This window comes from Oreochromis niloticus, linkage group LG13, assembly GCF_001858045.2.
Source record: "Oreochromis niloticus isolate F11D_XX linkage group LG13, O_niloticus_UMD_NMBU, whole genome shotgun sequence".
NCBI lineage: Eukaryota > Metazoa > Chordata > Actinopteri > Cichliformes > Cichlidae > Oreochromis > Oreochromis niloticus.
The window spans coordinates 19,807,813-20,046,205 of NC_031978.2; the positions used below are offsets into that span (position 1 = coordinate 19,807,813).

General features: G+C 39.9%; 10 protein-coding genes across 44 annotated transcripts in view; 3 read left to right on the top strand and 7 right to left on the bottom strand.

Moving 5' to 3' along the window:
* hmgcll1 (3-hydroxymethyl-3-methylglutaryl-CoA lyase like 1) overlaps nt 1-590 on the bottom strand; it is a 15,258-nt gene extending 14,668 nt beyond the window's left edge. The window contains exon 1 of the mRNA XM_005474079.4: nt 290-590. Within this exon, the coding sequence (XP_005474136.1) occupies nt 290-385 (96 nt within the window). The 5' untranslated portion in view covers nt 386-590. The remainder of the gene's footprint in view (nt 1-289) is intronic.
* A 9,112-nt stretch (nt 591-9,702) lies between these two features.
* Nucleotides 9,703-20,112, bottom strand: bmp5 (bone morphogenetic protein 5). The gene is made up of 7 exons (XM_003440995.4): nt 18,973-20,112; nt 16,447-16,639; nt 12,414-12,562; nt 11,854-12,051; nt 11,107-11,183; nt 10,871-10,981; nt 9,703-10,741 (listed from the first exon to the last, which is right to left on the bottom strand). The coding sequence occupies exons 1-7, from the start codon at nt 19,463-19,465 to the stop codon at nt 10,592-10,594; spliced, it is 1,371 nt and encodes a 456-aa protein (XP_003441043.1). The 5' UTR covers nt 19,466-20,112; the 3' UTR covers nt 9,703-10,591.
* Nucleotides 20,113-21,857: 1,745 nt separating this feature from the next.
* Nucleotides 21,858-48,144, bottom strand: col21a1 (collagen, type XXI, alpha 1). Of its 2 annotated transcripts, none has more exons than XM_005474076.4 (29): nt 48,099-48,144; nt 42,509-42,636; nt 41,827-42,381; nt 41,493-41,658; nt 41,173-41,401; nt 40,064-40,234; nt 38,742-38,819; nt 36,361-36,444; nt 35,103-35,165; nt 34,639-34,692; nt 34,499-34,552; nt 34,355-34,408; nt 30,497-30,550; nt 30,353-30,406; nt 30,223-30,276; nt 29,800-29,853; nt 28,280-28,324; nt 28,133-28,186; nt 28,008-28,061; nt 26,919-26,972; nt 26,294-26,365; nt 25,963-25,998; nt 25,315-25,359; nt 23,779-23,811; nt 23,542-23,688; nt 23,381-23,435; nt 23,107-23,298; nt 22,950-23,027; nt 21,858-22,821 (listed from the first exon to the last, which is right to left on the bottom strand). In XM_005474076.4, the coding sequence occupies exons 2-29, from the start codon at nt 42,603-42,605 to the stop codon at nt 22,634-22,636; spliced, it is 2,874 nt and encodes a 957-aa protein (XP_005474133.1). In that variant the 5' UTR covers nt 42,606-42,636; nt 48,099-48,144; the 3' UTR covers nt 21,858-22,633. The 2 variants fall into 2 exon arrangements, with proteins under 2 accessions (XP_005474133.1, XP_005474132.1); XM_005474075.4 differs by lacking the exon at nt 48,099-48,144 and adding an exon at nt 46,739-47,055.
* Nucleotides 48,145-52,271: 4,127 nt separating this feature from the next.
* On the bottom strand, nt 52,272-69,869 carry zmp:0000000760 (collagen alpha-1(IX) chain). The gene is made up of 27 exons (XM_019366401.2): nt 69,716-69,869; nt 69,167-69,278; nt 67,978-68,101; nt 66,214-66,607; nt 66,037-66,114; nt 65,843-65,938; nt 65,708-65,761; nt 62,292-62,345; nt 62,144-62,197; nt 62,018-62,071; nt 61,835-61,888; nt 61,694-61,747; nt 61,562-61,615; nt 61,107-61,160; nt 60,976-61,020; nt 60,845-60,898; nt 60,697-60,750; nt 60,553-60,606; nt 60,340-60,411; nt 60,219-60,254; nt 59,276-59,320; nt 59,147-59,179; nt 56,750-56,896; nt 56,091-56,267; nt 55,290-55,380; nt 53,609-53,686; nt 52,272-53,347 (listed from the first exon to the last, which is right to left on the bottom strand). Exons 2-27 carry the CDS (start codon nt 69,243-69,245, stop codon nt 53,145-53,147), a joined length of 2,292 nt encoding a protein of 763 aa, XP_019221946.2. The 5' UTR covers nt 69,246-69,278; nt 69,716-69,869; the 3' UTR covers nt 52,272-53,144.
* A 681-nt stretch (nt 69,870-70,550) lies between these two features.
* Nucleotides 70,551-177,861, bottom strand: dst (dystonin). 27 transcript variants are annotated; one of them, XM_019366371.2, is made up of 106 exons: nt 177,741-177,855; nt 177,460-177,518; nt 177,072-177,103; nt 175,737-175,925; nt 171,652-171,865; nt 156,127-156,188; nt 153,150-153,239; nt 151,208-151,306; nt 150,034-150,111; nt 147,481-147,573; nt 138,389-138,555; nt 138,094-138,206; nt 137,878-137,984; nt 137,675-137,794; nt 137,328-137,423; nt 137,106-137,233; nt 135,580-135,673; nt 135,340-135,494; nt 134,779-135,247; nt 134,551-134,679; nt 134,389-134,466; nt 134,121-134,282; nt 133,767-133,871; nt 133,459-133,554; nt 133,249-133,374; nt 133,009-133,161; nt 132,758-132,912; nt 132,523-132,649; nt 132,164-132,347; nt 131,399-131,556; nt 131,130-131,308; nt 130,893-131,031; nt 130,614-130,807; nt 130,338-130,500; nt 130,177-130,260; nt 129,874-129,981; nt 129,684-129,782; nt 123,546-123,692; nt 122,276-122,364; nt 122,082-122,190; nt 115,834-121,509; nt 115,583-115,729; nt 115,251-115,466; nt 115,029-115,172; nt 114,702-114,938; nt 113,663-113,815; nt 113,342-113,575; nt 112,949-113,233; nt 112,140-112,688; nt 111,395-111,571; nt 110,438-110,561; nt 109,553-109,761; nt 109,110-109,427; nt 108,860-109,026; nt 108,570-108,726; nt 107,831-107,957; nt 107,593-107,643; nt 107,127-107,362; nt 106,851-106,980; nt 106,383-106,582; nt 105,787-106,285; nt 104,139-105,607; nt 97,112-97,273; nt 96,843-97,013; nt 96,407-96,573; nt 96,108-96,267; nt 95,560-95,886; nt 95,323-95,407; nt 94,389-94,630; nt 94,087-94,293; nt 93,878-93,997; nt 93,644-93,751; nt 93,339-93,557; nt 93,048-93,251; nt 92,324-92,555; nt 91,858-92,084; nt 91,633-91,755; nt 91,447-91,548; nt 90,513-90,614; nt 89,995-90,168; nt 89,560-89,715; nt 89,098-89,295; nt 88,632-88,760; nt 87,896-88,066; nt 86,768-86,923; nt 86,219-86,425; nt 85,843-85,962; nt 85,139-85,308; nt 84,893-85,052; nt 84,161-84,355; nt 83,946-84,074; nt 83,459-83,602; nt 82,976-83,164; nt 82,718-82,847; nt 82,362-82,525; nt 82,112-82,274; nt 81,873-82,027; nt 81,718-81,792; nt 81,486-81,503; nt 80,563-80,679; nt 78,806-78,923; nt 78,021-78,134; nt 75,795-75,985; nt 75,427-75,537; nt 71,772-71,898; nt 70,551-71,653 (listed from the first exon to the last, which is right to left on the bottom strand). In XM_019366371.2, the coding sequence occupies exons 1-106, from the start codon at nt 177,755-177,757 to the stop codon at nt 71,397-71,399; spliced, it is 23,667 nt and encodes a 7,888-aa protein (XP_019221916.1). In that variant the 5' UTR covers nt 177,758-177,855; the 3' UTR covers nt 70,551-71,396. The 27 variants fall into 27 exon arrangements, with proteins under 27 accessions (XP_019221916.1, XP_019221912.1, XP_019221910.1 ...); XM_019366367.2 differs by having other exon boundaries at nt 78,069-78,134; nt 177,460-177,861; XM_019366365.2 differs by having other exon boundaries at nt 177,460-177,861.
* On the bottom strand, nt 123,699-126,171 carry LOC112841926 (plectin-like). Its single transcript, XM_025897296.1, has one exon. The coding sequence runs from the start codon at nt 126,038-126,040 to the stop codon at nt 124,025-124,027; it is 2,016 nt and encodes a 671-aa protein (XP_025753081.1). The 5' UTR covers nt 126,041-126,171; the 3' UTR covers nt 123,699-124,024.
* A 2,352-nt stretch (nt 177,862-180,213) lies between the features above and the next one.
* On the top strand, nt 180,214-188,685 carry znf451 (zinc finger protein 451). Of its 8 annotated transcripts, none has more exons than XM_005474066.4 (14): nt 180,214-180,415; nt 180,733-180,824; nt 181,504-181,567; nt 181,843-181,926; nt 182,036-182,149; nt 182,700-182,811; nt 183,203-183,350; nt 183,458-183,584; nt 183,672-183,831; nt 184,014-184,152; nt 184,307-185,814; nt 185,884-185,952; nt 187,131-187,196; nt 187,734-187,875. In XM_005474066.4, exons 2-14 carry the CDS (start codon nt 180,772-180,774, stop codon nt 187,811-187,813), a joined length of 2,724 nt encoding a protein of 907 aa, XP_005474123.1. In that variant the 5' UTR covers nt 180,214-180,415; nt 180,733-180,771; the 3' UTR covers nt 187,814-187,875. The 8 variants fall into 8 exon arrangements, with proteins under 8 accessions (XP_005474123.1, XP_005474125.1, XP_013124574.1 ...); XM_005474067.4 differs by lacking the exons at nt 180,214-180,415; nt 180,733-180,824 and adding exons at nt 181,009-181,237; nt 181,376-181,412; XM_013269121.3 differs by lacking the exons at nt 180,214-180,415; nt 180,733-180,824 and adding exons at nt 181,009-181,229; nt 181,376-181,412.
* Nucleotides 188,686-189,544: 859 nt separating this feature from the next.
* Nucleotides 189,545-192,499, top strand: bag2 (BCL2 associated athanogene 2). Its single transcript, XM_003441130.5, has 3 exons — nt 189,545-190,032; nt 190,339-190,448; nt 191,712-192,499. Exons 1-3 carry the CDS (start codon nt 189,911-189,913, stop codon nt 192,104-192,106), a joined length of 627 nt encoding a protein of 208 aa, XP_003441178.1. The 5' UTR covers nt 189,545-189,910; the 3' UTR covers nt 192,107-192,499.
* An 870-nt stretch (nt 192,500-193,369) lies between these two features.
* On the bottom strand, nt 193,370-200,815 carry rab23 (RAB23, member RAS oncogene family). The gene is made up of 7 exons (XM_003440997.5): nt 200,410-200,815; nt 197,702-197,935; nt 196,768-196,853; nt 196,315-196,471; nt 196,104-196,186; nt 195,912-196,004; nt 193,370-195,792 (listed from the first exon to the last, which is right to left on the bottom strand). Exons 2-7 carry the CDS (start codon nt 197,854-197,856, stop codon nt 195,659-195,661), a joined length of 708 nt encoding a protein of 235 aa, XP_003441045.1. The 5' UTR covers nt 197,857-197,935; nt 200,410-200,815; the 3' UTR covers nt 193,370-195,658.
* Nucleotides 200,816-202,203: 1,388 nt separating this feature from the next.
* prim2 (DNA primase subunit 2) lies at nt 202,204-226,376 on the top strand. The gene is made up of 14 exons (XM_003441131.5): nt 202,204-202,329; nt 203,144-203,293; nt 203,418-203,530; nt 204,188-204,282; nt 204,384-204,504; nt 206,554-206,649; nt 207,659-207,796; nt 210,876-210,943; nt 211,990-212,062; nt 212,303-212,488; nt 219,117-219,243; nt 219,437-219,519; nt 221,753-221,821; nt 224,082-226,376. Exons 2-14 carry the CDS (start codon nt 203,149-203,151, stop codon nt 224,307-224,309), a joined length of 1,542 nt encoding a protein of 513 aa, XP_003441179.1. The 5' UTR covers nt 202,204-202,329; nt 203,144-203,148; the 3' UTR covers nt 224,310-226,376.
* Nucleotides 226,377-238,393: the final 12,017 nt, after the last annotated feature.

The following is a 238,393-nucleotide window of genomic DNA, read 5'->3' on the forward strand; positions in this document are numbered from 1 at the left end:
GCAGTTTTATATGCGGGCATGTGATGAATTCATTTGAAAGAAATCTTGGAAATCACCCTAACATTGACACTGGGTGTATTTTATTACCCCAAACAAACATAATACAAACGTAATACTCTTATTAAGGAAAAGGTACACGCATGTTCTTCTTCTTCTTTTTTTAACCACCTTAGTTACAGCAGCATCTGCGCTGTCATAGGTGGCCTGCTGTTGCGCTCCTCTCTGTCATGAGGGAGTCATGTGGCCGAACATGTGCAGCTGATTAAAAACAAGGAAAACCGACGCCCACCTTGTCCTCCTGCAGCCAGCGTCTCAGCCACGGGTAGTCCTCGATGAGTTGCTCATAGCTCAGGCAGTGCTTCACTGTGGTGGGCACGTTACCCATCCGTGTGGCTGCTGCTCAGCCCGCTGCAGCTCCGTGTTCTCCGGGAATAACCTTCGCAGATCGCGGGAACTACCCAGAGCAAATTAATGTGTCGCATCCGTGTGCTAATGCAGGCCTGGATGGCGGAGGGCCTCGCTGCATGCAGAGATTAAATATGAGGATGGCTACTTACAGTGGAGGATGACTCAGCGGTTGTCATGACAACCACATCTCCAAAGTGGGGGAAGGAGAGAGAGAGGAAATTAAGCATAGTGGAGTATTTTCCTTTATTTTTAAGGAAAATAAATGAATGAAATAAAGAAAATAAAGGCCAGGAAAAGGTGCTTCCTTCAGCTTGAAAGCTGGTGATTTTTTTTCTTCTTACTTGATTCAACAAGTTCACATGCGCATTCACCTCCCTGTCCTGCTGACAATTGAAGGTTTCAGTGTAACAGCCTGCTTTGATTGATCTCCTGTGACCTGAACCGGCTGAACAGTTTCCATTGCCAGGCGTGCCACTGCTGCCAATGTCAACGGCATAGTGTAATAAAATCCCCCGTTAAGCCAAGGCAACATTTACCAGAGAAAACAGGCATTCTGAACCCAGATGTTAACAATAGAGGGGCTTAATGAAGTCCTCGCATTCAACCATCTCACCAAGCTGAACTGCCCTGTGACGAGAGACCTGTACCTCAATCTCCCAGGGGAGGAGGGCGACTCATGTGATCAGCCTTGGGAAGATTTGATGACTGTCAGTTGTCACCCTAAATGTTTTAATCCATTGAGAGTATTGCCTTGACTTTAAAATGCTCATCATGGGTACAAAAACAAAGTAAAAGCAGAGCAGCATTATTCTAATTTTAAAGTTTTAAACTAAATCTAAATCAGGTTTTGATTGCAGTGCATTTCTCCAAATTAGTATTTGTTAAAATATATTTGCCACCAGATCATCTTTAATTCATATTAATGGTGCTTGTGGTTTGTTGGGCTTGAAATTCTTTTCAGATGATTGTGAATCCAAAACTCCAGCTCATCTAAGTCGGTATTTACCGTCTGTTTTCAGGGCAATGATTGGACTCCTGAGGGGGAAAAGGGTCTTTTTAGTGTATAATTTTGATAACTGCATCAACCACTTAAACCGAACCAGCCTTTTGACATTTCAGCTTTCAAGGAAACTCAGCATCTATGGTTTATCTTCTTGACAAAAACCAGCTGGGGAAGGTCACTTTAAAGAACTGGCCTTGAGGGGTTTTCCCCCTCTAAGGAATCAATATAATGCAGGTGAGTTTAAACGCTATCACCAGAACACAGTTCATCCAACAAGGAAAACTGTATGTCCAGGCTTACGCATTTGACATTTAACTGGTATAAAACTAGCACAAATAATCAAAATTTTGTCTCAATGTTTGCATAAAATTTCAGTTTTTTAGATTTTACACAGGATGAGCTACTGAATTTCTCAAAATGTGAATTAGAGTGGCAACCATATCAAATAGTGGATTATTGTATAATAGCATCAACAAATCTGTGTGACTGCAAAATTCAAAAATGATTGATGTCTGCTTTGTTCAGCAATTCAAACTAAAGTAGAATAAAGAAGCGAAAAAAATTGACAGTGCATTCGAATTAGCAGGTCACCAACACAGTGAAACAACTGCACAGCCTTAAGATGTCTTCTAAGAAGATTAAACTCTGTAAAGAAACAAAGTCTCCAAGTTTGTGTAGATTAGGCAAACAGATATGCCCTGACAGGAAAGGGGATGTCTCTGCACTAGTTTGTTAGCTTCTCCTGAGAACAATATATTTTGCACATGAGGATTCTGGAGACCAGGCAGAAGATGAATGCCTCAACATATTAAATAAAATTCAAACATTGTCACACCATGTTTATGAACTTGGAAACAAATTCCATAAAAAAAAGAATAACACTAGACTGTATTGCTCTCTCTCTTTCTCCCTCTCTCTCTATCTCTCTCTCTTTTTTTACAGAGGTAGAAACAGATGTGAAAAACAGTACTTTATGGAGTACAGGTTTCGGCATGGCATGAAAGAAGTTTTAAACTCTTAGATACACACTCAAAACAAAGTGGAAGGGGAAAAAAAACAGGAACCAGAACAAATCGATTTTCATCCTCCATCCGTCTTCAATTTCTACATCATGAATGTAACTGAACTGTAACAACAAGAGAGTTCTGGTGCTGAGCGAATAGCACATCATCATCACCCTGGAAGTAATAATAATGACATGGTCTTTCATATACAGAGAAGATGAAAGGGTTTGTTGGATATACACCCCCAGACCACTTGATGTATATAACTGAAACTGAATCATGCATTACATATGCTGCACAGAAAAGCAAAGAATGTACATATATATATATATATATATATAGAGAGAGAGAGAGAGAGAGAGAGAGAGAGATACATAAGCGTGTGTGTGTATTTTTGCTCTTATGTTACCATATTTAATTTTCAGTTTATTCAAATTTGTACCACAAGAAAAAAAACCCACAAACATTTTTTTAAGAAATAAAATGTGAGGTCTTTATAAAAATAGCAGCGTGTCCTACAGTTTCTTCTGGAAGGCCGACCACTCTTAGCCAACTTTCCACAGCTCCCCTTTGAGACAGCATGTGTGTTAAAGATTATCCTCACAGTAATCACACCGCTGAGCACCCCATGGTTTTTAGTCACAAAAGCCTCTGACTGATGTCTTGGGTATGAGTCTACACATTATCATATAGGCTGAGCATCATTTCTAGTGCACATGCAGTCTACTGGAAGGCTGTGGGAGTTGTCTTTTTCATAATAATGATCACTTTTCTATATTTATTAGGGAGTGCAAGTGTGAAATGTTAATCCTCACTGTTTAACAAGGGTGCAATAAAATCAGATCATTCATACTTCACAAAGCCACTCCTTAAAATCGCTTTGTTACAAATGAATTTAAGAGGGTGTTTCTAAGCAGCTGGATATTTATTGCGCAGATTTTTATATTGCACCATAGAGGACTTCATGGCTGGATTACGGCTCCACCTGGATCATAAAGTGTAGAGATTTCCTTCAGTGTATTCTTATCCTTGGTGGGAGAAATTGAATTTCACAGCATAAGTTACAACAGCCAGAATACACATGAGCTTGGTTTAAGTCATAGCTGTTGACATCTCTGTGTGCCTTCAGCTGTAAACTGATAACAGTAGTGTGTTTTACTAACTACTTTAATGGATGTGTGGGAAGATCGGGGTAGAAAACACCAACCAGGTAAACTCAAACACATCGTAAGCCACACATACTAAACTATGAAGGCATGCCAAAATACATTCTGCAGGCAGAAGTCCACAAAAATCCATGCAGGCAAACTGAAGAAAAAGACAAAGAGCAAGAAAACTATCCAAGCATCCAGGAGATAAAGAGTCTAAGAGTTCGGACAGATAGCCTAACAGCAGGCGAACATGGGAGCTAAGAATCCTGAGCCGAATGCTCCAAAGGGGATGGGAAGACCCAGGTGAACAGTCAGTTAGGTGGAGCAACTCAGCTCAGTCAGACCATGATGATGACTCTGGAGGGCAGCCAGGAGGCTCAGCAAACAGGAGAGGCTACTTTTGAGGTTGGCCTAGTGGTAGGGTAGTCAGGCAAGACCAAGGTTGGAGGTGAGACTATCTGAAGGCCCAGCAGGAACACTGCAGAGAGAATAGAACCTCTCAGAAGACTGGCTGTAAAGATGGAAGCTCTCTGGAGGCCTCTAAGGCTGGCGAACCAGACATAGTAGTTCAGGCAGGATGTGGAACAGAAAGCTTGGAACCAGTGCAGTCAGGCATCTGCCAGGTATCAGCAGACAGGGGAGATGCTTCTTAGCTTGGATGTCAGCCTGGGGGTCCATCAGGAGGGATGACTCTGGAGCTGGCAGATTGACTGTTAGACTGACTTGGGAGCAGTCTCAGCATTCGCCAGTTGCAAGATGTAAGACTCAAACTGAGCAACAGGGAAGAGGGAAAACTCTCTGGGACAGTTTGTGTTGGCTGTGGAAAGAATCTGGGTTTAGTATGGGTTGATTCTGAGGCAGGATGTCATTGCAAGCCAAGGTTAGCCAGGTCTCCACAATAAACTCCTGAGTATAGACTCCTGAGTATAAGGTGGGACACTAAGTTTCTTGAGAGCAGAAACTGGTTAGGGGTCAGCAGGCCCACTTCTAGGACCTGTGGTGCTGTGGTAAGTTCAGTGGGTGAGCCAGGCAAGGAGCTAGGCTAATATGATGACCAATAGCCCTGAGGCTAGCCAACTCTGGTACAGGTGGTAAACTAGCTGACACTGGAGCTGGATGAAGCTAGATGGTCACAGATTTCCTGACAGGCTAGTGATCAGATGCAATGAGATAGACAAAGGACTAGCAGGTTGAAAGCTGCCACACATTAACTGTCCCATATATGTACTCAAATGATTTTTCTGTACCAGTGAAAAACCTCTGCTATGAAGTTTTAACAGGAGTCCATGTGGGAATGACTCACATTTGGAGCATGCAGCAAGTGACCACTTCAAGAGCTGCAGTTTTTGGCTAATCATTGGCTTGATTTTTCTGAGCTAGAGGTTGCTGCTTGGTTCAAATGCAGGGAGTTGTTGCAAAACCATAAGTCAAGCTTCATTACCTAAAATTTGACCCCAAAAAAGTATTTTAGGGCAAAACAGAAACACAAAAAACTGATGCAGGGAGCAAAGTAACAAAAAAATGAATAAATTAAGAAAAAATAAAAGCTAAAACTATGACAAGAGCCTCTTGAGGTACAGCAATTTGGAACCTCATTCATACAGTAAATCGCCATGATTATTACAGGACAGACACAGATAGACACAGATCTGGTTTCAGAGATGGGGAAATATCCTGTTCATCAGCTTTTGTTTATATGTTACATTATTTAAAATTCCACGTGTTCTTTGGCATAAATTGTCCAACCCAAGCAACATAGAAAAAGAAGACAGCAGGCATAGTTAATCATAACATATCATGTTAGAAGCTATTTTTGTGCTAAGAAAAAAAACACAAAGGAATCTTTAAAGACTGCCATGCTCTATGGATTCCCATGGAATGCAATAGAAAGACAAAACGGCTCAATGTTCGATTAGCATTTAAAAACATACAGTATGCAAAGTAAACTGGACATTTAAATTTTTAATTCTAGCCTATTTCTTGCATTCCATCAGGAAAGACCAATGCATTTTAAAACATGCTAATAAGACTGACAGGAGAAGATTTTAAAATATAGAAAGAGTTGAAATGCACAGGTGCCAACTATAATATTAATTGGAGTTGACAGCTGAGTTCACAAACAGTCTGCTGTAAATTAGAGAACCGGAGAGCCCCTCTTCTCTTACTCTGAAAGATAATGCGCATAAGGGAATAACAAGCAAACATAATAGTGTTTCTGCACTGCCCTTTGTGAGGACACATTCCATCGATGGTCCTGCTGCAGCCTTGTCATACCAAACAATGTGTAAAAACGTGACCCATATGGTCTCCTTTTCAAGAGGGTCTGATTGAGCTATATGGAAGCCATAGCCCACCCACAGAATACAAATAAGGAGAACCATATGTGGGGAGATGAATTAGGTAAACTACACAACATTTTTATTAGATACAATTTCACTTGCCTTGTGGATGGACTGCAAGGTGACACTTTCAAAATAAACTCTGAGCCACAGAAAGAAAAAGATATCTGGTTGACACAGTGTAAATCAATAAAACGTGGAATTACTAAACTAAATGAACAACGGCTATTATTTTGCGCAGCTATATTAGACTGAACAAAATGTGATCAAGCCAAGCTTTGTTTCAGTCATCTAAACTGCCTGCAGCCAACAGCAGCAGTAACTGATCACATCAATGATAGTCACAGTCAAAAATGTTCAGTTTAATTGTGTGGATTTGTGCATTTGCAGTGTACCCAGCATATTAATCTCCACTAAGGCGGCAAATAAATGTTTAGTTTCACAGTTTATGAGTATATTTGTGAACAGTTCCAATTCTCTTTCATGAACAACTGGTTACATGTGCTTTTTATTTCAAACAGTCTGATTTGCATCACTTGTTTAGAAAATTGATAACTCATAATACTTCAGATGCACTTTAAAATAAACTGGAACGAACTATTTAACTATTGGAAATTAAATTAAGTATTCAAAAGGGCCTTAAGTAAAAAAAAAAAACAGTGTTAAAATCATATGGTGGACTTTGTGTCATGTATGGCAAGGTACCAAGTTTTCTCATACAGAAGTGAACAGATATAAATATGTGTTTTGTACAAAAGCCTTAACCCACCCCCCTTTTCTTTATATTTTGCTCAAAAAATGTGAAATAGGTGTAGCAATTTATTAAAACTTCTTCAAATTGACATGGAAATACAGTATGTAAGGTTAAAACTCAAATAAGATTATTTTAGTTGCACAGGCTTCGTGAAGAACATTCAAAGCTCCTCTTTGGATCTTGGCTGCTTTTTATTCTGTTCTCTGTCAAGATAATCCCACACTGCTTCAATAATGTTAAGGTCTTAGCTCTGGGGAGGCCAATCCATGTCTGGTAACGTGTTTTTCTATCCACGTATGCTATGGCAGTGTGTCATGTTAAAAAAATTAAGCTTTTGCCAAGCGGACCCTTAAATATGGTATTGTCAAAATGCCAAATTGGGATTAATCACTGCATAAGACTTCTTGCCACAGATTTTCAGTCCAGTTCTTGTGTAATTTGGCATATCCCTGCTTTTCTCCCTTAAGAATGGGTTCTTCACGGCCACCATTACACTGAGACAAATTCTGATGAGGCTTCAGCAAACAGTAGCTGGACCAAACTCAAGACTCAGATGCATCTTGAGGTCCTGTGTCAGGTCGTTTTTTCTTATTTTTTAAGGACATGACTTTAAGATACTATTCATCTGTTTATGCCCATCAAACTCTTATCTTTGGCACTTTTTGTAAATTAGATTACTTTTTGTAAGACTAAAGAAATAGAAACAAATGATGTGAGTGACAGGTTGCTATTACAATTTAAAACTGGTTCTTTACTTTAAATTGTATGGTTGGCCCAACACTAGTTCATCCCTTGAGTTAGGTGGCTTTTTTATGCTAGAATGATTCATAGGTCAGGGTTAAGTGGCTTAACAAACAAAACATTCCCCTGAAAGTGGTGAAATACAAGGACTGAACTGGACTGGCTGAGTGAGAAGGCAGCCAGTGGCCAAAGAAAAAATATGAAAGACTTGAAGATTACAAGAAAGTCTGGCTCCTTGGAAGCAAAATTTAAAGTAAGGAGGGATGGCATGAGACTTTTACATTAGACAATACTGTACTTTTTCTATCCATCCTCTTCTGCTTATCCTTACTAGGGTTGCAGGGCGCTCGAGCGTATCCCAGCTTCTTTGCTTTTCCAGTATTTCTAAAACATTTCTTTTTGTGTGCGTTTACCCATTTAGAACCAGCTCCTCTTAACTATGGAAATCTTTTAGATGATGACTGATATGCCTCAGTGCACTAAAATGAATTACATTTTTATCAAAAAGAAAAAAGACTGCAAAGTATTGCCTCTGTTTTAAAAAAAATTTAATCTGTGATTCTCATTTTGTCATCTCTAAGTGGCCACCTCTGTTTGTGGTCTGACAAGATTAATGGCTCGTTATAGCAGCTTTTTGTATTTGTTTTTCAGCATGGGTCAAAGCATTTCCTGTGGCGGTGGATTCGTTTACATTAAAATGACCTGAATCCTCAAGCACTTGTGACTTTTGGCCCAGTCAGGTAGGAGCTTCAAGATGATGTCTCCTTAATAAATATATCCTGTTTGCTGAATAAAAGAACATGTTCTTAACAGCTGCTGACATGGATATCTCTGTTTTCTTAATCAGGTAAAGAGGATAAACATGTTTGTGGTAGAAAAAAAAAGAATATCAGCACATGGAAACACATCTCAACATTATGCAACTATGTTTATGTAAAGCCAACAGCATGTTGTGACATATACTATAAACCGACTGCACGACGCATGAATAATTCACAAGCAACCATACAGGAAAAGTAAACTACCAGAGGTTGCGACCTTTTTCAGAAGTGGCCACTACAAGTGCGGATCTGATAAATGTCAAGGCACCTCTGACTCACTGCTGGCTGCTTTTGACCACGGGGGTCTCAGAGGAAAAGGGGCCACTATATTAATCCGCCCCGAGTATGGCAATTGTTACCCTTTCATGTGGTCAAGAGGTTACTGTTGAGGCGGGTTGTGTCGTTTTGGAGAACCTAAATAGAAGCTCATTCATAGCAGCTCCTGCGTTACAGACAAGGAAGAAATGTAGCTGAATTGGAAAGAATCCATCATATTAAACAGTAGATGGGATTGTTAAGTGCTAGGAGTAATCATGCCAGGCAACAGGCCACAGGAATGCAAATCACCCCTCAAGCCAAGAGTTAAGTTAGCAGGTGGCCTCTTCTATTCACTGAATGTCAACACTCCTTTTAGACGAAGCCCACATAACATCTGGGCAGGCCAGCCACTGCTTTTAATTAAGTGAAATACAGTCACTCAATGTTCTGCCATGTCAGAAAAAATGTTATAAAACAGGGAGGGTGGAGGGGGAAAAGTGCAACAGTACATATCCTGTGTTCAGTGAGGGTCAACACAGTTGTGCAAATAAATATTAATCCTTAACCTAATCCCTGCATTTCCAAGACCATTGAAGAGTTCTGCGTAACCATAGTACTTTTTTGGAAAAAGCACATTCCCTCGCACTTTTCGGGAAGTCCTGCTTATCCATGGATGAGTGCACCAACACTCACTCGGTTTTGTTTATGGTTTCCACTTTGTTTCCAAGGTTGAATCTTAGCTGGGAGCAGATGGGCAATGACAAAATGTGAATTTACAGCATCCCGGTAAGTATATGTGTATCAAGCATGTCACATAAATAATATGGTTGATGGGAACTTTCCACCATAATCTGGAAAATGTTGCTTTTCTCTGCTGGCAGTTTCATGATAATCACCCTTTTGGGCTGGTTTCGGAGGTCACAGCATTGCCTTGCTGGTAGCATCGTACTACTTAGCATTACCGCTCCCTAAGAGCATGTCATCAGGCTCTGTGGGTGTACTTCTAGTTTACTTGTCAAAGACTGATAAATCTGAGACAGTAGTCTGGCAGCAGTGAGTAAAACATCCACAGAAATCCAAACAGAAATACCTAAAAAAAACAAAAAAACAATAAATAATGCATTTATTTCAGCAGGGATTTTTTTTTCTTCTTACAGATTTATAGCTGTGTGTGATAAATGAAGAAAGAAAAGCTGTGAAGTCAATAAAAGCCGAGCAAAAGATAAGAGCTTTCAAGTGGTACATTTATTAAATACACAGCACTCTACATTAAGATACACTACTTTCCAAACATGAGATCGAATATGTGCGGAGCAAAGATGTAACTATGACAAAGTCCACAGAGAAATGAGAAACAGTGTTTATGTAAGAGATAAACACTGTTAAAAATAAGCGAACACTCAACATTATAAGCGTTTCATTCCAGACTGACATATTCCCCTTCTGAGAACACTAGACAAAAAAACTGGCTTGGAAAAGGTGAAACAGTATCAACGCTGAAAGACGGTGACAGCTTGAAAACAGCTTTGGGCAGTTTGGTTTATATTAGAGAACGCTCAGTGTGTTTTTTTAATCCCGTGATCCGATTTAATTTGAAATATTTCCAAGAGCCTGTTGAAGTTGAGACATTAGTGTTAATAGCATAATATGGAGATCCGCCTTGTTAATAAAGTGTGCTCGTGTTACATTATTCTGTATGCGTCTGTCATGAACGATTACCGTTCAGTTCTGGGAATGAACTCATTAAGAAATTAGCACTGAAATACAGTGTTTATAGCGTTTGTAGCACACTATGTATAGAAAAAAAGGAGAAAAGAAAACAACAGAAGAGGAAGCGATCATAGTGACTCCAGTGAACAGTTTTCTCATAAAAGATATACAGTCTTAACCAATACAAAGTATATGCCAATGGACACAGAAGTTAAATGATAACTGTTGTAAAGTAAAATCAGTATTTTGTCCTAATCATTTAAATATCAAAATATTCAGTGCTATTTTTTTTTAAAAAAAGAAAATAAATTAATAAAACTCTATATACATAATACTGAACATGACATCACACCTCCAGCAATTCCCATGCCAGACTGCATAAATTAAAATTGGCCTCGCCCGTTAATGGCACCCACAAGACCTAACTACCATATTTCTATATTTCTTCAGGATAACATTTGAGCTGTCATCAAAGTAAAGTACTGATATTGCGTTGAGCTTGGTTGGGGCGCAGCATGGTTTTGGCACATTGTCAGGAAACATTAAGTGGACCTATAAATGAGAGCATAAAGTAGAGTTTAAAGAGCTGCAACAGCAGAGAGTTACAAATGGTAAGAACGTTATTAGCTTATAGCGCGACTTTACTGCAACGCGCATGCGGGATACACAAAGAATGCTTACCAGCGTTTGCACAATAGCATGATTTGTTGCGTTCATGTGTGCGTTGAGTGGAAACGAGCACTCGCCATCACAGTAAAAAGCAGCATAGCCCTCCGGTGCAATGATCCAATCCTTTAGAAAAAGAAGACATTTAGTATACGTGACTGATAATCTCATAATTTGACTAAATGAGTAATTTTTGTGTGATTACCTAACAATTTTTTCATTGTAAGAGATGTAGAATATTTGTGTTTTACCTGCCAACCCAAGTCCCGAAAGCTGACATAAAGCTCATGCTTCTTACAGGCTTGCTTCTGTTCACTGGTGTTATAATCTGAAAAATAATAGTACTTTTTTATGACAGGAAATCATTTTTTTTTTACTTACTACAAGATGCTATTATAAATGTATTGCTTTTGGAGTTAACGGATGTTTCAGAGAATTATTACTACACCCAAAAATGAAAGTTGAAGTAAAATTCCTTCCATTTATAAAGGTAATTGGTGGATAAAAAGCATTAATCAATGTGCTGGATTATTTATCGAAATGAACAATGACATGTGTAGCCACAAATTTGTTTGCAAAATCAAGAAAATACTTTGAGAAGAAGAACAAAGAACAGCAAAACTATGTCAAGCTCACATTTTACAATATGAAACCAAAGACAAACATAAAACTAACAATACTGACTCACTAATTAGGAATCTTGCCAGTAACAGGGATAAAATGTTCGTTTTGAGGTTGAGACCATAAAGAAAGGAACGTGTAAGGTAATAAAATATAAAAAAAACGTCATCCTCTGGCGAGTGCTGCCAAGTGATTGTGGAAATACAGACCAATAATTTTTAATCTGACAAGCACGGACAGACAGTCTGCTGAACAGGTCAGCAACAGGAACAAAGGATGTAGTGAAACGGATTATTAAAAGACTGTGTGTGTAGGGTAAAAGAAAGTATTCACAAAAACTCATTTTAGCATCTAAGCTGCATTTTAAGCCCACTTACCTCCAGTTTTTGGTGCCTTTGAGGATTGTTGTTGATTATTCAATTTATTGCGACTGTGGTTCTTTTTTTTCCCACCAGCAGCTCTGACTGAGCGAAGCAACACCCCGCTGGCCTTGAAGAAAGCAACCAGGAACGGCTGTTTGGACTGGGGCCCGTTCCTCCCGATGATTCCGGCAGATTTTATGTTTATACTTCGTCCTTTAAAAAAATAAAAAGGTAAATAAAACTTTTACAACAACATTAAAACTCAGTGGATAGTTTTAGAAATTTATGACTGCTTTCAGAGTAAGTACAAATACAAAAACCAGGTCAGCTCATCTTAATTTTTTGATTTATGGCAATCAATTGTTGGTAATTGGTGATAAATAATCATAATCCAAACACTGCCAGACATTTGACCTGATGTCACATAAAACATTTTTGTAAAATCAAATGCAGATATTGTGGATTGTCTTGAAAGGTGAAGCTGACCTTTTAAAAGTCTAGGAGTTTAAAATAAATCTAAAGTGATTACAAGAGAAAAAAAAAAGTAATGGAAAGAAAAACTGAACTCCACTTGCCATCTACAGTTTCCACACAGAGTTGCAGGCCCAGGTTCTGCTGTGGATTCATCACCCAGTGGTTACTGGTAGCTGTTATGTCAAACACTAGCCAGCCTCCATCAGATGCCTGGACCTTTTTGGAGTCAAGTAAGAACGTCTCTGCATCTCTAAAAAGTCAATGAAAACAATGTCATGAACATCTGCACTAAATAAGCTACAGTTAAAATGAGCAAAAACAGCTGGTGCATATATCACTGGCTACTTTGTTAGGCACATCCATTCAGCTGCTTGTTAACACAACTGTCTAATCAGACAGTCACATGGCAGCAACTGAGAGAATTCAGTCATGGTAAAGACAACCTGCTGAAATTCAAACCGAATCAGAATGGGGAAGAAAGGTGATTTAAGTGACTGAGATCAGAGAAGAATGGCCATAAACGCAACTCAAATAACCATTTCTTAAAACCAAGCTAAAGAGAAAAGAACTTGTCTGCATGCACAAACTTGGACAACAGAAAATTGTGAAAATATTAGGTAAGGTCAGAATTTGGCCTAAACAACATGAAATAATGGATCCATCCCGCCTAGTATCTGCAGCCTACCTGAATATTGTTGCTGACCATGTTCATCCCTTTATGTCCTCAATGTATCCAGCTTTCTGTCTATACTCTCTTTTTCTTTTCCCTTTCCCCTTACCCTCCAACTGGTCATGACAGTTTCTTCAGTTTCTTCCTATGAAAAATGAGTTTTTTATTCCCACCCTCGCAAAGTGCTTGCTTATAGGAGATTGTCTGATTTTGCTGTAGGATATTTACCCTGGCATAAAGCACCCTGGGGTGACTGTCGATGTGATTTGGCACTAAGCCTGAATTAAATTGAATTGAACCTAATTGAACTGAATCTTCTGATAGCTGCTTCCAACAGGATAAAGGACCAGAGCTCAGACTGTTTAAAACTCGTTTCTTGAACATGACAGTGAGTTCACTGTACTCAAATTGCCTTCAGAGACACCAGATCTTAATCCAACAGGGCACCTCTGGGATGCGATGGAATGAAAGATTGGCATCATAGATGTTCAGCTGACAAATCTGCATCGCCTGTGTAATCATATCAATACGGACCAAAATGTCTGAGAAAATAAAGTGGCTGGTGAGTGCACATGTACTTGGCATTATTTTCTAGAACATGTAGACTGAATCTTATCATGACTGAGTACTTTATTCCAAACTCTGTGGCAACTCTTCCCTTCCTCCTTTAGAAATCGAACATTTATCTTAGTACTGAAATGTGCTGATTTGCTCTGTAAGAGTGTTATAGTCGTTGCTGTGTGCTGGACCTGAAAAGAAAGCGGTGCTTTTGTTGGAAAAACCTTTCACTGGTAATAAATAGCAGAGTCGTGGGGTACAGGGTTTGCCAGTACTTCAGAACTTTCAGGAGCTATGAATCATGCATATCAGCTGTTTTTCTTTTGCTGTTTTTTAACATAAGCTTGACATAAGGCCTCAATCAACTCAAAGTTGAAAAAAAAAAGCCCTACTTCCTAATTTGCATTGGATTCCTTTCAAGTTGCAGATCAGATAAAGCAGAGCCTGTTAGGTTTTTGTGGTTGCCTGACGCTGGTCAGAGACAACCAAGATTTTCCGTCAGTCCTTCAGGAACCATTTATGTCTTTATTGCAGGTGTAATAAAAATCAAGCATAATCTTTATGCATGACATACTTCTAAACTTCCTTTTTGACTTTTGTAGCTTTTAGCTTATTTCCTGTGATAATTTAGTCTGAGTAGGTATAGGTTTGTAGCTGTATGCAAGAGTGTAAATGTTTATCCTACATTTTAATCTGGGGTCACTAGATGTACTGCTCCACAGAGTATGTGACTGAACACCAAAGCTGAGTGGTAACTTTTCAGACTGCTCTGTGTTTAACAAACTATGTTCACAAGTCAATATTTTCCATTAGGAATTCATGTTCAGCAGTAAAGTTCAGTACCACAGCAGGTGTGACTCTGAGAAAGGTGTGTAGTTGTCTGAAACTACAAGTACTCTGACTTTAAGTGTACATTTGAGAACCTTTATGGATACGAAGTGGAGCATTTTCACATAGTTGCTTTTGTCTCTGTGTTTCATTAACTCAGTGAAGACACAAGCAAGTAAACATAAACCCTGTAAGTTTAAAATAGCAAAATAATTTGTGCTAATGTTATCAATAAAAAAACAACTTAAAGTTCAAAGAACTTATTAGTCCTCAAATACATACATAAAGTGTATTCTGGTTACAGACTCCACAGACTTCCCCAATACCAGCATCTTATATACAGTGTTACTCTCATGCACTATTTAACACATTCACTTTATCACTGGCCATTGTTTTTACTTAACTTTTATTATTTTAAGTAAATGGCAGAACATGTGGACAGGAAACAATTTTTTTAGTGGGATTTGATTTTCTAAGCTTTATATTAATGTGTATGGTCGGTCTCTTAAACCCCTAAAATACCCTAACAAAATGGTTTTAATTTGCTACCGAGACCACAACCTGTTCAACCTGTGCTAAACTGATTTTGTTGAATGGGCCAAATGAGAACCACTGGCAATCATGAGTATTTATATAATCAGCATTTTGTAGAAACTTAGTAGAGGTTTGTGGCACAACTTCACCTGCTTCCAACGTACAAGGTGAAGAGGATAAGGTTTAAAGGGGGGTCAGACCTCCAGCAACTTGTGTAGTATATAAAACAACATTAAGGGCACAGGCTGAAACTCGTCTGTGTCTATAAGCAGCATTCTGCCTAACGCGCTGGAGGCAAACACAAAAGAATCTGTATGGCTTTACTTTACAACTGAATCCTGCTCATACTATAACTGCATTTAAGCTTTTGTGATGACAGAAAAATCAAGAAAACTGTTCTCTAAGATTTCAGTCACTGTGAAAGACTCGTACCTGTTTGTGAGCACTAATTCAAATACACTATTCTCCATGAAAGCATGTGTGAAAATATGAACTGAGCATTCTTCCCCTTTAAGATGGCAGAGTCCATTGACTTGGACCTTTTCAAAGCCCCGGAGGGCCATATCTTCCCTTCAATCACCCACACACATTTTTGGCAAGCAAATGTGGGCCCACTTTTAAGTGCACCCTTGTGTATTCAGCTATGTCTTGCTTTAAACTTCCGGAATATTGTTAAGACAGGCAGGTGGCGGGCATAACAGTGACCACGGGAGCACCCTAGGGAGCCTCCAACCCCCCCTCTCCCCCGATACGGGCCCTCGTGGTTTCATCTGGGACACAGCCAGCTTGGCAGGCAACACAAGACGAGTGATAACTGACGGACCTTCCAAGCTTCATAAGTGGCCAACTTGCTAATGGAGTTCTCTTTATCCGTGAACTATATTTGTAAGGCAGACATGGTGCGAATGAAGGAGAGCAGAGTTTGACATGGAAGGATGTGCTTTGCAAGTGGAAAGTTTCAACCCCCGACAGACAATGGCCATTGTGAAATAAGATACAAATCGAGATGCAAATAGTTTTAAATAGTTCTCACTTTTTACAGTAGCGGCTACTTCATTCTGCTTTTTCACTACAAGGAAGAAGCTTCCAGCCTGTTTTACATTTCACTAAACCTTTAAATAACCGAGAACAAACTTAACGTAGGTCCTTTGTCTTTGTTCTTTTTTTAAAAAGACTGACCCACTTTATGACTCATTTTTCCCCCTTGTTTATCTACAATTATTTTATGCCCATAAAATGAAGCAATAAGTCCTTTAAACTGCAATCCAAGAAGTGCTGGGACATTTTAGTTAAATGCAAGTAGCAGCATTAGTAAAAAGAACACTTCCATGAGTTTACTAAAGCAGCAAACACCACCTGGTTGAGGTAAAGCATTTTTAGTTACACATTGCTGGATAGTTTAAGCTGTCGTTATGTGATAAAAACATCAGAAATTATTTAGAGATTACGCAGTTAAGCAGTTCAGGCCTTGGGAGAATGCACAGAGGTACAATCACATTTAATATGCACATTTAATACATAGTTGTGGTTGGTCTGGCACTTACTTGTTTTGATACTCTTTGATGACTTGATATATGGTCACCTTCAGGGTAATATTGTCGTAGCGGGCATGACTACGGTCCTTATAGATCCTAAACTCTGCCGCAGTCACCGCCTCCCCTTCTGGTATTTGAGTCAGATCAAAACGGAACTCCTTGTAGTGTCTTCGTTGGTGAGAAAAATCTTTATCTTTCTCCACTGGAAAAGAAAATATTTTACGACAAAGTTGATTTCTACCGGGAAGAAAAGTTGATAAAAAATATATATAAATGTATGAGTTCACCTCCTGAACTGCTTCTTAAGCTGTTTAAAGGAGAAAATATGCCAGCATCAACGCGCAGGAAAAAAGTGTAATTTATCACATCTTCTTTCGCATTCAAGGTCCAATCCAAACATTTTGACTACCAACAAAAGCACTTTCCAGTTCATTAAATCAGTCAACTCAATACAGGTAGCAGTTCCCAGACAGGCCCTCTACTGTGTGCCTAACTGCATTCTCTGGCCATGATGAATGGGCTGTCAGTTAAGAAAAACAGGCTGATTTCAATTAAAGACACTTTCGTCTGCTCCTCAAGTGAGAAAAAAGAGCAGACGGGATTCTTCAGCATCACATGAGTGTCTACTCTGACCTCATTTCTGACCTCATACTGACCTCTGCTAGGTTTCATAAAAACTAACCCTTAAGCTTGAAAGCAAAATATTTCTAATCTAATGGATAATATAAGATTCCTTTTTTAGGTTTGTCTTTTTTTTAAATGGGTGAATTTTTTTTATACCTGTATGGAGACAAACGGAGGATATGCACAGCTTATTTTTTTCGAAGGGGGAAGCGTCTGTTTTTAGATGAAAATATATAAATATATCCTCAATTTCAGCATCAAAGAGCTCCAGCGTACCTACATTAGGGACATGCTGACAAAGTGACCTCGGCCCTTTCTCACCTCCACCTGGTAGCAGAGAAGAGGCATGTGGCTGAGGTCAGCGGATGTTCTGACATCCACTGTGATATCATGCAGTGCATTTCCCTGATATTTTATCGAGAGGGAACGCCTGCCGTTACTTAGCACAAACAGGTCAGAGGTCAGCTCTGACTTTTACCCACTGAGCGTGTTCCATTATATTAGCCACGGGTGGTAATCTGAAACAGAAGTGCCACCGAGAACACGGAGCAGTTACCTTTGAAATAGCAAAATATTAAATAAAAATGTAAGATATCAGTTTTATTCAGCTGGTTCTAACTGGGCTGTAATGAAATTATCAAATGACTGATATTTCATTAATAAAAGGCCCACTTTTTTATGTCTTGTGTGTTTGGATGTTTGAATATCTGGCTTCTTATTGATACTACAGTAAGCATATTAAACCGCATAAAATGCTACATAGAAATTTTTAAAACAGTTGAGGTCAGTAGCTATATTTGAGTGTACTGTAATAAAGACAGAGCCCCATTGAACACTCCACTGACAGTCTCCAGAATGAGAGCAGAGCCTTCAAGCCTGACAGTGTACATGCCCCGGTGTAGCGGTAAGTGGAAACAGATGGGCTGAGACCAAGGTGAGGGAATAATGTTACAAGCAAGTCTCCACAAATTCACTTTAACATGTTTTACTTTGTATTTTGGAAAATAGAATCCTTAAAGAATAAAATAGTGAAACTTTGTGGATGATATGTTACAGGGATTTGTTCTACACTATTCAGTTCAGCAGGACTGTGCAATAGTTTGATTAATTTTCCGAGTGCCATTGCAAATATTTTTAATCTTACCATAGAACAACAAATGCTACAAATAGCACAAATATTATGAAATGGGCTTGTGGTTTCTCTTAGTGACAGAACCTCAAATATGAGTATCAGTCAGTATCACCCTCTTTTAACAACAGGAAATAATTTAGGCTAATTTTCTCAAGGTCAGACAGTCATCTGATAAGTCGCTGTGAACTGCTGGGTTAAGGGTCGCAGCTACCGAACAAACACAATCATTATACATAAAAGCGACTTAAGAAAAAAATAGAAAGCAGCACAAATTGATGGGTCAAAATGTTCAGCTCGATTGTGTTAAATACAAAATATATAACAGGAGTCTATAGCAACCCCTCGGTACTCTGAGAATGACTGATGTCTGACGACGAACTTGAAATTTTTACACTTAGATGCACAAATGTCTTTTCAAAAATTATAAATCTTGAATTTGCTCCTCGGCAAGTTTTTGTATGAGAGGTTGCGCATAAGAATATATTGCACGCGTGTCCGGTTATTTTCCAGAAATAAGTGGTAATATTTTGCATCCCAAAAAGCAGGCTCGTTCAGCTTATGCTGGTGTTTTAAAATTTGTCTTGATGTAATCTATAATAAGAGAAATAAAACGTTTTAAACTCCTCACTTATCTCTGGGAAATAGAAATCAAGTGAAAGATGAATAAGTCCATTTCTTTCAGTGTCCGTGATAACCAAGAATCACCTGCACATAATCTCAATGTATATATTGATTTAATAGCACGTGGTGGATATTGATCCCGTCTTAATGACACTTACCCAAATTGACAAAACTCATAACCATGTCGGCGTCATTGAGAAAGTTGGTGTCTTGCGCTGTGGTGAGTGCGGGGCTGTGGCCTACGAGAGGGGCCGCTCGGTAAGGCTGTGCCACACGGGAGTAGCCGGCATGCTGGGGGTTGTAGTAACTTTTCCTAGAGTGCCCTTGAGCCTTGGCACTAAAGCTCTTCCCTGCGCTCTCCTGCACGCCCTCCTCCTCATCCACGGCCATGGCGTTGTACAGGTCGAGCATGAACAGCGGCGCGGAGGACGCCTGCTTCCCGGGAGAGAAGGGCCTGGGACGGTGAGGCAAGCCCAGGATGGAGAGGATCTCTCTCTGTATCTCCCTGCGCTCGTGATTGCGCAACCTCCTGTAAATAAAACTGGAGTGCACATGATTGTCACTTAAACCGCAATGCACGCACGACAGGAAACTCAAACAGCTCCACGCAAGTCCAAGTACGGCACGGTTCAAAGGTGTAAGCGCTGTCATCTTGACAAATCAGCTCACTTTGAGATGTGAAGGTGAACTACATCGCACTCAGTGAGGGGAGAGAAAAAAGCGCAACAATTTATGCTATAGCTGTGCCAACACGGAATCATAGACTTTCCATATTAGCCAGAGGCACCACAACTTTCACGGTGGTAACTAAGGAGGCTTTTAGCAGTCTGCCCTTCTACAAATGAGGTATCAGCTTGCAGAAAAATCGCCGCTCCTCTCCTGTGTGCGAGCTTCCTCCAGCAGCAGTATTTACGCCTCCAGGGTCCATCCAAAGTCTCAGCCACACCAAGTATTTATGGAGCTGTGTGACCCCGTCCCTCACCTTACTCCTTTGTGATGAAAAAACGTGTAGGTACGCCCATAACGTCGAGGGATAACCTGGAGTTTCCAAGTGGATGAAATGTGTTGAACTGTGTCAAAATTGAGCAGAGAGAAGCACTCGACTCATGCCCCGGCTCGCATTTTTCTTTTTTCCCCCCTCTCTCTCTCACTTTTTTTTCTCCCCACTGAGAATGTGTATTGGGGCTAGTTGCCCTTTGAGTCCATCCCACACTCCTCAGCTTTTGTTTTTGCATCCTCCTCTAGCGGCCGCAATAAAACTTCAGCCCGGTCCCATGATGAATGTGGCGGCTCAGGAGTGTAAAAGGAGACACTTGAAATCCGAGAGGCCTTCTTAACGAGTGAAAGAATAATGACAGAGCCTTTTAATCACCTCAAGTTATTGAAGTCTTCATAGGAGAGGGTTTCAGCTGCATCCACCGCAAAACAACGAGGGTCATGTTTTTATAATGTATGGAGGATTCAAAGGTATGGAAATATTAAATACACTAACAAACAAGAAAACTCCAGTACAGCCATAATTTAAATTCAGGACGAGAGGAGATAAAGGCCTACTGTAAACCACATACCGCACATGCTTTAATTTAAAATTACATAAATTCACTCAAAAGCAAGAATTAAACATGAGTAGCCTATTTAAATTTATTGCAGTAAGCTCTATCCTCATGGGGCATTAAATAAACACAAGCGAAAGCAGCCATGCTGAGATAATTAAAGATATAAACAGAGAGAGATTCACGTGTGATGAGTGGCTACTGTCCAAAAATGAAAATAAAAATGATGTCTTTCTTAGATAAATTCATACGCATACTAAGATGTTGCCACATAGCGCCATCTAGTGTAAAAACCGAACATTTTGTCATTTCTAAAGTTTCCCTGCCAGCCACAGAGAGCTTTAGCTGAAGCTGCGCTCATCCAAGTTTCCTAAAGCAATGTCCTAACTCGACGAGCCATGCGATGATCTCTCTTTCTCTTTTTTCTTCCAAACCCATCACCGCACTTAATCCCCTTTTGATGCTTCACTATGACTGGAAACTCTCCCAAGTGCAAACCACACCCACGATTTCCATGTGAAAGATGAGATCAGTGATGTGATAGGAGAGCAGAAATAAACGCGTAAAGTTCAGAGACAGGACAGCAAGGGCCAAACAAAGTTCACAAATTGTTTAAAAGATTTTTTTAATTCTAGTTTTTAAAAAAGAAAAAAAATGGCAAAAGTCATACCTTCACACCAAATAATAACATTACAAAAGATGTTTAAGAGAGGTCACTGCTGAAATGTGATGTGCCTCTCTTATAAATAAAAAAATAAAATACCTGCTACAGTAATGAAAGGTAAGCTGGGGGAACATAAATGGATTAAAATGTGAAACTAAAATGTTGGTTTGTTCATAGATGGCACATTTTATATATATATATATATATATTACATCCTAAATATAGATCAAATAAGACATGGCAATGAATGAAGAAGTATTGCAATAGAACCGGGGTGATCTGTTTTGTAAAAAGTTTTCATGCATAAAAGTCAATCTGAATGCTTTATGAACTTCAAGGAGTGAGTACTCAGCGAGAGGCAATCAAAGTCACAGTTTTGCGCTGAAACGTGTTAATTTCTGTGATAATTCATCACAAATCATCATTGTTTTTTTCATGTGTGTGTATGTGTGTTGATTTTTGGTGTTCTGTTTTTAGTGGAACATGTGGCACCTGCTCTATGTGCAGTAAAAGCTGATAACGCGACATGCAGTGAAGGAACACAAGGGGGCAATATAAGAAAGTGTACCAGCCACAGGGACTTAGTGTAAGTACAAACTTCAAGATTATTAGGGGTCAAATATGTCAGCCAACTGCAGTCAAATGCTTTAGTAGCGCCTACTTAAGAAGTGACCAAACATTCACCATTCAGTTAGCATTCACCAACAATTTGCACAGACTCACAATGTACACACAGGCCTTATACACATACAGCTTAGGTGTCACACTGGAAATGGTGGGTTTATTTAGGTGTGGCGTTCACAAGAATTGAAAGGTTACAAGTAAATAATGTTCAACAGAACTGACTGTATGTGTAATCTGCACATACACATGCACGTGCACATGGGTCCTTCCTGTGAGCTTATTAAATGCCAACAGCTTCAGACAACAGCAGATTTGACGAACACCTCAAACTCAAAGGTGTGCTCATTAGTTCTAATTATGAATTTGTCTCTTCATCGAGATTAAATATAAGGTTCAAACAGTAAACAGGTGTATGTGTTTTGCCAGCAAAGCAGAAGATTTGGTAAGATTGTGTTGGAAAACCATAATAAGCTTTCTTAATATGCAATAAAATCTTGGTTAGACATTTAAGCTTGCTGGCGTTTGGTACACCGCACCTAATACGACAGGCACTGCACTTACATTTCCTACCTATACACAAACCCAGATATCCGTCAAACTGTTAGCTGTAGTGTGTTCATGGATGGTGTGCATATGTCTGTATGTATGCGTAGTTAGCTTAAATGCAGTGAGTACTGTGCGTTACATGGCTGGCACATTTGACACCTCATACAAGGTGCTTGGATAAGAGGTATTCACTGGAGCCAATCATTAATCCTCTTAACACCATTAAATTCTCAAAGAATGTTCTAAGGCATCTGACTAATAATACAAAATACCATCAAAGAAACTGGGATGCATAAAAGGTGTCACATAAACGGTGTCAGAAGAGGTACGTTTTGTTTCCATGTCAGAGAGGAACTGTAATGGTGAGATCTTCCTGAGAATATCTGTTCTGCATCAGCTTTATACTGGTGCCTGCAGTGACGCTGCCTTATGTCAATAGTTTGGGCCTTTGCTGTAAGAATCCCGCCTCATCATGCTACCATAGCACATGGATGGATCGCACACCCCAGGCTCACCAGGGATGCCAGGATTACCACTTTTACCCTCTGGGCCGTTTTGACCAGGGGGCCCAGGTTTACCTGGAGTACCTGGTTTACCATATCCCTGCGGCCCCATTGGACCTGTGGAGATATAAATAACAAGCAACCACAATGGAACACAGCTGACAGCTAAATACCAGATATCCACTTAAAGTGCTTTTACACGACCTTATCAAATGAATGGCTATTAAAACTGTGATGTTCTTTACCTGGAGGTCCAGGAGGCCCTTGGTCTCCAATCATGACCCGACCAGGGCTCCCCTTCTCACCTTTGAAACCTGGTTCTCCTGCCAACACAAGTGTCCTTGTTAGAGCAATTGTCCAGACGAGTTTTAGGATGTGTGACTAACCTGACATTTATTTTACCTTTGAGACCATTAATCCCAGGATACCCTGGCCGACCAGGGTGGCCTGGCAGTCCCCTAGAACCACTAAGCCCAGGAAGACCTCTGATTCCCTGGGGCCCCATTGGACCTGGAGGACCAGGAGATCCAGGCTGACTTTGACACCTGGTACAGCTACTCTGCTGATTGCTCAGCATCAATAGAGGCAGCTCAGCTGGAAGGATTGATAATAACATGATTTCATTTGGGGAAAATACATAAAAAATGTTCAGCAGGTAGTTTAAAATGATACGTACCCTGAAGAATCTCTCTGCATATCTGCCGAATGTGATTGTCTGACATTGTACTTAACTGCAATATAAAGTGATAGACCATGACCAACCACTCAGTTATACATAACATGATTACAAAAAATCTATTACTAACGAGTTGTTAGTACAGTATAAGGCACACGTACATATCTTCCTTCGGGTCCAGGTGGGCCAGGGGGGCCCATATCTCCCCTCAGCCCCCGGGGGCCCGGTTGGCCTGACTGACCTGGCTGTCCAGGTCTTCCAGCTTGACCTTCTTGACCTCTCTGCCCCGGATCCCCTGCTGTCCCTTTCTGGCAAGAATACCACCCCAGTATTAGTAATACTAGTTATTATTCATGTTACACTGAGGTAAGGTAATTGCTTTATTAAGCTTGACATACCTCTCCTTTCAGACCCATTGGACCAGATGATCCCTGTCAATCAAAGTAATCATAAAAATTTTAAAAGATGATAAAACATATTTTGAAAGCACTGAAATTGACTTTAAGGAGCTTGGAAAGAAAAGCGTCTGGACTTCTTTGAGTTGCTTGAAGACGTTTCACCTCTCATCCGAGAAGCTTCTTCAGTTCTAAGGGTCAATGGTGGAGAGTCCCAGATTTAAACCCAGTGGGAGTTTCCCCCCAAAGGGGGACAAAGGACCCCCTGATGATCCTCTACCTAATCACATGAGCCAAGGTGTGAAAGTGGGTGTGGGTCCCAATCAGCCAGGGTTTCGGGTGAGCTCATTGTGAAACCTGGCCCCACCCTATCATGTGATTTCCTGAGGTCAGATGGCCCAGGATGTGAGTGGGCGTTAAGGTGTCTGGGAAGGGATCTCAAAACTGGATTATAGATGGCAGACAGTTGGTGTCGTAAACCACCGCCTCTGTTCAAAGATGGTCGCTCACAGTGGACAGAAATGGCTTCTTTCACTCCTCTTTCAAACCATCTGTCCTCTCTGTCCAAAATGTGAACGTTGGCATCCTCGAAAGAGTGACCTTTATCCTTAAGATGCAGATGGACTGCTGAGTCTTGTCCCGTGGAGGTGGCTCTTCTATGTTGTGCCATGCGCTTGTGAAGTGGCTGTTTGGTCTCTCCGATGTAGAGGTCTGGGCATTCCTCGCTGCACTGTACAGCATACACCACATTGTTAAGTTTGTGTTTAGGAGTTTTGTCTTTCGGGTGAACCAGTTTCTGTCTGAGTACACTGGGATGGGAGGGAGGGAGGATAAGAAAGACAGACGCAACAACATTGTCATCCCCTATGTAGCCGGTGTATCAGAGAAACTCAGGAGAGTTTTCTCCAAACACGACATCCCACGAAACCCTGGCTGATTGGGACCCACACCCACTTTCACACCTTGGCTCATGTGATTAGGTAGAGGATCATCAGGGGGTCCTTTGTCCCTCTTTGGGGGGAAACTCCCACTGGGTTTAAATCTGGGACTCTCCACCATTGACCCTTAGAACTGAAGAAGCTTCTCGGATGAGAGGTGAAACGTCTTCAAGCAACTCAAAGAAGTCCAGACGCTTTTCTTTCCAAGCTCCTTAAACTACGATGACCTGGATGACTGAGAACCTTCACAGACACACTGTAATTGACATTTATTATTATAGTTCTCACTACTCACCAGTTATTAGCATTTGTGTGTTTAGGATTATGCAAAAAAAAAAAAAAAAAATACTAAAATAATAGGGATCAAACTCCAAAATATAGACAGATAATCTGATTTTTGGAGGCATTGAAGAAAAGATATTATGTACTAATTTTCTTGCCCAAATTTAATTAAATCTCAATACCCAGCGAAGTAAGTATTTTGGTGGACTTGGCCATGAATCAGTGATGCTAAATGATGCATTTCTACCAGAAACTGTTTTCTTACAAATGTCCACTTTACATAGTTATGATGTAACAAAGCCTTTTAAAATTAACTCACCACACCCCCCGGCCGCCCATGCTCTCCTTTTTCACCTTTCATCCCCTGGTGTGGAAATCATTAGGTCAACATTAGATTATAAAAGCACATAAAATCACATTTCAGACTCCAGCCAATGCTGTATATGCAAAGTACTGTAGATGGTGCTGTCCATTAAAAATTCCACTCAAAACGGGAAGAATGACACATATTTATAGTAGTATTGGGTTTTAATGTGGTTCAGTGTAGCCAATTCATTCTCATGAGCATTGCTTAAATTAAAAAAAGACTTGTTTAAATCCCAGAATAGTTCAGAGAAAGAGCAAGTAAAGCTGACGTGAAAGTTTTCAAATCCAGATACAAGATGTGATAATAATAATTTGTAAGTATGTTAGTAAACTGAACTATTATGAATTCTATGTCCAAAAAACCTTCCATCAAGAAAGGTTCATCCTTCCAGACAGCAGACACAAGCCTGGAATAGACGTTTGATTTGAGGTTCCACAGTTTCACTGTAATTGCTGTTTTTGGACAGAAGCAAATCTTAATCCAACACCCAAAGGTGATGTTGCGCTAATTTAAAACAGAGGTTGTGTTGTCAACTTTCTAACCATTATATGATCTGCTTAACTTGTGCTGAGTGCAATATAATTTTGTCTTGAATCTTACCATGTCGCCCCTTTCACCTGGATTCCCCCTCTGTCCCTGTGAAAACAACAAAGGCAGAGTTTCATTTCATAACATGCTTTTAAAGTTAGACACACTAAAGTCTGTGCATTTCACAAAAAGAAAACTAACACCAGACTTTTTGTAGCGTCTTTTTACGGCTAATTGATATGAGTGTGCAGTCATTTTTATAACTGCCATTTCTGCAGACCATGGACTTAAATTTCACAATCTAAACAGACTTAACCCTGACCTCAAATCAAGAAAATACTTTGAATTCCTGACTAGATGTCAAAATTCTGGTAATATCAACAAAAACAGATCATAGAAATACCTTGCTTCCCTTCATTCCTGGCATGCCTGGGTGCCCTGGTTGACCTGGACTTCCTGGTTGCCCTGCACTGCCCTTTAAAAGCATTCAGTTAAACCCAGTAGTTAAAAATGGAAGCAAACAAAAGAAATAACTGTTATTTAAGAAAGATGCTGTTCAGCCAGAACATCATAACCAGACCCTTCAGAACACTGGCTTAGAACCTGTCAGGGTGTCCTGTAGGGTCTAGCACAGGGTTGTAGAACTTCTGGATTACTGAGTGGGGCCTCTGTGGGGTCATACTGTGGTATTCAATGTGTTTTGCAGCTGAGGAGTTTCTATAGGAGTTTGTCATTTTCTTTTTGCAGTTCCTGATCAGTGTTTGTGGTGTGGCAGGGTGCATTGTCTGCCTTTGTGGTCTGTAACACTGTTTAGGTATGTAGCATGCATCAAAGTTTAAATGCCAAATGTTTCCCACTAGAACATTCCATTTTAAATAAAGGAAAATAATGTATTTTACCTGTCAGTGTGGTTTGTAGTTAATGTTGTGGCTAATCAGTGTGTACTGTGGTTTTGATTTATATACTGCATTAATTATCAGCTTCCAAAAGAACTTGCTCATCTGGTTCATATTTAAATGGTAACATACCGCAAGCCCCGGTGTGCCTTTTATGCCCGGACTTCCTCTTTCACCCATATTCCCCTTAATTAAGAGATAAAACACATTTTAGATTGCAGAAAGAATACAATGAGATAGCATCCAAACCGCATCCTATTATGAACTGGAGTGTGGCTGATATTTTCACTTTCTTATCATAATTCATTTTCAGTGATGCATGCCATAGTTTGAGCATACTTTCATGAGGTTTGGGGATTGTGCAGTTTGAAGTTTAATTGTGTCTAGTCGGTGCTTTCTTTTCCAGCTGAACAAGCCTCTGTAATTGCAGTCTGAAGTTCAGCCATAAAATCAAAGTAGTGCCTGCATGTCCATAAACTACGTTTTCACTTGTGTGCCATTTACCAATACGCATTGGCTTGTTAAAAGCAGATCAGCTAATGAAAAATGATTAGGAGACAGCGTGTCCAGACCAGACAAGCCCAGACTGCTTACATTTCCACTAAAATTCCACTGACGAAAGCACTAGGGCCTGATCATTGCTTAATTTAGCTCCACTGGTGAGGCCAGAAGATCGTTACTTGTTCTAAAGTGTATTATAGCAAAACAGTGACCAAACAAAACATGCGATGCTGCCGGCCAAGTACTTTTTCTTGTTTTTCCTCAAAGCTTAGAAAGCATCAAAGTTTCAACATTATCCAAACTAATGTGATCATGTGCTGCAATTCATTTAGTATCGGCTGGACAATATATATACTGATGCATGACATCATGCCATACTGATCTGCTGTACTTGGAGGCAGCTGCACTGCATTGTAATTGAAGACAACTTCAATCAAGACAGGCTCTGCCTGCAGCTTGCTGCTCACTAATGCAAGCATGGATTAATGTGGATTAATCTTAAGTTATTGATTTCTCTGTGTCACACTTTTAACTAGTGCATTCACAGCCCGAGGGCTATGGAGGGGGATAAACTCACATTAACCTCATAGTTTATCCTGTATTAAGTGTCTGTTGGTAAGATCAAAGTCAGCCATTATTTCTACTAAGTTCATTCTAGCTTTTCATCACAGCTGTTTGAAGAAGCTCAAACATGATGTTCTAACAGGCGTAAATCATTACCTTCGGTCCGATCGGTCCTTGCAAACCCGGTTCACCAGGTAATCCCATTTCACCCTGCAAAAGAGGGCAAAACTGTGTTGCTAACTCTTCAGATCAAACATAAACAAGAACAGCTATTAACTTACAGGTGGTCCAGTTGCTCCTTTAAAGCCCCTAGGTCCAGGCTCACCAACTTCCCCCTTTAATGAGAATTTTGTCAGTCAAACATAGTCATAATTAATAAAGCAAAACCATTGTTGAGTTTGCTTTGCACATACATTAGGAGCTCTTACCTTTTGTCCATCCAGGCCTGCATTTCCAGGCAATCCAGGGATACCCTAAGAGCAACGACACATACAACGTGGTGTTCCAGTTAGTATATTTAATAATGCAAAGAAGACAATATGACTATCAGTGCTACAGATTTGCATTGTAAGAAACAGAAATTGCATTTTTTTTATAAAATTCTATGTTTTGAAGGCGCCATTTGACTTTATGCCTTACCATTGTTGTGAAATGATCATTTCATCGTGTCAGTAGCAATTTTTGTTATTTTCTCCATAAAAAAAACATTATCTAGTCCTTGTGGATGGAGAAATGCCTACCAAAATGTTATGCTTCCCAGATGTGGTTGGTTAGTTTACATGAGAAGCAGAGTAAAGTAGCTTGAGGCTTTTTTTGAGGCTAAATTCTTGCAAGTAACAATTTAGTAAATGTAATCACCCCCAAATCAAACTATTTCCTGCAATTTAAGTTTGTTCTTTAAACTAAACCACATAGATCCCTGGAAAAACCCTATGTGCCTCGGCCGAACCTCAGTTAAATACACTGTATTTGCAGATAAATGCAATAATTTTTAAGTGAATGGTTTAATGCACTGAAAGTTTTTTAAGGTCAGCGTGCAGCAATTACTATACTTTTTTGTGTTTCAGTTATCTTTGCTTAAATAAATGCTTTCAGATGCTGCCTTACACTGAAGTTTCAGTGTGCATAGAGGACAAATGGGATAGGAAGGCAGTGAGAGAGTATATAGTGTTGCCGTGAACACACAGTCCTCTCCAACACGTGAAGAAATCCCCTTGTTGGGACCTACAAAGAAGAACTGCATCTTGTTTTAACTTGAGGAAGCGCAGTTCTAATCCTGCCTCCTTGGATACGTTGCTAGCGCTATTGTTCTGGTGGGGGAAAATGGCTTACAGCCTTGTGGAGCAACTGAGTCATCTTTTGCAGACCCATCGCAAAAGTTTGGACGAGGCTTATAATCATGATCAGTGGGGTGGCTGCCCAGTTGAAAGACTTTCTTCCTAAAACAGATTTGCCAGAGCGCCACAGCATTCCCCCGATGAGTTACTTTCACTGCATGAGTCTGTTTGTTACATAACAGGGTTATCCTGGGATGAACTACAGGGGAAATACCCCTAATTTACTGCCTGTCAGGGGTAGTCTTTGTACTGACAGTGTGTTAACACTGCAGTCTTCATACACCAAAAAAGATTATACGTGCAAACCTGCATGATCCGTGAAATCGGCTCTTGTATTGGCCTACTTTACTCTTCTCTTTGTATGTTTCTACTATTATTTCATGCTAAAACATTTGTAAAGCATTATGTAATGTACCACAGTTGCAATGTTCTGCACTTCTGGTTCAAAATGCTTTGCTAAAAAGTTCAAATCAAAAAACTATATGATATTCATGCAAGTCTTCAATGTCTAGGACTCCAATTAAAGTTGCAAGACAATAGCAGCATCTTAAGCAACCTGGAAAATACCAAACCTTTGATCAGCACTGTCTATGTGTGTGTTTATGACTCACAGGATGGCCTTCCCTTCCGTCAGTACCAGGAATACCACTGGCTCCAGCTTCTCCCTTAATACATTTGAAAAAAACTGACATTTAATTTCATCAAAATTTATAGTTAGAAGCCCTCAATTCAACACCTACATGCCAGTTCAATCACAGCCCGACATTTTAGTCAATTTGAGTCAGTCAGTCGACATCTATTTAAAATGTGAACTGCATGCTCGATGTTTACAAAAGCTGGGAATTGGAAAAGGACAAGAGGGACACTTGGTTATGCATGATTCAATTTCCATGGTTGCCAAACGTCAACAGCACAACATAGGGGAACAGCTAAGTCTTTTAGGAGTGTGTGCACTCATCCAACCTCGTGTCTCTATTATTCCCCTAATCCCTGAATGAGCTTTGTAACATACTACACTGTCACAACAAACAGACCTTTTGACCAGGTCTTCCTGGAAATCCATCCTTTCCATCTCTCCCAGGTAGGCCCTGAAATCATAGAAAATTATATAATATACACAATTATGATGGGCTGTGAGTTGATTCTCGGTTGTTTTATACATACAGGTTCTCCCAGAAGACCTTGTGGCCCAAGAGGTCCTATACTTCCTTTTTCTCCCTGAAAATAGAGCAGACAATCATCCAGTTAAAGCATGCATATTTCATGTTTAAACCTCTGCACTACTTTCAGGATTGTGTGCACACGTACCACTTGTCCAGTTTTTCCTGGTAACCCTGCTACTCCCGGGGTCCCTTGTGTACCCTAAGGAAAGATTTTCACCTTCAGACAGCTGTGTATCAACATCTGCTTTACAGTATCAGACTTGTTTGTGATATAAATTGATGAAAAAGCAAAGAACTTTTTGTTAATCTGAGGCCCATAATGTAGACAGAGAACTTCATAGTAAAGTCTGCGCTGTCACAAATATGCAGCAGCAGTGGTCTTTTCTGTTTCCTAGATAAACAGTGAACTTGACTATTTAGACTGAAACTTCAGGGAGTGGCATATTGTATTGCATCATTGGATATTTTTAAATTTGCACTTGTTGACCGAAAACTAGACATTAGCAAAGTTTCTGTTATGCGTTGCCAAGTTAAGGGAACAATGCGTCACTGGATTATCACATATTTAGAAGGAAAAACGCGTGATTTTGGAACAAACGAGGAATTGCATCACTTGTTTTTCTGCATTCAAAACTATGCTAATGGCCTCAAGAAGGAACAAATTACTGTATAGTGCAATACCAAGATGACATTTGTTACTGGCTGACTCAGTGACTTTGGTGGGCGACATTTTTGTTGAGATTCTGTTTGCAAAAATATGCTGAATGCAAAAAACACCATTGGAAAAGTGTAGAAGTTTCTCTCTTTCTGTCTGAGCCCCATTTGTTGTTCACTTAATAAACACGACCCAGTAGCATGCTCATACTCAACTGTCTCAAAACACACATCAGAAATCTCCCTGGCTATACTACTGTAATCTTGTTTGCAATGGATATCAAATGAGCTATGGCAGAGGGATTAAAGAAGCATTCACAGAAGCTCGTTTTTGGTCTTCATGCTGCAGTGAGTTTTGATAAATTGTGGGTTGTTTTACTTGTAAATGCTAAGATGTGCCAACCTATATGACAACACAGAGCGTAAAAGAAGGACAGTCTTGGAGACAGCATTATAAGCTGACTGACCGGTGACTTGCAGAAAGCTTTTGAAATGGGGCTCGTGCTAACAGGTGTGTTTACTTTCTAAGCTGGACTGCGGTTTTCATTGATTTCTGCTGAAATGAATGCCACCATTGTAGTTACAGTGTTAATAAACTACAGAGATCAATATCACAGGCTGGATGCCCACATAATTAGCAACAAATTGTTCATTGAAGGGTGATGAATGACTGTGGCCATGAACAACTACCACAGACTGCAAATACACAAACATAACCTTGAATTATGTTCTCCTGGCTTAATTTGGCAGACATCTCATGTTTCTGTTCTCTACATTCTATGCCAGGAAAAAAAGATTGCACCCTTGGTGGTCTTACTATATGGGAATAGTTTGAAAAGGCAGATTGAAACATGTTTGTATCCAAAGAAAACAGTTTATTCTGCAAAGGGAGGAACCTAAAGAAAAGCTTTCGTAGCTCCCTGCTAAGAAAGGTTTTTCGGCTATTGTTCTGCATTGGAAACAGAACAATAGCTGAGTGGAAACGCCTTTTGACCCAGACATGAAGGGAAAATTGGTTTGCTAGTTTAATTTAGACTATTTAAGGCTGATTGCCAAATGGTAATAATTCAATATATATTATTTATTCTTTCTCCCACAGCTAAGTGGATTTCATGCATGGAGTTCAATAATGCTCTTTTCACTGTTTTGGCCTCACAATGTGTGTGGAATGTCCTTCAGTGAAGCCAGGTCAGAAAACCCTCTGTCCATCTTCTGACGGAGACTAAAAACCACTTTTTCAGACTACCTCTGCTACCTCTTACTCAACAATAGCAATCCAAGACTGTATGCCTCTGCCAAGGTTGAAAAATTCCCTCCACACCATCCATGAATTAAATCCCTGGATCCAGAAAGATATCTGGATCTGGACTAGTTTGTGATACTGAGACGATGTTTCTTGGTTTTTCTCTATTTCTCATTATGGTAAAGAATTCTTCCAAAGGTTCCTGGATCTAGACTCATATTTAGACTGACTCCAAACCCCTTATTACTTATAATCTGGGCAGACCCTACTTCTGCTAAAATGTTCATGAATATCTTTAAGAGCAGTCCTGCAAGCAACCTAACAAACCAAACCAAACCAATTACATAACACAAAAATCTTTTAGCACTTTGTTTATAAAAGAGGTACTCCCACATTTGGATGATATTTAGCTTTTACTCCACTAAAGGTTAAAATTCACTTCTTGTAAGTCGCTTTGGACAAAGATGTCTGCCAGAAGAATGTAATGCAAGTAGAGGTCCAATTATGGGATTTCAAAAGAGCGCTGGAAATGGGATAAAATAAATAAATAAATTCCTGGTCCTGGTCCTTAGTGTAGTGTCTGCTTATCAAGAAAATCGTCCAGCAACTTGTAAATACCTAATGTGATACATCCTCGACACATGTGTCCAGGACAGATGGCACAGGAGGATTTACTCCAGGTGCAGAAAAGTGTCAGCAGCCAGCTGAGAGAAGTTTTTAGACCAACACTAAGTGCTTGAATTGTTCTCCCCTTCAGCCAAATAGCAGGGGGCCCCTGTGGTCCCACTGATGACTGATGATATGACAGAAATGATGCAGTTTGCAGCAGCTGCATTAACTCACTGAACTTTAAAGCAATGCTAAACACAAAATGCTGTTCAGATGAACATAAAAGGGACTCTGCTGTGTCTGTTGTTGCTGTTTCAGTTTTTGAATATGCACAAAATGCTGGATCGCTTAGGCTTCGCTTGCTTTTAATTGACGGCGCATTTCTAGGAAAAATGTCTTTCCAAGGAAGATTTCCAGACTTTCTTGTTGTTGGATAAAATTTAAATTTACTCTATTTTTTTATTTGGACCTGCTGTGGTAGCTGGCCCATTTCAGCTTACATATGATGTATCCCATCATATAACAGCGTGCAGAATTTCTATTTGTGTGACTGAACAGTGGAAGCTGTTTTTTAGCTGATGCACCACTTATTGTGGGTAAGTCTTGATTCCATAACTTGGTTTTGTTGTCATCTAAGGCTTAGAGATTCCATCCATTCATTTTTGCACTACTTGTCCAAATAAGGGTCATAGATCAGAAAGTGCTTTTCCCAGCGGTCACGGGATGAGAGGCAGGGTAAACCCTGGGCAGGTTGCTAGTCAGTTGTATTTTTTCCAGAATTATGAGGTTTATGTCTAACTGAGATCCATGTGACACATATAGTCCTCTGTCAAGGCGTGATCAGTTTTCTTAGTTTGGTTTCTCAGATCACGCGGTCTATCCGCAACTAAATATTAACCGCACTTCTCGTAATCCAGTCCTAGCACCTCTACCTTATATATTCTAGTTATAGACAAAGAAGCGAGGAGAAGATGCAACACGGGGTGAACAAGACACCAGGAGGAAAGAAGATGCACCCCCGGTTCTCTTTTTTAACGTTCCTAGGAAATGGCGGTACAAAAGTCAGGAAATATGAACACATTTAAAAGGTCTCCGATGACCCTCCTGCTCTCTCTGCTCTCTTGTTCCACACTATAGATGCTGTACTTTTTACTCTCCCAATGGATCTGCTTTATCTTCAAAACATATGGCTTCTGGAGTGATTGATGCAACAATGTTCAAAGTTGATGTGTCTAGCAGGGATTTCCTCTCAATCCTACATTTGATCTCATAAAAAAAAAAGATTTAGCTTGAAAATTCAATGTGTTTTTCTACTTTTAACTATCGTTTCTTTTTCTTTTTTTCCCTTCCAGCTATAGCAGAGTGGGCGGGAAGTGCGTGCACTTATCTACCCACGTTCCATGCTTGAGTTGATTTCTACAGAAATATAATGAACTGGATCTAGATACTATATTAATGAATAGAAGTGAGGCTGAAAATAATAAATAACATCAGCACCTTCTCCCCTGGTTGTCCAGGTGGCCCGGGTAATCCAGGAATACCCCTCTCACCCTGAAAAAATAGAGTTGTGTTTAAAAAAATGTCTATTAGTCACCACAAAGTCATACACGACACCACAAATGTATTATTTGACCTTCCTACCGAAACACCGGGCCTCCCTTGCTCTCCTTTGTACCCATCTGGTCCACGTGACCCCTTAAAACAAGGAACACAAAAGCAGCTTTAAATTTTCAACACTCTTATCTTATCACTGATTTTTCATCCACTGGTTATTGATTTACCTTAATTCCTGGTGAACCTGGCAGACCTGGAATTCCTCTAAGCCCAGGAATACCCTTGAAATAAAAAAAAGACAAGAGATGCACACGTTTGTTTAAACATCTGAATCCCCTCCACTGTGTGCATGCTCTTCTTCTAGGCTGCGGGCAGATGCTTTTTCTGAGTTTTTGATCATGCTGTAGAACATGTGGTTTTCTTTTGGATAGTTTTCATCACACAAAATCACCACCATGTTGCCAGTGCTGCTATAAGCAAAGATGTTTCTTATTTAACCACTGGAAAATTAAGAAAATAAGCATATTTACCAGTGTGTTTTAACATTCTGAAGCAATCCTGACCACATATAATGAATAAGAAGAAACCGTTATGATCTACTGGACACTGATACTCAACTGGTTTTCTCAAAAGCTGTTGTGGATGCTGCTGTTGGTGATTATGTTTGTATATTGAACTATGTAGTACTCACAGGCTTACCATCAGCACCAGGAGGACCAGGCTGACCAGGAATACCAATGCTTCCTTGCTCTCCCTAAAGAAAGTGGAATGATGTTATTCAACCATGTGTGATTAAAACAAACTGTATCATGCAGTGTCAAAGCAGTAAAGCAATCCATTTAACACACCTCCGGTAACAGTAAACTTTCTCACAGCGTTGATTTAATTTATCTATAAAGAATGCTTAGCAAGCTTGTTTATCTAACGTAAGATGCGTCATGTGGGGTCTTAAAGAACATCTGCACGCCAGCAATGTTCCCAGCATTTTGGATCTATTAGTAAATGTAATAAAAGCATACCGGTGACCTTATAAACACAAACATTAACAAAGAGAGTCTTTTGCCAAGCTAATATCTCTCTGAGGTCCTTGTATAAAGGCTTTTATGACCGGGGCTTTTTGATACCCTGTGATCAATAAATGCAAACATGTAGGTTTTATTTCCCACTTTGGTAATTTTCCATTGCACCCAGTATTTATCTTTGACAGCAGTCTGGTTTGGTTTAAGAAAAAAAAAGTACAATACTCCATACATGTCCTTACAAGACAACCTTTTTCACACCATAGCAAGCCTCACTGGAGAAAAAAAGGCCACTTGGTGCATCCATAAATTATAATACTGTTAGTTTTCAGCAGGTAACTGTTTGTTTAAGAGCTTAAAGTGCTAAAACTTCCCACTCAGCACCGTTTCTGGCACAATCTGTTTTCACAGGGAAGTTGGATCTGATCTGTTGGTGAAGTGCAACGTGTGCTCGTCATTTACAGGATGCACACAGTTCACTAAGGCGGAGCTATAAGAGAGGGAAGGTTTGAGTTCTGCCTTCATACAGTTTGTCATTCTTGAGTTTACACATAAACTCACACTGTTAAAGATAACGTTGTTTTTGTGATACTTAATCTCTTCAGTCCACTACAGCTTAAAGCAAATATTTAACAAGCTGTCTGGACACTGAGGAGCTGGACAAGGCAGCAATGTATGCCAAAGCAGGAACAAAGTCAATTTTTCTGTTTGTGTGCAAAACTGCACAAAAACAGAAAAGCTAAATTTGATAGAAATTGCCACAGTGCTGGCACACAGGCAAAGAAAGATCTCGTGACTAGATTCAGCTCTTTTTTAATATGAACAGGGCAACAGGGTGTCCGAGCGATCTCGTGGTTAGATACTGTGTGCAAAGCAATACAACAAAAGGCAAAGACTGAGAGGAAAGAGACAGAAAAAAATCAAATTGACCTTCATTCCTGGTTGTCCGGGGGGTCCAGGAGGGCAAACACAAGGTTCTGGAGTTGGTTCAGTGCAATCAGGGTTATTACAGCACTGTAATAACCAAGCATAACAAGAAATCACAGTCACACACTAAACATAACGTGCAAAGCTCTGATATTAATGTTGAGTCTTTGGGTTATTTGGCCTTTCTCATTAAAACTGAAAATATGCATCACAATTTCTTGAAACCACTTTAAAGCTGCAAAACATGAGAGATTGATATAATCTTCAAAGGATGCAAAACAGAGAAAAACAACACATTCTCAAACATCAGAAGGTGAAAGACAAGTGCAGGCTTTAAAAATTCATTTCAATTCAGTTTTATTTCTATAGCACCAAATCACAACAACTGCTTCAAGGCGCTCTATGTTGTAAGTGAAAAACCCTACGATCCCCTATGTTCAAGCCAATGAATAAATAACATCCTTACGCATAGCTGGACTGGCCATCGGGCATACCGGGCATTTGCCCGGTGGGCCGATGGTGATTTTTCGTTTTTATGGGCCGATGATTTTTTATTTTTTTTGGTAACGGTATAAACAATGAAAGGTGGTGGATTGGCCAGATGCTGGCCGGTGTGTAAAAATAACTCAGTTGTTTGGTGGTGGCTATCGCGGAGCTTCCACAGATTCAGTAACATTAGCAAGTGGTGGAGGACAGCAGGTGGATGAGAGAAAGGGGAGGCAGGAGGAGGAGAGAACCGAGGCGGCCGCCGGTCCGAGTGTCAGGTGAACTGAACGTCAGGTAAGAAGTTATGACCTGCAGTCTATCTGGGTCAGATATAAACCAAGTTTAGGTGGAGTTTATTTTCGTTGTGCTGACTTTTTACAGTCAGTTACAATAACTCGTACTGCGTACTAGCTAGCATGACGGAGTTTCTATACAGCTGGGTGGGTGCTGTGATGTTACTGATAGTGAACTTTATTTTGTTCATAAGGTTAATTATTAGAGTTGCCAACCGTCCCGTAAAAAGACGGAATCGTCCCGCATTCAGAGAAAATATTACGCGTTTCGTATTGAGCTGAAAAGGAGCACAGTTTGTCCCGGACTTCAGCTAGGATGGAAAAAGACACAAAGCTGGAGTTATTCTTTCTTTACGCTGCACAGCTGCCTCTTCTTCGCTCATTCTTTCCCCCTCCCTCTCCTGTTTCTACTTCAATGAACATGATCATGAAACTGATCAATGATCAGCGGATCAGCTTTTCTCTCTTGTTTGTTTATCGCCCACTTTGCGCCAGAAAGCCAGAAACCAGTGGATGTCGCGTTAAACAACAGCTGCAACTGTGCAGGGGCGGGTCTAGCAAAGTTTTGCCAGGGGGCCAGGTAGCGCATTAACAGGGAAAGGGGGGCACAAAGAAATACGTTCTTATTCTCATTTAAAATGTCTAGCTGTTATTAAATAATTATCTGAAGCTTACAACCAAAGTTTTTATCTGACGTAAAATGTATAGAAATCATACATATACCAACAAGACAGTGTACATCACTGTGATAACAGCGTCTGTTTTCATTCAAAGGCTTTATGGCTTTTCCTATAATACCTGGGGGGCCGGTCTCTAGTCAAAATGCCCGGGCCGATTTTTTGTCCCAGTCCAGCTCTGTCCTTACGTATGAATAGTTCTTGTTATTTTTAATAATTTTTTAAAGAATTCTAAGAATATTAAAATAGAATTGTTAACATGATATAAACGGCTTCACTGTGTTTAGCTCTAGCCTACATACGTATGTACACTGGATATGTAGGTGTCGGAGAGCTTCCATTCAAAAGAAAATTGATGACCAATCCTGGAGATTCCAAACAAACCACCGAAAAGCACACACAGAGAGAGGGGAGAAGTAGCGATACTTGGAAAGCATTTGTAATTTTAGGCTTCTCATCTTGTCTCTTTTGATATTTTTATCCAACAGCTTCACATGAAAAACAGCTATTTGGCACTGGCTTTTGCGGTTATAGCAAATCCCAAGCCAACAACGGGCCACTGCTTTGCAAACACAGTTCGAGCCAGCAGGCAATAAAAAATATAGTGCAACATGTCTGAAGCTGAGCCACGGGTCCTCCTCCAGCAAATTATTCTGTGCATGAACAGATGTGTCTTAAAATTAATATGCTGAGCTTACACCTTCGCTTGTAACGCTGCAACGGACTACTGATGAAATAACAGGAAAGAAAGCATCACTTTACAGTCTGAGGTGTGGAGTTAACTGATGATGAAATCTTTGGCTGCGCCATCATGGGGCGCATTGAGGAGTAGAAGCAGATGTAATTAGAAGAGGTGAAAAGTAGGTGAAAGTACGTTATCTTTTGGATGGAAAAATAGGTGTTGGGCCAAGCAGACTCATATACTTACAACTCCAGGTATTTCACACGCAGTCTCCCGGTTGTTCTGCTCAGGGTCACAGTAAATGCGAAGTTTCTGAATTTCAAACTGGGAAAGAAAAATGTAAAAGGAAGCGGTTGTTGTTAGAAACAAAACTTCCGACATTGGGGACAAACAGTTCGCAATATGTGGCCAATTACGCGATACTTATTTTAGTTTTATCGCTGCTTTGCCACTAATGAATTGTAACAGCTATTGTATAACTGCTGAAGAAAAAATAAGTGCCCTGATTGGCTGCTGAGCTGCTACATGTTGCCAGACCTCCCTCAGTGTGCACAAATGCTCTGCAGTGATGTTACGCTATTCTTCCATTATTTGGTTATTTGGTTTTGTTGTGCTGGTGGTGAAACGTCTCCGGGAGGTCCCAGGGACTGCGTCACTTCAGTTACCATGTGAGCATAATAATAATAATTTACATTAAAAAAACCCCAGATCAACACATAGCTTTTATGATACCATTGACTTTAAACCTAAATAGGTTTGAATATAATTATATAATTTCTAGTTGGATGATCATTTTTACTCGTAATGCTAGTGTAAATTGGCTGGTTTAATCTTTCTGTGTTTATGAAGGCTCAATTACAAAAATGTGTTTTCAGTTACAAGTGTGTTTATCCAGAAGTAATACCATGACTGACATTGTTAAATGGCTCAAAAATTCATGGTCCTTATGACAATGGATCAGCACATAGAATAATATTCACTGTGTTTAATATTGTGGTTCATGTGAATATATTCCCAGGAATGTTGAATGAATAAAAGTTGGTGTTCTTTCAAAACAAAGGGGTTTCTCATGCCTCCCAGTTCTTCACATGTCTTGTTTTAGTTCTGGTGAATCTTATTGCATTAACTAACACTGTGGCACAACGGTGACATGAGAAACCTGCACATCTATATCATGCAATTGTTTGCTTTCCATTATACTGAGCATAAGAATGAAACTAAAGTGCAGGAAACATCTATTCTTCTTTTCAGTATGATTATCGTTGCCTCACTGAGAACTGACCTCCATATATCCATCTATGGAGCAAATTACAACACAGGACAATTATGATTTATTACTAATGCAACATTTTTAGTGCAAATGGTGCCAACTGAGACAAATAAAACAACGATTCATAAGACCATGTGGACAAAAGGGCTCATTTTTGCCAAGGATTTATCACCCACGGAGTTAAACATGTCTCCTAGGAGGTAGCAGTAAACTGCGTGGTATTGTGTGATCTAGTTAAAAGCATATATCGGCACTGAGTTTGCTTAGCTACTCATTAAACAAATGCTCATAGACTTACTGGCACTGTTGTTTCCTTTTTGACATATTTTCCTACTTGGGTTTTTCCATTGATGAAAATGCCAACAGGGGGCTCCAGTGATAAGCTTTCGATTTCCAAGTCATCAACATAAAGAGTGACATCCTCTTCGGTGACCAGCAGACGTAGCTGGTGCCATTTCTCATCAAACAGCTTCATTTATCATAGAAAAAGAAGAAGAATAGCCAAAACACATTAAAACAACCTAGTGTGATGATAAACACATGAAAAGTGAACCTATTATGCTCACTGCCAGATCTGTATTATTGTTTCTTTTTCTTGGACTCTAGAAGATTAGCTCTGCATGATTCACAGTTCGAAAAGAGTTTTTTTGTAAAATGGGCCTTTAAATAGCGCCTCAGTTGATACGCTGGCTGAAAACAGTTTTTTTCTCATTGGCTGCCCCTCACAAACAGAAGGATTTGAACAATATGTGAGTGAGTATATGGCAAAATATAAAGAAGAGCATAACAGGTAAACTTTAAAAACGTTGTGTACATTGCTTTGCAACAGTTTGATCTTCTTCCAAGCCATACGAAGCTGGCATCACTATTAGATTTTGACCCGGACACACTCTAATAAGGATTGTTTGGCAGTCATAACTACCATACAATCTCACAATACTCATTTAGGAAATTCATGTTTTTTCCACTTTAACTTTAAGGATTTGTACAACTGCTTCCAGGCAGTTTTGAGATGTGAACTAAAAGTGAGAACCAAGATCATCATTTTGATCAGCTGTTTCAGCAAAAAAGAACATTTCATCGATGTATTGCACTTATAACTTATAAATGACACAGTACGGCTTAAAAGCATCATTAAAAACTAGAAAACTATTAAAGGTACAATAGACAGATTGAAACAGAAATGGTCCAAATCAAACCCTTAGAAGCTGAGATCGCCCAACTTTTAGCCACTTGCATGGCTTCTAAATGGGCTTTACCTCTTTTCCCATAATGCAACACTGTTTTGAATGAGCCTGACTTCCTCTTGAACATCCTCATGTTTGAAATACATGTTTGTAAATCAGGCTTTCTGTGAAATAACTGGAGCTGTCTTGGAGGACACAGCCTTACAACAGTGTTACCTACCTTTGCTGTCTGTTGTGAAAAAGTAACAGTCTGAATCCCATTTGGTGCCTTGCTGGTTGTTGTGAACATGACGGTGCGGTCAAAACCGTTTAAAGTTACCGCCATCTGAGGTTTACCATCTCGTGTCTGTACTCTCCACAGGTCCCACTCCTCTTCTGCCACTGATCCTTTGTACCTCAATGTGGCCACGAAAACATACGAAGGAGGCAGGCCATCGGGAAAAAGGTTGCTGAAAAATAGAATAAATAGAAGATGGTCAGCGTGTCATACTTTGTCATAGATTAAGATGATAAAGAAAAATGAAAGGAATCCATAATTACCGTGTAGCTTCACTCAAGTCATCACGAGACGTCACCTGATAGGCGTTAGTGCCATAAAACGTCCCTTGAGTCTTCTTTGCTTTTTTTGCCAGATTTAAATGTAACAGGATATCAAAACCCTTCTCATCACGGGAGTCTATAGAAATTCTGGCGGGACAAACAGTCTCTGTAACAGAGAAATGCAATAAAAAGGACAGAACAAGAGGCTGGATGACAAATGGAGTTCTTTACTATATTAAGAAACACTGATACTAGCACGAGAGTAACATTTGATCACATTTGACATCATCATATTGGAGAAGAAAAACACAGACAACAATCAACAGCTGCTTACCTTCACATAGTTTCTGTCTTATGACCTGCCTGATCCTGGAAATAGCTTTGTAGTCCTCAACAGAGAAGACATAAGTTGAAAATGGCTTGTTTGCAATGTCCCTCAGCTCATCCGTTTCTGTTTCTGGACCAACACCAATTGCAAACAGGATTACTCCTTTTTTCCTCGCTGCCTCAGCAGCTTTCAGAACCTCATCTTGAGACTTCCCATCTGTGAGGACAACAGCAATTCTGGAAACGCTTGCTCGCTCAGAGAGGCCAAATAGTCTGTCTGTAGCAAACTCAATAGCTGTCCCGGTTCTTGTGTTACCCCCCCTGTATTCAATGGACTCCATCGCCTTGATGAGGTCTTTGTTGGTGGAGTGCTTCCCCAGAGGTATTTCTAAATGGGGACTGTCGCTGTACTGGACGACTCCAACCTGGGTAAACCTCTGCCCGACGTTGAAGCTCGTGGTTATGTTGACTAGCCATCGTTTCACTATTTCAAAATTGACATCTTCAACGCTCCACGAGCCATCTAGTATAAAGACCAAATCACATGGTGCAGTCCTACAACCTGAAGTGGAAAAGAAGTGCACAATTAGCAATGCAAAAACTAAAGTTTTAATAAATCATATTTAGTTGAACAGCAACTAGATATGCAATGCGTTACATGTGATAAATGAAGACAGAAGCATTCTTACTTCTTAGGTCTTCATCTTGAGCTGCACTAAACAAATGGAGAAGCATGAAGCACAGGCATCTTAACACACAATGCATGGATGTTGGTTTGTAACCCATTACGGAGCAGTAACTAGATCCAAATGTGCACCTACAGGAAAAGGGAAAAACATGCTTTGTGTAGCACGGAAAAACAAATGGACAATGCATGTATTTATGACATGGTCACTGTGTATTTCTTGCCTTGAAAAAAAGTTAATGACTCAGACTATTGTTTTCCCAGTTATTATTGTTATTATTAAATGCTTGGCTGACATTTATTTTGGCTCACCCCCCACCCCCAAACCACATGTAGGTAATTATACAGGGTGTGCAATACCTTAAGTTATGACAAGGATGTTGGCCACATAATGGGTTCTTCAAAATGATGATGATGAATGATTCAAGGTTTGTGTACACATGCAAATTAGAAGCAACTGTGCAGCATTGAGTTCATGGCAATTGCGTGAATTAATGATTCATACTCGAGTTATGCATTTCATGTTTATCCACTTGTGCTTTTTCTTTTTTAGAACTGTCTCCACCACAGATATTACTAGAGATCAATGTCTCGTCAAGCTGTCTTGGTCCATTATCAGAAACTATACTGTAAACTTTGTTGTTAGGTTGAGGCCCGAGTTAAGCAGAGAACAGATGGGATGATAGGCAGATATCACACTGTGTTTCTAATGAACTGAAACAATAAAGTTGTAGGAAGAAAAAACAAAAACAATGACCTTAAAAAGATGCAAAGAGCTGAGAAACTGCAGAGTCAGCTAATAATTCATCCTTGAAAGTGAGATTTTCACATTAAAGCTGGGTACTTGATTTATTTCACGTTAAAAATAAATATTAGCTGGAGCAGCTTTAAATTCAAAGTAGAATGCTATTAGTGGTATCTTAAAGTTACACTAACCCTAACCCAAAAAGTATTTTTTGGCATCAGCCACACATAAGGTAATGTAACTGTGACATAATGCAGGGCAAGTTTTCACACTAAGCTTTTTCCTAGAGTGCTAAACCGCAAAAGGAAAAGCTACAGGGTATCATGCTCTGTTGACAGCACTACTCACTAGCCACCCAGAATATGACATGACTGACTCGCACTGCTGTTATCAGGTATAAATCCTATTATCCTGTATTTGCTTACATTCACTTCCTCGCTCCAATGCTGCCACAATTCCTGCGTGACTCCAGAAATTCCATATTTACTAATAAGCACCACTAATCTTCTCACATCTCCCTCGCATCCTTCCTTCATGTGGTGCACAATATTTTTCCGATCTCACCACACAGCCTCCGCCGCCTCAGTACACCTAAGCATTTTCCCTTCGAGCCTCATCAACCACATCCTCACATGGCTCTGTCAGCTTCACCAAGTAAACAATTCATTGGACCTCTGACCACAACTGCTCTGAAAACCAGTGCTCAGTGTTTCCTGTGGGATTATCAGCTGTTTCCTCAAATCTGCTGCCATTTGCCAATCTCTGCCCACCCTTGGCCCAAATACAGAACGCCTGCCCAGAAAAGCTTCACTCCCACACTTTCCCTCCTCCTCTTCCTTCTTTCCCATCAGCACATGGCGAAATGTTAACCGGTGTCTGCCACATGCTGCTAAAGAAGTGCAGCAGTTATGTTGTCAGGTGGGTCATTCTTAAGAGTAAGGTCATTGTACACTCTGGCAAAATGTTTAAAGTTTTGGCAGAAATGAACATAGAGAATGAAAGTTTGGGGAGATGCCTGCTAAAGTGTTTTGCACTTATGATTAATCACTTTTGTTTTTCTTCCATATTATTTTAAACTCTCTTCGGCTTATTCATCACTTTTCTGGCTCTGCTACATTTGCCTCACTTGTGCTGACAATTTATTAACTAATTGACAAACTCCATCATGATCTCACCTCACAGCCTCTACTTATCCACCTGCACAACAATGCCATTGAATGATACTGAAATAAAGCAGTTTCAAGGCAAGTGCACAAGGCAGAGTTTGTCTTTTAACAGTACTTAATACCAAAAATATATGTATTTCTGTATTTTGTTTAGTATATTTTACAAGTAAGCACTAATGCTGTTGCATTATAGTGCAGTGCAGTGATCATTATGTTTGTTCTAATAGATGTATTAACAACACCGTAAAGCGATGAAAGCTTTGTTTTCATATTTAGCATAATGATCTAGAGAGTGCAACATACAATTGTGTGTTGCTTCTGTGGCTCTTCTATTAAATCATCTTTTACAATGGTTCCCAACACGTGAAAGAAAGAAACTGCTGACATGCTGAAAGGAAGCGGTTACAAATGAGGACCAGATATGCCGCATGCAGTAAAAGACTCAGGCCTTGTGGAAGGAATTTGATGGGAAAAAACTGACCATATACCTTTTTGAAGCTTTTGATTGGGACATGTGAAGGTCAACGAACACAGTGAGCAGGATATGACCCCTGGCCTCTCGAGTATTTTTATTCCTGTGCGGGCAAAGAGCGGTCACACTCTTTAACATGACTGAGTTTTTCCACTGTGTAAAGTCAGCATGGAAGTGACACCAGCTGAAGGAGGCGTTAAGCTGCCGTAGTTGTGCAAGCCGTTTTCCTCAGAATTTTTTCCCCCACTAGAGAGCTGGAGGAGGTTGCTGGAAAACCCCCTCACTGGCAGCGTCCAGCCAGGATGACTTTCCCCTCAACTGACTTTCCTCAAACCGAGTATTTCTACACCTCTGCTCGAGCCACATGGAAATGATTTGCGCCATCAGACAGTCAAATTCCAGCTGTGGACGGTGACCAGACACATGTAGTCATGATGAAGGGAGTCATCCTTCATCGAGGAATAAAAAAAGCAACGTTGCACGTGCCGTGCCATCATCCTTCATGTATAATGTAGCAGAGTTAACAGGTGCACTCATCTTGCAGGTAATCATCCCACTGGCGCGCTGATCTCTTGTGTTATTGGAGGCAGCACAGACGCTATTAACCTCCAGGTTTTGTTTTTGGTGGTCTCAACAGCGAAGCTGGTATGCAGAGGATTAAATAAAACTAACTTAAAAGGTCTAAAATAGCTACCACAAGACACTCATTCTGTGCTGAATCTGTTGTTTGTTGCATTTTATTCTACTTTAATAGAATTTTTGTGAAGCTTAGTTTAGCAGCACTTTAGCTCCAGCTGGAAATGCTGTTCAGAAAGCTGCTGAACAAATGATATCTCACGTTTCCCCAGATAACATTTCACTTGTTCAGGGTGGGCGACACACACTGAGTCATCACAGATACTAATGAGAGTATCAGACCTCATATTTTAAGCTTAACAATTACACCTTACTTGAAATGTGACCTTGTTACCACTTTTTATTACTAAGCTCGCAATGGGGGAAAATGAACAAATTTTTCTCTTTGTCTTGTTTCTGTAGTGTATGCAATGCAACTGCAGATTTTAACTCCACGTGAACTGCTGAAGTTAAAGCTATCTGCTGCAAATTTGGCTAAAGGATGTTGTTCCCTTCCAGAAACAACAACTGCTGTTCAGCATGTGCAGCACTTGCCAAGATCGAGGGGATTTATTGCTGCCAAATTCTTCAAGCAACAAGGGAAAGCCAAACCCTATCAGTTGTTCTGCATGGAAATCTGTTCAACTAATCCAAACAGTTAAATAATGCGTTGTAAAACGTTAGCTCATAAAGGTCCTATAGCTTTTCAACAAACATGCCCATTTTTAAATGAGTTCATCACTTATTTATGAAGATGACTGTGCTTGACATGCATGCAATTCTTAGATCTGTAAGTGCACGAGTACAATACATGCAGTGCAGTGGTGCATTATACAGAATGTTTGCAAAGATTTGAGAAATATGGCAGAAAATTCATTTTATGAGAAGAGAAATTGCCAGGAAAAAAATCCTGAGATGAATCCCATTCATTCTTTTATGATAGTTTCATAAACAAGGGACTGATAACGTATTTAATGTCTTCAATATGCAGCTGCAACAAGTCTAGTACACCAAACTAAGCAGTCAAATCTGAGCAATGTTACCAAATTATAACACACAGCAGAATGAAAATCATGTCAACACGTGAATGTTAGTGATCATAAACAAACACTTTGAAATTAGCTAACAGTTGTTTCGCTATGCACGCAAAAATCCTATACAGCACAACAGCATCTTTAAGCTTCAAAATTACTTTTTGCCTGACAGTAAAAACAACAAAAGGAAGTCAAAGGTTACCAGTAAGCGTCCAAGCACTTGTCTGAATTCCCATTAATCCTCTCATTGAGAGCCAGTGATCAATACTGTTCACAGCCCCAGATTCACAGAAAGTGGATTTCGCGAGAAGTGCACATGTTTCACTGCTGAATGAAAGCCTGCCCTTTCTAGAAGCTCTCCTCTGTTTCTGTCCTTCTTCCTCTCAAACCGGCCCCCCTCACTCCGGACTTTTACTGGCCCACAGCCACCCTCAATTACCATGGGTGGAAAGAGAAGCAGATAAGGAGAGCATGAAATAGTGAACCAGACAACCCATCTCCGACAGTCCAAAGGGAAAATAATAGTAATGAACAGAACTTCTTTCCAAGTGTTGAGGGTTTGGATTGTTGCTTAAGGCATAACCAGAGAACATGGAGTTTTCTGGATGCAAGACAAGCACGGGATCAGCATACAGCTTTTGCTGCACTGAGTCACACATATTGTATTCTTTCATGGTACCTTCACCAGGATCAAGAGTGCTCAGCAATGCTTTGCACTACCCCTGTTTGAATTCCCCCTTCATCACTCCAATTCACCACTCAAAGGGGCAGCAGATCATGTTCTACAAGTCGGCAATGAACAAGGTGTGAAAATCTACTGCAGTGCTTTTCTCTGCACAGACAGCTGGAAGTCATTAGAAATGCACAACTTAATCTGCTATCTGTAGAGCAGGCAGATTTCATTTTGATCCGCACTAACAAGTTTTATCATGTTTGTACTCAAGGGCAGCCTGCTCTGCATCAACTAACAACAGCAGCTAGAGGCTCTGTGAAGGCTCCAAAAAGCCTGACACACTGTACAGAACAACACAGTTTATAAACTTTACCTTGAAGACAAAGGCATACAGTAGTAAATCTGTGCCAGGCTGGAACTCACAGAGCAAAATACAGAACAGTGCATCATAACAGATTTATAGTGCAGCATAAAATTAACCTTTGCAACTGCAGATAGAGCCAAAACAATGCAAGAAAAACTCAAAAATGTCTTATTTGCATTGAAACAACTGCAATACTAACATTTAATTTCATTATGTGAAGCTCATTGAAGCTATTTAATACAAGTAGACGTACTCAAGCAGTTAAAGTAAGATTCCTATCATGTTAATTACCAGTAATAATGAAGATTTGTAATGCTAAATAAAACTAAATTAGATTTTTCAAAAGGCCAGCGTTCCACACTTCTATTTCTGATTATTCTTCATTTGTGATTACCTCAAGAATTAAAAAGGAAACTCCACAATTCTTCTTATACTACTCTATACATTATCCCCCTCTGTATAGGGTAAACAAAATTGGTAGACAGCACAGTGATAAAATATCTAAAAATAAAAATGTCATCTTACGCTAAGAGCAGCAGTGGTTCCCTGATGACGCCCTTGTTGACCCTGAGCCTCAGCACACTCTGGTGGATCACACAGGCATATACGAACGTGGTGCTGGGAACCTGGGAGTGGCCAGCCTTCTGGTGAGACCAGACTTTCCAATGCTGAGTAATCTCCTGTCTCTGTGGACTTTAGTTTGTAACCAACAGGAGATGATCACCAAAGAAACCACAGAGAAGAACATATGTATTTATGCTAGAAGAAACCTAGAACGGATCAGTGGTCGTATCTGGAAATATGATTGATCTGAGATTATTCAAATAAATGCCACAGGACACTTAGGATAAGCTGTTTTAAGGAAAGCATGAAATAATAAATAAGTCTTATTTGATTAATCTCACTTTTATACACAAAATTGTTGTCTGTGTGTTTGTTTGTTTGTTTGCTTGTCTACAAACTGCTCCTACATGATCAGGAGTTGAGCAGTAAAACTTCGCACAAGGTTGCATCTTAGGTCCCTGAGGGTTCTCATCTATACCATGTATTATAATGTCATCATATTTCTGTGCAACCACCTAGCATTTGGCTAAAAGTGACCTGTTTTCACATTTTAGTACCCCTTTTTTAAATCACCATTGATATTTACACAAGTTATACAAGAAATATTATGGCACCATCATGATACTTGGCAACCAGATAGAGATGGGTTAAAATAGCCTGTTTTTTTTTAACCTATATTAACTTACAAGCATCCCATAATTTTAATTTTATGGCAATAACATGTCATTTATATCCACAAATGCTCAGTAATGCAGATCATAATGCAAACACCTACTAGATAGATAGATAGATAGATAGATAGATAGATAGATAGATAGATAGATAGATAGATAGATAGATAGATAGATAGATAGATAGATAGATAGATAGATAGATAGATAGATAGATAGATAGATAGATAGATAGATAGATAGATAGATAGATTGGTGCACATGGATGAAGTCTGCCTTCAGGGCTTTCTACCAGAAAGGTTTTCAAACATGTGGTAAACATTGTGAAGGGGTCTATTTTAATACAAACCATCATGATCTTTTCCCAAACCAAACCAAGACGTTTTGGTCAACCAAAAAGAGACTGAAGAAGAGCATAATCAACAACAACAACAAAAAATAGTTGGACCCTTTCAATCAAAAGACGGTCATGCACAGGATACAAACCACAGTCTCCTTGGGTAAAGTCATGTGCTAGCATTTTGTACCCCCACCAAAAAGGACTCTTTGTTGGGCTTTTATTTGGCAAACATTCACATGTTGCTTGAGGAAACAACCAATTCTGTCTCTGAGGTATATAAATGTGTTCATGTAGTCTTGTCTGCAAGTGTTACTTCAAAAATGATCTTCTCTTGGTTAATTATTACACAACCCATTGTGTTTACTGACCCAACAGAGCAGGATAAATAATGTTGTTTAGGCGAATAGTGGAAAAACATGCGTCTGGACTTCTTTAAGTTTTCTTGAAGACGTTTCACCTCTCATCCAAGAAGCTTCTTCAGTTCTAAGCGCAATTGGTGGAGAGTTGCCCTGGCTGTGTGGTTGAGATCATTGTCTTGCTGAAACGTCCACCCGAGTTTCATCTTCATCATCCTGATAAATGGCAGCAGATTTTTATCAAGAATGTCTCGGTACATTTTTCCATTCATCCTTTCTTCAGTTATATGAAGCACGCCAGTTCTGTATGCTGAAAAACAGCCACACACCATCATGTTGGCAAGTCAAAACCTCACTGTTGGTTTGGTGTTTTTGGGGTGATATGCAGTGCCTTTTGACCTCCAAACATGGCGTGTATTATGGCATTCAAAGAGTTGAATCTTGGTCGCATCTGACCACACTATATTCTCACAGCATTTCACTGGCTTGTCTATATGTTGTTCAGTTATCTTTAAATGCACTTGAACATGCTTCTTCATCACCGACAGTGCTCACTGGATCCTTCAGTAGTGTAAAAATTCTTCTGTAACTGGTTTTACACTTCATGAGATGTTTAATGTGTGCCACCTGGTAATGACACACCTTTTTATAGGCCAAGCAGCTGATATTAATTTGCAGTAAGTGGCAGGAATACTTTATATTTGCTGATAGATTTCAGCTCGTGACCTTTAATGCTTTTTTGCACCTCCCTTTCTTCACATGTTCAATACTTCTTCCCTGTTTGATTTCTCATTATTACACATAACTTGTGGAGATCTATAGTTTGATATTTTTTGCATGTGTGAATTGGATGGGTTGTTACAGGCATCTGCTGGGAATTTCATGTCAATAGCGCCTTTAGAAATATATTTACTTAGAAAATTAGTGACATATTCAGTACTTACTTTACCCATATCAGCGCTATCTCCCACCATTATCAAAACACTAAATGAGGGAATTTGTTTTAGAAGAACGGTGCTCCACCCCTTGGTGTTGTTCCAGAGACTTGTCCCCTTTAATTAGATCTCTGTCTGTATGGAAAACGTAAATGCTTCAGTATGACAACAAATTCTGTAACTTCTTTTTATTAACAAGTTCGCCTTTAGGCAATAATGTGGGAAAAAGGCAGATCAAAGACAGCTGAAATCAGTTAAAAGCCTCCTTTGTATTTGGCTGTTCATCACTGTAAGTGATTCCCATGATATGGCCCCACAGGCTCAGGCAAAAGGAATAAAGGCCTTTTTACAGATTCTTGCATTGCCCTCTTTTTCCTTCGTGATCAGAAGACATTTTTGCACAAAACTCAACCCCATAATATTTAACATTTATATCTGGGATGAACTCCAATGTCCTGTCCTTTAAAAAAAGAAAAGGGATGAATCAGTTTGAAGTCTGTTAATAAACTAAATGAATCTGGTTTGCCCAAATTGGAAAATCATATATCCGCATGAAACCATCATTATGTCATCTGCCCATACAGTGCCATTGCATTTGCCAGTATATTAAAACTTGTGAATGGGCTAAAAAGTAACATTAATGAAAGGTTTACTTGTCTTTATTATCACTGTGCTCACTTTCACCTCTACAAAAAACATGACTATAAATTTGGCTTCTTACTCGTATCGACCAACATTTACAGCGTCTGGCAGTTGTTGCTAAATTTTAAGTAACTGTGTGAGGACAACATAAAACAGCTCTATGAGAATCTCTGATTTGGTGCCATCACTTTGAAGCTCAACTATACTGAGTCGTTTTTAATCAACTCATACGCATTAAGCCATATTTATCATGATCACTTGTCTGGTTTGCCACAGAGATAAATAGCAAGCATGTCTTGAAGCAAGTGGTTGAGCACAGAGCGAAAACTCGGAGGATAATCATGGATTAGTAATAGTTTCCATGACAGAGATTGCTATAGCATTCTTTGATGGTGCAAAACAGAGCAGCATGGCACACATGATGCTGCAGTCGCAGAGAGTCTGGAGGATGACCATCTACTTTTGATGGGCTTTGCAGAGGAGACAAACATAAGACACTGAGAGGAGCCACACACAGCGTTCCACGTGTGTTTCTTCTTTCTTCATCAGATTTGGACAGTGGAAAGAAATCTTTTTTCTCAACTCATTGAGTCCTTTGTGGGCTGCAGGATTAATGGGACCTTTCCAGCATGAATGGATCACAAAGCAGGGAAATGCCCCGCGTAGGGCGTTGGCCAACTACACGGCAAATACAGATAGATAGACTCAGCACCTCTTACCCGAGAGCAATTTAGAACCTCCTTTCCACTTAAGCAGCACCTTTTTCAGCTGGAAAGTCCACAAAAGGCTGAGACTGAGCCAACTCTGCTGCACTGCTGTGAAGCAAAAGCTTTGTAACAGTAGTTAAAGAGCTGCTCTGTAGGAAACACTGCAGCATGTGTCATTGTTGTATGATTTTGAAATGTTTTGCTCGTTGAATGCAAGGACTCACAGATGTGTAAAATTCAAAAGGTTGAAAAGTACACCAGATTTTATTAAAACGCATCATGATGACTGTGATGGCTGTTGGCAAATGTTATAAGGAAATTCAGTGAGTGTATCTTTGTGTGGGATTTTTCTGCTTCGAGGAGATTCTGGAAACACCCATCCAGAGTTAAAAATACATTTTTAATTGGGGTTTCATTTTTCCATGTCTAATACAAAATGAACAATCACAGATTTCTTATTTCAAATAAGACTACAGAGACTCTGTACTTACTTGCTGTAGTGATGGTTGCTGTAAATCAGTTTACAGGGTTTGGAGATAGGAAAATCTCTGAATGCAGTGCAATACCCCTCAACAAAGGAAATAATTATTCACAAGAAATCAAAAACCCAAACTTGATATTACGTTCCAAGTTGGCACCCTATTCAAACACTGCATGTTGCTCACCGAGTCCAAACACCAAAAATGTTTCTCTTTGCTTTTGGAACACTTTAAGCATTTAGCAACATCGTCTGACCCAGGCAATTAAAGCAATGATAATAATAATAATAATAAAATACAGATAAATCTCTTCCAGACTTTTGGAAAGATTCAATTCCGATATTACTGAAGAGGGGGGGAAATGAGGGTAGTTTGGGGGGTTCTCAGCACTTCAGTCACTTGTGCGCTAACGAATGTAGTGTTGTGGAATTTGTTCAGCACACTAACATCACACCAGCATCCAGTGCCTTTCCTGAGAGCAAGCAGCATATATGTCGTTGTCTGCCACATTTTCTTTTATCTTTTACTTTGAGTGGGAGTACCAAAGTTTTCTGCCTTTGCCAGTTTACAAAAATACATGCACAGTGTAACAATTGATTACGAATTAATTAGCAATTATTAGCAATCATCAAACATTACATTGTTGTTGCACACACAATAACATGCTCTTACCAAAAATGGATTTTTATTATAAAGATGTGTGATTTTGTATTTTACAAATATATTTTTTGCACCACTTTTGTTTTCACATGATCAGTTCAGGTTTGATTTGCATATTTACATTAAATTTAAATGTATCGTATCAGATTCTAACAAAAAACCCATCCTGCATGTTTTATTCCTTTAAGGTCAGTATTCAACATGTATATTTCTTCATCTATGGTTGATTCCTCAACCTTCGCTCTGCTGGCTGCGGTGTCCCACCAGTGGAGTTCAGCTGAGCACACCCAGAGGTGACGCACACACCTGGAGGTCCTCTAAGACCCGGATGGCCCCTGAGTCCAGGCCGGCCCGTATGCCCCCTTTGACCCTGCCTTCCAGGCTGGCCATTGAAGGCTCTGCCAGGACGTCCACGCTGACCTGCGATGGAGTCAAAAATATTGTTTAGTCTTCAGTTCGTGCAGTCTGCTCAGTGAGCTGAGTAATGCTTCTTGTGCAGATTCCAAGAGCAGCGTACTTCCAGAGAAAAATCATTTCATTCAGGCCAAGAAGTACTCATGTTACTGTACACCAGCTCCTTTTCCCTGGAATTTAAAACTAAGAATAAGCTGAACATGCTTAGCAAAGATGTCCACATCAGTTGATGCCTCAATTTCAGTTGAAAAGAAAAACAAAAAGTACCCTTTGGTCCGGGGTCTCCAGTGTTACCAGGTAGGCCGTAACCCTTGGCTCCTTTATCACCTTGCTCTCCTCTGTCGCCTGCAATCAAAACACATACACAGATGCATGAGTTCAAGAAAGATCTGTATGTTTGGGTTGCTAGACCACTCTTTACATCACTTCCGCTTCACCATGCTCTCAAACTTAAGTAGTCATCACTCTGGTCCACTCATTTTCTTGCCTGAACCAATCAGCCTCTTTCCCTTTAATTCTCAGTACTCTTCTGTCACTCTGTCTTTTAGCCTCACTTCTGTGTGTGACCCAGCTTCTTCCCATCTCCATCTCATCTTGGCCAGACAGAGCTCCTCATCCAAGTCTCCACTTGCTTCATCTTTGCCACCACCAGCGTCTAGACACCGCTATGTAGCTTAACTGGAGTGTAATCGCCAGAGTTCTGACTTTACTACTCAAACACTATATTTCAATAAATCATGTTCAGTTCCTTTCTGAACTCTACCAATGACCAAGCTGTTGATGTTGATTAAACACCATACGTGTTACTGAGATCACTGGTAAATAAATGTTGAAAACACCTTATAAATATTCTTCAGTTTCATTGGCCTGGCAGGGGTATGACTGTGACATCACACTAGGGCCTCAAACCATAAATAAGAAAATGTACACGTCGGTTGACGAGGTTTACAACACTGTGAGGTATATGATTTAGCAGTCGCATACTGCATGGTTCATACTGAAAGATACTAAAGGTAGTATTTTTCCCCGTGGTGTAAAGGATGTCAGATACTTCTTTTAAAGTTATTTCAGTGGTGCATTTTATACTTGAAACTAAACAAAGCAGGAAAGCGTGAAATTAAAGGATTTATATATAATTAATACTATCACAGCCTGAATCATGACATTTTGTAAAATCATACAAGTCATATAAGTCAGTTTGGTCTAAGTGTTAAAGCAGTGTTCAGTTAAGTACAGTACTTCAATAAATACTTCACCAAAGTTCAGGAGGGATGAGAAAAAGGGTTCAACAAAGAGAAGGCAACTAAATGAAAAGCTGAGTGTGAAACTTTTTACTTAAGTGGAATAAAATGCCTCATAACACATGAAATCTCCATCTCTCTGTCTGTGAGTTCCAGGAGCTGAGCAACCAAACTCTGCACACGGGTAAAGCTTGATGGTGATTATCTATATCAGATATTATGACATCATCATATTGCTTGATAACCATGTCATTGCTCAAAAATATGATGCACACAGAGTACACCTGGACCCTGAGCCCTTGAAGGGTACAGGTGGATGCTGGGCTGGTGGAAAGGTGGAAGGGTTTTTTTCAGTAGTGTCCATTTGGGACACGATTCTACGAGAGTGCAAAATCTGTGATGCAGCGCAGCTCAATTTGCTGCCCTGAAGAACTTGAAAAAGACCCAGACACCATGTATTTTGAGTTGTACTGATTACAAAGGTAATTGTTCCAGTCATGATGTACTGATGTATTTCTGTTTTTTTTTTTAATTTTTGTCCTGCTCCTAAGAGGCCAAAAAATAAAATGATGTCTGTTTAAGTATAGGATATTATAGCTTTCTTTCCAGCATGTATTCTGCCTAAAATAAACCTTGATTAGTTATCATTTTTTCATGTATATCAGACTGTATTCATAGATACAGTCTGCCTTGTTTGTTATTCATACCTGCTTCTCCTTTTCGGCCTGCTTCTCCAGCTTCTCCGTAGAATCCCGGTGGGCCCACTTCTCCTTCCGTGCCATGATTACCAGGATCCCCCTGACAACATCATCAACAGGAAAACACATTGTTAATCTTTTGAGTGTTTTCAGCTTGAACCTGGCCACCACTTAAGTCCTGTTTCACCTCTAACCAGCTCTGAACAAAAAGCCTGAAAAGATTTATTTGGCTGATAATTCAATACTCTGATGGGAAAACACTGCATTTTACTGGTGCATCACTTGTTTTGGCACCAAACGCCACAACATCGGGCTTACCATCCGAAATCTAATGTAGAGGAATATTTTTATATAGTCATGGTTTCAAGAACATTCATCAGCCAGAGAGTTATTGTGATTAGGAGTTGTGGGACATGAATTGATTCTACACTGTATAATAATGTGGAAAAGCCTTTCTAATCCAAGGACAGCCTTGGTACTCTCCAAAAACCATTCAAAACAGACCAAGTGTCTAGTCTGTGACTCCTTATTTGTCCTCATGGAGACGTGGAAAATCGTAATGTTTTCATTCCAAGCTTTTCTGCCAAATACTTCAGCTCTCTTAGTCCAGTCCAGACCTTCGCAATGTGTTTGCATTTTACTCAGCCAGGCAGACAATAATGAACAATGTATGGAGAATGTACTTGGACTCTGACAGTGTGTTTAAGCTAAAGGTCTGCACAGGACATGTGTGATTTTTTTTTTTCTTTATAGGAAATGTTCCTAGAGTGTAGACTGATACGTCTTGAACAGTGAAAGTGTAAAACTCACAGGTGGTCCGGGGGGTCCTTTCTGTCCAGGGGGACCAGGGGCACCCATGGGAACATCCCCGTACAGAGGACAGACAGCAGCACATGTCCTCTTCACAGAGTTGGCAAACATGGACATCTGCTCCAGGACCACTTTTTTACAAACCTCAATCACGTGTTGAGCAGGGAGGGTAGGACCCTGTGTAAGAAATCATTACCACATCCATCACTGGAAGGAACCCAACCACGGGACATGTAAAATGGAATATTACAGGACGGGGCATGCTGAAGCAACGGCTGCCTCTCTGAGGGAAATGCAGCGAACAAAGCCAACAATATTTCCCGAGGCTCATTATGGATTTATAGCCACACTAAATGAAACTCTTGCTGTGACTCACTACTAACTGCAGGCTAATGAGACACTGTTTAAATGTGTTCTTGACACCAAAGCTGTTACCAAACACTGTGTGTGCCAGTCAGTGTAACTACTAGAGCAAATGATTACTCTGCTCTTTCTGTGCCATTTTTCACAGAACGATGACGTGCCAATTATAGTAGAGACAGCTTTTCATCTCAGTTACAGAGCTAAATACAAAGAGTTCTACTCTATACTCTAAGCATTTAAATGTTATTTGTATCAGCCACACACAAAAAAAAGTGAGAGGCTTGTATTTTACTTACTGGGGGACCTGGCGGCCCCTGAAAACCATCTGGTCCAAGTTCACCTCGAACACCCTTGACTCCGACAGGACCTGAACGTCCAGGTGGGCCTGCAGGCCCGCGCTTCCCTCGTCCTCCCTGAGGACCCTGCTTACCCCTGTCTCCAACCTACACAGGATGTTAACAACATCAGCAGGACACGATTCAGGATGGAGCAAGCGTATACGTCAGGATACAACATGTAATCACTTCTGCATGGATGCAAGCTTTATGGAAAGCATTAACTGCTTAAAATCTGTGTCAAAACAAGCTGAATGATATGAATGGTTATAGGATTAGGGACAAATGTTATACTCAATACAGGAAATAAAGAAAGTGTAAACAGACATTTAAAGAGTAAAATCTTTCAACCTCCCAAAACCTGCCCTGGAAGTATAATGTATAAATATATATTTTTTAAAAACATGATATTTTTATGGACGTTTGAAAATAGAAATTAAATCTGGCAGAGAGCTTTGAGAAATGTGCAGAATTCATTTTAGTGCATTTGTGCTTCTGTTCTTATCACATTCACAGATGTTCTAAATATGTTTGGAATGTTATTTAATGGATTCGTATCATGTGACGATCGGATTTTCTAATCGCCGTAGCTGCAGAAATATTATAGTGTTAGGAAACTCCACACCTGCAAGACTCCTCTCTTCAGTGACTCAACTAATCACAACTAGCCTGTTATATTAAATCGGAGAACTGGGTTGATTGCAAACGACAGCTTATAGTGACAGAAAAAAGGTTCGTGATCCCTCTGGAATTCCCAGGAATTCTGAATTGATTATTCATAAAATGTGCTCTAATCACAGTTATAGCTGCAATCTAAACTAATAGCACAGAAACATTTGTACTTTTCATGTCTTTATTCAACGCATTGAGTAATCACTCAGTGCGTTCTCCTTTACTAGCCAAGACTTTCAGCAGACACTTCCTGTAGCTGCTTATGAGTCTTGAACAACAATAAAGAGGAAATTTGGACCATTGCTCCCACAATAAGTCTTTCAAAACATTTCTTGGATTGTTCTTGATGGAACGGACCTCATCAGGTCAAGCCAAACCCCAACTGAGTCAAGATCAGCACTCGAAATCAGAAAAGGGATTTTTTTTTTCCCCCTCCCCTCCCCCTTTCCATAATTCTTGTGCTGTCTTACTTGTGTGCTTTGGGGTATTGTCCTAAGCTTCAGGTTATGTGATGCTGCCCTCACATTCACCTGTAAAAATTATCTCAATGACTGCATGTCTTTCAGAGGTAAGGCAGCAAAACAATCCCAAATCATGATACTCCCTGCACCATCTGTGGTTGAGATGAAGTTTGGGTGTTGCTGAGGAGTTCCTTTATTTCCACTTAAGTCTCATCTGTGACAGAACAGATTCTCAGATGTGTTGTGGAACATCTCCGTGGACATTTGTAAACTGAGGACGTGTTGCAAAGTGCAATTCCAGTAACATCATTCTTATTCTCAAGTGGCATTTAAACACTGTAGCAAGTTTTATTAAAGTGGGGGTTTTTTGTTACCACCGAGGTCTTTGCAGGTTGTGCTCTTGATGTGATCATTGGAGAAGACCTTTGTTTAGGAAAAGTAGCAACAGTCTTCAGTTTTATCCATTTGTTTCTCTTACTTTGGCTTGAACACCTTGAAAAGTGTACTAGAAAGCAAGATTAATGAGTTAGCAAAGTGGGTTGAGCCTAGAGTTGGGAGTTTTCAGTGTCACAAAGGTGGCTCTCTTTTTACCTGGCTAGATCTATGGCAACTTATGTTGAACACATAACTTGGTCTTTAGTAGATCATGTTCAGAGTTTCAGCAATGCAAACTTTGTGTTGTTGTCATTGGAATTTGCTTGTATTCAGATGGTGATGCAGTAAATATACAAATGTATTATCTGGTGCCATAACTATCCATTATCATTAAGATACGTGTTCAATTAATACAGTTAATTTCACTTAAATCTTGTGACAAACTAAAGCTATTTCCATATCTCCTTATTAGACTATGGGAACGCAACAAACTGAGAAACCTTTAATTTTCAATTGTAGACAATGCACTTTAAAATTTCAGACTTCTTAGAGATAAGCAGCAGCACAGTGAGCACACTAAGGGGTAATATAGATGCATAAACTTGTAAGAAGTGCAAAACTTATGTTGTAATTCTCTCTGACTTAGATGACACTCAGTCTGGAACTTCAAGTAATTCCAAAACTTTTTTTCCTGTAACTGTAACTGCAATTGAACTCTTTAAATCAGTTTGTTCTTGAAATGAATATTGTACACCAAGACTTTTAATCATTAGTCTGTGTTAGAATTATTCTTGCTTCAATTTATCGTTATGAAAAAAACACACATACAGTCTCATGTATGAAATCTCACCTGTCCTGCCGGGCCCTTAACTCCTTGTTCCCCCTTTAAAAAATTAATTTGATGTTAAGATAGAAAAAATGAATATGTTGAGCAACAGGTAAAGAACGAGCAACAGGGGAAAGATAAGTAAGGCAGTACCTGTACACCTTTAACTCCTTTAATACCCTGGATTCCCGTGTCACCCTGTACAAGGCAAAAGAAAAATAGCATTTTCATGATTTTTTGCAATTAGTTTGGTTCATTATATTCATTACATTCACACTGAGCAGTCCCACACATACTTTAGCAGGTTAGTCCCATACACTAAAGTCCAACACTGTTATCTACTCTACTCTATCATTTTTTGCCAGTGTTCATCCCACATTGACTGTGGGCTGACAGCTGAGATGATCCAGTCATGGAGCTATGAAATATTTCAGTAAGCATATCTCCTGCATGTATTCTAATACCACATGTCCATCCATGCTGACCTTTACCAACCCATATGGTAAAGTCACGTTTGTGAATTGAAAACACTTCTGAGTATGCTTTACTTTAAATTACTTTTCATTTATTTATTTATTTATTACATAATTTTTTTTTGTATTTCTTCTTCATGTGAAGCATGAATATCTGCCCTTTTCATTGGTGCGGGATGTACGGTAAACATTGAGAGCAGGTCCTGCGGGGGAGTTTAGCACTTTTAGTGACCTCCTGTCCATATGGGGAGACAAAAATACACTGAGCCAACATGCCCTGAGCAGCAGCCTGTGATTTGACATATATTTGACAAACTGTTTCCTCGAACTCTACCAACTTATGTTACATTAGTGGGCAGCGAAATTAAGGATGGTTTATATAACATTATAAAAAAGTGCTGTCTAGTATCTAATTGGACCTACCATTGTTACCTAAATACAAGGTTGCTTTCCAAACCAGGAAAATGTCTTGGTTTGGAAAGAGAATCCATCTGTAAATCTTAAATTCTACGTGGCTCATTGACCCAGCAAATGATTCCTAAATAGCAGCTATAATTGAACCATTAACAGTAATTTTGCCCCCATTTTATTTCTCAAATGGGTAATGGATAGGGATGTATTACCTTGGGCCCTTGTTTTCCAGGCATGCCCACATGTCCCTGTAAAAAGATGACATGGTTTAATAGCTCGAAGAAAATGAACTAGTGTTTGGAAGAGTTAAGAAAAGTCATCTGGAGCACTTACAGTGGGTCCAGGTGGGCCAATAAATCCAGGTCTTCCTGGCTTTCCTGCAGAACCCTTGTAACCTCTGGGACCCTAGAGGATATAACATTTATTAACCAACCTAAGCTACAGCTTTATCCTTTGTCATTTCCCTTTAGGATGGCAAACTACTTTACAAACAAAATGGATTATGTGCTGTCTTCAGTGAATGAAATGCCTGAAAATGTGACTTACAGTTTGCCCTCTGGGACCCATTTCTCCTGGTGGCCCCAGGGTGCCTTTCTCCCCCTGTAAGAGGAACAAATGGCCAGGTATTAATCTGCCAAAAAAACTACATTTTACACTAATTTACAAAACCTAACAACATCAATGAGTTACCTTTGCTCCACTTTGTCCAAGTTTTCCGCTGAGGCCCTGTGGTCCTTGATAAGCCTGTAGAGAACAGATGACATTTACAGTATAATGATAAATGGGCACTGCTTCCAAAATTCTACATAAACATGCCATTATAGGCAGAATATAATACCTCTATTCCTGGATCACCATCTCTGCCAGGTAAGCCCGGATCTCCAATAATGCCCTAGGGAGACATATTATTTTTGCAAGTGCAAGTGAGCCCTCAGGTGTGATGCGCTGAGTGTGTTGGCAGTGATTTACCTTTGGTCCTACGGTGCCAGCTCTGCCCACAGGTCCTTGAATTCCCTAGTTTCCATGACAAAAACACTCATAAGAATTCAAAATGATGCTGTTATAAATGTAATCAAACAAAATAATATATCCCCACTTACAGGTTCCCCCTTCAGTCCAGGAGTTCCCCTTTCTCCAGGATCTCCCACAATGCCCTGTAAATTCATCATACAAAGTGACATAAGTTAGAATGTTGCTTTATCTGCAATACATTTGTTTCAGTAGTAAATTAATAGGAAGTGCCCTCAAATAATTCATGCAGTGTAGGTATCATGTAGGTTATCAGTGCAGTTCAAGCCTTTCTTCCAGTGACTCACCAGCTTATGTTGATATAGTTCAGGCCCTCAGTTCTCAGCCAAAATCCAGCCACATGAACTAATGTTGTTTATGGAGACGGCACATAAGCCAAAAACATAGCTCTATTCCAGTGTTTTACAACATTAAAAATGATTTACGTGTCCTTCACGCTCACATAAGGGGATTTTGAAGGAAGCGCACAAAGACTGTAGAGTGGTTTTTTATGGATCATGGAAAAGGGAATCCCACAACCACCCACCTGCTTTCCTCTAAGCCCAGGTCGTCCTGTTGCACCAGAAGCCCCTTTTTCACCCTAAAAATAAAAGCATAACGGTTTCAGATTATATAATATGAGGGAAAAATTAAGTAAACTGGCAGGAAACTTGAATACCTTAACTCCTTGAAACCCAGGAATCCCTTCATATCCTCTGATGCCTTTAACACCCTTCAAGGAGGTCAAAATGTTAGCTATACAGTAATTATATAATGATTTGCTTAAGGACTTACCACTGGGCCTGAAAGGTTAACTTACAGCTTCTCCCGATTTTCCAGTCTCTCCGATGTCTCCAGGTGGTCCTCGAATTCCCTGTAATTGCAGTCAAATGTCAGCATTAATTTCTTTGAGTGATCTATAAAGTTATATAGCTACAACAACAAACTTATAACTTCATTAAGTGGCATGCCAATTAAAGCAAGAACTCAAAAGAGTTATTACCGTAAAGCCCACTGCCCCTTTTAATCCTTTCAGCCCTTTGGGACCTCTGTCTCCCTGTTAACACAGCATCCCATTAATATTCATCATCATTCGTAAAATTCTGAGGTAAAGAAAATGATAAATTACCACTTGGCCCCAGGGTCCTCTCATTCCTTTCTCGCCTTTGATTCCTTCTTCACCCTGAGGATGCATACATGAGGTTTCATTAATGAATCTTGAGAACGAGCCAAAGTGAAGTGCAGCCCTGATGGGATCGTTTAAAGACAAATCTCACCTTTGGGCCTGGTTCGCCAATGTTGCCATAATCTCCTGTGTTCCCCCTTATGCCCTGCAAAATAAAGTTTGACTTAATCAAAAGCAAGACTTCTTGCACAACACCTATTTGTTGGTGAAAGGCCTGGGGAGCAGCGTAAAATTTAATTAATGGTGACTGTTCTCACTGATTACAACTTAATAAGATTTTAGACATTAAACTTTGGATACATCAGACTAAGAGTCTCTTACACTTCAGACATGGCAACTTTCATCCCTAATAAACACAAGGAGGAAGGGTGGAGTGCTAGAGAGATGAGTGACTGAGTGATTTGGGGCAGAAGGACAGCAGCAAGAGAGAAAGCGAAGGTCTACAAGCTGGTATCATGTATGGTTTGGAGTGAGAGTTCAGATTGAGCAGTTTGGAGACAAAGTTAGAGAGTCGAGGCTGAGATGGTTTTGACATGTGCAGAGGAGGGAGAGTGGATATACTATACAAAGGATGTTGAAGATGGAGCTGCCAGGTAGGAGGAGAAGAGGAAGACCACAGAGAAGAATCATGAATGTAGTGAAGGGGACCATGCAGAGTGCTTGTGTGACAGATGGGAAAGGGTGAGATGGAGGCAGATGATCCACTGTGGCAACCCCTAAATGGAGTAGCCAGAATGATGATTTGGCCACTGTAAGACAGAGCTAGAATAGAGAAAGAAACATCCATCCATTCACTTCCGCTTATCCTTTTCAGGGTGTTAGCCGTGTCTGTCACACGGCTAACACAAAGACGGAGACAACCATTCACACCTATGGGCAACTTAGAGTTTCCAGCTAACCTATCCCCACTAACTGCATGTCTTTGGACTGTGGGAGGAAGCCAGAGTGCCGGTAGAGAACCCACGCAAATACGGGGAGAACATGCAACCTCCACACAGAAAGAGAAGGCATAGAACTCAGGACCTTCTTGCTGTGAGGCAACAGTACTAACCACCATGCCACTGGGCAGCAGAAAACATTGTAGATAAAAATATGTTTCTTCCCTTTCCCACCAAGAGTCAAATCCATAAATCTAACACATTGCTTAGCTAATGGAATAAATTACCTAAATTAGCAAAACCATTGACATTATGTCAAAACATAAGATTAAAAACACTGCAAAGTCGACCATATAAACAGCCGGAGAAACATAAATTGTAATTTTTATGCATTATTTTTGCTTATTTTCCATTATGCAACATTATTGGCCTTTGTATTAACCTTAGCTTTAGAGCTTTATACCCACAGCTGGTGAAAATAGCGTTCAGTAAAGAACGGGACAAATGCTTTGTACAGTGTCACAGCAAATTATTTAGACAAACATAAAAGCAGTACACAGTAAATAATGTTCTTGGCAAATAAAGGAAGATTTGTTTTGCCTTTTTGTTTGTGTTTTAGTGAAAAAGCTGGCTATCTAGTTGTTAAGCGTGTCTCTATATTTATCTGGTATTGATCTTTTGATTTAATTCCAAGCAGAAAGAAAAAATGAGACAGTATATTTCCTAAAATGTCACATTATTGCTCTACAAATTAGTCCCCAGCCAGTGAGTTTAGTTTAGCCCACTTTGACCTGGGAGGGGCGGGGGGGGGGGGGGGGGGGACTTGGTTAGTCTCTTTTAAGATCAGTCATTTGGTGCTCATGTGTAATAGATAGGTGTAGTATATTTTTTATCATTGATTTTTTTTTTAAATCTTTTGATCTTAGACTAGAGTCCATCTAATGCTAAGCTAACATTTTCAAGGCTAGAACTTCCAAGTATTAAGCTTACCATTTGGAACAAGTTTATTTATTTTTCTTACTGTCAAACTAGTCTGAGAATACAAATAAGTTTAAATACTGTAAATGTCAGCGCTCTCATATTAGTCACTTCAATGAAAAATATACACAAGCACTATTTAGGAAACCTTGGTATAACATGGATCACTGTTGTTTGCACAGATGCTGAGTTCCTTAGTAGTAGAAGGAAAAGTGTTTCCCAATTGGCTGCATTTCACTAAGTCAGCAAACACATTAAGCAAGGCCAGGATGCCTTTGTCGTGACAGTTTATTTGTCTATCTCACTTAAAGCTGTCTTTACGCAGACTCAGCTGGATGGAGTTGAACCTCTAAACAGTGAGCCGAGAGGCATGACCTTGAACTTTATGACATATCAGAGGCAGTGAGGCTGAGAGGAGCAAAGGACCACCCACCACCTGAGATGGGCAGTTCATATCCTCTGTGCCAGGAAATGCCCTCGTCAGATGCCAGCAGGGAAGGAGATAATCAAGCTGGGGTTGTGTACTTCACAAGCCAGCAGGAGATCAAAACTCTAACCACTTACACAAGACAGATGTTTATTCCCAGAGGCGCTACAGCCGCAATTTGGGACATGAATAATGTAGCATGTACACTTCTGGAAATGTGCTCTAAGTGTATGTGAGTCTACAGGCCTACATGTGCTTACTCAGGCGGCATGGGAGATTTCTTTGAGAGCAAAGGGCATGTTAAAAGGCCAAACTGACGCACAAGTATAAAAAAAATGCTCCTTCTTTAAACACATATTCAGAGACTTTCTGATCCGTGCCAATAACAGTGACTGCTAAGCATCAAAGAGATTAACAAGTCATAAATTTAAAGTGGAAATAATCACGTCTGCAGCTCTCTGAAGGATAGAAAAGTGAGAGTATTTATTCATTCACTGATGCATGTATAACTGGCTCCGTTAGCCTGATGCTTTAATCTTTTGAATTTTCTGACACCTTTTCTCTTTTTCACAATTCAATCCTCCTCTTGTAAAAGAATGCGCCTTTTAGAGAAACAATACATTTGACAAATTTTACACAATAGTTAAGCAGTCTAATGCCACTCATTACCAAGCACTTGGAGGGCATGGTTATTGCTCAACTGCCTTGTTTTCCTGTGTGTGGGATTCATTACGTTTCGAGCGGTTTCTTCCAAATGGGAAAGCAAAACCATTACAAATCCTGTGATCGTTTGCCAGTTTGAGTTTAATCCTGTATTCTAAAACAACAGCGCCTGAATTTTAAGATGCAAATGCATATTTCAGAGCTACAACAACAGCTTATTGTCGCATCCATGTTGGTTCATGTTTATCTAGGATTCTTCAACATGAGTTTTCGAACTGTGAATGGAGCCCCCGTGTTTACTATCGCTAAGCGCTTCTGCTTCCAGATCTGTTTCCATCCTGTGGTCTCTCAGTTGTGCTTCTGTTGCCATTTTCCACAGCTTAGCTGCTGTCTCACGAATGAAAGTTTTACAGTCTCCCTCACCCACAAGCCAGCTTAACTCTTTATTGAGCAGCAAGAGGAAGAAGTTCTGCTCATGCTGAGAATACATGATGTATATACTGCAGTATGCATTCATCCAGTGAGGTTTGACGCTTGCATGGAATATTGAATATTTTTTACCCTGTTCCCTGGTCTCCCTGGGTCTCCATCCTCTCCCAGAAGGCCTCTATGACCCTGCAGAAGAATAAAAAATATGGCATGACAGATTCAACTTGTCTGTCAACTTAAGCCAGTTGCATGCAGAATGACATTCACCTTTGGTCCTGGAGCGCCCTGGATGCCAGGCTGCCCATGCATACATTTGCAAGAGGGTCTTCCCCCCGTGAGGCCGATCTCTGCATATCCTCCACACTGCAATGGACATATAGGTAGGTAACCATGTGACTCCACACATACTCCACACCTATCACTAAAAACAGAAATGCAGTGATGTTAGACGGATGACTCACCACGCTCGAGAGCTCACAGCAACCTTCTGAATAGGCCCTTTCTGGGTCACATGACACTTCCATCTGCTGTAAATCCACCTTGAAAGAAATGGAAGACAATATGAGAAAATACAGTTATATAAAAAAATCAAAACAAAGACTAGTTAAGATAATTGAAAATGCAAGGTGTCAACATACAGATACAGAGCGATCTCCTGCAGCACGCTTTACAATGGAGGTATATCCTTGGTGGATGATTGGCCTTGGCTCATCAATGGACTCCACTCTGACCTCTTCACAGTCTATCAGCAGTTTCACTTGGCTGCCCTTCACACTCAGTCCTACCTTGTGCCACTCTCCATCAAACACCTTCTCCACACCATGGAAGGTCCTCAGCATCTGGCTCCCATGGGGGCTTGTGAAGAAGAAGTCTAAGGAACGTGTATCACCCTGGAACCGAAGGCCAACCAGCTCTTGTCCCTCAGGGTCACTGATCTGCCACAGGTTCCAGGAATGCTTGGCAGTGTCTTTGGTCGCCCTAAATGTTGCAATGACCGAGTAGTCTGAGGGAAGTCCATCTGGGTACACATCGCTGTGGCACAAGAATCAGGTTTAGAGGGCTGGGTGACTAAACAGAGGGTACTTTATTTCAATAGTTTAATAGTTTTATTTTATATGAAGAAGTAAAAACTGAGACACTTGACCTATGGTGGGGGTGCATTGTGTTTTATATATCACTAGTGCCAAAGTTAGCTTGGTAGCTAATTTACAGCTGTAGTCTGCACAAAACTAAAAATGAAAAAAATGTTAAAATGCATGTTCTACATAATAAAGTGTCAATCAATGTTGCTAAGCTTTTAAAACAGATGTTTTAAATGGTGAACTTGCACAAAGGCAGGACCTCCCTCTCTAAGCAAAATGAAGCCATCATTAACACCTGTGATTTTCCTACTGTGACAAGTCAAATTCTCTGATGTGAAAAAGCTCTATTGTGGGAACTTGACCTGCAGTGCTTTAACTTGCGTCAGTGACACCTGTACCAGAATCCTACACCACAGTTGTTTGTTCATACTGCAGACACAACACAGTTGCCAGTGTTAAGTTGTCCAACAAAGAGAAATTTAACACCAGTCTTGAAAGATTAAAGGATTCAGCTCCATTTGCACTCCTGACCAGATGCAGTGTGATCAGAGGTGTCCTCTGCTGCACCTGTGACCACACCTGATATTCAGTGTACACTCCTACACACAGCTTGGTTACACGGCTTGAGATCAGTAAAACAAGGTTTTTGGAATATTCTCCCCCTGAAGGGAGGGAGTATGTAATTGGTTCCATTTGTTTGTCTGTCTGTCTGTTATCAGTCTTGCATCCACAGTTTTCAAGATTTTGCTTATTTATTGATTATGTTCAAATGTTTATGTGATGGTAGCTACATTTAAGACAGCTTGAGTGGATTTGACCTTCACTGTTACCACCCAAGGTAAAAGTTGACCCTGAGAAAAAAATTTCAAGAAACCATATCAAGTAATATATCATATGAAAGGGAATGGAGAGAGCTGTACAACACACTTTTTATTTTGTCAGCATGACGCCCTAAGATCTCACAGTGACGCCTTATGATTTGGCAAAATCGCACACGAATAACTATATCTTTACATTCTCAAGTTTTTACAGCTATTAGAAGCCAAAGATTTCAGGCAATTCTGCTCCAGTCATATGGGTAAAGATAATTAAAATAATTAATTTCAGCATGTAATGCCTCAAGGTCATAGGCCAAAGGTCAGACATCAGCCTATAAGAGGAGGCTGACATGACATATTGTAATAAGAACAACATAAAACATCAAAGTTTTAGTGTAGACCTTCGGGGGAAGTTCTCTGAGTGCTCTTCTTTTAAGTTAGTTTTTAATGATTTCTAAGCTTCAATAAGGTTTAGCTGGACTCAGGCAGAGCAGATCTGTACCTCATGGACTTCTGTAGATGGATGGAGGGGTTGATCCGGTAGGCCACTGCCTCAGGTTGAGAGCCGTCCACCCTCCTCACTCCTCTTGAGTCAGGCACATGAAACTCCTCCAGTAAGTCAAAACCTCGCAGCACAAACAGGTTAGTTTGCTTTATAACTGGTTGAGCATCAAAGGTTTTGGACTATTTCTGAATCTTATGTCAGTGCTGATATCACCGACTTTTATTTGATAGATGCATTACTCAGTGTTGTTATTAATGCCATCTAATCAGTGAGGTAATCCATTAAACCCATTAGCACAACAAGGCTGTTTATTTTCCTTCATGGGTGAATTTAACCACTACATTTTAAACACTGGATGCTTTGTACGGCACTCTGAATGAGATCAGCATTGCTGCAGAATTTCCTGTAAATGTGCAGATTAAAGCTGGGGAATGTTTATGATTACAGACACTGTGACCTAAATATACACCTGCTAAGAAATATTAGCCTTAGATTTTTGGAAAACACTGTTGCTAGGTTATTTTTATGTGAAATGGCTTGTTTGTGACTTTAATCTGTGGATACTGAACAGGACACCATAGCTAAGAAAATGTTAAAAAAAAAAAAAAAAAAAAAAATGTTGCCGGCTGCACACTCTTTGGCTCCAACTAGTAATCTAATCCTCAAAACATTTGTTCCTGATTTCTCTTTTCTTACTGATTTTTTTTTCTTTTCTTTTTTTTCTTTGCTGCTCTGTTTTCTGTCAAAAGAAATAAAAACACAACCATAACTGGTTTTTAGTGACAGCATAACTCTGCTGCAGAAGTTCAAAGGTTAATGTGCAAACCTTAACCCTAGATTGAGCTGCACACCTTTTACTGTGCATACTGGCATGGAGCAGCTGTTGGACCAGGCACTAGGCTGACAAACACTGACATCTGCTGGTCAGAGTACAGTAGTGGGCTACCGTTTAGAAAAAAACGAAAAAGAAAAAAAACGTCCCAACAAATACTTAATATGATATTTAGGATTATAACCGGTGTTTACTTTTTTACCACAAAGGGCTCATTTGAGATTAGATGGCATCATGTATAACAACAGCTGCACCCACACAATCAGCCAACACCTGTCTACATTTGGTTATGATGCATAACAACTTAAAAATAAGCAGTAATATGAGGTTACACATTTAAAAAACTAAACTTACTTGTCAACTTTTGACACTGAGCCAGTCGCAAAAGAGAAAAGAGAGCCACAAACACCAGCATATTTTTCTGAGCTTGCATTTTCGGGTTTTTGATGTCTGGGATTATAAGTGCCTGTAATACAGCAATTAAACAAACCAATAATTCTAAGAGATCAGGTCACACTCAGTGTTATGTTAAGATAGGCTTTGTGAAACACTCCGATGTCTTCCAAAAGTACTCCCTCCACATGCACAAAGGTTAAAGATATCGAAAGAATACAAGGAAACTAAGAGTAATAATAATACCAATAAGAAAGCATTTTTCTTACTATGTTTTATTGCAAGATTATCTTCAGTATGAGCTGTAGTCACAGCTTTGCCTACGCAAATGATTTGCAGTTTAAGCAACTAGATTATTACCTACGCTACAATTACAAAACTAGATAACATGTGTAACTGATCCAATTAAATTGTCCTCAGCTCAACAACCTGATATCATTTATTGCTTTTAAAACTTTCCTGCTACCTCCTTAAGTTAAGAAAACGGTATAGGATATTAGACTTACTTACATATTCCTGTGAAACTTCTTGGAGTTCCTGTTGATAGATCTTTCCCAGTTTCTGGTGTGTGGATTTATCCCGTTCTAAAGTGCCATCACAGGGCCGGTGTTTGAGCTGAGCAGGAGGATCATTCAATCACAGGATCCCTGAGAACCCCTGAGCTCCACTCCACCTTTGGTCCCCAGAGGATCCTTCTCTTCTCATACGCCAGCCAGACCTAAGACGACTGCACAGCCCTGCGTCACCACATTGAAGAAGTGCAGGTATACTTTATGCAAGTTAAAACTAATGAAATGATGCTTCAGTGTTGGAAAATAATCCTGTCCTTGAACTTTGATCAAAGTTTTGATCAGTTATGCTAAAAAATAGTTGCATTTAGTGATTTGCCTTCAGAAAATCAGCTTCTCTGAGAGCAAGATGCAGTATGTCACAGCTAAACACAAGATGCTCTGCAAACATTCCATGTAGAAAAGATCACACCTTCAATCTAACCCACCACTGCACCTAAACACTGCTGAATTATATTGCATACAATAAATACCTGCAACAAATGAAAAAAAAACAGAACATAAACTGGTTTGAAATTTTACTTAATAAAACAAGTTCCCATTTCCCAAGTTTTCCAGCTTTTGTAAAAAAAACCCTGACAAACAGAGATGAAGAAAAATATCCATCCAGTCTCTTTCGCTTATCCAAATCAAGGTTGCAGGGAGGCTGGAGCCTATTCAGGGAAATCTATCAGACAGCTATTGAGAGATTGGCTGGTGGTGTGACCAACATCAGAGCTACAGGGCCATTGTGAAGTTGCCCACGCAGCTAAAAATGACAGAGGAGACAGAGGCGATTCTGTGGTGCACACCAGTCTCTGGTGGCTTTCTGCAAGCAGGTTTATTACAAAGTAATGTTACAGTAACAATTTCAGCTCTACCGAAATTAACCATACATTGACATGGATGCACAGAGAATGTCTACATGAAGTGTTACCTCTTCGAGGTCAGAGTACTCATTTGCTGTGAGGTGTTTAAACAAAAGACGGGCTGCAGCTGCTGACAAACGGGGACATAAAAGCGTCATGGTTACGAGGTTTCTGCTACTTGTCTTAAATAGGGGTTTTCGAAGGCTTCTGCAGTGCTTAGTGGGGTTTATTGTAATATATTGCATTGCCCTTTAAATGCATGTTGGCAGTATAACATAGCACTTAAATAGATAATCGCAGTGTGTCGAACGGTACCATAATGCACCATCTACTCCAAACAAAAGCATACATAAATAATAGTACATTCAGTAACTCTTAGAGCACTATCCTGCATCTTTGCCCTTCATTAGTGTAGAAATGTTAGTTCGGCTTGATCATTCCCAGATTTTCTAGTGTTCATCAATCCTCTACAGGATTTGCATAAATAAAAATAAAGTACAATAAAAACAATTTGACATATTTTCACAAAAAATAAAATACATTAAAAACAAATACACAAGGCCATTGACTTTCCATTCTCACAAAATATTAAACCATATTGCCTCTTAACAGAATATTTTACATCTTTGCAAGAATTTAAATAACACGTGACACATTTGCAGTCTTTTTTCTTTTTTTTTTCTTTAAGTTACACATCTCCAGTGTCCATTATGTGTTTAGGGTGCAAATAGCTCCTGGGTTGTTTGTTTGTTTGCTTGTTTTCAAGGCCACTGTCTATCGCTTCAATCCCTTGGCCAGTTTGCTTGTAGGGGTCATTCTTCTTTGAGGTGTGGGGATCTTAGAGGGTTTCCCTCCGTGTTGACGGGATGCGGAGCGAGGCGTCGCTCTGGCAGAGTCGCCGACCGTCTCGGAAACATCTGAGCACACGGACTGAATGTCTGAGATGTCAAAGTCGGAGGCGTCACTTCCTCTGCGACTGCTTCCTCTGCTTCCGGCTTTACTTCCTGGTCGGCTGGAATTTTTTCTCGATTCTAGAGAGATAAAATTGGGAAACACTTTAAGAAACACTGAAAAAAGAATTCAAATTTAGATGTGAATGTGACGGATAGATGTGGAGAAAAAGTTGCAGAGATGATGCTTTCTACTCACCACCTATTGTCTGATTTCGAGCTTTTAGTACAGCAGCGCTGATCAAGCTTCCCTCTTCACCTGACTGAAATCCTTTGCCGGACAGATACCCAGGCAAACGCAATTTGCTGCCTTGAACCGGATTACTCTGCGAAAGAAAAAACTTTTATTAAAATGTAATCAGTGGCAATTATTAGTAAAAAAAATAGGGGACCAAATTTTTAAAAATAAAGGTCTTGAGTATGTATATGTAATAATATTATTGAGTTAGTCTTAATTTTTATAAAAAAAAGAAACATTTTAGTAAAATCATAATTTTCCCCATAACTGAGGTGTATCAGTCAGATGCAGCTAGTATGAATTCATGTACAGCAGAGCAATACGTCATTAGACATTAACACTAGAAGTCCCAGAGAAGAGCCATTTGGCTTTTCTACCTATAAAACCCACCGTCGAGCCAAATGGCTGGTAGGCTTTTAGCTAATATCCTTAATCACCTGTGAACAGCTGCTTTTGTTATGTAAATACGGTGGGGCCATGCTGAACGACTTGGAGTGGTTAGTTTCCTGAGCCACAAGGAAACTTGTTTCAGTTTGCCTTCTTAGGGAGAAATCAACACACATGGGTGTATTTCCTTTGTTGCTGAGATTTATTGATAAAACAGTACAAAAAAACAAAAATAAAAAAACAACCATTTGTACACATATTTACAAATAACAATAAAAAGTGAGTGAGTACATTTCAACATTTTCAGCAATCACTCACAATCCTGGCACTGCCATGGTATCTGTAGTCTGCATTTACCACATGTGTATCTGTAGCAGTGAACACATCGCACAGTGGCATGATTATTCTTGCATTTGTGTTTGACCTGACACGTGGCTCTTTTTCCAGGGCTAGGTGTGGAGGGTTGTGTCCGAAGCAACTGTTCTTTTCTTGCCTTCTTCCCAGCCATATGAGAGTTAGCCAACTCTCTTGCAAACTCCACCAGGAAGTCCACCCGTCTTTCCTGCGTCCCGTTGCATGCTTGATACAGCACATGTGCATTCAGTGCTGCCATGTCAATCATGTTATAGAACACGGCAACTGGCCAGCGCCGTGTTCCTCTGCGGACCGTGTACTCCCGCACCATCTGGTCAATCACATCCACGCCACACTTTGTGGTGTTGTAAAGGGTGACAGTGTTTGGCTTCCTTTTGGTGGTGTTATCAGTCTGAACCACGCTGTGCATGCTGCTAAGAATATAGACTGTCTTCTTCCGTTTGGCCGCATACGCCGTCAGCGTGGCCGCAGAGGTTGAAAATACCTAAGAAATAAGATAAATTGTTATTTCCATAGCACTTTTACACACAATGAAACACATAAACATAGAACCACAAAAGACCTGCAGCCTACCTGAGTGGTGAATTCATTGCGATTTGTGTATCTAGCGGATTGAGGAATTTCCCGGCGAATCTTGTTGATTGTGCCGAGGATGGTGGTTTTCCGTCTAAGAAGTTTTTGCGCAAGTGAAAGCGATGTGAAGAAATTGTCCGTGGTAACAATTCTGCCCTTGTCTAGGAATGGTTCCATCAGCCTCATCACTACATTTTCAGACAGTCTCTCCCCACTGGGACGATTGGGGTCCTTGCCAAGATATGGGAGGACATTGCAAATGTACTTGGATTTTAGGTCGCAGGCCACCCAAAACTTGATCCCAAACCTGTCAGGTTTACTTGCAATATACTGCAGGAAACAGCACCGAGTCTTTGATGGGAAGAGCTGTTCATCAACGGTGATATGTAGACCAGGGTTGTAGCACGTGATGCAGTTGGTGACAAATGATCCCCACACACTGGAAACTGCAGCGAACTTATCAGTCTTTCCTCGATCACTGCGGGTGGACCTGTCATCAAAGCGTAGGTGTTGCATGATGTCTTGGAAGCGGTTACGCGGCATAGTTCCAATGATCTGTGGGTTTCCCAGGTTTGCTGACCAGCAGTCACGTAGTGATGGAACCCTAGTAACCCCCCCGCAAGATCAAGATCTTTGATCAAGATCAAAGGCTCGGTGCTGTTTCCTGCAGTATATTGCAAGTAAACCTGACAAGTTTGGGATCAAGTTTTGGGTGGCCTGCGACCTAAAATCCAAGTACATTTGCAATGTCCTCACATATCTTGGCAAGGACCCCAATCGTCCCAGTGGGGAGAGACTGTCTGAAAATGTAGTGATGAGGCTGATGGAACCATTCCTAGACAAGGGCAGAAATGTTACCACGGACAATTTCTTCACATCACTTTCACTTGCGCAAAAACTTCTTAGACGGAAAACCACCATCCTCGGCACAGTCAGCAAGATTCGCCGGGAAATTCCTCAATCCGCTAGATACACAAATCGCAATGAATTCACCACTCAGGTAGGCTGCAGGTCTTTTGTGGTTCTATGTTTATGTGTTTCATTGTGTGTAAAAGTGCTATGGAAATAACAATTTATCTTATTTCTTAGGTGTTTTCAACCTCTGCTGCCATGCTGACGGCGTATGCAGCCAAACGGAAGAAGACAGTCTATATTCTTAGCAGCATGCACAGCGTGGTTCAGACTGATAACACCACCAAAAGGAAGCCAAACACTGTCACCCTTTACAACACCACAAAGTGTGGCGTGGATGTGATGGACCAGATGGTGCGGGAGTACACGGTCCTATAACATGATTGACATGGCAGCACTGAATGCACATGTGCTGTATCAAGCATGCACCGGGACGCAGGAAAGACGGGTGGACTTCCTGGTGGAGTTTGCAAGAGAGTTGGCTAACTCTCATATGGCTGGGAAGAAGGCAAGAAAAGAACAGTTGCTTCGGACACAACCCTCCACACCTAGCCCTGGAAAAAGAGCCACGTGTCAGGTCAAACACAAATGCAAGAACAATCATGCCACTGTGCGATGTGTTCACTGCTACAGATACACATGTGGTAAATGCAGACTACAGATACCATGGCAGTGCCAGGATTGTGAGTGATTGAAATGTACTCACTTTTTATTATTATCTGTAAATATGTGTACAAATGGTTGTTTTTGTAGAAATATTTTTTGGTTTTTTTGTACTGTTTTTATCAATAAATCTTTTGGAGATTTATTTTCCTGGATGACTGAGAATGCATCAAGACGAACACAAAATGAAGTTCACAGCTTTTAGCAGTTCCCCCTCCCCACACACAAACAAAGAGGCAGTTTGCAGTTAGAAATTCGCAATCATTCACACACCCCCACTCCCCTCCACAATTCTCAGGTAACGACCCAATTTACATATGAATTGATGCTAACAGACTAGCCAAGTTAGCTTCCACTTGGCTGACAGAGGGTTAGAAAAGCCTGGGACTTCTAGTGTTAATGAGATGCAGAGGTGACATATGAAGTTGTACATGATGTAGTGGTATAAAAAAAATAAAGGTTAGGAAAGAAAAGAGTTAGCGATTGAGCCAATTATTTAAAAGAAATAAAGGTTATGGACCCAAATAAAATCTAATAAGCTCATTTTGCATCTAATTATTTTCATTTCCATCCAATGAAGTCAGAAATAAATCTACACAAAGGCACTTTTTACCTCTTTTTAAAAAAAAAAAAAAAATTTTCAATAGATTTCAGTTGGGTCATATATCTGAAGTGTTTCACATCATGTGCTGTATTATGACTATACCTCTGAGGATGAACCTTGGCTCCCAAAGGAGTCTGATGATTTAAGAGGAGTGGAGGGTTTGCTGTTTGTAAGCCATGGCTTATCATAATTGCGGGTTATGTGTTGGGGATTCTGGGGAACAATGGCAAATCAAAAGACAGAGATATGGATTCACAAACTCAAAAACTACCAGGAACACAGGATGGAAGAAACACAGAAATCAAACAACAAAATGATCAAATTATGCAAGGGTAATTAAAAAAAAACAAATTAAACAGCAGATAAATGAGAGGAAAATCATGATGGTGGTGGAGAGGTTGGGGGTGAACGATCTACAGTGAGACAGAATGAGGCAGCAGCCAGCTCCAATGGCAGGTGTAGCCTCTCACCTTGGGTGTGCTGGTCGCTGCTGGGTTGGTGGGGACGGGGAGGCTCTGACTGGAGGTGGATCTGTTGGGAGAAGCTCCTCGAGATGACGGCCGAGACCTCCGGCCTCTGTAGCGGAAGCTTGCCATCACTTGAGTGGTTCCCTCTGGGAGGATGAACTTCTCTCGCAGCTCCACATTGGTCCTGCCTTTAGCTAAGAAGACACTCAAAATGAGCCATGATGCACGAATACACCTGTCACTGTTATTTTTGTGTTAATGGTGATTAAGATGATGGTGAGTTAACAACCCATCCCCTCATTTCTTTATATTGTGCCAGAAAAATGGGAAAGAGATGCAGAGATTTATTAAAACATGCAGACTGAGATTAAATGGGAAAATAGTATATAAGGCAAAGTCTGAACAATTCTAATGAGCTTTTATTCTTCAGCACAGTCTGAACTCACTTATGAGAGGCTTCTTATAGTTTCTTATACCTAGTAGTCTTCAGGAATAGTTCTCCAATCTTACTGAAGGATATTCAAAGTTCTTTTTTAGATGTTGGCTGCATTTTGTTGCACACGGCTTTAATAATGTTGAGCTTCAGGCTCAAGGGAGCCCAATCCATGACAGACAGTGTTTCACTGTGGGCTCAGGATCATTGTCATGCTGTTAAGTGAAGCTGTTGTCAGATCCTCTCCAGATGGTATTGCATGTGGATCCAAATCTAATGGTAGTTTTTTCTGTTCATGATTCCAACAATTTTGACAAGATCCCCGACACCACTGGCTGAAATGAAGCTCCAAACCACGACAGAACCCCTACTAAATTTTACAGATGGCTGCTGACACTCACTGCTGTGTCTCTCCTGACCCCTTCAGTACATATCGATCATGATTTGAACCAAAAATTTCACATTTGAATTTATCACTCCTTAAGACATGTTGCCACTTATTTTCAGTACAGTTCTTGCGTAATTTGGTGCACATCAGTCTCTTCTCTCTGTTTCCTTTTCTTAAGAATTGCGTCCTGACAGCCACATGAGTTTTTGCAACAGACTCTTAGTAACAAAGTACATAAAGATACCATTTAAAACTGGTTCTTTGCTAGATTGTCTGTTGTGTGTAGACAACACTGTGTTAAGTGCCTTGATTTATGCTTTAATGATTCACAGGACGGTGTTAATCAGCTTAACAAACAAAAAGCATTCCTCTGATGCTGGCCAGGTGCAAGGACCAGAATAAAAATGAGTGAAAACGCAGCCAATGTCCAAAGAAACATTTTGAAAGACCTCCAGAAACCCAGAAGAACTATTGCTTAAGACCACTTTCAAAAATTTACCAAACATTCTGGATCCTTCGATGCAAAATATAAAGAAATCAGGGGTGGCTCCAGACTTGTGCATGTCTTGTCATGCACAACACTGCATGCTAAGCTGTATTCCCGGCTGTGTAGAAATCTGTTGCTTCTCACCCTAATATAATGAATTGGGAATTTACCAATGTATTTTTCTTATAATCATCACTGAACTACACAGCATTTCCAGGAGACTTCAAAGAACAGACCAATGAAATGTTACCATGATGTGACTCAACAACAAAACAGCTCATGCAGTTTCATATCTCATCCATACTGTTGAACAGACGTCCAGTTCCTGTTGCAACGGTAGTGGAATAAGTGACAGCGAGAAAACTAAAATAAATCAAAGTGAGCCTAAACACTCTCAAAAACCAAAGAAGAAGAATTATAGAACCAAGTAAAACTAAACTACAGTGTATAAACTAAACAGTATGGTTACATTGAAAACAAACAGACCTGCATGCAGTTTTAAACACTAAGCTAACCTGTCAAACAAAGTAAACGGTGCAAGAAATGCTGCTTCGGTTTTGTGGCGTGTGTTTCATAGAGGCAATGTAACCATTTTCCCCTATGAAGGAGCCTATATTACCAGGCAATACAGTCAGATAAGCGCCGCTCAAACCCTGGACTGTAAAAAGAAGCTTGACTCAGAGCTCCCTATGACATGCGGCGCGAGTAAAAGGAGCCAGTTTCATTGTGCTGAAGTGATCGAAGGTGATGTGATTCACACAAACAACTGCATGCATGAAAACCAGCCGCAGCTGAATGACAGCTGATTGCAGGTGGAGCCGGTTTCCGAGGATGACATTCTTTCACACTGAGCGCTCACACGCAGCTACAGTACGGCACACACCAGGACCAACACAAGCTCGGATGTGCAGACACACATACCACTGGTGGGTTCATGGAGCAAGGTGAGAAAGTTTGAGATTTGCCAACCTATAGGAGACTGAGTAATTGAAGAGTTTGATTCCGAGCGCAACATTTTGCTCCCGTGGTGATGCACTAGAAGAAATGTTCATGTTGAGCAGGAGGCGGGTTTAGTGGGAAAAACAGAAATTGATCATTAATACAGATGCTAGCAGAAACATGTGGAGTACCAAGGCTAAATGTGGCTCGCATTAGGGTATATATAAGTATGTAGGCAGCACTGTTAATAAAAATATGCTTACAAATGAAATATAATTTAAACAGATCATTTAACTGTGTTATCTCATTCTAGGCATTCAGTGTTGAGATAGTGGGAACAAAAGAAAATAAACTCATTTTAACCCTCAAAAAATTGTAGTATATTATGTAAAGATATAATGTAATATAATATATTGCATGAATTATTGATATATGTGATATATCTTCTATTTTTAAGCTTCAAATTCCCATTTTAAACAGGCCTATGTATAGGTGTTGTACAGTAGTTACATTTCATCTTTCAATAACTGAGCTAACATCACTGAATACACAATAATCTTAATCAAGATCATCATCATCCTCCATGTGTGGGTAGTAAAAACCAGTGATATAAAATCAAAAGATTAGTGAAGAGATCAGCAGGGTTCACCTTCCTGATGTGCCAAATTCTTTCATCACACGCGAACAAAGAAAGTGAAAGTCAGTACAACAGCTGACCTTTAAGCAAAATTGGATTGTGACTCCTCAAAGTTAACCTTTGAACTCACCTCGACAGGGGTCATTCTTCACCAGAAACTCATCCAGCGCCATCCAGCCTCCTCCCACCCGCACCATCACAGTGCTGCGCAAAATTCTCACAAGGCGAAGCTGCTGAGAGTCTCCAAACTGCGATGGGGGAAGGAAAATAGAGAGAGGAATGTGTGAAAAACCTGACCTTCCTGTGAGCACACTCACACTGCAGACCAGAAGCTGTGCAACACTGGAAACCAGAGTGAAATAAAGAGTTACATTTATTCCAGCTAATTATTTTAATTATGGGGGAGCAGATGGCTTTCATCTAGATTATTTCACTGAGCTTCAAAAACAATCTGTCGGAAACGATTCACATCTGCTTCTGGTTTCTCTTATATGTTGTACAGGTTTAAACACACGCACGTAGACATACAATCATAAAAACAAACAGATTTTGACACAAAAACATGAATTTTAACTTTTCATTCTCAGACACAACAGAACACAAATTACACAAAGGTCAATCCAACTTTTTTTTTCTACAAGCGTGTGCTATTGTTTTACTTCTAGTTACTCACTGAGTTCATGTTACAGTAAACTGACTACTTCATAGTCATTGATTCATTTACTATACACTACAATTTGAAGTAGAGCCTGACTGATTTTGTTAGTTGATATTGATTTACTTCAGATATTGCATACAGGATATTGGTATCTGTGTAAATAAGACAATAAAAAATTTACACAACATAACGTTTAAAAAGAGCTTTTTGTGACATTATCATGAATTTTGTGAAGCCCAAATGATTTTTACTGATACCCAATGATATTCCAATGGCCTTGGATATTCCAAACTTTTTTTCCTTTAACCATATAATTTCATTTGTGTTTTTAATTAGAGCTATCAGAATCTCAAAGCCATATCATCAGTCAGGCTCTACATTCATACCTGCTGCTGTTGAGGGTTAACTGAATATGAGACGTTGTAAAGCAGTAAATACATCAAACGTCACAGCTTTACAAACTTAACCAGCCTATTTTTTGTCTCTTATTTCAGTGATCACTGTGTAATTGTGGTTTCTGGTTGTAACGTCTATGTGTCTGGCTTTATCTCAGCAGTGTAAGACTCCACTTTTACTGCAGAAGGAGCCTGTGAAGAAAAAAACCACCATAACTGAAGGCACATGATTACACCACCAGGGGGCCCCAGTGTGTAATAATTTGACTTCATGTCACCTACCACACATAGCAGACATAGGAACACTGAGCATGTTGTGGGGGAGAATGATTCAAGCTTTATGAGGGGATACCACACATGTCAGCCAGTTGGATGAGACCATGAGCATCAGGCACAAACACGGAGTTTGCAATTACAGCGTGCATGCTTTCTGTCAAAATCAACATCACATTCTGATCAAACGCACAAACATCAATCTCCTACAGTCCAGCACTTTTTTGCACTTTCTACAGCTACAAATACTCAGGATGCATTGACACTGATGCAGATCCAATGCAGCTAGCTCCAAATGACACACATGAGGAATGGTTCAAATCACTTCTGTCTAAATCCACCACCACAGTGTGACACGCAGACATGACCAAACACTGATGACGGTCCACTAACGTCCTATTATCATATGGTATCTCTTTAACTGATAACAAAAATCCTGCACTTGTATGATTATCATAATGATTTAATGCCACTGGTGAGTCTAGTGATCAAATACATTAAAGGTGATGATGATCTTGAGTAAAAGGAGGCACAAGAAACAGCTTAAGAATAACCATTTACCAGAATACAGCTTTCCAAAACTGCAACGTGTAGGTGGGGGGTAAGATTTTGATTTTCCCTGTTTGCTATTGTCTCATCGCCGATTAAGGAGTCATGTAAGCAGTGAACCAGACCAAACTGTCAAAAGAATTATTTTTAATTTATTGTTGTGTGATAACAATAATACAAACTAGTTCATAAAGCATCACTAACGCCCCTATCCCCTCTCACTGACCCCTCAGTAATGACCTTTTTCCGACATGCAGGTTGCCAGCACATATTAACAAAGTAAGAGAAGCAACGTGTTCATTGAAATCATCAAAGTTGCCCAAATAATGTAATAAATAGTGTCAGCCAGTGCTGAGGTAAATCATTCCCATGACACTGAAGCACCAAAGGCAAGCACACAGAAAGCATTATTGTATGCCCAGCAGATGAATTTATGCCCATGAACCAGTAAAATATGGGCTGAAATGGTACTGGCACGCCAATATTGCATTTTCTGAAACTCAAAAGCAGATATACATATATATATAAACATTAACTGCACTAATTATAACACAAATAAGTCTTATTTTCCCAAAAAAAACATAACCTATGTGAAAAAAAACAAATTTAGATTGGACATAAACGTCAACTGCCATAAAACTTGAAAGCATGCTTCTTTCATTTACTCATTTTAAATCAGATTTAGAGTTATGTGTGAAGCTACCATAAATTCTCAGACCAAACACACATCTCAGGCCGGTGTTAAATAAAGTTAGATTAAATCAGCGGGCCATAGACTTTTTTTATTTCTACTTCTGAGTTCCAGAACATCTTAGAACACCAGCCAGGAATCTGGGCAGAAAGTGTTAATTGGACAGCAAACGTGGTAAACGAAAAAAAGGACGCAAGGCTCGATAAGGCACAGAAGCGAAGGAGGGAAAGAAAAGAGGATGTACCTGATTTCCAAGGTAGAACTGGTGATGTGAGGAACAATAAAAAATATAAAAAGGTTAGCACATATTCACACTTTTATCATCAACTTCAACACTTACCTTTAACAAGAGTATTTCCTGAAAAGTCTTTTATTTTAAAATATTTCATAACCATGTCACAGCTTGTATTGCTTAAAAAAAATACGTAAAGAACATTTCGCTGTTAGATAAGCCAAACACATAAAAATGTGCTTACCCGGTATTTATTGGCACCAATTTGCTCCACCTGGAATCGTTTTGGACATTTGCACTTCGCCACTTGGCGCGTGACCTGTGAACGCATCATTTTTTTTATTAATCAACGCCTCACATTTGAAAATGTGAAATTAATGCCCCAGGCGTTCTTATTACCTCGTCCTCAATTTTGTCAGCATCTGTTAGTGGTTTGTAAGCGTCTTTGTTGGGATGTAGAGCTGCTACAAACTCGTAGTAGTCAATGTAGCCGTCACCGTCTCTGTCAAAGATGTCTGCCACAGCGCTCATCTCCAGACGACTTGTTGGGAATTCTGTTGAAGAGACACTGAGTGTTACAAAAAGGAGCATTTTGCTCAGAGGTGTAGACGTTTTTCAGCTTTGAGTCTGACACTTACTGGAGGAGAGAATGCCTTCTATGAACTCCTGTCGTGTCACTTTGCCATCTTGGTCTTTGTCAATGCGGCGGAAGAAGTCCATGACGCGAGACTTTTTATGGTTCATCCAGCGCATGTAACGTTTCCGCCACACATCAAAGTCAAAGTTGGCAAATTCTTTTAGCTGAGCAGATAAAGAAAGAAAGGTCGACATTAATAACTAAAAAGTTGGATATTTGCAGAAAAATGTCTGCAGATTTTGCTAAATTACCTCCTCCAATCTGTCCAAAGCATCATTGAGTTTCCTCCTTCTGTCCAAAGCCAGCAGCCACACGTGCTGCCACTTGGTCACCAGCAGGTTAACCCGTGGGTTCTTTGTTTCAATGGGAGCTTGTGTTGATGATGCATACATCGCTTGCGTGGGAGAACGTTTTCCTGTAAGGGAAAGACAAAAACCTTTAAAATGACTGTGTTTCCACCATATAATCAGGAGGAATGCATTCACACTGACATCATTCCAGGTGCTAAAATGGGTAAATTGAGGATGTCGTGTCACCCTGAAGTGATTCAGCGCATGGCCAGATGGCTTGGGTCATACTCTGTGAGGAACAGTGATGGGATACATACTTCCAGCTCTTCCTTTGTCCAACACGGGGATCTGAGACTGGATCTGGGGCTCCGCAGCAGCCTTCCTTTTGTGTGTCTTGGTGATTTTGTCAACATCTGGTTGCTTCCTGGTCATTTCCTCCATGAATGCCTGCAGGGGGCGAACAGCAGTAAACTACTGTTAACTGAATGCCTATGCAATCATTAAAATATGGAATAAAAAAAATCTAAATTAAAGTTATAAAATTAGATTTATTATTATTTGCTGCTTTGTTGTACCTGGTGTTCTGCTATGAGGTTTTTGACCTCCTCGATCTCCTGAGGGAGTGGCTCCTTATCCTTGTCGTTGAGGTTGGTCTCAGCCCACTGTAGCCACGTCAGAAGATTCTCCAGCAGCTCCTGAGTAGCTAGCAGCTCAGTGAGGGCTGTGGCCAGTCGCTGCTGGTGCTGTCTGGCCCAAGCCTGCACCTGTGTAACAGCAGTATTACACATATATTACTAATTACTAAATTAATTTCAGATACACTGAAATCAAGTTAACTGCACACAGCTTGCTTTTGTTTACCTGCTAAGATGAATCATTATTACTTTTTTTAATATAATAACTATCTATAGTAACGTTTTCTCCAATGTTTTGAGTGCTATAAAGAGTTTCCGATCCAACCCTTGTTAAAATGATTTGAGTAATTCTTCCTTATTTTAATTTATCAAAATAGGTTAATGTGTTCTGTTAAACCTGAAGGTATGAAACAGTGGACTGACCTCTTCAAAGCGGGCTTTAATGATGGTGTTCCAGTGCTTGATGGTTGTGATAGAGTCTGGATGGCAGATGCTGAGAATGGCCTCCCCCATGCTGGCCGCTTTATTTAGAGCCACTCGCTTTTCTTCCAGTTTTTTCATGAACACCTTTAAAAGAAATTTTTTTTTTTTAAGTTGAAAAAGCATTGGGATTTGGAACTGGATTATCTAAAAATAAAAACAAAACATTGCTCATACTTGGTTTAAAACTGGAGCAGAGCCCAGTAATTTTAATCAGATGACCTCATATTTTTGGCACTGAAATCATCAGCATGCCATCTACTTTTAGACAGGCTGCAATTACAGAGTCAGGATCTTAACTGTTTATTCAAGCAAAGTATTGGCAATGTGTTTTATTTCTTTAATAAAGCAACAAAAATATGAAACAACGTAAGACATAAAAGTTTTTTTCTGAAATAAAAAAAAAGCAGAATCATTTGCATTGCTTTACCTTGTGTTGTTCGATAAGCGCACGCAGAGCTTCTTCATCGTCGGGCAAGCTGCCGTGGAAGCGCAAACTTTGCTCTGCCTCAGCTAGCCACTCCAGCAGGATGTGAACAGCAGAGTGAAACTCTTCAGCCTGCAGTGGGAGAAGACACATATGTCAGGCTAATATACTTAACTTATCTTCTACCTTGTGATTGTTTGGAGTACTGTCAGGAATACCTGGCCCAAAGCCTGCTCCAGCCGGGCCTGCTTAGACACCGACAGGTTGCACACCGTCTCCCAGCGCGTGCTCAGCTCCTGCATCTGGACTTTGACCCAGGAGGAGTCATCGTGAGTGTTCTCAATCAGCTCCCTGGCTGAACGTTTGAGGGCCTGGACGCTTACTGTCCGCTTTCCCAACTCCTTCTGAAAAACCTGCAGTAACGAGACATTTGAGGACACAGTCAGCCAAAATATTAACAATATTCAGTTTTTTAAATGACAAATTCTTAAATTAATTTTAAACATTATTTAAAAAAACATCCTTTTTGTCTCTATTTCATAGCTGGCCCAATGACAAGAAGCATAAAACAGGATGCTTTCAGTATCTGTTGTCTTCTTACTTCAATAAAATGCTAACACAAAGAATGTTATTAATATAATATTAATAATGAGTAAGGAAAAACACACCAGCATCAATTTTCAAACCTTTGCTCAATACACAACCCGAAAGAAAACAGACTCTCAATGAGAAAGTCATACAATGCCTGCCCTTTTGTTGTTTTAATGTATTGTCTATCCCCCGTGTTAGTTTAAGATTCATTCGTCTTGTATTGTGTTAGGAATGATAAAAGGTTTGGGCGTGGCAGCAGTGAAAGGTTTCACTTGATTTTTGCCACTAATGTGAGCAACAAATGGGCCAATAAACAAAAGAAAGAGATTTTGGGTCTTCGGTGTGGAGCTGTTCTCTACCTTGTGGTTGTCTATCAGGTTGAGAACCAGGTCTATGTCTCCGTGTACGGGCTGGTCCTCAGCCAGCTGAGGTTCCACTCTGTACAACCAGTCAATAAGAGCCTGGAGAGCATCTGTAAACTGGCCGGAGAACAACAAGGCCTCTTCCAGCTTGTTTTGTCTGCAGTACAGAACAAAATATTCACAGTGAGGCTGTTTAGCGGACGGTGGAATGAAATACAGCGCTCATTGGGAGAACATCCTCACCTTTCCACTGACTTCCCACAAACAGTGTCCCATTTGTCCCTCAGTTCACTCAGCATGTCGTCCAGCTTCTGTCTATCATCCTGTAGAGAGGTCTTGTCTTTCAGGGCCCGTCCTGTTCGAGTGGTAGTATCATACACAGAGTGTTTGCTGCCAAGAGCTTTCTGGAACTCCTGCACGATGGGGGAAAAAAAGGAAAAATAATATACACAACCCCCCAGTGGTCCGGTTTAGTGGACTCATAATGCCTCTGTCTTCAAATACAAACAGCAAATCCTCTCAAGAGATTTTCTTATTATTATTACTACTGGCATGTCAAACAGTATCTTAATCTGCGTGTGGTGTGTGCTTTTTGTGATTAAGAATACAGTCTTCAGCGAGGAGAACAAAAAGGAGGTCAAAACTCAAGAGCTCTTGCTCTGTAGAGATTAAATGTATCCAAAAGCAAGGGCAGCCTTAAAACATTTGGTCCATTCAGGGATTATGACGGGATTAGCACAATCTCCCAGCATAACACCACAAACACAACAATAGTCAACAGCAATATAAGCACTTGGTTTCTATAGACTCTGTAATTTCAAATAACAGATCCTATTTTTAAATTCCAGCTCTGGTACATTAGATATTTCTGTTTAATGAATGAAACTTTTTTTTGTAGATGTTGCTCCATGTCTCTGGCTGTTTTAACACATTTTACTCTCAGTTACCTTGTGCTGTGCCAGCTGCGTCTTGATTTTATCGGGATCATTGGCAATTTCCACTTCAGAGTCCAGAGTCTTCTCAGATTCATCTAACCACTCCATCAGTTTATTGAAATTTTCATGGAACTAATGAAAAATTAAGAAAAAAAACAGTGTAAAGCATTTTTAAAACGGGTATGAGTTCACTAGATTTATCGCAGAGCCCTGCTTAATGTTAGCATGATTGGAGCAGAAGGGCCCTATAATTCAGAAAATTCTGTAATAGGCTGCAGAAAGAATAAGAAACAGGTTTAATATCCTATTTCCAAAGCTTTCCAATGATAATAAAAAGTCCTGATGTCATGCCTGTTCAAACTCAGCATAAATATTCACAGAACAGTACCTGCTTCGCCCTCTTCCTGGCGTCGTCCAGCAGACGACCCCGCTCAACAGACCTCTGCACCAGCTTCTCCCAGCGCCCCTGCACGCTGAGCAGCAGGTTCTTTATCAGGACCACATCCTGTTTCTGGCTGAAGTACTTCAGATGTGTGCCCGTCTTGTCCAGTTCAATAATGTGTTCTCTGTGGGAGTTTACCTCTGTCACAAACATCTGCACAGACACAGTGCGAGGGAGAAAGGGAAAGGATTCAGGCCAGATGTTCTAACAATAAAAAAGGAATAAAGGTTTTTCAACTGACAGCAGAGGAAATGTAAGTCATGTGGGTAATGTGCTAATGAGCTCTGTTCTCAAGGATAATACAGATGCCATTAAGTCATTGTTGGCTTTAAGACAAAGCAGAATGATGAGCTGGTAATCATGAACCGGTAATCATGGTACTAATAATTTTAATTTCTCACCGACTCAATAAGACTACTAGACGTTAGCGCAGTAACGTCTACTAATCAAGCAAAGTTGGACCAGAAGGCCTGTCCTCCACGTGCAAACACGTACCTTATGCTCATCTATCTGAAACATGATGGTCTCCAGTATGAGGGAAGCGGGGGAAACCGTGTTCAGCGTCTGCTCTGCTTGGGTTAGCCAGTTGATGAAATCTTGCAGGGAGTTGTGGAAATCTGTGGCCACAGTCAAAGCTTCTTCTAGTTTCACCTGTAGAGATGAAACGTTAAAAAATGAAGTAATACTGGACAAAAATCAAAGAGCGCTATCCTGTTTATAACACATGTGCATTGTTTAGCGGTGTAATGTATCTCTGGTTGTTATAGCAACAGATAAAGAGGGCACTGTGGGGGATACAATTGCACTTCAACAGTGCCAAACATGACCTCTATTTAAAGAGAGGAAGTTAATATCTCTGGAGGGGACTGATGGCTGAGGCATCATGAGGTTTTAATTGAGTAAAGGAAACAGCCACTCCATCACTGAAAAACATCCGTTTGGTACAGCTGAGGCCGGTGGCTCAGGGTCATCACATGGCAGTAAATGCTGTGCTAATGACATTACAAACCTGGTGAGAGTTACGGCTGCTGATGTGTTTTTCCCATTTATCGTGGGTCATGTCGAGTGTCTTGCTAAATATGGAATTGTATTTTAGCAGCGCATACGTCCTACAGAAAAATAAGCCACTTGACTGCAGAGGTATCACAGGGAAGGCTGTAGAGAGTTTGGCCAGCAGCTCTGACCAGCGCTAAGATTTACCAGACTTTGATTTCCTGGGAAGAGGGCCAAAGTAAATAGGATGCAAAAGCAAGATGTTACAGTAAAAGTTGAAGCAGCTAAAATAAGGAGCGCCATATCTGAGAGCAGTGGTGGTGTTTTATACATTTTAGCAACAAAAGTAAAAAAAAACACAAGTGAATGATGACATTTGGCTTAAATATTAGCTGATCTGTTGTCAACCCTACACTGTGGAAACATATGACACCACTGTTGTTCCACTCTGATCTACAGTGTAACCGCATCCTGTGTGTCCTCGCCAGCACTCTGTCTTTACACCATTGGTTATCGGCACTGGGATTAGAGGCTTTCAACCGCACAGTCATGGCTCAAGTGTGTGTCAGCGATCCCTTAACCTGAAATCCTGAGTCATCAAGCTAAGGGCAGTGAAAGCCATTCCCCTACCTTTCTTTCAGCAACCTTCGCTTGCACCGCTTCCCATTTTTCCTTCAGGTTGGCGAGGTCCTGCTCCGTGTTACTGTCTGGACTCTCGGGCATCATCGTTAGCAGTTGGTGACCCTTGTTCTGGAGCTCCCGATACAGCTCCTCTTTAGCCTCAAAGGCAGAACACAACTCCTGTGAGGAAAAAAAACAACAACACAGAGGAGAGTGATGGTTTTGTCAAAGAGGCTGAATTGCAGTTAAAGACCGATCTATTGTTACTTTTGGATTTCTGCAGTGTTCAATGGGATGAATTTGTCAGTCGCTAGTCCAAATGTAGCCCAAAAATGGTTAAAGAATGAGCATGGTGAGGCATGCCGAGCATCTCAGAAGCATGTTTCTCACAAACATTTGACCAGGATAATGTTACTAATTTGATTAAAGTAATCTGTCTGTTTTCAGTTCCCTGAACTGTCACCACTGCTGCCTCTTTAGGGAGAGCTTGCTGGCAAAATGTCTCTATTACAAAGTAGGAAGACAAAGCAGGAAAACATTCCTAAATTCATTATAGTCAGACACGGATGAATCAATTAGAAACACTTAAAGAGCTCTTTTTTATCACAGACTGCAGGGCAATGAGAGTAGTGTATTTTGTAGCGTCGTTTAATTTTCACACTTCAGATAAAACACAGAAAAGACAGAGTCACCTCCTCCCAAGTCTGCCATCTGTATGCGGCCTCTCATATTGTTAAACACATACCAGATGGGCGATAAGCTGCTCCCGGGCCGTGTCTGGTAAGCCTCCCACAGCCTTTGATGCCAACAGCTGACGTTCTGTGTCTTTCAGCCACTGCTGCATGTCTTCTATCTCACCATGGAAACCCTGAGCCTGCAACACAATTCAACCTGAGTCAGGACAAAAGGTGCCTCACACACTCGCTATTAGCAACCTGTGATTCAGAGAGGAGGATGTGTGAGTTTTTAATTCCTTGGATTCATTTAGCTCGGTATTTATAAGCCTGTTTCATAAGGAATTAAAACCTTAAAGTGAAAACAATAGAATGATTTACTTTAGCGTTCAGGATGCAAATCGAATAATAAGAAGGGGGTAGGGATAGAAATCTCTCCTCCCTGCAGAGCTTTTTGACTTCAACCTAAAAACCATTTTCTTCACAATTTAACAAGAAATGAGACACAGGTTAACAGTTAACTTTTTTTTAATATACCTGAAGCAGAGAGCTTTCCAGCTGTTGCTTCCTCTGCCCCATCTTTTCCAGGATGGCTTTCCATCGCTGGTTCAGATTCTCCAGTTTGCTCTGCAGACTAGAAGCTTCCTCTCCAGCGCTGGACTGCACCAGATCATTGCCGGCTTTGTTCACTGTCTCGACTGTTGACTTGTGAGCCAACACATCTATCTGGAGGACCTGTAGAGATAAATCAGCAGAAACGGCAAGATGTTGTGTGGATGGATATTAAGCACAAAGTGCATAATGACTAATTTACTCTAATAAACGGCACACTGACAGATACCATAAATGTTTACTTAATATGGTTTTATGCCTGTGAAGCCTTTTAAAACTTTGTATGTGATACTGGGCTATACAAATAAAACTGAACTAAACTGAACTGAAAGGACTTATTTGAAAAATAGCCCCCTAAAAAACCACAAGATAAGAGGTTTGTCATACGTTGTGCTTGGCGAGCTCTATCTCGATGGCTTTGGGGTCTCCTCCAGCATTTTTCTGTTCATTGAGCAGCTCCTCGGTGTGGCTCATCCAGGCCAGCAGCTCGTCCAGTGCATGCTGGAACTGCCCCAGCGCGAGAAGGCCTCCCTCCAGTTTGTGCTGGATTAATGACAGATTAAACCATTAAATTTTGCAGGGAGAGAAAACAAACTGTTTAAGCCATTGCTGAGTCTGGTTTCTAGCCCACAAGAAGCTGTAGAGGTACGTTACAATATATTTCAAAGAATGATTGCAGACCTTGTTTAAACATGATATATCCACCTAAACAATATAGCCATTCCTTTTTAAATTTAGATATTAGTGCCAACATTTTTGTTTTCTTATATAGCTTGCACTGTCGGTGTAAAGCTCTCCTTCTGCTTCTTTCACTCTTCTGACCTGCCGACTGATGATCTTCTCATCCAGGTTGTCCCAAAGCATTTTGAGTTCAGACATCGGCTCCTGGATGGCGGAGCGGTCAGCCTCCTCTGTCACCTTCTTCAGCAGGAGGCCGGCCTGGTGGTTCAGACGCTCCATCTCAATCTGTAGCTGGTACGCTTCTCCTTTGAACTCCTGGCAACCCAGCACATGCAGCGGTACACCCAATCAGTCAACAGAAGAAAGGACGCACAGACAATACCAGCTTTGTGTTTTCAGGACAAGATTTGTCTTATTGTACATCAAAGTAAATCCGGCTACTTTATGAAGCCATTTTCTTAGTGCTTTTGTACTAACACAAAGCAGACCATGAATCGAGAACTCAGCATAAACACAGCTGGTGTTTGACACAGCTGCTCTAACATCAAGGAGTCAAGTTAAAAGAATTGAAAAGTCTGAGAATAGCTATAACAAATATAATATTTCTGTTTTTGTGAATGAGTTTTGATCTAAAAAATAACAAATCTACAAGACTGTACCTTGAGTTCCACAATCTGCTGCTTGACGGTTTCCAGATCCGTGCCCACAGGTGACATTGAATCCAGCTTGCTCTCCAGAATATCCACCCAGTCAAACATACCCTGCATACAAGGTTGGAAACCATTGTTAGTGAGAGAACAAAGCTAGGTGGACAGGGAGTCAAGTTTCAAACTGAGTTTCAAGTTATGCCCTGAATCTTACAGTTGGTCTGTATGGCTGATAAATTAGAAAAATATACACAAAGAAAATGAAAAAAAAACAAGCCCTGAGGTTACATGCCAATGTGCTGAAGAAGTGCAAAGAGGAGATTAAAACTTGTGTAAAAGAATCCTTCCTCACCGTGAAACTTTCTTTCACACTAGTCAATGTTTGAGCCAAATATATCACGACCACGCTCTCATGAGATGTTATATCAACTGTTAGATCAACTCCATGGTAATATGTGGTTTCATCAGAGGGCCTCGGAAACTCCCTGGCTTACTATATCTGTTAAATATCAAACATCTCGTGATGAACAAGTGCTTGTTTATTGTGTAGCTTGATATTAAGTATTTACCCCTTAAAGACGACATTCCCTCTTAATCTGACACCTCTATATATATATTAACAAAGATGTGGTTTGATGACCCTTAGAACAGTTTCCAGGTTTTTCCAAGGATAGCCACACAGGCAGAGACAACCCTCATTAACTTCTGATGTATGCCCAGTGTTTTGTTCTATAAGCAGGCCTGATATATGAGAGAAACCCCACGTCAATAAAAGAGCTTCAAGGGTTACTCCTAGGCTTCCAAAAGATCACATCAAATAAAATTAAAAACCACGAGAACCGTGACTGGGAAGTTTTGGAAAAGGTCTGCTGTTTCAAAACTTTTTAAATATTCTAAACCCTTTAATTTTCTTATTGTGTTGCTCTTGAAGCCGTGATCAAAGTACCTGCAGGCCATCTTGAAACTGCACAGCAGCTTGCATGGCTTCTTCCAGTCTCTCTCCTCTTTCCTTCCACGTCTTATTGAGATTCTCCCACGCTGTATTCACCTGAAAAAGTAACACAAATATTTTAGCATGATTATCTTGTAGGCAAAACCTCTAGAGTGAGTGCTTTTCAGTGAAGTCTATTACTTCATCCAGGCTCTTCTTTATCACAGGTTTATCAGGTTCCCCGCAGGCAGTCATGAGCTCTGCACCCTGGTTTCGAACCCCATCGAGTTCCTCCTGCAGCCCATCAATCTCCTCCTTAAATCCCTGTATGGATGCATTGTTTTTTTATTATTTAATAATCAAAGTGCACCACCTCTCTTAATTATCCATTTGTTAATGATCAAAAGTAATAGGTTTTTTATTTACCTCCACAAATTCCTGCTGCTGTTTGACGACTGAAGGATCGACTCCGGGCTCCTCCAGCTCCCTCAGCAGGTCGTGGCTGTCTTTAATGGTGACGATGAGGGCGGTGTGGTCACACCAGAACTTGTCTGCGAGGTCCATCACATCCAGCAGCTTCGTCTCCCGCTCTTCCACCAATGCCTGGATGTCGTTCCACAGGAAAACCATGCGGTCCAGTTTGTCTTGCACAGCTTGTACAGAGAAAAAGTCACAATTAGGAGGAATACAAAATAAGGCAAAGAGAAATCTTCCACGTTTACAGCAACATTTACAGCAACATTTACAGCGGGAAACTTGGACTTTTTCTTGATTCGTTATTTATCCTGAAAAAGGAAATACATAAAAGCTACATGCACCTGGAGAAAAGCTTGATGTTTGATAAATAATAATAAATGGATAAAAGATGATTGAAAGCATATCTATACCATACCTTTGGCAGACAGGTCCTTGTCTGTCCCTTCGGATCGTGCGATCATCTCTTCACCTCGTTGCTTCAGTGTCTCATAAGACGGCTGCAGCTTCTCCAAATCCACAGAGACCGTCTTATTTTCAGTAATCTGCTCCTTGATCTTGTCCACCTCCACTGAGATGGATGGAGGCTGGTGGAGGCGTTCAGCGATCCGTTCCAGGGATTCAAGCATGGGATCGATTTTATCATGGAACTGGAAAAGGAGGAAAGGAAACACACCAGTTTGCATATATAATTTATATCATAGGTTTTTATTATGGAAAGTTACCTTGAAACAAGAACACATCTGTATAATTATGTTTTACTTTGACAAATTTGCACATATTGAAAAATTTCAAAGCTACTCATCTAACTGAATAGACAATTAACAGCCAAGGTAATGTTGATGTTTATGTTTGATTAATTGTTTTAGCCAAAATAAAATTAAAAAATAAAGAAAATAAATTCAGTTCTGTTTTATTTTCTTTTTTTCTTTTTAGATTGGCTCGAAAGTACTGTGAAGTACATTCTGCAGTATCATTTATCATAAAGTTTAAGATGGTAAAACGTGGTTATCATATAAAAACAACTGTGATGTAGCAAACTATGACCACCATTTGCACCAGATATCACTATGATCAACTTAATTATTTCCAATAATCATATATTATCAAATAATCAAACCTAATAAACAGCTACTGCTTACCTGAGTGGATTTGGAGATGGCTTCATCCAAAGTGGCAGCTCTCTGCTTGACATCAGCTTTCAGTTTGGTGTAAAGTTGGTCAGTGGCTGTGTATTTCTCTCTGATGGGCTCACCCTCCACTGGGCTGAGCTCAAGTAACTGAGGACCAGTTTTATTCATCTTGTCAATATGGGGCTTGTGCTCTGCAATCAGTTCCCGCATTTGCTAGAGAGGATGTGACATGATCAGTTTAGTTTTTAATCATCTGACTAAATGTTTTGTGTTGAGCATCAGCACACATTGGCTGCTTACCCTGAGGTCCTCTTGTTGCTGCCTGAGCGTGTCGTACTCGATGGCAGGCGGGGGTAACTGGCTGAAGGTGCTTAAAGTTTCCTGAAGCCATGGCCCCAGCTCCTCATAGGTCTCCCAGAACTGAGTGGCAAGAGACTGGGCTCGCTCAAGCTGCAGACAGCGCTCAGAATTCAGCTGGCTGACGACACCATACTTCTCGAGGAGAGTCTGTGTCTTGGCCTGATTGAAACCCAAGAAGAATCATTTTGAAATTTCTGTCCATTTTCTTACGAAAAATGTCTGAAATTTGAAATAAATTTTCTTACCTTTAAGATTTCCTTCTCCTCTGGGTTTTTGCTGGTCATGATGGCCTTTCCTGTTTTCACAATCTCATCTACAGCATCTTTGTGTCTCATGATGTCCATGGAGAAAATCTGTAAAACCAGTAGAGTGAGTTTGGCTGTATGTCAACAAAAGAAACCACTGTGTTTACTCTAATTTGTTTAAATGGAGATCTATGCACACACACACACACGCACACACACACACACACGGCTAACCTTCTGTGCTTGGAGCTGAGCTGTGGTTTGGTCCTGCTCCAGCCTGATCTCACCCATCGATAGCAGTTTCCTCTCAGCGTCAGTCAGCCAGGAGAGTTCATTGTCTGCGGCCTGTTCAAACTGGAAACAAGAAAACAAGAGATAAATTTTAAAAAGAGAGAGACAGTCGAATGAGAATAAAAGCCGGTGCGTTAAGTTATCTGGTTTACCTGTTGTGACTTGAGTATGTCAGCATTGATCTGGTCGACCTTCTGGGTCAAAGTGTCATAGGCAGCTCTGTACCTCTCATTATCCTCAGACACAAGTTTGTCCAAACTCTCACGAGTGTGCCAGGGGACCAAATCCAAGAGTGAACTGCTCAACTCATTCAGCTGGTCCAACACTGGTTTTTGGTCTTTGATCTCTTTCAACATGGCCTGGACAGAAAGCACCAGTTCATAAGTAATAAATGCATTGCTGCATTGTTCAAATACAATTACAAAGTTTTGCACAAAATTGTAGAAATCATTACCTTTTGCCTGCTTTGTGAATGAATCAGCTGCTCGCCGACTGGCTCCTGATGGGCAAAGCTTTTAATCTCAGCCTCTGCTTTCTCTAGCCATGAGCTCAGATCCGTGTGAGTATGCTGCAGCTTGGAAGACAGACTCAAAACCTGCTCCAGTGTCTTTAAAACACTGTCACTCATAGAGTTTATCTCAGCATATTTTGTTTTTATTCCATCCAGTTTGCCTTGGATAACGATCACCTCATCACCTACAGACATAAAGTAAATAATAATGTTCACTGTCATATGCTTCTTTTGTTCTAATACAGAGATACCTTATGCTAACATTTCCTGCTAGCTGAACTCAGGGCCAAAATTCATGAGCTTAATGGAAAAGAATAAGCATCTGTCCTACACAATGTTGTCATTTACAATCTGCATATTAAATTTATAGCTACATACATCTAGCTGAAGGTTAGCTTAGCTAATCACAAAGGCTGCAAACATAGAAGGAGTTTTCTTTCATTGTATTTGTCCTGTACTATGCAAATCAGAGAACAGGGGTTTTATCCATAACCTTAAGTTCACCTGCCCCTGTCCAAAAGTAACAAAGCTTGCTTATTTGCACAACCAGGGCTCTCTTATTGCTACAAAATATATATTCATATGGAGGTATATATTAAATAGATGGTGGCTAGCAGCTACCGTGTTTTGGGCGTTTCTGTTATGCTAAGCTAAGCTAACTGGCTGTTGGCAATAAATAAATATTCATCCCATTGGACAGACAGGTGTTATCTCACCATCATCAAAAAATTAGAAATCTATTTCTCTAAAGAAGTTCATAGATGTGAAAACAACGTAATTCATGCAAAAACTCCCTGCTCAATAAAAAGGGCAATAAACCTTATGATGAGTAGTACAGAGACAGAACTGTTTGCCACACTGATAAATGAAGACATGCCTGTTGTTTGCTTCAGTAGCTCCACCCCATTGGAGATGGCTTGGTCAACATTCTTCTTCCTTAAGCCAATATCACTTTGCAGTGCCTGAAAAGAAAAAACGAGACTTCAGAGAGTCACTGAGAGTAACAAGAAATGTTCCTATGGTGACACACAAAAGAGCAAAATAAACTGAAACATGATTGATGCAACTTAAATGAAAGGGCTACAAAATGTGTGGCCTGAGGAGGAGTGTATACCCGTTGGTCTGCCAGCTGCTTTTCAAGAACCTCTAGTCTGTAGTCTTCCACCGACACTTCACTCAGCCTCGTGTGTACCTCATTGAGCCAGTTCATGAGAGCCACTTCATCCTCTCCAAACAGCTGGGCATTTGCCAGAGCTTGTTGAAGCATCTCAGCTTTCCTCCTGCATCGCTCCTGGAGCTCTATGTAACTGGCCTGAGTGGTGTCCAGTTTAGACTGAACAAACTCCTTATCGTCCACTGAGCTCACAGTTTTGAGCATTTGGCCAAGATTGACAGCCTGAAACAGGTCTTTACTGTGATTCATAATCTCCTCCTCTAATGCCTGGCGGCAGGGGATGGGAAATGGGCCAAGAAAATATGACAAACAAAAAACAAACACGTGATAAAAAATATTCAACTGAAATTTAGAAAGATGAATGGGAAATAATGAGAAGCGCGAACTTAAAGTAACAAGCAAAATGAATAAAACTGAAGTGAACTTAACTGATAGTTTAAAAAAAAGCATGAAAACAAATGGAAATGATGAAAAATGATGGATATTACCTTGTGCTGAGATATCTGATCTTCCAGCTTAGAAGTCTCAGTGCCTATTGGCTCAGAGTTGGTGAGGTGTTTCTCTGTGGCTGACAGCCACTCGCTCAGGGGCTCCAGAGTCTCATGGAACTGCTGAGTCACCACTAAGATGCTCTCTAGTTGTTTGTGCCTGGAGATTGAAATCATACCAACCAACAGACTTACTCCTACTGGTCATTAGAAAGAATGCACCCTCATTTTTAAATATTGATGATCCATCCATCTTTTATATGCAGTCTATGGTTTTACATTGCAGTGTTTATACTAACCTGTTTTCAGCCTTCTTGAGAAGCGTGTCCCACCTCTGTCCCAGGCATTCAATCTCTTTTGCCACTTTCTCCTTATCCACAGACTCTGCCAGTTCAGCAACCTTCCCTCCCTCCTTTTTTATCAGCTCCACTGTCGGCTTTCGGTCGTCCAGCAGTCTCTGTAAGAGCTGTCAAAGGCAAACAAAGAAAGCGAGTGATTGGGTGCCTTTTCATTGCTTTATCTTGAAAAAAACAGTAAATTTACCCAACAAAAATGAAGCGCTCTTTAAACACAAAGCTTTGTGTCCCACACTTGTTTTTAACAATTAATGCCAATTAAATAAAATTAATGGCGGGGCCATTGTTAAGCAAACATGAAGTCTTGAAGTGCTAACATTAAAACAGACTTCATGGTGTTTTCTCTTTGTGTGAATCTGTGATTGCACCACTGGCTTACCTTCTGCTCTTGTATCTGTGCCTTCACCACTTTGAACTCAGCAGACGGAGGTTTTTGATTGGCCACAAGCTCCTCCGTGTCAGTCAACCAGCTGAGTAGGGACTCCAGAGCATCCTGGAACTGGCCACAGTGCAAGAGGGCTTCGTGCAGCTGGGCTGAACGCTCAGCAATCTGCAGACCAAATGGTAAATATAGATGTCACCTGTTTTAAGGGCCAAGGTCAAGTCTTTATATTTTCACAACAGAAAAAAAACACAAACACGTGTAACCTTTTTGTTGAGGGTATTCCACTTAGAGTTGACACCTTCCAAGTCGTCCTCGAGTTTCTTAGTGCTGGTGCCTTTAGCAGCATTCTGGATCAGACCCTGCCCGAGGGAATTGATGTCTTGAAGCTGGTTCTGCAGTGGATCAATGTCCTCTTTCTGAAAAGCCTAAATAGACATGGAACAAATCATAATGAATATTTTAGAATTGCTTAAAATACAATGTCATTAATCTTCAGGACATTATTTCTTGTGGCCTTGAAAAATCACATTCATACAAATCCAATTAAACTTGCATTATGTGTATGGAAAGAACAGATATTTCCATGAATTCATTCTACAAATCTGGAATTTGAGAAGGTGAATTACAATAACGTCCTGTTTTATAAATTAGTTCAAAAAAAGCTAAAAAAAGACACACATAAAAATTCATAAATTCAGTGCATAATGCCAGAAAGTTATTTCATTATTCATGTCCAGAGACTACAATCGCCACATCAAGACTTTAGGTTAACTTTTAAAAATCCAGCTAACAAAATCAACTGTTTAACCAGTTAAGGAGTCATCAGCTTGGTTAATGGTTAAATCCCAGCTGTACACAATCACGCAGACAGACTTCCAGTCTGGCTGCTGAGAAAAAACCTAATTCTCCCATCGTGTAATCAGATATGTAAGACAAACACCAATCCATCATCCATGAAAAACGTATCTAAAGAGATGCATAATAGTGGTCAAAAGTTCAGAAATGGAGGGAGAAACTATTTTTGGCCACCTGTGGGGTCAATAAGCCCATAGGGTCCATTTCGGGGCACGCAGCAATGGCATTCAGTAAAGCCTCGATCTCTTGCTCCCCTGCGTGCTGGAATGTCTGTATACTTTTCGGCAGACAGGCTTCCAGTGACTGCAGAAACTCCTCCAGCTCCTCCATGCTGTATTTGGATGCCCCTTGTTGCACAGTACGGGGTTGTGTTTGCTGGCAGCTCTCCGTGGGTAGAGTTACAGAGTTTCCGTAAGTCTCAGGCTGTGTCACTACCACACTAACCAACTCACAGTCATCCTGAGATGACACATCCTCTAACAGTTCAGCAGTGGATAGCTCATCATAGTCTGTTAAAGTCCTGGAACGCCATCCAGAGGTGTCATTTTGAGCTCTAGAGGCTGACCCTGAAGATGACCTCCCTGTGGAGGACTTATAATCTCCATTGCTTAGGTTATCCCTTTCATTAACCTTGATCCCACAGGATTCTGTCCCCTGAACCAAGCTGCTACTGTGGTAAAGAGATCGGTTGTCCCTCACAGGCGAGAAAGGAAAGTCCTCCTGCCCTGAGCTGAGCGATCGCCCTGTTTTCAGGTCCCCAGACACATGCATTGCCTCGGAAGATGAGAAGCTTCTTGTACCGGGGCCTGTTCTTATGTGGGATCTACGACCATGTCGCTCCCTCTCCACAGTAGGGCTGTACAAACCCGAGTCCTCTTCAGATGTCAGCGAGCTGGTCCTACTCTGTCCTCTCTTGCCATTGATCAGGCCAGGCCTCTCCGCACTACCAGAGCTCACTGTTCCACTGCGGCTTGCGTATTCGCCCAAATTAGTGGGGGCAAAAGTCCGCCATGACCGCCGATGATGACCGCCATGGTCCTTTTTCTCTCCTCCCTGCAGACGTGACTTCGACATTACTGTGTCGTTCACCCTAATAACGTCCCCATTCAGCTTAAGTCCATCAAAGACGGCACGCTCATCTAGCGTGACAGGTTTTCTGGTTTGGATCTCAAATGAGCTAGAAGGAGTGAGAGCTCCATTTCCACACAGGCTGCTGAGGTCTAACGTGCGATGGGTGTAAGGGAGGTTGCCTGTGAAGTGACGGGAAGAAAGACTACCTTTAGAGCCCGAGTCTATTTGCTCATTGAGCCGGACGGTGTCATAAATGGATCTCTGGGGCACATAGCAGTCATCAATGTTCATATCCTCCTCCTCCCCCTTCCCCACACAGGAAGGGTTTTGTCTGAGGCAATCTGGTCTGCTCAGAGGCTTGCCCATGCTAAAACAATTGTCACAGCTTACAACAAAGAAATTATAAAGGAGGTATTGAAATCCTTTGAGGTATAAATTTAGTGTATGCTGAGTAGTTTAAAAAGAAGCCAACATGTGGTCAACTTACACGAGAAGTAACTGTGTGCAAAATAAGACTGTTTGTCCTCTCTTAAATGAGAAGTTAACAACTGAATATAAAACATTTCAACGATTTTTTAAATAAAATATTCTCTCAAATTACAAATTAAGCTACAAATAAGATGATCAATCCTCAAAACAAAAGGCTTCGGATATACAAAAATATTCAAACAATATCTCCCAAAAATGCTCGGACTGTAAACCAACTTTATATTCCATAAAAGGAATGAAAGTTCAGTCTTTCAATAAAGTCACCTATTCCAAAAATATATTCCTCTGGGCTCTTCTCCAAGTATTGCCAAATACATAATTACTATTCCTCTGGTAGAAAGTGCTTCCTTTTTCCTGAAATCCTTACAACATCCACGTAAACTGCAGGAAAATCCTCAGTGCAAAGTGAAAATATCCAGAAACAAATCCAGCAGGCTCCACTACAAACTGCAGGCAGTTCTGAGGAGAGCTGGTACTCCTAGATAAACAAAAAAGCCTGCCCTTCCTCTCCCATCGCTCCCCTCGCACTGACAGACACTCTCCTGGCAGAGGGTTTCATGCCCCGCCCCCGCTCATTATTCAGACAACATCTGCCACAACTCCTTTTGTGCTCTGAGCTGCTCCGGCACATGTTGATTGGTGGACACATGACCCTTTTTTTCCCCCTGTTTAATTCCCCCTTATGTCCGCACGGCCCATATGACTTCACTTCTAACCCATCGTTTGCATCATGACACATACTCTCACTTTTCCCTTTTTTTTCCTCCTTCAGCGACTGAGGGAATGAGAAGGGGAAGCAGTACGCACCAGCTCTCACTGTGATGACATCACACTACGCTGAAACACACACACATTTTTTTTTTTTCCGTCTTTTCTCGCTTTGCCCTCTGCTTTCTTCTCGTGGACGGTTGCTGTGGACCCCGCAGATATTCTTAATTACAGTGGAATGCTGAGGGAGGCACAGGTCCCAGGTAATTTAACACCAACGGCTCTGCCAAGTGCATGAAGAGACTTTTTATGTCCACTGACCGGGGGTAGGAGAAGAAAGCAGGATAGAGAGGAGATAATGAAAAGAGTTTATTTTTGTTTCCTGGATCGTCAGCAGCGCAGCAGCTCAGCGTGAATTTCAACAACCCAAACCACGGTTTCCAGTTCTGCATGCTTGAGCAGAGACGGAAAGAGGAAGATGTTAGGGATAAAAAAGCAGAATTTTAAAGCGAGCGTGTGTGAAGCCGGGACAAGTCTGAAAATTTGAATATATGAATACCAATTATTTTTCCTTTTCAGCTGCTACAGGTCTCTTTGTCACTCTTTGTAAGTTACATGTAACTTGGCGACCTGGCAAACTTTTCATAAATTGTGAACACTACATTTTATTTAAGCACTAAAGGCCAAAAGTAGAGGGCACTAAAGGTTGAAGAGGTTGTTTGTTTGTTTTTAAATTGAGTAAAGCTCTTTTAGTATCACCAAAGATGATCAAACATTAGTTAGAGTGCATGTAGTGTGTGTTCGAGGGAGTGTGTACACTCCCTACAAGGATTACCAAATCTCAGTCTTTGCTTTCCTTTTGTCTCTATCGAGTTGTTACTTTTAATAAAATTAGAAGGACCTGAAACCTATATAGGTTAACTTATCACAAAAAAGATGTCATGATAATTTACTATAGCTTAAGATGACACACTGGCCAAAATCAAGTAATTTTACTATCATTAAAGACAAATATTTAAAGCTAAAGTCTTGCCATTTTTGCTTTAAAAGTCTTGTCATGACCACCTCAGTTTTTCTCTGAGCAAGATGACACTCTCATATTTAGATATGAAGTCAGCTGATCACCTGGAGAACAAGAGGCCTGAAACAACATTTCACTCATACTCACTGCTTTCACACTACATGGGTCTTTTTTTAAAATCCTATTGCATCTAAACTTTATGTCTGCTCTCTCCAACACTAGAAACTTTAATGAGTAAAAACTCAACATAACAACTCCATTACACCGTTCGGCTGGCCCATAGGGGTTTCATGTTTCACATTAATAATCATTTCTCATGACTTTGTGAATAATGAATAATGTGGCTCCAGTGACACTTTTTCACAACTATCATCACCTTCAATGAGCTGGAGTAGCTACAGTGTGATTCAGACGGTAGAAATTTGTCTTGACTTGCAAGAGACACTGATGTAATGTCTCAACAGGGAGAAAAAGTTGCCACACCAGCCCCCCGCCCGTACAGTTGAGTCACTAAAACATGACCTTGGGTGCACATAAAGATACACGGGGGCTTCCAAGCTCCTACACAACTCACGGGAAAACAACAGCAAACACATGAAGTCGAAGACGTCTCATTGGAAACTTGACCTAAAATGGTAACAGCACATGAAAGAAAGGAATCCAAGCGCTGTCTTTCTCTGTTTATTTCTTGCTCACTAGCTGCCAATAAAGTCCACTTAACCAACAGCAAAAAATAGCCTGATTCACTGGATATAAAAAAGAAGATGACACAATTATCCAGACTGCTGCTAAATAAAGAAACAACTTCAGGTCCAACACTGATTTGCTGTCCTGGACCATTCCCCCCCTGATATTGTTACAAATGAGTGTAAAGAGGATTTTCCGCTGACAGCTGAGGCCGTGTATGCCCTCTAAACGCAGAGTGGCAATAAGACAAAGACTGGGGGGGTGAATCACCGTGACAATGCTGCTTAGCAACAACTTGAATCAATCACTTTGTTAATAGCTACCCTGCAAGCTCTTTAAACCAAACTCCACACTAGAAGCAGGCACCTCCGACCTTGCTACCCCAATGATATTTTAATACAAGCATCCCTTGTGGGGGTTGGACGCTCCCCTGTTCGAGTGCAGCACCCCATTAATTGAGAAAAAACAATCCCTTGACCTACATACTAGGACAGATCTGTGTGGTTTGCCTATACACAGCTGTTTACATTGTTTTGGGGTTTTTTGGTAAATACTAATACTATAAATAAAGAAGGCCTTAATCATTGCACCTCTACAGTAAATATAGGTTAATCTGCTTTTGAATCCACAGGAATTTAGGAGCTTTTAGAATATTTTGCATCTGTCTGTGAATCTTAGTACTGGCTAACCCATGTTTGATCCCTAAGTGATATCAGCAAAGGTACCCACAATTTTGCTAACAATGTGTGAGAGGAAGATTAATTTGAAAACAAACCATTATGTCTGTAAAACTGCCAATATGCTTAAAGGCCCTACAATAACACAGCCAACACGCTTAAGTCTATCAATTTTACAAACTGAATCCAAAAATTACAGGCAAAAGTTGAAATCAAGAATTTATAGCCTTTGGGATTAAAGTGTTCATTGGCACAGGCTGTAATTACATAGCAGCTAGTTTAAATAATCAAGCTATGTTTTACTTTTCAAAGATAATCAAGGTGATTTAATTATGTAGTCAATAAAACAGTTGATGGAAAATAGAGGCTGTCCAGATTAGGTATATATAACAAAGATGAATGGATATGACTTATGACTTAGGGAAAACAGCAAGCGTTTTACAAGCTTATTGGGCTGACCTCACTGTTAATGTCTGATGGCTGTGGGGCTAAAACTTGTTTCATATTCTGTAGTGGAGGCATTACAGAAAAATACCTAATGGCTCTATATGATACACTACATTTAGCATTTAAAAATGCTTCACCAATTTTAATGGATACTTAACCGAGCACAAATACTATATTATTCAGGGGATTTTAAAAAAGGACAGCAATGTCTTTACCAACAGGGGTCAAAATAACAGACATCGACTTCGAGCTTAGAGCTGCAGATGATCAGGTTGCAATGGTTTGGAACAACTATATCCGTGTTAAGAGAGCAAGATGCAGGCTCAGCATCATCATAAAATCAAGCAACACCCTGCTGGCAGCCACCTGGCTATGACGGCCCTTCCCTTTTGCCCCATCATTGCATATGGAGCCCTAGCTCTTTTGTTGACACCAGATGCCCCAAATGAACCAGGAGTCCCCAGAGGGTTGTGTGCTCAGTGTGCTGGTATAATTTTCTCCTGTGCAAGGTTCTGTGGGTAGATAGCATGTATTTGTAGGTTTTAAAAGTTTTGAAAAAAAAAAACCTAACGAATTCCAGATTTAGGCTTAAAATGAAAGCAGGATTCCAATTAAATTAAATTAAATCTATATAGATCACAACTACGGTTCCCTCAAAGTGCTCTATATTGTAAGGTAAAGACCTTAGAATAACTAAGAAAACCACAATGAGACGATCCTGGCGACAGTGGAAACAAAAAACTCCCCTTTACAGGAAAAACCCTCCAGCAAAAAAATAGATAATTCTTAACTCATTTTTTTTGTAAAGCACTTAAATCCACTATTGAAAAATGAAAATTTTTACTTTAATGCTTAAAAATTAATTTTAGCAGCAATATCAGATATATTATATATATTGTTATAGATATTGTGGAATTTATTATATTATATTCAGTGTTCCTAGAAATTACTTTGAAAATATTAAGCTTTAATTTTATTTTAGAGGGCTTACATCCAAAACAAAATCATTAGAGTACAAACTGACAAAAACACAGCACTCATAATAAGATATTAAATGTCTACTGCTTTTCCACAAGTAAAAAGTGAATGAAAGGCACAAAAATAAAGATTTTTTTTATGATCATAGGAAATTACTGACTTTTGAAATAAGCTAGATGTACGAGGAGGTATAAAGTTCCTTACAACAATGATCATCAGCTTTACCACTGTAGCAACTCTGATCCCTCGAAATCACAAACCAAAAAGGTGCAGATATACTGTGGTTTAATGTGTTAAAAAATGCCATATTATCAGGCAAAAAAATGAAAATAAAGCCTCAGATCAGGACAAACATACCTTGAAAGCCTCCAGCTGCTGGTTGAGCACTTCTGTCTCCATGCCGACCGGCTCCTGGGATGCCTCCTTGTCCACAGCTCTGCAGAGTTTATCTTCCATTTGATTTACTTTACCATACAGCTCCTCTAGCTTTGTGAGAGTACTCTGCACCTGGACCTCTCTTCCTTTGGCTCTGTCTAACAGTTTGCCACACTGCTTACTCAGAGCATCCAGATCTCTCTTCAGGCCCAGAAGGTCAGGTGAGGGTTCAGACTCTAACATCTTCTTACAACTGTCTCCAGCATTGGCTGTGTTAGCCATCAGCTCTCGCAGCTTAGCCACAAAACTCTGAATGCTGTCCTGCTGTTCTTTAAGAGTGTCCAAATTGAGATCCACTGGGGACATGCTGTCCAGCTCATCGTCCAACTCTGTGAACTGTGCAAACATCTCGCGGATGTTGTTTTGGAACTGTCCGATACCCTGCAGTTTACCCTCCAATGCTTGACACGTCTCCTCCAGTTTCTTATTAAGGTTGCCGTAGTCTTTTTCTATGCTGTCTGCCTGTAGTAAGAGGTCTGTCACTCCTTCAGCATCTGGGACATCCACCACAAGGTCCTTGGCCAAGGCCTTCATGTGCTCTACTTGATTCTGCACAGCCTCTAAACTCTTGTGTTGGGCTTTCATGTTGGTTAGGCTCTTGTTGCTGTGCGCCTGAACTCCCTGTGTTTCATAGGCATCCACTTGCTTCTTAGCTCCCTCAAGCTGAGTCTTTGCCTCTTTGCACGCATCATTAAATTCCTTTACTGTGTGCGAGATCTTCTCTAAAGATTCCCTTTTGCTCTGCAGACTTTCCACTATATTGTCTACTCTTTTACCAGTGCTAGCCTTCTCTTCTTTTATAGCGTCGGTGTCTGTGTTGGCCACCTCAAGAAGGCTATCTGCAGCTGCGTTGAGCTGCTCCACCAACCCTCTGTGCTTATCAACATCCTTCTGGAGAGCTTTCAACTGAGAAATGGAAGTCTCCACAGCAGCAGGATCAACGGTGAGCTTGACTCGGCCCTCGTTAGCCTCACACTCCTGAATCCAAGAGTTAAGCTTCTCTGCATGCTCCTGATACTTGAGTGATCTCATCAGAGCAGTTTGGAGTTTGTCAGCCTGCTCTGCGGAGCTCTTCTTCACTTCTTCCCAGTTGGATGAGAGGGTAGTGAGCTGACCTTGTAGTGCTAACTTCTCCGCACCATCAATGTTGTGCAGAAGCATCTCTCCCTCTCCAATGATTGTATTAAAAGCTTTTTCATGTTCACTGAGAGCCTTCTGGAGTTTACTGTGCTCCTCTACAGTTTGTTGCAGAACCTCCACTTTGGCAGAGATGGGTTTGGGCTTCGATTGGTCCTGGAGCTTCTCACCCAGCCATGACTGTAAATCTTTGGAAGTCTGATGAAACTGCTGAGAACTGGCAAAGGTGGAGTTTAACTGTTCAATTCTTTTTGCTGGAACAGAGAAATATGGGAAACATATTCAGTAAGTTGATCAACACCAGCGATAAAGTGAGTTTTATACAACATAACCAAACAGTTTTTAATTTTCAGGACACTAATTTATCCAGTGGGGAAATATACAGGTTCAGTAACTTATCACAAAAATGAGTGGGTTAGTTATGAAGTCTAACCTGCTTTCTCTTCCAACTGCTTAAAAGGCTTGCAAACACTCTCCAGCTGCCTTGCGAGGTCTGCTTTGAGGTAGTCCTCAGTCACCATCGCCGTGAGCTCTTCATTGATGGCCTCAGCCTCCTTCAGCTTCTTCTTCTCCTCTCGCAGCTGAGCCGAGATGTTCTGGGCATCCTCCAACTGCTTCTTCACAGCATCAGGTTGCGTGCTGAGGCCCTGATGGTTTGTGAGCTGACTCTCCAGCTGAGTGGCAGTGTTACTGAGGCTCCTCAGTAACTCCTGAAACTTCCCGGTTTTCACCACTGCCTGATCAATATGGCTGTCTCGCTGGTCCAGCTGTCCTGTGAGGCCTGCCCACTTCTGAGTGACTGCAGCAAGCTGCTCCTTCACCAGCTTCCCACTTGAAGGGTCCTGATCGCCTGATGAGCTTAGGATGGCGGAGGCAGCTTCCTCGAGTTGTTCATATTGAGGTTTGCGGCTCTTAAACTCATTCTGGAGGATCTGGGGGATAAAGAAAGAATATCGGATGACGATGAGCACACCTTAAGAAATCCTCAGGAAATGCTTAGTGAAAATGAGTCAAAGGTGCCATTCTAACCTGGACTTGTTGCTTCTGCATTTTAAGCATGTTCGGGTCTATGGAGAGGGGTCCAAGGACACTCATCATCAGCTCCTTCTCTGAAAGCCACTGACCAAGCTGCTGCTCCGTTGTTTGGAAGATGTCCAGATTCTTATTGGACTGCTCCAGGTGCTGCTTCCTCTCCTCAACAGAGCCACTGATGTCTGCCCAGGCAGCATCTGAACAGGAGGACAGAACAATCACACCAATGTCGATTAGTCAGCACAACAGCACCTTTATGTCCTCTGTCCCACTGTTTTCTCCTAGCAAGCCTCCCACCTATTCACAACCTGGCACAACACATGTGTTAATTTAACCAGTGTACCGGGGGAAGGGACTGAGGTAGGCTCACATTTTGATAAATGAATTTATGATATGCAGCATTAGAAGTCAACATAGACACATAGACATAAACAACACGGGGCCATTTGATGCCATGGACCATACCTATTTCTGCCAACATCTGCTTCCATTTCGCTGCCTCGGGTGAGTTTGGATGAGTCTTAATCAAGTCGAGGAGCTTCTCTCTGAGCTTTTGAAGCGCCTCCTGTTTTTGCTTCATGTTATCTTCAAATGCCTGAAAGAGCAAAACAAATCATAAATACCTAATGATTTCTTTTAAGATTGTCCAATGACTATCTTATCCACAGTGAGAACCACATGCAGTTTTGTTATATAATTAAATGTAACACTCCACGTGGAGAGCAGCAACACTTTTTGTACCTTCTGCTGTTCAAGCTGTGTTTTCACTGAGTCTTTCTCTGTGGCTGCACTGTTCCAGGACTGTGCGGTCTTTTTCATGTCCTTCAGCCACAGCATCATGTCATCTGTCTCCTTCTGGGCCTCTTTCACCTCCTGCAACAAACTACTCAGCTGTGCTGAGCGATTCTTCAGCGTTTCTCCGAGGTCCGTGTACCCCTCATTGATGGAAGACATGTTCTGCTGAATAACCATCAGCTCTGAGGATATGAAAAATAATCTCACTGTTATAATTTTATTTTTCCAGACATTTATAGTCAGCATGAGATATTAATAATAGTAATACATTAGCAACACATATGAGGACATTTCTTATTGTCTTTTTTCTTTAACTAATAGTTGTAATCTGAAGATACTTAGAGGTTATTTACGCAGCACAGACCACACACACTCTGATGACAAAGCAGAACCCACATACACACTTCATTACCTTTGTTGGTTAGGTAGGTATGGCTTGCTGGACCATCACCATTAGTAAGAGCTGATGCAAAGACATGAAACAAAGCTTATGTTAGGAACAAGCAGATGGACCAGAAGTCATGGCACCAGATCCTTCAATGATCTTTAACAGTTAGTAATTAAACAACACTCAGAAGACAACCCAAACACTACCCATCTGATTCTGTTTTATGACTCATATACACGAGTCTATGTGTGCTGATGTTTACCCGACTTGTTGGGAGTCTTTGTCTTGGCAGGTGATGTGAGGAAAGTAATCAAGTTGCACAGCGTCGATCCTTTAGTGTTCAGGTCTTGGACGGCAGGGCCTTTGGATGTCCATTCATCTAGTAATCCCTGATAAAACATTCATTATATGTAATTTAGATAGATAGATAGATAGATAGATAGATAGATAGATAGATAGATAGATAGATAGATAGATAGATAGATAGATAGATAGATAGATAGATAATGGAAGTTATGGTGTTATAGCAGCAGGATATGAAATCAAAAATAGCACAGTCTACAATAATTAAACTACATAGTTACAGTAAAGTGCCAAAGGTACATGCTAATGTCCTTATACTATGAGAACAGTCAGAAATTGTGCAAGATAGATTCAGGATCTACTTCTGCAATCTTTTTATCTTTTCTGTGAAGAAAACGGTCTCTCTGCTGGACAGCGCACTGTTTCACTCTTATATATGTCCTCTATAGACACCAACTATTTAGCTGTCATTAGCTGGCAGAGTAAGCACATTTGGATAGTGTGGAGTTTAAGGAGACTGGGACTATAATCTACTAAAACGCAGTGACTACCTATTGCAAAACCCATGAATTCCAAACTGCTGTGTCAGGTGTAAACAGCAGTGGCTTCTGTTCCAGCACCTTAAGTGCAGTAAGATAAAACACATATAAAAATAACACTCTCTCTAAAAGATACTTTGTATTTATCTCATGACTCACGGTGACTATCTGCAGGTTGCTCTCCAGAGTTTTCTCACTGCTGCTTGGCTGATCTGCAGGTACTTTGTCATTAGCCTCCTCCAGCCACTTAGTGAGAGCGCTAGCTGCAGATCTGAACTCTCCCAGCTGGTCCTGACAAGATGACAGTTCCTCTTCCCTACAAGCAGACGTGAGGAATCAGTCAGAGCTTGCATCCATTTGGATATTCCAAACAATGCACAAATTTAAAGTTAATAAAAAGGACACAAAATTAAGTTAAAAATAGCAAAACCCTGTTCTTCCAGACTTACTTTTCTTTGATGGTATCTTTAAAGGTGCTGAAAACATTTGAGAGATTGTCCAGCTTGCTCTGAATTTGGGCTTTGTTTCCATCGGGGCTTATTTCAGACAGCTCCTTGGACAAAGTCTGCAGCTTCTCCAAATCACCAGCATATTCAGCCATCTCAGCTTTGGTGTTCTGTAGAGAAATGTCATCTGTCAGCTAATCTGTGCATGATGAAATTACATTACTGAGAAAATAGTCAAAATTTTTAAACACACCTGCATTAGCTGAGACAGTTCATTGAAAGTTTTCCCCGGGCCGTCTGTTTCGTGCAGGTCCTGTGAGCGCTTCACAACAAACTGCTGGACTTTTTCGGCTACATTCTCAAACTGCTCTACCTTTTCTTTCAGCTTCTCCACAGTAGCAATTTTTTGCCTGTGCTGATCACACGCATCAGAGAAGCGCTGGGAGAGAGAGTCCATCTTAGACTGCAGAAGCGCGGCAGCAGAGGGATCAGCCGTCTCCACAAACTTCTTCACCTTGGCTTTCATGGCTGAGATGCTGCTCTGGCGACTTGCTATGTCCTGCTCTAAAGCCTTAAAACAAAAGAAAAAGATTGAACAGTAAAGTTTTATTAGATTATTAAAATAAATATGAAGCTGGTATGAAATTTTAGCATTAGTAGAGCGCTGAAATGTTGACAAAAAAAAAAAACACATACTGCTTCTTTGCTCAGGATGCCTCCAAGAGATGCAGAGTCCAAGGTTATTTCCCTTTTTTCTTCCACACTGGCCTCAACTCCCTCCATCCATCCCATCATCTCATCCAAGCCATCCTGAACACTCATAGAGCGAGTCAGGGTGATCTGCAGCTTCTCATTTCGATCGCTTACAGACTTGGAAAGGTTGTCGTAACGCTCCACTATGTCATCTAAAACGCACGAAAACAAATCAGGTTCTGCTTAAAACAGGATCATGTCTCGCTGTCTGGAACACACCATAAGGTAAACATTTCAAACTAAGGTAGAAACATATTTGGCTTTTATGAGTTTGTTTAGGCTATAATGTTGGCAAAGGACATCCATTAGCTTTTTGGTCGAGGTAACAGCATTTTAAGTACAGGCCAAAAAACCAATAACTGGGGAAAAATGAACACAAATGATTCAAAAGCCATGAATCACACTGATAACATTTTTCTGTTGTAGTAAAGTAATGGTGAACTCTTTGTGGTATGTTGACACCAACCTAGCTTGATAAATCATGGCTTTCTTTTTTGCAGTAACACAGTGCTCGATTAGTATTTCACAGGGCAGCTGAAAATATGTAAAATTTTCCAAAACTACTTCCAAATTACTTAACTGTCTGCTGCCTTTCAAGTTACTTATTTAAAAGGTCTAAATCTGAACAGCAGGAATTTGGGTGTCCCTTCAGCCCTGAGTAGGTTTTCCAGACCATGGATTAGGCCAAGTCCCAAACTAAAAGAACAAGCAGTCCAGACTTTCATTAAAAAAGTTTATAGTCTAGGACACTAGGCTTAATGTCTGTCTGGGAAATTGAGCCATTAGGTATACAGATCATGCTGTGCAGCTGACTTTTATTTTTCTCACCTACTGTCTCCTGGATCTCATCTGGATTGCTCAGCAGGTCACCTTCAGATGTTATTAAAGACTCAGCTGTTTTACGTAAAGAATCAATAGCAGTCTGGTGCCCCATCATCTGACCTTGTAAAACCTGGAGATTAATAAATAGTGACAAGAAAGTTAAAAAAAAAACAATCCTCATAAATACGTGCTCTGTTTCTACAAAGTCTACGTTTTTTCTATAGCGCACTTGATGATAATAACCTCAGAGCGATCATGCCTGGGTTTAATATTGGTTAGTTGAATCTACCTATCTGACTTCACTATTACTCTTATAGAAGTGCTTAGAATTTCTGCAGTGATTTCAAGTCCAAGCCCAAAGTACTGTGTTTCTTGGTTGGCTCGCAGGCAGCTCTTATCTGTGCATATTTATCCTGTAAGTCACTACCTCGCTACAGAGAAATGTTGAAACTAGCTGCAGCCAAAGCCTTGACAGAGACAGCTCTGTCAGCCCAGTTCGTTATCTTCTCGTAGGAGTATGCGCACTACAAATGACCAGAGTTAAACTATTCACATGTGGGTTTGAGTTTAAACGCAGAGCTAAAAATAACTTCGTTGCACTTAAGTCAGTGGAAACACTGTATATGGCGAGGCAAGGTCTATTGCCCTTATAACCCTTATAACTGTCACGTCTAAACAAGGCTGTTCCTTCTGTCTGTGCTTGGATTGCTCCTAACTTTTAGAGTTGACGCCGAGCTGATGAAAGCTATAATGAGAATAAATAACACAAAAAATAACATAAAAAATGTCTAAAAGTATCTTTTCACATGAATTCTCTTTGGCCTCGATAACAAGGGATAACAATGAGATTAAAGAAAAAAATACCACAGGGTTGAAACAAATCTTAGCTTTTCAACACAACATTCTTGACTTGACTTTAAGCTCTTAGGCCTAATTAGTTCAGCTTTTTGGTGCGGTTCTTGCCTTGGTGTCCTCCAGCTGTTTCTGTAGCGTTTGAGGGTCAGCTGCTATGGCCTCTGATTGCTGCTTTCTCGCCTCCTCCTCTGAGCTGTTGAGCCACTTCAAAAGACCGGTGCTTGAGTCGTCATACTTTTTGTACTTGTCAACCACGTCTTTGAGGTTGTTGCCAAGCAGATTGCACTGTGACAAAAGAAAAATAGATTCACTTTGGTTGTTTAAATAAAAGAATAATAGCAAAAAATAACTGACCATAAGATCTCAATCTTGAAAAGCCATTTTCACAGTAAAGTTAACTAAAAGAGGTGCTGCAGTTTTACTTATATTTTAAAATAATATTTTCAAATCTAATTTCAATGAATGTATTCTGTTATTTATTCCACTGTAATTCTGTAACTGTAGTATTTTTCCCTTGGTTGATGTGCATTACTGTATTTTTGTACCTTTAGTGTATTTTTGATTTAAGAGTAAAAAAAAATATCTTTAAATCATAAATCATACTGCATATTGTGTATATATAAGCCCAACTAGGACAGCTCTAAACTCTCTGTGCAGCAAATCAGCTTCATGTTAAACTACATCAACCTTAACCTTATCCTTATATACATTTAAATAAAAATTTGCCATTTAAAACTTTTTTTTGGTGTTTATTTTTTATTAGGATTTATTAGGATTTTATTAGGACAGATGCTGCCACACAGTGGGAAGAATAAGCCATTACGCCCATTCTGATCAGCTGCATACTAAATACCTGTGAGTGTAGTGTTTTATATCGACTGGCTGCTGAGTCTAGTTTATCCTTGACAGCAGAACAGGTTCCTGAAGTATCCACATGCAGCAGCGGATTCTTAGCTGCCGGGTCAGCCGATCCAAACGCCTTAGCCACGTCCAGCACTTTCTGTCCCGAAATAGTGATGAAGCGAAGGTCCCCTTTGTGGGAAATCACATCCTCTGAGAAGCTTTTCTGTCGCTGAAGGTTATCACTGAGGATATTAAGGGAGCTTGCAGGCGCTCCCAGTTCCAAAATCTCTTCTTCAGCCTGGTTTAACCAGTTTTCAAACTCCTCGCAGTCATCCTGGAACTTCTTCAGCTCCTCCTGGACACACTGCACCTGCTTCATCTGCTGCTCAGCCTGAGTCAGGGACGTCTCATAGCGCTCCTTTAGCTCTTGGATGTTCTTCTGCAAAGCCTCTTTCTCCTGTGGAGACAGCACGTTGGCTTGCTTGTCAAGCATAGCCTGAGCTGACTGGGTGGCCATGATCAGATCCTGCTGCTGGGACAGAATCTCCTGGTGATGGGCCTGTGGTCACAATTATAGCAAAACATGTTATTAGTATGCCATAAAATATTTTAGACATTTTTGAGACCTTAAGTGTAGTCTTATCTATTTTTTAACGTTTTGAAAACACTCAGAGGCATTTCTTGTCTCCACCATCTCTTTAATAAATGTTATATTTCAGTTATTAAGACAGCTTAATTTTGTGAGCTGTTAGGAAAAATGGTATGAAACAGTATGAACTATTGCAAATAAATAAATAAACTGCAACAAACTAGCTATACCTTGAGCCTTTGGTACTGCTTATCAAGATTCGGGGATTCATTGTTCTCGCCATTGGTCTCTCTGCCAAAATCCTTGTCAGTGGTCTGCAAAGCGTTTCCGTTGGCATCATCATCCTCTGTTATCAGTCCCTTAGCTGAAGGTTCTTCTGGCAGGTTTCCATTTTCTTGACTTACATGGTCTGTTTGATCCAGGCTGCTCTTGTTCTTATTTCCTACATTGGAAATCCAGTCCAGAAGACCTTCAATTTTGCTCTTACTCTCTTCAAGCTGTTCGACAGCTGCTGCCTGTGCCGACAGACCACACATTAACAATGCTGATTTCACTCTAACATACAATTCAAATTCTCAGGAAACAGAGTTTTTACAGAAAGCACACATGGAAGGAATCCAAACCTTTTCGCTCTCCTGCTGTATGGCTGTCGTGACAGCTTTCTCCAAATCTTTTCTGGAGTCCTCGGCTCGCTGGTTGATGAGCTTGGCCTTGCTTTTAGCCTCTTCCAGCTTGCTTTCAATAGCGGCGATTTGATCTGGTGTCATCTTGCTTCGGTTTTCCTGGAGAAATTTATTAGTACTGCTGATCACGTCATTTAAGGCACTGGCGTTTGTCAACACGTCTTTTTGGAGAGCCTTGCGAAGAAACAGAAAGTTTTTTTAACTGATGAATGAAGCATAATATATTTTTTGTAGGGCAAACCAAGTGAAGTTCTGTCAAACCTGATCCTCCTGCTGGTACTGCTGCAGGTCTGTAATACTCTCAGCATTTTCAGCCTGTTGCTTATGGCCAATCAGGCGGTTCTCGGTCAGCGTGAGATTATCGCACATGTCCGACAACTTGTCTGTAAACTCCTTCTGTTTCTCCAATAAAGACTGACATTAGGAAAAAAAAAAAGTTAAGTTTACATCTTTAAATCTCGTGTTACACAAATCTATTCCCAGTAAAACATTCACATAGAAACAAACATCAAAGGTGTAAAATAGTTCTCACATAATGAAAATGAAAGGAAGGAAAGGTAGGGAGCAAGAATTCGAGCACACAGAGGTAACATGCAAAGTTTGCTTCAGAATAAACTCTCCTAAATCAAAACCAGTGTAACTATCGAGTTTGCTGTAAACATGCTATTTGCCAATTTGTTGCCATGGTGCTAAAAAGCACAGGAGGACATCATATTGTGTGTTAGTCTGTTTGTTTTTCAGGACATTTTCCAACAAAGATAGCACGTTTTGTCCACTGTTAAATGTTCGCCGGAGTCTCGAAGCCTGTAGAATGAAAACAAGCACAGAAGTTAGTCTGCAGCAGGGATCGAGCACTCAAGCATGCAATGCTGTTATTTCTCTGAGCATTTACAACCTCAAACTCTGGAAAAGAAACAACAAAGTCAGACCAGAATACACTGAAACATGCAGAATGTCTAAAATTTTAAAAAACACTCAGATTTACAGCTTTAATTCAAGTAAAACAACTGAAAATGTCAATATTTGTGTATGAGAGCCTGACTATGCCAGTTGGAGGCTTAAAAAATCTCATTCATTCATTACATCAGTGGTTCTCAAACTGTGAAGCCCCCTGGTGGGGGGTAGTGCCACATTGGACTATTTTTATTATTAAGATAATTGCTTTCACAGTATAAATACTTTACACAGTCCTAGGGTAATGTAAAATATGGCTTTAACTCATATAAATTAAAGCTACACTTTTTCTTTCCAGGAAAAATCTCAGTGAAATGATATATTTAAAGCATATACACAGGCAGACCTCTGCCATGCTTTCTCTCTCTCTGGCGTCAAGCAGGACATCTAAGGCACTCTTCTGTGTTACAAGCCTTTCTATCTGGTCTCTGAATGCTCGCTGAGTGGTGCTGAGGAACTTGAGGAGGTAGCTACTCTTAGCCGGACTCAGGAACTGAGTGTGCTCTGAAATAAAGCACTGGATATCAAACGTGACATCCTCTAACTTGAGCCTGGCTTCTTTTTGCAGATGGTCCTCCATGTCCTGGGAAAACAAAACATGGAAGGATGTTGAGGGATTTTCTCCTCTTGTTGACTCAAGCTGTGCAGTGCTTTAAACTGCACTTTAATGTACCTTATTCTGCTGGCTCAGATGTTTCAAAGTGTCCAGATCACATGTGTTCAAATCCACACCCAACATCTTAGAGTTAGTTTGAATGAGCCCCGCCAGCGTATTGAGATCACTGAGATGCTGCTGATATGTTGATTCCAAATGTACCTGAAATCATATATAAAGGGGTCAGTGGCTGATGCTACTGTTATATTATTGTATTTTAACTACTGTGTTAAGACTGACCTTCCCTGTTTCCATCGCTTGAATCAGAGAGTTGCTTCTTTCTGCACACATCTGAGACACAGCAGTAAAATTTGGCTCTAACTCCAGATATATCGAGGCCAAGTCGTGGTGGATTTGCTGGGGAACGTCTTCATCAGCAGAGTTTATGAGTTGTTTGGCTTTCTCCATATCTACTGTCAGAACATCAGCCAGACTAGAAAGCTGAGACTGCAGAGACTAGATAGAAAAAAAAAGAATTTGATCAGGAACTGAAACACATGTTGACATTTGAAATATATTAAAAATCGATCATTTATTCAAAAACAAATGGGCTTCAGCTGGTCATTTCTAACCTGACATTCCTCTATTTGGTTCTGCAATTCTTCCATGCTGTTGTCTGTGGGTATTGGGATTGTGAGGTCTTTTCTGGCATCTTCTAAAGCATCAGAGTGATCCTGCAGTCTCCCGACACACTCCAAATAATCGTGGATGGAGAACAGCTGTGGGTAAAAGAAAAAAAAAGGAATTCACAAAAGGAACAGATGTTACTAATGTCCAAAACTAAGAAATGATGAGCTTAGCATTCAGCCAAAATAAACCGCACCTTATATTTGACCTCCTCAACAGATGGTTGGTGACTCTTTGGAGCACCGTCATCCTCTCCTGACTCCTCATCCTCTCCCTCTGAACTTTCCTCTTTGATGCTCTCCAGTGTGTGCCACTGTTCCTGCTGTGACTCACACCCCAGAGCGCTGCTGAGGGTATCCATCACTTCCTTAAGCACTGAAAGGTCTTGGCTTGTGGAAACAGTCTTAAAAACCTGCAGCAGCTGCAGCTGGATATTTGGAGCATCAGACTGCTCTGTCTCTTGACCTCCTCTTTCTTCCGGGCATATCAGTTTTGCTTTCCTCGTGTCCTCGCTGTCTAAACTGAGAGAATTTTGCTTCAGTAAATTCATGAGGTGATCTGGGTGACTGCTCTGTGTGAGTCCCTGAGATGTGCTACTCTCGTGGAAACTGCTTTTATCTAAAGATTGTGCATTATTCTTATCTATAGCAAGGGCATGTTGAGAATCTTGAGCTTGTGCCCTTTCCAAACCACTGCTCTTATCATTGTGTGTAATATCTTCCCCCTGGTCATCTGCATATGTCTTTCCAGGATTAGAAAACACTGATGGGCCTGAAGAGGAAACAACAGGTATTATGCTGCTCTCGGACAGGAAATCCGTAACTGTGTGAGTATCCACAGAAACACACACTTCTAAACTTTGATCCTCTTCTTGAGGATCAGACCTCAACTCTTCTCCTATTCTACTTCCAGGCTGTCCAAAGTTGATGTCTGATAAGGGAAACGATGGATTTAAACAGGAGACATTTCTATCACTATCAGGATCGTCTGTGTCCGTTCTTGATGCAGAGATCTGTTCAGTATCAATAGCGAAAATGCTCTTGTTTTGCCTCTCTGGGAAAAGCCTCTCAGCATCACCTGTAACACCAAGCGCCGACTCTAACAAGTCTTTAGGAGTCATGACTAAATCTTCAACATCATTGCTGCTGTGATTAACAGTATCTGTTGCTGTTAAAACAGCAGGTATCTCAGAAGAGGAGCTCAGCTCTTGTGCAGGTCTTTTACAAACAGGTGCACCACTTTGGCAGAGAGATGCAGAAATCTGTTCAGCATCAATATTAAAAATGTCATCATTTTGCTTCTCTGGGGAAAGCCTCTCAGCATCACCTCCCCCACCATGTGTTGACCCGAAAAAATCTTTAGGAGTCAGGGCTGAATCTTCAATATCATAGTAGCTTTGGTTGATAGTACTTGTTGTTATGTCTCTATTAACAGAATATATCTCAGAAGAGGAGCTCTGCTGTTGTGGAGGTTTTTCACAGACAGCTGCACTCAGGTTCCGATCTCTCTGACTGAGAGATACAGGGATCTGCTCAGCATCAATAGTGAAAATGTCATTGTTTTCCCTCTCTTGGGAAAACCTCTCAGCATCATCTGAATCAAGATGGGAAGACCCTAACAAATCTTTAGGAGTTAGGACGGACTCTTCGGTCTCATTGTTGCTGTGACTGATGGTATTTGTTGCTGTTATGCTGCTGTAAACAGCAGGTAACTCAGAAGAGGAACTCTGCTGTTGTGGAGGTTTTTCACAGACAGCTGCACTCAGGCTCCGATCTCTCTGACTGAGAGATACAGGGATTTGCTCAGCATCAACAGTGAGAATGTCATTGTTTTCCCTCTCTTGGGAAAGCCTCTCAGGATCACCTGCACCTCCAGGGGGCGACCCTAACAAATCTTTATGAGTCAGGGCTGAATCTTCAATATCATTGTTGCTGTGATTGATGGTATTTGTTGCTGTTATGCTGCTGTAAACAGCAGGTAACTCAGAAGAGGAACTCTGCTGTTGTGGTCCTTCACAAACAGCTGCACTCAGGCTCCGATCTCTCTGACAGAGAGCTACGGAGATCTGTTCAGCATTAACAGTGGGAATGTCATTGTTTTGCCTGTTTTGGGAAAGCCTCTCAGCATCACTTGTAAGGCCACAAGTAAACCCTAACAAATCTTTAGGAGTCAGGACTAAATCACTGTAGCTGTGATCGATGGTATTTGTTGCTGTTGTGCTGCTATAAACAGCAGGTAACTCAGAAGAGGAGCTCTGCTGGTGTGGTCCTTCACAAACAGGTGAGCTCAGGCTCTGAGCTCCCTGACAGAGAGATACAGCATCAATAGTGAGAATGTCATTGTTTCCCCTCTCTTGGAAAAGCCTCTCAGGATCACCTGCACCTCCAGGGGCCAACCCAAACAAATCTTTAGGAGTCAGGGCTGAATCTTCAATGTCATTGTTGCTGTGCAAGATGGTATTTGTTGCTGTTATGCTGCTGTAAATAGCAGGTAACTCGGACGAGGAGCTCTGCTGTTGTGGAGGTCTTTCACAAGCAGCTGCAATCAGGCTCTGATCTCGCTGACAGAAAGCTATGGAGATCTGTTCACCATCAATAGTGAGAATGTCATCATTTTGCTTCTCTAGGGAAGGCCTCTCAGAATCACCTGCTCCACCATCTGTAAACCCTAAGAAATCTTTAGGAGTCAGGACTGTATCTTCAATATCATAGTTGCTGTGATTGACGGTATTTGTTGTTGTTATGCTGCTGTAAACAGCAGGTATTTCAGAAGAGGAGCTCTGCTGTTCTGGAGGTCTTTCACAAACAGCTGCAATCAGGCTCTGATCTCTCTGACAGCTGCTGGGCTCAGATTCATCACTATAATCACTTTCTGCTTGCTGACGTAATGCAACTCTGACATCTTCTGCCCTGTTTTTCACGGAGTTACAATTACCCCTGGAAACCGAGATGACTGCACCCTCAACCAAATCCCCGAGCGATGTGTAATCCACACTTGGAGCTGGCTCACTGCCCAAAGTTGACCGAACCCCACTTTCATCTTCCACTCTAGCTTCCAAAGACAAAGCACTGCAAAATGAAACCGACGTGCCGGTTTCACTCTGAATGAATGTCTGATTTCTTACACTGGTATCATATCCATCACTGAAAATATCCTCATCACTGGGTGTGCTGTCAGATTTACTGGAGTGATAAGCAAAAGTGGCAGACTGAGTCTGGCTTTTGGAATCAGTATTGATGCTGGAGATTTTTCCTGTCAGCTCGCTATCCATTAAGGTGTGTGACTCACTGTCTTCAGCCCCTAAAGGCAATTTTTCTATATGATTGGTACGCTCTGCTGTAACCTGATTCCATAAAGAGGGTGAGATCATCTGAGGCATGTTACCACTTTCTGATGGAAGGGAAAGATGTACTTTATTAGTCATTGTTTCTACACTCCCCACTGCCTTACATGCTAACTCTGGATTTCTATTTTCACTCTCTCCTTCCTTGTTATTAGCCTCTTCTTTGGCTAAATCAAGCACCGTGACAGCAGCATTCCTTGAAATCACCTGCTGTGTGTTTTCAGCTTTGTGAATTTCAGCTGCATGAATTAAACCCAGATCTTGATCTTCAGAAAGAGAGTAAACACGGTTTTCCTCTGGGTAAAAGTTGCCTTGCGAATCTGAATCCTTGACTAATTCAAGCAGGAGTGAATCACCAATGCTCCTGCTGCAATGAGACCTCAAAAAGCTCTGCTCTGTGTGACATCTGCTTGACAATGCCTGTTTTAATCCAGAAAATCTGTCTGTCTCATCCATTAGGATGGGAGTTTTTTCATCTGACTGTGAGTCATGCAGCTCTAGTACCATCTTATCATCCACTAATCCTTTATTAAGAGCTTCCTGCAGGTTATAACATTTCCCAGAGGTGACGTCCAAAATGCCCTCTTCCTCCATTTGGGTTTTCAGAAGCTCAATAGCACTCTTCCGCTCATTTCCACCCTCCACCGAGTCCTCAGAGCTTAAAAACTGAGGTTGTTCAATATGAACACTTGTTGTTGTTTCAAAGCACTTAGCCTTATAGTGTGGTGGCACCTGATGGCAAGATCTAAATGAGGACTCAGAGTCAATCATCACTGAAGGTGAGCTAATATTTCTGCTTTCCCCAGAGCAAAATGTGTGAGGGACTGACACATGTAGAGAACCTGGAATATCAAGATCTTCCCTGGCATAATCTCCGGCCTCCTTTTCTGACTCTGTGCCATTTTCAAAGACGTTTTCCACCTCTACACCTCTGGTGTCAATATCAATGTCACTACTCACTAAAAGGTCCCTGGCATGATCGTGTTTTGAAGCTTTATCATTTTTATTAGATTTTTCATCAAAGGTTATTCTTCCATTGCCAGAGGAAACGAAATTATGGGGCTCAAATGTGTGTTGTGTGTTTTCATCAAAGGTGATTCTCCCGCCGGTCTGGGAAACAAAGTCACGGCGATCAAACACGTCCTCTGTGTTTTTTATTAAGTCCTCTGATTCATCATTTATGTGTAGCGACATCTCAGAATCTGCGTCTTCAAAAGGATTTTCGGCATCTAAAGTCAGATCAGTCAAACCTTCATCATCGTTCAGATAAAATAGCCGGTCCTCAAGAAAAGCTTGAGCCATTTTATTTAACTGATCATCAAGTATCAAAACCCTCTGTTCTGACTTTGGATCAATATAACTGTTCATCATTAAGTATGAGATGAATAACTGTTTTGCTTCCGTGGGAGAGGGGAGATTAACTTCTGAACCATCATGAGGCCACCCATCAACTGCCAGCTTTTTATAAGTGAGCCAAGATGAAAACTTTTCACTAAGGTGATCAACATCTGGCAGCACATCTGGGATCTCTATGGATTTCAGAACCTCTGCTGTGTGACTGTCGATCCAACCATTTTGAATAGCGGTAGTGATATCGATCACCTCTGAATTTTCCGGAATGTAAAATGCTGCTATTTTCCCTCGATTAGTAAAAAGTCTGCAGGTAAACTCACTGGAGGTGCTTTGACAATCCGATTCATGCGAGGTAGACACCGTTTGGATTTCCCCAGAGTGAGGCAACGCAAGTCCCATGAACTGTTGCTGATTTCCCAGCACGATGAGTGTGCTGCTGGAGCTCATCAAGTCACACTGAATGGCCGCATCCACCTTCAGCCCACCTCCAGCATTCTGGAAGTTACCATCTGACACCTCAGTTTCATTCTGACCTTCTAGATCCCCCTGAGCACCTAACAACCTCACCATAATCTCCTGATTACTAAAACCACCCGAAGTCACACTGCTAATATTCCTCTCTGATGTCTCTGATCTCTTTCTGCTGAGGCCCTTGAATATCAGTTTATTAACCTCACAAGCTTCACCCTCCTCTTCAGGCTCTAAAAACGACAGACTTTCTGCAGTGCTAGGAGTTATCATATCCTGGTGAGACTTTTTCCTCTGAAGGAGGTTTACATAGACAGAAGCAGGAATTAAACCACACTGAAATGCCTTCTCCAGGGTCATCGTGTCCCCTGTGTAGCACATCTTCACTTCATCACTGACCTGGCTGGCCTCTATTATCTTTATGATCATATCTTCACACATGGACCCTTCTCTAGCTGCTGCTATGTCTGACAGGGACACAGAGGAGACATGTGAACTCTGTATGCATTTGCTTGAATCATTCAATACTGGCAAGTGATTCAGCGTTGATGTGTAGATGCGATTTTCTTCGATAGCATCGTCACACCCCAGATGGAGCTGGGGTTCAGAGAGGTTGGAGGTTAGGAGGGCCCCTTGGAGATTAACCAAGCCTCTCTGATCAATCAGGCCACTCATTCCAGTCCCAATCCTATCAAGGGGTTTGAAATCCTACAGGAAATGAAAGCATGACAATTAATTTCACTAGCTTTGGCCTCAGCCTCAGAATTTGTTCAAATTTTGCTAACTGAAGCAAGACAAAATCTATACTCACCACCACACAGACACGGGTTTGTTAAGACAGCATTTGTGCAAGAGCAAGACTGCAACGGGGTTGCAACAGGAGGGTGATGGACAGTACATTTAAAGCTATCATGCATCTGGAATAAAAGCATTCAGCATCTTGCAAAAAGAGTGTCGTTAGTCACACAGCACACTGTAAAGTTATATATCTATATCTGTTGAGCTCTTAAAGAGAGCTCAAGCACACTGAAAGAGGTGAAATATCAGACCACAGCTTGGTGCAATTAGCATGTTTACAGCATACTCAGGTTTGACTGGTTTCAGCCATACTAAGTTTCTGTTCCTAAGGAGCCAGTCTAAGAGAAAGTGCGAGAGAATTTGGCAAACACTGTACTAGGGAAAAGAGGATAATGGTTAGACATGCAATCGAACATCAGGTGGCACTGTTTTCCAACACATTATAGGGCACACTCCATTAAACACGAAGCCTATAATCCAACCTCATCTGCAGAGGGAGTCTGATCTGAACACTGCTGAGAGAGTTCATTGTAGGCCTGAGTGAGAGACTGTAGCTGCTCTTGGGCCTTCTTTCTTTCCTCTTCTGTCATTCTGTAAAGACAAAAAAATATTAAGGATGAAGCCCCAAACTTTACCAGTCAGTCTGTTGCATGCTAGTCCAGGTAAGGAGGCTTACTTGTCACTGTGTTTGTTTAGCATCGTTTGTGTGGACCTCAGTGCTTCTGCAATTTGTTCCTTTTTAGTGACCATTTCCTCCACTGACACCTAGAACATCAAACAGCAACAACATGCATATCACCATGTTAGAGTCAATGATACATAGTGACTTTAATGGTAAGTTTGACTTTACAATTGCAACAAAAAACCAAGATAATCCTCAAAAATACACACACGCAGACACACAAATACTTTTTAAAGACTGAATTAATTTTTTCATGATTCATTATTTACATGAAGCATACTGCACACAACAACTTTGCAATAAATATTAGCTATGGAAACCTACAAAACATGTTAGTTTTTCTGCCAAAGAGGACTTGACTGATTTATACAGTCTTTAATGAGGCTACAATTTTAACACTGTTATTTCTGATAGCACTGTGCACATTGTGCTTTATTCTGTTTTACATAAGGGGCATGATATCAGAAACATAAGGGGAAGGTGAAGGTGATTTTGACATAATTTGACAAAATAAAGTCAAATTATGTTACACTGTAATTACTGAATTGGGATTTTACTTTACAGACGTTTATTTACGTATATGAAAATATTACTAGAGAAATGCAAGGGTCCACTACTAACATCAAAAGATATATAAGAAGTCAGTGCTCTCATTAGCAAATAAGATGTAATGAAAATCTAAACTTCTTTAATTCACACATTTATTTTATTTTCTATTATTTTATGTTGGGCAGATTTAATTATGGACCGTGTGATCACAAACTGCCTCTCTGCACCATTTAACCATGATTTATTTGCTTTTGCGATATAATGAACACGGATTATGGATAGTTTTTTATAAATTTCGTGTAAGGTGAATAATATCAGTTTTGGGCCACGTGTTTAAATATTTCAATAACCTGTGAGATTGACGTCATTTATTATTCAGTGAAGTGCTCAAATATGGGTGCTTGTGCAACATATGCATTTTTTTAATATGAATCAACTGAAATAAGTATTTCATATTATATGTAAATGGCATATCTTCGTAGGTCCTTGTAAGTACAGTAATTAAATCCATGAGCTGTACAACATATATGGATAAAATGAATCAGGAAGTAGACAGTTTGTTTTATTAGAAATCAAACGCTGTGACAGCAAAGGGCGGCAAGATCATTTTGATTGGAGTGTTTTTGTCATTAAAAAAAAACCTCTCATATATAAACAAGTGTCAGCAATAAAAAAAAACAAAACAGGACACACCAGGAACATACACATTATTTACCTGCGGCTTATTAGAAGCATCTGTGTTGGCATTACTATCTTTCAGAGCATCCCCACCATTGCTCACGGTCTGTTTCACATTGGACATCCACTGCAATAGTTTGTTAACCTTATCACCATGCTCTCTCTTCTCCTCATCAACAGATCTCTAGAATTAAAATAGACGGGCTTTTAACAAGATTGTTAACTTTGCTACAAAAATAAACCAAAACACAGGAAGAGAGCGAGGGCCGCTGTCAAAATCTATTCATAATCAGGTTAAAATCATCAAAAACCAAAAGAAGAAGACACAAGAAAGCTTTGGACAACCATGTACTGAATCAGCAGCACTGAAATACAAATACTTTTAACCAGTTCAGCAATGCGAGGCTTCATTGACAATAACATCTTTGTTTATCAAAAGGTCAAAGGTAACGAGAAAAGACTCACTGACTTTAAATCCACCCCACCAAGGCTAATGCTATAATAACTGACAGGTTTTTATTTATATGCCCAAACATAATGAAATGTTGACTTTGGTCCAAAACCGTGGGATTTTGTAGCTTCCAGTAACCTTAACCCGGTGTGGCAGTCGTACACGCTTCTCTCCAGAGCCTCTTTGAATGTAATTCTTCTCTTGGTCCTTGGACAGGTGAGGCTTTTGGTGTGGAACTTCTCGTCTTTGAGTACAGTGGCGGTAACTTTATCAACGAGTCCGCTCTGAACGACTTCTTCAAGTGAGATTCTGTCTTGGGTGTCAGGTTTTATCAATCCTCCAGTCAGGAGCTGGAATTCAATACAGCGGAAACCGGCGTCTTTTGGGAGGAGATTTTCCTGAACAGCCTGGGAAACAGACAAAGTCTTTGCAGTCTTGGGATGAATAAAGCCATTAAATGCTCGGTCAAACTGCAGAAGCTGCTGACTCAGTGCTTCATCCAAAAGACCTCTTTTGAGAGCCTCGGTGAGGGTAACTCTCTCTCCACATGAGGGGTCACAAATACCTCCAGTGCAGGCCTGGGCCTCTAACAGCCGTAAAGCAGTAGCTCTGTCAGTAAAGCCCTGTTGAAAACCCTGAAAAACCGAAAGCCTTTTCTTCTGAGTGACATCCCAAAGTCCAGCAATGGGGCTGTTAACATCTTCCACAACAACCATTCTTGAAAATATCATGTCTGCGATCTCAGTGATACTAAGAAGACCTCTGCGATAGCTCTCAAGCTCAGACGATTCCAGGAATCTCTGACTTAGAGCCGACTCTAGACAAAGCTGTCGACCGCTTTTGACATCAGTAATGATGTGAAGTGGGGTTCCACTGGGGTCAGCTGTGGACTTTTCCTGCCATTCACTCTCCTGCTGTGACAGAAACAGATATGTCTTCTTGTCAATGTGTTTCCCCTTGAATGCTTCATACGCTGACATCTCAGTGCCACAGTTGCTGTTGACAACTGACACCCTATGAGAGCTGGCAGGAGATGTGCTTGTTAGGTGCCTCTCACCAAACGGGAAGAGAAACACTCCACCACTGATGTCATACAAGCATGCCTTCAGTATGTCAGAGTAGTATGCTTTCTGTCCAGTGTCAGGGTTGTGATAACCTTTGGGGTTACCGACTGGATCATAGAGACTCTGTAGAGTCTCCTTGTTCAAAAGACCCTGATCTACAGCAATGTGAGCTGGCACCCTGACCCCGGTCGCTGGGTTTATCAGTCCTCCAGTAGCAACCTGGACCTCGAGGATCTTTTTAGCTTTGTATCTATCGAGAATCCTTTCCTCCATGGCCTGAAACACAGACAGCTTTTTGCCTTTAAAGATGTAGCCGCTAATAGCTTTCTCAGCCTCCATCAGCCTGTCTTTCAGGCTCGGATCTATAATCCCCCTCTCCAATGCCTCGGCAGCTGAATGCACTTGTCCGGTAGCCAGATCTGTAAGGCTTCCTGTTGCAGCCTGAGCCTCGAGAAACTCCAGGGCATATGTCTTTGCTAGGAAGCCCTTCTCAGCAGCTTCCAGGAAGGATATCTTTTTCTTGCTCGACTCCACATAAATTCCAGCAATAGCAGCCGGTTTGCCGATGTACTCTTCATCCGAGAGCTTAAATTTGACCACATTTTGAATGCTTACACCCCCTTTGAGGTCTGGGAGCTTTTGGGGAGTTGAATATGTCACGCTCTGCTGTCCATCGCGGTCTGTTGTGCTACTCTCTGATGTGCTTTGGTACATTTTTGTCTTGCTGACGTTAGTTTCGTGCAGCTGCTTGTCTGTAAGTCCCAACAGAGCCATGTATCCCTGTGCTGTCACAGAGCTTTGGAAATCAGTGTTAACGTGGCTCTTGTAAGTCACACTTTGCACGTCTTTCTTGAGAAAAGCGGGAGTTTGATGAGGGGAGCTATCCAACATTGTGTTTGTTGTTGAACACTGCTGAAGGCTTTGACTGTGAATGATCTCCCTCTTATCTTGTCTGACATGTTTAATTCCTTCAAGAGTGATTTCGTTCTCCATTGTTGCCATCTGTAGATGTGACATTGGAAGAGCTATTAAGTTTTTACAGCTACAATGATTAATATCTACTAACAGAAAAAAACAACTACTAAAAGGAGCATACTACATTTAAAAATACTGGATCTGTTAATAAATGCACTATTATGTTCCAGTAATGCAAAATTTAGCCTTGTGCGTACCTGTGAGAACTCTTTCACTGAGAGAATTTCTTCATCTCTCCTGCTTTTTGCATCTTGATTTGAGTGCGCCATTTTCTGCATTATAGCAACATCTGCATTCATCAGATCAGCCTTGTTGTCTTTCACATACAGCTGTTGAAACTTTGTCCATTCACTCGTTTGCTCATTGCAAAAGCTTTGCATAGCACTGATTTTTGACTTGAGTTTGACTTTTTCTTCCTCGAGTTCGTCTATTTGAGATTTTGCTTTTGACAAGTCTCGCTCGAGCTTCGTTCTCTCTTGCTGCACTTTGTCCATTTTGATCTGAAGCTGTTGGTCCGGTTGTTGCTTTGAATCAGCTGTGCTCTGATATTTTATCTGCTTCGTGTCTTGTCTGAAATACTTATTCAGCATCTCTGCTAGTTCAGCGCTGTGCACTTTGAATTTCTCGCTTTCGTTTGTGAGTTCGGACAGCAGTAAAATGATTTTTCTCTCTATTTCAGTTTTCACTAGCAGCAACTGCCTGTCATAGCCCTCTCTCTGGAGTTCTAGTTTGCTCTTTAACTCCTCCAGCATTTTCTTACACTTATCCAGTTGTTCCTCCATCTGCTGAGACCTCAGCTGAAGTGCAGCGTTTTCTTTTTGCTTTTGCTCGGCTTCCGATTGGGCGTGCTGAAGGTTTTCTCTCAGTTTTCTGACTTCAGATCCCAATAAGATGCTTTTCTCTAATGCCTCAGCTTTCTCCCTCTTTAAAAGTGTATTCTCATTTTGTAGGTTTGATCTGGATTTCTCAGAACTGGACATCATTTCTTTGATTGTTATTCTATTTTTCTGAAGCTCAGCCTCCAGCTGAATTAGTTTGGACTCTTTGACTTTTCTCTCTTGGGCCTCTTTCGCTAACTCGTCTTTTGTTCTTTGCAGTGAGGAGCTTAAATCTGAAAGTTTAGCGTTCAGGTTCTCGACTTTCCTTTCCGTTTCTCTCTTCTCACTCTGAAGCATGTAAAGTTCCTGCTTTACGTTTTCTGTCATTTTCTCCGAGCTGCTGGTTAACCCCTTAAAACTGTGCTTTTGTTTGAAAAGCTCATCTTCTAAAGCCTTGATTTTACTGAGATGCTTTTGATTCTCGGCAGATTCCTTCTGCAGTTGTGCATTTTTAGTATTCAGCATCACTTTCAAATCATTGATTTCAGCTTTCTGTATGTGGACCTTCTGATTTGCCAAATTCTTGTCAGAAAGCACTGACATCAGCTCAGTTTTAAGGGAGGTTATTTCTTTCTCATAACTGACAGTACTTGAACTGAGAGCTTTGATTTTCTGCTGCAGTTCAGTCATTTTCTTTACCTCCTCACTGTAAACTTGCAGTTTAATTTGAAGCTCATGAGAGCTTTGCGATTTCTTATTCAGCTCCTCCTCGATAATTCTGACCTGTGATTTGGTGCCCTCTACTTGAGCCCTGAAGATTTTAATTTGCTGATCCTTGCTGTCAATTTCCATCGTCGCCTGATCCAGTTTAGCTTTTATGTTCTTTAGATTTTCCTCCATCTCCAGATTGATCTGTTTCATCTCATCTACTCTTGCCTGCCACTGAGAAGCAGCTAATTCACTTTTTTGAAGTTCTGCTTCCAGATTTTTACACTTGCCCTGCAGCGCCTGCTCAGATTTTTTTATTAAGCTTCTTTCTTCCTTTGCTGTTTGAACTTGCTGTTTCCAGCTGTCGATCTCTCTCCTTAAAGACCTGAGCTTTTGTTCTGAAACTGACCTCTCTTTTTCCATTGACTCCATCTGGGTCTGAAGACCTTGAATATTACTGTCAGATGAGACATTGATCCTCGTCAGCTCACTGCATTTAAACTTCAGCTGATCTATTACTGACTGTTTGGAAGCCAGGTCTTCTTCTAAGCTGTTAATCTTGTAACTATTTTCCTGTTCAATGGAGCTTTTTTTCTGCAGCTCTCCGTGGGCGATGTTCAGCTGCTCTTTAAGGCCTTCTATTTCAGTGCTGTGAAAAAACGCGTTTTGTTCCAGAGAGGACTTTGCTCTTTTGAGAGATCTGATTTCATCTTGAAGCTCATTGATGGATTTCTTCATGTTCTGTGTTTCCTGCTGGAGTTCCTCCGATTTCTGTCTCATGCTAATCCTCTCAGCTTCCAAGTCCATCTGAAGTTTCTTCAGTCTGTTATTGCTGTCATCCAACAGCTTTTTATAACTCTGTGCTTTTTCTTCAGCCATGTCTGCTTTTCTCTGGACCAGGACCAGCTCCTCTAATTTCTGCTGCAGAACATCCACCATCGTGCTGTCATTTTCTCTGAATGCAGATGATCTCAGCTCAGAGTCTCCTGTTGACTGGCTGTCAAAGGCCAAAGGCTGCTGAGCCACACTTTTAGCATGGATTTGGCTTTGCGGCTCGTGAAAGTCAAAGTCTATTTCCTCCACATCTTTTTTCCTATGAAGGCTTTGGGTATTAATATCGTGGCCATCTTTTCTATCTTTTAAGAAATCGTCTAGCTTCTTCTGAGTCAAAGACCACGTGGCCTCTGACTGCTCGATTAACATTTTTGTGTGCTTTAATTCCTGCTCAATTGCCATTTTGTCTTTAACTGCTATCTCTAATTTAGCACGATAATGATTCAGATCATGCTCTAGTCGGGATTTCTGACACTTTAGATCCCCAATTGTCTTCTGCTGTGTTTCTATTTCTCCTTCCAACTTTTCCAACTGTTCTTGCCTCTCAGTCAGCAAAGCCTCCTGCTCCCAGACCCGCTGCTTAAGTTGACTAATCGCTATATCCCCTGTAGCTTTTTGGAGCTCCATGCTTTCTGTCCACCTTTCATTCTCTGTTCTTTCAAAAGCTTTTCTCTTCTATAACGGGAAAAAAAAATACAAATCATCCACTGTAGACATTGTAAATTAGCGCCATTAATAATAAAACAATCTCTCCAGGAATTTGCTTAATGCATTTTGTTTACAAAAGAAAAGATAGTTGTACTGTAATTGCCTAAAAACTGCAGACATACCATTAATATTTTAGGTTTGATTTCATTTCAGTTACAGTTTTATACGTCAAAGCTAAGCTTTAGAACTAGTGCACAGATTCCTGGAGAGACATTTAAAAGAGACACATCAGATCTACTGCAGGAGAATTATAAAAAAGCTTTCTCATCCCAGCAAGGAGCTACCGTCCATGCAGACATGCACTGCTTTTCTCCATTTCCTTTGCTTCTTTTGTACAATAAAGCAAACTGTCTTCCCTCACGATGAGATGGCCATCTGAGATAATTGTCTTGGAGTGAGTCAAGAAGTCAAGGTAGACAAGTAGTGAAAGTGCTGTGAGCCACTAAAACAAGCTGATAAAAAAGAGAAGACCACCCAGGAAGCATAGCCATGTGCGGCAATACAGCTACATTGGCATTAGGAAACAAATGGCGAACAACTGGAATTGAAAAAGTGCTACACGAATCCCTGTTACCATAGGAAGCCAAGTTTTATGTGTTAAAGCAAGAATAACTCACCTCCTCGTCCTCAGTTCTCTTCAGTGTTTCGCTGGCAAACTTCACATACTGAGTCATCAGAGTCACCAGAGCAGTGTAGCGCGTTCGGAGATCCATAAACTGTAAACACAACCAAGTATATCACTGAGCAGGCACTGTTGTTCATACAGAAGTCATTTCTTCTGCTGACAAAGCCAAAATAAAGCTTCACCTCCTGCTGAATGGCATCAGAACAACTCTGCATCCTCCGTTTCTTGAGAGGAGATTTGTGCTGGGAGTCGACCATTGCTCTGAACGTCATCAGCTGAAGTTCATAATCCTAAAAAAGAATTTCACATGAATTGATGGTGAACTACTTTTAGTTAGATTATTATTGCTCAGTGTTCTTTGACTAACTGCTGCAATATTCACAAAAAATATTCTTCAAAAGCCTACAGACCTGATGCGTTACTGTTTACATATCACAACTGTAAAGTGGGGGGTAAACTAAATTAAAAACAACAAATGGCTTCACCTTAACAGCAGATGAGTACTGCTCGGAGTACTTTTGACACTCGTCGATACTGCTCTGTTTCTGCTCAATTTCAGCAACAAGGATCTGAAAAACACACATTTTAATACATTGTGTATCTATATAAATGTTTTTTGCTGTGAATAACTTCTGTCTTGTCCTACTTTTTGTTTGTTTAACAGCTCAGCCAGTGCCTTGCTATCCTCAGGTTTGTGTTCTTGGGCCTTCAGCTGTGCTGCCTCCATGTCTCTAACCCATTCATCAAGGCTGCTATAGGAGTCTCTGTAGTGCTTCAAAGATTTGCTGATACCATCCAGGTCTCGGAGCCTGAAAATTGATTGGATAACCTTTTAGTGATCAATACATACACTGACTATTTTCTGCAAAAACAGCTGGTGTGCTTGATTTAATTCAGAATGAATAAAAGAAAAAAGCCAAACCTGCTATCGATCTGGGAGTGGATGTTCTGCCACCTCTCGCTCAACTGATCCGCCTTTTCTTTGTGCCAGTCGAGGTCAAAGTCGCGCTCGTTGTGCGCTTTAAACATGCGGTCACTGATGAGGCGCGCCTTCTGCAGCTCATCCTCCATGTCATGGAATACCTCCTGTCTCTCATCAATCTCTGTCCGCCAGTGCTGTGTGCAGAAGCAGGAATGGTTAACAAGTGAAGGCAAAGCACTGGGTATGTTGGTGCAATACTGAATTATGATGGTGTAACACCTTTAGTGTGGAAATGACATTTTCAATGGATTTGACATCAGGGTTCATGGCATCTTCTTCGTAGAGTTTGGATTCATAGGCCTTAACAAGCGCCTCTGCACTCTGACTGTGCTTCACCACTAAACTCACAGTTTTCAATCTGCAATAGAAGAAACAGGTCTTTAGTTCTAATATTCTTTTGTATTACAAATATACATATAAATGAATTACCTAATTACAATGAAGGGAAACTCTTACTTGTCCATATAAATGGAAGACATGGAGTACACTTGGCTCATGCTCTGAATGAGGACTGTGAGCTCAGATGAGAGCGTTGCCACAGACGGAGAACCCGCGGCCTGTCTGAGGAACAGCTCACACTTGTCCTTCATGGCATCCAGATCCTCCTTCAGCTTATTCAGCTCTGCCGTCTTCCTCTGCAAGAGCAGATGAGGGCGGAGGGATGGTTTAAACTGACAGCAACAGCGAAGTCATTGATTATCATAAATGAGTATTGCAATGTGTACCTCATGCTCTGTGATACGCTGCAGACTCTGCTCCAGGTCATCTCTCTCCAGGGGTGAGCGTATTTGCCTGATCAGGTGTTCTTCATGGGCCTCCAGATGCATACGGAAGTTGCGTATTTCCGAGATGTAGTGGTTGTACACCGACTCCTCGTGTTCCTCTGTGTAACAGAAAAGGATCAAAGCGTTTTAAAAATACTGACAGCTTTGTTGCATTTTTCTTTTTAAGAGTAATAAATATAAAGCTTTGCGTTATTTTGAAAATCATTCAAGGGAAAATAATTTAAAGCCACAAATACTGCAGTTTAAACTGACAGCCTCTAGGTGGCACCCTTATTACGCTATAAGGTCAATTAAGGTCTCATGCAATGGAGCTCAAGCCACTGAACTTTGTATGCTGCTGAGGTGGAGTCAGTCACAAAATGAGAAAATTATTAGAAGTATATTGAAAAAAATACACACTCTTTTAAAAAGAAATGCAAATATTTTACACCGCATATGTGAATACTGTCCATGTGCATATGTATCAACACAGCAGAACAAATATTCTTCAAATTTTCCCCAAATTAAAACTCATGACTACACATAACACATTGACGCCATACCAGTGCAGTATTTACATTCACAGCAAAATCAGAGTAATTCCAAAAGGTATTAACTTAAGGCTTAAAAGGCTTAACAGCCATGTGTTTCCCTTTGTTGTGTTTTCTACAATGTACACAAGCTGCTCGTTGTTACGCAGAAGGGGAAGGGAGATTTGAGCCTTGCCTCTCTCTGCGGATCTGAGCAGTTCCTGGTAGTACTCCTTACACGCCGCCACGTCTCTCTCGAGCTGTGCGCAGTCCGCCACAGTGAATACCTCTGACTCCTCGCTGTCTTCCAGGAACTCATCAAAGTGGGACTGCAGGTTGCTCAAGACCTGCTGATGCTCACCTGGCAACATGGTCTTTATCTGGAATGATGAGAGCAAAACAGTCAAACAAACAAAAACAAGTGTAAATAACACAAACTGGCATTTTCCTTAGAATGATCGTTATCAAACTGAAGCGTGATTATCACAAATGATCGTCAATGTGAGTTGAAAAGCTCGACTGGCTGCGGTCTGAAAAAAACAAACTCCGACATACTGAAGCCACATTCCAGTTGCGGATGGCTTGAATGTCAGCCATTAGATAGTGCCAAGACACCACACTCTTCATGTTGACGTGGGAGTGGTGCCACAGTGCCAGGACATTCTGATATAGCTGCTCAGTTCTGTAGAAGCAAAGGTTATATTATTAATATTATTAGCTGTGCCAATTAAATTTGTGACAAAGATTACTCTAGGGGAACTGTAGGAAACTTAGCATCCTACCAACTCACCTTGAAGCCATATCAACGGCCTCTTTGTTGGGTGGAGGAACAGTGAAGCAAACAGAGGGAACCATCGCCTCATTCCCTGCTGGGTTGATGACTTTCCACTTAGCCCGGTGAGAGTTATTGGCCAGTACGCACTCGTCCTCTTTATAAATGGTAATCTGAAAGAGTTGTGACAAAAGCACAACTGAGTTACTATAAAATTTTTTATATAAACCGAGATTAAATGTGGTGATTCACAGCATCTATAATAGTACCTCTATCTGACGATAATCACAGATCGCTTTAACAGGGATGGAGGACCTCAGTGAATTTTCAGGGTTTCTGGGCTTGAGCTGCACAATATTTTTAGCCCTGCCCACCAGCCCAGCCACAGTGCTGCGGTACTGAAGGAGCTGCTCTTTCTCATCCTAAGGACACAGAAACCCACAAAAAGATTAGTTTTCTTCATTTCACCTTCAAACACACACACACTTCATATCTGTCTGTCATTTTACCATGGACTCCTGAATGAGATCCTCCAGTCTGTGTAGGGTACTTGTTCGATCACAGCTGTACTTTCTTTGAATTGAATCCTGCAAATTTTTTAGGTAATCCATGGACTCTTTGGCATCACTGAAAAACTGCAAAGTGAGGGGAAAAGAGCTGAATTAGATGTGGCAAACACTTTGCTGCATTCGCTGAAACAGTCCACGGCAGCAACTCACCTCAAAATAAATAGCGTTCTCCTTGAGATGTTGTTCGACACATGAGCAGAGCTGTAAAATCCAGCTCCACTGGGTCTGCATTGCAGCTTTGTATGCCTTAAAAAGAAACCCCAACATTAATTTTTTTCAGATTAAAAACATACATATATATCTTGGCATCATAGCTGGAAAATTACAAGTTGAATCAGGACTTTATAATCTTGTAATCGCTGTGAGAGATGAATGCAGGGTGGAGTCACTGCTGCTAGTCCAAAATTTGGAATCTTAATTGTCATATTGAGGATGCACAAAGAACACAAAGGGCTTACTTCAATAGTTAGCCTGGCTGGGTGGTTCTTGAGCATAAGGCGCTCTGCCTTGTCCTGCACAGACTTGATGGCTTCCTCCTTTTCATCCAGCTCCCTCATCAGGTCCTGTATTAAGACATTAAGCTGAGCATCACTGGCATTCTGCCACGGCATAAAACCAGTTAGTCCATCATCTCACAAAATCTCATATCCCGTCTCACTGATTTTAAGTTTAAAGTTATATATTCAAGCCCCAGTTCCTTTTGATGAGAATGGTGCCTCATTAAATAAATGGAGCTATAACATAAGCAAAAACTAGAAAGCCTAATCGCTGTTGATGGAAGATTTTACTAGATTCAAACAGCAAAGACTTACAGTGTGGTAATCCCTTTTTTTGGAGATGTTAATGTTGCGATCGCTCCAGTCAAAGGCAACCTCCTCTTCCTCCTTCTCGTTCAGCCAGATGAGCTCTTGAGTTGCCTGTGACACAAAGTCATGCAGGCTCTCCAGGTGGCTTTGCCGCTCCCTGGATGAGCTCTGAAAGAGACGAGCGAGTCAGACAAAAACAAGCACGTAAACAGTTGTAGTATTTATTGGAAAGCCATTTATAAATTAGGAATTTTAAGCTCAACAAATCTCTCACCAAGAGTTGTTCATACTGCTTTTCCAGTTTGTTCAGTTTGTCTGAATAGCTGAGCTTTAAAGGCATCGTCATCTGAATCTGAGAAAAGAAAAACATGTTTAGTTTTGGGGGGGGTTTCTAACACAGCTAACAAAAATTTATGCAACTGCAAGAAATACTTACTTCACTTAGTTTGGCTTCTTTAAGACTCATTTGGAATTCTTCGATCACTCTGTGTACATTTTTGTGGTTATCTAAATTCATTTTCACACTTGGCATATCAGATCCCCAATCTGAACGCTCCAGCTCCATCTTAAAAACAGAAAAAAAAAACTCAACTCAAATACTCAGCATCTCATTTTAAGCGCCTTAAAATAAACCCACACCAAGTTATAAATCAGAGATGCTCACCTGCATCTCTTCTACCCAGTTTAGAAGGTCCTGAACAAACTTCATGTTGACCTCTTCTTCTGTCAAGCTGGGGTCTGCCAGTGAGGATTTCAGCAAGGGCTTCCGGATCTGCATGTTTTTCAAATGCCTGAGGCTACTTGGGCCCATGCCACCACCGCTCCCCATGTAGCTCTGGATTGATGCAGGCTGCAGACTCGGGGTCAAGGCAGGAGTCAAGGATGGGGTGAGGCACGGCGTAAGGCTCGAGGTGAAGGTGGACCCAGGGGTACCTACTCCCCCTGGGGTGAGTGCAGGAGTAAGGGCTGGTGTCAGGTTAGTGTTAATGCTCTGGGAGAAGCCAGAGTTCAGACTCTGTGTGATGCCTGAGATCATCATTTTGGTTTGCTCTGTAGTCAGGGTGCGGCCTTTGCTGTACACAGAGGAGCATTCAGCTCTCAGGGCTAGAAGATCATCGCGGAGTTTTGACACCCTGTATAGAAGCAGATGACAATGTGAGATATATTTTTTTAATACATGAGGAAATTTCAGTGTTTTATTTATACAGAAGGATGTACTTTTTACCTTTGGACAAGCTGATCTGCAAATGGGAATTTTCCATCCAGGAGAATCTGGATATCCACTACTTGTTGTCTGAGAATATTCTCACACTCCAACAGGTAGCCAGCGATCTCAGCTTCATTTAGGAACTGAATACCAGACTCAAGACGTTTTGCATCCTTAGAAAAGAAAAAGAAAGGACTTCTAACTCATTGCTATTTTATCACAGCTTGCTCGAGTATTAAACTGAGAGTGCATGCTTACAGACTGCAGGGCCGTTCTCGCCAGTGCAAGCTTGTCCTCGCCGTTAACACAGTCCCGCTGAACCCTGTTGGCAATCTGCTGCAACATTTCAAGCCTAAAAAAACAAAGATGGAACGTTATTTTACTTGTTTTCACTTGTTTAAAGTCAAAATGTCTAAACTACCCACCCAAAACAATTCAAGTTGTCACACAGTGCACTCACCTGGATCCATAGGCAATGTTGTTATTGAGAAACACTGAGCTGTTAATCTGTAAAGGCTCAGAGTAGATGGTGTGACCAGAGCCGTAGCTGGTGAAACTACTGTTGCTCCCGCTTAAATAAGCCATCTTACTTTACAATGCAAAACTACTACTGCAGACAAAATCACTGTTTTTCATCCTAACCATCCCCCGAAACAATCTCGGGCTCCAACCTCGACCGCTGGATGAAAGCATTCGCAGACCTAACTGAGAGAGCTGTTTTCAACTTGCTCATATTTATAGTGTCACAGCCAGGTGAGGAGCGTGTACAAACTCCCACCCTGAAATACTATGCCGAACCCTCGGGGAATAAAAATTAAACGGCAGGTTGAGACAGTACACCGTTATCAGAACTGAGTCTGTTTGGAGGACAGCCAAACTGCTGTAATTGCTGTTTCTGCCAGTTTTCACCACACCCCGAAATAATGCACTAAATATGATGTGTTTATAGACCATGGAGGAAGGAATTGATATGTAAACTTGTCTAAACGATCATCATTCACAGGGGCTTTTAAAAGATGATGTGTGAGTTTCCATAGAAATACCAGCTACACTGTAAAGCAAACAACAGATGGGGTTCAAATATTTGAAAGACATCGCCAAAGGAAACGAGTCGGTGCGTCGGTTCACACTTTGACATAAACATCCAAATTTATGTTGATTGCATTTGCAAATTTTTGCTACACAGGACTGAATGAGCAGTTTTAAAGTAATCCATGGATCAAGATAATCAAGATTTGGTTTTTTGCTGCTGACTTTGCACTTCATTATTCAAGCAGAATGTAACCCATCCTCATCATATGCGTAGCATGCACTTTGGCTGTAAACCTGAGCTGAAATATGTCATGTAAACGAGATCTTAGATCAGTTGGGGGATTTCTGCTTTAATGAGGCAAATCACTCTCTGACATGCTACGCTGACCATCAGTGTCTGGTTTCATTAAAGCCATTAGCAGGCTTGCAATACGACACCGAAGCACTCTCCTCACGCCACCCTCAGAAAATATTTTGCCGACTCACTTAGCATGTGTCTTTATGTCTATCTTTTTTTTTAAGAAAAGCAGCTCATCAGTGATGCTTTGATTTCTGCATGTGACCTCCAACACACACACAGTTTGTCATATTAAATACCCACTACATTGACTTATGTGCCTACACATTAGCAGTGTTAATTTCTGCTGCCTAATAAAACCATAAAGTTATAAATAAATTAGTTTATAGAGACTATAAAGATGAGACTTTAAATCACATTAGGACGAGCCAGGTCAGAAAAAGTGCACACGTACCTTTCCACCTCTGGCCTCAGGCTCTTCTCTCTTTCTAGCATGGCGACAATTAGTTTACCCCATTCCTTCTCCACATCATTCGGATGATGACCCGGGGGTAACTGAAGACGTCCAAACTCGATCCACATCTGTCAGGGACAACGCCGGCACAAACTTATTATCGCTGCAGTGTGTAAGACCATAAATGCAGGAAATGTGTAATCCAATCATGCACATGTGTACCTCGAGCATTTTGTAGAGATTTTTGATTTTTGTTTTCTCATTTTCTTTTTGTGGGATTTCATGTTCTTTGAATTGAAGATATTGTGTATAAAGTGCCTGTAAAATAAAAAGGAGATTACATTTATTTTTGCACGTTTCTAAAAGCATCCAATCACTTTTCTGTACTCCCTGCATAACAATCTGTCATGCAGCAATAGGATGCAGCTGCCCTCTCACATCATTAGCATCGCTTTAAGTCGTGCATTAAATTGCAATTATCCTTTACCTTTCAGACATACAGATATGCCTACATTCCAAACACAGTGTAAAATGGGATAACTGGAGCTCATCTTGTTGTGGTGCCATACCTTGAGTTCTACAGGGTTATTGGGGAATGATCTACTTGACATTATGGCCACATTGTGTTTGATCCACTGGCTGAGGTATTTGATCATGTTCTGGTACTCGACCCATTTGATATCAACGTCCTGTTTATCAGAGAAGAAGAATCATGAGAAATAAGGGATTTCTTAACATTTTAACTTGGACTCGTTGAAGTCGCTTAACTTACATTAGGACTAACTCCTTCAACTCCATCGGGTACTTTGGGGAAGGCATCGTACAGTGTTGAGACGTAGGTGATGACAGATTTTTCATCAGGTGACTGGACGTCAACATCTGATGAGAAACGTACAAACCCAGGGGTCACGAATGACAGCAAACAAGAGCAAGCTGCGCTCTAAGAGTTATTTCTCATGATTTGAATGACTCTGTATGTGACTCTTACCCTCAGGATCCAGTAGTCTGGCCACCCCCAGCTGTTCAGCTACACAAAACGCGTCTTCTAAATTTGATCGGTTGGTCTGTGTTGACACACGGCTCATGTCCACAAGGTCCGGTCTGTAATAGAAAGAGGCAGAGGTAGGTAGAGGTAAGGTACGCACGGTGTATTACTGTAAGGATAGGGCAACTAAAGGTATAAAAATAAACTCAGGCAGTGATTTTTTTTCAATAAATCAAAAGAAAACCAAAAGCACTATTGTTCTGCAAAAACATGCTGTGTTGTGTGTTTGTTATAGTACCTGTATTTGTGAATAAGGGCATTAAATAGCCTCCCATCCCTCCAGGAGGTTGTGAAATTTTCACATCGCACACCTACGTAGCCCTCTGTCATCTGCTTGGACCAGAGCAGCAGTCTCTCCTTGGCTGTCATGTCCTCGGATTCTCCCGTCACATGGATCTCCGAGATCTGCCGCAAGGCAAAAAAAAAATCAAAACGCTGAAATGAACTGGCATGACGTCCACGCCTGAGGGTTCAAAGACATCAAATCAAACCCATAAACTTGCGATGCACTGCTCTGTGGCATTAAAACTTCATCTTCACTGATTTGCCTGTTTTATAATGGGCTTTAAATGGTCTGGCGCCTTCATATCTGTCTGACCTTTTGCACCTCTGTGTTCCATCCCATCCTCTCCGATCTCAGGCCCCTGGCCTTCCAAAAGTTCCCAAAGCCAGAAGAAGAACTACTGGGCAGCGTGCTTTTTCTTTTCGTCCCCCATCGTTAACTTAAGCTAAGTTAAAGACCAGCTGGTTCACTCTATCCTGCTTGCCTTAATCTTACCCTTAATCTTGTCTTAAGGATGCCTAAAGTTTTTACTGGTTCTTATTGCTGTTCTCTTTGGTTTTATCTGTTTTAAACTGTATTGTTTTTATTTATTTACCCTTTTTACCTCCAAATAGCACTTTGTTTGAAAGTGCATTATAGATAAAATTTTTATTATTATTACTATTAAAATGAGGGAAAGGGCATGCGAGAATGGCAACACCAATAGCTGTAACTTAAATGACTGCTGGATCGACACCTGCGTGCCTGATAACACCCTCACAGTGAGGATATTCAACTCTATAAGGAAAATTTTAGTTTTAATTTGATTAATATGAAAAAGTTTGTCTGGACATCTGCCTGAAAATGTCTCCAACATACCAGGAATGTGAGACAGAGTTGCATAATAAATTACACAATAGTTTTACGGCACACTATACAGCTTCAGTATGGTATAATGACGTAAAGCAAACACTTCACAGGTTGATTTTACAGCTGTGTGTTTATAACGTGTATTAAAAATGTGTGGTTGGTGCACTAGGTTTAAAGTTAATTTTCATATCTGGAAAACCTCTTTAACGTTGGTTTAAAACTCTCTAGGACATTATACATGAGAGAAAGGCTTTACACATAAAGCAGAAAAATCACAGGCTGTGGGTGTTTTACTGAATGAACTGCAGTCAGTTCAGTAAATCATCAGCCAGTTGATCAGTAAATCAATCTATTCAGCTAGGGAACATGGTGACAACAACAAAAAACATGGCAAAAAAGAACAAATAACAAAATCCTTAACATACACATAAATAAAATACAGTGATGTATAAACCTGTGTTTAACTGGACACCACTTTAGTCCTTTTATGCTTTAAATGGAAACCATATATAGTGAACACAATCGGGCACAATTATGTAACAATTATAATATTATTATTATATTATAGCCACAATTCCAGCAGATCAGCTGATCTCAATGCCAGTCCACATCAGCTGATTGCTTATCTGATATCAATATGCACCTCACTATCCGACATACAGGAAATCAAACTGTTTGGGCTGCTAGAGCACTTACATGCTCATCTGCAAGCTGCTTTACAACCCAGCGTCACCTTTCACATTGAGAATCTCATATCTGTCACTGATGCTGTGTTCTGTGCTGAGGACTTGCTGCTTCTGTCTCTTCTTTGCATGTATACACGTGAAAGGGCTTTGATTTCCCAGAACAGTATCATGCCGTCAAATATAAATGACTGCAAATCAAAATATCAATCTTCCACTTGAGTATAGATCTGACTTAATTATGATTGTGGTGGTAAATCAAACTTCCCAACCAGGGATTATTACGGACAAGCCAGGGTAACCACAGCTTTCTTCAAAGTGCACTTAATAGAGGTGTTAAAGAGCTTAATCTGATTAACTTCATTAATTTAACTGAATGCCTTCATATGACTGTGGCATCCATACCACAACACAACACAAGGGTAAAGGAGATTTAATAAGACTAACAGCAATTTGGTGGATCATCAGCAGAGATGCATTTCAGGGTGAATCACTATATCATTTACTTTTGCACATTCTAGCCTCCATAACCCACTGAAGCTACAATATTATAATAAAAATATGTAAAAATACAAATTAATATTAGCTGTTAAATATCCAAAAGCAAAATCTGAGTAACTATTTTTCAGATATGGTTTATCTGTTTATTTTTGTAAACAAATTTTAAAAAGTGCCAAAAACTGCTGATGTGACTGTGCAATGAGTTGCAAAATGGTTTGCGGTTACACATTTTTTTTGTTGCATTCCTGAATACAACAAACAAAGTTAAATATGAAAGCGCAAATACTTTTGTCACATATCTGACACTTCCTCCCAAACAGCCAACTGATAATGCACCACAGATATTTACTTTATCTCCTACCAAACTTTACTCTGTGGCGAACTACAGTTTTCTCTCTTCTCTGTTTCACCATAAGTTGCTGCTAATGACCAAAAGAGATGAAGATGAAGATAAATTTGAATGATTCTCAGCATTCCCTGATAGTGTTAGCCAGCTAACGCAGATAACATCAACAGGAGTTTGTAGATTTTGTTTGAAGGAGGAAGAATAATGACAAACAAGTTTCTAAGAAGCACGACACTAGAAATAGCTCCCATACTTCAAGATAAAGTCATTTGCAAACTGAGCATAGCAAAAGTGAATCATATACATCTCTACTCTTAGATGTGATAACAGTAATATTATGAACTGTTCAGTCTATAAGAAGATCTATAGATGTGCCTTATATAGAACAAACACACAAAACTTAGGACCAAAATATCAGATTTGCATTGAATCAGTAAATCTCAGGTACACAAGTACAGACACTGAATTTCCTCTCAAAGCACTGAGATGAGTGCAGAATAGTCACACATTAAAACACATTTATACAAAATGTTTTCACTCGTTCATAAATGGTAAAACAAAAATTAGGAGCTTATTTTCACTGTTTTTTCCATATTTATAAACTATTTTTGAAATAGTGTTAAAATATCGTGTACTGTATGTACTGATCATCAATATAGTATGATTTTTTTTAATACAAATCAAAAATTTTCTATATGAAATATACAAAAACATACGCATATAATGAATTATTCTATTATATTCTTCTCAGTTCAAAACAATAGTTCTTAGCTAATGTGATTATGTGACCTAAATATGGTTTTCAAATTGTTTTCTCTCATGTGATCTTTGAGTTATTGTGTCTACAAAAAGCTTTTAACAATGCAGAGTGACCTATTTTATCATGTATTTTTATCATATTGCTTTCCTATCATGTACTTGGACACCACCATTGCACTGTTACAGTATCAGACTTCTCCCTAATCTATCATGATTTACCCCTGTACCGCCTACAAATAGCACATGGTTTCTTGGTTTACCTCGTGTTGGCTGGAAATACATTTGGCCAGAGCTGGAGCATGTTCTACGTAACCAGAGCAGGTGTAGGCCCTCCGTCTCCTCCTTCGGTGTGCTTGAGAGCCCCATATAATCTTGGCAAAGGTTTCCTCACTTCCAGGTCTGTCATTACCCCTCAGTGTCCGTAGCGTGTGCTCCACTGCTCCAAAGCTAACCGCCCTCCTTAACTGGCGTTGTAGAAGCTTCTTTACAAGCAAACCGTCCTTAGCCGGGACACCTTTGGAAGTAGTGCTGACACCATGGAGCTTCTCTTCCACAGAGGACCTCCTTCTGTCACCATCTGCCTGGTTTGTAGAAAACTTTTCCAACCTGCACGTTAACCTTGTGGCAAGAGGTTGAGTCTGACCATCCCGAAGGATCAGAACTGGTATTTCTCCAACATAAACACCTTTGCTGATGCTGTCTTGCCTAGATAGAGGTTTGTCCACTCCTGATGGCTCATCCAGCTCGGTTTGGTTTTCTCCTGTGTTGCCATCTGGGTCATTTTTACGCTCTCCACCACTGCAGATTGCCTTGGTTGTAACGAAAGTCTCACTTTCAGAACTTCTGAGAGATCCAGCAGGCTTTAAGTCTTCCGATTTCCTCTTTTTCCTCTGAAAATAGCGGCGACCTTTAAGATCTTTGGATTCAGCTCTCAAAGGAGCCTTTTTGGGGTCCAAATAATATTCCTCTTTCGGACCCCGAACACAACCACAGGTGTTTCCCATGGCTGTAAATCATATGGTGTCCTAAACATCCACAATGTTAAGCTCCAAACAGCGACCGGTTTTCAGGCGAAGTATCCAGTAAGTTCTACTCGATCTAAAAAAGCAGGATCCCATCGACATGAAGCCATTGACAGCTTTGCAAGTAGAGCACCGTAAGCAGCGCTTAGCAGGGCAGCCAGACATAAAGCTGGCTCCACTCAGAGCAGAGCTGCCTCCGTCCTTTTGTTGACTGCTGAGAACCGGTCAGCTCTCTCTCTCTCTCTCTCTCTCCCTCTCTCTCTCACTCCGCATTTCTCACTTGCTCTCTCATGCGTCTCTCCTCTGACACTGGAATCTTTTTTGACCTTTGAAACATTTCTCTGGCTTTGATAATCCAGCACAAACACCATAAATGCACACACAGATGTGTGCTGGTAGCCCTCAGAGCAGGAATGAAAAAGAGTTGTGGATAGACCTGTTTCAGGATGACTAGTCTGTTGCAACAAAACAGTAAACACGCATATGATATCCGCCTCTTTCCTGTCCTAATATTTATGTCATGATGCCATAATGTTTCTTTGGGTAGGAGGAGAAGGATCTCAAACTGAAAGTACATACCAGTAGAAAACCACTAGGTATGCTGCTAGAGAATTTGGTTCAGCAAGTCTAAAGTTTTGTTTAATGCGACGAGTCAGAACGGCTTTGAAAAACAGAAAAGTATACAGGCCAAAAAGAGTAGAACAAGCTCAGGCAGATCCGAGCCGGACAACATAGTGCTTTCACTTTGTCTATCGCTCAAACTCTGCACAATGGCTGAGCCAGAGGTTGGGCTTAAGTCCAATGGTTTAACCAAACAATATGATCTCAGCAGATCACCATGGCAGCAGTTCACATGGGGGCAAATGCTGTGCCCGAGAAATGATTCACCGCATAAAACTCTTCTAGCAATTAAAAGAATTATATAACACTGGACACTTATCCACTTAAAACACTGTCTGACAAAGAGAGGGACAAACGCACTGCAGAAAAAATGAGGGAAAAAAGTGAATAATAATAATAATAATGTGTTAAAGTGTAACTATAATGCCACCACACAGGAAACCTTAAAATAGCTGTGTGCCACCGTGTGAGTGCAACATTTGAACGTGTCCCTGAAGGTCAAAGTCACCTGACAGCCAGCACAGTCCAAACTGCCGATCACTCCTGCTTCTTCTCACGTTCACCTCATGAGACAACTACGTTGGCCAAGCTGCAGTATTAGCCTATGTTCATACATCTGACAGTAAACATGCTAATATCTTCATTATGATGTGTTAGCATGTGGCTTTTTGTTAATAGTAAGCTCTATAGTAAAACATGAATGAATCACTCATCAACGTGTGTGTGTGTGTGTGTGTGTGTGTGTGTGTGTGTGTTAGGTAAATGACAGCACACATGGAAGTGATACTTCATTAGAGTAAAACAAACTGGTTCAGTCAGCAGCAGCAGTGCTTTGTCATGCCATCGGCATGTTGCCCTCCACACTAAAATTAATATTGTACTAGTTCCCCATGTCCCAGGTAAAAAAAAATAAAGATAAATAGTGTGCACCATTTTGAGAATAGGAATATTGTCGGCTTTGTGTAGCAAGAAAACCTCTTGCACACACAGGAATAAACAATGAATAGCGACATAACGAGTTAACTGAAGTCAAATATTTGCATAAGTCATAATAAAGTAGCCTGCAGGTATAAGAAAAGCGTGTCATGGAAACAACCCTTTGTTTTCATGCAATATAAAAGTAGTGTTGAGTTCATACATGCCAGTGTGCTATCAGGTGTGACATTTAATAAAAACCAAAGGTGTACACTTTCAGGAAAGCTCAAGTTCTCTCCTGAAGTACCCTTGTATCCTTTTTAAATCAAGAAGAAACAGGCCCTTCGCTGCCACATCAACAGCTTAAGGGCTTGCGTGAGACCGACAGCAGCAGGTGTTGGCATCCTCGCAGACGCTACCTGTCAGCATGTCCAAGCAAAATTATATCAGCTACTTTTCCTCCATTAGTTCACTTAGGGCTAGTCAGACAGATGTTTGTTCTATTAACGCTGTAAGACACAGAATTATTTTTGCAATATTTTTCTTCTGACTCACAACTGCCACGTGCCAAAAGTACAATTAATCTAACAAAAGAAGGTGAGATGGGTGAAGTTTCTGCATGCTGTTAGACTTCAGAAGAAGACTGCATACTGGGTGGACACTCACATTCTTCTGGCACGCACATGCAGACTAGCTCGCTTGGCATGACGTGCGACAGTTCAGTGAAAAAACATTTTTGAGTGCATTTAGGAAGGAATATAACCAACTCTAGAGCACACGATACCCCAAAGCTTTTTTTGTAAATGCACGCTAATGCTTAGTCGTACCAATGTGTGCACAAACATTCCCGAGATACTGAGAACATTAAAAAAAATTATCTTTTTGAGTAATTTCCCTTTTGTTTAGACATTTAATATTCCTTAAAGGCCCTTTAGGCTGCTAGGAGCTATCTGATGTTACAACTGCATATGAATTAAACATGAACTAAAGTAAATTGTCAAGAAAGACAGAAAAAAGCCCAGAGAGATGAATGCTGATGCTGGGTTTGATGGAGTGTATGGCAAACCAGCTTCAGAAGGGGTAAGAACTCTTTCTTATCAAAAAGAAAGAAGGTCAAGTCTTTTTTTTTTACTATGCTTAGAATATTTAAAACACTTAATTACAAATGAATCAACTGTGTGTGTAACAACTTGTCACATCATCTCTGTGCTCATAAACAGCTTTGTGTCTAAGCAAAGCCAAGCTGTGACGAAACACTTCACACACCAAGTGCACAGGCCAGATGATGACACTCACGCAGGAGTGAAGTAACACCATCAGAGGTGATGACAGTGATTCTAAATTACACAGTTATATTGAATACTACTGGAGGGGGTATAATCGAAGCTGTAGAATTATGCCAAGTAAAGCTTCTGATACTTCCCAGTGTAACAATAAATACAGGGAATAGACTGAATAATATCAGCATGTACGACAGAACGGAGGTGTTCCCTTCACAAGGGAGGCGTTACAGGTGTTGGAGGGGAGATTAAAATACATTCAGCCTGGAAGAATTGTCTATGTATTATATGAATATCTATATCTATAAGAATTATCTATATCTTTTGTAGATATAGCTGCTATTGCCAACAGGGTGAAGAAGGAAGCAAACCAATCTACTGCTGGTCAGCACCCACCAGGAGCTAACTAAAGCTGCTAATCTGGACTAGTGCAAACATACAAGCAGGTGAGCCTTGTTTTGCATGTGGAGTCAGCCTCTACAAAAAAAGACGTCTCTGGTTGACATACGAAGCAGTGAAGTATAGCAAGCATGTCCCATCACAGTGGCATCATGGGTGTCCTCTTGATGATCTTGGTAAGAAGGGTCATTTGCAAGTGGTGGTCTGTTGCGGTGGCTGGGCCCGGACTGTGGCTAGGGGGGAACCTACTTTCCAGTTAACATCAAGAAGTTACAAAGGTGCTTGGGTCACCCTTTCGCTACAGAAATTCATCTCCGAAATGTGACAGTGATTAATTTCCAGTATATATGACCAACAGGATGATTTCCCAGAGCCTGAGAAGGGACACTCTTTGGTGCATCCCAACAGTGGAAGACAGGCCTTGTGATGGCAGATGCTTTCATCGCAGTGGATGTGACCACCATGAAATCCAGAGAGCGGTTTCAAGAAACTTAAAAGGCATCAAGAAAAAATGGCTAAAGTAATGAATATATATGAAATCAATAAGCGTTTTTTTTCTATCTTGTAAATATTTTTGGATATTTTTGTAGTGTCCTTAAGTATGTTCCTCAGGAATCATAATAAGGCTGATGTTTATATCAAGCAAGCAGCCTTCCTAGGCACCTTCCAACAAATAACACACCCACACACATCCACCTACAGTCTCAACTTTACATGGTTTAAATTCATGTACAGGATGCTGGGTTTTTACATCAGATTAGACAGATAAATCATTCAAAGCATCAGGCTTTTCTAAATGTTCATGCTGCTTTTCCCACACTTTTGCATGAAACAGCGAATGTAGTTTGTTATTTTCTTATGACAACAGTCACGCAGTACTTTTTCACAAGTGTTTACTTAGGTCATACTGACTTAAGTAAACACTGTCGCTAAGTTACTTATCAAAACTAACCACGGTAACAAGGACCTATGTCACCACAAACTGTCCCGCCTTTTATACAGCAGAATAAGACAGCCCAAGGTTAGATGAAGTTAATAGTTGATTCTTTTTGTGTTACTGCGTTTATAACTCTTGAAAACATTTTGAGCTGTTAGCTTCTGCAAGCATTAAAATATACGTGTTTTCTTGATCTCCTGTAACAGTAACACCTCTTCAGTAATATAAAAGTACAGATTGGGTGTGCATAATATCTTAAGTTGAAGGTTCTGAGCCGTTGTCTCTACACTCTACACTTTTTAAAGGGATCTGTCATTAACCAAAGTGTTTTCAGAGGTATGGCTTTGGCCAGCAGGGGTGCTTATGAAAATGTAGCAGTCTCCTTCACTTTAGCCTTTAGCAAATTCATTAAAATCTTGTACTGTTGGGCAATCCGGCAAGTTAATCATACAAATTTAATAGGAAAGCTAAACTGGACCCCATGGTGCTATGGTGCTATGGCAACACTGAAAACATGAATAATGTGCTTCTCTAAACTCAGCATAACAAATGCTGCACAACTTTGACACCTTGTGGTCAAACACAGAAACACCCAAGTAATGTTGTGAACTCATTTTAAAATATCTGACCTCATGTATCCCAACACAAAACATTCAAAAGGAGAGGCCGCAAAGATCTTAATTAATGGCAATTAAAAGCATGAGGATGACAAAATAACTGGAGTGCAAGACTGACCTGAAAGTGCAGAATTATGGTCCAGATCAATCCCAGCGTCAGTTTTGGGTTGCCATCTGTGATGTCATCATTTCTTATATTTACAAGTTTGACCTGGTAGAAGGAAAAGCATATTTAGCATACAGACTTATACTGTCTTTAAGTAGTCATAGCCTGCTTCTTCTTTTTTTTAATATATTCACCCTTAAGCACTAAAAATGAGTTTGCCTCTTCCATATTATGCCTGTCATTCCACAACCACCACAAGAGGGCACAGTCGCCATTGTATTATGCTAGGGAACATCGTTACCATAATCACAGTGTGGGACTGAGGGGAACTCGTTAATGTTTTGTAGTAATTAAATGCTATAAACCTGCGTGAATTGTTTTATAACATAATATAATGGAAAAAGTGCACTTTTTTAACACCCCCTTCAAATAAAGCAGGAAACTACTAAAAAACTAAAATAGTCTGACCGCAATTAGATATTATAGCATTTAATAATGAACTCCTCCACTGCCCATCTGATCATCTGTAACAGCTGTAATCAATCAAAGTTCAGTTTGGACAGTTTACATGCTATGACAACAGAAGTTGCGTCATGTGTCTGGTATGTACTGAAGCAAAACAATAGGACAACTCATTTCTTGCAATCTATGAATCCTTTGTCTCGAGCCTTACGTCACATCTGGCTGTGGCTCAACCAGGCTGCGTTCTTCTTCTCATCCTGAGCATGGTGGGGGAGGGGGAAGCAATCAAAGCTCTCTGAAATCCCACTGATGGGATTTGCAGTCAGCGCTCCTTAAATGCTGCTATTACTGTTCGTGTTTCATTAATTTTTTGTAAGGAAACAGAAAAATGCCATGAATCCTGCTGTGTGTGATGGTGGCAGTGTCTGAGAACCTGCTTGAACCAGATATCAGCTTTTTTGCTGTATAAACAAACAGATAGCTACCCCTAAACATGAACTGATATATTCGAGTAAACCATTTGTAAACCTTTATGTGCACTTAAATCCATAGGTTCTTGAGGACATGAAACAGTTAATTAATGTTGCCTCTGTACACCAACACAAACTTTAATCAAATTTTAATCAAATGACAATGTAACTGAAATGCAGACATTCAGATTTAATTCAAGGGGTTTACAAAGCGTTGCAAGGGCTGTTTTTAAAAGCTGAATGAAAATCCTTTGTAGTCAATGACTGTCTGAAGTCTAAAACCCTTGGATGTCACCAAAGGCTGTTTCCTCCTATGAGGTGCTCTGTTAGGCCATTACTGCAGCAACATTCAGCTGCTGCTTCCTAAAATCATGCTCTCTTAGGGTGAGATCAGGTGACTCATTTATCATTAAGGAATATGCCATTTCTTTTTCCTTGAGAGAAACCCTGGTTTGGTTTGGCAGTATGCTTTGGGTCTTTAACCATTTGTACTGTGAAGCTCTGTCTGTCAGTTTTGTAGCATTTGTCTGAATCTGAGCAGAAAGTACATTTCTGTACACAGTTCTTCCTACTACATCTATCAGCAGTCACATCATCAATAAACACTAGTCACCCAGTTCCAGTGGCAGTCACAGACTCCCATCCGATGATATATTCTACATCATGTTTGATAGATGTGGTGAAATGCTCCAAGGCCGTTTCTCTCCTTCTCCATACTTTTCTCTTCCCATCATGCATCTGTTAATCTTTTTCTAGAATTTTGCAGGCTCTGGCCGTTTCTAATCTGCCCTTCTGGTTTCTTGAGTGTACCCAGTGGCTTCCGCTTTGTTGCAAACCCACTGCATTTCTATTTATGAAAGGGTCTCTTGAATGCAAAATCTGGTGACGATACACCTACCTCCTCAAGGATGTGAGCTCCACATGGTTAGATATTGAGAAGCTGATTTTCTTAAACAAAGAAAGATTTATGTTATATTCTACTTTTGTTGTCTTCTGTGCAGACGTTTTGTTGGTTCTGTGGAGGTCAGTCCATTCCTTTCTAAGAAGTTACCAGATTATTGACTTGGCCACTCTTAAAATCTTAGATATCTCTCTAGTAGGCTCATTTTGGGTTTTCAGCCCAATGATGGCCTCCACGGACCTCATATTGAGATTTAGAGTGAACAGCTGCAAAGCTCCAGCTCAAAATTTGGAATCAATGCCAGATGGTTTATCTGGAATAATGAGAGAACAGGTCTAACCACAAAACAATTAATTTTGAGCCTCTGAAAATGGGGCGTTGTCCATAAAAACTGCTTTCCTAAACAGTTAATGCAGTACTTTTGTAATACCCCCTGAATTGAAGCTGAAAGCCTGCATTTCAATCAGATATTAACTGTTTTATTTAAAATTCACTGTGGTGGAGTACAGAGGTCAAATGACCAAAATAAAAGTGTAATTGGCCAAAAACATATGGATCTAACTCTAATTCATTACCTAATCAAAATATAAAAATTACAGCTACTTTTTATGGAAACTTTCAGCTGTTTTCCAGCTTTGTATGCAAGCTGATTTCCAATAGTTAAGCTGATGGTGTATAATTTAAAAAATGTGTGACAATATTGGTGAAATTACTCCAGTCACTATTCCTTACCTGCCGCCTCTTTAAATAGTCCAGCGCTATCTGTACATTCTGGAGTCTGTGGAAGCGCATCCTCCCTCTTTCCCGAGGCTGTGGACATAAAAAGGGAAAGGGAGCCATGTGTGCAAATCAGGAGCTTCTCAATGTTAAAGGACACATTTTAAAACAATACAAATGACATGGAGGAAACAGGACATGTGTCTGAGGTTCTTACCCACTATTCTGGTGAGATAACATGACATGACATGACATAAAAGAGCAAACACACAAAAGCTCTTTGCACAACAACCGTGGCCATCTCCCTAAAGAAAAACCTCTGTGCGTATGCTACATATCACATACCTTCTTAGAACATTTTCCACCATTACCACCTTAACATATCATAACAAATCACACTTCCTTAGCTATAACCTGAATAAATCAGTATTGCTCACATGTCTGTCTTCAAATCATCACAGAAAGTTGCATAATATGATCTCTTGCGGCAGATGCTTGTGAATAGTCAGGGGCCACTGAATGAGGTCATGAAATGGAAAATGCATTCAAGTCAGGATGCAGCAGCAGCTAAAGACTTGCACTGCATTCAGCTACGCTGTTTTGTTTAGTAACGATGAAATGACACCATAAATATAAACCCCATTTGGGTAGTGAATGGTACTCAGATCCCCTTTCGAAGCCTTCTTCTCAAAAGCAGCATATGAAAAATGTCCAGATCATCACGCAAGACTGAAGAGTTTTGACTGTATGACTAATGATGTGCAAAGCTAGTGAAATGAGTATAAAGACCCAAGCTTTATGGACAGCTTCTGTCATATTTTATTGAATCTTTTTAATGATTTTGCAAGATCAGTGAGCCAAATCGCTGTCTTTTCTTAACAGGAACAAAAACTGAAAATTAAAAAGCCTGGGTCTTTGGATCAAGGGCACATTTTTCTGTACCATCAATATCACATTATATATAAGCAAAATTCTATAATGTGCTCATGAAAAAGGTGACAATGAAACAAAGTGTTTCATAGAAGGAAAAATAAAATTTTTGTAAAATTCTTCCCTGCTAAAGCAAGTATTTTAGACTACAGTAAGCACAAATCCTATAGTGGGATTGTGTCTATGCTTCTGTTAACTGGTCACAGCACGCCCTGAATTAGTTTGTTGCAAAGGGGGTGGGAGGGCAAGCCACACGTACCCCCTTATCATCATCCACTGTGTCTCCATGCTGCTCAACTGCGCATGCGTCTGTCCCACTCACCAACCGCAAAGTCTTCAGAAAATCACGCTCCCTTGGCTTATCATCGAAAAGGCAACACATGGGGAAGAAGAGGAAGACATGGACACACACAGCGGCCAAATCATAAGGAAGTTAGACAGTGGACAGAAACAAGTCAAAGAGTGGAGAACAGAGGAGGAGGAAAGTGGGATGTAAACAGAAAACAGATATGTAGGAGGATGAAAGTTAGTCATACTAACGGGGAGTAACTGCTGGGATTCCTTGCATGGGACTACATGCAGTCTAAATATACAGAGTAGCACCATATTAACACTGACATGTACTATAGTATGCACAAAAAATATATGAATGTACTTCAGGTAAATGGAGGATTAACAGGTTAACAGATGAATGAAATACTTCAATACTGATAACATGCAGTACTTCAGGAGCAAAGCATTGCAGCTACATAGTTTTGATTTTCAGTTTTGTTTAAGTATACATTTTCACAGTACGACTACTCGATACTGCAGATTAACATACTGCAAAATGCTGGTCAAAAACACAACTTCTGAAAAACACAGTGGTGACCGGTGATGTTGGAAAAAATCAATCTCAGTTTCATTCCAGGTTTTGCATGACAAAAAGTGGCTTCGGCAAACTGTTGCTATTGACTGTAAAATTACTTTAAGCAACTTGCAAAAGGATACCAAAAGCTTCTGTTACTTTTGTCCTCTGAATGCCAATTGGACTAATGGGAGATGACATGACTTTTTAGGCACAGACCTACAGTAGCATCTGTCTCTTATGGGAGAGTTAAAAGTGTTCAAGAGACTACAGTAACTAGAAGAAACCCCAACGCTTTGACTTTAACTGTTTATATTTTTTCAATGCAATTCTGCCGCACTTAAAAAGATTTTACATCGTATATATAAAGTCAAATATAAAATATGAAATTTAATGCATCTTGTCAAATTAAATTGTCGTGTTTAGCATACATTCAGTTTAAACCAAGTGTATTATCTTTAATAATTAATTGTTTTCATAAATGAACCTTTATTTATTTCACATGCATTTTACTCTAAATTATTGCTTCGTGCTCATGAGGGTAGAGACTGTTTTTTTTGTTGTTTTGAGTGAAGCACTGAAAGTAAAGTGATAATTTATTCCTCTGAGCTGTGATGCAACATTTTATATCACTTGTTTTAAAAGCAGCCTCAGGAGTTAGAGGGCTAAAAAAGCTTGTTAGCAAGTTTGTTAAGTGCTCCAATTAATGTGTCAGAAACCACAGTGGGCAACCACAGAGCTAATTTATAGTTTACATTTCTGAATGAAAGACAAAATTCTTTCACTACTTAAACGTCATATCAAATCCCACATGAGCTTGGCACAACTTAAGAAGTAATACTGCTACCACTGCTACCACTACTGCTATCACAAATAAACAAGTAACAAAATGTGAATGTAAAAAACAAAAGGCATACTCTACTGCTCACATTCAGCTTAGACTGAGTAGAACAGCTCAATAAATCAAAAGAATGACCACATGAGGGAGTTGCATTGATGTCACAGAGAAGACAGAGAGGAAAATTCATTAAAAGTGGGATTTTGATGAGTGGGTTTTGGTGGATACGAAAAGTGATCGGATGGTTTTCTCCCAAGAATCCCTCCCTCCCACCATAAGCCATGTGAGTAAGAAGAGGGGAGGGCCAGTGCATCAGTTATGAGAAGGTATGACATAGTGCTCCATGGGAAAAAGAATATTTCTCGCACTCTGTTTATTAAAGTCAAATGAGAATCTGAATGGGTTTGTAAGACTGGTCTCATAGGAAACTCCTCAGGCTAAGAATTCAACTGGATCCACATATACCAAAACACTGTCAGTGTTTATGACTAGAGTAACAGAAAAACATGAACTCACCAGTGTATCTCCAGACAAAACCTCCAACAGCGAGATCAGGTTATGTCCATCTCGTAAGTCTTCATAAAGATCATTTATATGCTTTCGTACCTACACAAACAAGGAAGAAACGAAACTGTAAACTAACTGCATGCATCATATTAATACCAGACTTTTTTTTTTTAATGTAGTTTTAAAAACATTTTAAGAACAGATCTCACAAACAATGAAGGTCTATCACATTCATAAAGTTGGCATGGCAGTCATTGTTTTTGTTGATGCTTCCATGTGTCAATCACTTAAATTGATTTCATTTAAGGTCTAATTTTGGGAAAACTTGTTTTAGATCACAATCTTAAAACAGGCTGAATCTGTTGAGCTGTAGCAGGATATCACTGTGACACCTCATCTTAACACCTGTGAAAGGCACTTTACAAATCCAGTTTGATGCTTCCTCCTTACAGCAGGGCAATTTCTCCTTCCTGCCCTAAATACCACGCCTCTGAAATCACCCTGCTGCCCGATGACCTGCTTTCACACAGGGCTTTCAGCACTGTAATCGCAGATATCAGCCACAGCTGTAGAGCCAAAATAGTCCTGTACCCTTATGTTACTGGATCAGCAAAGCAGGTCCCCGACTATTACTCAGCACCTCTGAATTCTCCGGGACCACGTGTGAGGCCTGCTCACACAGACATTACAATGACCTAAAGTGGCCCGAAATCTGTCGGTGGATCAGAGAATACAATGTAAATATTACAGTAAAACCATTTAGTCAAGTTGAAACAACTAGGGGGTAAAATGTTTCTGATGGTATTACTATCTATAGATTTATTGATGTGTCATGCTTTACTGTTGTACAGACAGAAAACATTATTTCCTTAGTTCTTCTGCCAAGATTGTGGTAAAGTTTACATGGTGTGTTGGTGCAAGCTGTAGCAAGCATTTCCTCAAGGTAGGAACTAGCAGATTCTTCTCGTTCACCCTTTTATTTATTTTTTTTACTATTGAAAATAATAAAACATTTATGCTTAACCTCACATGCAACCAACCATCCATAAGTCATAACCAGTCACTGATAATAGGAGGCCCATAGAGAACTGATTTTAAGAAATCAGTTCTTTATTCCATTTTATCTTTGTATTTGCTAATAATTGCACGAAAAGCACAAAATACACTTAAGCAGTCATATATAGACTAACCAGACACTTTAATAGGTACACCTGTTCAAGTGATGGTTAACTCAAATATCTAGCCAATCACATGGCAGCAACTTAATGCATTTAGGCATATAGGTGTAGTCAAGGTGACCTGGTGAAGTTCAAACTAAGCATCGAAAACTGGGAGAAAGGTGACTTAAGTGACTTTGGACATGGCATGATTGTTAATGTCTGACGGGCTGGTCTGAGTATTTCACTGCTAGTGTACTGGGATTTTCCCACACAACAATCTTCAAGGTTTACAGACAACAGTAAAAAAAAAAAAAAAGACAGAGAGAAAATATGCAGTGAACTGCATTTCTCTAGAATGGCCAGACTACTTCGAGCTGATGGGAAGGCAACAGTAACTCAAATGCAAAAGAGCACAACACTTCAAACCACACCAGGTGCCACTTCTGTCAGCTACAAACCATGTCCATGCTATCCCTTTATGACCACAGTGTACTCATCTTCTGATGGCTGCTTTCAGCAGGATAACTCTTACAGTATGTTTTTTAAATGACAGTGAGTTCACTGTAATCAAATGACCCCCAGAGCTATCATGTCAATATAAGCCAAAATGTCTGATGAATGTTTCCAGCAGCTAGTTGAATCTTAATGCAGTTCTGAGTACAAAAGAGGCTTCAGCCCAGTACTAGCAAGAGTACCTAAGAAGGAGGTTAGTGTGTATACTGGCCATACATCAAAACACTGTAACCTTCATGGCAATGTTTCAGGGACATTTCACTCAAAACTGTCTCAACTTCATGCTGATGCTGGAAAAAAGTCAGGGGATCATTAACTTCTGTAGGATTCATCGTGTGGGGAATGCCAAATGTTGATGTTGGCATAGCATATGTGAAAACTGGACTGACAGTGATGTAGGAAAAGCCACAAGATCACCGTTGTCAGTGCAAGCCATCCTTCCAAGACCAGAAATATCACAATCTTAATAGCAATCAGATGCATGCATGTCTATATACATATAATATAAAGTCAAAATGCTTTTTTATATTTTGCTAAACTGATTAAGTGGCTGCACAAAACAAAGCTGGACATTTATTTTTGCTTCAAAATGTTTGTTGTATTGGCATTTATTCAGTTTTAATACCACAGACAGATAAAGACGTCTTACTCACAGGAGCATAGGTTTAGGAACTAATCAGAACTAATGAGCAGCTCACTTTTTTCTCTGGTTCAATATGTTTCCTTTTCTTTTTAGGGACTTTATTTAAACTGAAGTGAATGAAAAAAATGTAACTGAACTACATATTTATAACTCGCATTACATACTGGACATAATTGAGACTTCGGTGATTAATGTACCACTTATGCAAGAATAAAGACAACACTGTAGATTGTGCCCAGACTCTTTTATTACAAAGACATATTAGACGAGACGTGCCGGTGCTTGTCTGTCTGTCTGCTAAAGTGTTTCATTAAATCCACACAGATTAAAACGCCACAGTAAGCATTTCAAATTCCTGAGTCAACAAAAGGCAATTATTTGCTGCAATGGTGCAGCAGAGCATGTCCTTCTAAATGACTTTTAATAAGCTTTAATAACATCTGAGGAGGAATGTTAACGTGTTAAGACCTAACAGGGAAAGTCATATTACTTAGCCAATAAATAATGAAGAACATGAAAATGGTTTTTCAAGCTGCTGTGGAGAAAAAATGTTGGAACACTAACAGGCATTCAGACTGAATCTATAAACGCCATGGACACAGAAATTTAGATATTAAAAAATAATTTAGAAGTTCAAAAGAAGCACTCATAAATCAGCAATGATTCTTACCTTCACCAGATGCTGGTTTATCCATTTTGTAAATGTCTTCTTTTGCACTCTGTCTCTTTCATCTGCAGAGAAAAAAAACACTTTCTTTAGATTCGGTGTTTTGGCAACATACACCCCTTTTTGTAAATGCCACCATTAAAGAAGCTTAATCCTGCTATGCATACCTATTCTACATAACCTTTTGGGATGCTTTGTGTTTAAAAAGTAGCAACAGGACACTAACAAGTGCTGTATAGATTACATTATGCAAAGTGTGAAATAAAATCTTCCCTAACGTATGTATGAAGGTAAAGGTGGTTGTTTTTTCCCCACAGACAAGCATCTAAAATGTGCTGTAAGTGTTTCAAGTAAAATCATATCTTTCCTGTGCCAGTAAGTCAATCTGTAATATTAGTTTGTGGATTTACAGCTTTGATGAAAATCATGTTGAAAAGTAAGTAGAGAAAATATGTCCCAGTGTCTCTAAAGAGACAGAAATAACTGTATGACAGTGTTTTTTGTTTTGCGTCACCATAGCAGCCAGACTTCTTGGAGAAAATGGCATAAAGGTGGAACCAAGAAACAAATGGATACAATTAAAGGAGAAAAAAAAGAAAACTAAGAAATGAAATGGAGTTAAGTTTTAAAATATGTTTCTCAGTAACATAATAATGACTGAGAAAAACTACACTCTTTTCTAAACAGTGACTTGTTTAATATTTTTCATCATATTTTTCTTTAAGTTGGTCGCCCATTCACTGGCAGAGGAGAGCCAGAATCAAGCCTGTCACCACAGCTATGACTCATTTCCCCTGATTCCACATCTTCCAGCTTCCAGCAACTTATCCTCATTGAACAGAAAAAAACTCACATGTTCAATCAATAACATGACTACACCATCTGTCGGCCAGATCACATTCATTCCAGCAACACTGTGGAAGCCTGAAGCTCTTACTGCAGACGAACAACACAGATAACCTCCTGTCTTTACTAATCTTCAGCGTGGAAGATTAGTAAAGGCTCGCAAAGTAAGTTTTGCGTAAGGACATTTTACCTGCAGTTAGTAAGAAGCAAGTACAGGCATGACTAATCTTTTTAAGGAAATGCCAAAAACCAGTAAGACAAACACTAACCCATGCAGCACATTAGCGCTACCAAGCGCTCCCTACGTTCCCTCTCTGATATTAGGCGGTACTTCATCGTCTGCACCCCTTCCTGAGGGCTGTCGAGAGGATCGCGATCCAGGTATACAGATGCCATGCGGATAAGTGACTGTAGAAGAGGCGGCAGCAACAGTCTCCCTCTTCTCGCCTGCTTGCTAACCACCCTCTAGGGCTCTAGCTGTGACTACCTCTCTCATCAAACTTCCAGAACGAGTTCTGTCAGGTTTTCCATGGCCGCTTCCTAATTTTGGTTTCCATGTGGTTCTCTGTTTATCTAGCAGCAGCCCTCAAAAATCATATAAGAAAGTCAGTGTGCCTCAAGGAAAAAAGGAAAATAGGGAAAATGTTCCTTGTTAGCTGACCATGACTGAAGAACTAGTTACTTTAAGCCATGTATCACGCTTTCTCATGACATCATGCGTCACTTAACTATTTCACATATCAGATGCATCTTGTGCAATATAAACATGCTCAACTGCCGGCCCCAATAATCATCTTTCTATTGTTCAGCTGCCGCCAAGACTTATAATGTTTACTCCAGGAAAAACAACTGAGAACACTTTAGGCCAACACCTTTTATTATACAACATGAATAGTTTTTAGTTGAAGTCCTTCATCTGTTTTCTTATCATACTGAACATCACAGTTACATAAGACAAAAAACCGAAAATGCTCTTGTAGTGACAAATGATGCTTCAGAAACTTCCATAACTCACGTCCAACACACTGTATTGCAATACATGCCTGGTTGATAAACAACTATAATATTTGTTTTTAATATTGTAATGCTGTGTGTAAAATTTTCTTGAAAGCATTACTTTCTAACGAGAAGTGAGCCACTCTGTATCTACCTAAGTTTATAAAGGACAGCGTTTTCTCTGTGGAGTCACTGAGTCTGAAAGATGCCCAGATAGTATATAAGCTCCCTTTTCAATGACATAGCATCTTTGCATGTGAAGGGAAAGAGTCCTTCAGGTTTATAATGAAGCTCGAAAAATGCATTTACAGAACAGGGTGCCTTCAGAGCTCTGTGACTGTATTCTCTGCAGATTTGTACATTTAGCTCATCTAAAAATAGTGCATGATTAAAAGCAGCTGAGAATTCAAAAGTGGGTTGGACTGATAACTATTACTTTTTTTTTTAATAATCTACACGAAGCCCAAAGACTGAATTAAACAAAAAAAAAAAGGATACAGTGCAACAAAACTAATCAGGAGAAGCAAACCGAAAGGAAAAGCGAGAGTGATGCAGTGAAAAACCTTTCCCAGCAGCACTGCTGTGTCATTGCTGATGTGAATGTCCCTGTGACTCCATCGTGCAGCTGAATCACAGAGAAATAAAGCAGTGCACTCTGCAGCAGGACACCAATTTGGTGTGTAATGCCCATGTCTAAGCTCTCTGCTGCATAATACATAAACCTCTCCTGAAAAGCTCATTAATATAGATTGACTGGGCAAGTTTTCCAGGAAACTCTCCAGCTCAGAGCAGAGGTCAGGAGCTGAAAGAAGTGTCATCAACCAGCTTTCAATCACAGTCAGTAACAGATAACCTTACAGCACATGATTTCACATATTTCACTGATTACTGATACCGCACAGTCAATACACTCATATCAATAAATGTCATGGCATGGCAATCAGGTTGACATTATTGCTGCCATCCATGTTTAAATACAGTATAAATAGATAATGAACTATTTAGCATATTAGTATGTGCTACAAAGCAAGTTATTTCTGTAATTGAGCTTCCTAAATATTATTAAAGTGAGTTTAGTGGTATGGTGCCCTCTTGAGGACTTAACAAGAATAAAAGTAAGCATTAACTCTGCTTGAATGCTACTCTATAAGCGCAGTCTGATAATAATCAGCCTTATAATTCTAGTGATATATTATTTGGCTATGAAATCAGTGAAGATCAAATATTATAAACCAATACTCAATCTCTGTCCCCTAAACTAAAGTCAGAGCTAATGTGTTTATACAAATGTCTCCTTATGATATAAAACTTTACCAGTCTTATCTCATGCTTACTTATCACAGGTAATAAACTCTATGATTGCACTGCTTGCACTGCTTTTTTCACCTTATATCCGGTGCCGCATTTAAGGTTCCAGCCATACAGGCCTAGACACTGGTCAAGGACCCCCCTGGCAACCACGGGTCGTTTAAGAAAAATGGTTGGCGAGTGCTTGCACACGGTCAAAGTGACCCCTGCTAGCAATTGCTAGCACACACTGTGACTTTGTGACCCAGTGACAGCCAGCAGCTGCTCACCAACCGATCCAGCAATACACATTTTTCCCTAGCAACCAGAGGTTTCCAGAAGGTTGCTGGCCATGCTCTTGGGCTGTGTGGCTGAGGCCTTAGTGTGCTAAAACAATGCTGTGCAAACGTGCATTTGAGCCATCTGCTTTCTTCCACTTATCCAGTTCAGGTTTGCAGGAGTCTGTTCCAGCTGTCACAGGGTGATCAGCAGGGTGCACCCTGGACACATCGCCCATCTGTCACAAGTTAACATGTAGATACTGATACAGCATTTCAGTAATGACTAAAACATGTGTTATTTAATATTGAATTAGTATATCATTTGAGTATGTAGATGAAATCTCTTTAATATACTGGCTCAACCCCATTCAATTATACCAGTGACACAAAACATCCATACAGTTCATTTTAGCAGTTATATGAATGATGCCAAAAACTATGATATTGTCAATAAATAAGTAAGAAAGTGAGGAAAACGTCATATGAACTAATTAATAACTCAATACTTGAGGTAGTAAATGTATGATGTTCGCAAACCTTTATGCCTTTTGTCGTAAAGGTTTGCAAAGTAACTAAACTTACAGTGTGATTGCTTGTACGTGTCTGTTTAAATGTTCTCACTTTGGTAGATGATTCACCTCCACCTAATGTCTGGGAACCGGATAACTGGATTGTGACCTCTGACTTTAAACGGTTGATGTTTGAAGGATCACAAGCTGTAGAAAGCCCAACCTGACAAACCACCATCCTAACGTCTACAACCTCAGGCGATGTTTACACAATGCATTTATCAAAACCTTCTTCCGATGTGCAAATTTACACCGAGACAGGAAGTCAAACTGGTAGTAATTAAGATGTTGTTTACTGCACAGTCTTACATCGCAGTATGTGAACATATTCAAGTGAATAGCTTCTTTTAACAATGACAGCAAACAGCAGTGCTGTGAATCATTAGCCACAGCAGCCAGTCTTGTATAAAACTAGATGATGAGCATAACACTGTTGTGAGGCCTGTGTGCACTCGGTCTGCAGTCCAAGCCCAGTGCAAGCCAAGAGTCCACCCACAGCATTCAAACGGTCAGCCTGAGACACTTATTTGTAGACCTCAGCAAAGCACATGTGCATGGCTATAAATAGCTACAACCCTAAACCATGCTGCCCCTGCAACTGCAGGCCACATAATCTGTGCCACTCAGGTGACATCCTTCATTTTCTGCCATGCAAAGATGAGTGAAGCAAAGTCGTCCTTGTAATAGAAGTGAATGTATTTATTTATTTATTTATTTGAACAGAGATTAAAGTTGTATAACTTTGTATCCTTTGATTTTGGAGTCTGATTGATGTAGCGCAAAACAAAACGGATCAAATCCTATGATATGTTCTCCATCATCGAATTTGTAAATTCAAAACTACATAGTCAACACATGACACTGATTTTGCATCCAAATAAACAATTCAGATTCTAATTTGCTTTCAACTGACTTGCAGAAAACGGAAAATCAACCCAGCAGTAGTACAGCCTACCCTTTCACTGGCTGTTCAATTTGTAATTTCATAATTCTATTTAAACAGAAGCAGAAACACAAACAGATGAATTTCAGTTTTCCTGAGAACATCTGGCAGAGAAGGACAGGGACACCCTTTGGTATTTTGTTATGTCACAATGTCTAAAATATCCTCACATTCTGCGAGGAGCAAAGAAAGCTCTACCAATCACAGCCCACCCTATGTAATCCCTTTGCTCTCATATGTGAAGGAAATAAAAACAAACATAAAGCCTAAACTCAAAAGCACTCAACCTTCAACCCACTGACGAGGACCCAATGAACATTCTTGCTAAACGGCCTCCTTTCACAGCTCTTATGCTGCAGCCACTTCAGTAAGCAAAGGCCTGTGTGCTTTATTTAGAGTACAAGCTAACCCGTTGCACCTTTATTTAATAGTGATTTGGGTAATTTAAAAAAAACTTTGAAATAATTCAATTAATAAGGCCCTGCTCCACACAGTAGTGATCCTGCTCATACACTAACAAAAAGTAGTGTTTTAAAAAACTAAAACCATTCACTAAATGCTCCATCAGGACAAAACCTGTTCAAAGTCTTTGCATGTTTCTTTTGGAAATTTTGAAATAAATATATTTATTATATCACTCTACATCATAATTATGGTGTGTCACAAGGCCTTTTATTATTTAAACGCTTATTATGTTTTGCAGCAAGAGTGCACAGTCGTGGCTTACAGCTGTGGCTTTGTGAGGCTGCACATTAGAAGAGTGGCGCTTTGAGCCAAACACCAACATGCTGGTGACCCCTGGTCTTTGTCAAACAAAGGTCGACTACCTTTGCTATCAAAAGAGACATTTTTGAGCTATTTTTCTACCCCCCCAAAAAATCTATATGGAGCTGCAAAACATGGCTATGTTGCAGTGGGCTCCAGAGCTGCAGGTTTGAGACCCCTCAGTCTCAGAACTCAGTACCCATCTTAGTTCAATAAGGATGGTTATTTGAGCCCCTTTATCTAAATAAATTGCGCGAAGGCCAAAATAAGGTTTAAAAAGCTTTTTTTTAAAAAAATTCCCATAAGATATACTCTTACAATGCACAGTACCTCACACCTTCTGAAATGACAGTTCATGCGTCAATGCAACAACATGACTGGCTAATATTGTTCCTGTTTCAGGCGTTAATTGGCTCTCAGTGGGCAGAGAACACCTGCCACCTTTAGCGCTTTAAAATTCACCTGCTTCCACTACTTCAACTGCCTTTTCTTCTACTAACATAATATTTCTGATGTGAACATGTACACAAAGACAATGGCGAGTCAGAATGTTTACCAAATACATACCATATTTGCCATCTCAGCATATAGACCTAAATAGCATGCTCACATTTGCTAATTAGTGATAAATACAGTCTATGGCTAAGATGGTATAGCTTTGAGAGCCACAACTCATGGTTGATGGTGATGGAGCTATATGAAAGATACTCTGACCATGACACATACAACAGTCAATCAAATTAGAAAAAAATAGTGAAAGGACCGAGAGACTGTCAGCCCTTAATCATCAAGTCTCTTGCAACTTACAGCAACCTAATATTACTGATTGCTAATATTCAACAGCTTATACCTGTCAAACTATAAATTGGAGGTTTATATAAGCTGAATGCACAGAGGACAACCGGTGGCTCAGTTCAGTATGATCAGCTGCAACTAGTGTGTGTTTTAATAGGCATGCTGACATCATTGTTCCTGGATAGGTTGTAAACAAAGACAGAAAAACAGCAAAGAGGGGGAGATACCGGAAGGTGCATTTTTCCCATTCTTTGTAAGTGAAATATTGTAGCCAGTAGGGTAGGGCAAAGACAGAGGTATGTGACTGTAACAGGTTGCCAAGCCTTCAGAGCAGCCTGTTCAGTCAGTCTTTGCTTTTTTTGGAGACTAAAGTAAAGAAGAAACCATAATATTATTTTGTTTATGACTCCTTTCCTACAACTGCTGCTGAGAAAGTGCAGGCTCTACATTTAAAAAGGGACAGCATGAACCACTGCTGCATATCATTAAATTAAAGGAGCCATCGCTTTCTGAAAACGTGCAGTAGCTGCAATATTAACTGGATACACAGACAGAAAATAATAATTAATGACTATTTTCACCATTTCTGGTGTAATAATGCTACACCCACGGGTGAGCTGACCCTTGATGAAATACAGCAATAAAGATGAAGCTGGCAGCGTACCCACAGGCATGAGCTGTAACTACTCAGGTACTCAGCAAAGTCCAGCAGAGGAAACAGAGAGCAATTAATGATAGCTAATGGCACATAAATACAGACTTACGGCACTTGCTTGAAAACACACACTCACACACACACAGCTGCAAACAATCCAATAGCTTGCATTTGTGCAGCAGCTGCACCTGCCACATTGAACCCTGACACCAATTAATATTTGGCTCAAATGTGGCCCATATCTGTAGATTTCTGTGGGCCATATTTGGCCTTGACTAAGACCGTTGACTCAGGGTGAATCAGCCACAGGTTCACTCTATATGTAGCCCACAAAACACTTGTCATAGCCCACATCAAGCCCATCTCATGGACTCTTTGGCCAGGTTTGCCCGACAACAACGTTTGCCAGCGTCCTAATTGAGCCAAAAGTGCTGGACGTCACCCAGATCCCACTCAAATTTTGCTGCTATCCACTGTTGTAAAACAATGACCACTCAACATCAACAACTGATCCTTTCTCTTTTTTTAAATTAAAGAAACACAGATTCACAACTCACACTGTTTTACAGACCATAAGAATAAAACAAAATTAAACAAACCCACAGTTTCTCTCTGGGTACTCCGGCTTCCTCCCACAGTCCAAAGACATGTAGTTACTGGGGTTAGGTTAACTGGTGATTCTAAACAGCCCATAGGTGTCAATGTGAGTGCAAATAGTTGTCTGTCTCTCTGTGTTAACCCTGTGACAGACTGGCAACCTGTCCTGGGTGTACCCTGCCTTTCACCCTATGATATCTGGAATAGTTTTCACCCCTCCTACAACCCTAAATTGGATAAGCAGAAGAGAATGGATGGATGGATGGATGGATGGATGGATGGATGGATGGATGGATGGATGGATGGATAGTTCTACTGTATAAGATACACATAGCTAAGAATTATCTAGATTTGTTCTTACAATATTAAAAAAGACAGAGTATTCAGTGGTAGCTATAAGGTGGTTCAGTGGTCCTTACTAAATAACTCTACCTTTTTTTCCACAGATATTTCCTCAGGAATAATAAGATATGATTAGCACCATTCCACTTTCAGTCAAAGCAATGATTCCCTTCACGCTGTATAAAAGCAAGTATCTCCATGCGTTCATTCAGGTTTTTCCACTAATTTGTCATTATTGTGAAGCTTATATGCTAAAAAAATTTCTTACAAGTGAGCATAGCAAAGGCTAAATCTAATATGAATCCACAATGTTATCATTTTCACCAGTTACACGACGTATAAGGATAATCACAAGAGTACTGAAATGGTTTTTAACCAGCAGGTTTCGTAATGTGAAGGCAAAACAAAAAGCAATGGAACAACTCATTTAATGGCTGTTCCACTTTAAAACATGGAACAAGGAAACCTGCTTCCTCTTGCCACTGCGCCACTGTGGCACTGCTTCCCAGCAACGGCTGCATTTGGGAGAGAAGGGTGTTGCTGCTGGAGCGGGAGAGGAAAGGCTCCAGAGCATGAGTCAGGGGTGGGACAGAGAGACTCACAAGATGATCTCATGTAAGCGGAGCTAAGCGGGCCTGTGGAATGAGGTTCAGTCATGCTGGTCTCATCACCATGACAGCATATAAATACAACAGAGAGCATGCATTGTGCTCAGGCACAGATTTGTTTTAATGCAACGACATTGGGCTGCAGTAAAGCCAACTTATGATACATACATATATATACATATATATATATATATGTATATACATATATACATATATATATATATATGTATATATATATATATAGATATATACACACTACAGTATGTATATATATGTATAGTAAGTCACAATTAAGTAGCACAATTAAGTAGCTGAGGACTTAGGGAATAGTAAAGAAGTGTTTTAAGGCCTGTGATGTTTTGAAATGAGGTTTATTGATTATATCTGTGAAGGACTTAGCAGCAAGAACAATATCATGCTTTAGCACTTGCTGTAAACAGAATGTACTGGCCAATAGCAAGAAAATAATCAGGTATTTGTTTACTGGCTGCAGATAAGAAGCAGTCTGATCTGGGAATGCATCTTGGCGAAACCTGCAAAACGAAACTGAGAGCAGCTGTAGCTGCAGCTTGGTAACAGTGACTGCTTCAGGTTACTGTTAGATTATAGAGCTAAGTGACTAAAGACTGGGTATGGAGAGTGTGAGTGTGTGTATGGCGTCCATTTCTGTGTGCCTCCATGTTGGGTGTGTGTGAGTGTTTGTGTATGTGATAGAGTGCATGCATGTGTCTGTGTCTTCTTGTTTGTCTCTGTGTCAGGTCACGTCTTAGACTCTCCCTCTCTCTTAGAACATCTCAGGCTCCCCCAGGTATGGGGCCTACTTTCTCAAGCCACATTCCTTGCCAGTGGCTGGTGTCCCCACGTGATGGTGCATTAGTACTTCTCTGGGTCTGGGGCTGGGTGCTCTGGTGTGTACTGGCTCGCTCCCAAGGGCCACTTGGCGGGGCCACTTGGCGGGGCTTGGGCTCTGTTGAGCCCCTGCTGGGGTGCCCTTGGGTCTCATGCTCTGGGGGGCCCTGAGGATGTCTGGAGTCCAGGTCTCCTTCATGCCTGCTTCAGGTCCTCAGCTCCCCACTTACATGGAGAAACCTTACAAACACAAGTGCGCTCACACAAACAGGTGTACACAAAAGTGTTCACACAGGTGTGCACACAGGTACCCACAGACAGTATTTTGGGCTGCTGCTGCCTCTAAAAAATCTTTTATTATTACTGTGTGTAGTTCAGTAACATTTTATGCATATATTGGTTGTTGCTGTGGTTGCTCTGCTTTTTTTCCCTCAACAGCTGTTGAAGCAGTGTTTTTCTCTCTTTATCCCTCTTCATCTCCTCTATTTCCCTTCTTCTCCTTCTGTTAACTTTCTTCCCAACTTCTCTTTCCTTTTTTTCCCTTTTCCGTCCCCCAGTCTCGTCCATTATGGGTGTTATAATCCAAAATAAAAAAACTAGTTAAGTTTTAATAAAATATGACTATCAAGTGGACAATTATAGCGAATGCCCTAAAGCTGCACTTGTGAAAGTAAATCTGTTTGGCATTTTTTGGCCTTCAGACAACAATTCAAGACAACACTGCCGGACAGGACGGGGAAAAACAAGAAAAAGACGATAAAGCTGAAATCAAAAACCAATCCAGAAATCTAATGTAATTTTTCAGTCATGAGCACGTGAATCTGCAGCTATCAGATACATAATATGACAGGGCAAACCTGATTTTCTTCCTTGCAACACTTCCAAATAAATGAATTAATTTCAGGAGTGTCACCTTAATCACCATGGCACATGAACATGTGTCTGCAACTTGTATCCTGCTTCCATTAAAACAAAGTATCTTTTGTACGGTAGCAGACTGTCTCCATACAGCCAGCCTGCTTTGTGTGTGGGCCACTAGGCCATTTGAATGTGATGAGTGGGCTGTCGACATAGAGCAGAGGGGTTGGGCTGCACAGCCCAGGAGGGTGGACAAAGGCAGTGACTGTGCAAAAAATGCAAAGCTCTCACTTGCCTCTGTGTGTGATAAAACAAGGCAATAAAAATAATAAAAACTGGTTAGCTTAAATCATATGAAGATATTTTGAAGTATCTGCAATAGTTCTGCAAGTCATAATGAAGAGCACAGAGATTCACAGAGAGAAATCTGACAGACACACTGGCAGACCACACCCTAATAAAAAACAGAACAGGCATCCTACAGACCGCTTCAGTGCTTTGTATGAGTACTTGCAAAAACACATATTTTTAGTACCTAGCTGGTTACAGTACACATCTTCTTGAAAATTTATTTTCATGTACGTCTTCTTGAAGATAAACAAACAGTCTTAAACAAAATTGGAGGACTTTGTGTAATGTGCTTTATTAAAATCTGCAAACAAAAATGTAAGTGTACTGTAAGGTTTACTGGTTAAATAAACATTTCCAGCAAGACTCTCCTTTATCAGCAGGCAAAACATATGGAGTTCTTATTTAAAAATACACTGTTCCTCAAATGTAATAAAACCATCCAGGCCATCAAACTTCTTAAGAACAAAATGAACTGCAAGAAAGGCTGACTGAATCACCAAATGTTTAATCCATTAAATCTTTCCTGATGTTGAAGGATCATCAGCTGTTAAACCCAGTGGCCCCTTCATCCTGACAGCCTACCAAACAGGCTCTGCTAGAACAGTGTGATCCCATACAGCCACTGCCCAGTGCCATTAAGCACTGTATGCCTCTAAGAAACATGTCTTTAACTCATTCCTCAAGTTTACAGTCTTTTGTATGTGTACCCTGCATTGAATTTCAGATCAACCCAAAGCAGTCGCTCTCTTTAATGTATTATTAGTGCAAGTACCTAATTAGTGCTACATTCCTACATCAGGTATAATAACAGCAACATACTTGCCCTCATTTGATGGCAATTGTGGCAATTCTAAAACCTGTGAACTCACATTAGCTGAGAACCACAGTATGTTTGTAAATTGATTTAACTCTTCAATGGAAAAGTGTACAGAAGGTAATATAATATATTAAAGCCAAAAGTGTAAGGACAATAATCAGCATAATAAACGTATACTTTCCTTGTCTTTGTAATATAAGCATGAGTGATAAATACATGACTGAAACCGAACAATTTTAAAAGTTATTATTTACTGAACAAAGCATTCACACTCAGCAGTGACCCAGTGCAGCATTATCTACCCATCCATTTTTTTTAACTGCTTATCTTCTTAGAGGTTGCAGGAGCCTATCCAAGCGGTCATAGGGCAAGAGGTGGGGTAGGCCCCGGACAGAGCACCAGTCCATCGCAGATAATACACACCAATCACCAATAATCTTAACAAGCATGTTTGGACAGTGGGAGGAAGGCAGAGCATCCACTGAAAACCAACAGAAACAAAGGGAGGACATGCAAACTCCACACAGAAAGCCCTAAGCTGACAAGGAGGATCAAAACTGTGATAACCACTGCACCACTGTTAATAACATGTTTGACATAATTTATCTAATAGCTTTATTCAGTGAGTATTCATGGTTAAGTCTTAAAGCTGAAGGCACAGTATAGAAGTGTATACTTAACATCGACACGTCAATATTTGTTTACTTCTCGCAAATCTTGTCATCACTGCAGTACTGAGAAATGTTATCACACACTGAAATGTTTCCTCATGTCACGGAGGCCTAGTGTGTGTGTATCTTTATAACAATTGCCTGAATTTCAACAGTTAAAAATGAAAACAAAACAAACAAAAATCTGTCTCTTAGCCTGCTTGCTGGCTTTTCTGTTTACTGCTCTGTGTTTGCTTAGTTACTGTTGATGAATTTGCTATGAAAAAGCGCCTCTTTGATACTTTGGCCATCACATGGAGAGACGCTTCGGGCTGTGATCGTATCAACTGGAAATAAATAAAAATAATGCGATTTTTAGCCAACGTCTAATGGAAAAATGTCTCAGCTCTGAAGAAAACAACATACTTAATGAGCAAAAAGTCGCACAGGATTGATTTAAAGATATTTATTAGCATTATCATCCACTTATAAACACGACTTATTAAGACCCTCGATCCAGTAATTTCATCAAACTGCTCCTGTTGTGTAAAACTGCAGATGCAAACAATCCTCAACTTTGTAAAGAATCACTTCAGCTCATAAGTAACATGTTTCTGCTTTCTTTAACAGACTCTGGTAAATAAATATTGAAAATCTTTTTACTTTAACCGTCAAAGTTTGTTGTTTTTTTCTCCGATGAAGTGCAGAACGTAACCAAAGCGGATAAGAAAGCAGATATAAGCGGACTATAAGAAAACTCACAAACAAACCTCAAGTTTCAGGGTCTGTCTGTCCAAACATTTCTGTGCAGAATAATATCAGTAAGTCCAAAGCAAGGACACTAAACCTATTTAATTTTTCTTGACATAGTGATAAACTGGTTAAATGGTAACATATAAGCATTACTCTGCAATGACTGATGCAAAATAGTTTCTTAAAATGATGAGGAAAACAGAAAAGAAGCACCTTACCCTTCCTTGATAAGTTCATTTTTCATGCAATTGTTGATGCAGAGTTAACGTTTTCCCTAAAATCAGTTTATAACATCTAAAGTGGATCACAGACTAGCTGTGATGGCAAAAGAACACTCAAAAATAAGTCTGCTTGTTGTCTTATTGCAGCTCTTCTGCCGGAAGACACCAGCCACAGATTCCTAATGATGCTACATCATATGATCCCATTAGAGTGCAGTCGGGGCGTTTAAGCCTTATACCACAGCTGACTGTGCCTGCTGGCTAAAATACTCAACAGCTGAGAGAACATACTCGCAACAACTATCTGGTACAACAGGGCATAGTAATAGTTACATGTTGTTCTGATGCTTCAGATTCAGTGAACAGGAAATACAAGAGTTAAAACCACGACTGTCTGTTTGAATTTTGCCCCACCGGATCTCCAGAGGCCTGCCACGAGAATGCATGATTATGAGATGTCAAGATCTAGCCGTCACAGATATGCTGAATGAAGTTAGCCGTTTATGTGTGATGGATTTGCTCTATTTAATGAGATAGACCCAAAAGGAGCAGCTACAAAAGCTACTGATGAGAGCTGACGCCTAGCCTGCTATGTCATTGTCCTGCCAGGTCTGAAGCACCAGACATTTGAATTTCATTCCTGTAAGCGACATCATTTTAAACATACAAAAAAAATAATAATAATAATTTACATTGTGAAAATATGATTTGCTCATACTGCAGACTTGTTTTATCCACTTGGACCTTTCAATTTGACGCTTGCAATCAGAGTTTTTCCTACACATATTTCAAGACTAATGTTTTCAATATGACAGCTAAATAAAATAATTAATAAGCCTCCTATTTAGTGAACAACTATGATGACAAAAAGCCTTTGTTTGGACTACTCAAATTCAACCTAAATGTGATGTCATGCAGGAAATATTCCCACTTTTTCCACAGCGGGGATAAAGACACTAACACCAGCCAGTCACCAGAGAGAGAGAGAAGGGGGGGAGCAGGCTGACATTTGTTGAACTGTCAAGCAGCAATCAGGCAATTTCTTCTTCGCCCTAAAGCTGACACATATCCATTCAACACTGACTCTCCTACCTTTGTATTTTTCCAATACATCCTCATAAGCTTGGAGGTATTCCTGTTCGTCCGAAAGCGCATAAGCCTGCGGTGCGTACTGAGCCATAACCCGGGCTTCCCAAACTGGACATTCACCAGCGACGGACAGGGACACAGCACGGGTGAGTGTGTGTGTGTGCGTGTGTATGTGTGTGGATTCAGAGTGTAATCGGCGCTGTTGTTGTACGAAAGGAAACGCCCTACAACCCTCCCTTGTCTGCGCTCCGACCAATAGGCGACACTTCCTCTCCGGACTTCACTAGATTGATAGGAATGACTGTCGTACAGGCTAAAAAAACAGCCTAAGGTTCATTTTTTTAGCTTGTCACTTAAATCAATACTGGCTTTAAAGATAAATTAAAGCCATTTCAAAATCTTATCGCGAGTGATTTTCATTAAACCGGAAGGACCTCATCTCAGTAGGATTTTAAAACTGGGCTGAATCATGCTAACTGATTCAGCCCAGTTAGAGTGCGCAAAAATAAACGTCTATTCTTGTGAGCCTCTCCAAATAGAGACCGTGTAGCTATCGCGTGTCCGAGCGGTTTTGGCTGATTTAGCCCAAACAAACGTTTGAAATCGTATATTTATCTTTGTTGCCGACATCAGCTCTATATTAACCTACGGATTCTCAGCTTTCATTGAACGCGTCACGCATGACAGTCCGTATCTGAAACGCTATTTCTCGCATGGATTTTACGGCATCAATTAGAGTCAAAGTATCATTATAAAATGCTTACGTGCTATAAAACAAGTTTTCCGAACAAGTTATCAAGTGTGAAGCAACTGCCAGCCCATGTCAGGGGGATAACAAGCTTTAATTACCTACTTCGGCTCACATAAATGTGTATTGTGATTGTGCATATCACCAAATAAATTAAAAAAAAATTATTATTACAATAAAATTTTACCTTTTGGTTGATAACAAGGGACAAATGTTAAAATTACACTAGACAATCAATATTTTGTTGGTTGGGTTTAAAGCATCAGAATAAAAGCAGAAAAAAGGCAGACCAAAATACCATCACATGTGCCACAGATCCACGTCACTACAGACAAGCTTATGTCCCCAAATAAACCTGAGCTCACGAGAAAATAATACACTTAAGGAGGTCTGTCATTTTTTCCTCTAAATACATCATATGTGGGGATTGTAACATATCCCAAGACGGTTTTTGTCCTTACTGCACATTCCTATCTAATAACTTCATATTAAGGAGACTCCCCCTCACCTGCGATCCTGAGCACAGCTCTCTCCGCCGGATCCAGCACGGATCCTCCCTGGATTTTCCTCTTGGACCGCTCATGTCTCGGCAGGTTCCAGGGTAAAGTGTCTCCGGGTGCGGGAGACGCCGATCCAGATTTAAGACTGTACTCATCCTCGTCCGAAAAATCCGCCGAGGAAGACATGGAGCAATGTAGGGAAGGATTGCCCGAACTGGAGCTCTGTGAGACAAAAGAAAAATGGGGATAAGGGTGGAAAGAACAATGCTTGTCTTGAAATGTATGAGAAACACAGCTAAGCAATTAAAACGTTCACAACCCATCCCCTCCCCGCCTCACCATCGCGGGTCAAGGTGCGTAAATATGGGCACGTTAGGTGTGAGGACGCACACTTGAGCCACCAACTCCAAATGACCCGTAACAATAAGCGAACGAGGCAAATGAAAGCGATGCGAAATCAATAGTATCTGGCTCCCCCGCCAGGTCAATGACAATACTTACCACTGTATACATGGAGACCTGTCAGCTGGAAGAAAGGGGAAAAAAAGAAAAAAATCCCTATGCGTGTTATTAGCTTTCAGACTTCATAGACATTTTTCATAAGGTGCCACGCCCTTTGAGTGATGCTCCGGCCACGCGTTCGTCCCTTGTCGGAGCATTAAAGATGTGAGGTGATGTAAGATCTCCAGAGGGCTGGAGGGATGATACGCTGTGTGTTGTCGAGGCGAAGCTGGACCGTGATGGGAGAGCAGAATGCATGTGTCTGCGCGTCACACCCGGTAGCCAACAACAGCAGCTCCAGGAGCAGCAGCGACGGTGGTGTTAGAGCGCCATCCTTGTACAAATCTGCTGTGTTGCTACAAATAGCGACCTTAAACGCGGGGTTAATATGAAGACGGGGGGTAATCCCACTGACTACCATGGCGAGGACTCCACAACAGACCCCCCTGGGTCACTGCTGTGACTTTGCACACAATTACACAATTACGTGCGGATGGACACTGAAGTGTTAAACAGAAAATACAGTAAACCACTGAGCTAGTCAGAGTCCAGCGGTTGCACAACAGGACACACTCGGTTTAAGTATTAAATCAGAAATATATATTTTAGAACAAAACTAAATTAACAGACATTTAGTTCCAGGATTGACCAATTAGTTCAATTCTCACACATTCTCCTTTTGTAATACAAGTCACAACAAAAATGCTCAAAGGCAGCGCTGGTAAATGGATTACCTTCTTTTGCAATTCCTTGCTGCACCCTAACACACCTGAGGTTGAGCAAGAGAACAAATACAGGCAAGCACAGCCCAGTGGATAGGGTGGGGCAAAGTTATAGCAACTTCAATCACTTAAGTGACAAAAGTGCAGTTTAATGACACTTGAAACAGATAATCTGTGGACAGGAAACATTAAGGAAGAGGTCTGCCTTCCTCTTAGTCCTGGTGTTATTAAAAGGTAAACCTGGAGCTTCTGCACAGACTGAAAGTGGAGGATATTATTTCTTTGGTGTGACAGAAAGTGATTTGTGGCTTAAAATAGCAGCTGCTTTCATGGCTGTCTGCAGAGCTGATAAAAGCAACATGCTGTTAATATTAGCAGCCTTTTTTTTTAATTGTCACATCACTTTTTATCAGGATGAGATCAGTCCTAAAAAGTGCAGCTTAGTGTTGCAGTTTTTATCAGCTCTCTTCATAATTCCTACTCATAAAATGCAAAACAACTGCACGATTCGAGGAAAGTTAGTACTAGCTTACTACTGGAATAAAAGCATGTTCTCAGAAGTCAGTTTGCACTTAGTTTCATTTAAAGAAAATTACAGGCATAAGACTAGCTGAAATATTAGAGCCACTCTCATATCACTTGGGGAAGTAGATGATTCTTTATTACTTTTTAAAACCTCATAATCTTTGCCCAAGAGCTGTTACTGGTACTAAAAATAATATGAGCACGATCATCACGAAGGTTACTCTTTACTGGTGAAGACTTCTTTTGGTTACTGTAAAAGAAACCAAATTTTTCCACTCATGACCTGGTTTGAATCAGCACCGGGCTGAAATTGCTTGTTTAAGCTGCGTTCTGCTGCTGGTCAGTGTCATTTATATAGATTACATGTTTATTAAAAAAATACACAAACAACATTTGGTTTTATCACAACAAGAGAACCATGGTGGATTATTCATTTTACACAGACTGTTGTGAGCTAGGCATGTAAACACATTATAAATGATGTATTGTGGCCTGAATTAGGCCCGTGCACACTGATCTTGTTTTCATAATTGCATTCATCTCTGAACTGTTATTCTCATCGTGATTCAAGTAATTTGCAAACCTCCTTTTCTTGCTCTGTTGTTAGACTAACAATATTGTGTCATGGCATCATTTATCTTTTTCTTAATCCTTGGTTAAACATTTCACCTGCATAATAAATGTATAAATAAAATGCGACATAAAATGTTAACTGGTGGCAGCAAAACATCCAGTTCAGAAGCCAAATGACTACATCTCATAGATAAGTCTTTCCTCATGGTTGGCTCCAGTCAAGTTGTTATTCATCTTGTCTGCTGACCAGTTAAATGATAAAAAGCACAAAAGTGTTTCTGTTATCTACAGTATTGCAACACAACAAACAACTATCGGTGGAGACTGCACCAGTGATTTGTGTGCAGAGATCAATAGGATCCTTTGGACAGTTTGTCAGTCTAAATTTATACATTCATACTAAACAACACCAATGTAAAGCAGTAGGGGTATGCTGTGTGCTGGTTAGTGTATTTAACATTCTCAATGCAGTCACATTTGAATCATACACATTCAAAAACACCCACAGATGTCATGATTTTGTGAATGTGAAATCAGAATTTCTGTCTCAGGAATTCAAAAGTATATTCCCAGATTGGAGGAGCAATACATAAAGAAAGGGCATCAAACCAAAGGACTTTAATGTGGTCGCACCTTTTTTTCTGTATGTCACCTTCTTTAAGGGGAGTTCCCCTCCTTCTTCTGCTTTGTGCTCCTGTAATCAATCGTATCCCCCCACCCACTCAGTCTTTGGGTCAAATGTTGTCCCTGTTCTTACTGTAAATTTTACCAGCACAATCTGAAAGTGACAAAAGTATTGAAGGACAGCAGGCCCACTTGCATTCTCAAGCAGTGCAGCTCACAGACAAGATAGCACAAAGAAGGTGGAGATGTGGAGAAGCTGAAGATCGAAAACTGCGGTGAGTTAAAGGGCACAGGGAGCGTACCATATTATGCTTCCAAAGGCACGCACTAGCGTGCAGGCTAGGATGACTAATTCAAATTATTTAAGGAGTCATAAAATCTAATAAAACAGGTGATTCACTTGTGAACTTCAAGCTGCAGCAAAACCAGAGTTTATTACGTTAAATATGTTTGGATTGTTGAGTGCACTGAACCTTTTTAATGATGCAGCTCCTTTAAAACATGGGGCATATCCATAGAATACTTTATATCTGTTGAGTTCATGTACCTTTTAATTTCTGGGGAAAAATATTTAAAGCAAAGTTTACAGGATCTGTTGGTAAATATCTTTTTTTAATTTTTAAATGTAAATGCTGCTCTTGGTTATTTGCACTACTGTCCATGTACAGCTCAAAGGCTACTTTATTTTTATTTATTTGATGTATATCTTGCACCACTGACACTATTCTACATAGTGGCAGTAGTTCCTTACAGTGTCCTTTATCTTTTCTTAATTCTTCTTTATACTAAGGCGAGGGAGAGACAGTATTTCAATTCTTCAGTATGTCCTGTACAGGTAACAAATTAACTGTAAAAAACCCCAAAAAACTTTAAATCTTTGGTCTTGATTATGATGATTAGAAACTGAAAAAAACACCCTGCAGTACCAACACAGCAGCTTTTCATTTCTTGGGAAGAAACCCATCATTCAACAGCACACCCAAGTCTCAGGTTCCTTAAATAAGCATCTCCCCTTTGCCCTAGAGCAAGTTAGCACTCCTTTTCTAGAATCAAATGTACACTGCGATGTTCCTGTTGAGGGGAGCAAGCAAATCCAGCGTATTGTGTTATAATTAGTCTTAATGGTAACAGTGAAGCGGGGTACCTACAGGTTTACGTGTAGGGGTGACTTGTACAGACTGGTAAAATTCTGGCAGGACTCTCTTCTTCACTTTGCGTTTTCTTAGAGACGACGATGAATCGGGTTCACTTTCAGGAACCTCGACCAAATTGGGCTTTTCCTCTGTCACTCGAGCATGTATGCTCCTTCTCGGGCGATGTGGACTGTGCCTGAAGCCCTGGGGAACATGAACACATCAAGCTGGTAACAGATTATGCATTAGGCATACCTTAGCATGAGAAGTTAAAAGCTGTGTTAGATTATGAAGAATTACAGTGTTTGCAATTCAGGTTTAAAGTAGAGTTGGGATGCTGTTACTTTATAGGCTGATCACACAGAAACTTCAGTCACTCTGAAGAGAAAATGTGCTTTTGAAATTACATTTATCTCAAGTTTTCTTAAAGATTGAGGACACTGTTTTACAACATTAAGGCTCTAAAACTGCCCTGCATTTGATGTCCTTGAATATGATACTGAATCCCTACCAGCTAAAGCACTGAGTCAGTAGGGATTCTGTATCATGTGGTTCAATAACATGACCTACAAAGGAAGGCAAGCTTTTAGTTTTGCAACTATAAAAACAAGAAGACCGCATTCTATAGCAGTGTGGTTGGCCATAACACTGGTCTGCCAATGTTGCACTTGAAATAAAGAATAACTTTACTAAAACCTTATTGGAATACACTGTAATTAGTTTCCAACAACTCTATAGTTGCAATTGTAATTAAAAAGAGGCTCTCTCTTTCATAGGCCAAGTCAGGAAGATTAAAACCGTCTACTAAAACAGCTTTATCCATAACATAATTTTTAGTTTAGCATAGCTCTTGCAGCGCTTACTTTTATTCGTAATCATTCCCTTCCAGGCTAAAAGCTTTGTACTTACATGGCTGTTTTCTTAAACCATTTCTACTTTTATTTTGAAAGCAAAAAAAGCTTAAAACGGAAACGGATCGGCAGAAAATGGTCTTCATGTTTTCAGTCGTCAGCACCAAATGACATTTAACATAATGATATTGTGGATCATTTGAAAAAAAAAACGGTTTCTGTGGACTCAGAGCTAGCTCTAACCCATGTGTTTCTGGGGACAAACAGTAGTGAAACTGCAATATCACCCACATCATTTATTGATAACACATGCGCACTGCGCACAGCATAGACCCTAAAATAGCCATGCAGCCCTCGATAAAAGTCTAAAAGAAACGCTCTTTAAGGTGAAGCGTTGGTTAAATCACAGCTTAAAGCTCGCGTAGTCTCACTTTAACACAAGTCATCATTCCTCCTGGCTATTAGGTGACAAAGCCATTATGTAAAAAGTTCATCCTACCTCTGATCGAAAATGATGCGTTCGCAGGCCAACTATAAGACAGATAACAGATGTTACAAAAAAGATGTTAGGATGTAAAACATTGCAAGGACTGCAGCTCGGCTATGAGATAGGCATTTGATCAGAAGTAATAACAAGTTTAAGATGCTTCAGGTTACTTTAAGTAAAAAAGCAAAAACAAAATCCAAGATCTTTACGCACAGTATCACCTCTGAGTCTCATAGCCCAAACAGGCGTTAACAGTGGTGACTCTGCTTTTATATAGAAAAGATAAAAAATAATCAGACTATGAACGATTACACGTATCTCTAATGTCTGTAGGCTACATGAATATATGTACCATCAGCTGTCAGGAGGAGAAGATGCGGCTGGCCTGTACGCTACTCACCGCGGCTCTTGGGGCGTCCAGAGAGCACAGATTTTATTGGATGCTTTCCATTACGAAGCCTGCGATGCCAGCAGCAGAAAAACAAAATTGTCGCAATAGTCCCCAGCAAAAGCAACAACAACAGCAGCACACATTGAATACTGTATGGCCTTAGTAGGACCAAAAACGCCGCAGCGATCATCATAAGACGAGATATAGGGCAGATCTGGCAGCCTCAGACAGCCGGCTCCTCCGCTGCCGTTATGTCGCTGATAACTCGGCAAGAGAATAAAGACACTCACTGACATACGTGAAGCATCGCGCAGCAAACCGTGGAGAGCGCACAGGTCCAGAAAGGACAGCCCAGACTATTGATATCATTATTGTGAGGTACAATGCATGACTCAGCAGAGACGCCACTTTAATTTATTTATTTCTTTTTTTTTAACAGGGGGCAGGGAGAGTCAGCAGATTCATCCCAGCATCACTGTAATCTACTGCAGAGGGGGCTGCCCACACGAATAACGCTGCAATAGTAAATAACACTAATCCGTGTAGACCCGTGGATGTACTGCACTAGAAGGGAAGATATATTTCTTTAATATGTTTAAATGTGATCTAGAGTGTCATCGCCACTGTATACACAAATAGCATGTTTTTTCCCCTGAAATGAAATATCGTGTGTATTTTGTAGAGCAGGTCTACCCAGTATGGTTTAAAAATGTATGTACTGATAGGTGCTGAGATGAGGCAGGTCCTATGCACAGATACTTTGAGGATTAGAGCGAGCAGAAACTCTGATCATAAGCCAACACGGGTTATGTAATTTTGGGGTGAAATGACATCATCTCTCCTTCTGCTAAATGAAAGACTCAGACAAGCAAAGTGTGGCAGGAGAAAAACACGTGTTTATACAACACCGCACATTGTGGGTGTAGGTATGTAAATTATATACGACTATTCTTAGACTATTTAAATTCTTAGACTAGTAAATACAGTTTTCCACCTACGTATAACAACATATGTTTAGTTGTATGTGTCACTCATACGTTTACCAACTTACAAATACAATCAGCCCAATAGTTAGACATAAAATCTACGTTTTATTTTTCAAATAAAATAATTAGTTCTCATTATGCATCAGGCCATCTCTGATGTTTTAGAGTACAGCTTTCAGTATTACTGAATTAAACTGTATTATTTTAAAAGCTTTCAAATGTGTTACAAAATGTAAGCTTTATAAGCTATTGCAAAAGCTGTGTACTTACAAACTGTAACTGATACCCTAGATTGCACAAGGCTATACTAAAATGTCTGAAGGTGTTATCATTTGTCATAAAACACCAGCAACAACAACAAAACACAACCTACAGACCTCCTTTCACCTTGTTTGAATCCTGGTTATGTCTGTGTGCTTGGCTTTAACTTTCTAACATGGCCTGCTATAAATATCAATGCATATTGCCATATATGCATCGATATCATACTGCCTGTGTCAAATATGTAACATATGAGTTTTAATAAATAGAAGAGAAGAGAAGAGAACTGAATATTTTATTCACAATAGAACTATAATTATAAAAAATCAAATCTTTCAACTAAAACATTTTACTGTTTCATGAAAAAAAGTTATTATTGAATTTGATGTCATCAGCACATCTAGAAACAGTTAGGATTTGGGCAACTAAAGCCTGGAAGTGGTGCTAAAAAGAAACAACGGGGAGGACCATGTTGCAAGGGACTAGGCTCAGTGCCAACAGGTCAAAACAGAGTTTTTCAGAAGTAAAGATGGCTAGAGGTTCACCAATCTGCAAAAAACTGAGGTTAAAAAATGTGGAACAGTTTCAGAATGACGTTCCTCAGTGTAGAATTGTGAAGACCTTGAATATTTCATTGTCTACAGTGCATAACATCATCAACAGAAAATCAAAATTGGATGCCTGTGATATTTGGGCCCTCAAGCAGCGCTGCATTACGAACCTGATGATCCTGCTATGGAAATCACTGCATGTGTTTTGTACAGAGTTCACTGTACCATCCACAAATGCAAGTTAAAGCTTAGTCATGCAAACAAGAAAACCTTATGTGAACATGATCCAGAAATGCTGCTGTCCGATCTGGGACAAAGCTCCCTTAAAATGGACTCTTTTAAAGTACAAAACTGTTCTGTGGTTGCACATCTGGAAAGCCACAGTAAGGTGTGCATATTTCAACGAGGTGACACTAAACTCTATACTTTCACCAACTGACAACATTTGACACATCACGAAATAACATAAAACAAAGAAGACCCAGGAATGTGGAGCAACTACAATCCTATATAAGAAAAGAATTGGAAAAGATTCCTCTCCCAAAAGTCCAACAATTGGACTCATTAGTGCCTAAACGTTTACAGACTCCTTTTAAAAGAAGAGGCCATGCTACACAGCAGTAAACATGGCCTTATCCCCACCCTTTTGAGATGTGTTATACTTTTTTCTATTGTGAATAAAATATTTGTTTATGAGATTTGCAAATCAATTCATGATGAAACTAGAGTTATAGAATAGAGTAGATGTGATTCAACGTGGTAGAGAAGGGCGCAGATGAGTACCATGTAATGCTGCTATTTACAAATGTATTTGGTGTTTATGTATGTGAAGGTGTACAATTCATCTCTCCACTAAACGATGTTAAATATGATACATAAATATGAATCTAGGTAAAGTTGGCGCCTCTGGCGGGGATGACTAGAATATTAAAATGGTAGTAGTTGGTAATATTATCGCACTTCGTCCCGGATTAGATAAGAGCGCAGAGGCGGACTTTGTTCTCTCGTGTATTTTGTAGCAAGCCCAAGCTCCGTCCACGCGGCGCACTCTGCGAACAAAAAAACCGCACCCGCTATATATGACGTCTGGACTAGCTGCGTTTACGTTTATTTGGGATGTTGTAGCAGTGAGCTACCAATCTGACAGAGTGAGCAACACAGGTGCAGGTAATTCGATGCTTATCTTAATTTAAACTATGAGTCTCAGATATGCCGTATTTCATCGGTTTTACCGGACGTTAGCCCCTCGTCGGCATCCATTTATTTTTTTAGAGAAGGTCGTGTAGCACCTTGTGGGAATGGGGGTTTTAGTTTCAGAAACACTTCCAGTAATGGCCTACGAAGCGGACATTAGTTAAGCGGTGTAAAAACGCCGAAACTGCAAACACTTGTTTGCAGTTTTTAAATCTAACATTACACAACATAATATTATCTTGCATATCTCACACAGTGAATGTTTGGGACCCATGAGTTATTTCTTTCAGAGTGGAGATATCACTGCCAATAATAGTCTTCACCAGAGTATGGTTGGAAGAACAACCCCCCAGCAGAAGACGAGTGAAATTCTCGGTGACATGTAGGGCTTTTTAACTTCGATCATGTCAATGTGTGTAAAAATTGCTTTGATTTACATATTATGATCATTGAACTTCATGCAGCCCGTGAACGCACCACCGTAGTGTACTGGCGCGTAACTTCTTCTTCGTTCCACTTTTGAAGTGCTGTTTAGAAGCTCGCAGCTCACTACTGCCGTCGCTGGTTAATAGGTATACTGCAACAACACTGATTTAAGCCGTTGAATAGTTGCTGTAGAGCAGCTCCCACATGAGAGGCAGCACCGAAGAGAAGTACTAAATGAGGTGGCGAAACGAGGAAGAAATTATGCCCCCATGTTGAATTTCTACACGGGTGACCCTCGTTAAAGCAAGTCGTATTTTCCTACTTTTAAAAGACTTGACAACGACAAGACGTTTTCTAAAAGGTCGCTAGGTACAATAGCTGCACTTCGGTTGATGTTACAGCATGCTAATATTTGTTTGTTCAACGCCTCGCATATTTGCTACGAGACCTAAGCTATCCGGCTGCTACTGTTTCCTTTGCCTAACTGTCTGTGTTGTTCATGCTTAGCTTAAACGTAACTGTTAAGCTAATTGCACCAAAAGAGGTAATTATAATTGTTGCTATATTGTCCGAAGAACTGTCGCTAAGTACGTACTCCAGCTTGAAAACGTGTGTTATCTTCCCGTTTCCTCTAGGAAGATGTCCTCTCCAGTTGACGCAGATGAAGATGAGGTGGAAAAAGAAGTCGAGTTTGTATCAGTAAGTCATATGCAATCTGGCTCTATTAAATAAGTATTAATTCAAAATGATAACACACGCTTTTTGGTTTTCAAACTAGTGGCATTGTTCACTGTCACATTAATGAAGCCTAATAAACAGACTGCTTTTTGTTTCTCTCCATTCACTGATGTCTCATACTGTCCAGATCCTTATGATTTGGACTTTAGATGTGTTTTATAAGCCTGAAATAGTCTTGGTTTTCTTTTTCTTTCTTTCTTTCTTTCTTTCTTTTTTTTTTTTTTTTTTAAATGCAGGAGGGCCCTCTCAGACCAGTATTGGAATGTATTGACCTGTTGAGTGACAGTGAGGATGAGGGATGTTCATCATTGCCCGTTACAGTGAGTTTTTTTGTTTGTTTTTTTAACAGATCATTTAGTAATTTAATCCTTTTAATTGATATGTTAATATCCTTTTTTCTTAAAAACGCACTGTTTCTTTCAATTGTAGCTTGAAGATAAAATCAGCCGTCATAAAGCACGTGTTACGTCCACCCTGGACAGACTGGCGCACCAAGTGGCTGTACAGAAAAAGGAACGAGCAGATAAATGCAGAGCATTCAAGGTAAGGTTGTTGACAAATAAACTGAGCCACTGTCATTTGTTGTTTGTTGGACTTTCATTAATCATTTAGCCTGTCAGAAAATTGATTTTGTTTTCACTGTTTCCATTCAGATCTCTACCTTTTGTTTTTTTTTTTTGTTTGTTTTTTGTTTGTTTTTTTTTCAGCACAGCAGGAAAGTAGAAGATGCATTGCCTTATGCTTTATGTGAACTGTTGTAAAACAAATTTTACTATGAATTTTAAATTGCTTTCACATACATGTGCTATTTAACATATTTACAAAGAACATGAAATTTAAACTTAACTTTAGATCCTCACCAAGATTTTACTGGGTTAGTGTATGGGTAGATTAAGCCCAACTTTATGAGCAGCAGTGCCCCCCTGTGGGCACAAAAGATGGGGAAGGTAGTCTATTCATAACATGCAACATTACCTGGAGAACCAACATTAAAGAGTCAGCTGGTTTTCACTGATGTGTTTTTTTTGTTTTTGTTTTGTGTTTTCCATGTGAGGCAAATATCTTGCGTATTACGTCTTTGTCCCTTTTTCAGGAGAAGCAGATCCTACAAAAAGCTCATGGACAACAGGAGCTGGCTGTTAGTGCTGTAAATGGCATTAATCAGGAAGCCAAACGTTGTGTAGACATGTGGTTAAAGATGCCAGGTAATTATTGATTGGGATTAGAAACCTGTTGTAGTTGTTTTACTCAAATAAGTAGAACGACTTTTAAAACATTTTCCTGTCACGTAGTTGCTGTTTGTTTTGGGGGGTTTTTTGTTTTGTTTTGTTTTTTACATTTCTATCAGTATGCTAATTACCTCTGCCAAGGAGGTCATGTTTTTGGTAGTGTTTGCATGTGTACATGCTATTCTGTCTATCTGTAAACACAATGGCTTGAAATGTTTTGAATGAATTCTAAACAAACTTTCTAGTGATGTAGAGTGGCTTGCATCCACCGGGGTCAAATCAATGATTTATTGGTGCAAGTTTTTGTTATAGTTGTCAGTGGATTGGCTTGTGGGACTTAACATACTGCAATATTGTGTTTATCTAGGTCTTAAACCTGGAGCGATCAGTGCTGGTTCCGAGGGAAGACAAAGAGCTTCTTTCCACAGAAGTATCTCAACTAGGCATACTTGTCCAGTAATTAACTGTGGTCGAGTTTATGATAATGCTTCCCTCCTTGATGGACACTTGAAAAGGTAATAATTTTTCATTCGTGAGTGTGTTGGTGCAGTGGCTTATCTGTTTTCCTCACGAAAAATGGTTGTCTCTTGCACATGTACTGAGTAAAAGCTCTTGTATGCAGGTTTGATCACTCCCCATGTGACCCGACTATCAATCTTAAAGGAAGTCCCTCAGAGTTCTTTGCCTGTGTTGCATGTGGAAAGAATTTTCAGGCCAAAGAATCCTGGAGGAACCATGTTAAGTCGAAGGTCTGTGCACTTTTCTGACTGTGCAATTAGAAGTTGCAGCCTGAATCCCTGCATGGTGTAATAATTCAGAACTGTTTTGGTTACTAGGTGTCCTCATCTAATCCTGATGGTCATAGCATCAACCAGATCTATCAGCGAATTGTGTGTTTTGCATGTCCTGCCTGCTACCACCTCTTCAACCTCAGAGACGAGTGTCTCCAGCACATGTCAGCCGAAAGCCACTTCAAACACTCACTCATCTTAAGAGGTAATTTTTTTTTCTTGTCTTTTCTTTTTTTCCTCTAATAAATAAAATCATCACTTAAAAACAGCATTTTATATTTACTCAGGTTACCTTTGTTTGGTTCTAGAAGATCTTAGATACTGGAAAGTAGCTAAATGAGCCAATTTGCATTTTATTTTACATTTGATTTTAAAAAAAACCCACAGAAAGTCCGCTGCCAGTCCCTGTCCCTCAACATGTCAAGAATCGTCTCATCGCGTTGTGCAAAGATGTAGCGTTCACTGTCCGCTGCTCTTTGTGTCATAACGTACTGATCTCTCATCAAGCAGCTCAAGCTCACTTTAAGTATGTTTACTGTTTTGTTTTCGTTTGTTTTGTTTTGTTTTTTTTTTTTTTACAATATTTGCATGTTGTGAAATCTCTTTATTTCACTTATTGTATTCAGATCCTTTATGAAACTCATTTTTATGGCCCTTGTCCCTCATTTTCCTCTTTTTAGTGTGTACTGCAGACAGGGCTGTGCTGTGGCCAAAGCTGACAAGACGATAGTGCAGGTCATGAAGCAGCTGCAAGTGCGAGGACAGTGTTCTGTCTGCTGTGAAATCTTCCTCAGCCAAGCTGAAGTTGAGAAACACAGGGAGTCGATGCAGCATGAAATTGAACTCAACAATACAATGGCAAAAGCACTTCTTCAGCACTGCAGGTTTAGTGAAATTCAACACTCGAAGAGAGCTAGAGACTCAAAAGACACAGAGGAGACCACTGGCCTTGCAACACCTCTCAAAAGAAACAAGAAGAGCGGTGACCATGACAGATTTCCAGCTAATCGGCAGTGCCTGGGCACAAGTGTGACTGTCACCAGTAGCGGGAGCGTAACAGCTTGGTGCTGCGAGTGTGGTCTTCAGTTCTCAGATGAGGCTGGAGCCAGTAAGCACCTTCTGGCTGTGAACCAAATTTTCCATCAGTGTGGCGTGTGTGGCAAACATATGGGGGAGTCTTCCATTGCACGTCTGCATATGAGTCGCTTTCACGGGGGCGCTCATCTCTCCAACTTCCTCTTCTACTGCCGCAAGTGCAAAGTGGAAATGCCTCGGTACGAAGACATCCTGTCACACGTGTCCGGAGCTCACAGCGGACACACGTATTTCAGTGAACAAGAAGTGCCTGAGCAGCTTCCCATAATCGTTGATGTCAAGCCATCCACTAGCAGTGACATCACATTTCACTCCTTGTCTGTGGCCAAAGTCCAGCTGAGCACAGAGGTGTCTTCATCAAAAGTAGAGCAGTCTTGGATGTGCAGGATGTGCGAGGATGTCTTTGACTCGGAGGTTGCCGTCCGCAAACACTGTAGCGATGTTAGTAGTCACAGCTTTCAGAGATTCGTCTGCGGACACTGTCCTCAGAAGTTCTTCAAAGAGTCCACCGTACGGAGACACTGTATGAATGAGCATGATGGGGTCATAAAAACTTCCTATTTCTGCGGCCTCTGTGACAGCATGGAGTTCGGATCTGAGGAGGAGTTTTTTGAGCACTACAAGAATCTTCACAGTAAGGACTACTACTGCATGGATGACGTTGAAGTTGTTCAACCAGATGCCGCCACTGCCGCTGAGAGTACCAGTCAGTTTACATGCCCGTGCATGGGTTCAGAAAAAAGTAAAGCAGACATGAAAGCCACTTACACACAATGCATGAGGAATCTGGCTGCGGAAGAAAAATGCCAGTACATCTGTGTGCCTTGCGATGTATCTGTTCCATCCTATGCACAGATCAAGACTCATGTCCACACAAAACACACAGCCTTGAACCTGGACAGGAGCTTTGACATCAGATGCAAAGACTGCCAAGAGAGTTTTATGGATGTACCGAGTTTCCATAAACACTACCACTCGCAACATTGTACACTGGATCCCTGCATGAGTTCCAGGACCTGCAGGAAAGGCTCGAAAGCAGAACCCACCACTCCAAGAATACCTAATGCTGTGGAGAATAAACCAGAGAGCAACGGTAAATCGGTTAAACTGATTCACATTTAATGTCTTGTGTTTGAATGTTAATTTGTATTCATGTTTGCAGAGATTGACGACGAAACGCTGACAGTTTTCAACACTGATCACACCAATGACAAGAGTGAAGTGCAGGAAGGTAGGCAGTAAACTATACATATATCACTGATATACAGATGAGGCCAGAATTATTAGTCCCCCAATGAATTTTTTTTTTAAAGTGTTGTTAAACAGAGGAAGGAATTTTAATCACAGCTTTTTCAAAAATCCTAGATTTTTATTGGTTACATTATTTTTATTTTGCACACAGGAACCAAATTATTTATACAAACTACCATAGACAAGTGATGAGTCCTCTTGATGCTAATAGGTGGTGTATCCTTTTTGCTGGATAACAGCCTGCAATAGTTGTTTGTAGTTTTCAACTAGTCTCACACACATCGCCTGAGCAATCCCAGTCCATTCCTCTTTGCTGAGTCTCTCAAATGCTTTCAGATTTGATGGTCTCCTGGCATAGACTTTGGTCTTCTGTTTAACCCACATCAAGTCAGCTCTTTGAGCAGTCCAGCCAGTAATGTTGACTTTGGTCTTCTGGAGGTAGTTCTCCACCAGGAGTGACTTATTGTTTATGTCGTCATGTTGGAAGACAAAGTAACTGCTCAGACCCAGTTTTCCTGGTTTTCTTTAAAAATCTTCTCATATCTTTTTTTCCTTCAGGATTTCTTTCACTTTGACAAAGGTGTTTTTCAAGTGATAACTCAAACTCTTTTTGAGGTTCTTATGCTTTCTTTAAATTGGAAGATAAACCCACAGTTTTAATGATTTTACAAGCTTTGAGCATTACAAAAATAAAGCACATCGTTGGACAGTGGTGGTTTTTGCTATAGCTAAATAAAAAGGCCAGTTTTCTCAGGGAGCTAATATTATTGACCCTGGTAATTTTTGTTTTTTTTCTTAAACAATTCTGTTATTGTGTGCAAATACAAATAATTTATGCTTCCTAAAGAAAACTAGTGTGTTTAGTAATCCTATGTTGAAAATCCTTAGCTCTATTGAAAAAGCACTGGGACAAATTTGAAATGGACAAAATGTTAATTTTCATAGGGGACTAATAATTTTGTTGTCACCTGTAACTAGAAAGAAAAGGCTAGATACTAAATAAATGCTACTTCGTTTTTTTTATCTCTTTTCGTCATGAGACCCTAACGGCTGTCTGTTTAAAGAGAACTCTTCCTTTAGCTCAACTGCTAATAATTATTTGCATATTTAATCCTATGAATGTCCTGCTTGGATAAACGACTCTGTATTCTGTTACAGTTGAATCGGATGACGAAATGAAACGCGCGCTGTCTTTGAGTGCAGAAGAAGCGCAAGAGTCAGCAGGTATGTGTATGCAGGGCTGAGGATATAGTCTCTTTCTCTTTTGAACAGTTTGTAAGTCAGTACAATACAACATATTGTCTGTTTTGCTGAATTTATTGTATTGAGATAAACATCCAGTACGTTATGCAATCGGTGATTGTTAACATTGCCCTGCACATTAAGGAATGAAAATGTCGACGGATAACATGCAGGCCTAAAAAAATATTTGAACAGTTGGTTTAGTGAGGTTTATTCCCAGCCTTTTGGGAGAGTTTTTTTTTGTTCTTTTATTAGATAGGAACAGACAGGAAATATGGGATGCAGTGTGATGTGCACTCACAGTCTGGCTGGCCAGGAATCAAACCGTGACTCACTGCTTGGAGGAATTTGAACACATTTAACAAATGTCGAGACAAAGAATGTGTTTGATCAAATTGATGAAAAAGAAACTTGTCTGTAGTTTTGTGTACTAAAATGATGTCAGGCTTACATTTGAGAAAGCATGAACCTGCTGCTTAAATCAGAAAGTAATGTGATGAATTACATCTGTGTAAACAGGCTCTTCAGAAATTCATAAATTACCTTCCTACTGGGGACAAACAGTAAAAGACGGTGACGTGAGCTCAAGCATAGGATGACACAACGTTCATCCGACCATCTCAATCTTCAATGCTCCATGGTTATGAAATATTTTCAGAAAGATGAAGAGAGAAGTCAGTCCTCGGAACAAAAGGCACTCAGAAAGACCATCAGATTACAAGAAAATGCTTAGAAACACCACAGAGGAGTGCTTTGAGCAGGATTACAGACACAGCTCAGTTCAAAGACTATTCGAAGTGTGGGTAGAGGGGAGTGGAAACTATCCAGCTCACAGACTGGGACAGCTAGGCTTAAATTTGCAAATAACACGCACAGAAAGTCTGCAGCTATTGAAGGTGTTATTTTCAGACAAGTCCAAATTTAGCGTTCATGCTGAAACTCCAATCAGTGTCCAGATTTTAGATTTCATCAAAACATGAAATCTAAAACAAAGCAGCTGCCTACTGAAAGAATATTTTTCCCAGGAGAAGATGTTAGAATGATGTCGGCACGGAGTGAGAGTCGATCTTTGTGGCACCTGTGAGACGTCATGAAGAGGGGGGCGGGGAGTGTGGATGACCTAAAGGCTCTGCTGGCTCAAAGACGAAGGAAACATTTTGGGGATCACTATAAATAGATTTGGAGATATGAAAGAATAGAAATGTTAAAGTTATGACATTATGGTCAACATAAAATGTTCTGTGTTGTTGAAATGATGCAGTTTGTAGTGTTTTCCATATGGCCATGCTGGTATGAATGAAGGTTTTCTCGTGTAATTTGTTTTCACAGAGTTGGAAGAAGCTCTCAAAAGAAGCCTCCTGGAGTTCTGAGAAAGTCGGTAGTGCTTTTGTAACATGCTGTTCATCGAACGTTATACTAGAATGTTTTGTACAAGGTAACGTGTTCAGAATATAATAAAGAATTAAATGTTTGTCCTGTTTGGGTTTTTTTTTACTTTTTCTGAGTTTGTCATTATTTGCAGTAAGTGGACACCAAACTGAACCGTGCAGATTTGCAATTTTGTAAGCTTGACACTTGTGAGGAGCCAGAGTGTTTCGACACGTGTGCTATAGATGGCATCCACCACACTGCAAGATGCCTGAGCTGAACATGTGACCACAGTGCTGTGTCTCCAGTTGCGCTCTGTTTTCCAGTGTATTGTATGTCACAGACTCTCTTCGCATGGTGTCATGTGAATCCTGATCTTTCTACGCAAGAATGCTAGATTATTTTTCTTAAGGAAAAAGCTTTTGTGATACCAGAAGTCTGCAATATAAATTCACATAATTTTTGTGCTCCAGAAATGTGTTAATTTGGCGCACACACTTAAGAGTACACTCGAGTAAAACTTGTATACCCAGCAATTAATGTTCCCAAGAGCCCACATGAATAATGTGGGCTCTTGGATAAAATTAACTGCTCATCCCTGCATACACTGATCTGGGTAGCCAATTCCTTTTTATGAATTAACACTGAAAATATGCATTTAGAATCATCGTGTTGTAATCAACTGCAATATATCCATGAAACTTTTCATCCCCTTGGCTGTTACAAGCCAAATATCTGATTTTGGGCAAGTCAGCTAAAGAGCAAAAGCTTTGAGATATTAGTATATTTGATGACACATACAGGTTAGCACTCCTGTTGTAGAATTGCATCTCAGGCTAACTGCAGTGCCAGAGGTGAAGCTGCCTTTGTTGGTGAGGAAAAACTCCTCATTTAATGTAAGGAATTTATGCTATAGTATACATTTTTTATATTTTATAGTACTTGAGTCATTGATAGAAATCACTGTCAGAGTTAAAAGGTTGGTGGTGGATTCAGCAAAGTCTATTAACTAATTTTGTTGGACAAAAAATAGTGACTGTTATCCTATTTTAAATCCTAGCTAGTATTTCTGTGGACCGGACGGCCGTTTCCGTGGTCCTTCAGGGGGTCCTCGGACCCTAGTTTTGAGAGCACAGTTCTGGGCTCCTCGGGAAGCTTCTATGAGGAGAGAGTGAAGGAAGTTGCAGCCCATGTTTGGAAATGTTCTCCCAGGGGCGCTGCAGCAGCAGCCGGTGGAGCTACAGTCAGCTGGACAGCTCGGAGTTGACCGCACACGGGATTTGTTTTTACTCCGGAACGGATCAGCCTTGTGACGGGTATTCATCATCATGGCTCAGGCAAAAATACAGGCGAAGATGAACGAGGCTACCTGTAGCAAGTTCAGCAGGACGCTATCCATGGCAGATCGCTCGGGGCGGCTGCTGGAAAGTTTGGACCAGCTCGAAATGAGGTAGTTAAGTAACGGGCCTTAGCATGTGCTTTATGCTGAGCCACCTATTCAAGCATTGTCGTTTGTGGGATATATATGACTACTCACATCTTCTATAATAAGTTATTATAGCGCTTAAAATGTGCCATAAAAGTAGCTTTAATTTCTTAGCGGTTTTCCGAGAACAGTTAATGATCACATTTTACGCATATGTTTTATAGGTGGATTGCTTTTAGTTCGTAGCTCACAGCCTCATAATCATTACTCTCGCAGTTTAAGGATGCTTTTCAATGGATGGTTATTGTCATGCTTTGTTGTCTCCAACAGGGTGGAGGCTTTACGCGAAGCGGCATCGGCCATGGAGCAGGAAAGGGAGTGCATCCTGGAAATGATTCAATCTCTACAGAACAGTCAAGAAATGCGTAACATCTGTGCTGGTGAGGCGGTTTGCTGACTATCACAACTTGAACGCAAAAGTCACGCGCTGGTTGATGTCACTATAAAGATATAGCCTCCTAGTATCATTTTGTTGTTTTGAATTCCTGTATTTCTGCTCTGATGCCACTGCAACATTGTGATCCAATGAGGACACGCTTTGAAAGTGAACTTTTCTGTTGGGTGGAGGTGGGTTCGTGAATGTCTGAGGATTTAAAGAGTTCCACCCAGGTAGTTGTTTGCAGCTCCTGGATGTCATTTATACATCAACCTCCATTTTAATGAAGGCACTAAACTAGGCTGAACATGCTCATTGAAAACCACCTGCAGTCTGTATCTGATTACCCATATTTCATTTTTTTTTTTTTTCAAAGAAAGCGTCCACTTGCAAAGAAATCATTACAGTGTACAGTATTAGGCAAAAGTCTTGAGCCACTCCTTATTTCTTTCTACATTGACAGTAAAGTGGAAATAAGTGCAGTGATGTAGTAAAACATGCAAAAATAAATGGAAATACAAAATTTATGTGGCAAAACAGAATTTGGGCGACTGCCTTTTGTTCTGTTCTCTGCCAAGACGATCCCACCCTGCTCAGTAATGTTGTGCTTTGGGCTCTGGGGAGTCCAGTCCATTACAGATAGTGTTCCACTATGTGTTTCCTCTGTCTAGCTTTTAATCCATTAGCAATGTGTTTGGGATCATTGTCATGCTGAAAAATGAAGCCAATCAGATGCTTTCCAGATGGTACTGCATGGTGGATCAAAATCTGACGGTAGTTTTCTGTGTTCATAATTCATCAATTTTGACAAGATCCCTAACACCGCTGATACTTACTGCTGTATCTCTTTCGCAACCTCCTCCATACATACTGATGACAGTTTGAGGCAGAAAATTCAAATTCAGCAGACTTGATTTTCTGATACTATTTATCTGCTGTAGATTGTTTTTACACCAGCTGCTTTGTCTCTCAGAGAATTTTTTAGAAAGGTTTTGCAACAAGATGGCCTTGCAGATCTGAAGTGTAGATGTGCAAGCCCACCCTGTTGTTTTACACTGCATAAAATAACTGTGTCCCTGGCTTGTGGTAGATTGAGCACAGTCATGAACATGGAAACTTCAGATAATAAAGACAAGGGCAAGGATTTGAATTTAGATAAATCTAGCCAACATGCTACCCCTTACAAAACCTAGTTACCTGTGGTAATCTTTTCACTTAAAGAGAAAGTATTTATTTATTTTTTTTCCCCATATGTTGTGTCTCTTAGGAGAGAGAGAGGAGTTAACTTTAACTGCAAACCGTTTAATGGGCCGGACGCTGTCTGTGGAAATCTCTGTTGGGACAATCAGAAACCCGCAGCAGGAGGAGGCGCTACAAAAAGCCACATCCATCATAGATGAAATAGTGAAAAAGTTGCTGGACGACATGGAGGGGAGCAGGCAGAAGCTGCTGGCCCTGCACGCCGCATGTGTGACTGAAGCACCGGCCGTTCCCATCAACCAGAAGTTTCAGGCCATTGTGATCGGTTGCGCTCTGGAGGACCAGAAGAACATAAAGCGGAGGCTGGAGACTCTATTGAGAAATGTTGAAAATGCTGAAAAGAACATCAAGATTATGGATCATCAAAAACTGGAGAACACCAAAGCAAACGGTAGTCAATAAGACTCATCACCAAAGCATTAAATGTGCCTTGAATGTTCTCTTTCAGAAGGCTGCTACTTGTAGCAAGAAAAGTGAACAACAAATATCCAGTTTTACCAAATCATTGTCATTTTTACATTGATCTACTTAATATTGGTTACTTAATGTTTATACAATGTACGTGTGTGTTCACATATGCACCTAGTGCAGTAAAAGATGCTGAACAGCAATGAATTAAGTCTCTTTTTGTTTCATTGCCTCACTTTTAAAATTAGGTAGTTGATTTTGTAAGTGCACGCACTACCTCTTTATGTGAAATCAACACAAGATATATGGATTTTAGTTTGTATTTGCACATATGAGTTTTATTTCAGATCACGTGTCAAAAAACTAAATAAACCTGTTGTCTTATGAGTGTCGGGCAGAGACTTCTTTAAATATACAGTACTCCTCAGCAGTCAAGCTCCCAGATGGTTTTCCTTGGACCTTCTTAAAGTTTTGATGACTTCGTGCTGAGATCGGCATTTCTTCATTGCTTTTTTGTATTGGTGTCTTTTTAACCATTAATAAGATGAGTATTCAATTTCTTAAAAAGTCAGGGTTAAGAATGTTCTGCTATGAGCAGAGGACTTGATATTAGAGAGAAACACTTCCTTGGTCTTGGTCTGTGCTGTTAAAGTACTCACATGAAATACAGTTGAATTAAATGTTTTGTAGTTTATTCTTTCCTAGTTGACAACAAATAATGGCGCTCTTAAGGTCAGACTTGCAAACAAGTGCAGTGCAGCATGTGGCAAGTTCCTTTGTTTATTTAGGAATGTCCACACACTCGGTGTAGAGGATATTCTATAGGACAAATTTAAAAATCGAGACTTACAACAATTACTTGTGTTGTGTCATATAGAAAAACGATGTCAGCAAAGTAAGTAAAGGTTGCCTTTGTCTAGGAACCCTACATATTATCACTTGCTCTTCCCCATCGGATGACATTTGAACAAACTCATCTATTGTTTGGCATTTGGCATAAGGATATGAAATAACATAGAATATGAGGATCATGAGGTATGAGTTTCTTGTGTCAAGGTACTAAGAGCAAGGCTAAACTTCTACACCCATGTTAGTTGTTTATTAACTTGAAAAACTGCCACGGGTGCAGACAACCATCTTTTATCCAAACTGTCTGCACTTCTAAAATGATCTGTTCTTATTCACTCTAACTAAATGTACCCAGTTAAAATAATAACAACATTCTGTTTAAAGGAACTGTCATGAAATGATACAATGGATGCTCAAGAAAATTTTTATTCATATCAGATTGCCACCAAACACTGCCTCGCAAACAAAACAACAAACACACAGTTGTGTGGCACACTCCAGGGTGTGATACAACAAAACTGCAAGTAGTGTCGTTTTTCTCAGGCTGAAAGCCAACACAAGTTGGTTTGTCTTTCTAAAGGTGTGAATCTGCTCATGAAGTCATGTGAGAAAAAGTAAAAGTAAGACACAAAGATTACACCTGAGTGACAGCACTTAAGTATGGTTAGTGTTAACTGCTGATTCTTTAAAATTATACGCCATCTTAATGATAAAGTGCAGTGAATCAAGTCAGTCAAAAGACAACGTAAACACAAACTATCACAAGCTTGAGAAAAACATTACATAAAGATCTATTGTGAATGCAATTTAAAAAAAACAGCAAAAGGATGGATTAAAATGTATACTGGAAGAATGTAAACATTGACAAGGCATTGCAATGATTAAACATTCACTGATATGGGAGGAAAAAAAAGGCCTGCATGCATTACAGTTATGCCACTTTGCTTTTCTTCAAAATAGCACAGTTCACAAAAAAAACTAATGGGGAAACTTTTAAATGTGACACAATCTTAGTACCAATGGTGTAACTGTAGAACACATTTTAAGCACCTTTTGGTATTTTCACAATAGAAAAAAAAATCTGAACACAGATCTGAAATCTTTTTTTCTTTTAAGAGTAAAGCATGCATGCACATGTATTCCCAGATGACCTATGCATTATAATTCCAATAGATAGCTACAACTGAAACTACTAAGGAAATGTTCATTCAAGACAGGAGATTTAATCTAAGACTTTTCTATATTACTAAATATTTTGTTGTGCTTGGTAAACCTGTGTAACCCAATAATGAGTTCTGAAAAACAGAAGGAAAGGTGAATACATTATACAATTCACAGCTAGCTGTATTGAAAACTAAGGATTAGTTTGGGAGATTGTTTCTGGGAGTACTCTCATTTAGTTAGAAAGAAATGTAATTTTCTTGCATAATCAGCCACACGTAAGCGCTTCAATAGCAAAACATCCCGTCTTGATGGCCAACTTTTTGTAACACCTTCTGAGAGCATTAGTTTACATCCCGCCCTAAACTCCACACCACAGGTACAGTACCTACTGAGCAGTGAGCTTTCATTTTTCCTTTTCACTTTCTGGCCCTAATACAGCTCCTTTTTTTTACAGTCTGTAGAAAGTTCTTCACAATCCAGGTGAACAAACTAATAGGAGAATTCTGTACCGTGTTTACTGTACTCTGAATATATATATGTCAAAGCTATACCAACATAAACAAAACAATGTAAACAACTGCAATCAAAAGCATAGTATTGTATTGTAACTAACAATTGGTTGTAACTTGAGGTACTATGATTGAAATAACAGAGATTTTTTTTGTGTGTAAATCGTGTTTTATGTCTAAAATAATTTGGTTAACAAGTGTAAGCAGACAGATAAAGGACTATTTTTGTGTCATTGGTTATTGATATTTGGTTACATACCTATATCTATAAGAGCACATGTTTAACCACAGCTCAGAAAGAGAAAATTTGGCACATAAGATCAGTCAAAGCTATTGTGCTTCGTACAAAAATACTTCACGCACAGAGATTTAACTCAGCGTTCAATCAGGACGAAGAATATAGTTTGAACCATTATCTGTTTAACAGTTAGAAAAATATGGAATAAAATAATCTGCTTATCTTTTATAATACATGCAAATGTATTGCACAGCTGAACTGTTAAACAGAATAACCACGTACAGAATTCCTTCTGTACGTGGTTACACAAGTCTCCACGGAGTGCAACTTTTGCTGTTACATACTTTGATGAGAGTCGGTATGTCAAGTTTCATTAAAACAAAACAAAAAAAGAATGAAAAAACAAAAAAGCAAAAACCTCGGCCATAAGGGGGAAAATCCACCTGCACCAACAGCTAGAACTTCAGTTGTTTTGGGCATCATTAAATTAATAACACAACATACTGTAGCTGCAGTTGTTTCTTAAGGCAACCATTAGCAGGATCAAAGTGTGTACAAAGGTTAGGTTTTGTGCCCAGATTGCTGATGAATATCCAAGACCACAATACACCTATCAACATGGGGCGAGGAAGATGAACATTAGGTTAATAAAGTAATATAGTGTAGTGTAGTGTTTCCCAGTCTATGTGAGCTTTGGTCACTAACTGTGGCTACCTCAACAGCTTACAATAACGACCAATCTAGTGTCAGAAATAACTGTCGGTCAGTAAAATCCAATGATTTTCTCTAGAGGAGGCTGCAGCTTCCAAAGGGATTTTTAGTCTTCTTGGTTCTTTGCTTGTTAGGACGCAAAGTGATGACTTCTCTGCCGTTGCTGGAGCTCTGGTTGCAGACATTACTACTTGTTGTATTAAAAACACCTTCGGAAAAAAAAGCAGAAAGAATGAATAATTCAAGGCTATTTAAAAGAAACAAAAACAAAACAAAACTCCAGAGCTTAAAGAGAGCTTAAACTGTGATACGGAAAAAGATTTCTTACCTATTTTATTGCTTGTTGTGTGGACCACCTCTGTCTCCTCTGCTGTTTGCTGTTTGAGTCGCTGTAGATACTTCTCAGCTAAATACTTAAAAACTAAATGAAGAGAACAAGCAGAAATGTTATGACAGTAACATTAAGAAACAAGCCATTTTACTTGCATCTGATCAGTTGTTCAGATTTTCAGTAACCTACCCTCATTCACATTTAGGTCCTCTTTCACTGAAGCGCGATAAAATCTTAGCTTAAGCCTCTTAGCCAATGCTTCTGCCTCCTCACTGCAGTACAAGTGAAGGAAATATAGCACTTCTTAATTTTCTGGTAAATTAACAGGCTTATTTTCAATAAACAGTCAGCACTCTTTTCTTTAACAGTTAATTGCTTTTCTGTACCACAGAATCCTTACTTTTTTATAACAGTCTCTTCCAGGAGGTCAATTTTGTTTTGCACAAGAACTGTGGGAATATCTCCAACTTCTGCTTCCACCTTCTCCTTCCAGCTGTCAATAGCCTGAAACGAGTCCCGGTCTGTAGTGGAGAAGACAAGCACACATGCCTGCGCACCTGCAAAGTAAGATCACATACACAAACAGTTCACGTTCTCAAGCTGTTACATCTTGTAAAAAAAGCATGTTGCACATGTTGCATAACTCATTGAGCAAAAACACTGAATGGATTTAAGAATAAGCCCTCTAGGAAATATAATATATATATATATATATATATATATATATATATATATTTTTTTTTTTAGATTAAAATGTATTTGCAATTATATGTATACTAGTGCTTACACTTTGGTTGAAAGCTTAGAAATACGAGAGAAACAAAAGTTATTTGTTGCACAGGTGCGATCTTACCGCGGTAATAGGCCTTAGTGATGGCATCAAACTCCTCCTGCCCAGCAGTGTCCCAAAGCATTAGTCGGACCTCTTCATCATTTACACTAAAACAATGAGAAAAAAATTGACTAGTTACTTATTCATTCATCTATAATATCCTATTATATCCTACCCAGCACACTCTACTTGTTTTTCTATGTTAATAGACAATCACAAAATCTACCATTTTAAGACACACATTATTATCAACATGGAAAAAAAATATTTTATTGTGTTTTCTTCTAGGGTGGAAATTTATTTCATTTAACTCTGGACACTAGAGGGCTCTTGTTCCTCCAGGAGTGTAATTACAGACATACATACATACATACAGTACACAGTTACTAAGTAAAGTAAAAAAGTAAAAACTACATAAAAGAAGGCATTCAATAGAAAAATTAAAGTAAAATAAAATATACAACAAAAAAATCTGGTTAATTAACCAACATGGATGTCTTTGGACTGTCAGAGGAAACCAGAGTACCGAGAGAGAACCAACACAGTCACAGAAAAGCCCGAGCCAGCATGTGGATTCAAACCCAGGACCATCTCACTGAGAGGCCACAATGCTAACCACTGCACCACTGTGCTGTGGTTAATAAAATATTAAATAATAATAATTAATGTTAATTAAATAAAAGCTGAATATAATATGTGGCCTTTTTAAGTAAAATGTCTCAAATTTAGTCAAATTCATTTTTTTTAAAAAAAAGAGTAATTTCTGATTAAACCTAAAATGTGGGTACCAACAGGATTCCACATTGATCAGTATGCACTTACTGAAATATGTATTTAATATTGTAAAACAATTTTATACAGCTGAAGTTGTAGTTAGTTAACAGACCCTCTGCGACTTTGATTATAGACTATAACTGATAAATAAAGTAGAACATCTTTCAAATGATTATCTTACAGTATCTGCCTTTCCAGGAAGTCCACTCCAATTGTTTTTTTGTAGTCTTTAGTGAAAATGCCCTTGCAGTAACGTTGGATCATACTGGACTTGCCGACAGCTCCATTGCCGACCACGACCACTTTGATGGCCACTTCCATGTCCTCCTCCAACATGGTGGTGACGTCTGGCTGATTTTCTCAGTTCCACTGTGCCTGTGTTGTTTCAGAGCTGTGACGGGAGCACATGTACCAGCTGAAAGTGTAAAATAAAATATTAGATACTACAAAAAAAAAAAAGAAAAAGCCACACAAACACTGGACAAGTGCAACTCAAATGTGGTTTATATATGAATCACTCACTTCAGAGACAGTTATCAGTTGAACAAATATGATGAAAACCAACTTTGTTACTGAGTTTATAAGTTACTTATAAATGCTGTTAAAGTGCAACTGACGATCAAGCAAATTAGCAGAGGCGCAACTAACTGCTACTTATTTTTAATACTAATCAAACTTATTTTCAGTTTGATATGTCAATATACTGTTACAAATGTAGTTGTCCAAGCCTAAAAAAATGTTTTACAATACATTTTTATAGCCAACAGTCACAACTCAACTTTTATAGGCATAATAATATAATTATCATATTCGCCAGCACCACAAGCACTTCATTGCACTCTAATACACGGTGTCACATACACAACGTCTGTAATTAGCTTTTAAACTGTTATGGGTGCACATTTTACTAACTGTTGTAAAACAAATTTTCAGCTTGACTGGAGAGGTGGTTCACTATGTTTATTGTTCCATTAGTGCAGAAAACTGCAGACTCCGCATAGCAACCGGGTCCCCACAGCTATATATGTGGAGTGGCTGAGTGCTACGCTAAACAACATATTGTGGGAAAGCTGTTCTCAGTGGACACTGACAGCCTACTGCGTGACTGTAGTGTTCAACAGCCTGCCTGAATTTGAGTCACAATATGTATCTGTAATTGAGCCGAATGACACATCAGTTGGTATAACATGAAGGCAAAACACAGCTGAAAATAGAATAGTATGCTCTTCTTTTAATGTAAACTTTTGGATTATTTTAAAGTCTTGACTTTGCATTTCACTTTAGTTGAGTAAAGACCTCGTCTTCCTTTCAAGCAGCTAGTCCTCTCATATTCAAGTGTAGTCGGTTCTGGAGTTGTAGTTTAAATGTGTTTTATCATCACAGAAACTGTCAAACTGGGAGGTTCAGAAGCTGATTATGCATTGTTTATTTATTACTACTATAGGTTTAGAACAACATGATTCAGATTTAGATAAATGATGATGATTTGCTTTAACAGTATTTGAAAATGAGATCTGAATATGAGATCTTCATGCGAGCGTTTCCGCAGGTCCTTCCTCCCTGCAGCTGTCAGACTGTACAATCAAAACTGCTCCCAACAAACATAGAGGTTTACATCAGCGCTGTAACTTGCACTATTTTATCAACCGATTCACACTATAACCTCTTATCTGTATTTAATTTTATTTAATTTAATAACGGTACAGTACTCTGTTTTTGGTAAAAATTGTCCTTGATGTAAATATGTAAAAATTGTGTATGTTTCTGTTCTGTGTCTTGTGCACTGTTTGTTTGTATGTGTGTCTTTCTTGATGCTGTTACACCCAAATTTCCCCTTGTGGGACAATTAAAGGATTATTCTATTCTATTCTAATAATTGTGCTCTTAGTATCAATAACAGTGTGGGGCAATCTTTTAGCACTGTGGTCATGTCTTATCCCCCACATTTCTGAAATGAATCACAACTCTCCTTGGGTGATCTCAATAGGTCATGTTAGGGCAAGGCCTCACAGAGATTTCATTCTTAGCCCCCACTGATGGTAATGTGAGTGACCCAAGTTGGGGGTTTTTTACGTCTTGGCTCATGTGGTGACTCACATTATCAATACTGGGTAAGGATCACTGCCAAAGGGTACCCCCCCAGGGTAAATACTTGTGACTTTCCACCATTTGTTTTTTTAAGGGAAAAAGACTCTTGAAAGAAGTCCAGCTGCTTTCTTTTTTCAAGCTCTAAAGAAGTGACTGGAAGGTGCAGTCGAACACTTCAAGACAGGTATCAGCTACACATATTTAAACACAATATTCTCCATACCTGCACAAACAACTGTCCTGAGTAAATTCTGGGTTTTCAGATCAGTATTACCCCCCCCACACAAATGTGATAACACCGAATCTGAAATATACAGGCCTACTGCATTTTTTATATAACATGGTAGGAGAGTATGCTTTGCATTGCTATGCACATAGTACTGAATTCTGCTCAGTATGAAGCAGATAATACACCCCCCTTGCTAGACAGTGAGTCATCTTCATAGACTTACCGTTACTTGCCCAGGCCTCAAGGCGGGGCACCACAATTTTTTAAAGCACAGACTGAATAACACAGATCAAAACGCCATGACACCCAACTAAGCTATTCAACTCTGTCGAAGACTTTTGCTATATGTAATACGTTCATAGTCTCTGATGGGAATTAAGTTAGAAGTTAACTTCTCACTCCTCTTCTTCACTCAAATCCCTTGCCTTGGTCAAGATAAGACCTGTTGAATTGCTGAAAGGAGGCTCCCCTTGAAGTACAGAGCAGCTCCTGAGGTAGTGCGTTAAAGCTGGGTGAAATAAACGGTGAAGAAATGATGGGAAAGCATGCCAAAGAAGCGTGCAGTTTCTTACCTGTAAAACGACGCTACAACTCATCCAATGACATTAGGCGAGTTATGCAGTCAGCTAACCCACATCCACATATCTACAGCCTCCCGCCGCTCTTCTCCGTGGCAAGAGGAGACGCAAGAGACTCCGGTGCTAAGGCTGCCTAGCTAAGATTAGCCACTTTTCACAGAAGAAAGACAACCTTCTGCTCCGTTCGCTAACGTCTTCTTCCCTGTCTAGCGCAAAAACGTTCTCTCCTAAACGAAAGATGCCGTTTATTGACTGTCAACACCTGAGGTCACTCTCATGACATTTATAGGATGGATATCCATTGCTGCCTATTTCAGTGAGCTACGTTGCGCGTGAGAGCTAGCCAGGCAGTTGGCTAGCTCGCTAGTGTTTGTTGCTAAGCAGCAGAGCCAAAGAATGCACAAAGCAAGAGAGTCGGCGTGAACGCGCCTCTGTCCTCGGGAGTCTTGGGAACACTTGTAGTTCTCATATGTTAGCCCTAAAAGTCACGACTGTTTAAAAGTTGAATTATTGTCATTATCGCACATGTTTTTACCCCGCTTTGATATTATTTTATTCACAGCTATTATATATGTCTTATAAGCGTGCTTTATGTGGCCATATCACAACAACCAGGAAAAAAGCGTGTGAAAATTACTCACAACCGGATTAAAAAGTGCATTTTACTTTCAGGTATGTGAAGTAAAATGCATGTTATAAAGCAGAAACACGGAAATGTGTTAAAAGGGAGTACATTTAATTTCCACTACAGTTGCTCCCTTTCTGAATATGTGTCATTAATGTGAAACTTTCAAATAGTTAGTTAAATAACTTTAAATAACTGCAGCTTCATTTTTTTAAAAGGCAGAAAACACCTAACCGTCTGCTGAGAAAATTGTAGTAATGGTTGATGTCAGTTAAAAACGTAACGACGTTTTGGTTTTGTATAGGTTCATTTTACTGTATGCATATGAAACTTACCAAAAATGACCAGAAGTTGGGTTAGAATTTTTTTGTTTGTTTATTGAGTTAGCCACAAAATAAACTAAAATGTCTCTATAATATAACATGACCATTTACCAATTTCTCTAAATACAAAACTTTTGTACGTCAAACCACAATATTTTGGATTACATACACTGGAAAAATAAATGCGAAATGTCTGATCTATTTCGACCACAGAAATCACAGTTATAAATGACATGGAATTTAAACCTTTCCAGAAAGTGCTTTACAGAATATATTCTGTTTATTTTAAAACTAACATTCTTGTGTCAAACATGCGGTGTTTCATTCATTCCTGCATATACACCCGTATATCCATATGCAGTGTCTGTGTGAAGAGAAGTTTATATGCTAAGGACGTGCCAGTAATCCTTATTTGTGGATATTTGCTGATCTGATAGGTAAACTGTCTGTGGAGTAGTGATATTTCAGAAGAAAATCAGTCCAACCAACCTTATCAAATGGGCATTTGGAAAATGAAATGGGTTTCTGAATGATTTATTTTTAATATCTGGGTTTAATTTTAAAACTGTTATTAATCGTTTGAAAAACAAAGATTTTCTGTATTTGAAGATAAGAAGAACCCGCGTTTTATTGGGGCGTTTGTTATGTAATACACATGGGCCCGTGAGTTTGTGTTGGATTTGGTTCAAACGCCAAAAAAACAGAAATGGAAACATAGTGTGAAATGACAAATTTGGGTAATATCCTTTTAAAAGAAACTTTTTGCTTGAGTTTTCATGGAGGTCATCGTTATTTTGAGAGACGGGACGGGCTGTGCTGAAAAGTAAAACGAGTACACACCACTTCACAACTTTCGTTCTCTTCCGGTGTCGGATGCAACGTCATATTTTTAACCCGCGTTTGTTGAACAGCCCACTTTGTTTGGCGGGACTGCGTTATTAGGACTCTAAAACCGTCATCTAATCGGTAATGTAACGACAGTATTATATCCTGAACCGTGAAATAAGTTTCTCGGGCTGTGTTCGAGCTCGGTCTTTTCAACGCAGTTTAAACTCAAATTTGATACCTAGCAAACGTCAAATTTGGAGTTTTTCTCCCTACCATTAACTTCTTGCTATGGGCTCTATTGTTAACATAAGCTAAATAGTCTCAGTTAGCGGCTACATTTAGCCTCGAACGTAAAAATTGAGTTTATGAGAACGACAGTTACTGACTGCTGAGCCAGTGTAACATAACAAACCAACTAGCTTCACCCTGTCAGTTCAGTTTGTCTGTAGAGGCTAATTTCTAGCTGTCAGAAACATTTCGACTCTTTTCTTTAATCCCTAATTGAGCGACTGTGATGAAGATTAGTCAAGGAGAAACTCCGTTTGCCAAGTTTTGCTTTAAGTTATACCGGGTGCCACTTCTGCACAGACTGGTTAATGGTTAATAGCAGATGCCTGCAGCAATTCGTTTGTTCTGATTTTGTATAGCAGCATCCTTTACTGTGTCAAATCAAAGGCCAATGAATTTCTTAATGTTTGTTAGTCATAAGCGTTTAAAAGGTCGCTCGGGTCTTCTCCACAATAGTGTGTTTTATTTATTCAACTCCTAGTAAAGAGAAAATGGCAAAATCACGCGTTATGCATTTTGAAATGAGAACAGCTTATTTAATTGTCATGAATTTGTATTGAAGGTCGCTTTGGTAAATGGCTCACTGCATCAGATATGGCAGGTTTGGGACCCAGCTTGTTACCAAGTGGTACATGAAAACATACATGATTTCTCTTAACATCAGGCACTATGCAGTTTGGAGGCAGAAGAAAGAAGAATAGCATTAACCCTCAGTCGGAGCTCTATGGGCAGCACCTGCAGTTTTATGGACAGCCTCCTCTTGAAAACATCTCTCTCTCTGAATTTGAAACATTTGCTGTGGAACGACTGAAGTGTAAGATTTGTCTCATACTAGTGAAATTCAAATGATGAAAATTACTGTAAGCATTGTTTTCTCTGCTCTTGTGAAATACATTTTATTTAGGACATGTGGTTACTAATGTCTGTTGCCACTGTAGTGTTGAAGACTGTGGAGAATTTGGGAGTGAGCCATGTCAAGCTTACAGACCTGTATATAAGCAAACTTGAGAAAGAGCTTAAAGCTCTGAACTTTCCTTACAGACCAGATGCTGTGAGTATGTTTCCCATTATGCAACTTTAAAGAGTATTAGTGAGTCCGTTATTGCATTATGTTTTCAACAACTTCAGCTAAAGCTTTATCACAAAGAGATTTCTTTTTAAACTTCTACCTGTTACGTGTTTTAATGAAAACACAGGGTTTGGATTTGGTTAGGGTCCTGTAATATCGCACTGCACTTCATGGTGCTTGTGATCCCCTTAAAATGGCAGTGAGACGTATCTAATAAACTGTCATAGCTTTTAGAGTAAGGCCAGTGTATAGCTCAATGTGTATTAACACAGTGTTGACTTTGATGCCCTAGAACTTAAGCTTGCGCAGGATCCATCAAATTCTCTTTGCAATAGTGATGAAATAGCATGATTTAGCAATAAAATGTATTTGTATTAGTAAAGAAGAGACACTGCTGGGTGTTGCAGAAAACGTGACTCATTTACTAACATTTTAAGACCCTATGCTGAATTACAAGAGCCTGAGATAATGGAAGTTAGTGTACAGCTACCGTAAAAATGACTTTTAGTATGTGATCATTTTTTCATATATGTACATAAAATAAAAAACTGTACAACATGACAAGAAGTGGTGAGTGATGATTAGATGATTGACATCTATTTGTCTTTCAAATTACCTAATTGTTTTCTAACCCTTAAGGATGACAAGAAATCTCAAAGTGGACCAACTGAATATGAAAAACGAAGAAAAGACCATATCTCCCACTTCATTCTCAGACTGGCCTACTGCCAAACGTAAGTCTTTAGTCTCCATTTAGGAATACTGAAAGATGTGGTCAGAATAGAAGTTGTTCAGCTGCAAAAGATAAATGTTTATTTCCATTTGTCTCTCAAAGGGAAGATCTGAGGCGCTGGTTTATACAACAGGAAGTTGATCTTTTCCGCTTCCGTTTTAATGACTTGGACCCAAAACAACAACTGGAATTTCTTCACAAGAATAATCTCCGCTATGACACAGTAAGCTTTCCTAAAGAAAACACTTGGCACATTTCAAAAACAGGTTTGTTCTGGAAATTATAGTTGAGGAGGCTTACCACCAAAAAAAATTCCAACTGGAAACTTGAAATTTGTGTCTTCTTGTGATTGTGACTTATTCAGAAACACACAATTTGTCTTTTTTTATATCACCTTCAAGCTTTTTTTTTTTTTTTTTTACTTAGCTACAGTGAGTTTCTCTGGGAAAATTATATTCTTCTCTCCCATCATTTCAGCCTGAGAGTTTTAATTAATTAATTAATTTAAAAAAAAAAAAAAACAGTCATCAGTCCAGTGGAAACACTTTGGAAAGCTGCTTCTCTTCCAGCTGCCTCCTTGGACCTCAAACACTATTACTTATTTTTCTACAGCTTTTCTCCTTATTTCTTGCCTAGAGGTGCAGGCTTCTCTCTAAGAACAATCACTATTTTCTCTGCTTCCCTGAAAGTAAATATGTTTCCTTATATGAAAAAAATTGGGGCGGGGCAGATAGTATGCAAATTGTAAGGCGAGTCTATGGGACTGTTGGTTCCGAACAGCTATGATTTACTATTGTATGCATCGTGGTAAGATCAAAATAAATAATAATAATCCTAAATCTGGTGGTAATTTTGAGTGGGAAGAAATTTGCGGAGTAAGACCTTTTCCACATAGATATTAATAAATGAGGCTGATTGTCCTGTTGCATGACCAGTTTCATCCAAACTGTATCTGTGAGGCAGATGGCCTCACATTTAATCTGGAAAACTTTGATACACAGAGGAGTTTATGGTCGACTCCATGGTTGCAAGGTGTCCAGGTCCTGTGGCTGCAAAACAAGCCTAAATCATCAGCCCTCTATCATAAGGCTTGACAGTTGGTCCGAGGTGTTTGTGTTGAAATGCTGTGTTTAGTTTTTACCAAACGTGGTGCTGTACATTAAGGCCGAACATGTCTACATTGGTCTCCTCTGTCCAATTAACATTGATCCAGAAATCCAGATGCAACTTTGCAAACCTAAGCCATGCTTTTACATTTATTTTAACATTTCACATGCTAAATGAGGGCTTCAGACTCTGGGTTTTTGCAGTCTCTCTTACCATTAAATGGCCTTAGCTTGGGGTAATTTGCTGGGTTATCCGCTTTTTGGGAATGTTGTGGCATTGTATTAACACAATGCCCCAGTTTCAGCTGTTTTCTCCAGACTAGTAATCTGCCAAAATTTCTACTTTTATAGAGGTGCTGATGCCAGTTAACACTAAGAGTGGATTTAGTTTTTCACAGGACTTCTTGCAATCCTGTGAAAACGTTCTAATTCACCCAACTGTGTTTCTGTACTGACATTGAAAGACGAACGTAAATGTTCAGAATAGAAATATGGGAACGACTTTACAAGTTTCATATTAGTAAAATTATACAATTAATGTGACAAAAGCATAATTGTAAAATAATTTGCAAATATGTTTAACAAAAAGGATGATGTTGGTGTGAGAAAGTGTAAAGTCAAATGTAAAAGTGCCTCTTCACCATAATGTGTTTTAGAAAATATATCTTGGATTTTGTTTCTAAGTCAGGCTCAGAGTATGTCGAGGACACGGGCCTGAATCCATGCAAGTTGTTTCTATACACAGCATAGTGGTGTTCAGTTGTATTTTCACTAGGTGGAGCTGTTCAATCATGATAACATCTTCCATCTTTAAAAAGTTGGCCCTATTCAGTAATAGGTTTAATTGTGAAGAAATTATATTTCAAATATGTGTGTATTATTATTATTATTATTTTTTTAATAATAAATCTCAAGACATAAATGTAAAACACTATTGTAGTGTACTTAGTCTCTGTTTTGCTTTTAGGCTCACAAAAGGAAAGAACTACAGTAGGTTTGGATAACATGGTGGTGGCGGGGTGGGACTCAAGTGTAAGCAAGAATGAAAAGCGAACTTTAGGCTTTTGTTTTGTTTTTTAAACAATGTTTGTTTTCCACAAGCTTATTAACATCATATTAACAGTTCAGCTTATGCAGCTCCTCACGGAAATCTCACAACTTTTCAGATTAGCAGTGAGGAGAAGCTGAAGCTGAAGGATCAACTTATAAACTCCAGCTTTGGCGTCAGTGGAATCACTGTGATGGAACACGAGTTTTACAAGGTGAGCTGCTCATGTCTTTGCATGTAGTGATGGGAGACGTATATAAGACATATATTCACGAACACATCACAGAGTGAATGTAACTTCCAAGACATCTAGACAGTGGCCCTGTTAGGTTGATGTGTCATGATGGCTTGATTTCTCTTTCTGCATAGTTAAGAGTCATTCAGGAGAGTTTTTGAAGTAGTGATCATTAAAGCTAATAGCACAGCGCATGATAATATATGGTGTAAGGTAGGTTGTTCAGACTTTGCAGAACATCTTGGATCCCTTTGTGAAGAGGAGCGTTTTGTAACGTCTTCTTTTTGTCCAGTATTAGACTTGGACAAATTACCACTCAAGCTTTCTCATTTGCATTGTATGTATTGTGTAATGCTTACCTGTGTGAGAGTACTTTTATACACTGGAGTAAAACTCTGATTTGTCTGCTTAGCTCTACTTTTTTTTTTTTTTTTTTTTAATAAACTCCTCATCCCCGGGAGCCAGTATCTCATCAGATAGAGACAGATCATCACCGATATGAAATAAATGAGCAAATATTTCTCCCCGGGGCAGTTTAAACCAACATTATGGAAAAATCCTGCTTTTCCAAATGTAGAATTACAGCGCCACATGTGTTTATCTTACTCTTACTAAAGAAATGCATTGACATTATGTTGTATAATCTGATGTGCATAGTAGGCAAATCTTTTAAAGGCTGTGATTATGTTCTGTCAGTCAAGTCTCTACTCATAATGATTTAACATGCAAATGGATTAAATGCAGTTTTTCTATTAACAGAATTTAAAATCTACGACTGGAGTTTAATTTGAATTTCCTTGCTACTGACAATCATTTTCACTGGGAGAATGTAAATCATCCCATTTGGTTTGCTGAGCTTAAATTGTATCCTTGGATCACAATTTAAGCAGCCAAATTACTAAGGACACACGGCTGGCCTTTACATTGTGAACACATTCATGATTTAATTGTTTTTTTTTCTTCTTCCAACTGTCATTGCATTTTAAAGGTGCCTTTTCAAGATGCCCTGGATCTTGTGCGACTGAGGAAAGTGTACCTCAAACAAGGCTATGCGTACATTCCCCATCAGGATATTGTCACCATTGTTCTCAATGATTTCCGCACAAGGCTGTCGAAAGCTCTTGCAGTAAGTGAAATTTTATTTTTTTGTTTTGTTAACACAATAATGAAGAAGCACAATTGAGAATTCTCAGCATTTTGTTGCTTTTCAAGCCTAAACATAAGAGTTCAAGCTTAAATCTGAGCTTTTTAAGACCCCCAAATCTGCATATACTTTAAACTCCAGTATTGTTCAGACTACAGTAAAATGTAGGCCCATTTTATTGCCTCCAGTACAACACCATCTTTAATCATCACCTTTGTGACTCACTCCATCACACCTTCACTTTATATTATTTTACACTAGTGGCCATTTTCATGCCATTTGCGCATGCAGAATCCCCGATTCCATAAGGAGAATTATTAAATTGCCATTGTTGCTTTCAGTGCCCCGAGGGAAATGGTAGAAACACAGGGTTCAAATGAGGGGAATAAGTATGCACATGTGACATAAAATGTCTGGAGGAAAGATTGGGGACATCTAGTAGGAAAGTGCTTATTGTCCCTGCAGGCATGATGTTTTTTTAAAGGCTGCTGAAGGGGGTTTATGATGGCACCATATCACCAAGCTTTTGCATTGCTTAGAATGTCCTGAGGGACTTGAAATGCAATGTTTTGGGAACCAGAGGCCTTTTTTTTTCCTTTTTTTTGTAAATATATAATATATGTGAGAAGACAACCCAAGTCCAGCTCCATGGTGGCAAGCAGTCCAGATGGCGAAATGGGCACAAGGAGCAGCAACTAAAGGCAGTGTCAGTTTGTGGTTTATGAATAGACATTAATTAACGTTAATTAGGCAAGAAATCTTAAAATAGATGACTTGCTGTACTGAGACACAGAAAATAATATTTTATTTCATTACAGTTACCAGTATTTGTGAATTACATTTTGTGTTATTGAGTGGTAAGAGCGGTGGATACAAGAATTACACATATTTGTAGATTAGAGAAGCCACTTTTTAAAAGCGTTATAGGGAAGATGTTGCTTTATGTTTGGCACAAGAAGCTGAAAATGTAGGAAGAAACTCAAAGTTGTCTGAAGTAGACCACACTGCTCATTAATTGGTACAGTAAGGTGGAGTAAATATTGGATCGATATGAGGGGTCAGTGTTTTATAGTTTGGCACCCTTTGCTGAAAATTGGCTCTTTTCCTGGTATAGATCCACATCGGGTGGTCAGAGTTCACTATATTCACCTATCAAAACATCAATACCCAGGTTCTCACATCCTAATTAACCAGTAGACGATAGACATACATTTACACTACATGACAAAATTATTCCTTTGTACAGCCACATGTTGTAACACAGCCAAAGACCTCCTTTGAGTTTATTAAAAGGCACCAGTTTGAAAAAAATTTCATGATTATTTCATTTGCTTTTTTCACATACAGTTTGTTATCAGTACTGCAAAATATGTGTCAGCCATTACCGTACATACCTTTCATATTGATTTCCCCTCTATAATTGTACATCAGTCTTCCGTGTAGTGTTTTAAACTAGAGCGCTGATTTTAGCAAAGGTTTTTAAGTTAAACGAGACACCACATTTGGAGTCTGGTAGTTTAAACAATGGAGCGGCAGTTCTAAGAGAAAATCATTTCAATGCACACTTCAGCTTTTGTGATGTGGTTGTGTTATGTTGTCTGTCACTGTAAGAGAGTAGCCACTTTCACTGTCTTCTCAGTTAATATCGTGTCCTCATGACAAAGAGTGAGCTTCTTTGAGCCACTGAGCTAAAATGCTTTCCCGCAATTTGAACTACTTATCTAAAACTCCCTTCTGTCTAAATGAATTGTTTGATAACCAGGATGATCGGATTGTGATTTCTGAGAGTAGTTTTAGATGTAGCTGAGAATAAATGCAGAGCAATTTGGTGCTTTTTAGTTCTCAAAAAGAAAGAAGTGTACCATTTAGGTGAAGTTTTCCCTATGATTCTGAAACCCTCTCAGGTTGTAGTATAACCAGTGTCGGCAAACCTGTTTGCGTGGATGGTATAATACAGGAAGTCACTACATTTGCATTATTGTTGACATATAATAGTTGATCAGGCAGGACCAGCTTTTCCAAATTAGAAGAGAAAAATAAAGCTCAAATAAAAAAGACCAACTTTGTTCGGTTCTGCAATTCTCCAATTTTCAGGTAATTATCCAGACCACTAACTGCTGGAATGGAATAATTCAACAAAACTATTATTCTTGTAACTGAGCCAGTGTGTTACTGTAATGGTTATTCTCCTTCGCTGGGGACAGCAAGGGGACATCACAGAGAACGTGTCATTAAAAAGGTATGAAACGGAAAGCTGCCTCTCCATGTGACTCCATTTATTGGTTTGTTGTTCATTTTAACAAACAGAATGCTGCATCTTAAAATGTCTTTGGTGCATGGGTAAGGCAGACCTTGAACTGGCCAAAACTCAAGAGTCAGTTTTTTGTTTTGTTTTGTTTTGTTTGTTTTAAAATGAAAAACCATAATTCAGGCCTACAGCTGACTGTTTTTAGACTGAGACAGCATGTGAAAGCTGCAAGTCAGAGGATGTTGTAAAGAATAGCCTGACAGTTGCTGTCACATGTTTTAGGATGGTGTTAAAATGTGTTGCATAAATGATTCGCTCAACCTGAAGTCAGAAAAATCATCTTACTGTTTTTTAAGCCAAGGTTGCATGGAGATGCATTAACGTTATCACTCTTAAGGGCGTTGACACACTAAGCTGACAAGAGGCTGCAAGCATACATTTAGTAAATCAGGATTTTTGTAATTTGTTTTGAATGTCGTGGATTCTCATTGGTGTCGCAGGATTGATCACACAGCCAGCAATTTCCTTTTTTCTTTTTTTCGTTGGAAATTAGTAAACACTGAGCAACACATAATCAAAGTCTTTAATGATAGATACAATTTAAACTTTTAGTTTAAATTGTTTACACGTTTCTGATCTGTTTGGATAACGGCGGTCCAGAAAGACAGTTTTAATTACGAGATTCTGTGCGCTACTTTAAAGTGCAAATAGTTTAAAACGAATCAGGTGCACTTAACCTGCAATGTTGGGCCGTTATAACACTTTGACCTAGACTGTTTGCCATTACTCATGTGATGCCCATCTCTCCTGCAGTTGACAGCTCGCTCGCTACCAGCAGTGCATTCTGATGAACGGCTCCAACCTCTCCTTAACCACCTCAGGTAAGAAGCAGGATGAATAACATCGCTGCTGTTTTGCCAGTGTGACCATGAAAAAGACTTCTAGCATAACTGATCTTCTGCACCAAAGTGTCTTTGGTTGGTCTGAGTTAACTCAGACTGACCCTTTAAATAATATCCAGATGTTGTGGAAACTTTTTGCCCCTTAGTGCGTGTTCAGCATAATGCTTCTTCCATCATAAGGTTACTAGAAATATCCAACTTGTGCACTGTTTTATCTACCATGCCTGCTGCTCTTCTGGGAGAAAATATTAGATGATAGTCGTGTTAGTTCATATGGGTAATTATGAGACAGAGAGACAGTCGCAGTTTTAAGAACAAGGTAAGGGAATAAACGGTATAGATCTTTGAGTTGATAGAAAATATTTTGATTTTGGCTTCTTTTTATTATTTGTAGTCTTGGTTGGACAAAGCAAGACAAATGAAGACGTCATCTTAAGCTGTTATGGGTGTTTGTATAATACTTTTAAATCTGCTGAATGTATCTAAAAAAGATCATTTGAGTTTTCTACTTTAATTTCCTGGCAAAAAGTAAACACTGAATAGACTGTATGGCCAAAAGTGCTATAGCATCTAAAGGTGCTGTTCAACCAGGAAGCCTATGATATGAAGCTCCTGGTGCACAGGTTTGAGGCTCTGCGGTCATTGAGTCAGCAGATCATTGACAACCTTTATGTACTGTGTGCCTCAGCACTCTGTAATTTTGCGTGGTCTGCCATGAGTTGGTGTGGTTCCTAAATGCTTACACTTTAAATAATGCCACTTACACACACAGAGCCAGTCATAATATGTAGGAGGAAAAAATTGTATCGATAGATAGATAGATAGATAGATGTGTGTGTATATCTATCTCTCTCTCTCTCTCTCTCTCTCTCTCTCTCTCTCTCTCTCTATCTCTCTCTCTCTCTCTATATATCTGTATATGTATGTATATACACACACACACACACACACACACACACACACACACACACACACACACACACACACACACACACACACATAATGTATTGTTTCTCTTCTTTTAGTCATGCATATGTGGGACAGGATTACAGCATCCAGAAGAATGTTGGGAAAATCTCCTTGGATCAGATTGATTCAGTAAGTTGCTTTAAACATCTGTTCTTGAAATTTCTTCACATGGCAAATTCTTCAAGGTGCCTTTTTGCATAGAAGGGCCTTATTGCTGGTCTGGGGCAGTGAATACAAAAATATGTGGTGTTTAATTTCACTTAATTAATATCCTTTGTACTCCATAGATGCAAAATAGATAATTGTAGGAAAATATAAATTATATAATACATTTCTTCAAGTTGGTCATTAACAATTACCTGCTTACAGCTTTCAGGGAAGTCATTCCCATTGTGTATGAGGCAGCTCCACCAGTCTCTTAGAGAAAACCATCATCTCCGCCATGGAGGTCGGATGCAATATGGTCTCTTCCTCAAAGGTATCGGCCTGTCTTTGGAGCAGGCACTGCAGTTCTGGAAAATGGAGTTCATAAGAGGCAAAGTGGATGCAGACAAGGTAATGGTGATACATTTTAATGCTTTGTAAATGAATATTTTCTGAGTATCTTTAAAACAAAAAGTCAACAGATGCCTTCTACCTGCTCTCCTGGCGAAGGGTGGTTCAGTCCATCCTATTCATAATTGGTTCATAGTCAACAAAATGTTACATAACATACAGGCATCACTCAGTAACCGTTCACCCATCCCAGAAATGACATGGGCTACAGTTTTTTATTATTTTACAGACTAAATTTGATCCAATTTCAAAACGTACTTGTTTATTTTACAACATATGATGGTACATGTGTTGCTGGAAGTTAAGTAAAATATAGTGATATAGTGATGTCTGAATTTCTCAGACTGAGGGTTTCTGGTCTGGTCTGTTCAACACTTCAGTGGGTGGGGCTGTTTTTATTGGAGATTAAGTGGCTCCATCAAAGCTTTATTGATTGAAGGAAAGTTCACTGGTGTCATTAGGTGCACTCAGTGCTTTGATGAGGCTAATGAAAACTGAAGTGGTTATGAGTTGGGTTATTATGTCTCTCGGTAGGAGACAGACACAGTAAAGACATTAAAATTGTTCTGCATGAAGAAAACGCTCACTCTTTATGTGAGTAAGGGAGAGAAGTGACAGGAGACTCCACATAATGGACCAGCTCAGATAGAACAAATAGAATTTCATGCTGTGGAGTTAAGTAGCTATGAATCATGCTTTTTAGTCTTGTAAGGCTTTAAATATAAATTTATTAGACTATTAATTTTTTAGATTTTTTTTGACTTGACTCTAAAAGTTTGGATATGATCGTGTTGTTTGTGTTATGTTAACAGGCAGGGGATTTTTGTTTCCCGTGTTCATTCACCATAGTTGCAGATACTTCAGGAGGTGTGATCAGAAAGTTCAGTGGGTTTATTAAAAGCACAAACTATGCTGCTATTCACTTTCAAGGCCATCCTCTTATTCACCTCTGGCTTCCAGCGATATGAACACACTTACTCGCCATGCATGCTGGATTTCCTCTCTGTGTGAAAAATAACAGCCTTTAAAGGTGGAGACTTTTTTGTTGATGTCAAAAAACAAGCATATTTTCGAGCGCTTTGTGTTGTACTCACCACAGTTCAAGCCTTCCCTTTGATGCCTTATGCATCAAAGCGCACAAAGTATTTTTGGTTTGCAGCCTTGCAGGACTTTGTGATCATACCTCCTTTGTTAGATGGGATGTCTCTGAATTGGTCTGGCATGCGTACATCGATTCAAAGTCTGGTCATATAAATGTTAAAGCATTTCCTTATCATCTATCAAGAAAATAACTTCTTAATTTCTCTCATTGTATCAAGTTGCTTTTTTAGTTGCTTTTACAGTAAGCACTACAGAATGTTGGAAAACCTCACATGCCTCACCTTGTCTGGGCTATCTTAGACGTGAAATATGGCTGCCCTGTGGTTTTTGAGTAGGCTTTTTGTTTTAAAATGCTCCATCCACAGTGTGGCCATTTGGGAATTTCTTGAGATATCACATTTCCTAAAAGATGCACTCTAATGTTCATTAGATGTGAAAACAATCTCTCCTAAAGTTGGGATCTAAACTTATCGGGTTAAGCATACCTTACTCAACCAATTCTTTGAGTGTGTTTTGCTCTTCCACACTTGACTCACTGTTACATTTTATTACTGTTTGCTGCTCTGTTCCAACCTAATTTAAGAGCTGATTAGTCAGCAATTATATTCACTTTAATTACTTGCACTACTCGACATGCAAAATCCAAAATATTTGTCAGCTTTATTTTCTTAAATGGGTAGCTTTCATTGTCTTGTAGTATATTCTGGAAAACTCTAACTCCTGGTGCATTTGTTCTAGATGAAAAGATGCATTGAGAAAACGTTGGTTGTGTTAGTTGCAAGAGTACTTGCGAATGAGCTGTTTTGACCTGCTGTCATCAAATCATTTATATTTTATGAGATGTGCAGAAATACTGTGGATCTGACTAATGCTGACATCCATGCAGAGCTCACACATAAGTGGATTGCAGCTTTGAGTGCTCATCAAAAGATACAGTATTAACAGACTGCACAGCAAGTGCCAAGAAGTGATTGTGCTGAGTTGAATAGACACCTGATGTAGCAGTCTGGCGTGGTTGTCCTTATGGACGGGCCTTGATCCCAGAGCCCTGTAGTCTTTGAATACTAATTTGTAGTAGTAGATCACACGGCTGGCATCCTGGTCATGTTACCCCAGGTAGCCTGCGCTCTTTCCAGTCTGGGTCATGTTTTGCATCAGCCAGACATTTTGTCCAAGCATGTGGGACTGTCTTGAGCCCCTGTTTCTTGATGGTGCCTCAGTTGAAGGAGTAATAAGGAGACAGATTACAGGATTCTGACCAGAATGGATACACAAAGATGCACATGGTTGTAGCTGCATAGACAGCAGGTGCTTTGTCATTTGTAAGGTTCAAATCTTTTTGCTGGATGGGAAAGACCAGCTTTGCAGAAGCACGGTGTACATGGAAGCAATGGGAGGCTAATGAATTTTAGCAACCCTAATGTCTAATATTAATCGAAGAGACACAAAACTGTTGTTCACTGCTGTTTATTGCATGATTGCAGTCCATAAAAGCCGCAGAAAGTTGCATGTTTAGGACATAAAATTTGATTGGAAATTGTAATAAGCATATTTTTTTGGCAATATATAGTATTTGTGTTCTGGGAACGGTTAATAGGAGTGTTATTAAAAGATGTACTCTGCCATTTTAAATATAGATACTCACTCCAAAAAATAGTTAAAGTAGGGTAAATTCTGGTTGGAGAACATACAGATACATGCATACTAAGATGAAAAGTAAAAATATCACTGAATAATTTGTGGAGCTCTCAGAAATAGGTTTGCACTGATGCGAACAATGATTGACATCAGGATAGCTATTTTGGAGGTTAGTTCAATGAGGTTTTGTTTTTTTCTTGAATGCTGATATTTAAAAAATGAATTTTACTTGAACCACAAAGGTATTCCATTCTCTTTTTTTAAGCTGTTAATGAAGCCTAACCCTAGTAAAGCAGTCTCAGTGAGAGCCTCATGGTATACCACAGCCCTCTTTAGCACCCTGTACATGAGGCGGCTTGGTTCCCGTGTACAAGTTCTCAGAGAAAGTAGCCGTGCACAAAGCCCTGCTCTTGTTCCACAGCAGAGGCAGCAGAATCGCGCTGACCAGATCGCAGCTCTCTCAGTGATGTATGTGTTGTGTCAGGGACTGCACTTTGTGGCAGGCTGCACAAAGCTTGCTCATTAGTATGCGACAGGCACAGAGGAAAAAGATGGGAGGCAGCATTGCCAAAAGGGAGGCCCGGAGGAAGAGGCAATGTAATATTAGACTAGAGGGGGAGAGAAAATTGATGAAATCAACTTGATCTATCCATTATTCTTGCTACAGAAGTTGGCCAATTCATTTGGAGGAGTGTCTATTTGTACCACATTTGTGTGTGCTGCATTGCCTTGAGGGGGTAGGCCTGCTTTTAAACTACTTGTTTTTCAAATGTTAACTTAAGGTTAATTAACTTCCACTAACTGACACATTCTTTCATAATGTAGGTGGAACAAATGAGTCATTAGATGACACTTTATATTAACTGCTCTTGGAGATGTGTTACAAATGTGCACCATGCTATTTTTATCTCTAGTATTTTCAGTATAATTTAAAAGGAGCCCCACGCTTCTTTGTTGCTACCCCATATAAAATAAAGCCTGAGATAATTTTTGTCTTAATGACTTTTTTCTTTCTCTCGCTCTCTCTCTTTTTTTTTTTTTTTTTCAAAAAAAGGTCTATAAATACAAAATGACAACATTCAACTCATTAGTAGGATCAGGATGTAGGAATTAATTAGAATTTTTGTGTCTTTTCTCACTATTTCAGCAGCTTGAAAAACTCAATTCCAGACCCAATTTAACAGAATATTTGCCAGTACACCACTTATGTGATATATAATGTTTACAAACCAGATAGTCCGAGAGTTTCCTTCATTTTTACTGCTCATGCTGAATTTAAAAGCTACCCAGTGGCAATATTTTGGTCACAATTCTTCAAAATTGTAATTTATGGCATCTGTTGGCAAGAATAACAGCCTGTGTGTCTTGGCAGTGATGTCAAATTCGGTATTGGTGAAGCTATAATGGGCACCTACTGCAAAAGTTATGACATGGGATAGCAGATATGACACAGGTGTTGCTAGTAACATTGTGGCCCTGTGCTTTTAAGGCAGAACGGTCAGCCATGACACTTTTGACAGTGAGACAGCAACACCAAGACTCTGAAGCTGAAGAAACCAATGCCAACCCCCTCCAAACACACACACACACACACGGTTTTCCTAGTGTGACATGTCAAAATAGGCTAAAATTTAAAAATTCCTTAAAATTCTAGCTGTCACAGTGATGGTTTTTTTTTAAAGTTTTTTTTAAGTCTTCCCATTTAATTTAAGCTGTTTCATGAGTTACAGATTTTGTGTTTCAGTGCCTTCGCTGCTCTAATTTTTCTGCCATTTAGTTAAATGCTAATTTTGCGTGAATGACCTTTTTAAAAAGCGATCAATGTCTTCTTTTCTGCAACATCAAAGTACTTAACTCGTGTGCTGCTCCTGCATTTTATAGTCACTCACCTTTATGTTGTTGTTTTTTGGTGTGAAAAGGCTCGTTGTGCAGATTGAAAGGGGAATGTATTATAATGGTATTTAACATAAGAGGGATTGGAGCTATAAGCACATCAGTCACTATGGGCTGAGCCTAAGAAGCCATGCCAAGTTTATACACACACACACACACACACACACACACACACACACACACACACACACACACACACACACACACACACACACACACACACACACACACACATACATATATAAGTAATCCCTTTGATTGTGACCTAATTCAGGATTTTGTGAATGTGCTGTAGAGTGTGGGGGGATGTTATAGTGATGTAGTCCCATGAGCCAAGATATGCATAAGAGCAGCTTTGGCTCAACTCCATTGAATGCATCTTTTTGTAAATTTTGCAGTTTGGGGGTCAGCTGTATCGGGGTATATCCAGGATTATCTGAAGTGTAGGTTGAGGCAAGACAAAAACATTAAAAAACACATTTAGAGGGGTTTCATTCACGCGGCAGGTTGTGCTTTACCTCAGCTTTGCTGGGACAAATGACTGTTTAGTATCGTTTTTGAGGCTTTGTGGCACTTTTAGCTTAGAAATGATCGTTTTTTTAAATTCCAGGTAACATCTTAAATACGCTGTAACACTGGTGGAGTTCCTGTGCTTTGTTTTAATAGAGTAAGGGAGTCTTAAATCAGGAAAAGACCTCTTATATTTATTATTTGATTTATCGTACTTAAAGAAGGTTTTACAAGTTTTTAAATTGCCACTGCAGCTTGGCACATTAGTAAGTTTGCAGGGTTTTATTGCAACATTAATGTGTTATGATGGGTGCAGTCATGTTGATTGTGTTCTGCCAGTGTCAGAGCGCGCTCTGTGTATTTTACACTCTGATTTTTAGAGGCACGGTCACTGTAATGCATTTTAATGACTGCACAGAATTACTGTGCAATAAAAAGTTCACTGCAAAGATTGTGTAAAATGACCCCCATCAAAAAGTATAACTAGCTGGAAGATGATGAGAAGGGTTTCAGAGGTCTGTCATACAGTTCATGTGTGTCCTTGACTTTGATCTCCTACTTTTAGGGCAGATCAGGTAAAGGGTTTTCAAGATATCAAATCAGGATTTGCATAGTTCTGCTACCTTTAAGCCCTTGAACTGTTGAATAAGATATAACAAGCCCTGGCTTTATCTGAGTGTAAATTCAGTCTGACTGTACACTTGATGGTCAGTACTAATGCAAAGTTGTATAAATGAAAATATTCAAGTCTATGCAGGGCAAAAAACACGATAATTTTCACTGTCAAGAAATCTGTCAATAATTTTTTTTTAAAGTCTATAAAATATAAAAAGTAGTCATTACAGTCCATGTATTCAGCATATCCATCCCATAATATCATCAATTTTCTTAATTTGCTTTCCAGTTTGGGATCATAGGGGGCTGGAGCCTGTCCCAGCTGCCACTGGGCGAAAGGCAGGTCAAAGCTAAAACGACTGGCATGTTGAGCATGTCACCTTCAATAGGTTGAATCCAAAACGCCTGTTACACAATGCACACACACCAACAACTCCTGTACTGAAATATAAAATGCTTGCTCTACATTCAGTAAACTCATTAGAGCAGTTTAGAGGATTGAACTGCTCATCTGAATGTGAGCTGCACACTGAGGATTACAAAAGTGCTGTGCACATTAAACTGTGTTCTGGGGCCTTTTTTGTTGAATTTAAAATCTACTTCATATTGAATTGAGTCCTTCTACAGGGCAGTGGGCAAAAGTTCTGAGAAAGATGGCCATATTACAGCATCCGTGGTTCAACTATCTCGAGTGTGGCGACACCTCTACAGCAGGTTCTCTCTAATAGCTCTATATTTCATTGAGGAAAACACCCTGTCAAAACTGACATGATGTATGACAATGACTCTTTTCACCCTTACCTTGTCCCTCTTACACCCTCATCCTCACTAATGCCTTTCGCTTCCTCTCTCCTTCTCTCCCTTTCTGTAGTTTGACAAAGCATATGCCTACAGCATCCGCCACATGTTTGGCAAAGAAGGCAAGCGAACAGACTACACCCCCTACAGTTGCATGAAGGTGATTTTATCAAACCCACCCAGCCAAGGAGACCATCATGGTGAGTTGACGGCTGTTGGAAGAAGTGGTTGGCTTGGAAACAGTAACACATTTTGCTATGTGTTCGCTAAATCTGTGCAAATCTGCAGTTATAGTTTAATGTGCTTTCATGCTCCTTTATTTTCTTCCAACTGTTGAAATTCTTTATTTGCATTTTTTTTCCCTTTAAATAAAATCCCGTCTTATCTTTGTAGGATGTCCATTCCGTCACAGCGACCCAGAGCTGCTGAAGCAGAAGCTTCAAGTGTACAAAGTGTCTCCCAGTGGAATCAATCAGGTGGGTGCCATCTGTCCACAGTCGGTTTGTCAAATGGTTGAACAGCCCTCTAGCCACAATTCCCTTCTCTGACTGGGGACAGCATGTGGGTTATGTTTCTTCTTCAGTCTCACAAAACTCAGCCAGCATTCTTATTGGATTTATAAAAACTGTCAAAGAATTAATTTAGAAACCACCAAATAGTACTCATGTCAGTAGCTGATGGCAGTTGGTCTTAAATATGGTAAATTTCCTTTGCAGAATAAAGCCTGTTTTGTTTTTTGGGGTTTAAAAAAAAAAATTTATGTCTGTGTGTGCAACACACACATTGCTTGGGAGTTATCTGCTATATTCGGTGTGACACAGCCACCACTTGCAAAGTGTGTTCTCCGACTGAGTGTTTGCTGGAGGTTGCTGGCTGTCGCTTTGTGAAATTGTTCACGAATATGGTGCTGCACCAAAAAAAAAAAAATACATGTTTACTTGTAGATTGCCATTGTCGCCCGTAGTTTGCACGTAAGACCCCCACTAGTCTTCTGGCTAACTGCTAGCCGAGTGGTAGTAACATATTCCAAGGGCAGAAAAGGAGAATGTTCTCCTTCAAAATTTGCTAAAGCATGTTTGCTTTAACACTGAGGCACAGCTTTGACTTTGAAGTGTTTGGAGACAAGTTGGTGTGTTTCATGCAAACTACGCGGGACTGCAGCAATCTGCTGGTGACCAAAACAATTGCAAGAAGTTTTTTGAGTCAGCATATACCCTAACGATTGGTGGTTGCCAATCAATGACCTGCCTCTAGGCCTATGTGACCGGGTCTTTAGCAATCGATTTCCCAGCGACTGCCATCAGCCTCCATCAATGACTGGTCAATCAATCTGGAAATGCAGTGTTCCATCACAGATAGTCTTGGACTGGTCGCTGGGCTTTAATCACTTGACCCTACATTATCACCTTTTTGGTCACACACCTGATGGGGACAAGCTAATGCCACGTGGTACAGCTTTGATTTGGAGCAGTTTTACACAGAGAAAAATCAGTACAGGTAAATACAATTACAATATACATATTTTGAGATTTTAATAATAAGAAATAGCCTTTTAAAAATTGGTGAACCCACCAATCAGCAGGAAGATGATGTGCAGATTGCTTACAAAAGAAGGTGAAAAACTAATATAAAAGTCAATAATTTATGGCAATCTGTGCAGCATTTGTAGAGATGTTTGGGTATATATTCACACCATGAGGTTGCCAGAGGACATGTCAAGTCGGGAAGAATGTCTGTACAGATATTCCTATGTACATGCAACATCAATCAGGGATTGACAAAAGAGATTTATTTCCAAGAGACCAAAAAGGTAAAGATAGGTAAAAGCTAAAAGGCTGTAATAGTATCACGAAATGTCTTGTGAATCTAAGATGTTGTTCTATAATCCCAGAGGAACCTTCAGAAATAAACCTCACAAAGTAAAAGTCTTACCATAATAACACAGCTTGTATTTTTCCTTTATTATCCATCGTTTGTGTGCATTTTAGCAAATGCTCCTCATATTCCACTAAGCAAACTAAAGCTCTGATAAAAACGGCAAAGTCTGACTGAAACTGTGCGTAGCTCGACACTGATCTAACCCCAGCCTCAGTGTTTAGCATGCTGGTGGCAGTTTCACGCTGGAGGCAGCCTTCAGGAATCTGGGGAATAATGAAGGAACCAAGTTCAGGCAGACTCCTCAGAAGTGTCTCTCTCTTAGTGAGTACTGATAACTTGGGATTTTTCTTTTTTCAGCAGGTCACTCACCCCGAGTATGCAGTCTCACTGCACACTACAGTGGCTTTATTACCAGAACGTTGCCGTTCTTATGTGACCCAGTAAAAAGTTGGGCTGCAGGCTGGGTGTTCACCCTCTCCCTTTTCAGCTTTGTAGAGCTTCAGAAGGAAAAAAAAAAAAAGTAGAAATCACCCAAAATTGAGATCTGTAATCATTGCCACTGGTTATTCTCCAAAGAGCTGACCCAGGGCATGAATATTTAGATTAGCCTAAATATGTATGTGATCTGTTTTTATTAGGTTTGAAGAAATTTTTTTAAGAATGTATTCACTTCTGTCATGTTGATTAACTAAAAAAAAGGGATAAAGTCATTTTAAATAGAGGGCTGGCGAAGCAAAAATTGGCAACAGTATTCTCTGTAGAGTTGCTGTATCAGTATCTAAGGTGTAGAAGTTTAACCTTCATTTTTGTGAACTGTGTCTTTTATTGCAGATCCTGGAGCTGGTTAAAGGAATGCACTACCAGCTGGCATGCCAGAAATACTTTGAGCTGACACACAATGTAAGTGGAGTCATTTGATGCAGGGAGTAACCAGGGGTACCTGTGTCAGAGGCAGGGGTTCGGTCCTTACATCTCATGCATGAAGGCTCAGGAGAGACCCAAAACTGTCATCCCATCCATCATTAGCTGTCTGTCACAGCCGCTTAATTTTCATAGGTTTATTATAGCATTCCAATCTATTTTGCCCCCCTGTGGATGCTTATTTAATTTAAGCTGTTTTATGTGCGTGAGTCATCATCCTGTTCAGTCAGTAAAGCTAGGACTGAAAGTGACAACACATTTTCTTGTTACTGCAGATCGTTCAGGTCATTCAGCTGGGGTTTGCACACATGGATGCCCTGCATTTACACAGCTTCTTGTATAGTGTGAATGGACAGTAGAGGTCAGCGTGGAAGTTCATTCATTCTACTGGCCAGCAGGGGGCAACACCTCTGGCTTCAGGAACAAGTCAAACTTTACAGCTAATTCTACCTTAATAAACACTTTAATACTGAGTTTATCCTGTTAAGCACATCTATACATATACTTATATTACACTAACATTAACAGCAAGGTATAAGTCAGGATGTGGCGACTTCATGTTTGACCTTTAACTCGGTGCGTAATGAAAAGATCCAGGCCTCACATGAGGCCTAAAACCACTAGCTCACAAACCAACAGGCAATTGTGTTCAGTTGTCAAAAGGAAGGCATCACTACAATTAATGCTGATAGGGGAAAATGACACATTGCACTTTTAGTAAGGTAAATATTTAGTGTTATTACAAGTTTCTATCTTTATTAAAATGGACTCAGTGTATAAAAATGTACACTACATGAATTTAGATAGATTTTTAAAATTCAGTCTTTCTGTCAGTGATTTATATCTCTTCACTCTACTAAAGCAGTATAAACGAAACAGTGGTCTGCTAGGTTTGGGCAGTGAAATCCCTGTGTATAAGTACATTAATAGTACATCTAGTAGTACAATTCAACATGGTCTTAATTTAAACCATAGATCATTAGCTTGTGTTTATCAAGTTACATGTCAATCTGAAATCTGTAGATTTCCAGAACTTTACATGCATATCTTCTTTTTAAAACATAATGTCAATCATTTTTATTTCGATATACATTAGAAGTCTAATTTACTCTAATTTAATAAAGATTGACTTACTTATGTCTACTTTGTGCCTTATCTTTTTGCTGCTCATTATAGGAAGATTTTTAAATATTGAAAATCTTACCAACTGGAACAGTTACTACTGGTAAAATATATCTTTGCTGTCATTATTATCCGTATAATTAAGTAGCGCAACAAAATTTGGTTCACTGATATAAACTGTGCTGGTGTTGAACATCTGCTCTGATGTTCCTTTGTGGGGAATATTCCCGGGGCTACTTGGGTTGTGTATCGTTTTTCATTTAGAATTTGTGGGTCACTTGTTTAGTTAAAGTCATTACATGTACATTTATTTTCTCCAGGCAAACAAATAATAAAATAACAAACAGTATGTTTTGCAGTCACGTGTAAAATAAATTTATTTGCCTCACATGGCAATATATACAGACTGAATGCACATTTTTAATTTTTATCATCCCAACAGCTTAAAAAAAAGAGAGAGAGGCTGACTTTGTTGAGCCAGAGAAATGTTAGGAGCTGACGGACTACCATTTAGGTCTACTTGCAGATACCTTAAAATACTATTAAAAGGAAGGCCGGTACTAGCGGTTCAATAGGTACGAATAGCCAGTGAAATATTTCCTTGGTAACTGAAGATGCCGACATGCTGTTTGGGTATTTTAAATCTTTTACTTTTTCCACAATGAAATGTTTTGAAAACATCAATCAAATTACCTAATTATTTAAAAATCACAGAAAAGGTCACAGAAAGAGAATTTGTATTCCATCCGCTAATTGATTAATGGGTTTTTTACTCATCATGAATGATTTTGACATTTTTATTTCCTGAAAGGCCATTTCATCTTTTCACTGTGCTCTGATAGAGTAGTTAGCAGGTGACTTTGCTCACTAATGTGGCTGTGAAAGCCTCCTGTCCTCATTAGTAAATCGTTAGTAAATTAGTAAACCATTGCACATCACCCTCACTGACGGAGATGTTAAATGACCGTCTTATAACAGGTGACATTTCATTGAATCAGTCAATCATTGCGCTAGCAACCTGCCACTTTTACGAAAACTAAACCTGCTGTTCTTCCTATCTCCTGACCTTCCCTCTCATGTGGTTTCTCTCTTTTTTTACCCTTTTTTAAAAAAACAGATTGAAGACTCATCTTTCTCACTCAATCACCCCAACCAGTACTTTCTGGAGAGCCAGAAACTTCTGGGTGGAGGCAAGGACATAAAGAGAGAGATGGATGCTCCGCAGAGGTCACAGGAAAACGCCGCCTCCAAAGGATCCACCGCAACTCAAGAGGTGGCAGCAAACACCTCCCAACATTTGGCCGAGATGACAGAAGATTTGGACTCTTTCTTTCAAGATGCTTGAGTCTCATATTTCAAATAATTCTGTATCTCTGGACATCCTCTGAATTCTCCTAAATCTTACAAATTCCCTAAATTGTTATATTAAGTATTAAAGTTGAAAATCTGTCTTTCAGTCTTTTAGTTCCAGCATAGCAGACTTTGGGAGAAAAAGTGAAGAAAATTAAAGGAGTGCACCACAGTGCTCATTGAAAGGAAAAATAGAAAGATTATGACCAAAAATTGCATAAAAAATCTATAATTGAGACAGTAAGCTTTTGTATTTTGTCTAAAAATGTTTTTTTTCTATTTTCTTTATTGCAGGTTTTGATTCAGCCTTTCAAAAATTCACACAGACGTTTCTTTTCTTTTTTCCCGCTGTATGATATTCTTTGCTCACATGTCCGTGATCCTGCATTTATTTCTGCGTAACCATGCGTTAAAACTGCTCTCTTGGTTTGTTTTCTTTCTTTGTTTTTACACTGGTCTGAACTCAGATGGCTTATATTCTCAGTGCACAGTATTTTGGCAGAGACATGGTTTGGGGGGTGATGACTAGAACATTTCCCAGCTGTCTCAAAAACAATGTCATTGTATTTGCTGGCAGCAGTATGGATGAATGGTGGCAGGAGGGCGGATGAAAATAAACAATTTCCACACTTGTATTATGCTGCCTTGGAATATTGCCTCCTAGTGCACAATGCAATTTATTCAAAGCATACGTGGTCAAGAGATATTTCCTCACTTTCCTCTTGAGCCTCAGCTCAATAATTTGTTTTAAAAAAAAGAAAAGGTGGCTGTCTAAAAGTCTAACCTTTTTGTGCTGCTGTGGAATTAGCAACACAGACGGCTCCTCTAATCTCGGTTCTTTAGGAGGTACAGTTTTGTGCTCTTATCTCCCCTCATACTATGCACTTTACCAGACTGCTAACTTTGGATCCAATTAGAGGGACAGCAGTGTTAGTTTATGAATGTAAATGCATTTTTCAGGAGGCTGGAGGAAACATTTGGGTCATTTTGTGGAAACCTCAATCTGTAATTTAATCATAGATGACTTTAGCCAAATGTCCCTGATGATGACCAAAAACATAATAATTTGTACCATTAATGCACATTTCTCTGTTTCACGACTTCCTCTGGCATATGCAAACCATCCTGCATCAGTGTCTCTCACTTTAAACATCAGAGCGCCCGAGCTGCACATGGCTGGAATTAAATTAGGTCTTAAAATCCAAGCATGGTGCTTGACATGGAGAGGATTTATTCAGTATAATAAGGCAACTGGATAACAGTGCACAGCCGGGCTGCTGTCAGCAAGAGACCCTTGATGTTTAATATTTGGTGGAGCATGACTACATCTGACAAAGCTGGCACTTTCTTAGACTGTGGGCAGGCAGTTGACTAGGACTGTGTTTATCTCCTTCAAATGGATTTACAATCATTAGTCATGAACTTGCTTTCGTTGTGTGATTTGTTCTCTTCCTGTAGTCATTACATGGACCAGGGGTGTACTGTGGGGATGGTGCATTATGCAAAGGGTGAGAAACATAATCCAAGACGTAATCGCAGCATTTGTTTCAGAAGCCTCATATGGAAAGTGACGTCCATGTCTTTATTGCAGCTTTGTGAATGCACTGCAATCTGGAAAATCCCCAAGTTCATCTGTTTTCCCATGCACAGGCAAATAATATTGACTAACAGTTAAAAAATTTAAAGAGGCACCTTAAGCTTAAACTATGAGCCAGTTACAGAAAACGTAAAAAATACTCAATTGTTATTTGTTGGGATGTGAAAGAGCACCACAGCGAATCAAAAGGTTATTCATCAGTGGTAATGATTACTTCTCTGACTCTATTGTTCGTTTCTGCTCAGCGCATGATGTATCTTTTTGTCCTAATGCAGCATAATTTTACCCAGGGGACTAAATTTGCAGCAGTGTCATTTGTTATTCAGTACGCCTCACCAGAGGCAGCTCTGGTTAATTTGGAGATTTGCGTGCACGTAGTTTATTTCTTTTTAAGGATTAGATAGCATCTAATAATGCATACTTGTACATCTCACCCTTGAGCTGTATTAAAATTAGCAAAATGTATTTGATAACTGTCTCAGTCCTTATTTCAGATCTAATAAATGGTTTGCAGTCATTACGGAGTGTTAGCTTTTCAGTGGGAGGATTTGGCAGTGTTTAGTTCTTTTTAAATGAGCCAGAGTCCTTGTTGTCGCTCCGCTGTCTCAATTTTTTTTTTCAATCTAAAAAGTTTGAGCTTTTCTAGAAAAAAAGCCTGTTGCAGGTTAAATTAATGAAATCTTGAGGTGAAGGCCTGCAATAGTCTGGAAACCTCGCCAGGGCTTACTCTGCCTAGCTCCAGTGTCAGCTGGATAAGCTGGAGGCCCCCTCGCTCCCAGTTAAGCAGGTGATTGGTGGATGGATTTTTAGTTTGGTGAGTTTAGAGTCATGTACTTGTTGCTGCTTCTTTTTTTCCCCTCTTTCTTTATAGTGGAAAAAATATAAGAATCTGTCTTTAAAAAAAATGGAATTGGAAGGTTCATCATGCACTCGGTCGCTGCTTTGACTGTGAAACGATTTCCAGAAGACCATGAAATGTGAGTTAGAGCTACGAAAGAAAAACGGCTACAGAGTGAACTCTTTAAACTCAATTTAAAAGAACTAAAGACTGTTTGTTTTGTCAAAGTTGTGGTTCATTATGTAAAACTGAGTCAGTGAGCCATTCTGCATGCAGTGGTGTGTAACATGTTTGTTGAGATGTAATGTTGTTGTTACTTAGTTTTATTTCAGGGCTCATTTTAGTTTTGATTGCTGAACTGACCAATACTATATTTGTTAATAAGCCTGCCACTTTGTTGGGTGCACTTACTGGGTTGGACTCCCTTTTGCCTCAGAGCTTTGTGGCATAGATTAAGGAAAGTGCTGGAAAATTGTTCAGGTCTTGTGTGACAACGACACCACGAAAGCAGCCCAAACTGTTGATTCATGTTTTCATGCTGTTTATGTCAAATTTTGACCCTAAAGCCTTAAAGTTTCAGCAGAAATTAAGGCTTCATAGACGAAAAGATTATGATGCAATCTTATGTTGTCCATTTTTAATTAGGATGAGGCTGCAGTTGTGCACAGTTTCCTGATTTTAGCTGGCAGGAGTGGCACCTGGTGTGGTCTTCTGCTACTGTATTACATGTGCTTCACGGTTTGATGTGTTGTGAGATGCTCTTGTGCATACCTTGGCGATAATGAGTGGTCATTTGAGTTGCTGTTGCCTTCCTATTAACTTGAAGCAGTCTGGTTATTATACTCTTGCATCAGAAAGACATTTTCACCCAGAGAACTTTCACTCTGTTCAGAAAAATGGAAAAATATTCACTATCTCCATAAAGCATAGAGTGGGAATCCCAGCAGATAAGCAGTTTCTCAAATACTCCAACCAGCCCATTTGCCATCAACGACCATTCCACTTCATCCGGTCATTTGAACATGTCTAAATACCTCAATTGGCAATTTTATTTAAATAGCACATTTCATCATATGAGAACTCGATGTTCTTAACACGGAACAAGAAGACATTAAAAAAATGTCACAGAGCAGTGAAAACAGCAAAGGGGAACAAAAAAACCCAACACCTGTTAACTGTAGGCATGTGTGAATATTCTGTGAATGGTCTGTTTTTGAATGTACACACAGATATAATTGATCTCAGATCAGCAGGCAGCCTTTTCCAAAGAACAGGACCACAATAACTGAAAGTACTTTTAGCAGATGGAAATCTGATTCTGGGAACAATTATAAGATCTGAATCTGATGACCTCAGAGGTCTGACTGGGTTGCAGCCAGTGAGCAAGTCAGAGATTGAGAGCTTTGTGAACTAATATAAAACATTTTAAAGGTAAGTCTATATTGCTCTAGGAGCCAATCGAGTTCCTGAAGATGTCCTACTGCTGATTTGGGGATTCCTGCAAACAGAGCATTACAATAACTTTACCACTTGGTCTACATGGACCAATTTTCAGAGTCACTTCGAAACAGTAATTAACCTTGGATATATTTTGTAAGTGATAGAAAGCAGTTATGGTGACCTTATTGATGTGATTATCAAAACTTAGATCACTGTACAAAATGATGGATGCCAAGGTTCCTGACAGATGAAACGGATGATAAATATTAACTTATGTGTGTCTTTGTGTTTGCATTGAGTTCCAACCATGTGGTTGGCTGATTAAATATTTGTGTCAACGAGCAGTTGAATAGGTACAGTTAGGCGCAAATATACTTGGACACTGACACAAGTTGTTGGTTTTTTTTACCTGTTTACTGAAACGTATTCCAATTATAGTTATATTAATGGTGGACATATTGTGTACACTCTGTTTTCATTCACTCAACCCTTCATCCATATTCAAATTGGATGAAGGGTTGAGGAGTTTCAGCTTCTTAACATGTGCCACCCTTTATATAAAGGGACCAAAAGTAACTGGACAATTGACTTAGGCTATTTCATGGGCAGGTGTGGGCAATTTCTTCGTTATGTCATTATCAGTTAAGCAGATAAAAGGCCTGGAGCTGATCTGAGGTGGGTTACTTGCATTTTTTTGATTGTGCTGTGAACAGACAACAGCTCTCCATGTAGGTAAAACAAGCCATCATTATGCAAAAACAGGAAAAAAAAAAAACATTAAGAAATTGCTAAAATATTACGAGTGGCAAAATCTACAGTTTGATACATCCTGAGAAAGAAAGAAAGCTCTGGTAAACTCAGCAAAAGGACCTGGACATCCAAGGAAGACAACAGTGGTGGATGATCACAGAATAATTTCCATGGTGAAGAGAAAGCCCTTCACAACACTCTCCAGGAGGTGGGCGTATTGATCCAAGTCTCAGTAAAGTTCAGTAAAGTTCAGTTCTGGAAAAACATATGGCGAAGGCGTGGAACAGCTCATGATTCGAAGCATACCACATCATCTGTAAAACACGGCGGAGGCAGTGTGATGGCTTGGGCGTGCACGGCTGCCAGTGGCACTGGCTGTTTATTGATGATGTGACACAGGACAGAAGCAGCCGAATGAATTCTGGCATACATCTGGCAACTGAAAGCTGCTGCAGTAAATGCCTGGCAGAGAATTAAAAAGGAGGAAACACAGCATCTGGTGATGTCCATGAGTTCAAGACTTCGGGCTGTTTTGCCAGCAAAGGGTTTTCAACCAAGTATTAGAAATGAATTTTATTTTCAGTTATTTCATTTTTCCAATTACTTTTGAGCCCCTGAAATTGAGGCATTGTGTTAAAAAATGCTTCAGTTCCTCACATTTGTATGCAATTTTTGTTCAGCCCACTGAATTAAAGCTGAAAGTCTGGACTTGAACTGCATCTGAGTTGTTTTATTTAAAAGTGATTGTATTAATGTACAGAAACAAAATTTGCACGGTTCACCTTTTAAAACAGTACAGCCAGAGCTGTGTGCCTGGCTGTACTTTAGCTGTCAAAGAGAGGTAAGGATATCACATCTCTTTGACATCACACATCCAAGAGAGTAAACTATTGGACTGTAAACTGTGAGAAACCATGTTTTGAGCTGTCTGTAAGTTTGCTGATCTAAAATTTGAAACTCTGGTCATGTTTTAACAGGAGCATCCATCATTGTAGCAGTATATGGCAGATAAATACCAAAAAAAGGTCTGATAAGGGCTCTTTAAGCTTTCTTTAGGTTTGCTGTTGAATGTATCTGTGTGTAAATATGAATGTAGTTAGATTTAAGCACCTGATTCCTGTGGTGTCCCAATAAACCTAAGTGATATAAGCCAAATATTGAAAAAAAAGAATATTCAGAGTCTGTCCTCGATCTCAAAGTCCCTCTGAAACATATAAAACCAACATTGTTTGGGTGTTTACTTTTCTGGCAGACAAACTATTTCCATGAAAAAAAATTGCTTCCATCCACTAACAGCAGCTAAAACAACTGATGTGCCACACAACCAATCAGGAAAATATTTTTTAATTTTCAACAAATTCACTTCCCCGTGAGCGCTCATATGACTCACTAATAATGGAGACACTTATTGAAGAAATTGTCCTGCTAGATTAGTTTGCAAACTTGAAGGCAGTGGCTGTACAACTGTGTTGCAGTTTGTTGCAAGACCGATAATGGAAATTTCTATTTAAAGTGTCTTTTATTACCAAGCACCGTTTCCAACATTTAGAGCTTTGATTACATTTCTGTTTGATTTTCATCGTTCAATTAGAGTATTTTAATCATCCGGGGCATGCAGTAAAGTTCACAGGACTCAGTTTATGAGTCAGTGTTTGATTCAGCCAAATTAAAATTCTTTCAGTACCCTCATTTACCTGCTTGTTTCTTATGGTAGCTGTTTGGAAATGATTCTCCAGGCCTCTGGAAGTCTTCTGGAATTCTATAGTCTACAAAAACATATGTCCTCATTTGGTGTTTTGATCATGATGGTGATTGTGAAGGCTGTAGCATACGACACTCATTATTTTTATACTTCTCAAACCATTTAGTGATGTCTTGTGTCCTGTGTGTGGGGAATTATTGCCCTAGAAAACCACTAGAATAGAAATGTTGTTATTTTTGTGTGTGTGCACAGACGGAGTCATGGTAAAAAGAAAGTACACCCTCTTTAAATTGCCAATCCCAAGTACAGCAGCAAATCTCCAAAAGAGTAGCTGAAGAAGGAAAAGAAACTCAAGATGCAATGGACCAGTCACAGTCCAGACCTCAACCTGATTGAAATGCTGTGGAGAGAGCTGTGCATAAACAAATGCCCGTAAACCTCAATGAACTGAAACAATGTTGTAAAGAAGAGTGTGCCAGTATTCCACCACAATGATGTAAGAGGCTGATAAACCCACAGAAAACCATTACTTCAAGTTATTGCTGCTAAAGGTGGTTCTACAAGCTACTGAATCATGAAGTGTACTTGCTGCTTCTTCATTTTAGCTTAGTTTTAGTTAAATAAATAATGACACTGTGTAATATGTATGGTAATGACTAGATAATTTTTATTATGTCCTGATATGTAAAACCTTAGAAGTGAAAGATTGTACTTTCTTTTGATGGCTTTAAATTAGAGGAGAGCGGATCGATCCGAATACTGATGCTACGGATACCAACGCACAGCACTATGTTAAGAAGTGGGCAAGAAAAAGGCCTCAGTAGAAGAAAGAAAAAGTTCTAATAGTGACGAGGAGAAAACCACCACACTCACTTAAAATAGAGTACACAAGGTTTATATTTCTTTCTAAGCAGAGTAGTGGACTGAAGGCTTAGTTCTGGCCTGGAATCCAAGACCTGAAGCCACCACGGTTACAAACAGGAAAAGGTCTTCATCTTCCCGAGAAAGGCTTTTTTATCCACCTTGATAGGCCTTGCATTAGTAGGGAGTACATTTTCACACCAGGTCCTGGGAATACAACTCTGAAGCTCTTCCCCTCCAGGTCGTGAGCGATTTCTTCTGGTTGGACACCCCCTAATTACAGAGCAGGCTTAAACTCCCTAATACACAGGTCCAACAAACCAGCAGCTTCCAATCCGGTCTTTTATCACAACAAATCCACATAAACCCAAATTAAAACAAATCCTCCTTCCAGTAAAATTTAATTATTTTAAAAGCTAAACCATCCAGGCCCGGTTAAAACTATTGTCCTTTAAAATGCCCTTTTCTCTCACCAGCTTTAGCTGTGTCCTACAACATACTTCCTTCCTGTTTCTGCCTTTCTCTCCCATTTATAGAGAAGTGCCCAAATCCACACCAATCAACTACTCCCATCAACTACTCCCAGTGCTCAGCTGGAATAGAGTGGAATCCCCACTCACACATGGGTGTGGCTTATATTTCACACACAAACACACAAAATACAATAATTGAACTGGAAAATAATCCTAAACCAGTGTTTATAGTGGATTCTTTTAATTATCCCACCATGGCACATTCTACAACGACTAGTTAAAAAATACATTTTATTTTGTTTTGATTTTTTTTTGTCACATTTGTAGGTGTTACACACTACGTGTCTGTGTGCACCTGTTGGCATCGTTCCACTGATCTAAATGTAGAGAACCAAGAGTGTCCGTTACCGTCTCTTGGTGTCACTGCTTGGTATTGATTGTAACACCAGATGGAAGCATCAGTTACACTCCCATCAGCATTTTCTCTCATTCTTGTGAATCCCGGCAATTCTCGCAGTGATGTAGAGTGTGATGTTGGGCTCTAAATGATAATTTAAGAAACAATATATTTCCCATCGAGATCGTTCCCAAACACTAAATTAGCCAGGAGACGTGACAAAACTCTTGATTGCAAAACTGGACACAAAACCACCTGCAGCTGTATGTAAATGCGTCACTATTCCTGCGGGTGCTGTCTCATTAACCTGACAGATGTGTGAGTCTCTTCTCATGTGATTAACTTCGCTCGCAAACTCCGCGCTCCTTGTAAGCCTTACCTGCAGCCACGTTGTCGCTTCGTGTTGGACAAAACCCGTGAAAGTGGTGCGTTAGTTGCTCTAAACATCCCCTTCGCTCCTGCAGGAATGTTTTAATCAGCAGCAGCACGCATGCGACTTGGCTTTACGCGTATTCGTATTGTTCTGGATCAAACAGCTTCGTAAACACTGACCATCTATTTCCGCCCCCAAACTCTACAAAGTTTGCTTAACTGAGCGTACATTTACATTTTCTTCTCTCTCCCTCTTTCTTTCTCTAGTTATTTTTCCCCTGAGTTATTTGAGCTTTGAAGGTTGGATTTAATGAGATCATATTGTGCATCCATATTTGACTTGAAAATGACTTAGATCTTTGTTTACAATGCTTTCCTTCGTTTTGCTTGGGTGCATGTTCTGCTTGGATTATTATAAACACACGACTGTAGAAATAATCACAGTATGAGTTTGAGCACCTTTAAATTTTCAAACTCGCTTTGCTTTCTCTCAGACCGCATCAGTGACTTGATAAGTAAAATATGATATCATCACAAGAGGGAGTAATAAAAATACTTTTTTGTAAAAATAAATGGCTTCTTATCTAATAGAAAGCTAATTAGAGTGTTTCTCAAAATCAAACTATTCCTTTAAGTAAAAACACAAACTTTTTTTTTAAATGCATTTGCGGCCTACTGCAAATATCTGGTGATAACTCATCTATAATTGATTTTGGTTTAAATTAATTCTCAGAAACTCACACTTGAATTTAAATGTGATGTCTGTATTGAGTGGCTGCTGTTTCTCCACAGGAAAAAAAAGAAGAAGCCCCCTCACGTCTTCCTACTACCAGTTAAGTGGATTCTGTCACACATATTAAAACCAAATCTGCAGCAGAGTGTGACACATCAAAGGGGAAATGGGAAGCAAACCCCCTTGTTAATGGAGGGAATTGTGGAAGTGGAGACTGTAAGATGTTGGGGCGACATAATGACACTGACAATCAACCAGCTCTGTGCCCATCCCTTTTCCCTGCAGGGGGATGTTGGTGGAGACGGAGAGCTGGAGCTTGTTGATGCTTCGTGAACTGACACTGAGTTAGCGGTCTGAACAGACAGTAGATAAGAAACTGAAAGATGGGCAGTGTGAGGGGGGGAAAAAGAGTTGGGAGCAATCTCCTGGATTGTCTCTTTGACGTTGATAAATTGAGGAGCCAGATCTCACCAATCCACCAGATTGCCCCCTTGAGATTGAATGATACAAAAGAATTTTTTTTGCTCCTTTATTTTTACTGCGGATAACCTCCTTAAGGGGGTGTTACAGTAAGATAAAAACACTTTCAAAATGTATTGTTTCTCAGCCGTTCAATTCAAATCTGAAGCCTGCTTTAAGATGAAGACCTTACACGATGTATCCCTTTATAAGTTCCTGAAGGCAGGTTTAACCGCTTCACTTCGCTCATCTCTGTAAACTGTTGTCAGGCACATTTTGGCAAATGAGATAACAGAGGAATGGTCTTTACTGTCTTCTCAAACGTAGTTAGTTATAAAAAGAAAATGAATGCCATAAAGTGAAACATCGGCATATTCTTAAATTGGTAAGTTTGTTTTTATTCTCTCAAAAGCGCTGCATTTATCACTCAGAGAACAAACCATCCTTTGGGCCACGAAAGTTGACACAAATTATTTGCTCCATTAAATCACACCTGCCGTTGAACATTTATTAAAAAATAAATCAGTTTTGAAATAATCTCAGCCAGAGCGGGGGTGGGGTGCAGGAGCTCACCTCTCTCTCTCTCTCTCCCGCAGCTGCATTGGTTAATCTCCTTCTTGTAGTTCATAGCCTCGGCACCCCTCGGGGAGGTGGGATTTTTTTTTTGCACTACTCACATGCATGTTTCATCTTCACAGGGTCTGAAGCAGCACTCGCTATAGAGAACTGCAGTTTTCCCAGGCCCCATAATTGTCTGTAGTTTGATGTCTTAGCTGGTCAAGACCTCACATGTGTGCCAGCAACTTCAGAGAGAGCTACAAAAAGATACCTTTTTTCTTCTCCTGAATTACATCAGTGTGACCCTACAGCATAATGCCAACACCAAACACACACTGACTAATGACTCATATTTTTCACCAGCAATAGAATCTATGTCATCCTTAGCTTTATACATGAAAATGTGTACATGACAATCAAATCAGGCACAAAACCTACAGAATTGAGCTTTTAAAGTAGTCCGTCAAGTGCTTGCATTCACGCCGAGAAGTATTTTCTGTTAAAGGCCTGTTAACATTTCCTTGCCATTCACACATCATAGTTGAAAAGTAAGTCTGTGGAGAAAAACTGAGAGAAATGTTAATTCAAAATGCCAGAGAGGCTCTGTGTGCAGTTCCCGTATAGTTGGCTTTTCTTCGATCCTGAAAATGATGTGAAAAACATTCACTGAGACAAAGTGCTAATACTTCCCCTAGGGTTGCCTCGCTGATAAGGTGAAGTCAATGTAAGCTTGTAATCGATTTCATCAGCTTGCTGCAGCAACCCTCAGGGCATTTTAGTAAAGAAATGCTGCAGTGAAGGGATAATTCAGTAATGCCTTAACTGTGACTTGGGACTGTTGTTTCTGTCAGTGATTATATTAAAATTAACCTTTGGTTACATGAAGGCCAAAGTAAGCCTAGTTAACAGACAATTAAAAAATATCGCATTGTTAGTGACTGGTGGGTGTATGTACTATATTTGCTGTCAGAGCTGCCTTAATTCTTTCAACAAGGTGCAGGAAACATTCATGAGAGACTTTTGAGTCCATGCTGACATGAAAGCATCACATAAGTGCTGCAAATATGTCAGAGGCACATTCATTAAATGAATCCCAAAGGTGCCCTGTTGGATTAAGATCTGATGACTGTGGAGGGCATTTCAGCCCAGTGAAATCACTGCAATGCTCTAGGAACCAGTTTGAGAATACCTGAGCTTTGTGACATGGTGTGTTATCCTGCTGGAGGCAGCCATCAGATGATAGGTATGCTGTGGTGATAAAGGGATGAACACGGTCAGCAACAATTCTCAGGTAGGTTGTGGCTTTTAAAAGACGCTGATAGTAAGAGCTTTCATGTTGTTTACACCAAATTTTGACCCTGCAATCTGAATGTCATAGTAGAAATCGAGACTCAGTAGTCAATAGGCTTAATAGTCAATGTTTTTCCAATCTTCTGTTGTCCAGTTTTGCAAATTGTAGCCTCGGTTTCCTGTTCTTGGCTGACATGAGTATCACCCACAGTGGCCTGCTGCTGCTGTAGCCCATGTGCTTTCATGGTTTGGTGAGTTCAGAGATGCTCTTCTGCATACCTTGGTTGCAAAAGTGGTTATTTAATGTTGCCTTGCTATCAGCTTGAATCAGTCTGACCGTTACCCTCTGATCTCTAGCATTGGCAAGGCATTTTCACGCATAGAACTGCTGCTCAGTGGATATTTTCTCCTTTTCAGACCACTCTCTCTAAACCCTAGAGATGGCTATTTGGAAAAACCCCAGTAGATCAGAACTTTCTAAAATACTCAGACCAGTCCATCTGCCAACAACAACTATGCCAGTTCATCAGGTCATTGTGAACGTGTCTGCACGCATAAATGCATTGAGCTGCTATGATGTAATTGGCTGTTTAGAAATTTGTGTTAACAAGTATTTGAACAGGCGCACCTAATAAAGTGATATCGGTGAGTGTATAAAGCTTTAGACTTTTTCCTGAATTTGCTATCAGTGTCAGAGAAAAAAAATGACATAAAGTGATTCCAGCCTTGATCTGGCTTATAGCTCATGAAACTCAGAGAGATCAATCAAAAATAAATGCTACACGATACAGAAATTTCCAAATTCATTTATACACTCAGAACTTGATCGGGGCTCCTGTGCCACAACTTACTGCATCACTATGGTGTGGCATGAAGGTGTTACTTTAGCCTTCCTTTCATAATGGCCTTCAGCTTGTCTGAACCTTCTATGGCAGTAACCCAGTATGACCTGAACCCCCATAAAGAGCTCCCAGGCTTTGCTCTATATATGCATATGTGCATATTCTAATTTCCTATAGGAAATTAGAATCAACTTTTTGCCAAGAGCAAATTAAGCGGGATCACTAAAAAGCAAAATGAGGCAAGGGAAAGAGAAATGTATGAATAAATTCTATTAGCACAGAAATTGTTATTTTAACAACTGGCTGGCTTTTGTACCCTGCATTTTAACTAGCAACATTATTATTTTTTGATTCGATAAGTTACATAATTGATCATCTTTTACCACATTTTCTCCACGTTGGAGACGTGCTAACAGAATATGTGTGTATATAGGTTATGTTTAGGTTATGTAGGTGATTTAATATGCAACATTTAGTTCGGAGTGATTATGAACTGAACACACTGAATGTCAGCTCAGTGTTGAGGCATATAAACTTTTAGCATTAGCTGAAGCCATCACTGAACGCCTTTTCCTGAGATGTGGCACATCTAATTTTCCTTGTTTGGCTGTAAAGAGTTCCCTGTAGGAAGTGCAGACTTGTCATGTGCTCTCCATTAAAACACCCAGGGACAAAAAGACTCAAACATGACTTTGACTGCATCAACGGCTGAATCAATTGTTGGCTGTTTTTGTGTGGGCTACATGAATCACCTTGCCCTCCGAGCAATAGTTGTTGTTTACTTTTGCCATCCAGATCAAAATGAACAACTGTGTGTTATTTCCAAAGCTGCGAAAGAAAACACAATGAAGGCAAAACAAAAAGGTTTCATTGGGGACATCTGTGACTCTGAATCCTGACAGCTACATTACAGTGTTGCCTGTTGGAAGCATTTATCCAACAGGCATTGTTACCCATGGGTGTATGCGCAATATTAAAGAGCTGGGAGAAAAAAAACAGATACCTGCTGTGGCTTCATTTTTTACAATCTTGAGTAGTCTGTCAGCTAATTGGACTTTTGGGTTTTTAAGCCTAGAATAGCCCACCTTAAATGAGAAAAACTCCAATAAAATCTACAGCATGTATAAAAGAATATCTAATGGTTATATATTCATGCTGTAACAAGCAGCAGTGAATGAGATGGAAAAGAATACAGAAGATCTGGATAATAAGCAACAGCTGAGGGTTAACCTGAAGCTCCCTTTCAGATAAGTGGAAAGGAGAAATATCACATATTTACACAAGCTCGCAGGGCAGAATCAAAGCACTGCCTTTTTAATACAGGATGACAGGAAATATCCATCTGTATTAGCACTAAAACTGCACTAATTCAGACTGGATGTTACACACAAAGGATGTCTGTTTCTAGTAAAAGACACAAGATATGAATCACCTGCCATCATTAGACCACACGCCATATTCAGGCACAATTTATCCCGTTTATCCACTATATGTGTTTGTGGTCTGCAGCAGCTCAGTTGCCAAGGAAATATTAGATATTTTTACATATCTATTTGTGATCTTAAACAGGAGATGTATGCAGAAGCTTACAGCTGTCTACATTATGCATTAAAAACACTCTCACTGGGAACAGATGCAGACATCAGTGTTTGCTTTAAGACATTATTCAGTGAGAACTGGTTTTATTTTTAATAGAAAGTGACTCGAGCAAATTCCGACTGGGATCCTAAACTTACTTAGAAAATTAATTTTTTTAGAGGCACTTCT

Bases quoted from the DNA above. Each gene is read 5' to 3' on its own strand.
- dst (XM_019366365.2), bottom strand. From the start codon at position 177,643: ATGATGATCGCTGCGGCGTTTTTGGTCCTACTAAGGCCATACAGTATT. The intron at 105,608-105,786 runs GTTAGACTTCAT...TCTCTGTTCCAG, and splicing joins GCAGTTGGAAGAGAAAGCAG to CAAAAAGAATTGAACAGTTA. The intron at 85,309-85,842 runs GTAACTGAGAGT...CCCATCGTGCAG, and splicing joins CGCAGCTGGCACAGCACAAG to GAGTTCCAGAAAGCTCTTGG.
- zmp:0000000760 (XM_019366401.2), bottom strand. From the start codon at position 69,245: ATGCAAGCTCAGAAAAATATGCTGGTGTTTGTGGCTCTCTTTTCTCTT. The intron at 66,115-66,213 runs GTATGTTGACAC...ATTTCTTTCAAG, and splicing joins CAGGAGATCGCTCTGTATCT to GTGGATTTACAGCAGATGGA. The intron at 55,381-56,090 runs GTGAGTTTTACA...TGATGTTGTCAG, and splicing joins AAGGACCCCCCGGACCACCT to GGGGATCCTGGTAATCATGG.
- prim2 (XM_003441131.5), top strand. From the start codon at position 203,149: ATGCAGTTTGGAGGCAGAAGAAAGAAGAATAGCATTAACCCTCAGTCG. The intron at 210,944-211,989 runs GTAAGAAGCAGG...CTCTTCTTTTAG, and splicing joins CCTCTCCTTAACCACCTCAG to TCATGCATATGTGGGACAGG. The intron at 219,244-219,436 runs GTGAGTTGACGG...TTATCTTTGTAG, and splicing joins CAGCCAAGGAGACCATCATG to GATGTCCATTCCGTCACAGC.
- znf451 (XM_005474066.4), top strand. From the start codon at position 180,772: ATGGTTGGAAGAACAACCCCCCAGCAGAAGACGAGTGAAATTCTCGGT. The intron at 181,927-182,035 runs GTGAGTTTTTTT...TTTCAATTGTAG, and splicing joins GTTCATCATTGCCCGTTACA to CTTGAAGATAAAATCAGCCG. The intron at 182,812-183,202 runs GTAATTATTGAT...GTGTTTATCTAG, and splicing joins CATGTGGTTAAAGATGCCAG to GTCTTAAACCTGGAGCGATC.
- LOC112841926 (XM_025897296.1), bottom strand. From the start codon at position 126,040: ATGTCACATCTACAGATGGCAACAATGGAGAACGAAATCACTCTTGAA.
- bag2 (XM_003441130.5), top strand. From the start codon at position 189,911: ATGGCTCAGGCAAAAATACAGGCGAAGATGAACGAGGCTACCTGTAGC. The intron at 190,033-190,338 runs GTAGTTAAGTAA...TGTCTCCAACAG, and splicing joins TTGGACCAGCTCGAAATGAG to GGTGGAGGCTTTACGCGAAG. The intron at 190,449-191,711 runs GTGAGGCGGTTT...TGTGTCTCTTAG, and splicing joins AATGCGTAACATCTGTGCTG to GAGAGAGAGAGGAGTTAACT.
- col21a1 (XM_005474076.4), bottom strand. From the start codon at position 42,605: ATGGGTTACAAACCAACATCCATGCATTGTGTGTTAAGATGCCTGTGC. The intron at 41,659-41,826 runs GTAAGCAGCTGT...TCTCTGTTACAG, and splicing joins AAGACAGAAACTATGTGAAG to AGACTGTTTGTCCCGCCAGA. The intron at 25,360-25,962 runs GTAAGATTCAAG...TTTCCACACCAG, and splicing joins CAGGTGAAAGGGGCGACATG to GGGATGAAAGGTGAAAAAGG.
- bmp5 (XM_003440995.4), bottom strand. From the start codon at position 19,465: ATGACAGCGCTTACACCTTTGAACCGTGCCGTACTTGGACTTGCGTGG. The intron at 16,640-18,972 runs GTAAGTGTCATT...TTTCTTTTCCAG, and splicing joins TATGAGTTTTGTCAATTTGG to TGGAGAAAGATAAAGATTTT. The intron at 12,563-16,446 runs GTAAGTGCCAGA...TTGACTTTTTAG, and splicing joins ATCAAAGAGTATCAAAACAA to AGATGCAGAGACGTTCTTAC.
- rab23 (XM_003440997.5), bottom strand. From the start codon at position 197,856: ATGTTGGAGGAGGACATGGAAGTGGCCATCAAAGTGGTCGTGGTCGGC. The intron at 196,854-197,701 runs GTAAGATAATCA...TCATTGTTTTAG, and splicing joins TTCCTGGAAAGGCAGATACT to TGTAAATGATGAAGAGGTCC. The intron at 195,793-195,911 runs GTAAGAAATCTT...TTTTTTCCGAAG, and splicing joins CACAACAAGCAATAAAATAG to GTGTTTTTAATACAACAAGT.